This window comes from Grampus griseus (assembly GCF_964374135.1).
Source record: "Grampus griseus genome assembly, chromosome: X".
Taxonomy (NCBI): domain Eukaryota; kingdom Metazoa; phylum Chordata; class Mammalia; order Artiodactyla; family Delphinidae; genus Grampus; species Grampus griseus.
This window is the reverse complement of record NC_138999.1, coordinates 15,251,819-15,499,178: the sequence shown is the minus strand read 5'-3', so window position 1 is coordinate 15,499,178 and position 247,360 is coordinate 15,251,819. Positions and strand designations below refer to the sequence as shown.

Below are 247,360 nucleotides of genomic sequence, written 5' to 3'. Positions count from 1 at the left end.
TATTCTGATCAGAGCTAGGCTTGATTCTATTATGTACTGAATTAATTAACCCTCCTAAACTTTGAGTTATTTCCAAATTTGAGAGGCATTTCTTACATATCTCTCTTATCTACATCAGGCGTAAAAAATGTTAACAGGGTCAGCTCCAAGGGCAGAAAACCCTTGTGGCATTCCACTCCAGACCAATCTCTAGGGTTACTACAGACACATTACATTCACACTCTCCTACTCCTTCAGTTAGGTGGTAAATTTACCCATCGTAAGCATCCACTTCCTTATCTATGAGACGTCCTGGTAAATTTCGCTTACTATTTTAATGAAATTAAGATATATAATTTGACACCTTGACATTCCAGGCTAGCCAGCAGCAGCAGAAGAAAAAGAGGAGGAGGAGGAAGAGAAGAAGGAAGGAAGGAGGGAGGAAGAAAGGAAGGAAGGAAGGAAGGAAGGAAATCAGTTTGCCATTACTTTTAATAACAGAATTATAGACGTTTAAAGGTGGTAGACTTTTAGAATTACCCAGAATTTACACAAAGTGCAAGAAAACCAAGCCCCTTGTCTAAAGTCATATAGACAAACTGGCTGTCAAACTCTGTTGCATATTAGCATCACCTGGGGAGCTTTTAAAACTCCCAATGCTCAGACGGCACCTCACCAAATTAGTCTCTGGGGATTTAAAACATAGTGATGCCTGGGTCCCATCCCCAGAGATTCTGAGGTAATTGGTATTGAGTGGTGTTTGGGCATCAGGGGCGTTAAAAGCTCCCCAGGTGATTTTAATGTGCAGCAAAGTTTGCCATTCTCTACTGCAGACAATGTTCTAGGGAACCCATAGTGATGCCTAGTGATCATCACATTTTCCTCTAAATGCTTTGACTCCATCTGTTTGGAACAGAATTTTTCCAGAGGTCATGTCAGGCTTATAAGGCAGTGGCTTCTGGCATCTACTCTTTGCTTGTTTTTGAAATTGGGGCACTATTTACTCATCACCTCTGCTCTCTCCATTCTCAGACATTTCTCAAAGGTTACCTGCAGTGCCTATGAGAACACGTCTGCTGGGTTCTTCCTCACCCTTTGAAGTAGTTCATTTGGTCCTGGTGAGTTTCTCCAAGTGCCTAGATCCATGCTCTCCTATATGAGCATCACAAAACTTACCAGGGGAGATTATTTTAAAATGCAGACTCCCAGGCTTTACTGCCAATACTTGGATTCAAACAGTCCAAGGGGGCCTGGGAATGTGCAATTAAAAGTGCACCCTTCATGGGACTTCGACACAAGCACTCCCCATATCTCAGTTTGAGAAAAACTGCTCTCCATATCTCCCTTGGGCTTTGCTTCCATCTTTATGCTATTTTTTTCTATCCCTTTTTATGAATACATAAGAGTTAGGCATTGAGTAGGCAACACTGATGCTACGATAGGAAGTGATATATTTCAAACTCAATTTTTTTCTCCAGAAAAAAAAAGCAATCTCTCTCCAAAGGCATTTGGTTCTCAGCCACTCCTCAGTCAATTCATTACACAACAAACAGAAGTCCATATAAAAGATTCACTAGGAACTAAAAAGCATCAAACTTGAATATATTTCTGCTAGACTGTAAGCTCCATGGGTACCTTTGTTTCTAAATACTCTTTGAATCTCTGGCACCTACACAGTGCATTTCACATAGCAGGTGCTTGATAAATGCCAAATGAATGAATGAATGAATGAATAAGGGAATGCATATTTCTAAGCCAGGGTCCTTTAAAAAATTAATGCTAAAAGTAATTATTAGTCCATCATTTCGTGCACAGATACATGCTATTTGACTACACAAAAGCCTTTTATTAAACCAGAAAATGGGTAGTACTTATATATTCATTTTTAAAGAAAAACTTTAAATCATGATAGAAAGAAATGAGCATTGTTCTAGAATTCTTGGGTTATTAGAAAAAAATAATTTGCTATTAGAATTTTTACATTATTAAATAATAATAATTTAATTTCCTTAGGTAACAGGTAAAACAAAACAAAAGAGTCAGCTCATTTTAATTCTCACCAAAACAAGAGCTGGTTAAGGCCAGGTGCCACTTACTACTCCCATACACTACCCAACCTAGACTGCAATCACCCACTTAAAGGCTGAGAGGGACGCACGTTTGTAAGCAGTGTATGTCCCTTTGAGGACAACCCTGGGTGGTGCAAAGCTGATAAAAATGATTTGGGAATTTTCCATTATTTGGGACAATCTAAGCTTCTTCCACTCCCTGCCCTCTGTCAGCATCAGATAAACAGTGTGCTAAAGAGGTCTCTGAAGAAATGATTTCCCTAGTGCCTGAAAGGAGTTCTCCAGCTCAAGAGGTGGGTAGTCTCTGCAGCATTCACAAAGACCCAAGGATGCCGTAGTCAGTGACATAAACCACTTAAAAGGTGGATCTTGGCAAATAACAGCTTGAAACTTGCTCAGTGCTGCTGCCCCTACCAATATATACCGAGGGTGGTTTTAAAGCATAAACGTAAAATAATGACTCATCCTTGGCACACTTATAATCTGCAAAAGGAAAGTCTTCCAAGGCTTCTGCTAAAAGGTTTTCACTGTGCGTGGCGGGGGGTGGGTGGGGGTGCGGGGGAGGGTAGAGTGGGGGAGAACTGTTTGACGTTGTTTAGTTCTTTTCATCTTAACCACTATTCATTTCCCAAGGCGAAAATACAAGGAAAGAACAAAAGATGGCCCTTGGAGCCAACCCAACCTTGGTCTCCAAGCACCCTCCAAGTGCTAGCCCAGCCTCCCCAAGTTGTTCTTATTCATTCTTGATTTTTTTTCAAAGTGCATCTCTATTGAACGTCCACACCTTGGCTCAGCCACCTTGACCTTGATTCTGCTCCGCCTCTGGCATTCTAGATGTGACTTGTGTGGTTTCCCATGCTAGAAGCTCAGCTTTTCCTACAGATGATGACTTTTTTGAGAAATCTGTACTCCAGCTTGGCCCCAAGAAACCCAAATCCAGAACCCATAGTCATTTAACTGGCACCATACCCCAGCCCCCAGAGTGGGAGGTGAGCAGATCTAATTCTTCCCCCTTGGACTGTGAGACACAAGCATGGAGGACAGATGCGTCTTCAGGCTTACTCTGCGGCATTCTCTTTGGCATTCATTGAAACAGAGGTTCTACAGCCTGATGTCTGTGGACTAAAGATAATGAAGGGGCATAGAGCCGGGTAGAGGAGTCCCTGGCACACTGCTCTAGATAGGCCCCTTCCACCACTACTCTTCCAGTAGAACACTGTAGCATTTGCTCCTGTGTGGGGTCTTAAATGAATAAAGGGAGTTCTGTAAGATGGAGCTGGTGATTATTCCTGGGTCCATGAAAGGGTAAGAAAAAGGAGGAAACGATACTGACCACCAGAATGTATCTGAGGGTGTGTGTTCTATCAGACAGGATTGTAATCAGGAGGCAGCTAGGCCTAGTGCCAGGTTTTCCAAAGTGTGTTTGTGGAAGAGGAGTTCTATGTGGTTTATGATTCTAGAAATAAGACCCCCCCAACAAGTAAAAGTCCCACCATCAAATAAGTTCAGGAGAAGTAGGATTAAACAGGTTCCTTTACTGCAGAACTCTTCAGAGCTTTCTGGATGTTAATATGCATCTCTAATATGAATCTAACTGCCTAATGCTGGCCCAATGGACACTGGAGTTTAGAAGTCAGACGAACCAGAGTTTAAATTCTTCTCAGATAGTCATTAATTCCTCTGCACCTCAGTTTTCTCATAAGAAAATAGGGATAATAACACCTACCTTACAGACTTGTATCAAAGGCTAATGAGAAGATCAATGGTGGAAAAAACCAACTGGAACAAAGAGCAATTCTTCTTAGCTGACGAGTTAGGAGGAGCCATGCACGGGTGGTACCCACTGTGGTTGACGTGTTGAAACAAAACGTGTTTGCTCACATCTCTTCCTTCAGAATGCACTGTCCGGGACCTCCCAGAGGTTAAATCCCACAGGTGTCTGTCTGCTGGTTCTGGGATAATTATAGACTCACAGAGAAAAGGACTCTTTTCCCCTGAGACCGCTAAGATCTGAGAAAACGCTTTACCAGTAATAATAATAACAGCTAAAGTCACTACTATTTATTAAGGGACTATTTACCCAGCACAGTGGGTACTTTATATTTCTACTATTCCAGTTAATCTTCACAGCAACTTTCAAGGGGAAAGTTGTTCACTCCCGTATTAGAGATGCAGAAATTAAGACTAAGAAATTAAATATCAGACTCCATGGCACAGCCGAACAGTGGCAGAACTAAAGACCCATTCTGTTTCATGCTTAAAGAACAAAAATGTCTGTCCACCAAAAAGTTAGCTGTGCCTTGGTTTCAGGATCCAATTTGATCAATCTACAGAAGCACTAAATCACTAAAGAGAATTCTTGAACATTGCAAGGAATTCTGTTTCCATTTCTTACAGATAGATGGAAATCCTGTGGTCCTCTGCACCAACAAGAGGGTAAGGGAGCTAAAGGAAGATTTCTGAACATGAAGTTGTATAGTGGGCAATGACCCATGAGGGGCCTGGAAGGGTTTCTCAAAGTATCCTCTCCCTCATTTTCTAGCTCTCACCCAAGTGACCACAGAGTTTTCCCAAGTATGGAGTTCATCTGAAACAGGCTACAACCCTTCAGAATGCAAAGTCACTTGTATACCTTTTTAAGCTGATGACAACTGATTTGTAATCAGCATATTTGAGAAAAGTCATTCTGAGAAATTGCAAAGCAATAAAATAAACTTCAAGTAGAACACATTTCCTGTTCCATTGCTACACAATGTATGTTTATAATGTAGACTTCTGCTTGCCCAAAATACCTAAGAACAAACAAACATATTACCTGTTTCTTCTGCTTGGCCGATGCAGAGGTTTATCTTCACCCCAGGTGTTGCAAGAAAAACAAAATCAGAAAAAAAACTTCTCTGTGAAGGATGCAGAGATCTGAAAGGAAAGAGGTACAATTCCAGCTCTCTCTGGAGCATCCCCCTACACATACTTAACACACACACACACACACACACACACACACACTCCATACATCTCACATTTCTGCAGCTCCCTGCAGGGAGAGCTCTTGTTTAAACAAATCAAAAAACAAATACAGGGACTTCCCTGGTGGCGCAGTGGTTCAGAGTCCGCCTGCCAATGCAGGGGACACGGGTTCGAGCCCTGGTCCTGGAAGATTCCACATGCCGCGGAGCAACTAAGCCCGTGCTCCACAACTACTGAGCCTGCACTCTAGAGCCCACAAGCCACAACTACTGAGCCCGTGCGCCACAACTACTGAAGCCCGCCTGCCACAACTACTGAAGCCTGTGCACCTAGAGCCCGTGCTCTGCAATAAGAGAAGCCACCGTGATGAGAAGCCCGCAGACTGCAACAAAGAGTAGTCCCTGCTCGCCACAACTAGAGAAAGTCCACGGGCAGCAACGAAGACCCAATGCAGCCAAAAATAAACAAATAAATAAATTAAAACTAAAACAAAAACACATGCATACACACAAAGAAATAACTCGAACAGACTTTGCCTTTCAGCCTGGAAGGTGAACCCAGAGCCGTAGATCCAGGAGAGGCTGGGCTGGCCTGTGAGCCGCAGCTGTCTGCCCCAACCCTTCCCTGTTCCCAGTGAAGAGATAAAGGGATGCACTCAAGTAATGAGCTGTGGTCACATGACTGCTTCCAAGGGGACCAGGCCACTGTTTGCATAAACAATCTGATCAGTACAAAATACAAAATAAATTTTGGTAAATAAGGGCAGAAAAGCACTTAGTAGCTGACTCTTTAGGTCAACGGAGGATCATTTTTAGGAAACATTATAGTAACCTGGGCACGATTAAGAAAAGGAAGTGGGGGCTTCCCTGGTGGCGCAGTGGTTGAGAGTCCGCCTGCCGATGCAGGGGACACGGGTTCGTGCCCCGGTCCGGGAAGATCCCACATGCCACGGAGCGGCTGGGCCTGTGAGCCATGGTTGCTGAGCCTGCGCGTCCAGAGCCTGTGCTCTGCGACGGGAGAGGCCACAACAGTGAGAGGCCCGCATACCGCAAGAAAAATAAAAAAAGGAAGTGGGAACACTAAACATTACTCCTTAGGATTTGAAAAGGCATGGGTTTAAGACAGTAACCTTTGGGTGCCATACTGCAAATTCATTTCTATGACATTTTTATTCTTCCAGTTATTCAATTAGCTGCTTGTTGAAGAACGTGAAATGGAGTCCCCCTAACACTGAGTTCCTCTGTGGAGTTTATGATTAAACTCTCTATCCCAAACTTTATTCCCTTTCTTGCCCTGCACCTGTTCCCCTCAAGTTGAGGAGTACCAAAGAAAAGGGAGGATTGAAACTGAGCAGGACCCTGCAGGGGCCCTCCCAGGTACAAAAGCCCCTCCATGTCCCGTTTCTTGTTTGTAGAGAAAGGCTTTAGTCTCCTAGGCTTCTCTGAGTTCCAAAGAGCAGACGCAAGCAGTTAACGATGAGGACAACAGTCACAGGACTCCTAGCTCCTCCTGAAGGGATACAGATAATCTGATGCATATCTCTGAGTTGTTCGGCAGAAACTAAGACCCCTCACCCAGTGGAGGATGGTGACTCCCTGCTGACCACAGGTATGTAGACACCACACTGGCTGGAAGCAGAAGGTTGAGATTCCTGAAACACCACCCTGCTACCTCACCACCAACCAATCAGAGGAAGCTCCACAAGCTGGTCATGCATCCTATGACCCTCTCCCCAACACTGTCTTTAAAAACCCTTGCCTGAAAGCCATCAGGGAGTCCAGGTCTTTTGAGCATAAGCTGCCCGTTCTCCTTGCGTGGCACCCTGCAATAAACCCTTACTTGGCTACAAACACCCGCTGTCAGAGTTTGGCTTTCTGCGCCACGGGCACACGAGCCCTTGCTCGGTAAAAAAAAATATCTGTGAGAAGGAGATTCACCTCCCATCATCAGCAAAACGGAAAAGGAAAGTTGACCTGTGATTTTGCTGAGTTTGAGAAGGAAGACGAGGAAGACATGACTGAAAAACTGAAGTGCCAGTGTCAGTACTGGATGTCACCAGCCTCAGTTCTGCTGTCCTTTGAGGCTATCCAGAGGCGAGTGATCTTGTTCCTAGAGTCTCACGCTGACTGCAGCTGCGCCAACAGCAATATTCCTCCCAAACTCTTCCTAACTGGTTACACAGCGTATGTATTTTTGAGCTTACTGGCCTTAGGCATCCTGAGCTAGGATTTAAAGGTCTCCAGCCATAATCATTTCATAACCCCACCCAAGCTGGTCTTTAGTCAATTCCTTTCTGCAATTGAGAACCACAGGAGATCCAGTAAAGTGGTTACCTAGTTTACTATTTAATCTAATGGAGTCACTTTAAAAATAACTGGAAAGGCAGTTCTGGGCTTCTGTACTCCTATAAGCATATTAAATATTGTCAGAGGGCCTCATTATGAGGTAATACAAATGTATAGGTTTCCATGGCAGGGACTCCAAGATTAGAACCTGATGTGAGGCTGCCATACACACTGTAAATGAGAATATAATTACCCAGGCTCCCCCAAAATAGTGGACAATGTCACTATATGGCTGGGTTTCCAGCCAAAGGCCTATTCAATCCACGTGATTAAATGATGGCTATGTCTAGATACAGTTGTTCAAATGTCACCTCCTCTGCGTGAAGCCTTTCCTGAATCGCCAAAGGGGACTTAGTCATTCTGTCTTCTGGCTCTCAAAGCCATGTGTGTGTCCAATTATAGAACTTTCCAAAGTGTGCTGTAATTTGTCCTTTTACATGTGAAATCCTGAAGGAAAAGGATCCATTTCATTCCTCTTGGCATCTCCAGCTCCAAATGCATAAGAGGTACTGAAGGGGAGCAGGTTTTGCCACCCAAAATATGCCACTTTGGCATGAGAATTATTTTGAGCTAAAGGCAATCAAAAACCCAACAGATTCAGGAAAAGTTCTTTACCTCCCCCTCAACTGCCTAAATTTACATTGGAAAGGGGCCCTGTACCAGGAAAAGAACTATTACCAGAGATACCTTTTTACCTAACAAACTTATCTGCATTACAGGGCAACCTCTATTTTCCAAACCTCTCCTCTGCCTTCCTGCGAATGGCTTTCCTTTTCTTTGTATCCCCAGTCCCCCACCCTTTTCCTTAGCTCAGGACGTTATATAAGCTCCAATTATCTGGCTACCTTTTGAGTCTTCATATCTTTATGGGATTCCCATGTGTACATAATTAATTTGTTTTTCTCCTGTTAATCTGTCTTATATCAATTTAACCATTAGACTAGCCAAAGAACCTAGAAGGGAAGAAGGGAAAATTTTTCTGCCCCTACAGTACTCACTAAATATTTGTTTAATCATGGAAAGAACTCACGATTTAGGTGGTTATTTTAACAGCCAGTCTCTGGACCATGAATTGGATTGGCTGTGACCTTTATGCGATTTGGCTAAAATTTAGAATTTGCTTAAAATGAAGAACTTCACCATATTTTTCCACTGTATGAAGAACACTAAAATGTTACTTTGAGCACCACAAAGAGTCCTGTAGCCAGCTTCCAATTGTTAAATGAACCAGCATTGATGTATGGGAACAAATCACAATAATGATAATAACATTTATTGAGCACTTACCATATTCTAGTCACTTGTTAATTTTAAAGGTGTTAATCTTATTTAATTCACACACCATCCTATAAGGTATATACTATTATTATCCCTAATTACGCATTAGGAACTATAGCCCGAAGTCAAACAGCAAGCGAGTGGCAGAGTTGGGATTTGAACTCAGGCACTTTGACTCTAGAACCTCTACTTATGATCATTACACTACACTGCTTCAGTCAGCCCCTTGTGTGTCTGCAAAATGAAGCTTCCAGCCTCTTTGCAGATGTTCTCTGACTTTCCTTCAGCTAGGCAGGGCTATGTTCTCCCAGCCTGAAAAAAGAAAAAATGATGGGCAAAATACCATTAACTCACTCAAAAACAGATTTATACCCCCAACAGGCAAGTTGGGTCAATTTATCTGTCAATGGGCACATCATCGTATGAAAACAGCCAATAGGAAAGGTGAGAGTTCAATTTCCCCCTTGGAAAAGGCCATAGAAATATCAAATCATCCTGAACTAAGATGCACTGGGCTCTTCTACTCAATTCAACACATTTTTATTGAGCTCCCTCTATGTGGCAGGCACTGTGCTGAGAAGCAAGGACATAAATGGTGAACAAAATGGATATGATTAGGTGAGGTAAACACATAGGTAAATAAGAAATCAAAATAAAATGACAAATAAAAAGTAACTCCCCTATTGGAATATAAGCTCCAGGAATCTAAAACAGTGCCAGGTGCATAATTGATATTTATTACATGAATAAATGAAAGCAATATGGTATGACAAAGTCTCTAACAGGACAGGTATGAGGCACAGAGAAAGAGCCCTACCCCAGAAAGGGCGATGAAGCAAGGCTTTCTAGAAGAAGTGATGCACTGAGACCTGATGATTTCACAGCCAGAAGTTAGGAGTTAACCAGAAGAAAAGAGAGTGTTCTTGTAGATATGTACTTAACAAGAATGTGAAATGGGAGAGGTGAAACAAAAATCAGAATGAAGTGAGTCCCTAATTATAATGCTGCAATTAGACTTATAAGCAGATAGAGAAAACTGTCCATCTGCTGTGTTTGAAAAATGGTGGCCTCTCCACCTCTGAAGGCTGGACTTACTCTTTCTTGGCTGTCTTGGTGGTCTCTCCTTCCTTTCTCACTTCCCCACTCCGCTACTGGGTTTGCCTTCACCTTCCAAATAAACTTGGTCTCAAATGCTTGTCTCAGGGTCAGCTTCTGAGGGAACCCAAACCAGGATGCTCAGTTAGTCTATGGTAGTAGCAAGCTATAGAGGAACAGAGAAGACTGGTTTCCTCACGAGGAAGAAACTGGGCATTGCAGGCAAACCTCTACTATTGCACAAGCTTCCTGAAGCTGGCCACAGTTCCAACTTCTACCAAGGAAAAGTCATTCTAATAGGCAGCTCCTATAATTGGTCATGACACACCCTGGGGAATATACTAGAATCTAGGCAAAGCAGTTGGACTTGGGAATAGACTGAGAAAAGAAATGACGTGTGCAGATCTATTTGGTGCTGAGTACTTCAGGTGTCTGCCCACTCATGGCCCTGATAGCGCCAAAGTGGGGAGCTCAGATGGGGCTGGCCTCCCAGCTCTGACAACTCTCAGCTAGTCCTCTGGTGCTGGGGCTGTTACCAAACTCAGGTTCAGCTGCCTGCTTGAAAGCCAATACTCGAGAGATGAGTGTTGGTTGGAAAGGAAAGGCTGCTTTATTCAGGAGGCCGGCAACCTGGGGAGAAGGTGGACTAGTGTCCAAAAACCAATTCTGAAGATTCTGTTCAACCATGAAAGTTTTTAAAGGGAGGATCATTTGGGGAGGGTGGTCAGAGTCTTCCTTATCTTCCAATGTGTTCAGACTTTATTCTGATTGGTTGGTGGTGAGGTAACAGGGCAGAGTTCCTGGGAGCTTGTGCTCAGCCTGAAGTTACCATCCTCCACCTGGGTGGGGGCCTTAGTTCCCTGCAGAACTCAAAGGTATTGTTAGTGTATTACTCGAGGAGGCACCACGACCCTGGCTGCACTGTTGTTTCTTGACTGCTCCTTCCCTGTTTCTGCATTCCCTCCCTTCCCTGATTAGCAACTGTTTGAATCTGCCCTTTGGAACTCCAGGAAGGTCAAGGAGGCTGAATGAAGCTTATTTCGTACAAACAAGAAACAGGGAACCCAGCTTTCTAGCACCTAGCAGTCTCCAAACTGAGGTACCTGCCCCACAGAAAATACACAGGTATGTTGGACAATAGAAAGCAAAATATTAGAACTCATATTTTCTTATTCTTTCTGAATTTTCTATTTTCCTCTATGTTTGGTAATGTAAACAAAATATGAGTTCAGTAGTATTAGTTGTAAATAAATAAATATAACTGTATCAGAAGTCCATTCTCAAAAAGCTTTCACTGCGACAGGTTCATGATCAAAAACATTTGAAGAACCTTGATTTAAAGAGCCTGCTTCCTGGGGCTTCCCTGGTGGTGCAGTGGTTGAGAGTCCGCCTGCCGATGCAGGGGACACGGGTTTGTGCCCGGGTCTGGGAAGATCCCACATGCCGCGGAGCGGCTGGGCCCGTGAGCCATGGCCGCTGAGCCTGCGCGTCCGGAGCCTGTGCTCCGCAACAGGAGAGGCCACAATAGTGAGAGGCCCGCGTACCGCCAAAAAAAAAAAAGAGCCTGCTTCCTTTTGAAGAGAGGGAAGGAATACTAAGTAGTTTTACATTTTCATAAAGAGAAAGGATCAAGCATATTTCCAGGGATGAGTTCTGGGTACTGAAAAACCACAGTAAGAAGGAGAAAAGTGAGGCCATATTTGGCAAGTCATTAGAAAGTTATTAAAATAAATCAAAGGTGGGTTATAAGTCACTATCAGGTGAAAGAAATTCATAAAGGCCAGGGCTGGGCAGATCTGTCTGTTGGGGTCACCTGGTCAGCAGCCACAATGACAAGCTGAAATAGCTGTCCTGTGTTGAAGTTTATAAATTCATCATTGAAAGGCTCCATCTTGGGTACAAAAGTTGAGCTTTCCATGGTTGTGACTTAATAAATACAAGATTAGTAGATACCAGAATTTAAATTTTGACCACTGATAATCTAACCCTAGCTATGTCCTAGATGGCTTGAGTTTAAAACAAAGCAAAACAAAACAAACAAAAAAACTCCTTACATTAACCTTGAATGTTCATAAATCAAATGAAAAGTCTTCAGAGAGAGTAAGAGGGAATAAGGACACTCTACTCACTCTACCCTGTCTCTCCCATGGAATGAAGCTATAAAACCTGGACAGAGGGCTTCCCTGGTGGCGCACTGGTTAAGAATCCTCCTACCAATGCAGGGGACACGGGTCCGAACCCTGGTCCGGGAAGATCCCACATGCCACGGAGCAACTAAGCCGCTGCACCACAACTACTGAGCCTGCGCTCTAGAGCCCGCAAGCCGCAACAACTGAAGCCCGTGTGCCTGCAACAAGAGAAGCCACCGCAATGAGAAGCCCGCGCACCGCAACGAAGAGTAGCCCCCGCTCACCGCAACTAGAGAAAGCCCGCGCACAGCAATGAAAACCCAACACAGCCAAAAATAAATAAATAAAATAAATAAATTTATCTTTTAAAAAACCCAAAACCTGGACAGAATCCATGGACCAGCTATTTGAAGACTGGCAAATTCCAAGATGGCTCCTAATGATCCCTGCCTCCTGGTGTTCGTGCCTTTGTGTAATCTACTCCCTTTCAGTATAAGGCTTGACCTAGTGACTGCCTTCTAATCAACAGAATATGGCAAATGTGTTGGCCTGTCACTTCCGTGACTTATGAAAGACTGTGCCTTTCTGTCTTGCTAGCAGACTCTCTCTATTGCCTTCACAACTCGTGCGCTTTTGATGAAGTAAGCTGCCGTGTTGGAGAGGCCCACATGACACAGGACTGAGGGAAGTCTCTGGCCAAAAGCCAGCAAGGAACTGAGGCCGTCAGTCAGACCTCAAGGAACTGAATCTTGCCAACAACCACGTGAGCTTGGAAGCAGATCCTTCCCCAATTAAGCCTTAAGATGACTGCAGCCCAGCCAACACCTTGATTGTAGCAGCTTGTGAGAGATCCTGAAGTAGAGGGCCCATGTAAGCTTTGTCCAGATTCATGACCCACAGAAGCTGTGAGATCACAAATGAGCGTTTTAAGCCTCTAAGTTTTTTGTAATTTGTTATACAGCAATAAATAAGTAACACAAGGACTCTAGAAAGTAAAAAGCAGAAGGCATACTGAGGAAGATCAGAGTTTGAAGTACCACCACGCTGGTGGTGAGTTGACCATTTTTTCCCCTCCAATTCCCCCAGACAGGATTCAAGGAAGCAGAAATTAAAATCAAAAGCACAGTGAGAGTGCTTGCTTCGTCAGCATATATACTAAAACTGGAACGATACAGAGAAGATTAGCATGGCCCCTGAGCAAGGATGACATGCAAATTCGTGAAGCATTCCATATTTTTCAATGTTCATTGCACCTCTATGTACAATAGCCAGGACATGGAAGCAACCTAAGTGTCCATCAACAGATGAATGGATAAGCAGATGTGGCACATATATACAATGGAATATTACTCAGCCATAAAAAGAAACAAAATTGAGTTATTTGTAGTGAGGTGGATGGACCTAGAGTCTGTCATACAGAGTGAAGTACGTCAGAAAGAGAAAAACAAATACCGTATGCTAACACATATATATGGAATTTAAGAAAAAAAAATGTCATGAAAAACCTAGGGGTAAAACAGGAATAAAGACAGAGACCTACTAGAGAATGGACTTGAGGATATGGGGTGAGGGAAGGGTAAACTGGGACGAAGTGAGAGAGTGGCATGGACTTACATACACTACCAAATGTAAAATAGATAGCTTGTTGGAAGCAGCCACATAGCACAGGGAGATCAGCTCGGTGCTTTGTGACCACCTAGAGGGGTGGGATAGGGAGGGTGGGAGGGAGGGAGACGCAAGAGGGAGGAGATATGGGGATATATGTATATGTATAGCTGATTCACTTTGTCATAAAGCAGAAACTAACACACCATTGTAAAGCAATTATACTCCAATAAAGATGGTAAAAAAAGCACAGTGAGCTAACACTGCACACCTATTAGATTTTTCAAAAATCCTAATAATATCCAGTGCTGGCTAGGATATGGAGCAACTAGAACTCTTATACTTTGCTGGTGGGAATGCAAAATGGTGCAGCCACTCTGAAAAAAATAGTTTGGTAGTTTTTCATACAGTTGAACATGCATATGGCACTTGCCATATGACATAGCAATCCTACCCATCGTGGATATTTACTCCAAAGGAATGAAAGCTTATATTCATACAAAAACCTGTACACAGGTTCATATGGTCAAATACCGAAAACAGCCCAAATGTTCTTCAATGGGTGAATGGATACACAAACTGTGGGACATCCATACAATGGAATGTTATTTACCAATAAAAAGGAACAAACTACTGATACACACAAGCTGGATGAATCTCAAAGGCATTATGCTGAAAGAAGCCAGGCTTAAAACGTTGAGTATACTTACATGACATTCTCGAAAAGACAAAACTGTAGTAATGGAGAACTGATTAATGGTTGCCAAGGTTTATGGGGTGGGGGTGGGGATATGACTACAAAGGAATAGCAAGAGGGAGTTTTGGAGGCGATGTTCTGTATCCTGATTATGGTGGTGGTAACACTAATCTACCCACGTGTTAAAATTCACAGAACTGTACAACAAGTCGGTTTTACTGTACACTAATTTAAAAATAAATTTTTTAAAAAACTTCAGAGCTGGCTCTGGCTTAGCACCTTTGGGTCTGTAGATATTAAAGTCCCCATGGGCTGACTCTGATTGCCAAGGGCCTTCTTAAAGCACAGCCAGAAGCAATGTCTGCTGCTGTAAACTACGAGCACTACGGAAAACACTTGCCTTTCCCTCTGACTTCACTTTTAGCTCTCTATACATGGGCAAAACTCAAAAAACAGAGATCCCAGTGAGAAAACGCACCCCATCCATCCTTTACTTAACAGATACTTACTGAGCAAGTTCTAGCTACGAGGCAGGGATACAACAATGAATACATTCTGATTCATTTCCCTACCAGGTTCACAGTGCAACGAGGGACACGGGCCCGTCCACAAATAATTTCAAGACAGGAGGTGTAGGTACAGAGATATGCCGTGTGCTGTTGGAGCCCAGAAGGATACGAGCCCTACCAGGGCAAGTCAGGTAATGCTTCCTAAAGCATACAAAGTGGAGAAAGGCATTCCAGGGCACTCGGAAGCAGGTTACATTTGAGTAATGTTTCCTGAGACTAGGGGATAGAGGGTGTATAGAGCAGGGGATGGGGATGTGAACCTGAGGAGGCAGATTGGTGCCAAGTGTGACTGTTCTTGAAAATCGCAGCAAAGAAGTCATACTTTAATCTGTCAGTTAGGGATTGCAATTTCAAATGCTTACATAGGCTGGAGTACATAATATAAACGAATAAAGCAGCCTAGGTGGAAATGATGGGACATTCTAGAGAGTTCTTGTCTAAATGAGGCAGCTGCTACTTACCAGTAGCTCCCTCTTAGGCTGTCATCCAGAAATCCTGGTCCACTGTTACCCAGTGTAATTTTTCAAGAGAAACTGACATACTTTTATGTAAAATCTCCCTATTTTTAAATGTCAGTATGAGTATACGTCTACAAATTATAAGATGCCATCGATTACAAGGTGTATTATTATTTTATGTACGAATAAGAAAGAAAAAAGCCACCCATCAAACTATGACACTCCATCGATTTTAAGGCACGTTCCAATTTCAGAGGTGCTAAAATGTGAAAAAATGTGCATCTTAGAATCAATGAAATGCAGTAATTCTCATTTTCTCAAAACACTGTATAGACTCCGGGTTGAGGCTGCCAGATTGCAAACTCTGTTTAAGTGAAGGGGAGCCTAAGAGTAATCTGATTAGATTCACACTTTAGGAAGATCACCCTGAAGGTCAGATGTGATGACCTGGGAAAAAGCCAGCCAGAGAAAGACCAATGAGGAAGCTCCTGCAAGGATCCAGGAGATCGATGATAAGTGCTGAATTAAAGCGGTGGCAGTGGAGATCAGGGGCCAAATGTGAAAGCCTTTTTCTTTTTAATGTGAAAGTCTTTTAGGTAATAAGTCCCACAGGTCCCAGACTGGGTATAGGTAGCAAGGGGGACAGAGGCATCCAGAATGATTCCAAGGTTCCTAGTTTGGAATACCAGATGGATTCATCACTTCTTCAACAATGCTCACTGGGTGCCAGGCACTGCACTGGGCCCTGGGGGTACAACGGTGGATAAGACAGACATGGTCCCTGCTCTCTCGTCATTTACCGTCTAGTGAGTGACGCCATTAATTGCGGTAGAGGGCTACCGGGTATGGGGTAGGACGCGAAGGGGGACAGGCGTGTTTATGGTGGAGAAAAATAACGAGTTAAAAAGTCATATAGCCAGTAGAAGCTCCTTTTAAAGCCCAGAAAATAAATCAGGTCTGCAGATTCTGATTAAAGAGGTCATCAGGTTACCGATAACAGTTAAAGTGATTAGAGAAGATAAAACAGGCTGGGAGAGCTTGTAAAGTCACAAGGCTTTAGGGGCAAAATCAGAAGCCCGGAGGAATAGAGACATTTAAACGGAATGAGGAGGAAGGAGCAAACAAAGGAGACTAAAAAAGCAACAGTGCAGAAAGGAAGAGGCCCAGGAGAGAGGGTTATCTGTAAACCAAGGGAGACATATTATCATATAATCCAATATGCCTTTATCTATAATTACTGCACAGAGTAATTTACCTTGGCAATGTACAATTCAGATTTTCAGAGTTTATGGGTATTTTGCATGAATTCCAAATAGGCTTATCAGAACTGCTTCTTATTTAGAGAGTTGTGATATTTTTAAATATTGCCACAATCTGTTCGTTTAGCTTGCATGTGCTTGCGTTTTGCAGGCGCCTCAGTTTGACATCTAGCATGAGTCAATGGCAGAGCAATGTAATTCCTTCTTTTTTTTTCCTTCTGCAGGAGCTATAATCTGTCATTCCAAGACGAATGTAAAACAAAGAACACACATTTATGCAATTCCCTCTCATGTCAAAGCACTGTGAACTGGGCAAAACTGACCTAGGCACAGACAGCAGAGTCCCTTTGCAAGATCATCACGAGGGCCTTGGCCCAGAGCTCTGTAACAGGTGAGCCTGTGATATGATAAGATACTCTGGTCCTCTGGACTTGTTCAGAAAGGCCCTTCATTTTATGGGAGAGGAAACCAGGCCCAAAGAGGTTAAGCAGCCTCCCCAACATCATAGTTGTACAACTTGGTGGCCAGTACTCTTTCTATTACATCAAGGTGATCCAATTCCACCCTATAAAGATAGCTCCAGGGATTTCCCTGGCGGTCCAGTGGTTAAGACTCTGAGCTCCCAATGCAGGAGGCACAGGTTTGATCCCTGGTTGGGGAACTAAGATCCCGCATGCTGCACGGTGTGACCAAAATAATAATAACAAATAAATACCTTTCTAAATGATAGCTCCAATGCAATATATGTTAAAGTATGACAAACTCCATACACAAAACATTAACTCTACTAGAGTTGGCCAAACAACTAGACAGAGGAAGGTTAACTTTTAAACATCTAGTTCCATGTCTACCCAGATCTCATTCAATTTATCTGCTACTTTAAGAGTTTTTATCCTTCCCTCTAAGTTTTACCAGTTCCACACAGGTTGAAGGAAAACAGACTCCTAGATTTTCACTTTGCTGGTTGCTGAATTAGCAACCACCGTCACGCTTGTAGATTTACTTGAAGAGGATTCCTCAGGCTCATCTGGAATTTTCCAGAGGTAGATTCTAGAATTATTCTTTAACAGGTTGCCTTGGCAACCCCACAATGATGGAGGCAGGTATGACAGTACCTGCCAACAGAATGTGAACAACACAACCTGGATGAGAGAACCACTTCCTGCTTACTGGGAAGGCAGGTTCCAGGTTCTTCAAGCTTTCTTTTTGCCAACCGTTGCCTCCCTTTCAACCATTTTTGTTTTTATGAACACAGACAACAACAGTTGGTTTCTTAGAGGAATGTTGAAACTATTACCTAAAGCAGGGCCGAGGAAAGATCCATGGCTTTCTTTTCAAAACACTTGCCAGTATTGCCTCAGATGACTAAGAGTTTATGGTGAAGACTGTGGAAAAGTTTTTAGTTTAAGAATACTTTTTCTTGGGAATTCCCTGGCGGTCCAGTGGTAAGACTCGGCACTTTCACTTCCATGGGCCCGTGTTCGATCCCTGGTTGGGGAACTAAGATCCCACGAGCCGCAGAGGCGCGGCCAAAAACAAAACAAAACAAAAACTTATTCTTGTCTTGGTTTTATTCATACATTCATTCAACAAATATTTGTTGAGCATCTACTGTGTGCAAGGCACTGTTCTAGACCCTGGGGATACACTACCAACAGAACTGACAAGGTTGGTCCCTTCCCTCATGAAGTTTATAGCCTTGTGGGGGAAGTAAACATTAATCAAATAATCATAAAAATAAATGTGAAATTGCAAAGGAGAAGTACATGGATTATAAGAGTGAGTCAGGAGGTCAAGCAAAGGCTTCTGAAGATAACATTATTTTATTTTATTTTATTTTATTTGGCCACACAGCATGGCAGGTGGGATCTTAGTTCCCCGACCAGGGATCGAACCCATGTCCCCTGCATTGGGAGTGTGGAGTCTTAACCACTGGACCGCCAGGGAAGTCCCTGAAGTCGATCTTTAAACTGACATCGGAAAGACAAATACTGATTACTTAGTTGAAAGTGCTGATAGGGGAATGGAGTCAAGCATACACTTGAATTAAGGTTCAGTGACCTGGAGTACATAACTGGACTCCATGATTTGGGGACTTTCAAAGGAGAATCTAGGGTTTAATATAGGTCTTAGTTTACTAAAGCTGAAGTTAGTATCTTCACCAATATCCCAAAGAGGGCACAATCTGTGAGTGTCATTTACATGAAACTCTCTAAAACAGTGCTTCTCAGACTCTGATGTGCTTATAGATAACCTGGGGATCCTGTTAAAACACAGACTCCTGGGCCCAGCCCCTAGAGGTTCTGATTCAGTAGGTCTGGAGTAGGGCTCATGAATCTGTATTTCTAATTAATTCCCAAGTGATGGTAAAGCATACTTTGAGAGGCACTGCCTCATAACACAGTATGATATTTGTTTAAATCTCTGTTTCTTTTTCAACCCACTCTTCCATGACTTTTAAAGTCCAACTATATTCTACAATGCTTTTGTGATTTTTACGGTCAATTCAGTAGTATCACCAGAACAAGAGAATGTTGTGATGTATAAATCAAACAATGCCATAGCTAAAGATTTCAAATATTTGGAAAGAATGAGAGAAATAACAATTACAAGCAAACTGAGGTATCAGTAATGTACTAAAACTGCACTAATTTACCCCAGTGAGGTGGACTGTTAATTCTTATTTTGTAATAAGTCTGATTTACAAAGTGGTTTTAAGGAATGTAATACAAATTAACCTGATGTAACTAAGGACAGGCAATTCCTATATGTTTAATGACTTTTACTTTAACAGGTAGATAAGAGCTATTTGTAATGAATACTCTCACATTTTGAATGAAGCTCTGGATTTTACATTACATGAGATAAGAATAACCTCCCCGCTTAGGTCTCTGTTTCTCACTACTAAACACAATTCCTGCTGATACGCCATGATCCTGTTGGTATGGCTACATGAAAAGGACACTAGGAAAACCAGTTGGTGAGAGATCCAAGATTTCTCTGCACTGTTTTTCCTGAGAAGGTTGTGAAGTTAATATAGGGTCTGGAGCAAACCACTGTCATTTTTAAAAATAAAAAATGAAGTCTCTGTGCGTGGAAGAATAGGAGGATTAGGAAAGGGGACCAGGAATAAGTTCTTGTAATTTTGAGTAAACATCAGCTCTGCCACTTACAAGGTGGGCACCTTAGGTAACTTTTATTACTTCTCTGGGCCTCAGTCTTCTCATTTTTAATATAGGGATAATAATATTTAAATGGAATAATCTAAGTGGAAAATTCTTCATAAACTATAAAGTGCTAAACAGATATTAGCTACCATTTCTAGGAGAGGCCTACATTTCCTGAGTGGTTACACATCCTGGAGAAGAAATGTGGTCTGACCGGTGGGTTGGGGTATGTCTGGGAGCATCAGAGAATTCGGTTTCAGAGTCACATCTAGCTCCACCACTTAACAGCTGTGTGTGAGCTTGGGAAAATTACATGACCTCTCTGTGCCTGTTCTTAAAAACCAGGATAGTAATAGCGCCACCCACACTGCGTTGACGTAAGGAATAAATGGGTTCATAGATATTGTGGCAGCCACTGCTAGTTGCCTAGCCAGTATCTATTCTCCTTTCTTCCTTACCAATAAAGTCCCAATTTTATTCTAGGTGGCAATGGACTCAGCCACCGAAACCTGATTTGCTAGGATCCCTCGCAGTTAGGGGTGGTCATGTGACTCTGTTCTGGCCAATACGACATAAGCTGAAATCTACTGGCTGAGGCTTCCAGAAAAGCCATTTTTCTGATAAAAAAGACAAGACAGCTGTCATGAGCCCTTTCCTTTTTGCCCTTCCCCCACTGTGCCTGGAACCATGACATAATGCCTGGAGGAGGAGCAGCCCTCTTGAGTGCATTAGGAAGAGAGGCTCATGCTGAGAATGATATTGCAAAAAGACTGAAGGATGAGCCTGGGACACAGATGACGATGTGAAGTTGCTTCTTTCCTAACTTCATATCACATGAGATAAAAGGCAACCCCTCTGTGTTAAGTCCCTGTTATTTCATCATTTACCTCATCACACGCAGCCAAACATTCTCTAAGCGATACACTCGTAAAGCAGTTTGAGTGATGCCTGGCTTACAGTTAGTATTCAGTAAATGTTATTATTTGCCCAGCATTTTGTTGCCTAACCAGGTGGCCGACAAGTATTCCCCTCCATCCCTTGCAATAGTACCCCAATTTTCCTTTATGAGATCAACCCTCTCCCTATTCTAAGCCCTGTGGTTTGCATGGGATTGACACCACCCTCCACTCTAAGTGTGAGACTTCACTGGCTTAATTCAATCAGCATGAGTCCACTTCCCAAGCAACAGTGACTGCCCAGGGCTGGGCACATAACACAGGCCTAGGCAGCTCGCACATCCTCTTCTCCTGGCAAAAGGGAGTGTTCAGGTGGGCATGTAACTAAAGACAGGCAATATGAGTAATCTCCGGGCTCCTATTCTATTTAATCAAATCTACAGTCAAGGACAATAAAAAATTCATATCCAAATCGCCTTTCCCAAAGAAAAGAAACAGCAATAAAATCTACCATTTGCAATTGTGTGAATTCATTCAAATTTCTCTTCCAAAAGAAAAAAAAAACCCAGCCGACTGAAACTGTTTTGTTTTTGTTTTTTGTAAACACGTCCAGGAGAACTCCTTTAAGAACAGATGTGCATCTGGGTTTTAGAATGAACGTTGGACCCGGAGGCAGACACTGGAAACGTATGACTAATATTGAAATAATATTCACAGACAGTTGTCATGGCAGCCTGCTCATTCTGCACAAAATAGAACCCACTGCATTTTAACAAGATCTAGCAAAGGAAAGCTGCTAGCCTGCAGACAGCCTCTAACTGAGTTAAACAACCTATTAATTGGTTTTGGTTTTATTATTATATATAGCCTTCAGACTATACCCTAACTGTATCCAAAAAAATCACAAACACTTAAAATCACTAATACAAACACATAAGATGATCTTTGTTTAACACCTCCACCACTCTTGAAATCTTCCCATCAGACTAGGAGGAAAGCTTAGAGGCAAGGCCCATTGTGTGCACAGCTGAATCCACTTAAATCTAAAGACAGTAAGTTTGGTGGAAGTAGAGTGAAATTTCATTTCCGTTACCAATTAGCATTGGCTGGACGCCACTATCAGGCACCCCCTCTTAAGTGGGGTTCTGTAGGAGTGGGGAGGAGCCAAATTGTTCTGTGCTCAATTACATAGTCCCAGGGGAGTGACTTTAGAAACTGGAGGCATCTCAAGTCATATAAATAATGGAGGGGGAGACAAAGTATTTACAGCTGATCTGTTTCTCCCTTGAGCGGCTATCAAATCTAAGCTCATTGAATGTGACTGCAGGTGATTTTGTAGATTATATATAGCTGGTGTTGAGGGGAATACTACAAGAGGCCATCTTTCCTTTTAGACAGGCTTTCACATATCACCCTGCCCCTCTGCCTGCTCTTTTGAGTTTCTTCTTTAAGAAGAGACAGGGTCTGATTAAAATTCAGTAACATCCAAAGTTAGGAAAAACCACATCAAGCCATTATCATCCATTAATATCTTGGAATAAATCAGTCCTTTGGGTTAATTAATGTTCTTCAAACTCCTTGAGATGGGGCCATGTCATACACTTAAAAAAACAAAACAAAAAATTCCCACACTACCAAACACTGAGCTCCTAGACATGTTGCAGGTATGTGACAATAAACAACTTCAATCAAGGGACTGGGACACTGAGGAGCAGTCCCTCAGTAGCTGGTGGGCAGATTAAAGACATTGCCAAAGTGGTATAGGAGAGAAGTGTGGAAATACTGAATCAGTAGTGATTGTATTTTCCCTCAAATAACTGAAACTCCCACTAAACAGTAGCATTAAAGATTAGGGATTTTACTTTTCACATATAACGAGGAATCTGGAAGTAGTAAATTTGGGGCTGGGACCCAGGTAACTTCCTTCTTTCTGCTGAGCAATGTAGCTTTCTTCTTCCTGACTGTCAACTCATGGTCACAAAATGGCTGCTCTCCCTCCAGCATCACATTTGCGTTCTGAGGAGAAAGTGAAGCTAAGGGCAAAATGGGGCATACCAGCTGAGTCTACCTCCTTTTAAAGAAATGGTTTTGTAAACCCAACTACTTCCATACAAGTCATTGGCCAGAACTGTGTCACACAGTCTCCTCTAGCTGTAAGCGAACCTGGGAAATCAAACTGTTTTAGCTGGACACATTGCTGAGTCAAACAAAATCAGGCAGTGCAGTGTAGAGGTTAAATACAGCCTATAGAGCCAGATGGCCTGGGTGTTAAAACCCCACTCCTTTATTTACTACCTGTGTGACTTAGTTACCTAATTATTCTGTGCTTTGGTTTTCTCATCTGTAAACTAAGCATAGTAACAATACCTTTCTCACAGGGTTCTTGTGAGGATTAAATGAGTTAATATGAGTAAAGAGTCTGAATAGTCTCTAATACATAGCAAGCATTATACAAATGTTTACTCTTATTTTTATTACTGGCAAAAAGAAGAATGGATATTGAATAAGCAACTAGCAGTATCTGCCACAGTTGTGTTGCCCACTCTGTAACCTCAACCGTCCTGGTTACTGTAATACGTGGGAACAAGTGCCCTGCTGCATCTAAGAACTGATGGCTGCCCAGGATGCCGGAAAACCAAAGCCCTGACCTGCCAAAGCGGCGATTCCCATGACCATCAGCCTCTTTCCACATTTCCTGGGAACTGAGAGCAACAAAACTTCCCAGTGTCTGAGCCAGGGAAGCAATGCCAGCCACTGCGGTGATGCCCAACATTTTAGATATGAACCATCAGGACTCCTTCAGTTGCAAGAGTCAGTAAACCCGACTCCCACTGGTCTAAGCAAAACCGGAAATGCACCCTTCAAATAGCTAAAGAGCCAACAAGTATACTTAAGGTCTGACTTGGTCGAGGCCTTAAATGATAGCACCTGGTCGCTCTTTCTCAGCTCTAATCCCTCGCTGTTGGCTCCATTCTCAGGCTTCAGGCAGGCAGCCGATGTCCTTCAGACTTGTGGTCACCCACACTATCTTCTCAACATCCTCCCTATGTTTTGGTAATTCCCCACATCTGAGTCCTCGAAGGAGAAACAAGGAATTTGATTTTCCAGCCTCTCTCATAGCAGGAGCACAGGTATGTGACCTAGGCTCTGCGAGACCTAAATTTAGAAAAGGGCAACACAAGGAGTCAAGGGGTTATGAAAGCCATCCTCTCCCAAAGTTAGTGGCAGAAGGGTCCAGTCTGCAGATACAGCAGTGATAGAGACTCTGGGCCCCATCACTGGCTTGCATTGCTAACTCTGTATTCAGAAGGGGCAGCAGTGGGCAGGCATCTTTGATGGTGCAGCCCCGCAGTGAGATTTAGACATTATTCCTGGCTTTGGAATCTCCAAAGCCTTCTCGGAGAGCCTGTGGGCCACTGTATATCCTTTAATAAACGCATTTTCTTCTCAAACTAGTAGGAGTGTTGAATCAGCTTAGGTGATATTATACCCCAACTCTTAGTTTATACTTATCAAGGTTTATTTTTCACTGCTGTTCCTGCGCAGGTTGGCTGCAGTTCTGTAACATGTGGTCTTCCCTGTAAGACTCAGGCCAACCTCTCTCTGGGGCACTGCTGTGCTCATAACAAAGGGGAAACATCAAAGCTGCACCCTGCAAGCTGGCTCTTCACACCTGTGCTTGGAAGCGAGGCACATCGCTTCCGCCCACACCCAACTGGCAAAAGTCAGTCACCCGGTCAAGACTATCAGTGGGGCAACTGTGTAAAAATCCCATGTAGGGAACAGCAGTAAATATTTTGGGCAAGAAGGTTCTGCTGTGGGCAACTCAGAGCCCCGTCTGATACAGTGCAATAATCAGATGGCAGCAGAACCTCCAGCCTCTGGATTAGCTCACGTTGAGTCCAGGGTGAACACGGAAATGTCTCTTCTCAGGAATTCACACAAAAGGCCCAGGATTAGCTTTGATTGGGACTGACCTGGCGTGAGTAATTCCCCAACCCTGAACAGATCCATTCAAGACATATTCATTGAGCGGTTACTATGTACTAGGCGCTACTTAGGTTCTGTGGAATACAGCAGTGAACAAAACCAAATCCATGCCTCATGGAACTTTCATTCTAGTTGAGAATGATAGGGGACAGACAGTATCTAGAAATAAGTAAATATCTAGAAAATTAGATAGTGATAAGCACTGTAGAGAAAAACAAAGCAGGAAAGGGGGATACTGAGTTTCCAGGGTGAAGGGGAAAGGAAAATAGCAATTTTTAAATAGGGCAGTCAGGAAAGGCCTCACTGAGAAGATATCTGGGCAAATACCTGAGCAAGATGAGACAGCAAGCAATGGGGCGACCTAGGGAAAGAGCAGTAAAGGCTGCGAGAACAGCAGGTGCAAAGGCCCTGGGGCAGAAGAGTCCTACTGTGTTTGAAGAACAGCAAGCAGGCAGGTGTGGTCCTGTAAAAGCAATGTAATAGGATATATGATCAGAGAGGTAATAAGTGGAAGATCAGATCATGTAGGGCCTTGCAAGCCACTGTAAGGCTGTGGCTTTCTTTCTAGTTAAGGTGGGGAGCTACTGAAGGGTTTTGAGCAGAAGTGACACAATCTAACTTAGGTCCTAAAAGGATCACTCTGGCTACTGTGTGGAGAACAGTCTGTAGGGAGAAAACGGCAGAAGCCGGGAGGCCAGAATATGAGGTTCTTGGCAATGATCCAGACAAAAAGTGATGGTGGCTTTGATTAGTATGGTAGCAGGGCAGATGGTAGAAAGTGATTAGATTCTAGATAGATCTTGAAGGTGTAGCCAATAGGATTCGCTAGTGAGATTAGATTTGAAGTGTGAGGGGAAAAAAAGAATCAAGTATGATTTCTTCCATTTTTTTCTACGTTTTAGGCCTAAATAACTGGAAAGATGAGGTTGCCCTTATCTGAGACAAGGAAGACTGAGAAAGGAGAGGGGATGGAGATCGGGAGTTTAGACACAGACAGAATAGGATTGAGATACCTATTAGACATTTAAATGGACATGTATAGTAGGTAGATTTGGAGTTTGGGGTAAAAGTCTGGACTAGAGATATAAATTTGGAATTCATCTAGGTTACAGACCATATTTAAAGCCATTAGATTAAATGAGGTCACCAGAGTGGTGAGAATGAATAGAAAAGTCCACGAACTGAGACCTGTGGAACACCCATGTTCAGAGGTCAAAGAGATGAGATCCAGCAAAGGTGACTGAGAAGGGGTGACTGGCGAGGTAGGAAGCAAAAATCAGGCGAGGGTGGCATCCTAAAAGCTGGGAGGGGAAAGTGCTTCCAAGAGGAGCAGAGGAACCGGAGAGAGCACCTAAAGACATATTTTCTAAGAGTTTTGCTATAAAGGAGAGCAGAGAAATGGAAGTAGTTGAGGCAGCAATGAGATTAAGAGATTAGTTTTTAGTGATGAGAAAAAAATTATAGTATGGGACTTCCCTGGTGGCGCAGTGGTTAAGACTCCGAGCTCCCAACGCTGGGGGCCTGGGTTCAATCCCTGGTTGGGGAACTAGATCCCACGTGCATGCCGCAACTAAGAGTTCACATGCCACAACTAAGGAGCTGGCAAGCCACAACTAAGGAGCCCACCAGTCGCAACTAAGACCCAGTGCAACCAAATAAATAATAAATAAAAATTTCTAAAAAATTACAGCATGTTTGTATGCTGATGGGAATGATCCAATAGAGGAGGTAAATAAAGATGCAGGAGAGGGACTTCCCTGGTGGTACAGTGGTTAAGGATCTGCCTGCCAATGCAGGGGACACAGGTTCGAGCCCTGGTCCAGGAAGACATGCCACGGAGCAACTAAGCCTGTATGCCACAACTACTGAGCCTGTGCTCCAGAGCCCGCAAGCCACAACTATGGAACCTCAGTGCCACAACTGCAGAAACTCAGTGCCACAACTAATGAAGCCTGCGTGCCTAGAGCCCGTGCTCTGCAACAAAGAGAAGCCACCAAATGAGAAGCCCGCGCACCACAACGAAGAGTAGCCCCCACTCGCCACAACTAGAGAAAGCCCACGTGCAGCAATGAAGACCCAATGCAGCCAAAAATTTAAAAAATTTTTTTAAATAAAATAAAATTTTAAAAAATAATAGTAATAAATAAATAAATAAAGATGCAGGAGAAAGAGGGGAGTTGTTGCAGGGCTTTCCTTGAGTAGGCAAGCGCAGGTGAAGGGCTGGGTGTCGACAGGAACTCAGACAAGTCATCTAGGGCAGGAGTTCTTAACCATGGCACGATTGACATTTGGGGCCCAGTTATTTCTTGTGGTGGGTGGCTGTTCTGTGCACTGCAGAATGTTTCACTACATCCCTGGTCTCTACGCACTAGATGCCAGTAGCACACTAACCCCTACAGCCCAGAGCGTCTCCAGACATCGGCAGATAGCCCCCAAGATTTTGCCCCCTCCGCCAGGGAACATTTTGGGTTCTCACAACTCGGGGAATGGTGCTATGGGCATCTAGTGAGTAGAGGCCAGGGATGCTGCGCAACATCCTACAATACACAGGACAGCCCCCCACGACAGAGTTACCCGGTCCCAAATGGCAACAGGGCTGTGGTAGGAAATCCCTGGCCTAGATCTAGGAGGGCACAGATGCAGGCAGGTGAGCAGATGTGGGGCTTACCTGTGGAAGTTCTCTTCAGGCTGCTTGCATTTTTTTTTCACTGAAATAAGGAAGCAAGGTCATCAGCTGTAGGTGAGGTTGGGGAAGGAGGTACAGGAAGTTTAGGGAGAGAAGACATGAACCTGTCCTCTAGGTGAGGTGGAAAATGAACGGACAGGGAAAGTAGACATGATTCTGGGCCGCATTAAGAACACACTTGAGGTACTTACTCAAGAATTTAATGTGAAACCAGTAGGCCTGAAGGTGTGTTCCTCCTGGGGCCATACTCAGAGGCGGAGAGGGGAAACAGTTGGATTTAACAGACTGGTTTTGCCAACAAGTACAAGCAACAAAGGGGCAAAGGAGTGATAAAAATGACCACAGAACTTGAACTGGGCAAAAAGACTGAGGGATGTAATTAACTATGAAAAGGTAGGTGGCCAAAAAGTAACAAACACCCATTCCAACAGGCTAGTTTCAAATGTTCTGATGAGCCGTAAAAGGGGAAAAATAAGGTGAACTCTGCCATACTAAGGTAACCACTCACTTTCCTTAGTAAATACTTGAATATACACTGAAAGACAAAGTACAATCATTTCTAAATGAAATCAGCTCAATGGAGCTTCCTAAGTCAGCTCGGTGTTTGGGGCCATGGTTTCCTTGGTTGATGAAAGCCAAACCATCAGTGAAGGAGGCCGTCAGTGAAGGAAGCCGTCAGTGAAGCCAAACGCTGAGGAAGTCACACTAAACACCTGAGAGATCAGAGGACTCAAAAAGTTTGAAGTGACTTCTAGTCTTTATTTGCTAGTTCGTTTATTTCTCTGGTAGTTGTTCAGATGATTATGGGCAGACCCGGAGGTCACAGGCCTCACAAATCTGACTGAACAGACTAAAGTGCCAGGGGAAACTGTGGCCAGCTGCAGCACAAGCCACGATGCTGGTGGTTTCAAGGTGAAAGTCATCAACAGCAGTTCACGACGGGCTCTTACTTCTGGCTTTTAGGGATTTCATTTAAAAATTACAAAAGACAAAAAAGGTATCCACTTCCTCACTGGCATGCATACAAAATATTATAAGACACCAATGGAACTCTTATGGGAACAACATGCAGCCTCTATGAACGCGGGCCTCCCCAAATCACTTAGATATCAGAAAACTGAGTATGAGCCCAGCCCCGCCACTCACCAGCAGAATGGCCTCGGCAAGACATTCGAACTCTTCGGCTTCAACTTCTTCAGCTGAAAAATGGAGATAGTAATACTTACCATGGCTACCTCATAGGAATGTATGTGAAAGTGCTTTGTAAACCATATTGCACTTTACTAGCAACACAGATTGTGAATACAACTTGAAGGCAGCAGAGGAGTGGAACAAAAGTCTCCCTCCTTTTTGCTAAAGGCAGAATCCTGTGTTGCGTGCATCAGAGGTGTACCAGCCTCTTTTCTTTGTGTGGGAACCTGGCCAAAGCTTGCACGTGGCGAACCCACCCTTATAGCAAGGGCAGACAGAAAGCTCGAGGAAGGGCAAAGTATTCCCTAGAGAACAAACCAAAACACGACTAGTGAGTGTAATTTTAGGCCCAATTCTTGACAGCCTCGTTTTGAACTGACAAGGGTTTGGCAACGGGTTAAATATACTGATCACTGGGCATGATGGGAGTCATTATGGCTCACTGACTAGCAGGAAACATGGAGTTTTCATGAATTCATCCTCTGGCTAGTGGCTGTCCACTCATGGTCATCTCATGGCTCACAACCTAAGCGTCAAGTGTTCAAGAGGCCTCTCGAAACGTATCAACAAAAAGGCATTCTGGAAGGGGTCCATGATGAACACTACAGGGAGCTAACTAGGATATAGGACACCTGGTACTAAAGAACCTAAGCCAGCTTGCCTCTGTTTCTGTGGAAAAATTTACATGGCAGATAAGTGCCTCCATTTTCCCAACCCGGAAAGTAGAGATAACATTGAGACCCAGACGGGAAAGGGGGTGTCTAGTCCAGCCCATGCATTTCACAAAGGGGGATACAGAGGCTTGGAAAGTGAACTGATGTTCAAGAGTACACAGCTAGTGAGTAGCCAAGGCAGCGCTAGAATCCTGACCACCACCCCCCCAATTAGTGCACCTTCCACCCACCTGTTTCTCCCAGGGGCCTTCCCAGGAAGACAGGAGTTGGCTGAAGGCGTTGCTTTCATACAATCAGCATCACTTCTCCATCATTCTGCCAGCCTGGGAAAAGGACATGCGCAGCCTTCAGTCACTCCAACTCACCACTGAAAGAGCCGCCCCCGACCCACCCAAATGGTTTCAAGTGCGTTTTCAAGCTTGAGGATGGCGAGCAATCCCAGGATGGTGACGAAGATCCATCCAGAAGCACTGGGGAGGGCAAAGGGCACCGACAATGGAAACCAAGAAACGATACCATACAGGCGGCCTTCGTAATGGAGGGTCCCAGCACCTTATCGGGACCACAGTCCTGGAAGCACAGGGGCAGGCTCATGGGCTGCACTCTCACGGGCCCGCGCTGCGTTTAATGCTCTGCTGTCATGGTTGTGGAATTGTCAATAACTTATGATCAAGGAACCTGATATTTTCATTTTGCATTGGGCCCCTCAAATCTTGTGGCCGGTCCTGCTTCCCCCTCCCCGCGCCAGCCAAAGAGACTGCCTGTTTATACCGGCCTCCTCACCCCTCCCCTACCCCAGACAAATAAGATCAAACAAACGCCCTGTAATTTTTAGCCCCTCTGGGGCTTCCGGAAGGGGAAGAATGTTGTGGAAAAGGTCAGGGAAGCATTAAGAGCCTGTATCCTCGGGGAAGAGGCAGAGTGACCAGCTGCCTTTTCCAACCCTGGCAAAATAAAGGCCAATATAAAAAGGAGCCCCCAGCCCTCCCCCCCAGCCCCGCGCTGCCTGAATCTTCGGCTCCTTGTGGTGCTCCTGTGCGCCCTGCTCCGGACTCAAGGCTTCCAATGCTGCCGGAAGCGGCTCAGTGTGCCCGGGGGAAAGTGGGGAAGTGCGGGTCCCTCAGGCTGAGGGGAGCTGTCAAAAGGGGCCGCGCCCGGGCACTGTCCCCTTCCGCCCACCGGGCCGACCTCGCCGACGCCCGGGCTGCGGGAAAGTTTGGGGAAGGGTGACTAGCGGGGCGACGCTCTGGCCAGGAGGGTAACCCCTCGCCCCGGCCTCCCCGTGGTCGCAGGGGCGACGAGGCCGGCGGGGAGGAAGGACGAACTACCCAGATGCCGGAGCCGGAGCCCGCCACCTGGCCGCGAACACCAAATCTCACAGGCGGCGCAGGGCCACGGCAGGGGCGGAGTTACGGCGGATGGGCGGGGTTTCAGCCGAGGAGCCGGTTCTCATGTGACACTATGAATAAAGTAATGATAAAAGGAAAGTGCGAGGGGGTTCCATAGTGTAGTGGTTATCACGTCTGCTTTACACGCAGAAGGTCCTGGGTTCGAGCCCCAGTGGAACCAAAGTAGCACGGTTGATTTTTCACTCTTTAAAGAAGAGAAGTGCTTTTCTTTCTCCCATTAATTTTTTTTTAATCTTTATTTGTCTACTTTTTGGAATGTTTTTATCGCAGAAGCGTAATGACAGATGGCCACTCCTCCCATCCCTGCCACCCTCGCCCGACCTAGGAAACAGCATAAGTGGGGGCCTGGCCGTGTTGTAGTCCCGAGGGCGACCCCGCCCCGCCAGGGCCCTACCCCGACCTCTCCTTCGGTGCTCCGGGGCGACCTCGGGAAATCCGGCGCTCGTGGGAACCAAGATCACCCAGCACGGCCCCTTCCTTACAAACCAGGGCAGGCCGGCCCTCCGAAGCCTCCAACTAAACTATGGCAGTACAGCGGTGCTTTGACTGCAGTTAAATTATTAAAGGTTTATTATTATTAAAGGTTTAATTTTTTCAGTAAACTCTAAAATACAGAGCAGAGAAAACAATAGTTCTTTTCTTTCTAGTACTGCAGTAGGGTTTGTTAAAGAGACCTTCGTCTGTTTAATGAAGAATCCATACATAGTATAGAATAAGCGTCAGGCTTGTGGACACCCCCAAAATGCTGATTGAATGAGTAAACTTTAGTTCCTTTTTGTTCCTCTGTATTAGTTCATTACAGCTTCGCTTTGGGGGGTTATTATCTTTTCAATATTGACCTTTTTCATCTTTGACAACAGGAGTGAAGTAAAGGTCTCTGGGACCCTGGGGGATTGAGGTGAAAAAGGTCAAGAACTAAAGTGGTGGCCAAGAACTAAAGAGGGAAGCGGATTAATGTACAGCACGGTGATTACAGTTAACAATATTGTATACTTGAAATTTGCTAAGAGAGTGGATCTTAAATTTTCTCACCAGACACACAAAAAATGGTTACTTTCTGAGACAATGGATGTGTTAACTAACCTTATTGTGGTGATCATTTTGCAATATATATGTATACGGAAAAAAAAAAAGGAAGGGGAAACTCAGTATTTTTCTTTGAGTTTTTCCACATAGTTTTGTTCACACAGTGGGTAAATTTGTATCCTTTTCTAACTCAGGATTATAACACATGATTGTCCTTTTTATTACAATCACTTCATTAACTTTTTTTTAAACCTTCTTAACTGTTTTTAAGTGTATAGTTCCGAAATGCTAAGTAAAGTCACACTGTTGTGAAAAAGATCTCCAGAACTTTCTTACCTTGCGAAAACTGAAGCTCTGTATCCATTAAACAACTCCCCTCCCCACCCCATCAACTTTATTGTTATTGGCTGTATAGTAATAATAATAGCTAATTATGTTAAACACTATTCTAAGTATTTTTTATGTATATCATCCCATTTAAGCCTCAAACTAACTCTATGAAATAGGCATTATTATCACCATCATACAGATGAGAAAATTGAGGCACAGAGAACTTAAGTGACTTTCCCAAGGCTACATAACAACTGGTTGAGCCAGGATTTGCATCCAGTCTGGCTTGGGAATCTGTGCTCTTAACCCTGCCTGCTGTCCTGAATCCCCTATGTAGATTGTTTCCAATTTTGTCTTATTATAAATAACACAGCAATGTAAATCTTTGCGTGTAACTGACCGCCCCCTCCCAATTTTGTATTTTCCTGAGTGAATAGGTGTAAACATGATGCCAGCTTGCTTTCTGAGAGGGGGAATCCATGTCATTTTCATAGAATTCGAGAATGTTAGTGTTTGTTTGGCAGGAAATTGCTCAAGGTCACCCCCTAGAAGACGATGGCAGAGAAAGGATTAAGACCTGGGTCTTCTGATTCTAGTTTCTATTTTCCTCCACTGCTTCCCTTACATTTAAAGATAGAATAAAGCCAATACCTTCCTTTGCTAAACTGACCTCAGTTGACGTTAGCTTCTCCTCTGAGACTTCTTATTGAGGCAGGTAACTATGTGGGTTAACTTAGCGGGGCTTGGCCAAAGCCCTAAGAAGTAAATGAAATAAGATGCTTAATGAGGCCAGTGCTCAAGTTAAGCTGCTGTTCCTAGGAAAGCTCTCCACTTTGATAAGGAAGAGCAGCAGCTAAGGACGAGGGGAGAATGCCACGCAAGATAGAAGGCTTCTTGCTTTTACTTCTCTTTGGCTCTGAAGGTATGTGCTATCAAACCATTAGCACTCATTAAATACCTAATAATACAACTGACTTAATCACACAGCTGATTAATAGAAATGCAACCAGAATAATTAAAATATTATCAATTAGCAAAGCATGCTAATGAATTAATGTGTTATTAATGAACAACAGTTGTCTTTGTGTGATGCAGTCCTCTTTGTCTCACCACTGACTTTCTGGTTCCGTGAGGAGCCTTCTGAAGTTCAAAGGATGCTTAAAATGGGACAGAAAGAAGGAAGGGTCTCAAAAATCGTATGAAATAGCTATAAATTGCAACAATTCATAAGAAAGTGCGGTGTATTCTTGAAAGTTTTGGGGAGTCAAAGTTAGAGTGACTATAGAATTTAGTCTTCCAAACCAGGACACTACTGAGAGTGGTGGAGGATGCTATTAATAATTTTGCTGGGACAACAGGTGTGAACCAGGACTGTCCCAGGCAAATCAGGGTGTAAGGTCACCCTAGTTTAAATATGGATTAACATAGCACGCCAAATACAACTGGACACTAATAGAAAGCATAATCCAACTGAGAGTCAGGAATCCCCAAAGACTCAATATACTCAATCATTTTAAAATTTCTAAATATAGCCCTGGCGGGAGTGAAATGCTTAATTACGGAGAAATTGAAGGCAAATCTCTAAAATGTCATCCAATTCAACTTTTAAATTCTCTGTCAATCTTTGAAATCATGCTCTTCCATGCCTCTCTCAACTCTTAAGGACCCATCAACTCAGACATTAGAAATTGGTTCTTTGTGGTCACTGTGTATTTATGTGCGTTACAGGAAATAAATAAGGAGGGCAGGAAGGAGGAGACCTCTCCGCTCTGCCAATGACCTGGTAGACAGACATGACAAAACTCACACAGAGTCAGAAGCCCTGGTTTAAATCATTCTCTTCTCTACTCTCTCATTATATTTTATTGGTAGAATACTCACTTTCATGATTACCCAATCTCAAAACTTGTGTTAGTCACATTGCTCAATATTTGGAAAGACCTGTAAAAATATAACCCCAAGGTTATTTTGCAAACCCCCAAGACATATTTCTAAGTAGGGCGGGGGGGGGTGTTGTTTTTCCTTTACTCCGTGCCTCTTCCTAACCAAGAAAATCTAAACAGAACCTTTCAAGGCTTAGATCCCAATACCCTTGGTTCTCAGACATCCACAGGGCTCACCCTCAGACTCCTCTTATTTGTGATTGGCATTGAGATTCATTCATCCATTGATTCATTCAAGAATCCATTGATGTCAGTTCAAGAATCCATTTCTGAGTTCCTGCTATGATAGGCCAAATGCTGTGTAAGAACTTGATACACCTGGCAGATTCTTGTTTTCGCTGTGCCAACTCTAAAATCTTTGTTCCGTGACCCCTAAATGGAAATAAGCCCTAGAAAAGTTATCAGGCCACTTTTCAATTACACCCGCGCAGTCAGGGGATAACAGTAATAAAAGACACGCTGTCAGGAGGCACAGTGCACAGCACTCTTTCCTGTTCTATAGCTTATCGATCTTTGTGCATGGCTGGGGAGCTCCAGAAATTTCCACGAAGAACAGAGAATCCCATCTGTCCTGGTGGAATGGAATGTGGTCCAGCAGGTAGGCTTGAAACACTTAAATTCTCTTACCCACCTAACCCAGGCCCTCCACCCTCACGGGCATCAAAGGAAAGCAGCCACACCAAAATTTGGCTTGGCAACCTAGGTGTGCTCTACCCTGAGCTAGAGGGATACGCCAGGAGGCAGAGAAAAAAAGGCAGAATACAACTGCTGCACTTAATCAGTTTACAATCCAGATAGAGAAATAAGGCCAATGCACAGGGGAAAGATGTATGCTGCACAACTGGGAACCTGAAGACAAAGGTTCTTTGTCTAATTTACTCTTTGCTGTTTCTGTTCCACGGCAGCAGTGGATCCTTACTACAGTGAAATAAGGTAAATGGATTGACTCCACTTATGCGTTGGATGAAGGGTCATTGGGGATACACAAATCATCATCGTAAAGCACTACCTCTGTCTCTTAACTGAGGCAGGCTTCTATTTATCTTGCATTGTACATTTCGGATTACATACCGATGATGATTTTTAAAACACCCACCTTACTGAAGTATATTGTTCCACTGCTTGGTCATGGCTATTATATAAAAACAAGCCAAAAAAAAAAAAAATCACCAAGCCTCATCTTACAGGTGAGTGTGTGTCCTTCCTTGCAGGTGTGTCAAGCATCAGGGATAGCAGATTTTTTTTCAAAGTAGCTTTATTGAGATGTAATTTACATACCACTAAATTCACCCATTTAAACGGTGTAATTCAATGGTTTTTAGTGTACTTACAGATTTGTGGAGCACACAATGTAATTTTAGAACACTTTCATCATCCCCCAAAGAAACCAGTAGACATTCAGTACTCACTCCCCACTTCCGCCTCCCCCTAGCCTCTGTCAACCACTGATCTACTTTGTCTCGTATAGATTTGCCTTTTCTGGACATTTCATTTAAACAGACTCATACAACATATGGTCTTTTGTCTTTCATTTAGCATGTTTTTTAAAATAAGTTTATTTATTTATTTATTTTTGGCTGCGTTGGGTCTTCGTTGCTGTGCACGGGCTTTCTAGTTGTGGCGAGCAGGAACGACTCTTCGTTGTGGTGCGCAGACTTCTCATTGTGGTGGCTTCTCTTGTTGCGGAGCACAGGCTCTAGAGCGCAGGCTCAGTACTTGTGGCGCACGGGCTTAGCTGCTCCGCGGCATGTGGGATCTTCCTGGACCAGGGATCGAACCCGTGTCCCCTGCATTGGCATGCGCCACCAGGGAAGTCCCTAGCATATATTTTTGACATTCACCTGTGTTGAAGCATGTACAAATAACAGATTTACCCCATGAATATGCCTGTCACCTAAAAGAGTAACACTTTCACACCAGAAGCAATTTCCTTCTTTCTTCTTTGCCAGAGGGACATTATTGCAGCCTACTGTTTTTCTCCTGTGTCTTATTCTTGTTTCTCAAATAGATTGGAAGGTAGTTATAGACAGTTTCTATCATTCATAATTTTATGCTTTTCTCCTCGGCTTCACCTGTTTCCATGGGAAGGAAAACTCTGTATTTAGTGACAGCCAAGCAAACAGACTGAAATAGTCTTCCCTAAGTGTGTCTAATGCGCACTTTGATTCTGGCCTTGCAAGGTACATTTCGAGAAATAGGCATGCTTGAATTTTCTGGCTGCAGTAACAAGCATTTCCCTATGGAGTAGCCCTTTGAGCAAAAGGGCAGAATCGTGCCCTATTGCATAAATCTAAGGCTGGTGAGTGGCAGACGTCGCAGACCCTCTGGTGGAAACCTGTAACCTGGAGGAATCGCGAAGATGATCTGAGTGAGGAGAAAAATAGACAACCATGTAATCGAAATCTTGCCCTTTTTCCTTTAAAGGCTGACCTGTTTTCTTTTGCTCATCCCAACAGTGTTATATTCTGGTATCATAAGACACTGTCGTCAACACGATGTTTGCTTTTGTTCGCCAGCTTTGGGGTGATTAAATCATTTCAGGGATGACAGCAGCCACGTTGCTGCTCCCTTGGTGACAACTTTTCTTGTAAAAGGCTTGTTGTTCCTTCTCTCTCTGCTCATTTCCATAAGATCTGGTGCCTCACAACCCCAGGCTGCCTACAGACAAATGCTTTCTGGGGAGAGGAGTCCGGGAGGGGCAACAACGCCAGAAATCTGATTGAGCACAGGGGGTGGTTCTGAAACCAGGTCTCCCTCTTGGGTCTCTTCCTCTCCACAGGTAGAAACCTCCCCGCCCTTTCCTTTTTGCCTTCTGCTTTGTTTCTGCACAAGTTGGAGCCCCTCTGGGGGCCCACCCATGGACCCAGGTAATGCAAAGGCCCTGAGCGCCGTGGCAATTAGAGGGGCCTCATGTGAACTCTGGGCTTGCTCAGTTGCAGCTGCACAGACCTTCTTCGGTGCCAGGGTACGTCCTCTGGGCCAATTTGATCTGGTTAGTAAGGCCGCTCTGTCAGTGACCCACACACCTCACCTCTGGTCCCCCCAAAAGAGATTCTTGGCACAGCTGACAAAGCCTTTCTGCTTTTCTGCCATCCCAGCTTCTCTGGAAGATGGGGCAGAGCCGAGTGCCTTCTGCATTAACAGCCCTTAAACCATCTAGATGCCAATTGCTCATCTACTTTGCAGTTCTTGGGGAGCAGCTGTGGGGCTGACACTATGGGTTCATGTACACATTAACTGGCCTTTCCCCTGGGCTCTAGTAGCTTCTACCCAGCTGCCCACTCAACCTCAACACTTGGGTGTCCCGTAGGTCTCTCAAAAGGAACATCTCTACCCCATCCCCCCTAAATCCCTCCTTCCCCTGGAATCTTCTCCTCCCCTAGTAAATGGTAGCTCTATCCTCCCAGGCACTCAGGCCTTGAACCTCTTTTTATTTCACACCCACGTCATCTGTCAGCAAATCCTGTTGGCACTACCTTCCAAAGACAGTCAGAATCCAGCCACTTCTCATCACTTCCACTGCCACCACCCCAGGGCCAAGCCACCATCATCTCTCCCCTAGATGACACGCCAAGCACCGGCCTACCCCGGGGTCTTTACATGCTATTGCGTCTGCCCAGAAGGCTCTGTCCACAGGTATGTCACTTCCTTCAGGTCTTTGCTCCAATATCACCTTCTCAGTGAAACCTTCCCTAAGCCCCAAAGTACCACTCCCTGTCCCTCCACCTCCCTGCTTTATTTTTCTCCATAGCAGTCATCATTATTTTACATATTATATATTTTATTTATACATTCACTACCCCCCCACCCCCCCACCCACATTAGACTCTTAAGTTCTAGGAGGGCAGGTGTTTTTTTCTGTTTTGTTTACTGGTATTTCCCCAGCACCTAAAGCTAGGCCTGGAATATAGCAGATGCTCAAAGAAAATTAATGAATGAATGCTTTGGGACCAGTCATTATCAGCTATCTTTTATATCAATTTCTCTAATTGCACGGGTGCTTAGATAAACCTGTGGATAAGAAAGAAATAGGATACAAAGGCCAGAGCAAGCGGTGAGTTCTACATGAGGGACAGAAAAAGTCCTCTTCATAGGGAAGGGGATAAGTAGGCAGAAAAGTTGGGAGGGGAAGGCATTTGAGGTCAAGAAATCATATGCACAAAGGCATACAGGCATGAAACAGCCTGGCACATTTGATGAATTATAAGTAATAGAGAGTGCAAAAAATAAATTTGGAGAGGTAGCCAGGAGATACATCACGGCAACCCCTTGAAGGACACATTATTATTATACCCATTTTAGAGATGAGGAAATAGAGAGATGCAGTCATATAACTAATAAATGTCAGAGGTGAAACTGGGGCCATGGTAATGGGGACCCAACAAAGGGTCTGGAGCAAGAAAGTGACACAGTCAGGCATTGGCAGTATGGAGGATGGATGAGGCAAGGTCTCTCTTTAGCAAGGAGAATATCCAGAGGAGAGAGGAAGTGGTAGTGGGGGTGGAGAGGAAAGATGGCTCCCGGTAGACACTGGATGTGGGGGTTTGGGAAAAAGAAGTGACTAGGAGGAGTCCCAGGTTTCTGGATGGGGTAGTAGGTGGATGGTGGAGCCATCAGTAGGCTAAGAAATAGAGAAAAGAGGGGCTTCCCTGGTGGCGCAGTGGTTGAGAGTCCACCTGCTGATGCAGGGGACATGGGTTCGTGCCCCGGTCTGGGAAGATCCCACATGCCGTGGAGCGGCTGGGCCTGTGAGCCATGGCCGCTGAGCCTGCGTGTCCGGAGGCTGTGCCCCGCAACGGGAGAGGCCACAACAGTGAGAGGCCCGCGTACCAAAAAAAAAAAAAAAAAAAAAAATAGAGAAAGGAGAACAATATGAGGAAGGATGGAATGAGTTCAGTGTTTAAAATTTTTTTTTTTGCTGAAGTAAAACATACATCCAGAAGAATACAAGTAAGTGTACAGCTCAATGAATTTTTACCACTAAACACACCCAAGTAACCAGCACTCAGATCAAGTAACAGAACTTTGCCAGCTCCCCAGACACCCTCCCTGGGCTTCCTCCTTGCCACTCCCCACCCCAAGTGTGACCACGACCCTAATGTCTAGCGGCATAGATGACTTCTGCCTGCTTGTGTACATTTTAAATGGATTCATGTAGTGTGTCCACTTTATCATCTGACTTTCCACTCAGCATTGTTTGTGAGACATGGCCATATTGTGGCATGGAGTTGTAGGTCATCCATTTTCATTTCAGTATAGTGTTCCACTGTGTAAATCTACCACTCGTATCCATTCTACTCGTGATGGACATATGAGTGTTTCCAGTTTGGGGTTTTTACAAATACTGTTGTTACAAATAATCTAGTACATGTTTTTCTTTGTTGGAGAATGTATGCATGCACTTCTAGTGGGTAAATACTTAGGAGTGGAATTGCTGGGTCATAGGGCACATATATGTCCAGCCTTTGTATAAATTACCAAAGAGTTTTAAAAATAGGTTAGACCAACTTATACCCCCACCAGCAACATATGAGAGTTCAGGTTTCTTCATGACCTGGTCAACACTTGGCTGGGTCCAGTTTTAGATAGTGAGAGACATCTACGGGGAGCTATCCAATAAGCCATTCAATGCACATGTCAGGATCTTGGGGGTGGGAGTAGAGGAAGCCGAGCTCTTGAGAGAGATTAAGAAGGATTATATAGAGTGGTGGGAGAAGCAGGTGAGTAGTGTGATGGAAGCTAAAGGAAGATGGGAGGAACTGACAGCACCCAACACTGCAGCATGAAGATGTAAGGTTAGTGTTGGGAAGAGTCCATTGGTTGTGAAAGTAAGAAATCGATGGCGGGGGGTGGGGGGGTTAGAGTGGGGGAGGGACAAATTGGAAGATTGGGATTGACACATACACACTATTATATATAAAATAGATAACTAATAAGGACCTACTGTATAGCACAGGGAACTCTACTCAATACTCTGTAATGGCCTGTATGGGAAAAGAATCTAAAAAAAGAGTGGACATATGTATAACAGATTCACTTTGCTGTACACCTGAAAATAACACAACATTGTAAATCAACTATACTCCAATAAAAATTATAAACAAACAAACAAAAAGAAGTCATTGGTCACTTCCTTTGCCAGCACAGGGCTTGGCCTCCTACCAAGACGGTGTTCCCTAGTCTACATTGCTACCTGAGACGGTCAATTCTGCCCATAGCAGGTGAACCAAGGAGTCTCTAGGAACGAATCATCAGTGGACAAGGGACCAGGAGAGACAGCAGTTTGCTGACCACAGTTGAGAGATGGCCCTGAATCCGCCCAGGTGAAAAGATATGCCCCCTCGACTCCCCTTACAGCCTATGCATAACCCAGCAGAGGACTCACCATGTGTGTCGTCCAGTGGTCTATCTTCTCCTGAGTCCTCAAGCCCCTTGTGGGCAGAGAGTGAGGCTTCCATTTCAGAAGGCCCAGGCCCTGGTGCAGGGCCAGGCTCACAGTGGACACGCGAAAGTGGTATGTGAAATGGATACATATTATTTAAAGAAAGATACAATTTGAAAAAATAGCTTTATAATTCTAATGAAAAGGATGAGACCATTCCTTTAACTCTTTAAAACAATCTGAAAGTTTTTGGTGGGCATCAGATTCAATATTTAGATAGCAAAGTGGTTAAGGAGGGACTTTTATATCTACTGCCTACACTCAGGTTTTGTTTGAGATTTTTATAATAGGTATGTGCTGCTTTTATAATCAGAAAAGAAATAAAGGCATTTGTTCTGTTGAAAATGGGAAATGGAACTTGGTGTGTTAAACCAGCGCTGTCTAATGGAAACTTGCGCAATGATGAAAATGTTCTGTATCTGTGCTGTCCAGTACAGGAGCCACTAGCCACGTGTGGCCAGCAAACACTTGAAATGTGGCTGGTGTGACTGAGGAACTGAATTTTTAATTTTATTAATTTAATGAATTTAAATTCAAATAGCCACATGGGACTAGTGACTACCACAATGGACAGTGCAGCTGTAAACAATCAGCTTATGCTAATATAGACAAACTCCTTTCCTGTTAAATTGTGCATTCATTCTATTTAATCATACTTCTATGAAGATAGGTTAAATGTTAGTCTTAGGTTAAATTTTACACATTTTCAATTTTTCCACATCATGTATACGGTATTTACACTTTGATTGTGGTTTGATATTTCCTGTAGATAATAGACAAACCTAAAAAAAATTTTTAAAAATATTTTTTTAACAATGTCCTAATTTTAAATCACCTGAATGTGTCACTTCCCTACTTCCTCAGCATCTGTGGATGTTTCTCCTGGCACGTATTTACTTACTTTGACTTCTTCCAGAAGGGGCTTTGTTAACTTTTACGTGACTGTGATCATTTCACTTTTCCATGTAATGAATCATTTGTTGAATTTTTCTTTCTTTTTTTAACTTGATGTTTCCTTTCATGTCCTTTTGCTCAGCCACACTGGGATTATCGTCTACTGAGGTATGTTACAGTAAGAAGGCTGGAATTCATATGGTTACTATTTTTGAAGATTTTTCCTAGCCAAAACAATGTATAGGATTATCACTTTTTTTTAAATGTATTTTTAAAGGTTTTTTTTTTTTTTCCTGGTGGTGGCAATAGCATGTTTTATCTGGACAAGCTCCAAGACTGGTTTTTTTAATGAGTGAATGCAAGTAAACCAGGTCTTAAATCAGATGGCGGAATCTTGAATCCAGTCCCTTTTAAAATTGTATCCCCAGAAGGGACCTCCAGGAGATGTAAGGCGCCTGACCTCGGACTGGGGCTCCTCGAGCCCCTGAAGATAGATATAATGGGGTGGACATGGCTCTCTACGTGGGTGTGTCTGTGAGATTTTTAGCTGGTCACCCAAGGTGGCAAACATTTATCTAGACTCAAAGATGAGCGGCAACTGTGTGGGTTAAACTGGATTTATAATTCAGTTGTGCTGCTGTAGTGTGATAGCCACCACAGACAATAGGAAATGAATGAGCAAGGTTTTTGAATGCGAGCTTTTCCAGTGGTGCTGACCACAGTTGCCTTTGACTGTGACTTTTCTGAAGCTCCTGCCCCTCTGGCTTCCCACAGGATGAGGGTGAGGATCCCTGGTACCACAAAGCGTGCAAGTGCGATTGCCAAGGAGGTGCCAATGCCCTGTGGTCTGCAGGCTCCACCCCGTTAGACTGCATACCGGGTGAGTGTCCCCTCTCCTTGGGGCACCAGATCCTTGGGGTATCCTTGGGAACACCCTGTTTCTCCTCTTTCTTTCAACCCTGATGAATTAAACCCCCTGAATGCCACGTTCTGGGTTTTCTCCAGTCGGCCATTGAACTTCAAATCTCAATGGCCACTGCTCCAACAAACTGCACTGATGTCATTGTTCAGGACAGTTTCCTGGATCTCTACTTGGCCTTGGTGAGATGGTAAGATGGGACCTAACTTTCAATGAAAGAGACTAATGGAATTTATCGAAAATAAACTAATGATAGGCAGCAATTTTGAGAAAAGCACAGGCTTTTGAGCCAGAAATACCAGAGTTGGAATCTTGGCTGCATTGTTTTTTAACTCTGGGACCCCCACTTTGGCCTTTTTCTGTCAAATGGAGGCAATACTACTGTGCCCGGATATTCATTGCTCACCAAACAACCACGTGCTTCCCCACATTCTCAGCCCCTTCCCAGTCAGGTGGCTTCACAGCAGCAGTTCCAGCCGATGGAAGCCGTGTCTCTTCTGAAATGAGGTCCACTTCCCTGCCTGAGAAAGTGGCTTCTCCTTTAGTCTGGGTGCTGGGGAGGTTAAGTGGAGTAGAACTTCCTGCTGACCCACAATGAACCACCTGAGTGAAAAATCAACCTTTGTTGTGTTAAGCCTCTGAAATTTCTGTGACAATTCGTTCTGCAGCATAAATAGCCTCTCCTGACTAATATGAATGACTTCCTCTAAGGCAGGGGCCAGCAAACTTTGCCTGTAAAGGACCTGGCGGTAAATCTTTGTGGCTCTGTGGGCCATAGGGCCTCAACACCTCAAATGGAAGGCAGCCACAGACTGAATGTAAATGCATGAGCATGGTTGTGCTCTAATAAAACGTTATTTATAAAAACGGACCCTGCTGTAAGGAGTTGTTACGAGGAATAAAATGCATGAGGCATTAAAGCATCTTGTCCTGGACCTGGCACACTGCAGCTCCTTTTCTTCCTGCCTTCTAAGAGGTCACACTTTGACTTTCAGAGGCTCGGGCGGCCTATCACACATTTGCCACGCTCAGTATTTACCACAGCTCGGAACCTCTTCTGCTGAAACTGTCCTTGCCCCCCCTTTCCAGGGTTATGATGGCGCCATGCGGCGGCCCGTCATTCACTTTACATAATCACCTAATAAGAGCTCCAGGAGAGAGGTTTGTGTGCAGCGTGTGAGCTTCTCTGAATTATTTCATTAAATTTGCATTAAAATAGCAAATGTGGGGGAGGGGGCGTCCACAAAGGCTTTTACTGCCTGTTTTCCTGTATACTAAAGGGGTAGGAATTGGTTTCTGAACTAAGCTTTCTGGAAGGGAACAGTGGGGCGCAGTAGTGAGGAAAGCAGTAAGTGCTGATGAGTTCAGCGGGCTTCTCCCACAGGAGGGACGTCCCACTGAGCTCCACGGCGTGAGCTCCCGCAGCCATTCTGTGCTGGGGTGATCTGCCCAGTCAAGGCTGAGGCACCCTCCTTAATAATCCATTTAGAATTCAATTCCACCCTCTGTCATCATGTGCCTATTATGTGCCGATAGGGAGACAAAAATGAACCATTGTCTCTACGCTGGAGGAGTTTACCATTTACTGGAAACAAATGTTCTCTTCACTAGAGACATGAGACGTACTGGAATTCCAGTCCACGGAAGCTCTTTCTAAGAAGAAATTGAAAAGAGATTATTTATACGGATTGGTTTCATTGACCTGATCAACTGTGCAGCTGAGGAGGGCTGTGTGTCTGAGGAGTGTGAAAGATGACCTGGGCTGCCCAGGCTCTCTCCCCTACACAGTTGCCATGAACTTGAAGTTCTGAAATCAGAAATTCTTTTAGCTTAAGTGTTCTCCTCTCCCCACTGGGGTTTTCATTTTTGTTTTGTTTTGTTTTAACAACACAGATATTCCCAGGAAGGAAAAAAATGCAGCCTTAGTGTTAAATGGTTGATTCATTAATGTTCATTTGTTTTTCCACGGGAGAGATGATTCAGGGCAGCAGGACTAGCCACAACCTTCCAGAATTTACTTGCCTGTCAGTGCCTCAGATCCTCATTCGAACGCTGCTTGGTCTTGCTGGATCCTGAGATTCAGCGCTTCCACCAGAGTCCAACTTAGGACGGAAGGAGGCCCTAGAAAGCACAGGACAGGAGGGTCACTCAGAGCTGTCAGGAGATGCTCACAGGTGCACACTGGCTGTTACTGCCAGGGGTCCCTACCCACAGAACAGAAGGTGACCAGCTAGGTGCATTATGGCCTCCTAATCTTCAGCTTAACACTATTATATTAAAAGGTCTGTCTTTTCCAGAGTTGAGCCAAGATTACCTCGTCACTCTGAGAGGGGGAAATACGGCAGGGAACGTATCAAAGCATAAGAAATCTAATGACTCAACGCTTTACTTATATTCTGGATTTTATATTTCCATATTATATTCAAGTTTATACCCTATTCTTCTATAAATATTATTCTGTATTCCACTACATCATCATATAGATTCAAGTCTAACACATGTGCATAATAATGTTCACATGTCTTTTGTCAAAAATGGCCCCGAACTCTTCTTTGTGTTCCTTTCGGTTAATATTGTTTAAAAGCATGTCTGGCCTTTATATGTCTACACATTGAGAAATTATCTACTGCATAAGAAAGGCTAGTATGTTAAGTGTGCATAGCCTGGATTAACAGCACATATGACTATGTCTTTATCGATCTCATTATCAAATCATCGCTCAGAAGAGGCAGGTGTTTCCTTAAGAGTAAAATGAGTGTAGAAACAGGCTTAATAGCTTACAGTAACCTCCACTGAGCAGAAAACTTGGGAAGGACGTATTCTGTGTGTGTAAAGAGGATCCCTTTAATTCCTCCAGCAACATTATTTATGTCGCTTGATACTAGTTTAGACTCAATTGACAGTTTCTTTTTGATTAGGCCAGTGGGAGTTCTCTGGGCCAGTCAACTCCCACTTCCTCCCTGACCTCCCTGCTTCCTGTTCCTGCCATTTTCTTTGCTATCCCCAGTGGCCACCTGAGATGGGGTGATGAAGTTTGTTTATCCCTCCATTCATCCATCCACTCAATATCTATTGAGTGCCTAGCACATGCAGGCATTCTGCTCGGCTCAGGAAAGCATGGTGAGCTAGACAGACCTGGGGAGCTGGGCAAGTGGGCAGAGATCCAAAGGATGAGGAGAGGTGTCCAGGTGAAGGGGAAAGGAGGAGACAGGGAAAATAGTAATCATGTAACTGGAGTGCCCTTCACTCCAGGGCACAAAGAGCAGGAGACATGTTACATTTTCTATTTTTCCAATTTTCAGATAACTCCGGTTTGAGTCCCCCTTTATCATGGGCTGTGTGGAGTCTAAAGACAGGAGGATTGTTGAAGATTCTGACCCTCCCCTTTGGACTACACCTCCCCACCCACCCCACCCCCCTGCCCCCAAGGGGCCTGCAAGGGCTGACTCGGCACAGGGCCCAGGCTCAGGCTGAGGGCAGCTCCCTGCCCGGCCGGCAGCCCCCAGGGGAAGGCAGACACCTTGTTGGTGCCCTTATCCCTCTGAACCAAGCTCAGTCCTGTGACCTTCCCAAGTCTCTGAGGGTGTCAAGAGTTCAGGGGTCCCGCCCCCCATCCCTGGTCCAGCCCCCTCAGAGGAACCATTTCCCCACTGAGATCAGGCCCCTACAACGAGCCCCCCACCACCCAGCAAGGGGCAAAGCCCAAAGCCTCTGGCCACCTCCTCTGGGACAGTCAGCTAGTTCCTGTTGAGGCCTAGACCTTCCAAATCCATAAGCCTGAGAGATGCTAGGCTGTCAACAGGCTTCTCCTCTCTCAAATCACGTTCATGCGTGTGCAAACAGCTTATTCCTTCCTGATGCAAGGAGACTCCAAATGTTTAGAAATAGGAAGCTGACTTTCTCAGGGTGATGTAGGGAGGATGATGGGGGCAAGACAGACTTGGGTAGAGGGGTGCTAGATTTTTTTCCCCTGGTGAGTCTTCACCATAAAAAACAAACATACACAACTCAAGACATTAATATACTCTCATAAATTCACCCTATTACACCAGTACTAGCTGCTTATTTTTGGTCAGGCACTACAGGCTCTACACTCTACAAACACTGCTTCATGTAATCCCAAATCAACTTTATGGAGGCAGGGACTACTGTTGTGCCCATTTCACAGATGAGGAAACTGAGACCCAGAGAGGGTGAGCAGCTTGCCTAAGCTCACCAGAGGGAGAGTGGGATCCAATCCTAGGTCGAATTGGCTGTAAGCAGGTGTTCTTGACCTTGGCTGCCCATTACCATCACCTGAAGATTTACCCCATGCCCAGGTCATGCCCCAGACCAATGACATCAGAATCTGTGGGGGTGTGGCCTGAACACCAGCACTTCTATAACTTTCCAGGTGACGCCCAGGCTGAGACCCATCACAGAGTCTGTGCTCTGTGCCTTGGGCCAAAACACTGCCTTTTCTGGGTTAGCAGCTATGTAGCTGGAGGCGCCAATGCCTGAGACAGGAGCACTGGACAGGGGCAGGCTTGGGGCTTGGGTGCTTAGTTTTGGACACATGAGTGTGAAGCATCTTTGGGTCACCCAGATGAAACTGTTCACTTAGAGAATATCCAGGTGGCAGTGGGATGGAGCTTGGGGCCTGGGGGCTGGGCACTGGCTCTCAGACACTGGCTGAAACCATGGGGATGGTGAGCTCATCGCCTCCCCTGGAGAGTATGGGCAGGATCCACGTCTGGACAAGCCCTTACAGGCCTCCAAGACCATTGCCACTGGCCAGGTCCCTTCAGTGTAACTCTTAACTGTTAGATGGGCTAACTGGGAAGAGACGGCAAAAGAGATGTGAGGGGAAAATAGAGAAAGAGCAAAATGCCAAGAATAAAGCAATCGGGAGAGGTGGCCATGGCTTTTCTTTCCCCTCTGCTTCTTGCCTCTGAGCTGGTGGCCCTGGAGCAAGAGAAGGGAGGTTCAGGATGGACGGTCCTTAGAGATATCCACAGTTAGAATTTAAGTGGCGACCGAGGGCCCAACTGAAACCCAGCTTTCTGACGCTGGGGCCTTGTCCCTCCTTCCAGTGGCATGGCTGAGCTTGTCTTCCAGGTCAGAGGGGAGCTGAGGAGGTGGAGAAGTCCCCAAGGCCACAGGCGCCAGGCCCCCTGAATCCTCCAGCCAATGTCTTCCCTGGCAGACCAAGGTTCTCAAAGTGTGCTTGTTAAAAATGTGGCCACTCTGGGGGTGGAATCCTGGAAACTGCGTTCTTAACAAGCCCTGATGATTTGGCCACACAAGGCGTGATGGAGTCGCTCAGAAAGCGCTCCTATTCTCTCTCCCTTGACATTATTTTAATAGGCCGCCCCCCCCAAGCTTCGGGTACTTGATAAACTACAAATGCTGTCCCCTCACCCCCAGCCCCGCTGAGCTGCAGTTACTGGTGGGAGTTGGCCCTATTTCTTTGGTTCACTGGGCAGAAAGGCAGTTAAGCCGCCCTGGCCAGAGGCCTGAAGCTGTCCTTCTGTCTTCAGCCTCTGGGGACAGGGCATGACTATCCCCGTAGGCATTTTGGAGCCCCAGGATGGCATTCAAGCTTTTACATGCCTCATTCAGTTTTCCTGACTTTTGAAAATTATCTGCCAGAAAGACCTCAGCACTCATTTTGCTGTTGAAGGTGATGATGCCCCAGTAAATACACTTGGCTTTTCAATCTGAACTCAAATTTATACATGGAAAGAAAGTAGTTTGATCTTCCTTACTTGAAGTTTATCATTCACAACTGGGAAACTAGGAGAATGTATTTGCCTAAGTTTATCATTTGTTTTCTAAAGAAATTCAGCTAGAATCTGGGTTTGGTTATAAATAAGAGACCCCCTAAATAGTGGCTTATTGAAATAGGAGTTTTTCTTTGACCCACACAGTAAAAAGACTAGGGGTAAGGAGCAGCTTAAAGATATCAGGGCTGAGGTCTCTTCAGTTCTCTTGGCCTTACCTCCAGGGTGCAGGATGGCTACTGTTGCACCAACCATCAGGTCTTCCTTCTAGGCAAGAGGAAGAAAGAGGGGGCAAGCAAAATCTGATCGGAAATCCCCAGCAGACATCCTCTTCTATCTCATGAGTTAGAAACTGTGTCACGTGGTCACTTCAAACTGCAAAGGTGGCTGGGAAAGATTGTTTTGTTTTGTTTTTTTAGCTGGCTACGTTGCTGCACCCAACAAAATTAGGGTTCTTTAGTCTAAAAGCAGGGAAGAATGGATACTGGGTTGGCAATTGGTAGTCTCTGACCAGGTAACTGAACGCTAAATTAGTGAGAGGAAATCCGTGAGAAGCAGCAATTAATATACAAGAACCAGCTTCCGCTACTCTTATTTGGAAAAAGCAGCTCCTTTCAACTGTTCCTTATTCAACAGTCACTTAGATGCATTTCATTCCCGCCCCACCCTTTTTTTTCATTAGACTAGTGAAAAACTGCAATTTACAAGTGGGAAGTCAGTCTCAATATATAACTGCCCTTCCTGCCTCTCACCATTGTTTTGTTCCTATAATTGGCATCATATGCTGCCTGAGGACAATTAGGGGCCTTCCTGTCATCATGTGGGATGGCTAACCCGTGTTAATGAGGAAAATAAAGAGTATGACATTTAAGTATGATATTTTCCTGTGAACCTCTTGGTTTTTAGGTCTCTGAGTTTGTGGAGGAGGTGAAGTATTTCTCAAAATTCTCCCCCCCACCACCAAGAGGTTGCCATAGAACTACTTCCCTTTTATGAATATTGTGAGTCTCTATGGCAATCCCTTTACTTCACCTTCACTCTCTTCTCGCAAGAGCAGTGAAGAGGATGAAGACCCAGTCCTCCCATTGTGAACGGCGCCACCAAGGAAAACATCCTCCACCTTACAAAGCGCGAACGAGAGGGTCGGATTTGTCATTTTGATCATGCCGTGTTTCTTGAGTCTTGCCATGCGATATGAGTGTTTTAATGTGCATTGTTTTTCCTTTCCCAGAATGCCCATATCATAAGCCCCTGGGTTTCGAGTCAGGAGAGGTTACACCAGACCAGATCACCTGCTCCAACCTGGAGCAGTACGTGGGCTGGTATGCCTCCTGGACCGCCAACAAGGCCCGACTCAATAGTCAAGGCTTTGGGTAAGCAGAGCAGGAGGCTCAGGCGATTTTTTTTTTTTCATGTGATTTGAAAAAGTAGGTCTCTGTAATAAATGAACGACACAGAATGCATTTATTTATTCAACAAATATTGACTGAGTGCCTTCCACGTGCCAAGGACAGTGGATACAGCAGTGAACAAGGTGAATGAGCTCCTCGCCTTCGAAAAGCACGCAATTTAGAGGGGGGACTCTAAGCACATTGTCACACAACTGGCCATCCGCCAAGTGTGATGAGTGCTGCAGAGGAGAAGAAAGACCTGGTCCACTTGAAGCACCAGGGAAGGCTTTCTAAGGAAAAGATCTTTGACCTGAGAGCTGCAGTTGGCCAGGTGGGGGGAAGGGGAGAGAGGCACAGGGTACAGCCGGTGCAAAGGCCCTGAGTTGGGAAGATCCCTCAAGTGCATGGATGGGGACTGTAAAGAAAGCCAGTGAGGTTAGCGCACAGGTGAGATGAGGCTGGAGAAGTAGAAAGAAATCAGATGGTGCAAGGCCTTATAAGTCATGTTAAGGACTGTGGTCCTTATTTTAGGGATAATGGGAGAACCCTGAATGTGCATTAGTTAGAATACAGGTTTGTGCTGCTGTAACAAACAGCCCCAAAATACAGAGACTTAATCAACTTGGAGGTGATCAGGCAGTCTAGGGTTGTTATGGCAGCTGGATGGTATCAGGGGCCCAGACTCTTTCTACCTTGTTCTCTCACCCTAACATGAAGTTTCCACCTTGGGGTACAAGATGGCTGCTCTAGCTTCCACTATCACATCCACATTCTAGTCAGGAGGGAGAAAAGAAGAGCAGAGTGCATATACTTTTCCTTTAAGGATACATACATAATCCTGCTGGCCACTTCTATCTACATCGCATTGATCAGAATCTGGTCCGACTGCCCCACCCAGCTACAGAGGAGACTGGGAAACGTCGTGATCTTAGTTGGGTGGCCTCTTGCCCAGAGAAAATTTAGGGGTTCTATTACTAAAGGAAATGGGAAGAGGATATTGGGAGACAATGAGCAGACTCTATCAGAGGAAGATTTAAAGTTGGGGAGTATCACAATCAGATTTAGGTTTTAAGTAAAATCTTCTGGCTCTTGTGGGAAGAGCTGTTTGGTGTGGGGTACGGGCGGGGGGTGAGGTGGGGAGAGGAATCCAAGGAGACCAGTTAAGTAAGCTATGGCAGCTGTCCAGGCAAGAACTGAGGGTGACGTGGGCTAGAGTGGTGGCAGTGAAATGGAGAGAAGTAAACGACTTTGAGAAACATTTGGAGATGGAGCCAAGAAATGGATTAGATGTTTGAGGTGACAGAGAGGAAGGGGGTAGAATTCAGAGAGATGAACACTGGAATGAGGGGTTGGGGTGAGGATAATTAGGAGCTCTTTTGGGACATGTTTTATTTGAGCTGCTATATGGCATCCAGTAGAAGCTGTCTAGCTAGCAATTGATTCTCAGGGTTTAGAATTTAGAAAAAGTCTGAGATGGACCTAAAAGTCAGGAGCCACCCAAGGAGCAAGTCCAGAATTAGAAGAGAAGGCTGCCAAGGGCCGAGTCCCCGAGAAGCTTATTAACGCGCACAGGCGCGCACACACTCACACGCCACAAAGGGAAACTATAGGTTTCCACAACTTATGAGGATATTAACTAAAAAATAAATCAGTTCCTTCAGTGGTTGCTTTGCTTTACAATTGTGAAAAGCCCTTGCAGAGCCACTTGGTTCCATGTTCTGCACATGGTGCCTACCATGGCGTGGATGACAGCACCTGAAGGAGACGCAGATAGGTATGAAGAGAGTGAAATTAAAGAAAAAAAAAAAAAAAAGACTTACGGAAAAAGGACATCAGGGGAGACTAATGAAAAGGGAAGGGGGCTGGAAGGTGCGATTACCATGGATTTGCATGTTTTGAAGAAAAACATGCTCAACCACACGCCAAAGGTGATTTCAGCTACAGTTGAAGGCATTTCTTTGACAAATTATTTGAATCTGACAATTTTTCCTTGGGTGGTGGAGGTGCAGGGAGAAACTATACAAGTATCACAGAGGCCGGACACTTCTCGGAGACAAGCTTCTGGGTGCTTAACAGATTGCAGCTCAGACTGCCCGAGCATTGTGGGGGCTCTTCAGGTGCTGGCATCCCCTCAAAAGACAGCACCTCCCAGCTCTTTGGAGGCGCTCACGGGGAAAGGCTCCTGGTGACTCGCTGTGTCCGCGGCAGGTGCGCCTGGCTCTCCAAGTTCCAGGACAGCAGCCAGTGGTTGCAGATAGATCTGAAGGAGGTCAAGGTGATTTCGGGGATCCTCACCCAGGGGCGCTGTGACATCGACGAGTGGATGACCAAGTACAGTGTGCAGTACAGGACCGATGAGAGCCTGAACTGGATTTACTATAAGGACCAGACCGGAAACAATCGGGTACGTCGGGCTTACCCCAAACCAACTTCAACACAGCCCCTCTGGGACACCCCTCCCACCCGTCCCTGTGTTCCTGTCGCCACCCTCTGTCAGAACACTGACCCCACGGTATGGTGAATCATCCGTGCTTTCTCCCCACAACACTATCTGCTCTCTGACGACGAGGCAGGGGTCTTTTCTTGTATCCCTCATGTCTAGCACAGTTTGCGAATGAGTGCCATCGTATGTGCAAAAGAAGTCTGAATTCTCACATCAGCACAGAGTTGCTTGAATAATCAAGACTGGCCATTTGGATTCTGCCCAAGTCACTGGACCTTGAACACTTTGCTGCATGGGTCTGGCTTGATCTACTACTGATGTGGCTAGGTTCTTGTCCCTTTATGTAGATATGGCCTCTCCTTACTATTGAGACCGACAATCTCAACAAATTAGCCACTAAACTGTATAAATGGTTAAAACAAGTCCAGCTGAGAAGAAACAGTCACTTAAACCTTTGAGCAACTTTATATCCTACTAATCTCTGAGGGCTGAGACCCACCCAATTCTTGCTCATCACAGACTGAACACAGTAGGCTTTTGATTTTATATATTTTATATAAATATATACACATATACACACATATGTATATTCATACATGCATACACATATATACACATATAAATATATAATCAATATTTTACATATATATATATATATATATACACACACACACACACACACACATATAAAATGTTATCTGCAATGAATTAAAAACTCACTAGCTGTTTGGAAATGTTAACTGCCCTTTTGTCTGAGAGGACTTCCCCCAGCTAATCTGGACATTTCATCAGGTTAAGTAGACATGTGCAGCTGAACATCAGAAGGCTCCGTACTCTCTTGATGACAATTTGTACAGCAAGACATTCATGGGTTGAAATTTCAAGGAGTTTGAACACAATAGGAAAAACCATCTTGATACTTGGACATTTTATTTCACTTTTGTTCTTATTAGTTGGCTTTTCAAAAAGATATGAAAATTCTTTTTCAAGCTCTACCTGTGTTTCTGAAGGCCTTGATAGTTCTTTGCAAAGAAGCGCTCCACTCCAGCAGTTGTGAGGTCTGGAGCCTGTTCCATCCTCCTTCTTCACTGGGCTCCTGATTTAAAGAGGTTCAAGGGCAAACAGCTTAGAGAAGGGGATGTGGGGTGTTGCTATTGGGAAGAAATAAAGGCAAGATCATGGCAGCTGAGGTCCTTCTTGATTTGTGTAAGGATGAGGTCAATGTGGCAGCCAGATTTTTTTCAGGAGATAATTCCAGAAGGAAATGAAATGTTCCAGTGTCATTGGGCAGAGCACTAGGACTCTGGAAAAAGTGCACAGAAGTTTCTTTGAAGATATAGCCAAATATCCATTGTACCTTATGTTACAGCCACTGTGTAATTGCTGTTACATCCCAAAACACAGGAAGCAACACCTTTTTCTATTTTGGGCACTGCTCTCCCACTTCGAGAATCTTCTCTCTAGTTTTTATGTCTTTTTGTTTTTTAAAAATATTTTTTTCCAAAAAAAGTCTAAAAAGTACTTGCCAGGGCTTCCCTGGGGGCGCAGTGGTTGAGAGTCCGCCTGCCGATGCAGGGGACACGGGTTCGTGCCCCGGTGCGGCTGGGTCCGTGAGCCATGGCCGCTGAGCCTGCGCGTCCGGAGCCTCTGCTCCGCAACGGGAGAGGCCACAACAGTGAGAAGCCCGCGTACCGCAAAAAAAAAAAAAGTACTTGCCATTTGTATCAATGTAGACACACACAGTTAAGCTTTGGCTCACAACTTTAGAGCCAGCTCACAAGTTTTCACTTGAGCCCCACTTTGGCTACCTTTGGAACATGGGAACATTCCTCTCTAAAGTATAATGTGCTCCTTTTCAAAATTCTTGTCAAAATGCAAAGGATTAAATCACAAAATTGGTGATAAGAATCAAGCAGCATTTTCTATCAGCGCCGTCTAGTAGAACTTTGTGCAATGAAGGAAATGTTATTATCTGCAGTATCCACTATGGCAGCCATTAATCACATACAGTATTGAGCACTTGAACAGCAGCTAGTGTTACTGAGGAAGAATTGTTACCTAATTTTAATTCATTTAAGTTGATGCCTGGAGCATGTAGGTGCTGACAATCATTCAAGGTTAGATTTTGGGGGACATCAGCAAATTCTCTGCCCTTTCAGCACTGAGATTTTCCATAGTTAAAAGTTGGGGCCAACTCCAGACAGGAATCTGTCTTCCTTTTCTCTCCTCTTCTGTGATGGTGATAGGATTTCCTCCCTCTCTTTAGGTTTTCTATGGAAACTCGGACCGAACCTCCACAGTCCAGAACCTGCTGCGGCCCCCCATCATTTCCCGCTTCATCCGGCTCATCCCGCTGGGCTGGCACGTCCGCATTGCCATCCGGATGGAGTTGCTGGAGTGCGTCAGCAAGTGTACCTGATGCGCGCCTCAGCTCAGCACCTGCCAGGGGGTGGAGGGTGCAGCGCGGCCCATGCGGGAACGCTGACTGTGACCAAAAGGGCTGGATTTTACAGGCTCTTTTCAATGCAGAGCTGGGCAGAGAATACTTCTTTCTTTTTTGTAAGATATAGTTTCCAATTTCAGTGAAAGGAAAAGAAAATGAACTTATTCCCCACTCAGGGCCGAAGAAAATAAGAACAAAGAAAATGTCCCTAAAAACAATTTTCAAGCAAAAGCCTAAGTAGCAGGAGTAATTTGCTGCTCTCGGGTTTTTTTGGTTTGTTTTTGGTCTCAGTGACACTGTGAAAGGTGCAGTCCCAGGGGGATGAAAAGCAGCCCTGATAATTTGAAAATTCTTTTGCTTTACCATGTTCAAAACAGGAACATAGAGTTTCATAAAGCCTCCCTTTGAACACAAAGGGGGAGCAAGCTTGTGTTTTCTCCTAAGTTTTCATTAAATCATGGCCTTTTAGGACTTTAGAGCACTGCGTTTGCAGTTTTGGGGTGACTGGGTGGCACAGATGAGTCTGGTGGATGGGAGCCCATGTCTCAGTCTCGTGAGAGCCGTGCATGACCAAACACCCCAGAGGTAGGAGGGCCTCCCCTGCTTTGAGCTTTCACCCCTCACACCTAACCCTGAACACAGGGATGGGGGGAGGTCCAGAGCTCTCATCACATATAGCTCCATTCTGCAGTCCCCTCAGGCAAATGATCCCAGTCTGTGGTCACTATTTAGGTGAATACACGGGACAGGCTGCATATGTAAGGAGCAAAGTTTCCCTGTATTTAGGAACCCCAAATGACCAGAACACACCAGAATTTCCTTTTATCTAGGGCTACCATTTTTCAACAAGCTTAACACTTGGAAAACAGTTGGCCAGGAGCTATCACTGGCTACACAGAGGAGGCCCATCAGCTGAGTACAGTCTGCAGAAAGTGGTCAGGTCCTACAATCTGAGAAGCGTGATGCGGCTAGGCCGCTGGTGAGCCCAACCTTCCAACCTCTGCCCCCTTGCCTCGTAACATCTGGGCTCAGCCTGGCCTTCCCCTCCTGGAGGAGCTCCACAAGCGGGGAGCTCGGGGGAAGGACAGTCCGCCTTTGTCGTTTATAGCTCAGCCTGAGTTTTCAGGCCTTTCCCTGGAAGAGGCTGATGACAGGGCCGGTGGGCAGGAGAGGATTTGAAAGCAGGAGCCGAGAAGGGGTGGAATCAGAGGATGAGGGCCCTCCAGCGAGACTGGGGAAGCCAAGACTGTCCTGGTCCTGAGGCAGTGCAGCCTCTGCTAGCAGCTCATTTCTCTGAGTTACTTTCTGTTTTCAAACTCCAAGCCGAGGCAATGGACTCACACCAACACGATCCTGGACATCGTATTCACCTTCTCTGTGAATGGCCAGCCTCCTAAAATCCCCAAACCTCTTCCCTGGTGTTTTTGGGCTTAGAACAGCTTATTTAACCCAGCATCTTTCCAATCCCCATGCTGTACACTTAAATGTGGAAAAACACTTTTCTCTGCTCAATCTTCTCTCACATATAAAGGTATCAATTCAGGGTAGGGAAAAAAAAAATCCTTCTCTGGCCTTAGGACACATGGACAAATCCACTTTGAATAGAATGCCTAGAGATTCTTACTAGGAAAGCTGAATGAACTTTTATCGTGACATGGATTGTCAGAGAAAATGGCAATAGCCTAAGAGTTCAGGACTCTACAACTGGCACACCAGACACAGGAGGGGAGTATAGTTAAGGGAAAAAAAGAAAAGAAGTAAACAGCGTGAGGCAGGGATAAAGGTTCTCCAAATAATTGTTTATATTGGAAAGTTTTGTTTTGGAACAGCTTTATTGAGATAAAATTCACATACCATACAAATTTCACCCATTTACAGTGTATAATTCAATGACTTTTAGTATATTGAGTTGAGCAACCATTATCACAATCAATTTTAGAAAATTTTCATCACCCCCAAAAGAAACCCTGTCCCCACTAGCCATCACACCTCTCCAACCCACTTGCCCACCCCAGCCCCGGGCAACCATTAATCTCGTTTCTGTCTCTGTAGATTTTGCGTATTCTGGACATTTCATATAAATGAAATCATGCAATATGTGGTTTTTTCCTGTCTGGCTTCTTTCACTTAGTATAGTGTTTTCAAGGTTCATTCATGTTGTAACATGTATCAGTACTTCATTCCTTTTTATGGCTGAATATCATTCCATTGTATGGATAAACCACATTCTATTTACCCATTCATCTGTTGATGGACATTTGGGTTGTTTCCACTTTACGGCTATTATGCATAATGCTGCTATGAACAACTGTGTACAAGTTTTTGTGTGGACGTTTTCATTTATCTTGGGTATATACCCAGGAGTGGAATTGCTGGGTCATATGGTAACTCAATTTAACCTCTTGAGGAACTTTCAGACAATTTTTCAAGATGGCTGCACCATTTTACATTCCCACCAGCGATGTATGAGGGTTCCAATTTCTGCACACTTGTTATTATCTTTTTGATTGTAGCCATCCTAGTGTGTATGAAGTAGTACCTCTCATTGTGGTTTTGATTTGCATTTCTCTAATGAGTAATGATGTTAAGCATCTTTTCATGTGTCTACTGTGTTTGCACACCTTCTTTGAAGAAATGTCTATTCTGACCCTTTGCCCATTTTTAAAATTAGGCTGTTTTCAAAATATTGAGTTGTAAGAGTTCTTTATATATTCTAGATACAATTACCTTACCAGATAAATGATTTGCAAATATTTTCTCCTATTTCATAGGTTGTCTTTTCACTCTCTTGAAGGAGTCCTTTGAAACACATATTTTAAAATTTTAAGTCCAACTTATTTTTTCTCTTTTGTTGTTTGTGCTATTGGTGTCATATCTGAGAAACCATTGCCAAATCCAGATCATGAAGATTTATTCCTATTTTTTTTTTCCCGAGAGTTTTATAGTTTTACCTCTTACATTTAGATCTTTGATCGATTTTGAGTTAATTTTTGTATATGATATGAGGTAGGGGTCTAACTTCATTCTTTGCATGTGGATATCCAAATGTCCCAGCACATTTGTCAAAAAGACTATTCCTTCCCCACTGAATGACCTTGGACCGTTATGGAAAATCAATTGACCAGAAAGGTGAGGGTTTATGTTTCTGGACACTCAATTCTTTTTTTTTTGGCCATGCCACGCAGCTTGTGGGATCTTAGTTCCCCAACCAGGGATTGAATCTGCACCCTCAGCAGTGAAAGCATGGAGTTCTAACCACTGGACCGCCAGGGAATTCCCTGGACACTCAGTTCTATTCCATTGATCTATATGTCTGTCATTATGCTAGTACCACACTGTTTTGATTACTGTAGCTTTGTAGGAAGTTGTCAAATTGTAACGCATGAGTCTTCCAACCTTGTTCTTCTTCAAGATCATTTTGGCTATTCTGAGTCCCTTGGATTTCCGCAAGAATTTTAGGATCAACTTGTCAATTTCTGCAAGGAGGTCAGCTGAGATTTCCTACTGGAAATTGCTCAGTACTTCAGAATTTAATAAACAGTGAGATTCGTAAAACATTTATCTGTAGGTAATTTATTTACTACAGCATATGAATTTTTACTTCATTTAATTCATGACAGAATGTATAAAAAATAAAACTTTTATTGAGGGACATCTGAAGCCCAACAGAATCTTGCCATTAAACACATGAACTATGTTTGCAGTACTATTTCTTTTGTGGGGGAACCTTTTGGTTGAAGAATATTTTCATAAATTCTAGAGTGTGGCCTATACTTGCAGGACATTTTTTTTTTAATTGTGGTAAAATATACGTAACATATTGCAGGAGATTTTTAAACAACTAGATGAAATCCTACGAACAAAGAAGTAACACTAAGTGTAGGCAAGGTTAAGAAAAAGTCTGAGCTGATTTTGGTATTCAGGGTGGGAGGAGGTTACTTAGATGAGGTAAAGGTATTTCAAAATAAAGGTACTGCTATGATTCCAGTCTCAGAACCCAGAAGATTGCACCCCTGAATTGAGCCTTTGAACAGACACTGACAGAAGCCCATCTTTTTGTCTGCCTGGAGCATGGTTGCTGAGGCTTGCTGACAAATGCACACCTGTAAGGGCTATTGCTTCCCCTGTGATCCCAAGAGTAGCTCTAAGCTGGGTGGTTCTTAATCGTGAGAACTTTACAGGGCTGATGTGAAGATCAAATAAGATAAATGCACCTAAAGTGCTTAATGAGCTCTGTATAAGTGGTAGTCAAGATTCAGTGACATTCCTTTTTAACTTCATAGGGCTGTCAACTGGGGCACAAATAATAGCAAAAATACTGTAGCAGCTAATATTTACTGAGAATCTATCAAATGCTTTGCAGGTTATCATCTCATTAAATCCTCACAACAACCCTATGAAGTAGGCACTATTATTTTTTCCATTTAAAGATAAGGAAACCGAGGCATAGAAAAGTTAAGTAACTTGCATAAAGCCACACAAGATGTAGGTGATGGAGCTAGGATTGCACTCCGGTAATCCGATCCCAGATCCTGTGCTTTCAGCCATTTCACTAGTCTCTGGACCTCTAGTGACTTGTTTCAATGAAATGTTCTATTCTCAAATCAGTTCAATTACCACTTGATGGGAGATGGGAAGAAGGGTGGTACATGAATCACCCCATGTCATGAACCCATGTCAGTTTCTATACATGGAGACATAGTGATCACACTGTATAGTAGTGTTAAAAGGGTATGGGCTTTCCAGTGAACATACTTGGATTCAAATCCTAGCTGGGTGACCTTGGGCAGGTTAACATAAAGTCCATAAACCTCAGTTTCCTCATCTACAAAATGGGGATACTACCCACTCTGCGGTCTTCCAAAAAATAAATGTAATAATAACAGTAGGGCTTCCCTGGTGGCGCAGTGGTTGAGAGTCCACCTGCCGATGCAGGGGACACGGGTTCATGACCCGGTCTGGGAAGATCCCACATGCCGCGGAGCGGCTGGGCCCGTGAGCCATGGCTGCTGAGCCTGCGCGTCCGGAGCCTCTGCTCCACAACGGGAGAGGCCACAACAGTGAGGGGCCCGCGTACCGCAAAAAAAAAAAATAAAAAAAAAAAATAATAATAATAAAAGTAAAATACTTGGCAATGTGCCCAGCCATAGTAAGTGCTATGAACATAAAAAAATGACAAGCCCCAGTTACATTGATTCAGTCTTGATAAACAGTATAGTTGAAATCACAGGCCACAAGTTTCTATGACACTTGAGAAACTTGGAGTGAAGATTTTGGTGACACAGGGTTTTAGCTCCTATCCTTTGTTTAGAAAGATAAAGAAAGTTGGAGAATATTTATACATGTTATCACAAAATTTAAGCTCTCCCCTGGCCACCCCATTTACTTAGTTGGTCTTCTTATCCTTAAAAACAAAAGTGAGGGCCTGAAACAGGCTGGCAAATCTGGTTCCCTGCCTGTTTTTGTAAATAAAGTTTTATTGGAACGCAGTCACACCCATTCATTTACATATCATCTATACTGCTTTTGCACTACAATGGCAGAGTTGCATGGTGAGTAGGGTTGAGTAGTCAGAGATCCAATGGCTCATGGAGCCTCAAATACTTACTATCTGGCCCTTTACAGAAAGAGTTTGCCAACCCCTTGCTCTAAAACATGAAGAAATCCTTATTAAGCTGTCCATCTTTGCTTCCTCCATGGCACTAAGCAGGAGGTTGACATCTCTTCCCATCTTCCCCAAACCACCAAGTGAGTGTCTGGCAACGTGCAAATGAGGCAACACTCAAGTGTAAAAGAAGCCAAAGTTTTCAAAATGCCAGAAGGGGAAAAAAGCTTTATAAATACAAAAAAAAAAAAATTATCAACATCGGTAAATAACAGGATTTGCCCTGCCTTACAATAATTTCTGTCCCTTAAACTGATTCCAAATTCAAAGGCCCATTATCCCTCATCTGAATTCAAACGAGTTCTTTACAAAGAAGGAACTACCACGGAGCTGCTTGTTGTTCAAACAAGAGGGACCACAGTGCTCAAGATGGGGAAGGCCTGGCAATCACATCAGTCAGTGCAAAATCTGCATTTTATTAAAGACATTTGGGAAGATCCATTCAAAAATACATTGTGCTCAGTAAAAATTAACCATTTCATGCTGATAATTAAGGTTACCACGGAATAGATATTTGTATAATATTTACAGCAACAATAGAAATTTTACAGAAGTTTAGAATGGAATACATGCCAGAAAAAACTTGATAAGATGTACCAATACATGATACAAAGAGTTATATAAACACCTTACAAATGGTTCATAATTAGCTTGTGAGGAATTTAAATATTCAACACTTTAAATTCAGCTTGGATTCAAAAATTAAAAAGGTTAACACCACGTCACACCCTTGCCACAGTACAAAGTATGGAATTACACTTTATATTATGGATTATAAAGTCTGTGCAATTAAGAATTTCAACTGATTCTTCATCTACCACAAACTTAGATGTTACATCATTCTGGCTTATCCCTATTTTTGTTTTCAGGCACAAGCAGGGTTCTCAAAGTCTCCCTGCTCTGTGTCTTCCCAGATACCCCCTTCAAACTTCCTAGAGATTGAAGAAGCTCAGAATAGTCTTCTAAATATATACAGAATAACTACCTGAATTCAAAATGGCACAAAGCAATTCTTGGAGATAGGAATTAGGGGCAACTATTTTGTTTGGTTTGTTTCTGTTAATCAGTCCACGTTCACGTGAGAATTTACTTCTTACAATCACAGCATTACCCCTCCAGCCTGACTCAATCAGTGACCAAGGAGGAAACAAGGAGAGGGAAATGGACTGAGGTGACTATAATCGACTGTATATCTCTAGTGAAAACAGATTTTATACAAGCTTTACTTTCCATTTTGGAAAATCTAAGCTGCTGTGGAGAACTTAAAAGTTCTCCAGAAGGAAAAGCATCATTTTTTTTTCCCTTGAAACTGAATGCGTTGTAACTGGAGCTTTTGACAACTCTGGCGATAAACACTTTAATCCCCCAACAGGGACAAAAGTCAAGGCATCTACCTTTTCTATTCCTGGGTTTTGTCTGATTAGCCCTGAAGCAGAGCACTAGGACAAGCTTGTCTATGCCTGAAATGAATCAGATCAGGCTTTTGGGAAAGTAAAATCCCAAACCAAAGGAAGTCCTGAGGAATTCTTTGCAGTCTGTCAAAACGGAGGGGATGGAGGAACAGATAAGGCCTCTTTCTCCCTGATACTATGCGCTGGAAGAGTAGTGAACAAGGCAACTTCTAATCTGCATACAACATGGAGACCGATTTTTAAGATTCCAAAGGAAGATCAAAATACAACCCAAGGATCAAATGGGGTTCAGAGAGCTTAACCTTTTGGGTAATGAAGGGCCTTAGAAGAGATACCAGTTTCACTGCCACAGTTCTCTGGCCCTAGAAATCCAACGTGTAGACTATTACAAATTTTTTTCTGGCAAAACAAAAGACAAACTTCCCTCAAACTTGGGAGTAAACAGTTAATGAATGGAAGTACAAGGCAGGTTGTGATCATATTTAATAGCCTATAGGAGATACACAGAAAGGTGGGTCAGTGCCTGGAGTGGAGAAAGGTGGAGTCAGGACCAGGCCTAACACTGATGTATTAACAAAGCACTATGGGAAATGAATATTCACATAGTAACTGACTTGGCACAAAAGTCTATGACATTTTATAGTACATTCGATTAAAAAAGAAGAAATAGAATAGAATAGGGCAGCAGGCCCATAGTTTCCTAGCCACTGTACTTCTACCACATTGTGTGTATACAGAAAGACAAGGGACTCATCCTGTCACAGATTCACTTTCTTGCATTTACTCATGGTTTCTAATACAGAATTTTTTACCCAGCTGAATCAGACCTCAAGTTATTATATTCTATATCTCAGCTGGTCAAGATGCAGAAGGAAGAAATCAGAGCCACTTACAAGTTTTTATTTTGCAAGTTGGCCCTTTAAGTCTCTAAGAGAGCCTTCTTGTGAGATCCTGGCCCTGCGGATTAGCAACAGGACACTTATGACATTTGTACTGTTGTTTCTGCAGCCCCTTTTAAAGAAACCATTGTTTTTAACTGCAAATAAGTTTTCTCTGCCTACACACTTTATTAGTGATGAATTGAAGGAGGCAAGGAAATATTTCAATATTTTCTGACTTGGTTCAGTGTATCATACCACATTCCCAGTTCACAAAAGTATGAGTCTGTGGATCTTAGTGCTCGCACGGAGCTCAATATCTGACTATAATGCAGGAGCTAACAAACTTCTAGATATAAAAGCACTGCTCTCCAGAAAATATGTTCTGACCAGGAGAGATTATGCAGATTTCTGAGTCCCAGCTGAGCTCTAGGAATAAGTCGCAATGAGCCATTGCCCTTGCTAAAGGTTGAGTCCCCACCAGGACCTAGGTGAACAGAAATGGACAGAGCCTTCTACATACTTGAAAAGTAATCCTCTTGGCCTTAAAAAACAGTTGTACACTTATGAGTCATTCTCAATACTTAGCTAGAAGAAAATAAATGGCTTTTTTCCTTATTTACTCTAAAAACTAGTTTAAGGAGTGAGGGTACTATGATGTTAACTAAGAGGTGCTGGGAAGGAAAAATGGGGTAGCATTTCGTAGCAAAGCCCACTAATTTTCAGGTTAGAAATATGCTAAACTGTCTAACTCTACAACCACAGCATACTTTATAATACATGATGCGACTGGAAACTACCCAGCATGGCTCTGAGCTTAGAATTAAAGTACAACTGCAAATGGTGAATCTTAAAGTACATTTTAAAACAGATTTAACCAAAGCACACGGCACAAATACTCCTATAACAGCCACATCATGACCACCAATTAAGAGTTTTTTGCTTCTAATCGGTCATACGCCAATATTTGTAAAGAGTTATTAAGTGACTTAAATTAAAAACAAACACATTTTCTTTTGGGAGAGACAGCTAAAAGCCACGGATGCCTTTGAGCAGTTGGTAAAAATCATGCCAATCTGCCAGGCTGCTGCTTGCTTCTAAATATAAGCTTCATGGCTCTATGAAAGATTTTCTAAGGATGCTGACCTAGAATTTAAGTTTTCAAACACCTATAAAGTGACTCTGGTCCCCTCCCAAACGATGTACCTTTTAGCAGGTCCAAGATAATGAAAACAGACAGTAGGATTCCAGGGATTCAAGAAAGGTGGTAGAAGACTCTTTAAGAGAATGCAACGCTAAAGAATTCTGCAGTTTTGAAGCCTGCAGAGAACTAGCGCGGGGCCAAGCTCTGCAGACAGGTGGGCTTGGAATATGGTAGAGCAGGGTTTCTCAGCCTCGGCACTACTGACATTTGGGGCTGAATGATTCTTTGTCTGGTGGGGGCGGTCCTGGGCATGCAAGATGTTTAGCAGCAACACTGGCCTCTACCTACTAGATCCCAGTAGCACACCACCACCCCCAGTTGTGACAACCAAACATGTCTCCTGCCATTGCCAAATGTCCCCAGGAGGCAAAATTGGCCCTGGTCGAGAATCCTGCTGTAGATAACTCACTTGAGCCCCTCAGCATGGAGCACTTTTTGTCTTGGGCTCTAGAGAGGCTAAACCTCTGACTGAAACCAAACAAGGTTTAGTAAAAGTTCATTCAGAACTTCTGAGAAGAATAATGAGGACGGCGGTAAAGCAAAAGTAGAAAAACAGTAAAGCAGAGTTTCTTTTCACAAGATCAGCGATACTTCCATAAACAAAGCAATTCATAAGCCTTCATTCAACCTTTTTATCCTTTAGGAAGTTAGGGCAGATGATAGAACATGGATGTCATAAACTTCCCTTCCTAAAGAAAATGCAGACTTTTGTGACCTTAAGTCAAGTCCTTAATCTTATCACAGATGGCAATCTTTGTGAGGCCAATAATTCATCAACCAGAGGAAAATAAGTTCAGAGCTAAAAGAGGGCCCATTAGATTTGAGAGAAAACTTTACCATGTGACCAGGAAGAGAAATATGCATGCTAGAAATGCGAATTGTAGATCATTTACAGCTTACTGAGGTCAATGAAAGTCAGAATGGACAAAAGCTGAGAAGAGGATAAAAGAGCTACGTCAAAAACACTAGTTGAAAACATTGCAGATATTTTCTGGCTCAAATCTGGGAATGTACGAAAAGTATGTATTGACTCTTCATCAGTTAGGTTTACTTTGCTCTAGGTAGAAGGCAATTATTCTAGCCCTTCTTTGAAGAACCATCACGAATATAAATGTTCTGCAAATATCTAAGATCCCAATGTTAGCAAGGATGAAAACATGGGAAACCAGCCCCTAGGTGACGACGAGCCTCAAATGCCACAGCATGGCAATGTGACTGCGCAGTTCCTAAGCGCACAGCACAGTGAGAAGTCTTTCCAGAGGAAAAAAATGGAGTTTCTGGTTTGCAAGGGGGAATACAAGGTACAGGTTGAGTTTAAAAAAGAAGAGTTACACACCCTTTTAGAGTCATTAGTATCCAGGCAAAAACTGCTAAGGGTCCACATCACTATATAACTGGGCAGCTGCCTGGAAAAAGCCAGAATTCAGAGCTACTCAGACAGCACTGAACTGGTGAAAGCAGTAAGATATAAAAAGAACCGAAGAGCATGCAAACTATTGGTTTGAATCAAATTGTTTCAATGATAGTACCTAGTTGAGTTTTATTTTAGTGCCTATTACACTTATTAAAATTAAATTAAAAGCACCTTAAAATGACCTCTATATATAATCAATACACATCATTATAGTAGTTATATAAAAATGCAATATGCACACAATTTAAGCTTCAAAGAAACTAAGACCTTTTTCTTTATAATCTTCATAATCATCAGAGCTATGATTCTTAAAATGTTGGGGGAGGGGAACAGTAACTCAGCAGATTTCAATTATAGCCAACTTGATTCAGGGGCTGATACTCTCACAGTCCTGGGACAAGTAATAAATACCGAGAAGCTACCTCTTTGAGGGGTGGGAGGGGACCTTTAAAAATATTATTGCTAAGAGACTACTTCCGAAAATCTAATACTCTTGACGGATGATGGTATTGAGGTGATTTCTGTCAAGGATGGCCCAGAAACGCGGGGCTATGACCCTTGCTGGCCAAAGGCCTTGATGATACTTGGGAATAACCTGGGAGTTGAAGGAGATCAAATGAGGGAAAGGTAAGTCCTGTTCTGGCCACGTGTGTGTGCGTATGTGTGTTTATTGATGTGCATGATAAACTTGTTACAAATGGACCGTCTCAGGAAGATGAGTACAGCAATTTTCTCTACATCTGGAATTGCCTCAGGAGCCTTTTAAATATATTGGAAAGAGCGATAACAAAAGAAGCATTTAGAAATAGAAATGCCACACATGTATCTCACACGCTACCAGCCAAGAGTCTCCAGTACAGTGCACAGGATTCAGGAGCATAGAGCTGGTTTGCAAGATCTGCAGATACCTTTTACAACCTCGCAACTAGGAATGTTCACTGGCAAATCTTTGGTCTATGCCCTACGCTAATGCTAAGTAGAAGAGCACATTCTCTCTACAAAGACCCCATGAGTAACCCTGGATCTGTTCTCCCCTCAGGTGCAAGGAACGTCCCTGGACACGAAGAGGAGCCAACTGTGTGAGGACGGAACAGGCCTGCTGGAGTTCTCACTGGCCTAGCCAACTTTCTTTCCCTGTGGGTTCAGAAGGAGATGCTGCATCTCGTCTGCTACCAAGGATCGTGTCTACAAGCTGCCGCTGTCGCCTGAAAGTTTAGCAAGGTTCCTACGGTTACAGTCACGAGCAGCCACAATTCAACTCCCTTGATTAGAAGTATAATACTCACTTCATATCACAAATGTATAAAAATATGGCAGATAGTGTCATAACGATACTTTCTTTAAATGATTATATTTATAAAACAGACAGATATTTACCATATATATATTTATATATAGAATAAAATACTCCTGATGCAATATATAAACGTTACTGTTTAGTTTTTATAGAAACTACTGTAGCTGTCCCACTGCTTCACAATGTTCCAAACAGCTCAAAATAACTTTACGTTTAACAGAAAAGGTATGATTATAACAGTACAATATTAATTAATTATAAATAAATGTTACAAACCCTATCAAATATGGAAGTTTAGAAAACAATTTAAGACATACAGTTAGTTCATCTGCTAACCCTTCAAAGGGATACTCTTGGATTACAATAAACCCCACATTTAGTCTAGGCGGAAAAAAATCTGTGGTAAGGACATCGGTCAACACATATTTTTCTATCCCTTGCAGTGCCAAAACACATCCTGGCTTTCCCAAGTTCAACGGCGATTGCACTAGAGCTGGAACCTAAGGGGGAGAACCTGGCAAAAGTGTCTTCTTCCTCAGCTGCACACTATCCACTCTCACACAAGACTCGTGGGGACTGGTGATCCCTAAGGAACTCCTGTGGCTCTAAGATCCCTGACTAGCATTTGTGGCCGTGAGGAGCCAGCTGGCTCCACACATACAATATTGCACACACCTTGATAAAGCTGAAAATACTGGCTTACCACCCCAGCCCCGCCCATTCTCCACCCACCCCACCCCGCCCCTCCCCTCCTAACCGGATTGTCCCTTTCCCCCCCACCCCCACTCCAGCACACATTACAAGGCTGTCTCTTTTAAATCATTCAGATTTGGCATTCGGGACCTATTTGTTCTGTTATAAGGGTGCCCGTTTGGCCCACTCTTGGCACCCAGCTGTTCAGAGTAGGAAGGCCCCTCTGTGGCACTCCGGGTCACAGACGACACGTGCCAACCAGGGTCCATCTGACCTGGCAGCTGGAGGGCCGGCCTGCCCTTTGGTGTTGGCTCCTGCCGGATGTTACTGCTCCCACCAGAGGCCTGGCTCAGTGGGTGAATCCGAATTTCTGAGAAGGAATTTTTGGCTTGTTGAGTTGTTAAGGGCTGGAAGCGGGGGTCTGAGGAAGCCGGGTGATTTGAGGCTGAAGAGAGATGTAACAGCTTGCGCAGTGATTTTAATGGCTGGCTCTGAAAGAAAAGATGAGGGTGCATGTAGGATTTAATTTAGAGTAGACTTGAAAGCTGGGAGGAAAAGGAGCACAGACCTGAGATGACCGTGTGGAGCCAGGGAGGGCGGGTGTGGGGGAGGACGGGCCAGTCCAGCCTTATCTGTTCTTTTGTTCTTTTTCAGGCAAGATTGGAGTTATTTTTCTTTAATGAAAAAGCCTAGAAACGTAGAAGAAATCTAGAGCTGGTATGGTGACTGATCAAAGGCTTAGGCACCTTCTATCTGGCTGCATCCCATCTTTATGGGGGGGAGGGGGGAGGTCTCATGCGCCAACCATCAGAAAGAAGCAAAAGAAGGGATGTGCTTCTCCCTTTCGAGAAGACTTCCTTCCCAACAACTCTGCATAAAGCTGCCACTTAGATTTCACCTGCTAAAATTCAGCCACTCCACCATGTCTAGCGGCAAAAGTAACTGAAAAAATGTAATGTTTCAATAGGTAGCAACATACTCGGCTAAAAATTGTGTACCCCCTTCTGTTCTTATCTCCCTGATTTTCCCTTTCCCTTGGCATTGCAAAATCCCAGTGTTCCCTTTCTGCACTTTATCATTTTTTTGGTGTTTTACTGTGTTGAGGGGGAGGTAAAGTTTGGGCACTAAAAATGCAAAGCACACAGAAATAAGCAAAAGCCCTAGAGACTCTAAAACACAATTCACTCATAGGGAGCCTTCGCCTCATGGGGTGCTGCACTGTGGGGGGGACTTCAAAACAGGAGGGAGGGTCCCAGAAGCCATCTGCCCCACAGGCTCCTCACTGGCCAAAGTTGACTCACACCCCTTTCCTCTTTATCAGGCTTGATGGGGTCACCGTCAGAAGAGGCATGGGAAAGCACCCTGACATTCAAGGCCCTCACCGCGCACCCCGGCACGTGGGCCGAAGCCCCAGCCTGAGGCACCTCCGGCTGCCAATCCTCAAGGGCCTCAAGGCTTTTAAGGGCTCAGCAAAGTAAAATGTTGATAATCTCAAGAAATACTAAAGAGTCGGAGGCACAGGGCATTGAAATCCAGGGGCTACTGCTTGAGCACTGACTCGAGTAGAAATCGCTCCTGGGGAAGCATCCTCCATGGTCATTTCTGGTGATTTTTACAGCCCTGACCACATGTAACTACTGAACAATCACAATAGTTCAGATGGAGATATAAAGTTACCTGAAAAGAGCTTCTCGGCAAAAGAAGTGGTTCTAAAAGAAGGTTCTAAAACTCTGTACTTTCTCTCTCTCTCTCTCTCTCTCTCTCTCTCTCTCTCTCTCTCTCTTTTTTTTTTTAATAAATGAGGAATAGAACATCAGGCCCTCTCACTCACAGCCTTGTGCTTTTAGTTCGGGTACACGTCCAATAACTGGGATATCTGGTTCTCTACACTGTCTTCGCCCCTCCAGCCAATATTATGTTAGAAGCAGAAAATATAAATGGCTGGGCAAATACAGTTGAAATTTAGGGAGCTCTTCTCAGCAGCTCTAAGTAACAGCTTATAATTAAAGAGAGTAAACAATAAACCTATAAAATAGAACCTACTCCTCCGAATCACAGAAATCCATGGTCATTTATAGGCACAAGTAACCCTACAGCCTCAAAAGCTCATGAGGGTTGAGAGAAATTTCAGTACAGAGGACTAAGAGATTTATAAAATATTGAATATAATCAAAAACAAGTTAGATTATGTTACTATGCTCATTATGGGATGCTGAAAAGATACAATATTTAAAAATTTCCATCAAAACAGGTTGCTTCAAGGAGATAAGACCTCAGTTACCTGAAAAATTTATGGATTCGGATTCTGCTTATTCCCCCATTATGGCAGAGAAACGTGACTATACATACTTTCTAATATGCAGTTCCTAATGCGAATGTTTGCCGGTTTTCTATCAAAACTAGTACGGATTTCAGAAGCTTAAACAGTCTTTCAGAAAGCTTACTATATCTGTCTTTCAAGGCGCAGTTTGTAGGCTACCACCTTTAACGAACGCTTAATCTTCGCACTACCTTCTCTTACCCTCCCCTACATTTTACGGTACGCTTCACTTTTACCACGAATTATGGTCATTTGTGAATTTTCTCTCTCTCCTAGGCTGCAGAGTTTTTGTGGACTGGAACCGTATCTTATTCATTCCCCTTAATTGTCCTCCCCCTACCCGCAGGTGAAGACTAATAGAACCTCGCTTTTTTCCTCCATTCATCCGGACTACCAAGATGCATCTGGCTATTTCTGAGGGTATATTCTGGGCAGACTCTCAGCCTTGCTGTAACATTGAGAGGCTAAATTTCTCAACCCTGTCCTCTCTTCAGGAGAGACCGGTCACTGCAGAGTCTGAGAGTCTAGGAGTGATGCAGGCACCACTCACTTGGGTCTGTAGATCAGAGATCTTCTCAGGACGCCACTCCTTTGGTCTGCTGCTTGGGGTGCTAGCAGAGTGAATGGCTTTCTGTAATGTCAGAAGATCAGGGCCGTCAGAATTGGGCACCTAGAGCAGAATATGGACAAGGATTCAATAATCACACCAGTAAGCCTAAATAGGATATGCAACCACACGCAAGAGGAGAACGAAAGCAAATCAAACCAAACCAAAACTCACCCCCCTCCCCTCCAAAGAAGACTCAATAAAAAAAGAAATCACAACTCTCCCAATGTTCACAATGCAAGTGATGCTAGTTAAAGTCTGCTGCCCTCTTAATAATTTTCCCTGCATTAGGAAAAATTGGCAGATGTCATGCAGCTTTGTTAAACCTCAACCCTTAAAGCATTCCCATGCTGTTAGTTTTAGTCGCTGTAAGAGAGAGCAGTTAAATTGAGCTGTACCAGGAATTGCTGCCGTATCCTCATTCCATATTGCAGTTAGGTTATGAACCAGTTCAATAAAACAAAAATTTGTTCCTGCTGGGAAAATGATCCATACACTGTGTTTGGTGGTGCCAAAGAAGTCTAGTAGGCTTTTAAGGATAGCAAAGTGAGAAAGTATGGTTTGAATCATATTCCCAAGACACTACCCAGTAAATCTGGGTCTAGCATTATGCACTATGTAAGTGCTAGAAATTTGTGCCACAAATTCCAGACGAATGCAATTGGTCCACTCGCCGATTCTGGTGGACAGAGGAGAGTGCAAAAGCCCTGGCCTTCAACTAAGTGACCAGCAAAAGCTAGAGCCAGGCAAGGAAAGAGCAAATCACCAACTAACAGAAGCTGTTTTTTCATGGAGCCTGCAAGCTCACCCAATTTGGTCAATTTCACTTGGTTTCAAAGAGACAAACTGCCAACCAAGTGTTAACAAACTTTGTGAGCCAAACCAAAAGACATTTGTTAATTGTAAATGTTAATCAAATTCTTTACAGGAAATAAGGGATTTTATGAATACTGTCTGCCAACAACTGGCTAATCAGACAACCCAAACTAGCCTTTCACTAGTTTGTTTGTTTAATAGCCTTTTATGCTTCAACCTCCTTAACTGATTCAGGAAATCCAGAGTGTCGAAGAATTTGTATCTCAGTGAATTTATGGAACTGGCTCAGGTACTTAACTAGCACAAAGAGAATATGACCCCATGAAAATAAAAGACATGCTGTTGTCATCAGTAAAACAAGTTTACTGGAGCAGTTTTCAGGGCTACCATACGTAAAAATGGGTACCATGGGTGGAGTGACTACAGGAAGCTTTTTCAAAGAAGAACTATGCTTTAAATGATTCTTTGAATTAAAAAGAGGAAAGAGGGATTTCTTGATGCTTGGATTCTCCCCGTTGGTGGAATCTGTCTGCAATATAAGATACAAATAAACTAATTGCCAAGGAAAAAAAGAAGGTGTTCTTATCGAAACTCCTAGCCCTTGGATGCTCTCAAATTGTTAAATATTAACAGTCACTGAAAGAATCTCTGTGCTGTGTGTGCATCTTGAGAGGTTCTGTTTCATTTCTCACCTGGACATGAAGATGCCAATAATGTAAATTCAAGACATGTAGAAACTTCTGTGTATATAAAGAACATTTGGACAGGCTCAATACCTATAGCAGGAATGTCTCTAGAGACCTACACACATATATTCACATTAAGCTTACAAAACATTTAAGGATTTATTTATTTATTATCAGAAATAGGACTGCTACAAAGAATTATGTTTAAAGGGCTACTGATGAGCTTCAATCTTTTCCTAATTGCCAGAGGTCTTAAGCAACTAAATAATCTACCATGTAATCTGCCGGTCTATTAGGAAAAAAGAAAAAGACACCGCAAACCTTTCTGAACGTGGTCAACTCTTGAACCAGAAAACATCACTTGGAAGAGGAATATATCAATATTGCAGGATTCTACCGTTGAGGAAGAAGCCTGGTTCTACACTGTGAGAAGTATTCACCCCATGGAAAATAGCTGGCACAATTCAGCATACGCCACAAAAGTGAAGAAACAGAAAGTTCAATCCTTAAACTGAAGCATGATTACCAGTTGAGATACTAACTAGGGTAAAATTACCAAGTTGGCAAAGTCACCATATGCTCTGAGGGCTTATGTAACTGTCTGAATGTGGAACTGAAGCCAGATTTCCCAAGGAGGCTTCCAGATTTGCTTGAGTCAAAGCAGGCATCTTTACAATACAGAATGATTTTCTGGCACGACTTTTCCCTGTTTTGGATATTTCAATTGTCAGAGAACCAGAATGTATATGAAGGTGTTCAGATCATCTTTTATTGGTGTGTATGAAGACATTCGAGTAAAATAGCCCATAAGGTTTCCTGCTCCCAAGACAGGGATCCAGGAAGAGTTTAACTTGCATGTCTAAGGAGGCCACAAGAAAGCCCTCAGACACGTATATGTATAACTGATTCACTTTGCTGTACAGCAAAAAGTGACACAACATTGTAAATCAACTATACTCCAATAAAAAAAATAATAAATAAAATAAAATAGAGAAGCAACAAGGATATAATGTATAGCACAGGGAATTCTAGCCATTATCTTATAATAACTTTTGAGTGTAAACTGCAAAAATACTGAATCGTTATGCTGTACACCTGAAACAAATATAATATTGTAAATCAATTATACTTCAATTAAAAAAAAAAAAGACAAGTAGCCGGCGGCGCTCTGTACCGCTGGGCCCCTGGCAGGGACTGAGCTAGGCCTACTATTCAGGAGAACCCACCTCCCGTTCTCCCAACTGATTGTGCAACTTTGGGCAGGTCACAACTTGCCTGGGCAGTTAGCAAAGTAAAGGGGTTAAACTAGATTTAGGACCCACAGAGGCTACTCTCTGTGCACTGGGTATCAGACTACCATTTTGCTGAATCTTATGCAAAGGCCACAATGCTTTAAATCTTTCAAAGTTCATTTACCTAGTTTCCTTTTGCTGAGTTCTAGAGAGTGAAGAAAAGTTAAATTTAATTCTGTTCCAATGCTCATGTGAAGGAGGCAGAGTTAACACAATGTCAAACCTGGGAGCCTGAGGTCTGCCAGGAAGTACTATGCTGAGTGCTTTTTGGAAATCTTACTCTAGATATCAAAGTCCTTTAAACATTTTTTTTCCTCTTTTAATTAAAAAAAATGCAGAGGGTATAAACAACTTTTGGTTTGGAAGGCTTAAGTCATTGTGACCTGTGCAGAGATATTTTGCAGTTGCTTTACATATCAAAAAAGAAAAGTATGAAACCCTAAAAAAAGTAAGTTCAAGTGGAGAGTATGTTAGAGAATAGTAAATTTCCTATTTACCCTACTCTACACTATTTAAACATCTAAAATTTGAACCAGATCTTGAATAATAGTCAGTCAACATGTACATACTTGACTCATGCCATGGTGAGCCGCAGGTTTAACGTGGGTCTAAGGCAGATATCAAAAGCTAAATCTACACACAAAAACACCTTCAATTCCTGTGTCCTTGCTATTTTCTTCCACTTAATCACCCCACAATGGCTATGGGCCTGAGGTTAAGAACAAAAACAAACTCGAAATAAAAATAACAGTGGTTAGGAGGAGGTAGTCTAAGTTTAATGTTCATGATGGATAAATATGTTCCACAGATGATGATATAAGTTTTAATAGCACTTTACATATTTTAAACTTCTCTACTTCAAATCAGGTCTATTTTGTTCATCTGGTCTAAATAACATATGTAGTTAATATGCAACTAAGTGACATCTTGACTGGACCTTCTACTTTAAGTGAGTTTCAGTTAGCCATATAGGCAGGTTTTGCTTTTTTTCTAAATAAACATTTCAGGAATATTATGCAGCCATTAAAATGAAGATAATAAAATCTGTGTAGTAACGTACATATTGTGTGTATGTGTGACAGAAATACTATTAAAAAGCCAGAATACAAAATTATACTAGAATGACTACTATTATTTAAAACAAACTAAAAAACCACCTTCTTTCCATAAACATATGCACAGGCCAAAAAGCTAGGAGGAAATATACCAAAATCCTAATACTAGTTGTGATAGGGTGGTGAGATTAGAAATGATCATTTTTTTTCTCAATTTTTCTGTAATGAGCTCATATTTATATTATAGTGACATCATAAATTTAACAAACAAGCAAGTAAAGAGTAATCTAGAAAGGTAATCGAGGAAGGCCTTTATTAAATCCTTACTTCAAATATTATATTCCTTTTTACTATCATCTATCTCATCTTTACTCACCATTGAGTCATAATCCTAGACTTTTCGTAACGGAACAGACCTCAGAAAAACTGAGTCTAATCTATTCATCTTAAGAGATGAAATCAATGAAGTCCATCTGGGTAGGTCATTTTGATTATGCCTTTTTCCTTTTTAAATAAACGAGAGTCAATCACGTATGAAGTAAAACTAGAAACAAAATAATTTAAAATGGCTGACTCAACCTTGTCTAGTCTCAAACGTGTCATAAAGCAAAGGAGGAAGAACGCCTTGTGTGGGTGAAGACGTTCCTGCTGGCCTGGAGGCCTGGCTTCCCCACGTGTTCTCACGTCACTAACCAGCAGAATCCTTGCCTGGTTCGTTCAGTGATGTGACCTGCACAGTTCCATGCACCCAGCCCTTGGTTCAGGTGGAGGGCTCTCAGGAAATGAGACTCACTCCATTTCACAGTTCAATCACAATATAAACATGTCCTACTAAAGCAAGCCCTGAAATGTCAAATACTATGACCTGTCTGTGACTAGGCAGCCCAGAAATGCACTTGTCAACATGGGAATCAGATAACCAGCCAGCGGAGAACAATGAACGATGGTTAGTTAAGAATTTTAAGATTTAAACACAAACCAAAACCATTTCCTAAATTTTCATGTATCTTTAACCCTCAGAGAGAAATAAATCCTGCAGCTTCATAGTTTTTACATGAATATAAACCCACATGGATAAGATGTTTATTGAGAAAGGGTTAAAGCATTCTCTTTCATCCAAATTAAATTTCTTCTATTCCTGGAGATTCTGTTGAACCTAGAAAAGGCTCTGTGAGAGGAGGATAGTTGTATAGAATTTGAGAGAGAAACATATACAGTATATGCATGTTAAGTCTCAATAAGAAAATAATTCACTTTGTCACATACAAAGTGTAAAGTACCCACAGACTAATGCAGACTCATACGGATGCCACTGTAAATAGAAACTGGCCATCTACTTACTGTTTGAGATTTCTTCTTTTTCTTTTTCATTGACCTGAAAAAACCTTGTTTTTCCTTTTCCTTGAGTTGTTCAGAATGACTAATGTTTTCAGGACTTTTCCTAAATGGGAAGACATTTTTATCATATTGATCTTTCAATCATTCTCCTGCCATTATATGACAAACATAATGAAGACTAAAAATGCATGACACCAGGTTCAAATAGCCATGAAGAATCAAGCACATAGGTAAAGAGCCTCTAAAAACCACAGAAGGAACTGAATCTCATCAACCATGGTTAATGATTAGCCTTTTGGCAAAGGCTCACTTGAACGAGCAATTTGAGCATTATTACAAATGATCTGTATCTATGCCGCAGGACCATTTTCATGCTGTTGAAAACCTCAGAATTAGAGAGTCTGAAAAGCACACGCTTTGAAGGATGGCTTTTCTGTAACCCTCTGAGAGAAACAGAAACATTTTCAGTATCTTCGTTTTTCTATTTACCTTTTAAAAACCAGCTTAACAAGTTCATTATTAGTGGCTTGCCAAGGTACTGAACATTAAAAAAAAAAAAAAATCAATACTGCTACATAAACCTTACAAATAAAAGTAAAAATTGCCTGAAACTGGAAAATCCCTTTATAAAAATCTTATATATATTTATTAAAACTAAATAAAAAATAGATAAGGTATGAAAAAATGGAGACAGGATGAATGCTTTAATACAAAGCACTCTTCTGAAAAAAAAGCTTCTAACTGAAAATAACGACATTAAGCTTCATACCACTGACACCACCAGGTATTTTAATACAAATAGGAGATATTAAAAGAGAGCAAACAAGACACCTCAGCCCCAAGAAGGTGACTACTTGTATGTTAACAGAGGCCCTATATTACTTAAATTAATTTACGGTCTTTAAAAAACAACTGGAATGGTGTCATTCTCGAAAAAGGCACATTCCACGGGCCCTATTTTGAATTTGAACACCTAGATGACTGTGGAAAACCATTTTCTCAAATGACTGAATTCCTTCTATTAGCTATTCCCCAAAATCAAGAGTAGAAACATTAACGGTGACAGAATTCATTCATATTTATGGTTTTAGAGTACTGAACAGTAAAGTTACCAGAACATCTAAAAAAACATGAGCAAACCAGCATCCTTTACTTGATTAAACCTCTGTGAAGGCAGAAAACATCTATACAAACCATTACAGATCCACATGATAGAAAACACCATGAAGCTATTTTTAAAAATCACATCTTCACAGATTTTTCACTAATATGAAGGAATATTCCAACTACAATATGAAGTGAAAACATCAGGATTCAAAACTTTCTACATAATATGAGCCCAACTGTATTTTTTAAAAAAGGCATATATGTGTATATATACACACGTTTTTTAAAAAGCAGGAAGAAAATTTTTAAAAATCTTAATAGTTATCATTTCTGGGTAGTAGGATTATTGGTGATTTGTTGTTACTTCTTTTTAATTTCAAACAACAAACATGTACTGCAGATATAATAAAAAGGTTTTACAAACCACACAAAATTCATTTGAAAAGCCACGAACTCATGATCAAAGACCACAAGGGAAACAATTTAGAGAGAGAGAGAGACAAACACACAAAAAACAAGAAGTAAAAACCATGACTGTTTGAAGGAGCCATGGTCATTTCTTCTCAAGTGTTTGGCCTAAAAGTTAATGGGAATACCAAAGAAGGAAAAACATGTACTGTAGGCTCAAGTGTTCTTGAAACTCATTAGGACCTGCAATTTTAAACCTCACTGAGAGAGTTCCAAGTTCTGAAGTTAAAGTTTTGTAATACAACACAACCAATAAAATAATTAGCACTGGGACTCAGAATGATGCATATAAAATTTTGAAAGCTAAAAAGCTTCAGACATGATGGAATGAGTGAGAATGGAATAGTGAAAAGTTAAAGATTCTTTAAACTCAGTGTTGTAGTGCTGGAAAAAGCACTCTCATCCTAATGACAGACTGGGCCTATTCGGTCAAAGTTTCTTATGACAAGTACTGTTGAGATTAAGGAGATGAAACCCTTGGATGGGGCCTAAAGACAGACTGCCCTAAACTAAATTCCAGGCCACAGCATTCAGTTATGTGAGGGTTCTACGGAACACAGCAGAACAGTGTAAGTAGTTTGCTGGAATCACAAAAGCACCACTCTTAGAATTGAAAGTAACCTTAGAGAGCATCTAGTCCAACCAGCAATACTATTCCTAATGTTCTGTAACTTCCAGAAGTTAAAGAATTATATGCTTATGATATAGCTTATGCCCTTCCATAATGGGGTCTGCACATAACCTAGAAGCACAACAGAGTACTCAGATTAATGGGTAGAAGTTTTTGCTAATCAGAATTAAAGTCTAACAAAATCTCAAAGGTCTGCTGAGGGTCAGTAGTTAAAGTGCTTTCTGCCAACCCAGGAAATCTTTAAGGGGGACACATTCATCATGACCACAATCTCAGGATGGGAATGGGCGTTACTATAAGAATGTTAACATTGGCATGAGAGGAAGTGAAGGCTTGAGACACTAGTCCTAGGAGGAGCAGGATTTGGGTAGGAAGAAGAGTCTGTCCAATAAAATGAAAGTGAGAGGATGGGGGGGTGGGGGAAGGGTACTGAAAGAGAAGCAGCAGCAGGACAAAAAGACCGGTGTTTGCAGTTCCTTGTGTCCCCAAAACACAGAGGATGAATCAAAGACTCCCGCAGGGTCTCTTCAGAGGAACTGGATAAACTAGAGCCCGGGGGAAAGGGGAATGATGAGGAAAACATCCTCAAACTGGAGCTGCAGAGAGGCGGTAGGGCCAAGATCCAGGTGGGAAAAGATTGCAGGGGCCAAAGCAAAAAGAAAATAAATTACCCTTGGACTAGAGGATGAAAGCTAGGTGTAAGGTGTGAGTATGCATGCATCACAAAAGACACAAAAGGAAGTCAGAGAGAAAGAAAGAGTGCCAGTCGGGGAGAGAGAGGGAGACAGAGAGGGAAAAGCTACATTGAATCATACACATACAGAGAATTAACAGAAAAACATAAGAGGAAAAGCCTGTGAGAGACACTTAGGGATGGAGAGAAGCTGCCTGGAACACAGGCACCTAAAAAGCTGTGTGCTGTACAAATGAATGAAAAGACTTGAACATCTATAACCAGCAGTGCACCCAAAGGGTAAGAGTCGCCGCACTACTTAATCTCATTTGTGAATTCTGGACCCTGTTATTGATTCTACCTGGTACGGTCAACAGTTGTGTGCTGAGCTAACTGTACAGGCAACAGATGGGTTCAAGAGGAGCAGCACAAGAGAAGGGCAAGTGGGTGATCACATAAATCACAGGGACAGGAGCTTTCAGAAGGACCACCCAGCTAGTCACTTGGCACAGTGGGGGGTGGGGTGGGCAGCGAGGATGATGGGGGAGGAGTGTGTGTGTGTGCGTGGGTGGAGGGAGCAGTTAACAATAACAGTCTCCTTCCTGAACAGTCATGGGACTCAAACAGTATCTACCACAACAGCTACTACTTCCATAAGGGGTTAAGAGGAAAGAGAATTCAAAAGACTCACCGAAAAAAAGGAAGGAATTAAAACTGACTGAATCAAAGCCAACCAACACTTACAGAGTACTGTGTATGCATCAGGATCTGTGTTAAGTGTTGGAGATACAGAGAAAAACTAAAACAAGGAGTGTGACCTCAGGCTGCTCACAGACTCAAGGCAAGAGACCCACAGGTTTGACGGAGGGCCAGGAAGTGCCAGCATAATCTCCCCAAAAGCAGCAGCATGAAGGCGCGCAGAAGAGGAGAGATGCTTACTCTGTGACACTTGTCCTGCCACCCTCCCGCCCTGCCAGTGTGACTAGGGTGGGTCGGCTAATGTCTGAGAGTAGGAAGTCAGTGACTAATTCTACAGGAATAATTCTGCGAGTTATCAGGACAAGCAATAATGGATACCAATGTCTTCATAACTTTACAAGAAGAGAAAGCCTGGGATTGTGCGAGTGACAGCAATTCTTCACTTATTTCAACGACTGGGATTTCTAATTAATTTGGTTTACTATTTAAGTGTCAATTTTTAACCCAATTTTGACAGCAGTCTTTCTAAACACTTTGTCTTTTTATGGAAAGTAAGAGCAGCCTATTTTAAAGATATATACTCTACATGGATATCTCTGCTATGTATAAGACCATACAGCTAGAAATGATTTTCCCACTGGGGCCTGAGAAAAAGCAAAAATACCTCTCTTCTCTTTACAGCTATTGTTTAGAATCCTTCTCCCTCTGCACACTGTACTGTTACCTGGGATTATTTCTTGCCTGACAACCTCAGTGCCAACTGCTAGAACTGTGCATAAAAGAAGAATAAACAGGCTCACAGGGAGGGTGGAGGTGTTTTCCCGTTAGTAAAGATGATCAATCTGACTGCATTAACCCTATTTTTGTTGTTCTGAAATATTTTGGCTTATCTCCCAGTTCTTAACTGGATTCTGGACAGCTGAGATGGCCAGAATAACAGCTCTGTGTATTATACTACACTATCCATTTATCACTTTAAAGTATGACATAGTAGCTTGATTTTTCTATTGCAAGAAATGTGGACACTATACAAATATCCTCTTCTCCAAAGAAATGGAAGTACTACTAACAAGGAGAAACAGACTGCTCTTAGGTAAGTGATAATTTAGGAACAGCAATTCACTATGTCACCATGGTTTGTTCATGTTTTTGTAACAGTTATCAAAAGGCATTTCTCTCAAATATAAATATGGTGAACCAATGAGAGATACTGTTCAAGAAAAAAATCCAAGACAAGTCAAGCTTAATGGATGACTTAGACTAAGTTAGATATGATGCGTGGAGAACTATCATAGCAGCATTATCATGAGGGGTAGTAGGAACAAAAGAATATAGCCAATTCATCCCTGGCAATTCTGGAATTCTCTCAAGCCTCATAACAGCAGTATCAGAGTAAAGATGACTTGATGAAGACTTATCTAAAGTTCAGCATCCCAACTGTGCCTCTTTTTTAAAACAATTGTTGTTAGGTTTCTACACATATCCAGGTCTAAACAAGCTCTACTTAAACTGATTATCAAAAAGACAGAAACAATATGCTGTTAAGTTGTTTTGTTTTTCTTTTTCAATATGCTGTTAAGACTGTTAATCCCACATTTGGATTTAGTTTTGATCTGACCTACCTAATTTTCATAGGACTACGTTAACATGCAATCGACGCACTTTTAAACCATCACCACTTCATCATGCAATGACCAAGACGAAAAACAATTCCATCTGAACTTCTGTGTTCTCACAACTTAGACACTATTCTCACGGCTTGTCAAAACCACACTTGAAAACTCTCAACGCCGTTAACTTAAAGAAGTTGTACCTGTGCTCTCAGGTTAATGTATAGATCTTGTCTACTGTTACACGTTGGAAGAATGCACTGAAGTTCATCAGCAAAGTAAGTGGAGACGAGACACCTGGCAAGTCATACTGAAGTTAGAGAACATTAATGGCAAAAACCACGGCTGCTAACGTTAACAAGTCACAACGGTGCCAGGCACTGCTCTAGATGCTTTTGATGTTTGACTTCATTTAACGATCATATTTACCCAATGAGGGAGGTGCTATGCTTAGCCCATTTTACAGACAAGGAAACTGAGGGGCAGAGAACTGAAGGTCACATGGCCAAAAGGTGACACTAGTCAAGATATCCTATTTCCAGGGTCTAACCTCTGAGTCATTAATGTTAAAACTCTCATTTTATAAATAAGGCGATAGATATAAAGTATGCTTACAAAAGAAAAAGTATTTATAGCTTTAAGAAAACCGTTTTTATTATTGTAAAAATAAGTAAGTTATTTTCCGCATAGGGCATGGTAACACTGAAACCTTGATATAACCCTGCCAACAGGGTCCAAATTGTGTGAATTCTGGCAGTAAACAGCAGAGATGGAATCTGACAGATTGGTCTCGTTCTCAATTCAGTGAGTTACAATGAGGCACCATTTTATTCTCTTGGTGGGGAGCTTAGCAGCTGTTTGAAATACTTAAACACCCCTCACATCTAGATTCTGGGAAGTCTTTCTGGGGAGCTGAGAATATAAAGTCTACATTATTAAAAAAACAGTCCTACCCCTAAGACAAGATCTGCTAATGAGACTTGATGTATGTTATAATTCTCTCCTTAAATTTTTATTACACATGACACAAAGATTAAAGGATAAGCAAAACTGGCACATCATTTTATCCTCTGACTACCAGTACATTTTTGTGGTAGCATGAAGGGTTGTTCCCCTATTTCTCTCTTTTCACCCTGAATGAAAGTCAGGCGGCACAGAAGTACAGGACATGAGCTTCAGAGTCAGAATGCATCTAGGTCTAGATCCCGGCTCCCTCCTCCCTGTTTCTGGCTGTTCAGCACCAGGCAGGCTCCTTACCTTTTCTAAGCTGCAGTTTCCTCATCTGGAGAGTGGGAGGCACCCCTACTTCAAAGGCTGATTGTGAGTACTGAGTGAGACAGTGCACACAAAGAGCTAAGCAAAGTGTCTCCTACATGATTCAACAGCAACAAGTGGAGAAGACAGCAAAGGACATCAATCATGTCAGAAGAAGGCGATGGAAGACTTATGAGGTATGTACTGACCCAGGATATTTTCTTTCTTTTACATCGTATTTAATATAAATGGTGAACATGAAAGAAACTATTACAAATAATGACAAATCACATTTCCCTTATTAAACAATCTCTCTTTAGAAAGAAAGGCCTAGCAGGGGAAAGAACGCTAAAAAGTTTTATCCAGAATTTCTATGAAATCTAAAATCTACAATTAGAAAAAAGAAGAGTAAAAACAAGCTAAAATACCCACCATGGATCAAATGCTGGTTGTCTTTTTGAGTGATTAGTTCCAGAACTGCTTTCTGACGGTAGGGAAGAGACTCTGGTTGACACATTATTTTCATGGAAAGAATTATCTGGACGTGGAGATGGCACTGAATGAAGAAAAAGTAAGCCACTGATATACTCTTTTGGTTAAAGCAGTTCTCATGTTGTTCTATTGCACTTTCTCTCACACAAACAAAATAAACTAACAAAAAGATAAGTCAAAATCCTTATTTGCCCTTCATATAACTCGTATGTTTTCTGAGGCTGGAGGCATTCCAGGGAGCATTCCCCCCACCTCCAACTGCCTATGACAGTAACTTGCAAGGGTCAATTAACACCAGGCAATATATATTCAAGGCATAAATTGATGTATCAGCTGATAAACTGGAGAACATCGTAGGAGACTTAAAAGTATGAATATGATCCCCATCTCCCTGTTTTGACATTCTTTTAAGTTGAGGCTTTCTTACATCATAGGCCCAACTACGTAAAATCTATTCTTAGTGTGAAGTGATTCTTAACAGTATGTGTACTGGAATACACAAACTACGGTTTAACCCTTGCCACTTGGGAGGTGGCATCAATTTTATATTTTTTAAAACTCAATTCCAAAGAAATTTGGTTATTTTTACAAAAATACTATTTTTCTCTAAGTTTTCAATCCAGGAATAAACAAAAAGACAAACCACAATGTATGTGAGTAAATACTTTTCTGCTTTTCTTTGGGAGGTGGGTGGGTATTATCTTTTTCTATCAATTTCTAAGCTTGGTCATAAATGAAAATATATTGCAAATTTCATCACAAAAGGAATATACAGGCTGTATATAAAGACAAATGACACCATACTACTTGACTCTTGGCCAGCAGGACTGAAAATGGGAAATATACTAAAAAATCTGTCGTTTCAATGATACCACTAAATCTTTATCCAGTTAGATTTAGTAGCATGATTGAAACAAGCGATGTCTCCAAATGTTTCACCTAGTTAAATCTTTTCCTTCTATTTCTGGACTTTCTAAAATAAAAATGTTCTTCCTGCCAAACAGTGAAGTCGATTATGAGGGGCTTTGCTGATAGTAACCTAGTTAATTCACTTGCAATCAAAATAAAACCGTGTTTCTAGAAGTCAAGGACTAATTAATTAATTGAAAACTTAGTTAACATTTTAATATTAAAGTATACTCTCCAGACATCTATAGAAATAAAACATGTATGATCCACTTTGCACGTAAAACTTACAGTGAGAGAAGAAAAGACTTGCTTATATGTACACTACAATATTTTGTTTAATTAACTTTAAAAAAAATTTTTATTTATTTTTGGCTGTGTTGGGTCTTCGTTGCTGCACGTGGGCTTTCTCTATTGTGGTGAATGGGGGCTACTCTTCATTGCGGTGCAAGGGCTTCTCATTGGGTGGCTTCTCTTGCTGTGGAGCATGGGCTCTAGGCACGTGGGCTCAGTGGCTGCGGCACGCAGGCCCTAGAGCGTGCGGGCTTCAGTAGTTGTGGTGCACGGGCTCAGTAGTTGTGACTCGTGGGCTCTAGGGCGCAGGCTCAGTAGTTGTGGTGCACGGGCTTAGTTGCTCCACGGCATGTGGGATCTTCGTGGACCAGGGCTTGAACCTGTGTCCCCTGCACTGGCAGGCGGATTCTTAACCACTGCGCCACCAGGGAAGTCCCATGTTTAATTAACTTTAATATGAATTAAAATTTTAGTCCCATAAGGTTCTAAAGTACCCATGGCATCAGAAAAAAGAATAATAAATGCATCAAAAGGCATATTCAATGCCTTATACTTTTCTCAAAGGTTGGGCTAGGAGGGAACAGAGTAGCCTAATCATTCAATATACATTATGTCCTGCATAACACTTGTATGCATTTATTTAGCTCAGGTTCCTAGTTAAAATGACCAAGCAGTTGTCCGTGTTACCCCCCAGTTCCTGCCCTTTCCAGCTGTCCTCCCAGATCAACAGAATAATGAGAAGGTGGGCAGTGTGGATGTGGCAACTGTAGAAGGTCGTGGTGACCTTTGAAGGAGGCTTTGAGAAGCTGAGCCTCACGGACTCAGGAGGCTTACTGAGTGGGCTTACTGCCAGTCTCACCACTAGGGTCTGAGGATTCCTGGGGGCTCCCACTCTATTACTACATAGCTCCTTAAAGGTGATACCTTTCTCTCTCAATCTGTCCTAAATCCATTCAGCCACTGAAACATCTGTTACAGATGTCAAACATCAAAGCACATTTTTTGTTTTTTTTTTGTTTTTTTTTTTTATGGTATGCAGGCCTCTCACTGTCGTGGTCTCTCCCGTTTCGGAGCACAGGCTCCGGACGCGCAGGCTCAGCGGCCATGGCTCACGGGCCCAGCCACTCCGCGGTATGTGGGATCTTCCCGGGCCGGGGCGTGAACCCATGTCCCCTGCATCAGTAGGCGGACTCTCAACCACTGCACCACCAGGGAAGCCCAAAAGCACATTTTTAAGGTCATGCAAGTACACTTGAAGATTTTCTTTCATCCAATCAACAAATATTTATGAAATTGCCAGGCAGTGTGCTAGTCAATGACGGTAAAAGAGGAAAAGGTAAAGGGCCTTGTAACCTTGTGAGAGAGAAATGCAAACAAAGAATCAGTACCATGTGGTGTGTGTCATGTTAGAGACAGAGGGCCATGGGCGGAACAAAAGAGGGAACACTTCACTTCACCTAGGTGGGCAGGGAAGCCATCACACTGCAGAGGACCTCAAAGCAGAATCTCAAAAGGGACAGAAACAAGTTGTCCAAGCAGGGGGAGTACTGCATTCAGGTCAGAGGAGGGCACGGCCTGTGTGAGTCCCACAGGCTGGGCACCAGAGTGGAGGAGGAGGAGCTGGAGAGGATAGCAAGGGCCAGGGCAGAGAAAGTCTAGAATGCCATCTTAGGGAACTCAGATTTTGTCCTGATGCCAATGGGAAGTCGCCAGAGGACTCTCAGCAGATGAGAGATAGAGGACTGGGGCTGGGGTGGAGGCAATGGATTGTCCTGCTGTATTTTTTTCCCTGTAGCATTTATTATCTTTTACTGCTCTATGTAATTATTACATTTAGTGTTGCTCTCTCCTCATGAGAATGTGAACTCTGTGAGGGTCGAGACCTTTGGCTGTCTTGTTCACTGATGTTCTAAATTAGAAGTGTCAGACATACAAGTGACATCGATAAATATTTTAAGACTTGGGACTTCCCTGGTGGTCCAGTGGTTAAGAATCCGCCTTCCAATGCAGGGGATGCAGGTTCAATTCCTGGTCGGGGAGCTAAGATCCCACATGCCGCAGGGCAACTAAGCCTGCGCGCTGCAACTACAGAGTCCACGCGCTCTGGAGCCTGCGCGCAACAACTAGAGAGAAGCCCCCGTGCCACAGTGAAGAGCCTGCGTGCCACAAAGAAAGATCCCGCGTGCCACAACTAAGACCTGACGCAGCCAAAAATAAATAAATTTAAAAATATATATGTTATGACTTAATCGAATGAATGAGTGGTGTGGTCAGAACACAGCTTCAGAAGGATCATTCCAGGGACCGTTTTGATGGTGACCTTAGAGACAGGGAGAGCAGTTGGGAGGCTACTCAAAGTACCCAAGTCAGAAGCCACAAGGGTCTGAACTAAGACAGAGGGAACCAAGGCAGGGAGACGAGGTGGAAGGCAGTAGTGCAGGTAAGAATGACACTTACCGGAAGTCAGGGCAGTGAAATGTAGGGGAGAGTGCAGCCTGGATGTGTAGTGGGGGGGAGAGAAGAGAGGACCCTGATGGGTGCTAGGAGCTGGGTTTACCTCGGTAGAAGCTGCCAACTCTCCTCGGAACAGGATCATTGTACAGGTGTCTGTTTTCTTTGGGGACAGTGCCATCATCAGAGTGGGGGTCATGATACGCTCCACCCTGAGATAAAAAATAGGTTTACAAAAAGTAAACAACAGAGAGATAATGAGGCAACCTGTGAACGTAGAAAGGTGCCTAATTGATCTATAATTTACTCCGGGATCTATTTAAGAGAAAACTCAGAATTATGGCATGAGGAAAACTGCTTACTTTATAAGCCAGTTCGAATAATCTGTGGGAGATTGGGTACGAATAAATCTTACAAGGTAGACTGTAATGATGTTGAGTGACCAATCTTTACAGACATGTTCTATTGTACAAGGTAACAGCTCTAGAAAATTCAGACCTCAGACTTCTGCCGTGAATGGAATGAAGTGGTGCCTTCTCTGGAGGACTCCTTAACGGAAGGTCGCGCCACAGTCATCTCTGGAGGCAGTTGCTCTCCGGGCTGGAAGTCAAATTTCAAAGGATTTATAAGAGTCTCCTGTTCCTAGGGATGAAAATCACCTAAATCGCCATGGGTTTTATTTGGTATAACCAGTACCTTAACTGGCTAAAATTAAACATGTGAATTGGTTAAAACACAAATTGTCCTATAAAAGAGTGAATCATCTGATGAATGTAAAATAAGTCAAACAAATGTCACACAGATGGAAAGTGAAATTCTCATTAAAGTTAATGCAAGCAGGGAATGAATTACTCTGAAAATAGTTCAATTAATTATTAAAAATAAAGAAAATTATCTTCCTAATATCTAGAAAGTCATGGTCTGAGCAGCACTCAATTAGAATAGAGATTCTGTTAGTTAATCCAAAATTTCTCTAGCAGATTTTAGGCTGAGTTCTCAAAAAAGAACTACAGATGCAAAATTATATTTCATGAAGGACTTACATGGCAGATTAAGATGAAAACAAATGTTCTTTGGATATATCAAGGAATTGAATCAGTACCCTTAATAATTTGTCTTAAAAATTCCCTAACTACTGCAGTTTTTGTACTTAAGTTCTCTTCTTAATCTTCTCTAGGTTAAAAGTACTTATACTTCATGTATTTTCTTAATAATCACGACAGCACTCATCTCCGGAGACACTACCTATTTCTCTCAAGGAAGTGAGTCACAAGCTAAAAGCAGCCTTGGTCCACAGTCGTGTTCATTGAGGGGAAAAGTAGCATTTTCTACCCTCAGAAAAAAAAGATTAAGGAATAAAATTACCAAGCCATTCAGAGGAGCTAGCTGAATTGCATATCTGTATATTATGCACAGAAAATTATTTTGAGCCTTACATGGTGTGTCAAAACCAGTTTATTTGAGATTTAAAATATGGTTTTCTCTTTCTTCCCCTCACTCCCCAAATGTACTACGAAAGGATTCTGGGCAGGAAATTACCCAATGTAGCCTTTCTTCTTTCTACTTTGTGACAAGATCTCATTTGAATTTTATCACATGCATTGTTTACAAAGACCTCTACATCTAACATAAACTCTAAGCGACAGAGCCAGTCCAGTCCCCTTGCTCTTGAAGGTGCCTACAGTACTTTGCAGGAGAGTGATTCCCATCATTATTCACAGCTTCAGTTACTTTTCAAGCCATATGCCATCTTTGTGCCTTTAAACTTGTACTTTCTTGCAGCTTGGCACTGCATTTCCTGAACTGGACTTAAAATTCAGTAACAGTTGGATCTGTGTTTAGCCGACAGTTATTGTTTTATAATTAGCTTATTTCCACCATGTTCATGAAGCCTTTTCTCTAGCACTCTCAGAGAGCCAGTCCATTTGTCCATTTTCCAAGGTATAGTTGTTTTTTTTTTAACTTCTTCTCTATTTACACTATGCTTAATGCTAACACACTTTACTGGCTCTGACCTCCATGTAACATCTATGTGTAGCTGCCAGACTCTAGAGATCTTTCTAGGCCCTAAATGATCCCTTCTCTCTAGAGGGGCTCCTCTGACGACTGCTCTGACTCCAATCATGACATCTCCTACCCCTCCTTTCACCTGGGCCCCAGACAGTCTTTCCAACCTCATGGAGAACATCTCTGCATAGGGGCCCAGGGTCACTCTTCAACCTCAATATGTCAGCATGACATGATGCAAAAAGCTCTGGCCTATGGACCTGGACATTGCCTCAAGATCCCAGCTCCACCCTGAACTAGTTGGGTAAACTCGGGCAATCCACCTAACCTCTCAGAGCCTCAGCATGCTCATCTGTGCAATGGAGGGGTTGAATGAGGTGACTTCAAGTCCTCTCTTCTACTCTGAAAAGGAGCTCCAAGAAGAGAAACCTTGAAGGCTTCCTTTTTTCTATATTCAATCTTTCAATTCACAAGTCCCGTTTCTACTTCTGAGGGGTCTTTAGACCCACACTTTCTCTGTCTTCCCACTGGCACTGACTTAGTCCAGAACGTATTTCTCCTCACCCCATGCTTGGATTATTGCAAAAGCCACTCTAAATCTTGCATTTTTTCACTCAAGTCACGTGGCCCAAGTTGCAATCCCACAACTCACCATGCTACTTAATGTCTCAATTATCCTCCTTAACTTCCAGATACCCTTTTTGGCCCTCCCTCGAGCCTCTTTCCTGATGTCCACTCTACTTTCTTCCACTGGTGAAACCCCCAACATCTCAGAAGTTTCTGCTAAGATTCCACCCCTGCCCCCTGGGGGCCTCCTACAACCCCCCGCTGGGACTGTGCCACTCCCCTCTGTCCCTGTTCCCCTCTGCCCCTGCGGTGCACACAGCTCTAGCACAGTGTGGGCATGCAGCCTTACAGTATTATTACTACCTATCTATTGGCAAGTGTCATCCCACCACCTCCAGCCCATACATTCTAAGAGGACGGGGACCACATCTTTTTCATCAGAGCCTATCATTGTGCCTAGCTCAGTAAATGCCTGAATACGTCTTCATCCTTTAGCCACAAAACCTCTCTCCACATCTGAGCTCTAAGCAAGACCTTCAGTTGCTCCTAAAGCCACTTCTGATTGCTCCTGCTCACGATGACCTCTCCCTGTCCTCAAGTACCTTTCATAGCCAGTGCCACAGAAATGTGGTTCTTAATTAGTTCATTTTTATCATGTATAATTTAATCTTCCTTGAGAGAAGATAAATTTCTCAAGAGCAAGAACCCTGTCTCAGACTCTTTTGAGTGCCCAAGAATACCCAGCATAGAGAAGGTATTCAGCGCCTAAAGAACAGCCCCCATCATCCCAAAAGCAGTAGCAACAACTAAGACATTTACTCTGTGCCCGGCATAGGGCACACAGTGCTTTATACACCATGTTTAATCCTCACAACAACACTCAGATGAGGTATCAAGGCACAGAAAGATTATCACTTTCCCAAATTTACAGAGTTTGAAGCACACTGCAGGACTGGCTGCCGGGCTTTCCAGCTCAAGATCTTAGCTGCTTTGCTATACCAACTGCTCAGTTATTGACAGTCTCGCCCTCCCCAGCACTGATCTTGCTAAGCTTCCCACTGCACAGTCCATCTTATTTTCTGGAGCTCTGACACATGCCGATGAACCAATTTTTGTATCTTCTAAAAGGAGAGTACTTTTCCTACATGACACTCTTTTCTTCTTCTAACATTGGTTTTTCTCCACCTTCATTTCTTTGATGCAGGTGAATGTTTCATATCACGAAAATATAATTTTAAAAATATGTGTTCTGTTACAAGAATGCTGCTTCTTTTAAATAGGTTAGTGTCAGTTCTAGAGTCTGAAGATCAGTAAGATAGAGGCAGCATTATGCTAAAAACATTGCCTTGGGATTTAAAAACAACCCAAAAGACTGAAAATTAGCATTTATCCTGGCCTGAAGTTATATTTACCTATAGTTCTGGATAAATTTAAAACTTTTCAATTCAGTTAAGATATCGAGTAAGGAATTAGCAAAAGGGTTTGATTTAAGCAAATGTGGTTTGGAGAGATTAGAGAAAATTCCCATGAATTCACACTGAATTTTGAGAAAATTAAAAACTAACCCATATAGCTGATCAATTCTGTAATAAATCAAACTAGGATTCTCTAATGCAAATCAAAACTACAATTAGGTACCACCTCATGCCGGTCAGAATGGCTATCAATAAAAAGTCTACAAATAACAAATGCTGGAGAGGGTATGGAGAAAAGGGAACCCTCCTACACTGCTACTGGGAATGTAAGTTGGTGCAGCCACTGTGGAAAACAGTATGGAGGTTCCTCAGAAAGCTAAAAATAGAGCTACCATATGATCCAGCAATCCCACTCCTGGGCATATATCTGGACAAAACTATAATTCAAAAAAATACATACACCCCTATGTTCACAGCAGCACTATTCACAATAGCCAAGACATGGAAATAACCTAAATGTCTATCAACAGAGGAATGGATAAAGAAGATGTGGTACATATATACAACGGAATACTAGTCAGCCATAAAACGAATGAAATAATGCCATTTGCAGCAACATGGATGCAACCAGAGAGTATCATATTAAGTGAATTAAGTCAGAAAGAGAAAGACAAATAACATATGATATCACTTACATGTGGAATCTAAAATACAACACAAATGAACCTATCTATGAAACAGAAACAAAATCAGGGACATAGAGGACAGACTGGTGGTTGCCAAGGGGGAGGGAGGTGAGAGAGGGTTGGATTGGGAGTTTGGGATTAGCAGATGCAAACTGGTATATACAGAATGGATAAACAACAAGGTCCTACTGTACAGCACAGGGAACTATATTCAATATCCTGTGATAAACCATAATGGAAAAGAATATGAAAAAGAATGTATATATATGTATAACTGAGTCACTTTGCTGTACAGCAATAATTAACACACTGTAATTCAACTATACTTCAATAAAAAATTAATGAAAAAAAATAGTACAAAATATGAACAAAATATGCCAGAAAGGAACATTTAAGAAAGGAAAACGGATTTTGAAAAAAAGCTTTCTGCGTTGAGTACTCAACAATTAGCTTAAGTAACTAAAAAAAATTTTTTTAACAGATTAGTCCTTCAAGTATTGCTTCCTTAAATGTGTCCTATCAAGAAAGTATGACCTCCTGCTGTAGGGACAACTGCACACTGACCCCATCACATCCCCGCACCACCTTTCCATGATGAGCCGACAGATCTGGTCAAGGTCCTAAGTTGTACCTGAGGTGACAAGAGCTGCAGGCTGTTGGCTCTGGCCGCCATCCCTTGCCCTACGCTCAAGCTTCCGTCCAAGCCTTTGGCTCTCACTTTGTCCCGGGTCACGTACATGGAATGCCTGTGTGGACGCTGCTGGGAGGAGAAGGGGCTGGTGTAGCCAAGCCCATACGAAAAGGATTCATGAGGCGCAGACAGCGAATGTGAATGGCTGCTGTCCATGTGATCGGGCAGCTTCAACTCCTCCATCGTCTTAGAATGCCTGGTTGTGGTTCGGCGTGAGTCAAGAGTGCCCTCACTTCGGTTATTTCTCCCCGAGGGGCTGAGCAAAGTTCTTGTGTCGCTGTGCCTGGTGAGGGTTGGGCTGGTGGGAGAGTTCAAGTCCAAACAGCTGGATGGGAAGTACCTACTGGTACTGGACTCTGCGATCTGGGCCCTGGCTTCGGAAAGGTTGCTCACAGACTTGGAGTCACTCAATGCCCCATGGCTTTTGGCCTTGGTCCTATAGGAAGGACTCCTAGAGGACTGGGGAATGGTGTCGATGTAGCTATGCCGACTCTGCTTTTCACTGGGCTGCAGCGTCCCGGCTTTGCTCTGAGAACTTTCCATAAATGAGTGCCGGTTCTGCTGAGATCTGCTGCTTGATTTGAGGTACTTCGTGCCCGGGCCTTCCGAAGGCTTTGGGTCAATATTAAAATCAAACTCTGTCTTTGATTTGGCTTCTTTTGGGCTGAGAAGGTGTGGTATGTTGTTGTTGGTCAGATCTTTGCTGGTAGGCCCAGGCTGGCTGCCCGCTTGGTAGGTTTTGGTGTGCATGGGACTAAGAGTAGCTCCAGCAAGGTTTCCGTTCAGGAAGCTTTCGTTGGCAGGAAGACCTTCGTCAGCCCGGGGCAGACCCACACCTAGGTTCTGGATGTCCTTGCTGTTAGATCTGTGATGAGACTGCAAAGCCGCACTTTTGCTGGCTTGGTTTCTATGTCAAAAATGAAAGAAGTATATCAGTTTCCCTCAAGAGCAGAGGCACAAAAAGTATCATTAGAACAAAAAAGAACAAATACCTAAAACACTGCAAAGACTAAAAACAGTAACTCTCTCAAACATGTGACTATAAATAACATGTAATCTATCAATAAGAATTAAGTTGCTTAGATCAAGTCACTGCCACAAAGCACTGGTCCTGATGAAGTGCTTTGGCATTCTTAAATGCTCAGCTAACTTACTGCCAACACAGCTTCTAACTGATAATCTGGGCAAACATGCTTTTGCTACGTTGGTGCTCACATGCGTGTGTACTGTAGAAAGCCTGCAAAGAAGAAGAGGGCTGAGCTATAGGCAAACTCTTTATGACTCTTTGTCTGCTTGAACATCAGAAGGAGACATTTAGACTTGCAGATCACTGTGTTCCTTGAACTTCGTTTTTATTTGTAAAACTCACAGCCTGCCTCAGAGATACACCCTCACAGCACATACACACAAGCACCAATGTCTTTTGTCTTTAGCCTGTATAATCAACAAATGAGAATTCTACCAAGGTACTCAAGAAAAGAAAATGATACTCTGAAAAGAAGTGTGAACTGCCTAGTGAGGTTTGTTGGAAAACAGGATGATCAACGTTTATGTATTAGAGAAGCAGCAATACTCGGGGCATGTCAGTGTCAGATACCTCCTGTACACTAAACAGGAGCATGTCTCTAACTGGATCACAGGGATCTAAACAGGTAATTTCTCTCCAAAAGACATAATTTATTCTCTTCTTCATTTCACACTTCATTATTACAAATGGGCTGAGGCTTCATCTGGACTGAAATCTTTAGGACTGAAAGCTTCATTTCCTACTTGGTTTAAAATACAAAATATAAATCCTGAGGAAAACCCTGTCCTCTATTTGAAAGCTGAAGCTGACATCACAGCAAGGTCAGTTTGTTCTACTGTAACTATTTAAAGGACCAAATTGTGGTTTGAGATAGGTAAGAATGCTTTTAAATGAACAATAACTTACACAATTCCCTTTTTACTATGCATTCCAAAAAATTTGCTGCATAAATTGCTATTGCTAAAGACGGTTTGATCTGGGAGAGTTTTGTTCCCATTGCACACTAATTAGAGGAAAAGTCCCATTTTTTTCCCCTGTAGAGTGGTAATCTGTGAAACTATGCCTTCCTATTTTGTCTATGAGAATCCACTCGTTCAGGCATCAAAGGTAAGGGCCCTCATCCTTTCCTCCTACCTTGCAGAGGAGTGTTAAAAAGTATCTGATATCAAGCATGCCTGTAATAGTGTGGAAGGCCTCATCTCCAAAACGCACTTACTAATATCTCTCCCAATTGGGTCACAAAAATTGCAACATTAAATAAGGTCACTTAAATATGAGCTAACTGGCAGGATCAGAGGCCATGGATACTGACAACTGATTTGTCTGTCTTCTTCTGTCTTTTTCCGTGACTGTATCTACTGCCTCATCTTGATTTACAAGCAAAACCTAGAAAACCTACAAAAATAAGTGTTTTACGGTTTATCTAGGAATAATACAGAAGATATTGCTGTTATTTTGGGTGAAGAAAATCAATTTTGTATAGTTTATTTCAACCTAAATAAAATGTGAATTTTGTTTAAAAAAGAAAAATATGAGCTAACTAAATGGCAGACCCAGAAAGAAATTACAAAGAAAGGAAAGTTTCACTTTCTGTTAAATGATGGTAACAGAGTCTATCTCCAGATCTATAGAGGACAGTCCTCATGTCAGGTTTTAAACCATTAGAGTTGTTTGTCAACTTACATCCTGGTAACTAAAATATCTCAGCAACTTCTCAAAAAACCCAAATGATGATAGACAGTCTCACCCATAAATAGATGTAAGTGTGTTGGTTATTTCCCACGTGCCCAACCCCCAGTCCATTCTCCATTCCTCTCTGCCCCAGCCTGGGTCTGGGGAACCCAACACTGAAGAGTGTCACCCAGCCTCCCTTGTCACCTAACTCCCAGTTGGGCTTAGCAGTGCAAGGGGCTGGGGGCTGTCTCCCCCGGCAGTGGCTCCCTGACTCAGATCATAGCTGTGCCTCTAGATTACAGCTCCCACAGGGTGGTTTCCCCTGCCTGGCTCCCCTGGACTCTCACAACCCTATTTCTTCCTCTTTCTCCTTCAGGCCTAGAGAGGGTAATCGCAGAGATAACTCATGCAGATGTTGTGAAATGTCCAAAGCTCCAAAGAGGACATCCAGAAAAGGGTAGAGAAGAGTGAAGATAGCTGCTACAGCTTTTGAAACTCTTGGAAACACTGCTCTCAATGTGGAGCACAAACCTACGTATGTTACGAAGAACATGTTCATAGTAACATAAGATATAATTTCTAATGTGAAAAGAGAGGCTATAAAGTTAAGGTGGAAACATTTGTCACAGAGTTAGGTTTCCCATAAATGTACAAAGTGCCTAAACCACTATTCTGAAAGTTTCTGTCTTGGTATTAATCTGAAGCCACTGAGCTCTGCACACAACTCTTACATCGAAAGGACATCATACTGTCTTCAAATTGGAGCTCTGCCAAAGCACAATAAAAAACTGCTTTAGAAATTCCATATATCTCTTTGACACACAACTGTAAGGAATCTGTGTTAAACTGCCAACCACTTAAGAGGATTTTATATATAAACCCTTCTTAAATGGTTGGCAGGATGGATAGATAGATGGTTAATTTCTAGTTAAAATAACTTTTCAAACCAAACATCAAAGACGCAAAACTACATTTTTATGGGGAAGACTGGCAAAGCAGGACTGCTGAGAGGGCAGTGTGTGGCAGGATGAAGCACCATCCCACCATGTCCAAGGTGAGCAGAACCTCAGGAGAGTATGAAGGAGACTTAGGCAAGGGCTAGGTAATGCAGAGTCCACTGCTTCTCCTACAGAGACATGAACGTGGAAGACAGAAGACAGGGTGTGTGAGGATATGTGTATGACGATACTTGTCTCAGGGACAAGGCAGGGCACCAACACGATATTGTGCCCTGAACATCTCTACAATGGTGCTAGGAAGTCCAACGGAGCCATGGTTTGTGCAGAATTAGTGTCCCCAACAAGAGCTTCCATGGAGGAAATATGGACCGTAGGCAAGCGTGGAGCAGAAATATTTCCAGATATGTGTAAACTGAGCTAATGGTTTCTTTCCTAGAGAAACCAGTTAGGACTGTTTCTTTAATATATTTAATACAGTGTCAAGACCTGAAAACAAATTCTTCCAGAGATTTTTATTTACTTATAATTTTTATTCTCATCTGCTTCAAAAGGAGATTTTGTAGGACTCCTCAAAAACCTATACGAACCGTATCCTCATGGCCACACACATCCTCCTTGACAGATGCCTGAAGAGGGTTCCCAAGGAGAGCCATGGACCCCCATGGGGATTTCTCCCAAGTGAGTCATTACAGGATGAATACACAGGCCTCCTTTTATGGTATGGTTATACCACCCATCACTATAGCACAAATCAAAAATTTATCATCAGTCTACTGAACTTTCTATTGAGATCCTTCTTCTTTGCAAATGTAAACTAGAGGAGTCAAGTGACAATCAAGGTAGAAGGGAGACAAAAGCACCTGAACTGGGAGTGACCCCAGATAAGACACAGGCATAATGTGAACCTCCTAAACTCAAAGGAGCAACTGAAAGATGAATTCTGGTCCTTGCCTTAGTGCACTGATCTCATGGAAACTGACAACAAAGTGAACACAAACTTGGCGAAATAGAATTTGAATCTCCTCCCAGGCCTCCTTGAAAACAAACAGGTAAGAGTGTTTTATAAGATGTGAGGGAAACAATGACCAAACCACTCATTTTAAATAGAGAACAGCTATAAAACACAATCACACCATCGCAGTTAAGCAGAGAAAATACAGGGTAAATGGTTATTGCTTATTTATAGATGCACTCACGGATCTAAAAAGTACCAGGTCTTAAGCTTTCAAAATTCCAATTGGTTAAAAATAATTGTTCAGGGCTTCCCTGGTGGCACAGTAGTTGAGAGTCCGCCTGCCGATGCAGGGGATGCGGGTTCGTGCCCCGGTCCGGGAAGATCCCATATGCCGCGGAGCGGCTGGGCCCGTGAGCCATGGCCACTGAGCCTGTGCGTCCGGAGCCTGTGCTCCACAACGGGGGAGACCACAACAGTGAGAGGCCCACGTACCACAAAAAAAAAATTAATAATAATTGTTCTATGTGGAGAGAAAGGGGGGATATGGGAAAAAACTTATATAAGAAAAGCTTCATATTAAGAATTATTGTTTTCTACTTCTCTTCTAATAGTAGATAAGATAAACTATTTCCTATCTTCCATAATTTAAGCAATGCTAGATGACAAGACCAGCTTCTTGGAAGAGGAAGGAAGACAAGGAGAGGAAGGACCTGCCCCTGAAAATGCAGCCAACAGAATTAAGGAATGTCACTTTTGGGGAGAGAACCTGATTGCAGGGTCCAACTCCTTGTGCCCCTCCTTGCTTCCCCTGCCCCAGGAAATAGATGTTTTTTTAAAGATTATGCTGAAAATTACATTAGAAAGCATCCATTTTAATCACTATCTACCAAACTAACTTTACTATTTTTATATTCTTATTCTTATGAAAAACTAATTTCTCAACTCAATGATTAAAAGACAAGGGCAACAAAAACACAAGCCCCTGCTGTGGAGCCAGAACTACTTGGTTCAGTTGCAAAGGTTGTCCTAGGTGCCTTCCCACCCACCTGTGTTTGGCATCCTCCGCTCCCTTCAGGAATCCCTTTGCCCTCACCCATCCTTCTTCCTCCAGGAATCACCCCTGGGTCCCACGTACACAGGATCTTCTAGCTTATGAGGCCAGAAACCCCCTTAGTTGCTAACCCATGCTACCTTTCCCAGGGAATGCATAGGTTTCCCTTGGAAAATCTTGTAAAAGATAAAGTCTTTATGACCCACACAACTCTTTAATTATGGTTCTGAATCATGCAATAAGCATAAGAAAGATATTTCTGAATAAGGAGGGCTTTCCTTCTTTTCTCTAATTGCATCATTTAAGCAGCCACCTCCTCCACCTACTTGTAAGACCAATACTGCATCTGTATTTCCTTAAAAGGGAATATTTACCTATTAGACAAAGTGCTGCTTTCCACGTGGTAAGGTTTTCTTTTTGCTGACCTTGAAGGGGAGCGATCCAAAAGTCTCTGGGTTTGGAATGTAGGGTGATTCAAACACTGTTCTGTCAAGTATCTGTCAGCTGGGTCCAACTTCAGTAAATTCTTAGGAAATGAAGTTAGGATTGGAAAGAACATCACAAAGTCAAATTTAAATTGTAATAAAAACTGTATTTCTTTTCCTTATAAAAGAAATGCATGGTCATTGCAGAATATCTAGCAAACAGAGTTTAGTCCAAAAAAAATTTTTTTAAAGGACTATCTAAATCACCCATAACCTTACCATTGTTGTCCTCTGGGAATATGCCCTCCCAGCCCTTTAAAAAATACCATGTATACATTTTTTCTTTTCTAAAATCTGGCTTATATTATACAAATAAGTTTTGTATACTGTACTTTTCACTTACTAATCAAAAATATTGTTTACAACATAATTTAAACATCTAAAATATATTTTTATTTTTGGACGGAACATGCAGCTTGTGGGATCTTAGTTCCCTGACCAGGGATCGAACCCGAGCCCTCGGCAGTGAAAGCACAGAGTCCTAACCACTACACTGCCAGGGAATTCCCTAAAATATATTTTTAAATAAGTATATATTCATATCAAAGAATATACATTCTTCATCTTTTTCTTGTCCTCCTCTCTGGAGGCAGCCCATGGTACCAGCATCTTGTGAATCCTTCCACAGGTACTTTGTACATATCTCTATCTGCTCCTTTTATTTTATCCAAACAGTAGCATACACACAATAGGCTGCACTTAGCTTTCTTTCCACTCAACATTAGATCTTAAGAGATCATTCCATATCAGTAAACAGCCTCAATTTTAGATGTACGTTAGGCAGCATTTTGTTTTCCTTCTTTTAATATTGTGAACAATGATGCAACAAATAACTTTACAACATGTTTTAAATGACTACATGGAAGTTTGTGGTATGATTTATTTAATGATTTATTGTTGGATGTTTAGGTGGCTGCCACTTTGCACTATTATAATTAATGCTGTGATGTACACCTGAAACCGTTGCATATATCCATGATCCCTTGCATAGGATAAGTTCCCAGATATGGAACTGGTAGGTATGCAAACCCTTAAGGATTATCTTCTATGTGTTGCCAAATTACCCCCTAGGAAGGTTGTCTCAAATAGTACTTCTCTGAGCAATTGAGAGTCTACCAATTTCCTGGCACCCTCATCAATAATAGGCATTATCATTCTTTTTAGCACATACTTGTAAATTAGCTATTTAAAAAATGGTATCTCACAGCTGTTTTAATTCATATCTTTGATTAATAGTGAGGTTGAATATTTTTATGTTTACTTATATTCCTTCTTTTCATATTTTTCTATTTGTGTAATTTTCCTAATTTATTTGTATGTGTTCTTTATTAAAGTACTAATTTTTTTAACAACTAAAATGTTTTCTTCTAACATTATTTATCTGATTAGTAATTGGACAAGATTTTAAAAGGTGAATCATTATTAAAATTAATTGATTTTGGGGCTTCTCTGGTGGTGCAGTGGTTAAGAATCCGTCTGCCAATGGAGGGGACATGGGTTTGAGCCCTGGTCTGGGAAGATTCCACATGCCATGGAGCAACTAAGCCCGTGCGCTACAACTACTGAGCGCATGTGCCACAACTACTGAAGCCTGTGTGCCTAGAGCCTGTGCTCTGCAACAAGAGAAGCCACTGCAATGAGAAGCCCGCGCACCGCAAAGAAGAGTAGCCCCCTGCTCACTGCAACTACAGAAAGCCCGCAGGCAGCAACGAAGACCCAACACAGCCAAAAATAAGTAAATAAACAAACAAATAAATTTATTTTAAAAATTAATTGAGTTTTATTGATAAGTTAGGCAAATACATAAAGAAGCATAACCTACATAACCTAACACAACTCAATAGAGCACACTGACATTTGTTCTTTTGAGTGATGGGCATTTTCCCTCAGAGAAAGGAAAAAGGGTGAAATTCCAGCATGCCCAAATGCGTCTCTAGCTCACTTTCATTGGCTTTGCCCACAGTCAATTTCTTTGTGATCCACTACTGAACAGTGAGAACAAACCTCAATTTGTTCTCAATAAGCCAGAATTCAATTTCAGACAACCACCTTCAACCTAGCACCACAGAAAATTTGAATTCTGATCCTATTGTATCCTATCCTACGTTGACTCAGACACAACTCTAAAATTATCTCAATGCTTTCTCCTTCTTTATTAGAAAACAAAAACTATGGAGGTATATGAAATGATTTTGGTCTTACTGGCAGTTAAGGCAGTTAATATCAAAATGGTTTCAACTGTATGGTACTAGTTAAAAACAAAGGAAATTAAAGTACATATGACCTTTTAGAAGCTAAACATCTACTAGCATTAAAGTGCTATTTTCATTTATTTAAGATTAACAAGGGTAGAAATTGCTGCACATACAATGAACTATTTTTATATTTATGAACACAGCTGTTAATTTTCAAACACCTGGAAGGATGAGGTCATTATGAGGAAAGTATGAAACTTAGTAAATAGTTTCAAAATTCAGTATTTGGGGGAAAAAACAATTTTAACTAAAATAGAGCCCATATAATTATTGTAGCTATTCTTTATATTATTAGGAGCTTTGATTAATTCTGGTAACTTGTATCCCCACTAAAATGGCTGATACGTATAAATAGACGCAGGATGAGACGGCCATTTTAGGTATTTATATATGGACAAAATTATCAAATCTGCTTTAGGGGATGGCATAGAGAATAAATTTCTTCATGAAAGGATAAATGGTACTATTTATTTTTCAAATTCATTTTCAAAAATAGCTAAAAGACAAAAGGAATAATTCTATTTATATAACATTCAATAATAACAAGGCAGTATTAACCTTTGGTGATAGAGGTCAAAGTCCTGGTTTCCAAGAGTGGGAAGGGGCACCTGGGAAGGGGTCATGAAGAGATTTCCGGGGTGTTAATAATTTCCTGTATCTCAATCCGGGTGGGGTTACATGGATACGTTTACATTATAAAGTTTTACTCTGAGGTACATTTATAATTTGTGTACCTTCTAAATATACGTTTCAATAAAATGTTTATTTAACATTAAAGAAATCTGAGGGTAAATATATTAAATGAATGGGAATTCAACTGTTCAACTTTCAAACTGGTGTAAATGCATAATGGTTCAAGTTATCTTCGTATTTTTATCTGTGTTAGCGTTTACCAGGTGCTATGCTGATACTTGGTAATTACATTTGGTAATGATTTAACAAAAGAAGTTCAGTTATTTTTAACTAAAAGAGACAAAAGGCAGAAAACACGAAATTGTATTTCAGTTCTTCTATTTTACTCTATTTACATTTTAAAAGTTACCAACTAATTAAAGCCCTGATAAATAAACACTGACTGTGTGAAAGAACATATGACATAACGCAAATGATTTAAGAGATAATTTATGCCTAATTAACCTTAAAGAGCCTTGAGGATTTTTTAAATAGCATCTCTCAATCTGTGTTCAGAACTAGTGCTGTAGCATTTTATTTTTTTTTAAGTATTTAGTATTTAATTAAATTTGGGAAATGCTTCTTTACTGTGGGATTTCTGAAAGCCTTTATAAATTAATGAACATTGTGAATCTCTAAGAAAGGTTATATGGTAAGTGGCCTTTCCCAAAGGCCACACCCCCTTGCCCACCTCTGCCCCCACACCTATTTACACAGGGCTCCTCGGAACACAGATTAACATAGTTTTAAAGCAGAGCAAAGTTCTGAGAGTGCTGCTCAGCAATTTCCAACTGTGCTAAGTATGCCTTTAAAGGTCCTGGGCACAGTGTAAACTCCTCTGTTTTTGACAGTTGACTGAACGGGCAGAAAATAAAATTGATCCATTAACTAGTATCTTTTTTTCTTTTTTTAATAAATTTATTTTATTTATTTACTTTTGGCTGCTTTGGCTCTCTGTTGCTGTGCATGGCTTTCTGTAGGTGCAGCGAGCGGGGGCTACTCTTTGTTGCGGTGCATGGGCTTCTCACTGTGGTGGGTGGCTTCTCTTGTTGAGGAGCACGGGCTCTAGGCGCGCGGGCTTCAGGAGTTGTGGCGTACAGGCTTAGCCGCTCTGCAGCATGTGGGATCCTCCCGGACCAGGGCTCGAACCCGTGTCCCCTGCACTGGCAGGCAGACCTCCAACCACTGTGCCACCACGGAAGACCCAAGAAGTATCTTTTGAAGGTCTACTATCAAATAACTAGCACTTGCTTATGCACTGGCTGGCTGCAATGAAAACTGGAGAAATATGAAAAAGTAGTTCTCACTCAAGGGGCCATCTACTTGGGTAGAAAAGCTTGAATAAGAAACTGTGAGAGGGCTTCCCTGGTGGCACAGTGGTTGAGAGTCCGCCTGCCAATGCAGGGAACACGGGTTCAGGCCCTGGTCCGGGAAGATCCCACATGCCGCGGAGCAACTAAGCCCGTGTGCCACAACTACTGAGCCTGCACTCTAGAGCCTGCCAGCCACAACTACTGCGCCCGCGAGCCACAACTACTGAAGCCCGCACACCTAGAGCCCGTGCTCCGCAACAAGAGAAGCCACCGCAATGAGAAGCCCATGCATCGCAACAAGAGAAGCCACCGCAATGAGAAGCCCATGCATCGCAACAGAGTAACCCCCGCTCGCCGCAACTAGAGAAGGCCTGCGCACAGCAACGAAGGCCCAACACAGCCATAAATAAATAAATATTTTTTAAAAAAGGAAGTTTATTAAAAAAACCAAAAAAAACTGTGAGAACATTTTCAGTAGTCCAGAGCATGAAGACCTTCTGCACAGGGGCACCAGCATGAGGAGGAACACTCAGGCATGGTAGTAGCAGTGATTTTGCAGTTGTCAAATGAAGAGCCAGAGGGAGAGAAATCAAGTTAGAAAAAGAGCAGAATTAGGTTCGCTGATAAAATAATCTTATGGGAGGCCTTGAATATGCAAAAAATATTAGAATCTGTTTTCTTTCAACATTCATTTTAAGATTTGTTTTAAAACCTTATGCCTGAGCAGCTTGAGTGCTGGATAAATTTTTAAATGATTTATTTCTCATTATTTATATTTAGATTGTTACTATTCTGTCCATTTTAGGAATCTAATTTAGGTATCTCATAGTCCTGTCTAGACGGAATGTTACAATACCAGATACTTCTGCAATTTTAAATAAACTGCAACGGGCTGTATGTATATGTATAACTGATTCACTTTGTTATAAAGCAGAAACTAACACACCATTGTAAAGCAATTATACTCCAATAAAGACGTTAAAAAAATAATAAATAAATAAATTGCATGCCTCTTCAGATGACACAGTGCCCCATTATTCACCACTATACACCTATTAACAAAACATTTAATTCATAAAAGCAGGCTCTGGTCATATATAGACACAAGAGAAATCACAAACCAAAAGACATTTTGTACAGATAACATCAACTTGTCCTACCTTCATTAAGTCAAGTAAAACGCTATTTAAAATTCCAAGGTATCTTCTCTCCAATGACTGAGGATGGTTAACAGCTGGAAACTGTAACAACAACATGACAGAAGTATTAGCACGTAGGTAAGGGTATGTGTGTGCATGTGCTTTGAGTGTTGGAGAAGGTAGCAGATGAGCAGAAGCTACTGCCCTAGTGCCAAAGTTAAATTTATTTCACATGTATATTACTTTCGGTGTCTATGTATTTGAGGTAGGGATTAATAGGATTGGGTGTTAAATGACAGGAAAACTCACAAGTGAAAGATGATACTTAAATCTAGTTGGACAACACTGAAGCATGTAAAACAAAACAAAATATAAAAATTTGAAACTATTTATTCAGTTTATACAGTCTTGTCTACTTATACAAATAATTTGGTTAGAATAGAGTTCATATAGAATTTGCTTATACAGACAATTCTTACACCCTTTTCACAACAACATATCATTTACTCCTGAAAATTAGAGAAGTAAAAAAAGAGAAAAAGGCCAGTACCTGAAAGGCTACAGAAGTAGAAATAATGAATTCGGACACATGTTCTATTATTGCTTTTAATATACTCTTTGAATGACCTGTTTTCAATTCCTTCCTTTATGTAAGTTGGAACAGAAGGCAAACAGGCTCCTAAATTAACAAATACATTTTTAAATAAAATGAGGGGAAAGGGTCAAGTTTATTCAGATGCTCTGTCCTTCCCTCTGCCAACTCACATTTTGCAATATCTAAGTGGATGGTAAAGTATTAGAGTCCAACGCCATGTACTCCCTCCCAAGAATACAGCCCACCGACCACATATCTACAGACTTCCCATAGGGAGCTCTGAAAAGCAAAGGGAGAGATTATCTTGGCAACTGAAGAAATAAGTTTTAATAATTTCCAAATTATTTTGAACAGATACATGATTTAAAGCATATTTGGGTATTTAAGGAATTAAAAAGTACCACATGGACAAACGTGAGGATGAAAAAAAGGAAGTATGGATATCAAAGTAAAACTTCAGAACACGGGCTTCCCTGGTGGCGCAGTGGTTGAGAGTCTGCCTGCTGATGCAGGGGACACGGGTTCGTGCCCCGGTCCAGGAGGATCCCGCATGCCGCAGAGCGGCTGGGCCCGTGAGCCATGGCCGCTGAGCCTGCGTATCCGGAGCCTGTTGCTCCGCAACGGGAGAGGCCACAGCAGTGAGAGGCCCGCGTACCGCAAAAAAAAAAAAACACAAAAAACAAAAAACTTCAGAACACAAGTGAATAAATCTATGCTAATAAAGCCATCAGTTTAATAAAAATTTAGTTAGTATACACTGATTTGAAATCTATTCACATCCAGATATATTTTGAATATGAATGGATTAATAAACCCTAAATACAGCATACATGTCTGATGAGTTACCACTCACTTGGAGAATGAAATGCTCCCAAGAAATGTATTTTCTAGGTAATTATCCTTTAGCTCCCTGTATTTCCTTTATACCAACATAAGAGCATTTCAAAGCCTGAAATCTCTAAACATGCTAAATAAGTGGATGAGAGAAGTAGTTATGTAGAAAAATTCAAACAAGGTATTAAGACGTCATCCCCACACAGTGCTAGGTATGGCAGGAGATGCAGAATATGGGTAAGACCAAAACCTTGCATGTAAGCAACCCTCAGTCTGATTGTGAAAGCAATCAGTATGAAACTACTAAATTCTAGTTGAAGCTCAGAGAAAGGAGAGGCCAAGGTGGTTTGCAGCTGTAGAAAAAAGAATCCATACATAGATAATATCTGAACTAGCTTTTGAAAGATAAGAAAAAATGTGAGGACAGAGAAAAGTAGGACAGCACCTTCTAGATAGAGGACGTAGAGGGAATAACATGAATTTAACAGACACACAGGCAATAACCTAAAACTGATTTCTGAGGGAAGTAATGTTCTGCGAGACATTTTAACAATTGTTATTCTTCTTATTTCAGAGATGAAGAAGGTGATGATCAGAAAATTCAAATAAATGGTTCAAGGCAGGTTACATAATTAAAAATCAGAACTTATATTTGCACCCAGGTCTGTGATCCAAACCCACATTTTTTCTAAACATGGGTGCCTTTCCTAAAGGAGGTACAGAGGTTCCTCTGGATGTTATTGGAGCATTGAACATCAGCCCAAAGAGAGAGACACCTGTCATGCTGTGATAAAAGACTCTATACCACTAGACTTTAATTAATATCTTGCTTATGAGGTCCTATCTTATGCTACCAAATACCCCCTCCTTTTTTTCCAGAAGTAACATTTCATCAATAAGAAAATTAATGCCCAAAGTCAAAAAGTATTAGAAATATGATTTTTAAATGACCACACAAACTCCTAATTTTAAAAAATTAATTAATGTTTTTTTGAAAGAAAGACACCATTCTCATATTAGGTAATTCAACAAATAACCAAAACTCAAGCATAGAAGTTTAAAGTATATCTCAATCAGTAGTTTGTTTTTTCTTTCCTTTCTTTCTTGATCACTTGGCCAATATGATACAATGAGAGTGCCTCTTTACTAAGCACTTACTATGTGCCAGGCACTGGTCTGGGCATTTTACATATATTATAATGTTTAATCTTCACAACAACCCCATCAGGTGGTACTTCTGTTATCACCATTTTACACATGAGGAAAAAGAGGCACAAGGAACTTGCCCTAGGTCATTCAAGTAGTAAATATGGAGTCAGGCTTTGAACCTCAGCAGTCTAACTTCAAAGTCTATGCCCTATATTATGGGATAGCAATTGTTATTTTTTTCAAAATAATACATACCGTTAGAGCAACATCTTGTTGATTTTCCAATCTCTACACAATTGAATCAAAATACAAATCACACTGGACTGGTTACTGGTAAGCCCATGTTTCAAGGCAGCTGCAGTTCACACACCCTGTACGCTTAGCTGAGAATGTCTCAGACATTCTCAAGTAAATGATAAAGGAAGACTTTTCCCTCAAAAGATGTGGTTAAACCTCCAAAAAGGTTAAACTAATTTAGCTAAAACACCACAAACACTTTCAGACTAAAATGTAAAAACATTAAGGCTTATAAAAATCAAAGTGTCAGGGAAGCAGCAATTTCTCCAAAGGATATTTACAAGCAGCACCGTCATGTACTCTCTACCATTTACCGATAATACTATTTAGTGAGGTCTGTAAACAAACAGGACCATAGACAAAGGAGTAAAAGATCTCCTTTGTTTAGCCTATCTAATCCAAATGCTACTCATTCTTCAATATCCATTTCAAACTGTAAATCCTCTATATATCATTCCTAGTGAATCCGGCCAACTTTCTAGAATGTTTAACATTCTCAAGGTCTCAACTATATTTAGATGTATTAGAAAACAGTACAATGTAGTAAAGAATGTAGTACTTTATTATATACCACACTTTATTATAAATTGTATTGTTTTCTAATTATTTCATACACAAAAGTCTTAATTCTTCAGCTAGTTTACAAGTTATTAAAGCCAGGTACCATGGCAGATCTGTTTACACTCTCTTCAGAGAATCCAGCTTAGAGCCTCTTTAACCAGGCAAAGAATAATGCAGCCAGAAGACCAAGCTTGATGTTCCAGGTCAAATATTCAATCATTTAATACTATTCAACCTAGTAAGAGCAACTCTAGGTGTGTTGTGAATATAACGGTGGCCATGATAGCTCATTTCTTTAAAAAAATTCATTAGTCCAGTAAGGATACATTTTTCAAAAAGCTTTTTTTTTAAAAAAAAAAAAATCTTATTACAATTTTTAAAAAATTGAAGTATAGTTAATTTACAGTGTTGTGTCAAACAGCTACTTAAAAGAGACTGCCATGTGTACTACAAGAGCTATGACCAGAGTGCTTCAGGAGCACAGAAGGGGGAGGCACCCATTCCCCTTGGAGGAGTCTAGAGGGGCTTCATGGAAGGACACTTGACTTGAGTCTGGGGGGAGGGAGGATGGAGAGCTTTCCAGGAAGTGGGGTAAGTATTGGGAGAATTACAGAAATGAAAACATAGCACTGCAGAAACAAGGAAATGGTGACAAGTTCAATGTGGCTGCAGAGCAGGGGGCAGGGGTAGGAAAAGGTGGAAGACAAGGCTGGAGGCCTAGAAGGAAGGGGTTTTTAATGCTATCCTAAGGAGTTTAAATTTAATAAGCAATCTTGCAGAGGTTTTCAGCACAAAGACGACAGAATTAAATGGGCAGTTTGCAGGAAGATCATTCTAAAAGCAATGTGAAGACTGCAGTGAAGAGAGAAACTTGGAGAAATCAGTTTGGGAGTGGCTGTTCAGGTAAAAGGTGGTAAGAGTGAAAGAAGCATTAGAGATGGAGAGAAGGGAAACATAAATGAGCTTGACTGCTGATAATGCAGATTGGTTCAAGAGAGCATTCAAATATTCATCGAGTCCCTACTACATGTGCTGGGCTAAGCTAGATGCTGGAAATACAGCAATAAAACAGATGATTTCTAACATTAATAATTAAAAAAATAAACAAAATAATTACATACTGTGATAAGTGCTATGATGGAAAAAGAAGGGTGCTATGGGAGAGACCAAGAAGGAGGTGGGGGAAGTATGTTGGGGGGTCAGAGACAGGGGTCATTCTTGGAGCTGAGATTTATAAAATGAGAAGGGGCCATGCAAGGGAAGTGCCTTCCTGGGAAAAGGAGTCACAAGTGCCAATTTCATGAAGCTGGAACACCTGGGAATGTTTACGGAAGTTAAAGAAAAAGAAAGGTAAGTGTGATGAAAGTCTGGAAAGGGATGGGAATGGAAAGGGGTATGAGCTGAAGTCAGGGAGCTAGAAGGGCCCAGAAAAGGCAAGGTCTGATGGGAAGGAGTTTGGATGCATTCTCAGTGAGACAGTAATTCATTAGTTATGACTTGCTTTATTTCTGACTAGAATAGATTTTCCTTTCTTCTGGACTGAGGGCAAGTCCTATTTATTATCATATTTTCAGCATCTAGTAGGACAAATGCTCAATAACTGTTGAACTATTTGTACCCTAATTAATGGTCATAATTTGGCTATTTTTCAGCTTACAAAAGCAAAAATAAAAGGAGAAAAAAGAAACTTGCCTGAGGTAACTCAGACAGATTTGGAAGAGAGAGAAAGCAGGAAGGGGATGGAAGAGAAATGTTTGCATTTCTGTTCCTTTCTTTCTTCCACACTCATTGAGCCTAGCAGGAGGTATCCTGTGCTGGGCATTCATGTGTGAGGAGGAGTACTCTTCAAAGTGAAATAAACTGAGGCCAGAAAGTCAAAGGAAAAAAACAAAGTGCTTTGCAAATGTCAAGAAAACATGGTTTGAGAATTATGCATTTAAGAGAAACAAAAGAAGTGGTGGTGAGCTTATTTTATAGTTCCCACAAGGGCCAGCAACTGGCATGTTGGCCCAAACAGGGTAGTTGAAAACTAAAAATGTTGCTTTGGGGGTGGATGGAACAGAGAAGCAGCTTGTAACTGGCCACTCCAGTAAGATGCCTCCTGCGACTTGGTTGTCCCTCATTTGGGGAAAGTTTATACTTTAAGACTCTTTTTAGCATATTTTCTGAAATCAAGTTTTGCACAAAGTTAGCAAGTCTAGAAAAGGCTGCCCAAGACAATACACTAGTTTGAAAAGAAGATTTGATGTTTCACTAAACAGGAAATACCCACTAGAACAGCACCTTTAAATATGCAGAATGTGAGTATTCATCATCTTCCTCAAATCACTACAACTATGTTTGCTCAAATAAGCAATAGCCATTTATACATTTTTCTATCTTTTGGGGATGCTTAATATTTTGCATAAAGAAACATTCTGAGATAACCAAAGTTTAGAATAACGCGTACACTAAAAAAGATTTTGAAAAATTGGAACTTACAAATTAGGAAAATATTAGCAGCTCCCACTTTCGAATTCAGAATTCACAAATACTATATAAAATTCAAAAGTAAAATATTATAGGGCTTCCCTGGTGGCACAGTGGTTGAGAGTCCACCTGCCGATGCAGGGGACACGGGTTCGTGCCCTGGTCCGGGAAGATCCCACATGCCGCGGAGCGGCTGGGCCCGTGAGCCATGGCCACTGAGCCTGCACGTCCGGAGCCTGTGCTACAACAGTGAGAGGCCCGCGTACCGCAAAAAAAACGAGAAAAAAAACCAAAAATAAAATATTATAATGGGGATTATAAACACTGTAATGGGAAAGGCAATAGTATTCGATGGATAGCTTAGCATTCCACTGTGCAATGAGCAATGATTTAAATACTAGTGTACTGATTCCATTTGGGGTTTTAGCAAAGCCTCTTACCCGGAGCCCGTGGAAGCGAGGATTACTGTAGAAGAGCTTCATTTGCTCAGGTGGAAGTGGTCCTAGCACCTTCTGAATAGTAAAAAGTTGGTCAATTTCGCTTTCTCCAGGAAATAAAGGCTGTCCATCACTAAGCTCCCCAAGAATACAGCCCACGGACCACATATCTACAGACTTGCCATAGGGAGCTCTGAAAAGCAAAGGGAGAGATATCTTGGCAACTGAAGAAATAAATTTTAATAATTTCCAAATTATTTTGAACAGATTCATGATTTAAAGCATATTTGGGTATTTAAGGAATTAAAAAATACCACATGGACAAAAGTGAGGCTGAAAAAAAGGAAGTATGGATATCAAAGTAAAACTTCAGAACACAAGTGAATAAATCTATGCTAATAAAGCCATCAGTTTAATAAAAATTTAGTTAGTATACACTGATTTGAAATCTATTCACATCCAGATATATTTTGAATATGAATGGATTAATAAACCCTAAATACAGCACACATGTCTGATGAGTTACCACTCACTTGGAGAATGAAATGCTCCCAAGAAATGTATTTTCTAGGCAATTATCCTTTAGCTCTCTAAATGTCAACAAGTTATACTGATCCATTTTTTGAGTTCAGCCTATTAAAATGTACCACTGACTTATGTGTCTTCTTAAACAACAAACACTTAATATTATTTAACCTCTGACTGCACAGAGTCAAAACAGCTAAGATTGTGCTAAACGCTATTGGATTATTTACTTCAATCTATTTATACCCTTTGTTTATGGGACTTTATGACAGGCATTTCCCTCAAAGCATTTTTTCCACTTCTTTAGGGATTTATAGCTATCTTCCAAGGTCTGAGTTTACCAGAAGGCTTTTGGAGTACTACTGTTGCTAATCAGCTATACATGAAAATCTACGTATCCCCAAAAAAGCTTTACATGTATACCGCAATATCTATAGCCTTAAATCAAATTACAGAAGGCAGATTAAGAAATCATATTTTTTAGTTTCAAACATAAATTATCTAAGTTTTAAGCAGGGAAAGCCAAAATAAAATACCTGAAAAAAAAAAAGGAATTAAAATTCTAGAATGCCATAGTGCTATAGTAGTAATATAAAACTTTTAACAAATACTCTAAAGCACTTTTAACATAATACAGAATATGTTTCTAGGATGATGAATCATTGTAACAATAAGTCAATATTTTATTTATCTCATTTCCTCCCATAAAAACCCAAGAACCATACTAGGAAACTTCATTTAGATTTTTTTGGTAGCTTGCTGGGAAGGGAAGGATACTGATCTTTCTTTCATACAAGTATAAGAAAGACAAAACTTGTGCTAGATGGAGAAAACTATGGAAAATCTTTACATACCCACCATAAGCTATTTTTCTTCTGTCAACTAATCTGAATAATTTATGCAGCTGTAACTACTTTGAATGTCAAGGACAAAGTCTTGAGAATGTATAAAAACCTGTAAATTCTTCATGTTAACCAAATATCAACTGATTTCAATGGGATTTTTATACAAATAATATGGTTCTTCAACCAGTACTTGACAATCATTTAATCAGTAATATTCAATTTGGCTCAAATTAGTTGGAGTCCCCATCTACTTTTGGTAGCTCCCATATAGCTCTAAACATAACTCAGTTAATGAGCTATAAACATAGCTCAGTTTTCCAGGAGGTATTATTAGGCAGCAAATACTCTCCGAAGTTTCATAATAAGGCTGTCCTCAGAATGAACTCCTCAGGGACATCTTATAGACAAAACCATATTATAATGAGTCCCTCTACCATACTTGAATCCTCAGATGGGGTTCTAAGAATGATTTACTTCGTACTCATTTCTTCTTTGGAAAATCCTGTCCAGGAATTTCAAACTCCCAATCCCTCCCAAAAGAATGAACAGATGAATAGACTACACATTAGAGTGAGTCCAGACAGAGGTACACAGAAGAAACATAGACAACACAAAAGAAAATCAATCCTAAATCCAAGTTGAAAAATGAGCACAGAAATTCTAAAATCTATCCACACAAGGAGGGATAATAAAGTGACTAGCCACCATTTATTTCACAGGATGAAGCACAAGCTTTTGATTAAAAAAAAAATGGTAAAGCTTTCAATAACCGACACCAATAATTCTTATAGGCTCTAGGTCAGCAATGAAACAAGATTTAACGCCAAATGGTTGGTAGACCCTGGGAAATCAATTGTTAACTTCAAAATAAACCCTCAATGAGAACCTGCTGCATAGTACAGGGAACTCTACTTCACTGTACAGTAGAAACTAACACAACATTGTAAAACAATTATACCCCAATAAAAAAAAACTTTTTAATAATAAAAAAATAAGAAAATCAACTGACCACAAGTGTAAAAAAATAAAAATAAACCCTCAGTGGGGGTGGTGGTGGTGGTGGGATGAACTGGGAGACTGGGATTGACATATATATACACTAATATGTATAAAATAGATAACTAATAAGAACCTGCTGTGTAAAAAATAAATAAAATAAACCCTCAGTGAGTAGCTTAAACATATAGTCATCATGATCTTCAGAAGAAATACAGAAATTTATATTTCTATTATATAAAAAGTACCTTTATTTATTAAAAATTTTTTTAATTGAAGTATAGTTTACAATGTTGTAAAAAATATCTTTTAAAAATTAAATTTCTCATGTCCCCTAGATACATGTATGGCACACTAAAGAAAAGAGATGAAACCTATAATAATTCGTGCACTGGTCATCATTACCATCATATCTAATTTTATTTGTAGAGTGTGTCTTCTACCTCAATTCTTTGATGGTCCCAAAGAAGGAAATACGATCTAGGAAGAATAAGAAAATACTACAACTACGATAGGTAGAGAATTATTAGTGAAACTGTGATGGAGATCAAGACTACAGGTCCTTTCTTAGGTTCTGAAGTTAAAACATAGTAAGAGGAAGAAGTATCTTATCAGAAAATGTTTTTCTGGTGTTGACAGGTGAATGAAATACCACTGAAAGTGGAAGGGTGGCACAAAGTGGATGGATGTGGCAGTGTTGCTGAGAAAATTATCAATATATTAGTCTGGAAAGCCATTTATCATCAAACAGGATTTACAATGTTTGGAAGGAAAATATCAGTAGGTTCAATATTTACAGAAAAGTGGCTAGGCATAAGAGATACTCCATAAGTATCTGCTGAATGAATGAATGAATACATGAACAAACAGATAAGCCGGAATGTCAAATTCTGTGGATATACACATTCTTAATGTGGAAGACTATTAACAAAGATGGCAGCAATAATTTCCCTCCATTTCCATACACCTGCCACTTTGTAACGTGATTCTGCCACTCCTCCCATCAAGAGGCGAAGTTTATTCCTCCATCCCTTGAATCAGGGCTTAGACAAGTAACGTGCTTTGGCCAATGAGGCAAAAGTCATGCAAAGAGGCTTGAAAACCACCTTTGCTTTTGGGCTTGCCCTCTGCTCAGGGAATTCTTCTGCTATTATATGAAGAAACTTGGACTAACGCACTGGAGGATGAGTCCCCATGGAACAGAGATAGTTTGTCCCAGCTGAGGACCTAAACCAACCAGCCTCCAGATGACCTGCTGACTGTAGCTATATGAGCAACTCCAGTTGAGACCAGCAGAAGAATCATCCAGTTGAACTCAAACAGCTGACTCCCCCAACCCGATGGCACCCAGAATTGTGAGCAAATAAAATGGTGCTTGCTTTATGTCATTAAGTTTTTAGGTGGTTTGCTACACTGCAATAGGTAACTGGTATTTAATTAACTCAAGTTCTTATCTTCCACAGATAATCCCAAAGTTAACAATAGAGGATCAGCAAATATGTAGATGTCACTCTATTCTGGGAAGGTAACTCACCCAAGTAAGAGTTCTGGAGACCGATACCACCTGGTGGCCACATATTCTGTATAATTAGCATTATTGCCTTCTGAGAGATTCCGAGCAAAACCTGAAAGATAGCAAAGCCCAAAGGTGTAATTTTGAAAAAGAATTAATTTTTTTAAAGAATTAATTAGAATTAATTAATTTGTCATGTTGACAAAATATTGCAGTGCTATTAATACCTTAAAGGAACATCAAAAGAATATAATGATTGTTACTGAATGGGCTGTTTATTAACAGTGTCCTTGTCATTTAAAAGTCCATTGTTCATTCGTCAATTAAAATATACAGTGTATTCACTACAAAACCAGCCTCTCCTCTCTGATAAAGAAATCTATGTTTTCAAAGTTATTGCATGCTTTTATAAGCATTCAGAGCTTTTCCAATAAGTGTAAATCTTAGAAACAAAATGAAGACTCCACAAGAGCCAGAAGTCAAAGCTAAATTAGCATGTCGCAGATAGTCGTTAATTCTGCTATGTGGGACCTTAGATAGCATTTGTATATCTATTGGTGCTGATCAGCTCGGCCATTATGTAAACAACTATCGGTAGGGTTTGGCAATGATGGAAACAAAGCAGGCTAAAATGATTTTTATCTCCTAATGTGACTGAGAAGCATATTAGGGATATCTTAATTACCTTACAGACTCTATTGCTACCCCCCGCCCCCCGCAAGTAACAACCCTTTCAAAAGGTTTTGGGGCCACAAAATAAACTGGCAAGTAGGTTAATTACCCATCTAACTCACCAAAAGCAATATAGGTTCACTGTAAATAGTTACAGAGAACCAGAATATTAAAATTAAAGGTAAAAGTTAAGGTGTATGTCAGTTTCAAGAAATAGAAAATAGTGTTTCTTAAAGTGGAACAGTAAAAAAAAAAATAAACACAGCAAAAACAAACCCCCTAACTTCAGTTAATCAACACTTCTTTATAAGACATATTTGGAAGAAATATTCGTATTTTTTAGTGGGATTCTTCAAGCCAGACAAAGGAGCTACACACTCTGGGAGGGAAAACAATCAGGAGGTTCTTGGTGGGGATGTGCAGGGCACAGAACGCCATATGTGGGGCCATCATGTGGAACTTCCTGACCGTTTAAAGCTGTCTTTTCTTTAAGAAATGATGCTAGACTAAGGATACTTTTTTCCTATTATTAACCATTCTATATGCATCTTTTTTATTTATAACTTGCTTGACAAATTTCAGCTCCTAAGTACTTCTTAAGATGTTTAGGTACAGCAGGACTCTTCTTTGCATTATTTTTTTTAAATTAATTTATTTTTTGGCTGCATCGGGTCTTAGTTGCAGCACGCAGGCTCTTTGTTGCGGCACGTGGGCTCCTCTCTAGTTGCAGCGTGCGAGCTCCAGAGTGCGTGGGCTCTGTAGTTTGTGGCACGCAGGCTCTCTAGTTGAGGCACACGAGCACAGTAGCTGTGGTGTGTGGGCTTAGTTGCCCCATGGCATGTGGGATCTTAGTTCCCTGACCAGGAATCGAACCTGCATCCCCTGCATTGGAAGGAGGATTCTTAACCACTGAACCACCAGGGAAGTCCCCCACTGAACATTTAAAGGGAATAAACGGAATCATTCTAAAAATGTCTTTTAACCTTACAGATATATAACTATTGCATATATACAACACATATGTATTTACATAGTTATATTTTCAGTGTTTATGATTATGCCTAAAACAATTTCTATCAATATTTAAAATATTAAAATTTTTTTTTATCCAACTCAAGTCAGCAGGCCATAGTGGTATTTCTGGAAAATTCTTTCTCTGAGGTCATTAAGTACTGGGCTTATGAATATATGCACATGCATGTATTTGCTTTGAATTCTCATTAAACAAATACTGCATGATGAATTTTTTAAAATAGTAGACAATACTATGCAAAGAGAGTAGAACTCTTCCCACAATCAACTTTTTAATATACAACCCAATAGAATGTTCATTTGCTAATTTAAGTCAAAAGATAAAAAATACTTTTAATACACCTGTAAAAGCTACTTAAGTGCTATATTAAATTAATTCTGTACTTACAGGGCTCAATTTCTTTTTAACTTACCAAAGTCACACAGTTTCAAAACATCATTGTGGCTGATTAAGAGATTTTCTGGTTTTATATCTGGAGTATCAAGATTAAAAAACAATTATTAAAAAATGTTCCATGTACTGCTGATTGATACTGTTAGAGCACTGTAATGGCACCTAATTAGAAATATCCAGAGTAATATGAATAGAAAACTATGGCAGTGAAAAGCAGAGTAACACATTTTATGCTGGTACACAAAAGTTCCAATTAATTTCTTTTTGAAAAACATGCAGACCACCATTTCAAAAATATTTTTCCCCTTAAATTTTAAAGGTATCAATTGGACCTCTGAAAGGAATTTAAAAATGATTAAATCTAGGCTACCACATTTTAAGGAACTATTTTTACTTTATAAAATACTAATAATACAAATTTTTGGAGATAGACTATAAACTGTTTACACCCACAAGGTACTTTAAAAACATATATGAGAGTAAGTAGGTAGCATTATATTTACTGGAGAAAAAAATACAAATAAGATACATTGTTCGTTATGACTTTCTGTATACTTTCTATATTTATATATCTCTTTAGGTTTTCTATGATGTGGTTCACAATCATAAATGTCTAGTGCTGAAGCTATGATGGATGAGTCAAGGTAAGATTTCTCATTTATTCTGTGGATCTTTTGAAGATGTGGTGGGAGTTAAGGAGTAGAAATACACAGAAAATGCAGTTTAATTCCCTCCTTTTGGAGGCATCTCACGATTCTATTTTTAGAGTGCCCATCATCTATATTATATGGTAGAAGTGAAAATGGAGAAAGGGAAGAGGTAGGAGTGAGATCTGTAGATTTCAGAATCATGGTTTCTGAATTAATTCACAACAATTAATTCACTATACACTTAACCAAATCTCAGTATCACTATGGAAATGCAGCTAAATCAGTTTCTTAATATCCTCAAACTGTAGTAGAGACTGTTATTAGAATCATTACCCTAGACACTAGATGTCCAGTGACCAAGACATCTCTCCATGCTGCCAACAACCTTCATAATGTAACTGCTATGAAAGTCAAATGCAAGAGAAATACAAACTGTCTCTTTCCAGAAATAATAGGAGTTGGCATTCTTCACATGACCTTTAAGCTATTCTTAAAGTGAGGCTTTTTTTTTTTTTTTTTTTTTTTTGCGGTACGCGGGCCTCTCACTGTTGTGGCCTCTCCCGTTGTGGAGCACAGGCTCCAGACGCGCAGGCTCAGTGGCCATGGCTCACGGGCCCAGCGGCTCCAGAGCATATGGGATCTTCCCAGACCGGGGCACGAACCCGTGTCCCCTGCATCGGCAGGCAGACTCGTTTCAACCACTGCACCACCAGGGAAGCCCAAAGTGAGGCTATTTTTAAAGTGATATCCTTGTGTGCCTGTTTAGATAAATTAAAATGTAGTATTCATTTGTCTGATAATTCAAAGATAAGAAGTGGATACTGCAACATTTTCTGACAAACATCTTTGAGCTTCATTATTGTATCAATTTGTGTCCCTTGAATGCAAGAGATTATCAGGAAAAGATAAATGGTATAGATTAAAGATCTTGCTGAGCAAGTAATTTCCCTTTTACTGCTATAAACCACCCACTTCATGGCAATAAAGGACAAAATAGAACAGTTTATGGAAGTATAATCATGGCCCTTATGCAAGGTTCATCATGCCTACAACCTGCAAACAATGGGCACTTTTCATGAACAGGTAGGGAAAATCAGGAGGTAAAGGTACATACTAGAGATCTTGGTCTAAGAGGAAATGAGAAGTGGCTGTCAATGGGGGCCAGTGACTTAGCACCATGTCTAAAGCCTGATTCTGGCTTGTTTCACATTACCTGCTCTACCTGCAGGACCAAAAGGCAATGGAGAGGGTAGTTCCCCCTGCAAGTAAGCTTCAAAGTTTCCATTTGTTGAGTTCGTTTTATCACTAGGTGCTTTTGCTGTTGAAAGCGGATATGGTTTTACAACCACAGAGATCTCACCATAATATCCAAATAAATGTGCAGTCCATCCTTTTGGTGATACAAAAGGAGACTTGGAGCCCAAACAATGTCTCATATCCTATACTTTCAAAATGTATTTAATTTAAATGGAATGTCAGTGCCTGTGTGAAATATTTTGTTAACTTTATTTGATATTTTCCATTTCAAAAATTCCATACTTACCTCGATGAACAATATCATTCTTATGGCACCAGTGAATAGCTTTGATTAGCTGATAGATATAACTTTTTACTTTTTCAGGTGGAACTCCATTTGGCATTTCTTCCAGCAATTCAAGCATATTCTAAAAATTAAATAGAGAGCCAATGATCTCCAAAATTAGGTGGCCCATAAATCATGTATTAACAATTTAAAAAAGCACCTTGGATGATAATTCATCTAATACACAGCATGCATTTTTAAAAAATTGCTTTGCTTTCCATCCACAACCTTTCTTGTGAAGCAGCATATTGTATTGAATCAAGGTTCTCTTTTAAGAGAAATTCCATTTTTACTACTCCCCAATGCTATCTCAAATAATAACCCTGTGCATTTTTCACTCTCCCTAAAATCTATCAGGCATCATTTTAGCCTAATTTCGAGGGAAAAACAACACAAAGTAGAGGAAAGACACTGTAATGTATAGAGGAGAGGGGAAACAGTCATTTTAACATAGTGCACTGTGCATCTCCAAAAGAACTCTGCGATAAAATCAAGACTTGAAATATTTCTGGGAGACCTGGAAAATATTCTTAAATGATCCCTAAGGTTAGCAGTGATCAATATAATCAGAACAAATATTTAAACAGGCTACAAAATATGGTTGAAATAAAAATTCACAGACTCCAAACAAACCAATATTCAAAAATCTTAATCTGGAGTCAGAGACCATTGTAAAACTCATGCACATTTTTTATTTATTTTATTTTTTTAATTAAAAAAATTTTTTTTTTGCGGTACGTGGGCCTCTCACCGCCGTGGCCTCTCCCCTTGCGGAGCACAGGCTCTGGACGCACAGGCTCAGCGGCCATGGCTCACAGGCCCAGCCGCTCCATGGCATGTAGGATCTTCCTGGACCGGAGCACGAACCCGTGTCCCCTGCATCGGCAGGGGGACTCCCAACCACTGCGCCACCAGGGAAGCCCCATGCACATTTTTTAAGTAGAAATTCCACTTAACCAATTTCTGCTGAATTTCCAGATTAACTAAATATTCTCCACTCCCTCTGTAAAGCATAAGACTAAGGTCTACAGCATGATTAGAGCTTATTGTTTGTAGATGACCATCTAGGACAGCAGTTCTCAAAGTGTGATCTGTGGATCTCAGAGGAGGGGGGTGTCTCAGAGGACCCATGAAGTCAAAACTATATTCATGACAGCACTCAGTTATTTGTCTTTTTCACTGTGTTGGTATTTACACTGATGGCACAAAGCAATGATGGGTAAACTGGTGGTACCTTAGCATGAATCAAGGCATTGGATTCTTCAATGCCATAACCTTACAGTTAAAAAAAAAAAAAAAAGGCCAATTTTAGTAAAGGATGTTTTTGATGAAGCAGTAAAAATTATTACTTTTATTAAATTTCAGTTCTTGAGTACAAGTCTTTTTAGGAATCTACATGATAAAATGAGGAATACGCATAAAGCACTCCTGCTGCATATCAAAATACGATAGCTGTCATGGGGAAAAGCACTTGGGCAACAGAGTTATAAACTGAACTAGTCATTTTTCTTCGGGTACACCATTTTTACTTGAAAGAATGAATGATACACAGGTATTTATGTTAACATGTAATGGGTCTATTATTATTTTTAAATGAATTAATATTTTTATATTGCTCAGTTTTGACTTCTAATATGATAAACATTAATAGATAAAACTCACATAAATACAAAGCTCTTAGGGTTCCCAATAATGTTAAGACTGTAAATGGAGACCTAAGACCAAAAAGTTGCTGCTCTACTACAACTTTACAATGTTGTTCCCACCAGTCAAGTTGTATTCATATAAACAATCAGGTGTTTATAATACTCCCATATGTATTTATAACAGATGCACTTGTTATTTTAATATAATTAAATATCATATAAACCAATGAAATAATGTTTCTAAAAAAGAGATTTGCTGTTTATAAGAAAATGAAGTTTAATACTTTGAAAAGACGTAATAAAGGAAAGCTACCACACATAATGCTATCTAATCGATTGTGAGTGCAACAACTATAAAACACTGGCAAGGGACGGTGGTGTGGTACAGATTCTTCACTGAAACTACTTTGCAATTTTTTTTGTTTTTTAACATCTTTATTGGAGTATAATTGCTTTACAATGGTGTGTTAGTTTCTGCTGTAATAACAAAGTGAATCAGCTATACGTATACATATATCCTCATATCCCCTCCCTCTTGCGTCTCCCTGCCACCCTCCCTATCCCACCCCTCTAGGTGGTCACAAAGCACGGAGCTGATCTCCCTATGCTATGCGGCTGCTTCCCACTAGCTATCTATTTTACGTTTGGTAGTTTATATATGTCCATGCCACTCTCTCACTTCGTCCCAGCTTACCCTTCCCACTCCCCGTGTCTTCAAGTCCATTCTCTATGTCTCTGTCTTTCTTTACTCCTGTCCTGCCCGTCAGTTCATCAGAACCATTTTTTTTAGATTCCATACATATGTGTTAGCATACAGTATTTGTTTTTCTCTTTCTGACTTACTTTACTCTGTATGACAGACTCCAGGTCCATCCACCTCACTACAAATAGCTCAATTTTGTTTCTCTTTATGGGTGAGTAATATTCCATTGTATATATGTTACCACATCTTCTTTATCCCTTCATCTGTCGATGGACACTTAGGGTGCTTCCATGCCCTGGCTATTGTAAATAGTGCTGCAAAGAACACTGTGGTCCATGACGCTTTGAATTATGGTTTTCTCAGGGTATATTCCCAGTAGTGGGATTGCTGGGTTGTATGGTATTTCTATTTTTTGTTTTTTAAGGAACCTCCATACTGTTCTCCATAGTGGCTGCATCAATTTACATTCCCACTAACAGTGCAAGAGGGTTCCCTTTTCTCCACACCCTCTCCAGCACTTATTCTTTGTAGATTTTTTGATGATGGCCATTCTGACTGGTATGAGGTGATACCTCATTGTAGTTTTGATTTGCATTTCTCTAATGATTAGTGATGTTGAGCAGCTTTTGATGTGTTTGTTGGCAATCTGTATATCTTCTTTGGATAAATGTCTCTTTAGGTCTTCTGCCCATTTTTGGATTGGGTTGTTTGTTTTTTTGATATTGAGCTGCATGAGCTGCTTGTATATTTTGGAGATTAATCCTTTGTCAGCTGCTTCATTGGCAAATATTTTCTCCCACTCTGAGGGTTGTCTTTTCATCTTTATGGTTTCCTTTGCTGTGCAAAAGCTGTTAAGTTTCATTAGGTCCCATTTGTTTATTTTTACTTCCATTTCTCTGGGAGGTGGGTCAAAAAGAATCTTGCTGTGGTTTACGTCATAGAGTGTTCTGCCTATGTTTTCCTCTAAGAGTTCTATAGTGGCTGGCCTTACATGTAGGTCTTTAATCCATTTTGAGTTTATTTTTGTGTATGGTGTTAGGAAGTGTTCTAATTTCATTCTTCTACATGTAGCTGTCCAGTTTTCCCAGCACCACTTATTGAAGAAGCTGTCTTTACTCCATTGTATATTCTTGCCTCCTTTATCAAAGATAAGGTGACCACATGTGCATGGGTTTATCTCTGGCTTTCTATCCTGTTTCATTGATCTATATTTCTGTTTTTGTGACAGTACCATACTGTCTTGATTACTGTAGCTTTGTAGTATAGTCTTTTCTTTCTCAAGATTGCTTTGTCTATTCGGGGTCTTTTGTGTTTCTATAAAAATTGTGAAATTTTTTGTTCCAGTTCTGTGAAAAGTGCCATTGGTAGTTTGATAGGGATTGCACTAAATCTGTAGATTGCTTTGGGTAGTAGAGTCATTTTCACAATGTTGATGCTTACAATCCAAGAGCATGGTATATCTCTCCATCTGTTTGTATCTTTAATTTCTTTCATCAGTGTCTCATACTTTTCTGCATACAGGTCTTCTGTCTCCTTAGGTAGGTTTGTTCCTGGGTATTTTATTCTTTTTGTTGCAATGGTAAATGGGAGTGTTTCCTTAATTTCTCTTTCAGATTTTTCATCATTAGTGTATAGGAATGCAAGAGATTTCTGTGCACTAATTTTGTATCCTGCTACTTTACCAAATTCATTGATTAATTCTAGTAGTTTTCTGGTAGCATCTTTAGGAATCTCTGCGTATAGTATCATATCATCTGCAGTGAGAGTTTTACTTTTTCTTTTCTGATTTGGATTTTTTTCTTCTCTGATTGCTGTGCCTAAAACTTCCAAAACTATGTTGAATAAGAGTGGTGAGAGTGGGCAACCTTGTCTTGTTCCTGATCTTAGAGGAAATGGTTTCAGTTTTTCACCATTGAGAACAATGCTGGCTGTGGGTTTGTCATATATGGCCTTTATTTTGTTGAGGTAAGTTCCCTCTGTGCCTACTTTCTGGAGGGTTTTTATCGTAAGTGAGTGTTGAATTTTGTCAAAAGGTTTTTCTGCATCTAATGAGATTATCATATGGATTTTATCCTTCAATTTGTTAGTATGGTGTATCACATTCATTGACTTCATATATTGAAGAATCCTTGCATTCCTGGGATAAACCCCACTTGATCATGGTGTATGATCCTTTTAATGTGCTGTTGGATTCTGTTTGCTAATATTTTGTTGAGGATTTTTGAATCTATGTTCATCAGTGATATTGGTCTGTAGTTTTCTTTTTTGTGACATCTTTGCCTGGTTTTGTTCTCAGGGTGATGGTGGCCTCGTAGAATGAGTTTGGGAGTGTTCCTCCCTCTGCTGTATTTTGGAAGAGTTTCAGAAGGTTAGGTGTTAGCTCTTCTCTCAATGTTTGACAGAATTCGCCTGTGAAGCTATCTGTTCCTTGGCTTTTGTTTGTTGGAAGATTTTTTTTTAAGTGTTTTGGTTATTTTTAGTTAAAGAAAAACAGCCTTTTTCAAGGGCAACAAAGTGAACTCAAAGTCAGAAGGAAACAGGGTGTGTGGGCTTCTCACAGTCTCTTGCTCCATAAACCTGGATGTGATTTTCCTCCTGGAAAATCAGGTGCGACTGGCCAGAAGAGGGTTGACTTTGGTGGGGTAGGTGGAGCTGCAGCCAGATTGGTCTGAGAGGGCTCTAAGGTGACTTCCATATGCCAGCCAGTTGACATGATTAACACTATTATTCTTGAGGGGCATTAAATTAAGGAATGACACAGGGAGCCAAGAGAGCGGCTTATTTGGTTGGTTCTCAATCACAATCAGGAAATAGTCTTTATAGGGTGCAACGATAATTTCATTTTTCTTGGAGCGAATTTGAAGGAAGGTGAGGTCATTCTGGGGGTCAATTTCACGCACGGTGCTCCGGGCCTTCTAGATGAAGTTGTGCATGAGGTTGGTGTACTGTGTGGTGTTGGGATTGTCCATGGTGCTCTTGATGGGAATGCCTTCTGTGTCCACCACGATGTTTCCCTGCACGCACTTCTGGTTCTGAAGTCGCTTCAGTGTCTCCTCCACCTCTACCATCTTGGACCGATCCAGTAGCTCCACGTCACCAGCCCTCAGCTCAGTCCCTGTTGGAAGATTTTTAATCACAGTTTCAATTTTCTTACTTGTGACTGGTCTGTTCATATTTTCTATTTCTTCCTGGTTCAGTCTTGGAAGGTTGTACTTTTCTAAGAAACTGTCCATTTCTCCCAGGTTGTCTATTTTATTGGCATATAGTTGCTTGTAGTAATCTCTCATGATTCTTTGTATTTCTGCAGTGTCAGCTGTTACTTCTCCTTTTTCATTTCTAATTCTCTTGATTTGAGTCTTCTCCCTTTTTTTCTTGATGAGTCGGGCTAATGGTTTATCAATGTTGTTTATCTTCTCAAAGAACCAGCTTTTAGTTTTATTGATCTTTGTGATCGTTTCCTTCATTCATTTTTCATTTATTTCTGATCTGATCTTTATGATTTCTTTCCTTCTGCTAACTTTGGGGTTTTTTTGTACTTCCTTCTCTGATTGCTTTAGGTATAAGGTTAGGTTGTTTGAGATTTTTTTTGTTTCTTGAGGTAGGCTTGTATTGCTATAAACTTCCCTCTTAGAACTGCTTTTGCTGCATCCCACAGGTTTTGGGTTGTCGTGTTTTCATTGTCATTTGTTTCTAGGTATTTTTCAATCTCCTCTTTGATTTCTTCAGTGATCTCTTGGTTATTTAGTAGCATATTGCTTAGCCTCCACATGTTTGTATTTTTTACACTTTTTTTTCCTGTAACTGACATCTAGTCTCATAGCGTTGTGGTCAGAAAAGATACTTGATACAATTTTAATTTTCTTAAATTTACCAAGGCTTGATTTGTGACCCAAGATACGATCTATCCTGGAGAATGTTCCATGAGCACTTGAGAAGAATGTGTGTTCTGTTGTTTTTGGATGGAATGCCCTATAAATATCAATTAAGTCCATCTTGTTTAATATTTCATTTAAAGCTTGTGTTTCCTTATTTATTTTCATTTTGGATGATCTGTCCACTGGTGAAAGTGGGGTGTTTAAGTCCCCTACTATAACTGTGTTACTTTCGATTTCCCCTTTTATGGCTGTTAGCATTTGCCTTATATATTGAGGTGCTCCTATGTCGACTGCATAAATATTTACAATTGTTATATCTTTTTCTTGGATTGACCCCTTGATCATTATGTAGTGTCCTTCTTTGTCTCTTCTAATAGTCTTTATTTTAAAGTCTATTTTGTCTGATATGAGAATTGCTACTCCAGCTTTCTTTTGATTTCCATTTGAATGGAATATCTTTTTCCATCCCCTCACTTTCAGTCTGTATGTGTCCCTAGGTCTGAAGTGGGTCTCTTGTTGACTGCATATATACGGGTCTTGTTTTTGTATCCATTCAGCCAGTCTATGTCTTTTGGTTGGAGCATTTAATCCATTTACATTTAAGGTAATTATTGATATGTACACTCCTATTACCACTTTCTTAATTGCTTGGGGTTTGTTATTGTAGGTCTTTTCCTTCTCTTGTGTTTCCTGCCTAGAGAAGTTCCTTTAGCATTTGTTGTAAAGTTGGTTTGGTGGTGCTGAATTTTCTCAGCTTTTGCTTGTCTGTAGAGGTTTTAATTTCTTTCTCGAATCTGAATGAGTTCCTTGCTGGGTAGAGTAATCCTGGTTGTAGGTTTTTCCCTTTCATCACTTTAAATAGGTCCTGCCCCTCCCTTCTGGATTGCAGAGTTTTTGCTGACAGATCAGCTGTTAACCTTATGAGGATTCCCTTGTATGTTATTTGTTGTTTTTCCCTTGCTGCTTTTAATATTTTTTCTTTGTATTTAATTTTTGATAGTTTGATTAATATGTGTCTTGGTGTGTTTCTCCTTGGATTTATCCTGTATGGGACTCTCTGTGCTTCCTGGACTTGATTAACTATTTCCTTTCCCATATTAGGGAAGTTTTCAACTATAATCTCTTCAAATATTTTCTCAGCCCCTTCCTTTTTCTCTTCTTCTTCTGGAACCCCTATAATTCGAATGTTGGTGCATTTAATGTTGTCCCCCAGGTCTCTGAGACTGTCCTCAATTCTTTTCATTCTTTTTTCTTTATTCTGCTCTGCAGTAGTTATTTCCACTAATTTTATCTTCCAGGTCACTTATCCGTTCTTCTGCCTCAGTTATTCTGCTATTGATTCCTTCTAGACAATTTTTAATTTCATTTATTGTGTTCTTCATCATTGTTTGTTTGGTGTTAAGTTTCTCTAGGTCCTTGTTAAATGTTTCTTGTATTTTCTCCATTCTATTTCCCAGATTTTGTAACATGTTTACAATCATTACTCTGAATTCTTTTTCAGGTAGACTGCCTATTTCCTCTTCATTTGTTTGGTCTGGTGGGTTTTTCCCTTGTTCCTTCATCTGCTGCGTATTTCTCTGTCTTCTAATTTTGCTTAACTTACTGTGTTTGGGGTATCCTCTTCACAGTCTGCAGGTTCGTAGTTCCCACTGTTTTTGGTGTATGCCCCCAGTGGGTAAGGCTGGTTCAGTGGGTTGTGTAGGCTTCCTGATGGAGGGAACTGGTGCCTATGTTCTGGTGGATGAGGCTGGATCTTGTCTTTCTGTTGGGCAGCACCGTGTCTGGTGGTGTGTTTTGGGGTGTCTGTGAACTTATTATGATTTTAGGTAGACTCTCTGCTAATGGGTGGGGTTGTGTTTCTGTCTTGCTAGTTGTTTGGCATGGGGTGTCCAGCACTGTAGCTTGCTGGTCGTTGAGTGGAGCTGGGTCTTAGCGTTGAGACAGAGATCTCTGGGAGAGCTCTTGCTGATTGATATTATGTGGGGCCAGGTGGGCTCTGGTGGTCCAATGTCCTGAACTCGGCTCTCCCACCTCAGAGCTCAGGCCTGACACCTGGCCGGAACACCAAGACCCTGTCAGCCACATGGCTATGTGTCAGGTTAGCCCACTTCAGGGTTGTAGAGGCCAGGGTCAGACCTTGGAAGCTGATGGGGAATGAGGCCAACTCCTGGTCCAGGACAGGGCGCAGGTCCAAAGGAGGTGGGGAGGGCGTGTCCTAGGAAACGATTGGGTCAATGCGTCCAGGCTGGGTGGGGGTGGTGCTGGGTAAAGGGAGGCCCAAGGATCTGGATCCAAGAAACTGGATATTTTCCCAAGATTGTCAGGGCCACGAGTCAGGAATCATCATGGAGAGAAGCCAAGGACAGTGCCAGGATCACACAGCTGGTAAATAATGGAGTTTGGCTTAAACTCAGGCCAGTCATCTCTGAAGCGCACATTTTTGTACCCTTATCCTATGCTACTCTCAAAGATTCTCAGCTGAAATAGTCCTGCCCCTGCTTCCTCAGCTCTTTCTGCTTTCCTCCATCCCAACGTGCACAATAACATACTGCAATAAACTGTTTACTTGCCATTCCTTTGCAATGTTTTTAGGTTTTCACTTCACTTTAAAGAAACCGACACAGGATATCATTGATACATTATGGGTAGGAGGTATGTAAGAAAACCCATCAGAATTCCAACCAGAAGATCAATACTCAAAAGGCCTTGACCCTGCCTCTAAAGCGAGTGTGGAAAGTGAATGTATATTGATATGTTTTAAGTTAAAACAAAATGTTTAAAGTATATATGCATCATTTTTTAGTGATTCTCCACTCAGATTGTCTTTTTCAATTAACAAATGCACAGGAGGTCCCAAATGCACAGGAGGAATAAGAGGGCTTTGTAATAAAGAACATAAATTGTATGTCTCATTTCATATTCAACTCTAAATTCCTGAGTTATAGAGAGGAATGTCCCCCAATATCCATTCTTCCCTTACTAGAGTAATACAACTTGTAAGTGGATGCCTAAGTGTCCAGAATGAAGAGTACATTTTCTTTCTGCCTTGCAGCTAGTGTGGCCACACAACTAAGTCCTGGCCAATGGGATGTGATAGCTGGAGCTCCATCTTGACCTTGAGGACAAATTTCAGGGGTGGTAGAGCAGAAAGGCAGAAGCAACCTGGGTCTCCTATGGCTGAGGAGCAGAGTTACCATACCCGCCTACCTTTGTATTTGTACCTGAGAGAGAAACTTCTATTTTGTTTAAGCCACTGTAATCCTGCGTCTCTGTTACAACCCCCTACCCCTAAGAGTATCTTTCTCCTTGCCCTCTTGAGACTCATTGTCAATCATTAGGCATCGCCACTGATGGGAGGGTGATGGTCACCTTCCACTGAAAAACCATAAGGCCAGCACAAGAATCCCAGGCTTGCAGGTCAGAGGACTGGAGTTCTGGTAGCAGCTCTGCCACTTACCAGCAGAGATTGCAGACATTACATAGTGTCTGATACACAGAGGTAATTTCTCCATTTTTCATATGAAATTGTTATTAACCATGAACAATCACCATGAGTAGAACAGAAATAAAAAAGATAACTGAAATAGATCTGTCAGAATTTTATTATTTGGCAGTGAAAACTGCATGATTATTTTTGACAACTAAAAAGTAAGCATCTGATTTTACAGCAATCCTTTTTTATAACTTTTTTTTAAATATCAAACTTCAGTTTTATTTTGGTGGGAAGTGCCCCTTAGGAAAACACGTAAACTGACACAGAAAAAGAAGTCTTTAAATAGATTTTTGAAAAGAAACATAAAACAGTGTTTTAAAACAACAAAGAGCCTTGTAATATTTTTTCAAGTTTTGCTTGTAATGAAATCACTATATATATATTAATTAGAAAAATAAGTTGTAATGGTTGAATTAATTAAAAAGCCACATTACTGGTCACCCATCTTGGCAACACTACTTTCCATTTCGTGATGATGGTGCTGGTGGTGATACTCTGTCATTTATGACACAAAAAGCACCTGGGAATTGACTAAGGCAAAGATAAACCTCTCCAGTCTTAATATTCTTTAGATAATAACAGGAAATCAGGAGGATCCACCGTTATTCACGAAGGAAACCTCTAAAAGTTCTGTCTGACTCCAGTTTATTCTACTCTTGTTAAGGCACTTAGTTCTTGACAATAACCACCTGTAATAAGCCATCTGCTGTCCAAGAAATTCATAGGCACACAATATTGTTCACTATATCGGACATTTGCCCTTAGGTCATATGATTAAAACTGTCACTACGAGTTAACAATTAAAAAAAAAAACTGAAGCAATTACAGAGACAACTTAAACAATGTGTGATTTTTTGCTTTTCTCCCATGCTTCTAATTCCTTACTTGTGGTCTCATCTACCTCCTCAAGCTTTACCTTATGGCTCCTGGCACATCTTCTTCCCTCAGATAAAGCCACGGCACTGGCAATTCACAAAAGGCTGCTTCATGAGCCCACTCGTTAGCCACTCTAGGTCTGATTCAGACACCCATCCTATGCCTGTCATCACTGACAATTTACGTGCCTCTCCCTCAGAGGCCTTGCTTAGGTTTAATTAAAATAAACCAAGTCTAAAAATTACTTGGTGAAGATAGAGTCTAAGACTTAAGAAGCCAAACCAATACATTGTTTAAATTTAAGATTATCTCTCTACAGTTAAATTGTACAAAATCCTTCAATATATTTTCAGGACTTCTAATGATTATGGGTACTACTGTCATTTTTAAAGTCAGATTACGAGCACAATGACAAATCATACTAGATAATAATACTTTCTTTAATAGTTTCAGAAACAGCCCTAAATAAAAGAATGAGGCAAATCTCTATTGCGTCAGTTAGTGACTTACTTTTTCAACATACTCAAACACCAAGTACAATTTCCCCCTCCGACGAAAGGCTTCCTTTAACTCCACAATGTTTTCCTGCTTGAGAGTACGAAGCATTTTAAGCTCTCGTAAAGTCGTTTCCTTGACTTCTTCATTTTCTAGAATGTAAACAATGGTGAATAGAGCAAAATTAAAGCTTTCAAACCACTATTCAAAAAATTCTAAGAACACTGAAAACATACCAATTTCACTTTCCACTTTGAGTACTTCTGCATAAGCAGTCCAAGGATGGAATATTCAATATCACATTTTCTTGTTGAAAGGATCAAGAAAAAGAAACTTAAAGAAGAAAAGGCTTACTTGACCAGCATGAACCTAATTTTCTGCTTGTATTTTCTTATACTCCTTACTGCAAAGTATATATGTAAAACAGACTTATAGATATGACATATAAATGCACTGTCATTTTAACTCTAACACTACATACTGAGGAAGAAGGAGTTTAAAAGGGTAAAAAGGAATTAACCACATCAGTGTGCAGAGGAGTCTTTATGCAACATCTGTAGCAGTTGATATTTTAAACTTTGGCCTGAAGCTTTGGTTTAGAAGCGCATTTTATTCCCCAGGCTGCATGTGAGTCACCTCTGTAAGCAGAGGTCATATGCCAGGCATGCACAATGCAGGTCACAGTCAAGTTGCAGGGAACTCTAAGGGTGTCTGATCTTCTCTTTGAACAGCGGCTGCTGCATGTTCCTGCTGTCCTCCTTTGGCACGTCCGTCTGTCCATCCCAGGTAGTGTAGCTGTACTGGGATGGAGAACTTACGCTGAGCCAATACACCCTTTCGTATCATCAACTCCACTCATGATAACCCCCACAGACACAGAGGAAGGACAGAAATCACATTAACTCTAATGGATCAATTGGCATGGGAGCAGGGAAGGCAATATTTCATGTTAAAGGAGTTTTTATAATAGCTTTAGATTTAACCAGGAAATTCTAACCATCATGTTTACATATGTATATACAAGGAAGGATATAGGTTCATAATCCCTTATCTGCATTCCAAAAACCAAAAAAAAAAAAAAATCAGTCTAAAAATTGAATACTTTTTCTAACTTTACGGCAAATCTCTTTAGAGGCAAATCCTGAACTAATACGATACCACTGACAATCTTTGTTTATCCTACTTAGTATGAATATTCATATATTGTGCTGTAGAAATAATACCTGATTACAGGATGCTAAAGTGACATGCCATATTTCCATTCTAAAATCTAAAAGTTATGAATTCTAGAATACATTTGGCCCCAAGGTTTTGGGTAATGGTCAGAATCCTAGCTTGAAAGTCTAAGCTGTGTAACCCTCAAGTTCAGGCATGTCTGGGAAGGTAGAAAATAGTTTGGGGACAGGGAGGAGAAAGATGAAGATGCCTTCAAGGAAGAAATGTTTCCTAAGCAAGATACACAAGAGAAAAGAACCTAAATGGGGCCAAAGGGGGAGGGGAGATCCTATATGCAGTACCAGGAGTACTTCTCAGATTACGGTCGCACCTCGCAGTGCGGGATCTTAGTTCCCAGACCAGGGATTGAACCCCGGGCCCAGCAGTGAAAGCGCCAAGTCCTAACTACTGGACCGCCAGGGAATTCCCCTAATCCCCATTCAAACTGAGTTTAAAGAAAAGAGACTATAACAAAACCATGGGCTTTGGAGTAGCCCCAGAATATCTGTAACAAACAGACAACAAAGTCAACACTCCTTTGTGAAATTGTTACACAAGGGAAATATTCTCCCTACTTCAAGAAAACTGTTGGAGAATGCTGGAGCACAGATTAGGAAAGGAGAGAGGTACTGCCTATCAGAAGGCAGGAAGCAGCAGTAGCAAAGGCTGACAGTAGCATAGGCAGTAAACCAGCCCAGCCCACATCAGGGGGGTCAACTGGGAACTGGGTACTCACAGGGCCCATGTCAGAGCATGAAACAGGGGGGCCACCTGGCAGTAGGGGCAATGTGTGTGACATGATTAGGGGACTTCCCGAAGTGGCTGAGAAGGCTTGTGGGGGGCGGGGGATAAATGTCCAGCTGTTCTGCAAATTGGGGCTAGACCAGAGAAGTAGTATTTTGTAACTGTCAGAACTGCTAAAGCTTAGGGAAGCTAAAAGTCTTCAGTCTTATGAAGAAGGTTAACCTGCTTCTCTGCGGTCCCATCTGCATTACTCCCAAGGTTAGGGTAATCAACCTAAAATCTACCTGTCTCTAAGATCTGCCACACAGATCTCAATATGAAGCAAATAAAATTACTTCTAATAAGGAAGTAATTCAGCAAGAGACAACTATGCTACTCATGACCTGATCCTTGTCTGCATTTCCATCCCCATCTCATGCCCTTCTCTCCCTCCCTCACGTTAGTCTTTCGGTTCCCAAAATAGCCCCAAACTTTATTTTTCAACCTTAGGGCCTTTGAGCTTGTTCCCTCTGCCGAGAACTCTCATTATACTACCAGACTCTTTACAGGGATGGCTCCTTCAGGCTGCAGTTTAAACGTCACTTGATCACTAAACCAAAGCAAGCCTCCATCCCCATGCTAATCCGAGAGCTCTAGGAGGACAGGTCTAAGTTCTGCTTGCTGTTCAACAACGAACACCCAACCACCTAGGACCGGACCCGGCACAGAGGGGATCAATAAATACTTCCTACACGAATGCCTTCACTGGTGTCATGAGGAAATCCTTGCCCATATGTGGCTAGCTCTTATTCCCTTAAAACATGGGAAGCAGCACTGTGATAGCAAACAATAGGCACTTTGCCCTCTCAGTTTTGAGGACACTGCTTTCAATCTTCTCTCTCCAGAACTTTGAAAGGGCAGCTTTTCAGACAGTTAAGACAAACTGAATTTATTTTCCCCTATTCACCTCTGCCCCGGTAGTCTTCTACAATATGTGATTATAAAAAATGGAGGCTCCAGAAAACCCATTGCACCAAGAGTCAAGAACACACATATATTCAGTCATTAGAACATCCCTAAGCTATGCTGGAGCTGGTTACAAATAAATGGTGCAACAAAGTCAAAGGTAAATAAAGTTGGAATACCTTTTCTAATCAAAAGCTTGGCGAATTCTTGGCACTGAAAAAAGGGAGCTTTGTATCATTAGCAACTTGTGGTAGTTTCACCTTGCTAACAGATAAAGCCGAATGGCCAAAGCAGAATGGCTATCGTAGAAGGAACGTTGGAGTAGGATCTGGGAGACCTAGATTTTGGACCCTTTTAACCAGCTAACACCGTAACATGTGATTTTGGGCAAGCCATTTAATTTTTCATTCATAAAATAACTAAATGGGCACTCCTCTGCACCCACACATGTACCCTTTTAACCAGCTAACACTGTAATGTGATTTTGGGCAAGCCATTTAACTTTTCATTCATAAAATAACTAAATGGGCACTCCTCTGCACCCACACATGTACCCTAAAAAGTCCCAGGGCCTTTTCCAAATCTAATAATCCATGATTTCTCTTCATTAAAATTTCATTGATTATGAGCCTAAACCTCATTGAATTTATATCATTTGAATCTATACTGACTTTGCTAAACAATGGCTAGAGAGAAAAAAGGAAACGAATCTTCAAAAAGAAGCTCACAAAATCACTTAGCAGGCAGAGCCAAAACCACCTCATTTGAGCAGCTCATCCTGTTTAGGAAATGAAGGCTCCTGTAATTTATGTCAGTCATAGTTGTTAAAAGTTGAGGTAAGCACTTTGGCCCTAAGATTGTAATGAATGGGAACAGGTAGAAAGTGGAGTTATTAATTCCCTAAGTGCAAGCAAAATGCACACTCTTCATTATTTGGAGATCCTATCATTTTGTTCCTCTGAGTACTTTTAAGGTTCCTGGCCTACCCCCTGTACTTTATAATGAAAATTGTGGCACTAAATGATCAGATGATCGGGAAAAGGAATGAACATTCCACTTACAAATGCTTCTCTCCTCAGAGGTTCAGAAAGTAGCGAAGCTGCTGAGTGAGCCAGTTTTTTAAAGGTGGAAGCACAGCCCACTAAAGGGGGCGCAAACACCCCTGCCTTTCCGTTGAAATAATCTCATGGCTTTTTATTTAGGCTAGGCTCTAGTTCACAAATGAATAAACCAAGTCTAGAAAGAATAACTTTCTCAGGGTAAGTGAAGGGAATGTCACACCGAGTAGAACACAGGGACGGGGGCGCCTTGGTGTAAGGCAGTGAGTGAGCTTTGGAGAGTGAGTCAGAACACCCAAGTCGGAACACCCAAGTCTAGACTCTGCTTCTGCTTAACTATGTGGCAAAGCAGCATGGTGTGGGCGGAAGAAAAACTCAATGAAGATCCTGGGGTCTGTGTCTTAGTCTGAGTTAATCACATACTAGCTGTGGTTCCTCAGCTGTAAACTAGAGTTAGGGTTCTACTAGATGATGCTGAAGGTTCCACCATGTGATTCCTGCTTATGTGCATGCTGATGGACCTGGTCATCAATTACCATGGAGGGTGTTTAGCTTAGTACAGGCAGCAATTATGACAAAGTTATATAAATTCTATTGAGTGATGACTAAATGGTATGGTAGAAAAAGGACATTAAGTTAAAAAAAAAAAAAACTAACCTATTTCTAAGCTTGCCAGTAAGGCTGCAAGTTAACACACCTAAAAAGCAAGAAGGGAGATTCAAAGTAAAAGAAAACAATTTTTAAGAATAAAGATCACAGGAGCAAAAGAAATGCAAAGATAAGTGACGAAAAGAGAAAAATCTACAGATGAGCAGAAACTCTTCTGTAAAACTATTTTTAAAGAACTGTGGGCTTAGAAAAGAAATCCAGAAATAACTATAACCTACTTTATGAAATCACAAACCTGACATTTTTGTATAGCCAAAGAGGCCCTCCATAATGGACCTTTAAACAGGTACAATGTGGGGAAAAGTCAAGCCATCCTTGCACAAAACCATAAGGGTGCCATTTTTGAGTGTGGTTGCCCTGACTGAAGAAGGAGCATCAACAGGAGGGCAAGTAACATGGCCAGGGGGTTTTGAATGGTGGTGCTGCTGTCATATATACCAAAAATGATGAGAAAACTTAAATCTTCAGAGATGAAGGCCAGGTAAAGCACAATGGAAATGTATTAAACCATGAAAGGTGCAAAATGTTCACCAAATCTTAGGAGAATCCCTGAAGTTTGAAAGAGATCCATTTTGGTCATTAAAAAGAAGTGTGGGGAAATCATGACTAGCCAGAATGCTCAAGCTTAGTTAATTGATTTCTCTATTTAACCAAGGTTTGCAAAGTTTGTCTCAAAGCCTCTCTTACAGAGAAATCCGGTTCTTAAATTTAAAGATTATGAACCCTTGTTTTCTACACATGTACAAAATAAGAGACCGCGGTTCCCCTGATCCCGAGATCAGGATAGAGCTTTCTAGTGTCTGGGTAAAAATAAGGATGAAATAAACTGGAGCAAAGAACAGATGATCAATTAAACATTTTCTCATGATTAAGAACAAAGATGTCCATTCCAAGGTAAAGTATTTATCTATAGAAACATAAGCAGCAGCAGGATATGAAATGCAAGCAATTTTATTTGATATAAAAGCAAAGACACAACCTAAATTCCATGTTAACCATGGATTACAACACAGCTCCCTGACAGTCAGCCTCCTTGCCATGTACGGAGGCCCAGTGACAAGTGGGGAGGATCCCTCCTCACCCCATCACCCATACATTCAGGAAGGACTGAAAAGTTCAAATAATCAGAAGGTGTTGTCACATCAGAAGATCCAAATGTTTGTCAAATATAAAGTTTAGACCACAGGACTTCTTCAATTAAAGGTTAAACAGTGTTTTTTTTTCTTGCTGGTCCAAAGCTATCTAATCTATATCAGTGTTCTTGGATTATTTAAAAAATTGAGGACGGTAGACACTGGCACATGCGTGTACGTGAAAATGATGATCCAATAGTGATAGAAGATTATCATCTGAACATCAAATCTCATTGTACAAGATTGGAATTATAGGAAAGGTAGGAGGATTAGGCTAAATTTATTATTATACGTAGTCTGAAAAGTACCTTTTAACTAAATAATCTCTAGTATCTTTTTGGTCTGTGGTCATTTTTCTCTTCTCAGAAAAATCCAAATATGTACTGAGCAGAATTAATTCTATGGAGACTTCTGGTCGGTTAGGTATTTATTAGTTAATGTTTCTCTGTGGGAATTTACATTAATAGACAAATTTATAATACTATCATTCAGGATATCATTAAGAATTCGTTATCTGAGACTCCACATTTGTGATGATGTATAAAGAAGCAAAAGTCATCAAAACAAGAAAATATTAACAAATGAAGTGATCTCAAATAAAACTGTCATCACTCAAATATTCCTTCCTTTTAACAGGTGTTGATTCCCACCAGTGTGTCAGTCTTTCAGGGAAAATCATAGGCACAGACACTGATAAATGATCTGATGGTGTTATATCAGCTAACAACTGGAGAATAAAAAATGAACAAGGATGAAGACAAAAAAACAGGAACATACAAAAACCAAGAGAAGAGTGACAAAGTCTTTTGTATATTTTTAATGACCTTCTTTTTATTGTGAAAGTCATTCACTGACCTAGCCTATGATTTTACTGTAAAAATTGCCCCACCCTGCCAAAAGATAGCAATTGATTCTTTTTTCTAAGAAACAGTACATAGTTGCTATTATAATCTAAATTGTGTTAACTATAAGATAAACTTATTTTTATAATTTTAGTTTCATTTTTTCAACTGAAACTCCCGATCTAACTTTTTATTTACTATGAAATTTTGGTTTCCATTTTAAATAGTAATCTATTGTCCTGGGATAATAAGGACTTCTTGAACTAAATAGTGGTCTACCTTAAAATGTTGTTTAAAAAATGTTTCATGCAAATTTGTGCATACATATGAATTTAACAAGAAAACAGGACATTATCATAATCTTTTAAAGCTAACAGGAGGTAATATATACTCATAAAATATTCCTTGACATAATCAGCATAAGAATACTTGATTAGCTTGAACGTGGGTCAGACCAATTTCAGATCCTATTTCAGTTTAACAATGCTTTCACAGGATTATTTCATTACCTTCACGAAGATTTTTTTTTTTTTTTTTTCCACGAAGATTTTTAAACATTGGATTTGGAAAAGTCACTACCAAAATATCAAAATAATATATTCAGAGTAACTAATAAAAGAACTTCATGAGAGCTATATGACAATAAGGGCAATATTATCATGAAACTGTATTTTTTATTATAATTAGCCTGACTAAAATTTAAGATGATAAACTGATACAGAATTAAGTGGTTTACATAGGGGTTGAATGGACATCCTCACCTATACTAGACTATCTATGTATACTTCACACTCCAAAAGGGTGTTTACCACACATTTTCCCTAACTTTCCATTAAGCATGGTACTACACGGCAGGAGGAAAAGGGTAAAGACAGAAAAGATTGTGTGAGATCTCCCAGGGAGAACTGGAAACAATAGGAAAGTGTGCCTAGAATAGGTTTGGAACTAAAAAGTTATGAATAATTGGATATGTTTTTAGATTCTATTGCTGAAATATTTAGGAAGTGTCCCTCTAGAAGTATGTATAGGCGCCCTTACAAAGCTGTCCATCTGCAAAGTGGGTGGGTGATGCGGCTGCATGCCTGTGAGGTATGGCAACTGATAATGGTCCAGCAGAGATGAGGGCAGAGTGGATTCATGTTCTGTCAGCTCAGTGAAATAAAAACTGATCAAATGTATCCTATAATGTTTAGACTATCCATACACCCCTGGGATGCCACAGCTAGAAACAATCTCTCTCGCCTCAAAATTATACAAAGTCATTCAGCCACTGACTGCTTTCTACTCGTTTTACTGCTTTTTATTTACAGGTCTTAATTCTGTTAATAGGCCAGAAGCTTCTTGAAAGTATCCGGATCTGATTTACTACCTTCACTGTTCTTATAGCACCTGGCTCAGTGCTCAATGAATTTCTTTTTCTTTTCTTTCTTTTTTGGCCGCGCCACACGGCATGTGGGATCTTAGTTCCCCTAATCAGGGATCGAACCCGAACCCCCTGCAGTGGAAGTGCGGAGTCTTAATTGCTGGACAGCCAGGGAAGTCCCCAGTGCTCAATGAATTTTAACAGATACACTATTGATTGCCAGTCTGAAGGTACTGTAATTCAGGGACTAATATATTGTTTAATTGAAGCTAAGAATTGGTATTCATAGGATAGAGGTTGTGAAGAATTGGGTATTTAGTTTTCTTAAAAACAGCAATGACATACATGGCCTAGATTGCACTGCTTTTCAAAAATTTGATGACAATTATTATTTTTGGTGGTAGCTGATGGTTGACAATGTGCCTTACAAGATGAATGCACAGCCAGAAGTCTTTATATACAGACAAAGGTCATGCTTTGATCTACTGTTGCAACCACTCTTTTTAGTAGATCACCGTTTGTCTCCTGGCCACCTGCGGCTAGCCCAAAGCCACTGCTCAAAGAGCTTATTTCCAATGGTCTCCTAGGGGGTTGGCCTAGGGCTATCGCTTCCCATTAGACTACCGGTACATGATTGGAAGCAGGGCTTTTTTGGGTTTTGTTTTTAAAGAACAAGCTAAAGTATTTTTTTGTTGCCTTCTCCTTAAGGCTGCCAAGCCAATGCTAAAGTTCCTGGCTGACATGCTTGTGCTCCACCATAACCAGCACATCAGAGCTGGGTTACATCAAATACTACTGCATCTACCCCAGGAGTTGTTAGCAAGGCCCTTTTGTTATTTAATGTTTGCTAAGTCTCTAAGGTAGGGGTGATGAAACGTCACAAATACAGAGGTTGGTGTCTTATATCACAGTCACTGTGTGCTGATGAAGGTAGGCTATGAATGCCTATTGTCACACTTCCAATTAGATATGAAGGTTGATGCTATGGTGGGGCCTCTTACTCCTGCAGCACTTGTTTTCAAATGGCAGGTTGTGACTCATTAGTGGTGACATCAAAGTATTTCATGCCAAAATAGGCACTTATATGAGCAAGAAAGAACAGAAAATGGAGAACCTCACATTAGTAAAATAAGTAATTTTGTGAAACTTTTGCTTCAGTTATATATATGACATTATGTATGAGGATACTGTGTAGGAGGTAAAAAATACTTCTGCTGTGGGATCTCTGTCAAAAAACAAAAATTGAAAAAATGCTGCCTAGAGCTTCTTAAAGGCCATCCATGTGTGTCTTTGTGGTCAGTTTTTCTACTTGGCTGTATTTGGATGGCCAAGAGTCTGGATTTAAAACCTAATGGCCTAATGAAATGCTTTATTTATTTTTTCTTTTGTACATTACTTTTTTTTGGTGCATTATTTTTTGTTGTTGTTAATCCTTTATTTTAAACTTTCTTGCCCAGGATAGGGTAATTTTAATACTCCATTTGAAATGGTTTGGATGTGTGACCAAAGCCTTCAAGTATGGTATTTCTTCTTGAAAAGCTTTTATTTTCCCAATGAGTTATCCTAAATATAAAACCATTCCCTCTGTACTGTTTACATACCACTTTTCTTTATATTTCTAGCTAACTAGGAAGCAGAGATCGCAGTAACCAATATTAAAACCTTTAACATAGCACTTGCTACTTGTGTGAACCCAGGAAGTATTTACTTCAAGTAAGTTTTATTATTTTAAACTGTTAGTATTTAGAAACAGTGTAAATAGCATGTCTTCTATCCAGTATTTGAAGCAAGATTTCCAGTGTTGACTGTCCCTTAAAACACAAGATGAATTTTCTGATATCATGAGATTTGAAAAGATTCACACGGGAGGAACTAAATGTTTCAAAGCAAAGCATGATGATAATTAAGATACATTTACTGAGATTGAGACTGTAAAATCTGAGGAACACAGTCTAATCAGCTAGATTTCATCTCTTCCATATTCTATTCACAAAAACTAAATATAAAAAGAAAAAGTATATATATACCTTCACTGTCCTTGAATTTCTTGATTGCCACAATTTCATGCGTTTCCTGCAAAGGAAAAGAGGCAGAAGAAAAGTCATTCTCCAGTGTTTTTCAAACTGGGAATCCCAACTGTCTGGGGGTACACTGTGAAACAGAGTAGCAAGAACCCAGAGATTAAAAAATAAATCCTCTTCCCCAGTCCCTCATTTCTCAGTTCCAAAATTCTCTTTCTTACTACCCTGCAGGCATTGTCAGGGAAGGAAAAGGAGAAGCGGGAGGGGCTGGGGGATGAAGAGCAGATTTGGCAATAGAATATGGATGAACCAGCAGTGTCAATGTCTTGAGACTACGCAAAAGTGCCAGGATGGCTGACAATAGACTGGCATCTATACTGCCCTCTGAAACTCAGGGACACATTTAATTGGGTTTCTAAGACCAGAGAAAAGGCTTCTATAATACTTGGTAGTTGCTGGTAGCAGAATACCTCTTCCAAGTCTCCTCCCTTCACTTACCTCTTCCTAACAAACCTATCTAGTTGTTCACCAGCTCTTCCCCATTGATAGCCATTCCATATCCAAAGTGAGATAAACATTTGCCACCAAATACCAATCACCAACTTTCCCCTGCCTTTATTTAGCTCTCCTGAACTAGCAGAAGTAGTTGGTGAGAAGAACCCTATTTTAAACTAAAAACATCACAAATCCTTTTTTTTTTTTGGTCTTTTGTGGCTGGAAGACAAGAAAATAAGGGCTGGGAAGGAAATGAAAATGCTAAAGATTAAGTATAACTAGGCTAAATAATTCATGTAAGATATTCTAGTCTATGAAAGGAATAAAAAAGCTTTTGGTAAAGTAATATATAGATTCTTCAAAGGCAACATGTCATATAAAAAGGTCTTCTGAATGATTCAGGCCTGTTCTTTTTTACTCTAAGTGGGTATACTTTCAGATCTGTAAGAGCAAATCTTTTATAAAACTTTGTCCCTGCATCAAAGCAAAGACTTGAAAAACAGACACAATACGAGGCAATAACCAACAGGGTACAAAATCATTAACTTATTAAAAATATATGCTTTTCTCCTAGATTCCTTACAAAAGCAAAGAGAATCAAATAAGTAGGGGGGAAAAAAAGAAATTTTAAAAAAGCTACCATTTCAGTCATTATGCTGAAAGACAAACTCTGAGTCGTAACTACATCTGTAAATCAAACCCTGTTTCTCACCTGCCCGTTGAAAAAAGAAGAAAATACCAGCTTTCATATTTGTGTTACAGGGGAAAAAGTATCTGAAAGTGCTATAGGCTATTGAGGGAAAAGATTCTTATTAAGGTTATTATGTTTTTGTTTTTAAGGGAGGAACAGAATTGTAGAGTACAGAGAGCTTCGGGGATACAATTTATTTGTACATCAGCAGACCTTCTGACTTAAACTCAGCCACCCAGGTACTTTCTGATATTGTAACTGTTTCATTACTGAGAAGGAATAACTGCAAAGTCAAAGTGATGTGGAGGATGATCACCTAGAATATTAGTATAGGTAGTACCAGGTAACTCTGCTACGTATGCTACTCTCTCTTAATACATTGACACTGTTTTCTTACCCTGCTCCTTTACAAATGGCTCTAGCTAGCAATCCACCTGCGGCCTAAGAGAAAGTACAAAGCCCTAACAAGAAACTGCTCACAGCACAGAGAAAGGGGCAACAGGATTGCATCCAGGAAGAGAGGAGGACTGCCCACATTTCAACTGAGTGTTGTTCCAGGTACCATTTCACCCCATATTGCACATTTTTTATTTTTTATTTTTTTATGGTACGCAGGCCTCTCACTGTTGTGGCCTCTTCCCGTTGCGGAGCACATGCTCAAGACGCACAGGCTCAGCAGCCGTGGCTCACGGGCCCAGCCGCTTCACGGCATGTGGGATCTTCCCGGACCAGGGCACGAACCCGTGTCCCCTGCATCGGCAGGCGGACTCTCAACCACTGCGCCACCAGGGAAGCCCTATTGCACATTTTTTAAATGGCATCCTAAGTGTTAAAACTTTGCCTGATTTTATAAAAGGTCTTGCTTAGGTCAAAACTGTCCACTGATATGACTACATATTTAAATTTATGACTACCATCTTGAAGAAAGAAATTCATCAGATTTTTTTCTCCTGGCATCTCATAAATAGAATTTACAGTATAAAACAGTTGCCCGAAGGGGGGTCAAATAAGATGAAATGTTTATTCTTTTATTTATCCTTTCACCAATACCATGAAAATCCTCTTTCTCCTCAACACTCACACACAGACACATACACACTCAATATGGTTTATACATTTACTTATACAACAAAGCCAAACAGACGGAAGTTTTCTACATAAAATCCAATGTTTGGTGGAAAACACATGCAATCAAGGGCAGAAGATGCTGGAAAAAATTTAACATTTTACTTTTATTCAAACTACTTATAAAAATAATACAAACTCATATAAAAGAACATAAAGGGGTATAAGAGTATAAGAGGAGCGTAAAAAGAAATAAAAAACTATATAACCCTTCCTAATAACATCTTGGTATATTTTCTTCCAGTAAATTTTTCTCAAATTGGAAGAATTTGAGAACACATATATTGTGCTGTATGTTGCTTTTATTTCATTTGATATTGTATAAGGAACATCTGACCTGTCATTAAATAATTTTTAAAACCACCATTTTTAATGGATGGTTATTTAACCAGTCTATCAATGAACATACTTCAACACCTGCATCTTCATTTCCATAAAGTAAATTCTGTAACTGATATAACTGGGTTAAAGGGTATGAACGGTAAAGGCTCCTAATACTGCCAAACTGATATCCAAAAATATATCATTTTACAGTTTCCTTCAGCAGCATGAGAACCCACGCTACAACCATAGCCAACACTAAATCCAATCATTAAAAAAATCTTTAGACACCAACGAGATCAAAGGTTTGCTTCTATGAACTGGTAAGTGAAATAAGGTGTACTAAGCTTAATGTTTTTCTTACTGATTCATGAATGTGAACTTGTTGACAAATTTTGTTACAAATATTTTCCCCAGATTGTTGTGGACATGGAATTATTTAGGGTGTTGTTGTTATTGTTGCTGAACATAGTTTATTATTATATAGTCAAATTTATTGATACATGCCTTTGGTATTAGGTGCACAACTTTTGTCCTCAGACTCCTTACTTAGCTTGTAAATAATTAATATTCATCCACATTTACCTGTCTCGATATTTCAATGATTTAATCTTGTTCCTTAAGTCTTTATTCACTTGTAATTTATTTTAATACGCTATATGGTGAGGGAATCTAAATTTAAATTTCTAAAAACGGAACCAATTTTCCCAATATCTTTTACCATGGATTTTTAGTTCTGTTGCATCTTAGCATCCTTCTATATATACTCTAGATTTTCTTTCAGAGCTTTTTAATCTAGTCTATACTATTGACCTGTTGATTCTTATGCCAGAACCAGTTTTAATGACTGTGACCTTAAACTGTTTAAAATTACTCTGGGGTTACTGACCCTGATACTTCTTATATCACTTTGTTAAATAAATTTATTATTGAGAATAGGTTTTGGCTGCTATATTTAATTTGTAATTACACACACATGAGCTATTATATTTAGTCTCTATTTCTTTTTCTTTGTTGTTATCCTCTTGCTATATTTGACCTCTTTTTTTTTTGGCCGCGTTTTGCAGCATGTTGGATCTTATTTCCCTGGCCAGGGATGGAACCTGTGCCCCCTGTAATGGAAGTGTGGAGTCTTAACCACTGCACTGCCAAGGAAGTCACCTATATTTGACCTTTTTGTTAATGTATAATGTCCTTGTCTCTTGTAACCTTTTAAAAAAAAATTAAAGTCTATTTTGTCTGATAATATATAACATAATCACTTGTTCTCTTTTGGTTACTATTTCTGTGGAATATCTCTTTCCATTCTCCCACTTCAACCTTTTTGTCTCTTTGGATCTAAAGTGAGTCTTTCACAGACAGCATATAGTTGGATCATGTTTATGTTTATTATTTTTAAAATTTTTACTGAAGTATAGTCGATTTACAATGTTGTGTCAATTTCTGCTGTACAGCAAAGTGATTCAGTTTTACATATATACGCTTTTTCATATTCTTTTCCATTATGGTTTATCACAGGATATTGAATATAGTTCCCTGTACTATACGGTAGGACCTTGTTGTTTATCCACCCTATATATAATAGTTTGCATTTGTTAATCCCAAGCTCCCAATCAATCCTTTCCCTACCCCTCTCCCCCTTGGCAACCACATGCCTGTTCCCTATATCTCTGAGTCTGGATCATTTTAAAAAAATTTTTTATTGAAATATAGTTGATTCACACTGCTGTGTTAGTTACAGGTGTATAGTCTCTATTTCTTTACATATTTCCTACCGTGGTTTTTCACATATTTGAGTGTTCAATTTGCATTACGTTTTTGCTCAGCCACTATTTATCTTTGGATGGCTTTCTGAGTAAGTATCCTATTTTCCAGGTCCTTACATATATCTGAAAGTCCTCACATGTGAATGGCAACTTGGAAGGCACAAAATTCTCAGGAAGACAACCTTATGTTCTCCACCATCCTCAGGGTCACTGTAAGGTTGTGTGTCCTGCAAAGCCCTGGAAAGTGCCATTCACATCATAGATGTCTCAGGTTTGTATGTTTATTAAAGCAACTTTCCAGTAGTTAGGAGTAAAGTGTCTTGTTGTAACAAAATCCATACACTAAGATACTTTTCCAAGAAGAAGAAAATGAAGGGAATTCCCTAGCAGTCCAGTGGTTAGGACTCCGCACTTTCACTGCTGAGGGCCCAGGTTCAGTCCCTGGTCAGGGAACTAAGACCCCACAAGCCGCATGGCTTGGCCAAACAAAAAAGAAAATGAAAGATCTTAAAAGAAGAATTGCCGTTTTCTAATCCACATAAGGCTCCAAATGGGCTAGCGATACCCTGATAGTCTTCTGGTATTTGTGTTGTAGAAAAGAACTCCGAGGTCAATTTGGTTTTTGTTCGGATGTAGATAACTTCTTTTTTTCTGCCTAGATGCTGTTATGCTGTTAGGACTTTTCCTTTTCCTTGGAATGGAAATTTTAAATTATCAGAATATATCTAGGGGTTTTCTTCTAGCAACCTTAAATGTTGTTTCTACTCCTATTTTTCTAATAGTTTCCACTAGAAATCTTGTAACTTTTAGGTTGAACTTCTCATAATTGCTTTATATGTTTTGTTCACTAATGCATCACAAATGCCTAGAATGGCAGGCGCATAGCAGGTGTTCAATAAATGTTCTTTTACTTCTTTCATTTTAGGTTTCTTCATCTTCTTTCCTTATCTCAGCCGACTTCTGCAATTTTTGCCTTCTTTCAGCTTGTTATCACTATAGAGGTCATATCCTCCTGGCTTTCCTTCAGGAGACAATTTCATCTGCTTGTTACAAAAAAAAATTTTTTAGAACTATGTGCAGCTCTTAAATCTGCAGAGCAGTGAAAGACATGGGTATCACCCCTGACTCCCACTTTTAACTCATCCTCACTAAGATAGGAAGAGATCCACCACGCTTGGTGTCTGGCAGCAAAACAGGTAGTTGGGGTTTTTAGCAACCTCAATTTCAAAGGCAGATTGATGCACCAGAGCCCAATTTCAAAACCTGAATCATTAGCAAACATCTTTCTCGTTGGGTTGGCTGGTCTGAGGCTGGGCCGCCTGTGGGCATCGGTCCAAGTCTTTTCCTATTCCCTTTGGACAGTTTGCCCTATTCTGGTTCAGAAAGTAGAACAGATAGCATGTATTGTTCAATCTATCCCCCTGGACTTTGCCAATGATCCTCAATGTTCAGTTTCTTAGCTTACAGAACTTTTATGAGCTGAGCTTTTGGTTTTGCTTTTAAATAAATTCATGCCACCACCCTGAGATGCTACATGTAACATAGGTGTAGACAAAGGACAAATATATGAAAAATAACTCCAAAGAACTGTGTTTAAATTCAATTTATTCACAAAAGCACACCATTGCCCCCACAATGTCTGCAAGAGAATGTCACCAGCTGTAGTTAACAAGATAGGTGTAAACTGCTTACTTGTTTAAACAATGAGTTACTTAAGAACTCACATTTTGGGTTGGGCCTGGGCCTCGTGGCGGCGGCGTAAAAAAAAAAAAAAAAAGAGCTCACATTTTAAATAACAAACTAAGGATGTAATAAAAAATATAAGTAAACACTAATGATAATTCCATGTCTCACCCTTAATTTTGCCTCAATAGGAATTATATTACTTTGGAATGCAGAAAGACAGAGGTTCCTGAATTGTACTACTACCTTCATGAGTGAATAAGCTATATCAAGGCATTTAACATTTCCCAGAATAAATTTCTACAACTGAAAAAAAAATTAGAAAGAGAATGAAAAATAAATTTTGTGAATAGTAACAAACAGAAAAATACCTCTAGGGCTTATATTTCTTTAATTTATTTTATTTCTTTTTTAAATTTAATTTAATTTTATTATTATTTTTTGCAGTACGTGGGCCTCTCACTGTTGTGGCCTCTCCCATTGCAGAGCACAGGCTCTGGACACGCAGGCTCAGCGGCCACGGCTCACGGGCCCAGCCGCTCCGCGGCATGTGGGATCTTCCCAGACCGGGGCACGAACCCGTGTCCCCTGCATCGGCAAGCAGACTCTCAACCACTGTGCCACCAGGGAAACCCTTGAATTTTATTTATTTTTTTATACAGCAGGTTCTTACGAGTCATCAATTTTATACACATCAGTGTATACATGTCAATCGCAATCGCCCAATTCATCACACACACACCCCCGCCCCCTGCCACTTTCCCCCCTTGGTGTCCACACGTTTGTACTCTACATCGGTGTCTCAATTTCTGCCCTGCAAACCGGTTCATCTGTACCATTTTTCTAGGTTCCACATATATGCGTTAATATATGATATTTCTTTTTCTTTTTCTGACTTACTTCACTCTGTATGACAGTCTCTAGATCCATCCATGTCTCAACAAACGACCCAATTCCATTCCTTTTTATGGCTGAGTAATATTCCATTGTATACATGTACCACATCTTCTTTATCCATTCATCTGTCAATGGGTATTTAGGTTGCTTCCATGACCTGGTTATTGTAAATAGTGCTGCAATGAACATTGGGGTGCGTGCGTCTTTTTGAATTATGGTTTTCTCTGGTTATACGCCCAATAGTGGGATTGCTGGATCATATGGTAATTCTATTCTTAGTTTTTTAAGGGACCTCCATACTGTTCTCCATAGTGGTTGAGCAGCTTTTCAAGTGCTTCTTGGCCATCTATATGTCTTCTTTGGACAAATGTCTATTTAGGTCTTCTGCCCATTTTTGGATTGGGCTGTTTGTTTTTTTAATATTGAGATGCATGAGCTGTTTATATATTTTGGAGAATAATCCTTTGTCCGTTGATTCGTTTGCAAATATTTTCTCCCATTCTGAGGGTTGTCTTTTCGTCTTATTTATGGTTTCCTTTGCTGTGCAAAAGCTTTGAAGTCTCATTAGGCCCCACCTGTTTATTTTTGTTTTTATTTCCATTACTCTAGGAGGTAGATCAAAAAAGATCTTGCTGTGATTTATGTCAAAGAGTGTTCGCCCTATGTTTTCCTCTAAAAGTTGTATAGTGTCTGGTCTTACATTTAGGTCTCAAATCCATTTTGAGCTTATTTTTCTGTATGGTGTCAGGGAGTGTTCTAATTTCATTCTTTTACATGCAGCTGTCCAGTTTTCTCAGCACCACTTATTGAAGAGACTGTCTTTTCTCCACTGTATATCCGTGCCTCCTTTGTCATAGATTAGTTGACCATAGGTGCGTGGGTTTATATCTGGGCTTTCTATCTTGTTCCATTGATCTATACTTCTGTTTTTGTGCCAGTACCATATTGTCTTCATTACTGTAGCTTTGAAGTATAGTCTGAAGTCTGATTCCTCCAGCTCAGCACTTTTTCCCTCAAGACTGCTTTGGCTGTTCGGGGTCTTCTGTGTCTCCATACAAATTTTAAGGTTTTTTGTTCTAGTTCTGTAAAAAATGCCATTGGTAATTTGATAGGGATTGCATTGAATCTGTAGATTGCTTTGGGTAGTACAGTCATTTTCACAATATTGATTCTTCCAATCCAAGAACATGGTGTATCTCTCCATCTGTTGGTATCATCTTTAATTTCTTTCATCAGTGTCTTATAGTTTTCTGCATATAGGTCTTTTGTCTCCCTAGGTAGGTTTATTCCTAGGCATTTTATTCTTTTTGTTGCAATGGTAAATGGGAGTGCTTCCTTAATTTCTCTTTCAGATTTTTCATCATTAGCATATAGGAATGCAAGAGATTTCTGTGTGTTAATTTTGTATCCTGCAACTTTACCAAATTCATTAATTAGCTCTACTAGTTTTCTGGTGGCATCTTTAGGATTCTCTATGTATAGTAACAAGTCATCTGCAGACAGTGACAGTTTTACTTCTTCTTTTCCAATTTGCATTCCTTTTATTTCTTTTCCTTCTCTGATTGCCGTGGCTAGGACTTCCAAAACTATGTTGAATAACCGTGGTGAGAGTGGACATCCTTGTCTTGTTCCTGATCTTAGAGGAAATGCTTTCAGTTTTTCACCATTGAGAATGATGTTTGCTGAGGGTTTGTCATATATGGCCTTTACTATGTTGAGGTAGGTTCCCTCTATGCCCACTTTCTGGAGAGTTTTTTGTTTTGTTTTGTTTTGTTTTGTTTGCGATACGTGGGCCTCTCACTGCTGTGGCCTCTCCCGTTGCAGAGCACAGGCTCCGGACGCGCAGGCTCAGTGGCCATGGCTCACGGGCCCAGCCGCTCCGTGGCATGTGGGATCTTCCCAGACCGGGGCACGAACCCGTGTCCCCTGCATCGGCAGGCAGACTCTCAACCACTGCACCACCAGGGAAGCCCTCTGGAGAGTTTTTATCATAAATTGGTGTTAAATTTTGTCAAAAGCTTTTTCTGCATCTACTGAGATGATCATATGGTTTTTATTCTTCAATTTGTTAATATGGTGTATCACATTGATTGATTTGCGTATATTGAAGAATCCTTGCATCCCTGAGATAAATCCCACCTGATCATGGTGTATGATCCTTTTAATGTGTTGTTGGATTCTGTTTGCTAGTATTTTGTTGAGGATTTTTGCATCTATATTCATCAGTGATATTGGTCTGTAATTTTCTTTTTTTGTAGTATCTTTGTCTGGTTTTGGTATCAGGGTGACGGTGGCCTCATAGAATGAGTTTGGGAGTGTTCCTTTCTCTGCAATTTTTGGGAAGAGTTTGAGAAGGATGGGTGTTAGCTCTTCTCTAAATGTTTGATAGAATTCACCTGTGAAGCCATCTGGGCCTGGACTTTTGCTTCTTGGAAGATCTTTAATCACAGTTGTGATATTCTATTTCTTCCTGGTTCAGTCTTGGAATGTTATACGTTTTTTAAGAATTTGTCCATTTCTTCCAGGTTGTCCATTTTATTGGCATAGAGTTGCTTGTAGTAGTCTCTTAGGATGCTTTGTATTTCTGCAGTGTCTGTTGTAACTTCTCCTTTTTCATTTCTAATTTTATAGATTGGAGTCCTCTCCCTCTTTTTCTTGATGAGTCTGGCTATTGGTTTATCAATTTTGTTTACCTTCTCAAAGAACCAGCTTTTAGTTTTATTGATCCTTGTTATTGTTTTCTTTGTTTCTATTTCATTTATTTCTGCTCTGATCTTTGTATCTTTTCTTCTGCTAAGTTTGTATTTTGTTTGTTCTTCTTTCTCTAGTTCCTTTAGGTGGAAGGTTAGATTGTTTATTTGAGATTTTTCTTGTTTCTTGAGGTAGGCTTGTATAGCTATAAACTTCCTTCTTAGAACTGCTTTTGCTGCATCCCATAGGTTTTGGATCGTCATGTTTTCATTGTCATTTGTTTCTAGGTATGTTTTTATTTCCTCTTTGATTTCTTCAGTGATCTCTTGGTTATTTAGTCACGTATTGTTTAGCCTCCATGTGTTTGTGGTTTTTATGTTTTTTGCCCTGTAATTCATTTCTAATCTCATAGCATTGTGGTCAGAAAAGATGCTTGATATGATTTCAATTTTCTTAAATTTACTGAGGCTTGATTTGTGACCCAAGATGTGATTCATCCTGGAGAATGTTCCATGCGCACTTGAGAAGAAAGTGTAATCTGCTGTTTTTGGATGGAATGTCCTATAAATATCAATTAAATCTATCTGGTCTATTGTTTCATTTAAAGCTTCTGTTTCCTTATTTATTTTCACTTTGGATGATCTGCCCATTGGTGTAAGTGAGGTGTTATAAGTCCCCCACTATTATTGTGTTACTGTCCATTTCCTCTTTTATAGCTGTTACCAGTTGCCTTATGTATTGAGGTGCTCCTATGTTGTGTGTGTATATATTTATAATTGTTGTATCTTCTTCTTGGATTGATCCCTTGATCATTATGTAGTGTCCTTCCTTGTCTCTTGTAACATTCTTTATTTTAACGTCTATTTTACCTGATATGAGTATTGCTACTGCAACTTTCTTTTGATTTCCATTTGCATGGAATATCTTTTTCCATCCCCTCACTTTCAGTCTGTATGTGTCCCTAGGTCTGAAGTGGGTCTCTTGTAGACGGCATATATATGGGTCTTGTTTTTGTATCCATTCAGCAAGCCTGTGTCTTTTGGTTGGAGCATTTAATCCATTCACGTTTAAGGTAATTATCGATATGTATGTTCCTATGACCATTTTCTTAATTGTTTGGGTTTGTTTTTGTAGGTCCTTTTCTTCTCTTGTGTTTTCCACTTAGAGAAGTTCCTTTAGCATCTGTTGTAGAGCTGGTTTGGTGGTGCTGAATTCTCTTAGCTTTTGCTTGTCTGTAAAGCTTTTGATTTCTCCATCGAATCTGAATGAGATCCTTGCCGGGTAGAGCAATCTTGGCTGTAGGTTCTTCCCTTTCATCACTTTAAATATATCATGCCACTCCCTTCTGGCTTGTAGAGTTTCTGCTGAGAAATCAGCTGTTAACCTTATGCGAGTTCCCTTGTATGTTATTTGTCATTTTTCCCTTGCTGCTTTCAATAATTTTTCTTTGTCTTTAATTTTTGTCAAAAAATTACTATGTGTTTTATATTTCTTCCAGTATTCTCAAGATCCTCCACCTCATAAAAACCATGCCTCAATCAGTGAACAACCATACTGAACACAGAGACTTGTAACCAAAACTCATTCCTGCTACTGACTGTCTAAAGTTCCTCAGTCATTGCTTTATTCCCAGAATCAATTGTCCCTTCTTAAGATGTTGGCAAAGCAACCGATTGGTATTAACAATCATAAGAGTTACTAAGTTATTTTAAATGCAGTTACATAACTTGATTTAATTATGCTTTGGAACAGTGAATTCTCTAAACCAATCATACACTGTTGTAAGGAAGTAGCAGGAGTCATTGTTTTAAATTTTTGCTCTGTAATTTAAAATATCCAACATGCATTATGAAACAGAACAGAAGAAAATACTGATTTTATTTTACTCTCCTATTCATGGATTAAAACATTCCAAAGGTTATGCTCTACAATTCATTTTCTAATTATTCTCTGAGGAAGCCCTTCCTTGGGAGAAATTCTTTATTTTTTCATCTAGATAGCAGGAAGACAACTTGACAACTAAAGTATTTTAAAATATTTCATTTGGCTTGCAAATATCACACTAAGTGTTTTCAAACACTGACGTGCTCATTCAGCAGAAGCAAAATCCTACAAACATAAATATTATCACCTTATAGACAGATATGGTAACTGAAAAAGTATGCTTTATTTTAGGTTATTATTTTTCAGTACTTTTGTGCCAAGGTCTGTGCTTCCCATGTAGTATTTCATTTAATCTTCAAATCAATACTCTGAAGAGAATCTTCTCATCATGTTCATTTTACAGATGAGAATGTACTGAATTTTAAAGAAGTTCCATAATTTGCCCCAAGATCATACAACTAAGAAGTAATAGGGCTAAATATTTAAACTCGGGAAGATTGATTCTGGAGGCCATTTCTCAACCATGGCAATGCTATTCACTGTTGCAAGCCATGTATGTAAGTTCTATTGTTGAAAAGGATATATTCTGAAACACACACACACACACACACACACACACACACACACTCTCTCACTCCTGGGGAGGGGGAGGCATGATTATTTCTCTTCTGTGTTTTCTCAAAAGTACATGTTAGCACCAACAAAACATTTCAAATAGTTTTCTAATGTCTGTTATATTTATACAACTAAAAGAATGTGCAAATATTTCATTGTTTCCACCTTTATCTATATTCCAACTTGTATTTCACAGAATTTTCTCAACTTAAGATAAATTGTTTAAATTATTTTTACATTATGAGCAAAATTATAAAATGGGAGTAAATTCAAGCACGGAATACATTCCACGGCAGGTAGATACAATGGAGCTAATAGAAATACAAAACATTATCCAGGATATGCAATGATAAAAACCAGACTGTTTCCTAAGAAATCCTTTAAATATCTTTCCTTGACTTGTATTATTTATTACTTGTAAACTACCATAGTCTGCCAATACTAAAAGTTAGATTAACTACTAAATTTTAGTACTGCAGACTTAATCAGGAAAGATTAATACCCAGGGGAGCATTTCAGTCAGTCAGCTAAGAACTATCTATTGGGCCCCCGCCTTATGTGAGGTTTTTTATTTGACATCCTAGGTTTAACATGAGTGAGTAAATAAAGCATCTCATACATACAGAAGCTTGCATCCTGGTGTGTAATAATGCATGACAGTAAGTAAAAATTTATGACAAAAGTTAAAAGGTACGATGAATGTTATATGATATGCTACAGAAGTTTAAAACAGACTGATCATGTTAATATAAAGAAAAAACTGCATACCCCTTTGAGATTTAAGTTTATAATATGTTGGTTTATTTGCTTCTGATCTCTCTCTATCTGAAATGTGAAATATCATAAATATGTCTTCGTTCATTGCCATTCCTTCTCTCCCCAGAGGTAACTTTCACTCTGAAGTTGGTATGTACTGTTCCCATGCACATTTTTATTACTAGCGATGAATTTACCCATAAGCAAATTTACTACTATTTTGTACATTAAAAATTATATAACTGGCATGTTATTGTACACATCTTTTTGCAACAGTTTTTTTTTTAAGTACAACATGGTATATCTGAGATTTAAACATAAATCTAGTCAACTGGGGATAATTGTGGCCCCCAGGGGACATGTGGCAATGTCTGGAGACACTTTTGGTTGTCACTATGGGGTGTGGGGGGTACTTACATCTAGTGGGTAAAGGCTACGGATACTGCTGAACACCCTACAGTGCACAGGACAGTCCCCACCACAAAGAATTACCTGGCCCCAAATGTCGAAAGTGCTGATATTGAGAAACCCTGCTCTAGATTATTCATTTTAATGGTTTTGTAGTAGTCCATTATAAACACTCCCTCTTAAAAGAGACACTGACCATTTGTTGAGATCAGGTAAAGCTTTGGAAAAGACTAATACACTGTGAAAAGAAATTTTAGTTGAAAACGGGATGATTAAAAGATTAATTCTTCAAAAATTATTAAAGCTATTAATCATGGCACTAAAATGTCTACATTCATCTCATTTTCATAAAACAACAATTACTTTTATAATAACTTTTGCAATATGGCTCCATTAGAGCATTATATAGTGAAATACCAAAAGATAAATTAAAACATATTCTTTTTTGTTGTTAAAAACTCTCACATTTTAAAAAGCATTATAAGGAAAACTCCCAATGAATTTACTTCATGCTCTGACTCTAAAAAGAGTATAGTCTTACGAAAATAGTACTACATCATCAAGAACATGAGAGAGCATGCAGCCAAGAAAGATGTGGGAAGTGGGATCTTACAAAGAGTCTTCTATAAAACAACTGCCTTCAAGCCAAGTCAGTAATAAAATTCCTACATAACAAAATCTATTTTCTCCTTTGTTTCCAATAAAACATCAAATCCCTTCTACCAAAGAGAAAAACAAACACTATATGCTAACGCACATATATGGAATCTTAAAAAACAGTACTGATGAACCTAGTGGCAGGGCAGGAATAAAGACTCAGACGTAGAGAACGGACTTGAGGACACAGGGTGGGAAGGGGAAGCTGGGACGAAGTGAGAGAGTAGCACTGACATATATACACTACCAAATGTAAAATGGATGGCTAGTGGGAAGCTGCTGCATAGCACAGGAAGATCAGTTCAATGCTTTGTGATGACCTAGAGGGGCGGGATAGGGAGGCTGGGAGGGAGGCTCAAGAGGGAGGGGATATGGGGACATATGTATACATATGGCTGATTCACTTTGTTGTACAGCAGAAACTAACACAACGCTGTAAAGCAATTATACTCCAATAAAAATATTAAAAAAAAATCCCTTCTACCCCCTCTGGTCTGGACCTGCCCTCTATGAATCTGTATTGAGATGTAAAATGAGAATAAGTAAAAGTAACCAGCATGCCTAACCATCCCCTCATCTTCCCCCTCTGAACCTGGTCCTGTCTCCTGTCCCATATCTCAGTGAACCCTAGCCAGAAATTTAGGATCACTCTTCCCATCTCTGCAATCCCAAATCCATCCAGGTTATCACCAAGTGCTGTTGATTTTTGCTTCCTAAATCTTTTTCAAATTGGTCCACTGTTCTTCTCTACCTGGACACTCCCAGCTCAGTTGGAGCCCTTGGCATTCCCACCTGGGGTACTGCCTAACCTCCTAACCCTTTTAATGTCTGCCACTCAGCAACCAGACTCTTCATTTGCAAAGGAAAATCTGATTTGACTGCCCCACCATTCCCCTTAGAACGCTCCCCAAACTCCCCTGCCCTAAGGACCACATCAAAGCCCCTTCGCCTGGCCAGCAAGGGATGCTCTCCAACCTCCTCTCCCTAGGTCTCCCTTGCTTGCTGAGCCCTCACCATCCTCACCACGATCTCTCCTGCTATTGAGCCTGTTCCCTTTCCTCCAAAAAGCTTGGCCCTCCCTGTGCCATTCAACCCTGCACTATCCCTTAGGCCTTAGCTCAATCCTCACTTCCTCAAGGAAGTTTTCCCATAGCCCCGTGGCTAGGTCTGAAGCCCCAAATGCTCTCTGAGCAGACACCTCTCCTTCATAACTTGTATTAAAGTGACACCTTCACATATTTATCTGATTCTACCACTGGACTGCAAGTATGTAGGTGAGAAACAAATGTACGACCGGTCTAAAAGTATGCTGAGCGAGAGAGAAAGATCTAGTGCAAATGTCTCATGCACTGCATCACCTATTCAAACCTCACATCTTGCCGGCCCGGGTTATGTGTCTGTTTGGACGTCATTTACTAATTCTGCCACAGCTTAACAGAGAAATACCTTTTCCTACCATAATTTTAAAAAGAATAAAAGACATTCCTTGGTATACAAGGAACTAAAACAAACAAACACAGAATACAAATATACACATTTATTGTTTTTAAGGACAGTGCATCCCTGGGAGACTTATTAAGATAGATCTGTTTCCTTCTTTCTTCAGAAAGTTTCAAAAAATGAAGATAATGAAAGAACATAAGAGCCTTCAAAACTTCATCTGGCCCTCTCCAGAAGTCCTTCAGCAGGCAGGAATCTGAATAAGCTCTTAAAGTTCAGAAGAATTATACTGTCTTGATTAAGAATCTCTTTTGCTTTTTGGCTACTCTGGCCTCCTGCAGATGTTAAAAAGGCACTGCAAAACCAATATGGCTGGGGCTTCCCTGGTGGCGCAGTGGTTGAAGGTCCGCCTGCCGATGCAGGGGACATGGGTTCGTGCCCTGGTCCGGGAAGATCCCACATGCCGCGGAGCGGCTGGGCCCGTGAGCCATGGCCGCTGAGCCTGCGCGTCCGGAGCCTGTGCTCCGCAACGGGAGAGGCCACAGCGGTGAGAGCCCCGCGTACCGCAAAAAAAAAAAAACAATATGGCTTTCTTTTTGTTAAAAATTCTTCCATGGCATTGGTATAAAGTGTTTGCAGTTACTAGGTTGCCAGTAAAATGAATGCAGTTACTAGGTTGCCAGTATTTATCAAGTTATATGAGAAGCCTTACTAAATTAAAAAATTATTATTTATTGATTCATTTCTCCACCTGAAACAAGGATTGCTCTCCTTCACCATCACCTCTATTCCATTCTGTGATGAAACTAAAAGATTTCCTCTAGTCTGGCAAAACGTAATATGAAAACAGATGTCACATAATTACTAATATCTAACATGTGTGTGGTATGGGATATTCCCAGTGAAGGAAATTGTCAAACACCCGGAACTAGCTAATACATCACTCACAGTGCTGTATAGTAACATGGTCCCCAAATCCTCAGTGCACACGTGCTACAAACGCTTCCAGTCATTTTGTATTAGCGGAGTTCCAGGAAATGTAGGAAGAGGGGTAAAGCTTGGGCCGATACGGAACAGAAAGAAGGGAGGAGCCTCTAGAGGTGAGATATAAGAACATGAGTTTAGTGGGAAGAGAAAATCAAAGGGAGAGGCTCTCTTGAAAATGTAAGCCACATTCTTAAGGAAGCCACTAGAATTTCCACAGTAAAGTCCTGAACTGTTTTTACTTGAACATTACAAGTGAGTGTACCCAGTAAAGCTGTGAGACTTGGAGCCACCTAGATGGCTGACATCTGAGTGCCACAAATATAAGAATAAAAAACATAAAAGTCTAGGACCATTTAGCTGATAAATGCAAACAAACTCACACACCTGGAAAGCCTTTATAAGTACTTTTAATATGGCCCAGTATAACTGTTAGTGGATCAATATCAACCTGAAAGGATATTGGCTGACAATGTCAAAGGATGTAACCATGACGAACTAAGGAAACTAGTTCATACAGAATTGTACACTTAAAATGGGTACCTCTTATTGTATATAAGAAGGTACATTCTTTGTATGTAAATTATACCTCAATAGAGTTTTTTTGAATAGAGTTGATTTTAAATGCATCATTTAAAAATAATTCACCTCATAGTTATAGACTAATATAAACTGACTACCCTAGTTATTATGATAGATTAGGTAGTTAATGAAATGTTCAAAAAATAAAAGGTAGTTATCAAGATAAAAGATGAGGCACCCAAAGAACAATTTTCACTTCCCCCTCTAGCAAAGCAAATAGCAACTCTCTTCACTAGAAAGAGATAGGTGAACTTTCAAAACAATTTAGCTCCATATTTATAGATCATACAAAATTCTAGGTGTACTTAATTTCATACAGCCCACACTTCCAGACATTATATACAGATGCTCTCAAACCACCTTGTCTACACCAAACTCAGACTTGGTATTGTCAGCAAATGAATGGAAATTTCAAAGAGTACATGGTAGACAGCATTTCAGTTTAGTAATATTAACCATCATGTTTGTACTGTAGTTATTGTGCAATTGTGTTACAATTTTATTTCATTTTGCCTTCATTTTATAACAATGAATAGATAATGAGAAAATGAAAACTCCATTTCTAGTGATCAAGTAATTGAGACAAAGATAGCATTAATTAGGCAGGCCAAATGCAGGCAATCTACAACCTCAATCAGACAATCCTTGGATTTAAGCTGTGTTCAATAGTGGACAAAATTTAAATGATGGAAATACATCCTCTAAGACTAAATCTAAGATGTGCCAAGAAAATGTAGCTCTTTAATTTTCTACAACTGATTTAACCTTGCTTTTCAAGCTCTGACCTTGACTTTAACTTGCATTCTGTAGTAGCTCAGCCCTTGTTTGTTTATAGTTTCTTTCTGGCAAACGCTCAGTTTCTCCTTTCAGATTTTCTCCCTGCTCCTACCAAGATGGCAGCTGGATGTATGGATGTGGGTGGGGTTATGTAACTTCACTGTGGTAAGGGAAGGGCTCATAGATAAACATGCACGGGCCCTTGTGCTGTCCCCTGGGGCTCTATGGTCCCCAAGACAAGGTTCCTTATAGGCCTGGACCCCAGACACTGGCCTGATGCTAATGCTGGACCCCGTGCAGGCTGTGGGCTCAGGTATGTGCTCTTGGCTTAGAGCCAAGGGGTCTGGCCTGGTTGTTTGGCTCCTCAGTTTTAATTGGTAAAGCCATCTAGATGCTGCAATCTCATTTACACCTGCTACCTGGCCAACAACTACAATGTTGCTATCAGCTTGCCCCTCAACACAGCATCCCCACTGACAGGTTCACTGGCTCTCAACCTAGCTACCTGGGGTGTGTAGTAACTTTGGGATTCCCTGGAAGACACTCACAAGCTGAAGGAGGCCTAGGCATCCTCTCTCCGCCTAACTACATCATGCCACATTTTACTCTGCTGTCACTGCTTCCATTGTGACGAGGCAAACTTGCAAGGCAGTTTCTTCCTTGAGTTCCAAGAGGGGAATGGGGCATAAGCGTGCTTCTCTTTGGGCTTTACCCTCAACCTACTGTCCTCCTAAACCCAGAATTTCAGTCCCCTGAGGTGGTGGGAGGGGTGAGGGAAGAGAATGTCAAAACTTGCCTGCCTTAACTCTTCTCTTCTATCCACATTCCTTTGGTATCTGGAAGGGCTGTCTTTTGTTTCTCTTTTAAGTCTCAAAGGAACTTCCCCTAGGAAGAGGCATTCACCCTAAGTCTCTCACATGGAACCATGATAAGAAAAGATCAGGAGAGAAAAACCAATTTACTGACCAAAGATACATCACCAGGTATTCCAGAAAGATTATCTGTTAAATATATAAACATTCAGGTATAATGACAGAAGAATAAACAAAGGTTTAGAATTAAAATGGACTGATGATCGACATAAAAATACATGGCCCAAATGAAGGCAAACATCTATTTTCTGTTGAACTAGTTATAGAGACAGCTTGGTACAGATTCCTTGATTGAGAGAAGAACTGACTGTGCCTAACTTCCTCACAGCCAATTTTCCCAGTAAATTATATAGATACCTTGGAAGTCAGCATACTAAGTTTTGCAGACATTGGTGGGTAAACAACGTACAGAACGCTAACAGCCGATTGTTATAGTAGCAATGATAATTGCTACTATAAAGGCAAGTTGCTCACTGCTTCCTGGGAGCCTAGCAAAAACCAGACCCATGAATATAGACTCATACCTTCTGCTCAAGTTAGAGACAGTATAGCTAAAATGGTTATTAAATCATTGCTTAAGAATATCTGATTCTATTCTGCTTTTATTAATCAATAAACTGATGAATTATGCATATGTATATATAAAACATAAAATCTATGATTCTTGATTTTGGGCAAATACTTTGCCCTAATTTGACAGTTTCCTATAAAATAAGAAAACAAGTAAAGCCTGGTAAAGAAAGCTAACACACTGTCAGGGAAGGGGAAATTCATGCGCACAAAGGTCTCCTAGAAATAGGACCTAAGAAGTGGCCAAAGCAGGCTGCTTTTATACTTTTTAGACAAAGAAACAATAAATTTGTGAGGAATTGACAGGACAAAGAAACTTGGGCTTTGGGTGCTCAATTAGTGAAGAATTTTAAAAGAGCTTGGGCTTGGGGTAGTAAATTAAAGAAGTAACAAGGTTTATATATACAGGCTTCTCGGCTCCAGATTTCCTATCTCTGATGATGAGGGTGTCCCTCTATCTCTGGATACAGTGAGTGCACCTTTCACATGGGAGATTTATTTTCTGCTTTTAGGGGGACAGAGGTAGGTCAGAGTTTCCTTCGTGCATCAGCTGTTTCTCAAGCAACATCAATTCAAAATAATCAATATGCCATTGTGGCATATTTTGGGGTGACCCACCTTGAGTCCCAACATCACCGAGGCTTAGTTTTTTCCAATTCATGAAAAATATGCCAGGGTTTTAGGACAGAAACATGCTAAGGAAACTCCAAAGTCCAAAAGCAACAGAAATTATGTTCTGTATAATATCTTTAGGGTAGCAAGGCATAAGGTCCTCAGGTGCGGGATTACTACGACACTGCCAAGATGTGAAAGGCTGGTAGGTATAACAAGAGAAACTGAGAAGCTCCCTACTCAAATAACTGAGCTGGATTACCTCTAGGGACCCTGTGATCATGCTTTCTGACAGATCTATTCACATATAGGCAGACAAGGAAACAGAATGGTACAACCAAAATCTGAAAAAAGTTACAAGTCACACCTTTTTGCCATAATCATAATCCATGTAGAAAACTGAAAAGTACATTCAACTTAGGTAGTAACAATTTTTCTTTTCTTAAAAAACTTATTTTCAAAGTATCTAGTTAATTTATTGAAAACTTGTTATGTGATGCATTGTGGGGAAAACTAGAAAATGCCAGATTCACTTTCTCTTACCATAGAAAGAGATTTGTATCAAACATAAATCAGCAACCTGTAATATTTTTGAAAGAGCTAAAAGTCTGGCTTATCTTTATATCCAAGTAGCCAGCACTTTATCTTACATGTGATAGGTATGCAATAAAGGTCTGCTGAAGTGAACTGTACCATATTTTCACACAGTCATGGAAGAGGAACTGTTTACCACCATCACATAAAGAAGCTGGATGACCTCATATATGCTACCTTAAGCGCTAAAGCAAAAAAGAAAAGGAGGGGGAGGAGGGAGAGAAAAATTCCAAAAGTGGCCGTGCCTTTGAAACAACCATGGAATATAAATCTCAAGCAGTGCAATGTTTCAAGAGAATTAGCCAAAGAACACTGTAAACCTAACGAAATTCTGGTATGTCTGGCTACTTGATGTCAAGATTATCATGGAAGCTTTCTAGTTGAAATCCTCTTCTAGTAACATTCTCCCAAGGCCTCAGTCAGGTCATCAGTTTTGCACCTAACAGATATTTCAAACATACTCTGCTTGTCAATCACTGGATTCAGGAAAAGAAACATATATTACATTTCATGCAGCCTGGAAGCTGTTCAAGACGTCCAGTATAAAGTTTTAATTCCATGCTTCATCTCCTAACTTTTAAGGAAAAGCACCCCGCTCCTGTCACAGCTAATTATTCACAGTTTCTCAACTGAGCCTTCACACATACTTGCTTTTATCTGCTCACACTCTGCCTCCAGCATTCACCCTTTCTTCATTCATTCATTTGTTCAATCAACAAACATCTCCCAAGCTCCTATTAGGTGACAGGCACTGTGCTTAGCAGTGCGGATACATAGGAAACAAGACAAATCGGGGGAGGGTCCCTGTTCTTATGGCAGTTACATTCTGGAGGGAAGAGACATAATAAGTGAACAAGTATCAGGCAAGAAGATAACGGTAACTGCTATAAAAGAAAGCAAAACAGGTCAACAATAGAGTGTTGATTTGGGTAAGCGAGTACCCAAGGAAGTGACGTTTTAGCTGCTACTTAAATGATAGGAAGCCAACCCTGCTACTTCTAGTTAATTCTTCTTTTCCTCCTTCAAAACCCTCCTTCGGGAAGCACTGCATGATCCCCCAGCTTGTTTTGTGTGCTCCTCTCTTGCGGTCGGTAGCACACTAACCACACCTCCTACCAAGCTCTTACCACAACTTCCCTGGAATCTCTGGTTTGCAATCCTGCCTCAATGCCCACCTCAGACCACAGTTAAGATCCAAGAGTACAGACACTTCACATAACTCTCGCCCCTAAGACCTAGCAGAAAGGCCTCCAAATGGGTGGGCTGGGTGAATTAAGCAGTTCAATTGCTCTAAGTACTTCTTATGGATCTTACAGGGACCAAGAAGAAATGAGGCAATGGACACACAGGGCATAGAAACGGGATAAGTAAATTTTATCATACCTAAAAACATCACAGAAAATAAAGACTGAAATATTATTTTTGTTAAAAGGACCAATCCCCTGAGTTTTGAAATGATCTGTTTTGTGACATTTTCATTCTCTGTTGGCCCAAGAACTCCTCAAGGGCAGAGACCACATCCCAATCATTATGCTGTCATGAGCCTTTCCCTTCCAGAATGTGGGTTCTCTACAATCACTAATCATGTCCTTCCTGTTTTTTATTCCAAACATCCAGCAGGATCCACTATAGCAGGTGTTTTAACAGATGTCTGCTTAATGAATTACATTTTAAGTTTCAAAGCTCACTCCTGTAGTTTCTCTTGAGCCAGAACTAACAAAGAATCTTTATATATCAACAAAGAATGTATTTAAACGGCATGGATAACAAATTAATACAAATTTAAAAAAGATATCTGCTTCAGATAAATCACGCAGTTATTCAGATAAATCACATAGTGAGAAAGTGCCTGTAGAAATTTAAGAACCAATGGTATGAAAAAACGCAAATTAATGGATGACTTTAAGAGAAATTATACATTATTCTCTAACAAAACATGGCAGAAATTTTATATTCAACATTGTGTGTTTATAAGGGACAGAACAAACTGTTAGATTATACTATCAAGTACATAGAATACATATGTAAATGAAACTTGATTCCACGTTTTAAATGAATGGAAAAATTTACATATTTTCACTGAAAAATCAACTTAAAGGGCAGCACAAATCTTTTCTGAACAAAGAAACTTGGCTACATTACAACCACTTTATAATAAGCCCCTAAAGTAGAATTTAAATCTAAGGGCATGGATAATATTCATATAATGACTTGTGAATCACATCCTTCTAGTTATTCTACTACCTGTATTTGAACAAAAAGGCACCTAAAGCAATAGAAAATGTCACAACTGTATAAAGAACTGTGATAAATAATAGATATATCATAAAAAATAATCTGGTTAAATTTTCTCTTGAGCCCTAAACAACCAAAGAAAAAGACAGAAATTTCTAACAAAATCATTATTTCCTACTTTCAGAAACAAATAAAAAAATCTGATTATTAGAGGACTATATACTCCAGCTTAAAATATAAGATATGGACAGGTTATTTTTCATACTCCTGTTGCCAGATCTATCTATATGGTTTCATATGAAAGAAAACAAAAAGTGTTTCTAATTAGCAACACTGTTTAATTACATTTAATTCTGTGATAATTTTCAGAAGCCCAGAAGCACTTCTTTCAGACACAATCTTGATTTCAAACAAATAATAATACAGCAAACTGAAAGTCAAAGGATGTCACACATCCAGAAGAAGTGTGAGCACTTCAGATCCAGAGCCACACTGCCTGGATTTGAATCCTGGCTCTACCATCTACTAATTGAGAGACTTTAGGCAAGTTTGTTAACTTCTCGGTGCCTCAATTTCTTTTGTCTAATGGAAAAGCATCAATTAGCAGAGCATTAGACCAGAAAACTGGCTCTAATGATATCACTTATTCCTGAGGTTGCTATTAGGATTAAATGAGAGGATACAAGGAAAATGTTCAGAACAGCACATGAGCTAAATGTTATTACCGTTATTACCATCATCAAGTTCAAAATGCTCTGCTGCGGGGCATTCCCAGATCACTAAAGCAAGTTTCCAGAGGAAAGCCAAGAGCATGGGATTTGTCCCTGAGGGGCTTCTCCTGACCCTGGAGAGAACTAACAGTCCTTACTACATAAAGTCCACTAAAGTCCCAGTAAAGCCAAACTTCCCGTCCAATACACTAATGCCAAAGAAAGCTGACACTCCTCCTGGACTGGGAGGATTACCGGGCTGCAGCTTCCGCAGGAGGCAGAGGAGTGTCCAGAACTTGGGACAGTGGGGGTGCTTGAAGACATCCCTCCAGACTGATGACTAAGCACCAGAGCCTGGAGAGCTGAGGCCAGGGAACCAATGCCCACTGGAGCACAGCTCCTGGCAAAGGGTTTAATGGTAACCTGAGTAACAAGCAATGGTAACCATGGTAACAACAAAGCACTAAGGACTACGTCCCTTGCCCCATTTGCCTGGTATGTCATAAAACAAAGGAGGCTTGTATCAGTCCATGGGAAGCAAAGGAGCGCCAGTAATACCAACAAGCCAGGTGGTGTGGAGTTAGATTTAGTTTTATTTCTAAAATAAAAAATTGTGTTTCTACCTGAATGCCATGGGGCAAATTAAAATCTGTTTCACAGGACTTTGACTCCATAAAACTGTGAGATCTCTGAAGGTAAGGACTAAGTTTCAATCACAGTGTCTGATATGTGGTATATATGAAGAATGAACTCATGTTTATTATCACATAAATGGTGTTTACAGAATTTTCACACACACGAAAACTTGTACTTTTGGTAAAGATGGAGTAGCCCCATTTCTCCCAGGTCCTTCCTCTTAAAACTAAAAACCCTTGTACATAACACACAAAGATAGGAAGAAAGGGTGGAAAGCAGGAGGACGAGCGCCTAGAGACTTCAGGACCTGAGGAACACCACGGCAGTGAGTTCCCTGGGATTCCTCACTGTCTCCCATGTATGCCCAACAGGGTGCCACAGAAGGCTCTGACCTGGAACCGACAAGAGACAAATATAAAAAAGTGCCAAGAAAAGCCTGTTCCCACCGCTAAAAGACCAAGAAAAGGATGAGCTAACAATGGAAAATTTTTCTGGCAATACTCACCCTACTCAGGCAAACATGAATGGAAAAACTGCACCACACCCCACTGAGGTTTCAGTGGGGCTAAGCGGGTAGACACTCTTACACACACACACACACACACACACTGTCTCCCCCACCCCCCCCCCCGAGGAAGCAGGGACCTAATCTTCCATCCCCAGCCTGGCAGAAGCAGGCAGCGCTCCATTCCCCTCTTGTGGTGTTGGTGGGTCCAGCCCCTGAGCTGATCTTCTATCTTCCCCTAGGCAGAAGCAGGCAACAGTACGCTGGCGCCCCTGCGAGGGTAGTGTCTGCAGGACAGAGCAGAGGCAGTGCGAATTAGTGGTCCACTTTCTCTGGGAAGGTATTAACCGGGCCAAGTGAGGAGCTGAACACCTGCCCCATCTATCTGCAAGGAGGCAGTGGGAGTAAGAGCAACACTTCTGCAGAGGTGGTATCAGGGGGTCCAAGCAGGAAACTGAACATACACCCCCCACCCGACCCTCACACAATCCCACAACAGGGAGGCTGCCTGCTTAGCAAAAAAAAATCAAAAAGGATCCAGAGTCTCATAATATACAAATCGACCAGGATAGAATAAAAAATCACTTGTACCAAGGACCTGGAAAGTCACAACTTGAATGAAAAGAGATATCCACCAAGATGAAATAAATGTTGGAATTATCTGACAAGGATTTTAAAGCACCTCTAATAAAACTACTTCAACAAGCAACCCCAAAATGCCCATGACACAAACAAAAAATAGCCCCAACCAAAGCCTGCTCTCTCGAACTAAAAGACCAGAAAAGGAGCAGCCTAGCAAGATGGAAAACTTGTAGACAATAACCACTCTACTGCAGCCAGATGAAACAGTAAAAATTGTGACTCCATTCACACCAGCAAAGGCAGAGTGGGAAGCAGACCCAGTCCCCTGCCAGGGTAGTGTCAGTGGAGGCCACGTGGGGAGCAGTAACAAGGCACACCTGCCCCTCCCGCCCCTCCTAACCAGGGTGATCAACATGTTACCAAATGCAAGTCCGTGTGCGCAACGCGCAGTGAGGCCAAACGATACCAAAACGTCAGCGTTTGGAGCAGAGAAAGGTTTATTGCGGGGCCATGCAAGGAGATGGGTGGCTCATGCCTTAAAAACCCTGAGCTCCCCAAAAGCTTTCAACAAAGCCCTTTTATAAGAAAGGTGAGGGAGGGGTGTGGTTAGTTGTTGCAAACTTCTTGGTGTCAGATCCTTTGTTCTTGAGGTCAGGTCATGATGTTCCTGTAAACCTCCACCTAAACAAATGCTATTCCCTGTTCTGACAAGAAAGGGCAAGGTTCCAAGGATCGACCTTCGCCCTCCAAGGTCCAGGCCCTGGCTAAGAAAAGGGGGTCCCTGAGCGGGAGCGTTCGTCCAGCACCCAGTCTGGGTCCTCCCACCAGTGCCCAGGCCCAGCTGAAGAGGCAGCTCTCAGCTGGCGGCGCCCACCCATCCGTCATCACTGAGGGAGCCAGGCATCCAGGACTCAGCCGGCCCTCAGGCTCCTCAGGCCGCCCAAAGGGGGCTGGGGGGGCGGGTCCTATGGACTGTGACCCATGGAGACCGCCACCGCCATTAGGTCAAAGAGGCGGGGATGGGGGACAGGTTTGCTGTCGCCTCAAGGCCTGGGCCTGGCCAGTGGGCAGCCGTGGCGAGGGCTCGGGAGCCCTTTGGGACACAGCCCACAGTCTGTCCCCTGGGCCCCCAGCTCACCTGACAGCCGCCATCTGCCTCTCATCGCGCTCTCCACCGCGAGGACCACTGTCTGGCCAACCATTGGCAGAGCTCGACCTCTAACCACCACGCTAAGGCTCGCGCGCTAACAGTTGTGCGGTAATGGCCACGTGCTCTCGTGCTCTCGGCAGTGTGCCCACCCAGCCCCTATTACAAACAGAGGCCTAGTGGAGAGCCCAACTCCCAACCACACCAGTCACAAGGAGCCCCCTCTCCAGTGGGTGTCAATGGAGGCGAACTGAGGAAACCAAATTTCCATCCCCATCTGGTGCCCCCTCCCCTGCCAGAGGAATGTCAAAGGAGGCCAGATAAGACAGAAGATTAAATAAGGCCGAATCTAACGACATAATGTCCAAAATGTCCAGGTTTCAATAGAAAATGACTTGTCATGCTAACGACCTGGAAAACCTCAACATGAATGAGAGAAGACTATCGAGATGCTAACACAGAGATGTCAGAATTATCCGATAAAGATTTCAAAGCAGCCATCATACAGAGAAGTCTAAAGGAAATTTTAATTTCATATCACTTAATGAAAATATATCAAAATATGTGGGATGCAGCCAAAGCAATACTAAGAGAGAAATTTATAGCACTAAATCCATATGTTAGAAAAGAAGAAAGGTCTCAAATCAATAATCTAAATTCTTACCTCTACACTAGAAAAAGAAAATAAACCCAAAGCAACATGGAAAGAAATAATAAAGATAAAAGCAGAAAGCAATGAAATTTCAAAGAGGAAAATGACTGAAAAAAAATCAATGAAGCAAAATCTGTTTCCACAAAAAAATTGATAAAGTTGATTAACCTCTACGAAGACTGATAAAGATTTTTAAAAAGAGAGAAGACAAAAATCATCAGTATCAGGAATGAAATAGGGGAGATGCCTAAAATCCTGTAGCCATTCAAAGGATAGTAAAGAAATACCACAAATTTTACACTCATAAATTTGACAACTTACAAAAAAATGGGCCAATTCCTTGAAAACCACAAGCTACCAAAACTTAACCAAGACGAAATAAACAATAGTCAGAAAATTATTAAATACAGTGAATTTGTAATTTTAGAGTTTCCAATAAAAGAACTCTTCAGGCTCTGATGGGTTCACTGGAGAATTCTGCCAAACATTTAAAGACGAATCAGCATCAATTTTACATAATCTCTTCCAGAAATTAGAAGAGGAAGAAACACTTCTTAGCTCATTTTATGAGGCTACTACTATGTGGATACCCAAACCCTGTCAGACAGCACAAAAAATGGAAACTACAGACTGATATCGCTCATGAACTCAGGCACAAAAATCCTCAAAATATTAGCAAATCAAATCCAGCGATATATAAAAAGAAGTACGCACCATGACCAAGTTGGATTTATTCCAGATATGCAAGGCTGATTCAATATTTGAAAACCATATCAACATGGTAAAGAAGGAAAATCATGCAACAGAAGAATCTGACAAAATCCAACACCCATTCGTGATTAAAAAAAAAAAAGAAACTCTGGCAAGCTAAGAATGGAAGGTAATTTCCTAAACTTGATAAATATCATCCACAAAACCCTACCACTAACATCATATTTAATGGTGAAAGACAATGCTTTTTCCCTAAGATTGCAAACAAGACAAGAAAGTCTGCTCTAATCATTGTTACTTAACACAGTATTGTAAGTTCTTATCAGAGTAATAAGCGAAGAAAAAGAAATAAAAAGCAAACACATTGTAAACAAAGGAATAAAATGGACACAATTTGCAGATGACATGATTGTCTACATATAGAATCCCAAGGAATCCACCAAAAAACTCCTAGAACTAGTGAGTTTAGCAAGATTGTAGGATACAAGATAAACACACAAAAATCAATCACATTTCTATATACAAACTATAAAAATGTGGAGACAGAAATTAGAAGCAAAATACCATTTACAATTGCTCCAAGGAAATGAAATATAAACCTAAAAAAATAGCTATAGGATCTGTATCCTGAAAATTATAAAATGTTAATGAAAAAAATTGAAGAGAACCTAAATAAATTGAGAAACATACTGTACTCATGTATCAGAAGACTCAACAAGATGCCAATTCTCCCCAAAATGATGTATAAATTTAAAGTAATTCCTATCAAAATCCCAGCAAGTGTTTTGTAGATATAGGAAAGATTATTGTAAAACAGAAATTGAAAGGCATATGACCTGGAATAGCTAAAGAAATTTCGAAAAAGCAGAATAAGGTGGGAGGAATCACTATATCTGATGTTGAGGCTTGCTACAGAGCTACATATCAGTAGTCAAGACACCATGATACTGGCAGAAGGATAAACACATCGATCAATGGGACACCTCAGAGAACCCAGAAATAAAGCCACGCGATTATGCTCAACTGATTTTTGCCTGCAAAAGAAATTCAATGGAGGAAGGAGAGACTTTTCAACAAGTGGTGCTATAGCAACTGGTCATCCACAAGCCAAAAAACAAAAAGCCTCAACCTACATCTCTCAAACAACTTATACAAAAATTAACTCAAAATGGATCATGGACTTAAATGCAAAATGTAAATCTATAAAATTTTAGAAGCAAACAAAGGAGAAAATCTTTAGGATAAAGGACTAGACAAAGAGTTCTTAGACTTACCATCAAAAATACAATACATACAAGGAAAAAAACTGTTAAATCACCTCATCAAAATTAAAATATTCTGCTCTGTGAAAGACCCTATTAATAAGCAATGAAAAGACAAGCTACAAGCTGAAGAAAATATTTTCAAACATATCTAACAAAGGATTTTAATCCAGAATATATATATTTTAAAAACTCCTTAAACTGAACAGTAATAAAACAAACATTCAACTAGAAAATGGACAAAAGACACAAAAAGATATTTCACTGAAGAGGATACAGAGATGCCAAATAAGCACATGAAAAGATATTCAACATTATTAGCCATTACAGAAATGCAAATTTAAACTACCATGAGATCACCTACATACCTATCAGAATGGCTAAAATAAAAAATAGTGATAATACCAAATGCTGGTGAGCACATGGAGAAACGAGACCAGTCATACATTGCTGATGGGAATAGAAACCACTCTGGAAAAAGAGTATGCTAGTTTCTTACAAAACTATATGCTCATTTAGCATACAACTCAGCAATTACACTCTTGGGCATTTATTCCAGGGAAATGAAAACACATTCACAAAGAAACCTGTACATGAATGTTCAAAGCAGTTTTATTTGTAATAGCCAAAAACTAGAAACAACCTGAAGGTCCTTCAATAGGTGAATAAACCGTGACACCGCCACTCTGTGGAATACTACTCAGCAATAAAAAGGAACAAACTATTGGTCCACACAAAAACTTGGATGGGTTGCAAGGGAGTTAAGCTGAGTGAAAAAGGCCAATCTCAAACGGTTATATACTATATCATTATATTTAAATAGCATTCTTGAAATGACAAAATTACAGAGATAAACAGATCAGTGGTTGCCAGAGGACAGATAGAGGGGAAGGGAGGGATGCAGCTGTGGCTATAAAAAGATTGCATAAGGAATCCTGGTGATGAAACTGTTCTATATCTTGACTGTGGTGGTCACATGAATCTACACAAGTGATAGAACTACACACACACACACACACACACACACACACACAAGTGCATGTAAAATTGGTGAAAGCTGAGTACGGTCCATGGATTATATCAATGTCAGTTTTCTGGTTATGATATTCTGCTATAATTATGTAAGATATTACTATTGGGAGAAATGAGTTGAAGGATATATGGAATCTATTATTTCTTATAATTGCATGTGAATCTGTATCTCAAGATAAAAATTTAAAGAAAATCAAGCAAGCAATAGGTGAAAATTAATGTGAAACAGGAAGTGAGGGTGGCAGTGTCCAATCTAATTCCAAGGTTTCAAGAGTTTTGCAGTCTTCCACAGAAACACACACCCCATTAGAAAATAATAGTGATTCTTCCTCAAGAAAAGGTTTGTGAGGAGGAAATGTGAAACACTCTTGACTAAACCAAGAGAATGGGTTTTCCAAATGAGACTGTCAGAGCAAGATGCAGTCAGATGGATTGGCAGGCTTAATGCTGTCCCCAGCTTCACCTTCCCCGGGTGCCGTTGGGTGGAAGGAAGCTTCTGATGAAGAGTAGATCAGTTAGAAGAAAAACAAAGAAGCTACATTTTTTTGCACATCTGAAAGTAGTAAGTATATCCGTGATCCTGCTACATATAATTAAAAATGCTAATACTAAAACCTTCTCTAACATAGTCTCCACAATTCCATCTCCAAAAATCTATTCTCACGTATTTTGCTTAGATAAAGATGTACCAGTGAAGAATTCAAAAGACTAGGAAGATGAGTGCAGCCAGAAGCTCTCAGAGAAGGCAGTGATGCAGATTGCTCTCTTAAAACTTTATTGAACAAAGAACACTCTCTAGAATATATGATGGGCTAGGTCTACATTGCATGCAATAAAGCTGAACATGACAGTAGTTCAATGTGAAATGTTAAACAAATTAGTATTTCTCACTGTACAAAACTGCTTATGTAGCTGCCATGCAAGAATAAAGTATTAAGCTCAGCATTTTCACCAATCATCTGTGATGAGCTTTAAAAAAGACATTTGAAGAAATGGTTAGATTTCTTTGGTATATATTTCAAACAAATTAGTTACATGGATAATACTCAAACCTCTTTCAACCTCTCTTGCATTCCAAATAAAATCTTAGGACAAATATCAAAAATGCTTGCCACACCAAAAGACAGACTGTCAAACTCAAAAGAATATAAGTTCTGAAATAATGTTTATTCAGTAGGGTTTATTAAATTGGATAAAGGCAAGAACTGTCAGTTACTGCAAAATTCAGGTAAGAACACTTAGTAGTCCAGCTCTAAGCATTTCTTTTAAATTTCTCACATTAATGAGTTCTGTTTATAGTACTAAAATTCTATCATTCAACCATCAATGATTACATTTCAGAAAAAGGAAATCATTTGTGACATCCTTCTACAAAAGAGAAAAAATTATAATGAATAGAACCAGTATCTAATAGGATACACTAGGGGTGAGGGGGGGTTAGGAAAAAAACAGTGCTTTATTTTCACAGTAGAAATTATGTAATGCAAACATCATTTTGACCCACACCAAAAAGTCCACGAGAAAAGCTCAAATTTGAACACTGTGAGCATTATTTTAAAATCTATGTTTGTGAGTTTATACTGCATCTGTTTATACCAATACGTGGCAAATATCTATCACTTTCACATACACTGAACCATTCTAGGGGAATATGGGAGAGAAAAAGGCCTTACTTATGCATCACCTAGTGCAACTTTTACTTAGACTGCAAGCTGAGTCAACCATTTTAAATATGAACATGTATCCCTGTTAATCCCTCTCTCTCCATCCTTCTATCCCAGACACCTCAAAAGAACCGTGGTAGTCTAACGTCTTTGTATCTGCTAAGCCTCACCACTGAGGTTGTTGAGTACCACCTCCACTGAAACAAAAGTATACTGTCTATTGCACTTTCCTTTTCTTTAACAATTGAGCAGAATTGTAATGCTTTCAACCACGTGTGTAGATTTCTAGGTCATTTACACTGCTGCTGGCATGACTGCTGGCTCTGCAGAACTGCTGCTGGGCTGCAATGGCCAGTGTCTAGTAGCTAGATTTTTTTTAGAATTCCGCTTGTCAACAGGGAAATCAAAAAGCTGTGTATGTGAGTTAGAAACGGTGCTTCCTGCCTGTCCCATTCGAACTGGCTATGTGCTGTAATTAGCAGGGTTCTGCTCACTTCCTTGTTTGCTGTAACTGTCGCAGGAAGAACTGTTTCTGTCTCCAGGAACCAGCTTGTCCCTGTGAAGGGACATGGTGGAGAGAGCAACAGTTGATAAGGAGCCATTGGAGGGGCTTGGCAGACCAGATGTATTGTGGTAAGGCTCACGCTCTGGATTCTTCACATGGTCTTTAATGCTCTCAAGAAAGACACAGAAAAGCTCTATGATATTCAAGGCAAGAGACACCAAGGACACCAGCGGCATGAAGAGGATGAAGATGCTTTTCTCTGTGGGGCGAGAGAGGAAGCAGTCCACCTGACGTGGCAGGGGTCTCGCTTGCAAGTGTAAACCGCATTCAGGCGGAAGCCATAGATGTACCACTGGCTCAGCAGGAAAGCCACCTCAAAGACTATCTTGAAGAAGAAACAGATGGTATAGGTTCACAGCAAGCCCCTCCTCATTTTCACCTTCCCATGTTCTTCAATGCCATACTTGAACTTCTTGATTTCAATTTCCTCCAAGTGCACCTCCACACTAGCACCATCGGTTGGGGCAACTTTGAGTTGCTCCTCTTTCTTGTTCAACTTCTCATCCTTTCGCATTACACAGATCACGTGTGCTAGGTACAGAAGTGTGGGGACAGATGCAAATACAATCTGAAGGACCCAGAAGCACACGTGAGAGATTGGGAAGGACTTATCGTAGCAGACGTTTTCACAACCGGGCTGTCGAGTGTTACAACAAAAGGCAAACTACTCATCATCCCAGGTTAACTCAACTGCTGTACCCAGTAGCAGGATTCAGAAAATGAAAAGGACTGAGAGCCATACCTTCCCTCCAGCTGTGGAGTAAGCTCGAACCCTGTCGAGGAGTTAGCCTAAGGCACTCCAGTCACTCATGCTGCCTGTTTGCTGTTCTTTCCCTTAAAAGTGAAGTAGGCACGCCAAGTGACTGCACTCCTTAGAGGACGAAGTAAAATGAAAAAGCAAGTTCAAGAACTCAAAACTGTCTAAAGCTCACAAGTCTGCTACTATTTGGTACCTTCCTCATTCTTCCCCCTAATGAAAGGCAATTGCTGATACCTGATAAAAGCTTATGTAGATTCATTTTTCATACATGGTGAGTAAATACTCTTAAATAAGGATGTACATATATTGATAATGGGACAATTTACAGAAATAGGGGAACAAAATAGACACATTTAAATATCTTCAATTCCAGAATAAGGCAATCTCCAAAGATTAAAAACTCAAACACAGACACTGAATTAAAAATTTACATGCATATACTGACTGATTCATCTTCAGACTTTTCAGGGCCATCATCTCCCAAACAGATAATGATATTCATCCAAGCATTATTTATGGAGTGCCTACTAGATGCCAGGTACTGTACTAGGCACTGGTTCCTACTGTGATTCCTTTGGAACTCACAATCAACTAGCGGAACAGATAATCAAAAGCACAGTATTTTATTGATTTTTTAATTACAATTAATTGTAAGATAAACCATTATTTTATTTACCATTCAGAAAGCAATCAAGGTATCCAGGGTAAGATGTGCCCCAATTTCAGAAATGTGGGGGTAAATGTATATCTTAGAATCAATGAAAAAGGCTAAGTGAGTAAGTGAATATACAATTGCAAATTTAAATAAGTGCCAAGAAGGAAACAAATAGGCACCAACAGAGATTACCACAAGGAAACCCAGATTAGAATGTATAGAGTCAGCCAAGCAAAGACTGGAAAAACCGCTGCATGTGAAGCAGCAGCATGGGCAAAAATTTGAAGAGGGAAGGACTCACTGTACTCAAGGAGCTAGCTCAAAAGCAGGCAGCAGGGTTACCAGGTAGTAGGCAGAGGCAGCAGAATGGTGCCAGAGGGGGCTACCTCAGGCATCTGCTTGGCAGTAGCAGAGAATCCCAGAGGCAGAAACTGAAATTACACTGTGAGGCTGGGGCAAGATTGAGGCCATTGGAGAAATTATTAATGGCAGTTCAGGAGCTCTAGGGGACAGTGGGAGGGTTGTGGGAGGAACCAGGATGTAAAAGAGGGATGTACAGATCAGTACAGAGACAAGGGTTCTGGGCTAATGGACGGCCAGTGAGTTTCGGTGGTGACAGAAAGTAAAAGAGGATGTCAAGAATCATGGGTCTGGGCTTCCCTGGTAGCGCAGTGGTTAAGAATCTGCCTGCCAATGCAGGGGACAGGGGTTCGAGCCCTGGCTCGGGAAGATCCCACATGCCGCAGAGCAACTAAGCCCGTGCGTCACAACTACCGAAGCCTGTGTGCCGAGAGCCCGCGCACTGCAATGAAGAGTAGCCCCCGATCTCTGCAACCAGAGAAAGCCCGCGCACAGCAATGAAGACCCAATGTAGCCAAAGATAAAAATTTAAAAAATAAATTAATTTTTTTTTGAAAAAGAAAAGAATCATGGGTCTGATCCTGAGAGTCTCTGGAGAGGGAAATATGCAATCTATACTAGTGCTGTGGTCCTGAACGCTGTGGTGAATAAAGGGGCATTTTGCAAGGGTAGCTGCCATTCCAGTTAGCAGGGAGTAGTAGCAAGATCAGGACTAAAAAAGAAGAGCTGCTACTCTCTCCTTATCTGAGAACTGAAGTCAGGTCTCTGCCAACAGGGGCCTCAATTTAAATACTTATTTACTGAATGTGGACCATTATCTTCAGTTGAATTGTTCGCACATGGAAGCTTTTTTGTTAAGACTAAAATGCTGACACACTGTGTTCATTCTTGTGGGTTTCTTCTCAAGAGCTTTTAAAAAAAAAATCTCAAGAGGAGCAACTCTGATACCATCCACCAATCTGTTGAGAGTGGGTGGAACCTGACATGGGGCACTACTGAAGACCTTCTCTTCTTTCTCCATTTCCTCCTGACAGCACTCTTTCTTTTTAAGAAACGTCTCTGAGCAAAAAGCCTACGGAAAAGTTTCTGCCTCTAATTCAGAGCACGCCAGACAAACAGATCTTACTTTAAAACGGAGGACCACAGCTAACTGATTATTACGTGGCAAAAATAATTATTTTCAACCAAATTATCTCAATACAGCACTGACTCATCATTTTTAAAACAAACTTTATTTAGTATATTAAGATAACATTCATAATATTTATATTTTAATTCTCCCACTTTAAAAAATTTAATTCCCAAGGGTATTCATTTTAAACAATCAGGAAAATTAAAAGAGGAAAATATTTCTTAAAGTAAAAATAATATGAATTTGCCTACTAATAAGCAATCTTAAATACCATACAGCTTATTTGTTTCTTGGTTTAATGGCTGTTCCTCACAGTAGATTCAGTAAGAAAAATAAAACTTAAAATGAAACCTAAAAAGGGGGGGCAAGGTTAATACAATTTACAATGCCTCAACTACCCAAAGTTGGTTACAACTGTTCTCCAAGGATAAGAACTGAAGCCTCCCAAAATGCAATTTTTTAGCAAGTAATCAAATTATAAGGCTTAAAAGTACACACAGTGCTTTCTCAGTTGCTTAAATAACACATTTTAGCCAAACTGTCCTCTATCACACAGATTCTGAAAGTAATCCTATTAAGCTAAAATCACCAAGATGTATAGTTTATGATTAATACATTCATCAAGGTTAATCGAAAAGAGACCATTTGCAGCATAAGAGTTGGGCATTTATTCTCATTAGTTTTTCAAATTTAACCAATGCTTAGTCTCCAGAGATTTCAAAGTGCCTTTAAAAATTGAGTTACTTCTTCAAAAACAAGTGGGGTAAAATAACAACAAATGAAGGTTAAAGAAAATAATCCCTGAAACTACTTTAGCATGGTTAAAGGTACCTGATAAAACAAAAAACAGTGCGAGGGGTGGGGGGGGTCGATAATTCTGGTTACTTTAGGATAAAGTTATTAGCAATTTTCTAGAACTACATGAAAGTTCTCAACATTTTCAAATATTTTGCCTGGAAAAAGTTCTTACTAAGCACTTTGAAAATATACAGATCTGAGATTCAAAGGGATGAAAATAACTGATCTAGCTAAGCAAATGGCTCATAGGCAAGTTAAAAGCCTCTTGTTGAACATTATTTTTAAACTGGACAAGGTATTTCCAATTTAAAAATATAAATATAAGATTTCAGGATCAGCTCCAACACATAAGGTGCTTCGATATTGTCACTCATGTCCTTACAACAAAAAAAACCTGAACAAACTGCCAATCAGCAACTTTTATTAGGCTTATCAGAGAATTGAGGACACAGGGCAAACTGAACTCTTAAAATCTGGAGAAACAGGCAAATACAGAGAATCACATCCAAGATCAGCTTACCTGGAGCAGAAGGTGCTGGAGTTAATACACTAGTAAGAAAACTTAAATCGTAATTTTGACAAAGGCTTGTGAGTAAGAACTCCTGGGGGCCCGATCTTAGGAGAGCCTCTATACTCTCATGGCTTTACCTCCAGGAACCTCACCAGGTTCTGACTGTGAAGATACAAGAACAATCTCCTCCCCTTTTGGGTAAGAGGAAGAGAAAAGTGACGATTTTGAAATACACCCATGGGAAAAAGTAACAGTTTTGAAATAAACCCAGAAGGTTCTCCATAGCAAAGGCCAACACTCCAAGGGAAAATATACCAGAGCCTTCTATACTGTCCTGGGAGAGGGGAAATTAGCCAACACAGACTTCTCTAGACTTGTTTCACCTAAAGGAAGCAGGGGTTGGGGGAAGGCTAAGAAATACTTCTGAAGGTTGCAGTCCAGGGCTCAGGCCCACCAAAAGACTAAGACTTGGTCCTAAGATTATAAAACACTTGCCCTTCCCCACACTCTACCACCACATCACCAAGGTTCCACAGTAATCCAGTAACAGTGGATTACAACGGAAAGAGTTGCAAGAAACAGACTCTACTTAAAAAGGACTTCTTAGGGAAACCCAAAGATAATGGGGGAGAAAATTTTAAAAATAAAGACACTAGAGGAAACAGAAGCCTCTGGCATCTACACCTACAACAAACATTAAACACAGCCTAGCTCCTAGCCAAATTAACATGAAACCTTATACTACAGGCCTATTTACCTCCATTTCTATTATCCAATATATCCTACCTGGCTTTTAAAAAACACTAAAAAGTATGCTAAAAGGCAAGGGAAAACAGAGTGTGAGGAGATTAAGCAAGCATCAGAACAAGACTCAGATATGGCACAGGTTTGGGGATTACCAGTGATAATTTCAGACAGGGAATTTAAAACAACTATGATTACTATGGTAAGCACTCTAATGGAAAAGGTAGACAACATGCAAGAACAGACAGGTAATGTAAGTATATACAACTCTAAGGAAGAATTAAAAGGAAATGCTAAAACTCAAAAACACCATAACAGGGCTTCCCTGGTGGCGCAGTGGTTGAGAGTCCACCTGCTGATACAGGGAACACGGGTTCGTGCCCCGGTCCGGGAAGATCCCACATGCCGCGGAGCGGCTGGGCCCGTGAGCCATGGCCGCTGAGCCTGTGCGTCCGGAGCCTGTGCTCCGCAACGAGAGAGGCCACAACAGTGAGAGGCCCGCGTACCGCAAAACAAAACAAACAAACAAAAACCACCATAACAAAAATGAATAATACCTTTAATGGGCTCATCAGTAGACTGGACATGGCCAAGGAAAGAATCAGTGAACTTAAAGATATGTCAAGAGAAACTTCCCAAACTAAAATGCAAACAGAAAAAAGAATTTTAAAAAGGAGAAAAGAATATCCAAGAACTATGGGACAATTACAAAAGGTGTCACTGGAATACCAGAAGAATAATGAGACAAAAGAGAAAAAATATTTGAAGGAATAATGGCTGAGAATCCTCCAAAATTAATGACAGACACCAAATCACACATCCAGGAAGCTCAGAGCACACCAAGCAAGATAAATACCCAAAAACTCTACACCTAAACATATCGTATTCCAACTACAGAAAACCAAACACAAAGAGAAAATCATGAAAGAAGCCAGAGGGGAAAAAAACACCTTACTTATAGAGAACAAGGATAAGAAGTACATTTGACTTCCTGTCAGAAGCCATGAAGTGAAATATTTAGTGTTGAAAGGAAAAAAAACACCAACCTAGAAGGTATTCAGTGAAATTATCCTTCAAAAGTGAAGGAGAAATAAAAACTTTCTCAGATAAACAAAAACTGAGGGAATTTGTCACCAGTAGGCCTGCCTAGTAAAAACTGTTTTAAAAAGTTCTTCAGAGAAAGAAAATGACATAGGCCAGAAAGTCAGGTCTACACAAAGAAAGAAAGAGCATTGGAGAAGGAATAAATGAAGGTAAAATAAAATCTATTTTTCCTATTCTTAATAGATAACTGTTCTAAGTAATAACAGTAATAGCGTATTTGCTAATTATAGCAAATGGATAAGTAAAATGAAAGGTACCTGTACTATCTCAGAAGCAGAGTAGAGTTATCCGGTAGTGGACTTAGATGATAAGTTGTAAATATACACTGTAAACTCCAGAGCAACAACTAAAAACCCTTTTTAAAAGAAATATAATGGATATGCTAAGACAGGAGAGAAAACAGAATCATACAAAATGGTCAACTGAAATCAGGGAAGGAAGAAAAAGGGGACCTGTTATTGTTTAAAAAAAAGAAGTATAACAAATAGAAAAGTTACAAACATGGTTCATATTAATCCAAGTATATTGATACTCACTTTAAATGTGAATGGCCTAAATATACCAACTAAAAGAGATTGTCAGAGTAGATTTTAAAAACTCACATTAAATATAAAGATACATCTAGGTTCAAAGCAAAGGGATAAAGAAAGATATACCATGTTAATATTAATCAAAAGAAAGCTGGAATAGCTATATCAGTTTTAGACAAAGTAGACTTCAGAACGAGAAAAATCATCAGGGATAAAGAGGGGCATTAGAAAATGATACATTCTCCAAGAAGGCATAACAATCCTTAATATGTATGCACCACACAAGACAGCATCAAAATATACAAGGGGCTCCCTCTGGGCCTCGGTCCTCCACCCGCGTCCGCCAGAGCCTGTTGGTGTCCATTGACCAGAGTCTGTGAATTCAACGCTCCGAGCCCGTCTGGATGGCCCTGACTCCCAGCTGTCTACCCTTCGAAAACACTAAGAATAATGTCCCTGCACCAATTTTTACTAGAGCTAATCACGTGCCATGCCTGGAACAGGGATCGTACCCAGATTGCCCTTAGCCCCAGTAACCATCAAGTCCACATCTATAAGAACGGGAGCCAGTGGGTGAAAGCTCATGAGTTCAAGGAGGACAACGGACACATCACAGGTATCGACTGGGCTCCCAAGAGTGACCGCATTGTCACTTGTAGGGCTGACCACAATGCCTACGTCTGGGGTCAGAAAGGTGGAGTTTGGAAGCCGACCCTGGTGATCCTGAGAATTAACTGCGCAGCCGCTTTTGTCAAGTGGTCCCCGCGAGAGAACAAATTTGCTGCAGGCAGCAGAGCACAACTCATTTCTGTTTGTTACTTCGAGTCAGAAAATGACTGGTGGGTAAGCAAGCACATAAAAAAACCCATTCGCTCCATGGTCGCCAGTACACCCTGGGGCAGCAAGATGCCTTTTGGTCAGCTGATGTCAGAGTTTGGTGGCAGTGGCACTGGCGGCTGGGTGAATGGGGTCAGCTTCTTTGCCAGCGGGAGCCGCCTGGCCTGGGTCAGCCACGACGGCACCGTGTCTGTTGTTGATGCCTCAAAAAGCGTGCAGGTCTCAACTCTGAAGACAGAGTTCCTGCCCCTCCTGAGTGTGTCGTTCGGCTCAGAGAACAGCGTTGTGGCTGCTGGCCATGACTGCTGCCCCATGCTCTTTAACTACGACGACCGTGGCTGCTTGACCTTCGTCTCCAAGCTAGACCTCCCGAAAGAGAGCATCCAGCGCAACATGTCGGCCATGGAGCACTTCCACAACACGGACAAGTGGGCCATGACCAAGGACCGAAACACAGCCCTGGAGACGCTGCACCAGAACAGCATCACTCAAGTGTCTATTTATGAGGTGGACAATCAAGATTGTCGCAAATTTTGCACTACTGGCATTGACGGAGCCATGACCATTTGGGATTTCAAGACCTTAGAGTCTTCTATCCAGGGCCTTTGGATAATGTGAAGCTGAGCGAGCCTCCCAGATCCAGCATGAGGACAGATAGGCTGCACCAAGCAACTCCACCATTCGCATGATGGGGAGGAGAGCCAGCCTCCAGGAAACACTGAAGACGCATAAGGCGCAAACCTTGTTCTGTGTTTTGTTTGAGTGTAATTGGTGAAAGTGTTGGTTTTTTAAAAGCAGCAGTGATTTGGGGTGTTTTTTTTTGTTTTTTTCTTTTGCTATTTCATTCCATTCTTGACCAAAGCTTCTCTTTAAGCAGTTTATTATGGAAAATTGTCACACTAACTTAAAGGAAGGGGTGGGGGAGGTATGTAAATTGTCTGTTAAAAAATTAAATAAAAATATTGAACAAAAAAACAAAACAAAATATATGAGGCAACAGACCTGCAAAGAGAAATAGACAAATCCACTATTACAGTTGGAGACTTCAACACCCCCTTTCAGTAGGCAAAAAAAAAAAAAGAGAATAAAGATAGGTGAATTGAATAGCACTATCAAGCAACTAAATCTACCTGCCATTTACATAATACTTCATCCAACAGCAGCAGAATACATGTTCTCAAGCTCACATGGAATATTCATCGAGATAGACCAAATTCTGTACCACAAAACACAAATCAGCAAATTTTAAAGAATAAAAATCATACAAAGTATTTTCTCACACCACAATGGAATTAAACTAGAAAACAATAACAAAAAGATAAACGGAAAAATCTCAAAATATTTAGCCATTAAACAACACATTTCTAAATAATACATAGGTCAAAGAGGAAATCTAAAGAGGACTTTTAAAATATTTTGAACTAAATGAAAATGAAAATACAAATCAAAATTTGTATGATGCAGCAAAAGCAGGGCTTAGAGAAAAGCTTATAGCACTGAATGCATATATTAGAAAAGAAAACAGACTTAAAATCAATAACCTAAGCTTCTACCTTAGGATATAAGGCAAAGAAGGACAACTTAAGACTAAAGCAAATAGATAAAAGGATAAAACAATAAAAACTATAGCAGTAATCAATGAAATTGAAAACAGGAACTCAGTAGTGAAAAAAATCAATGGGAACAAAAGATGGTTCTTTGCAAAGACTGATAAAATTGATAAACCTCTAGCCAGGATAACCAAGAAAAAAATGAGCGAAGACACAAATTATTAATATCAGAAATGAAAGAAGTATCATCATTACCAATCACGTGGACATTAAAAGGATAATAAATGAATATTATGAACAAATCTATGCCTACACATTTTATAACTTAGATAAGTGGACCAATTCCTTAAAAGATACAAACTATCAAAATTTACACAAGGAATAATAGATAATCTGAATAGGCCTTTATCTATGGAAGAAACTCAATAATTAATAAACTTCCCAGAAAGAAAGTCCCATACCTAGATGGTTTCACTGGTGAATTCTACGAAACATTTAAGGAAGAAATTCTCTACAATCTCTTCCAGAAAACAGAAGTAGAGAAACACTTCAAAGCTTACTCTATGAGGACACATTATGTATGGTATTACCAATACCAAAACTAGATAAAGACATTAAAGAAAGGCAAACTACATGAACACAGATGTAGAAATCCTCAACCAATATTATCAAATCAAATCCAGCAATGTATAAAAAGAAATACACATCTTGACTACATGGGATTTATCCCAGGTATGCAAGGCTGGTTCAACATCCTAAAATCAATTCATAATCAACAGATGAAAGTAAAAACACCACATGATCATACCAAGTGATACAGAAAAGCATTTGACAAAACCCAATACCCATTTGTGATAAATACTCTTAGCAATCTAAGAATAGAGAGAACTTCCTCAACTTGATAAAGAACATCTACAAGAAACCTACAGTTAACATCGTATTTAATGGTAAGAAACTGCATGCCTTCCCACTAAGCTCAGGAACCAGACAAGAATGTCCTCTCTCACCATCTGTATTAAACATTATACTGGAAGTCATAACTAATACAAGACAGGTAAAGGAATTAAAAGGTATACAGATTGGGAAAGAAGAAGTAAAACTATTTTGTTCGCAGATGACATGACTGATTATGAAGAAAATCCCAAAGAACTTACCCCCCAAAAAACACTGGAACTAATACGCAATTCTAGCAAGGTCACAGGATACAAAGCTAACATACAAAAGTCAATCACTTTCCTATATACCAGCAAAGAACAACTGGAATTTAAAAATTAAAAACAATACCATTTATATTATCACCAGAAGAAAAAAAGTACTTAGGTATAAAGCTAACAAAACAATTGTAAGATATGTATGTGAAAAACTAAATAACTTTGTTGAAAGAAATCAAAGAGAGAAAAATCAAATGGAGACATATTCTGTGGTCATTGATTAGAACACACAATATTGTTAAGATGTCAATTCTCAACTTGATCTACAGATTCAATGTGATCCCAATCCTAGCAAGCTATTTTGTGGATATCAACAAACTGATTTAAAAGATAAAATAGAAAGGCAAAAGACCTGGAATAGCCAACACAATACTGAGAAAGAACAACAAAATTGGAGGACTGACACTACCTGACTTTAAGACTTACTACAAAGCTACAGTAAATCAAGACAGTATGATATTGGTGAAGAATAGACACACAGATCAATGAAACAGAACACAGAACCCCAAACTAGACTCAACACAAACACAGCTGATCTTTGATAAAGAAGCGGAAGCAATCCAATGGAGAAAGAAGTCCTTTCAACAAATGGTTGAAATAACCTAATCAAAAAATGGGCAAAGGACTTGACTAGACATTTCTCCAAAGACATACAAATAGCCAAGAGCACATGAAAAGATGTCCAACATCACTAATCATTAGTGTCATGCAAATCAAAACCACAAAATGATACCATTTTACATCAACTAGGATGGCTACAATAAAAAAAAATAAGGAAACAAGTGTTGGCGAGGATGTGGAGAAATTGGAACCTTTGTACAGTGCTGGCAAGAATGTAAAGTGCTGCAGTCACTGAGGAAAACAGTTTTGTGGTTCCTCAAAAAAATTAAACACAGAATTACCATATACCTAGCTAGTATTTCCACTTCTTGCCGTATACCCCAAAAGAACTGAAAACGGGGACTCAAACAAAACTTGACCACAAATGTTCACAGCAACACTATTCACGATAATCAAAAGGTGAAAACAACCCAAATGTCCATCCACAGATAAATGGATAAACAAAATGTGATATGTCCATACAACAGAATATGACTCAGTCATAAAAAAAGGAATGAAGTAATGATACCGGCTACATGGATGAACCTCAAAAACATTACACCAAGTGAAAGAAGTCAAACTCAAATGGTCACAAATTGTATATGATTCTATTTATATGAAATATCCAGAATAGGTAAATCTATAGAAAAATCAGATTGGTGTTTGCCAGGGATAGAGAGAGGGAGAAACAAGGAGTGAGTACTTAATGGGTATGGGGTTTTCTTTTGGGGTGATAAAAGTGTTTTGGAACTTGACAGAGGTAGTGATTGTACAATATTGTGAATGTACTAAATGCTACTGAATTGTACACTTTAAAATGGTTGGTTTTACATTACGTGAATTTTACCTCAATTTTTTTTTAAAAAAGGTCACAACATTGTAAATCAACTATTCATCGATTAAAAAACAAAAAAAGAAGATGGGCCTATGAGGCTTACTTCCTGGCTCTACCACCTACTAACCTGTATGGCCTTCAGGAAATTAACCTATTATATTTGAGCATCAGTTTCCCTCATGTTAAAGGAAGGTAATTCTTTCTAACTTTTATAGTTGCTATGAGGATCTAAAGAGTAATGAAAATAAAGCACCTGGCATAGGACTTCCCTGGTGGCGCAGTGGTTAAGAATCCGCCTGCCAATGCAGGGGGACACGCGTTCGATCCCTGGTCCGGGAAGATCCCACATGCCGTGGAGCAACTAAGCCCATGTGCCACAACTACTCAGCCTGCGCTCTAGAGCCCACGAGCCACAACTACTGAAGCCTGCACACCTAGAGCCTGTGCTCTGCAACAAGAAGCCCGCACACCTCAATGAAGAGTAGCCCCCTGCTCACAGCAACAAAGGCCCAACGCAGCCAAAAACAAATAAATAAATAAATAATTTATATTAAAAAAAAAAAAAAGCACCTAGCATAGCACAATGCCTGGAAGTTAAGAGGTACTTGAAACAGAGATTATTACTATTGCTTCTTAACTTAATTTCTCATTTATGGCCACTTGAATTATATTAGGAAGCTATCTCAAGTTTTTTTGTTTCCAAAGAATTTAACTCTTCATATTTGTGCGAATGTCCTTCTCTTGAACTCAAGTAATCTTTCATAGTCTCAGTGGAGACTGTTTTCTTCTCTGTATTCATTTTGGATGAAAAGAGAGCTATTCAGGCCAGTGATGGAACACAGTCAGGGTGAATAGATTGTATGTGTCTCTGTATGCCCAGTTCCTAGCAAAGTCCACTTCTCCGTTCTGACAGTTGATCATGAACGAGGTAACCAATATAAAATTTCCTACTTAGCCAGCCAAAAGATTTACCCAAGCCCAGCTCAAGGGAAAAGTAATTTTCAGTGGAAGTTCCACACTTTATTAATTCTATTCCTCAGACTCCAAGAGCACCAAGGGCAAAGAGACAAACAGAAACTGAGATTGTTGGTCCACTGAGGCCACTATGCTGTTTCCACTGTATTCTCCTAGTTAGGGCTGCTCAGCATTAGAAGTCAGCAAACTTTTTCTGTTTAGGAAGGGCCACAAAATAAACACTGTATTTTAGGCTTTGTATGTCATACGGTCTCTGTTGCAACTACTTAACTCTGTCATTTTAGCGCAAAAGCATCCATAGAAAATACGTAAATGAACGAGTATGGCTATGTTCCATAAAATAAGTGGCGGGCCAGATTTGGCCCACAGGCACTCAATAGATTTTTCTTAAACAAATATTTGGTTGAATTTTACTTTGTAATACCATGCCTAGAACACAGTGCTTTAAGTACAGGAGGTAGAAAAAAATTTTAATTTGATTTTTTTAATTAAAATGCTTTAACATAGGAAACAAACCTTTAAATTAAGAAATAGTGGGCTTCACTGGTGGCACAGTGGTTAAGATTCTGCCTGCCAATGCAGGGGACACGAGTTCGAGTCCTGGTCCAGGAAGATCCCACATGCCATGGAGCAACTAAGCCCGTGCGTCACAACTACTGAGCCTGCACTCTAGAGCCTGTGAGCCACAACTACTGAGCCCATGAGCCACAACTACTGAAGTCTGTGCCCCTAGAGCCTGTGCTCCGCAACGAGAAGCCACCACAATGAGAAGCCCGCGTGCTGCAACAAAGAGTAGCCCCTGCTTGCTGCAACTAGAGAAAGCTCGTGCACAGCAACAAAGACCAAACACAGCCAAAAAAAAAATAAAATAAAAATAAATTAAAAAAAAAGAAATAGTAAAGCTCAAAAGCACTGCAGAATATGAACTATAGCTTCTAGTGGTATTTCATGGGTGGGTTACTTTTTATATAAAAATAGATCCCCACGTACTACTTTCCAGTTACTGATTTCAACAACTGATAAAGAGTTATGCTTAACTATTTAAAAGTGTCCACTATACGGGCATTTGTTGATCAGTTCTTTTTCTTATATTTCCAGTGAATATATATTTCAGGCTGTGTAGAAAAATGATTCACACTCATTTTTGGTTCCTGAAGTTTTAAAGTCACATTAAAGAACTAGTTAAATCCCTTAAGCAGAGACATTTATCAAAGACTAATGAAATTACTCATCTTAAGAAGATGTAGAAAGAATGTTCTCTCTCTCTCTCTCTTTTTTTAATATTTATTAATGTATTTATTTGACTGCTCCGGGTCTTAGTTGTGGTGTGTAGGCATGTGGGACCTAGTTCCCGGATCAGGGATTGAACCCGGGCCCCCTGCATTGGGAGCAGAGTCTTAACCACGGGACCACCAGGGAAGTCCCAAGAATGTTCTCTTAAAGAAGGAAATAATTATGTTTTATGATTGGCAGAAAAGGGGACTTTAAAGTCCATCTAGTGCTCCAGCCAACTCGTCCTCTAGACTGGGGGGCTGTGGAGTCGGGGGGGGGGGACTGAGTCACTATAAGAAGGACAAATGAGGTAAAGTCTTCTATGTAGACAATGCATGCAGAGCTAGTAGTGGGGCTAGTTCTAATTTGACCATTCCCTTATCTCATTTACTAAAAAACAAACAAACAAAAAAATCCAGATTAGGACGATGAGGATAAAGGCAACCAGGAAGCCTGCAAAAGCCCCAGATTCTTCTGGTTCCCTGAAGAAGTCAGACTCAACTGGAAATTGACACCTGAGCCATTGTTTCTTTTACTGATAACAAGACAACAGAAACATGGGTAGTTTTTCCTATATCAACAGACTAGCAGAATTGGAAATACAAAATATTATAGTACAAAGAAGTATGATTTTGGTGAGACTTCTGTCGTGTTCCAGAGACTGTTCTACAGTCAATTGGATCAGAAACAAAAACCCGGTCAAGAGAGGAAACCACACAGAAGTAATGGTTCTACATGAGTGCCTCTGTAAGAAGAGGCAGATGTTTTCCCCCATTAATGATTCCTACTATCTTTGTTCCTGACCTGAAGTCCAGTTTAATATTGATATCTTATTAATCTTCATAACCTGCAGTAAATTCACATAATTTCAGACAGTGCAATTACTTAAAAAAAGATTATGATAAAATAATCAATTAATACTGAAATACTTCCAGCTTCTTACAATCTTTATGAAAAACTCCAAGCCTCGCTATAATCTTCTTCAAACTCTAGGAATTTTGCACACAAAAGCAAGAAACCACATCTTATTTTTATTTAAATAAGGAGGAATAAAATGACAAAGTAAATAATATCCCATATATTCTGTTTCTCATTGTTGACGTCTTTTTTAAGTTTTAAAAACTCTAATAACATGTAAAACCTAAAACTAAAAATTAAAGAAAAACATCTGTTTTATTTAATGTGGGCAACAACCTGAAAAAATAAGTTTATTTTGGTCTAGTAGAAAATAACTGTATGGTTTTAGATGGCAACTATAAATAATCTGTTAAATTGATAATGGTTCATTGACTTTTCCTCAAGCATCTTCTCAAAATAGTTTGATTAAAAAAAAGTAACCAAATCATCATTCAGCTTTTTGGTGAAAAAATAAAATTAATCTGAAAAAGAAAAATGGAATCATTAATCCAAAATGCATATTGCTTGCTAAAAATGAAGGCTTATAACAAAAGACAAATTTGTGAATATTAAGTAATAACAAACATCCAAAGAATGCCTTTTAGTAGGGGAAAATATGGGTATTCCTACCCAGAAAATATTTAATCAAATTTACTCTTCCTACAACTCTCAAAAGAGAAAAATGACACAATCCAGATCTTCTCTATCTACTCTCTCCTTACCCTCTTGCAATTTGGCATTAATGTATCATTTGACTTAAAGAAGTCATTAATAAATGGCATTCTTAAATGAAATGGATTTTCTCACCCCTCAATCCTTATCATTATGGACCTTTTTTATGGATTTTTAACACTATTGGTGAATACCATTTAAAAAAAAATCTTTCTTCCTTGCTTTCAAGAGGTCTACTCCCTCTCCTTTCAGTATGATCATTTTAAACACGTCTTTCACTCTGCTCTGTACTCCCTCTTGGAAGGTTCATATCATTTCACACTTCCATCTCAGGTTCAAGGTAGCCATTTCTGGAGTCAGATCAAAGCCTGGTTTCGCCACTTATCAGCTGCATAATCTTGGCCCTGTTACATAGCCTCTCTCTGACTCAGTTTCCTCATATGTAAAATAAGGATGAGAGTGGGGATTGTGGGGATTAAATGTAAAACATCAAATAGAGTGCCTATCTACCATATATGGTAGATGCTCAATATATGGTATTTACTAATATCAGGTTTGGTATTCTGTTGACATTTTATTCTTTATTATGAAAGCCAAACTCATTATCTCTCCCTCCAAACTTATACATCCTTTACAAGTTTCCCAGTCAGATAAATGATACCAATGCTTTTCCAGTTTACCACAAATCCTTGGGATCATCTTTAATCCCTCCACAGGGACCCACCACTGTGCAAAAGCTCTCTACAGTGTCCTTCCTTTTTGGTTCTGTAATTTAAGTCAAGTTTCTCATTTATTCAATACTTACAGCTGTACCCCAGTACTGGATTGTTCACAGCTTTGTATAACTAGCTATTCAAGAGCATTCGTTACCTACTACTTCAAAACAAACAAACACTTCTCATAAGTCAACCCCAGCCATAGGAAAGGAACTACATGAATCAGCACTTCACTGTCCTAGGCTCAATTAGCATCAATCTCCAACCTCTCTCTATCCTCTCTCTTGCCTCAAGTTCTAATCGCATCTCCCTATTTCAACTCCATTCCATTCTCCCTACTTTGTTGTGAGGATGACCTTTTTGGGTTTCTGGGAAGAAAAGTGTACTGTAAAACATGCCTCCCCTCTCACAGGCACTTCAAAGCAGACACGTAAAGAAAAAGAAGATCAGCAATGCATATTTACAGGGCAAAGGTCCAAGCCAGAACTTCTTCCAAGTGCGAGTAATCATAAAGCTCCATAAAGAGTTTAATAGTCACTGCTAAGAGTGTTCATATACATGCCAATATGTATATATAACAATAAACAGAAGTTGTCAAAAAGAAAGTACAGTTACATTTTTCTTTTTTAATTGGGCAGCATTTATTTCAGTAAATTAAGGAGTATGATCTTTGGTCTGGAATAGCCCAACATCATATTATGTTCACAAAAGACAAGATATATCTGTTTATAAACATGACCTCTAAATTTCTTGCAACAGGACACAGATTAAAACAGTGACTTTCTTTCATACTTGTTCAAATACACCATATGCTAGGAATTATTTAGTTATATATACAATCATAGCCAACATTCTCAGAAACAGATCAAATTTATGCATGTGATCACATACCTGTGTAAGTAATCACAAGAGACCTGATTTATACATTTTTATAAGCATTTTATTAAAAATTTAAAAGGTATGCAAAATATATGGGCATGATCACTTTACACATAATAAGCACAAAAGGGAGGATTATATCCATTTTTGACTATGAGATTTCATAGTTATCCATTCGTTTGATCCTAATGGGTAAATCTTATCAGAAGCATCAAATTCTCTATTTTTGGACAGTGGGGTAAAGATCTGAAGGTCTGATTCTAGCTGAAAAAAGGGTATACTGTAAGAAGTCTAATGACTAAACAGTTGCAAATTCTAGAAAGAATTTTATATTACTCTGAGTTAGGTACTAATTTATGCTTCAAATTTTCCATCCAGTGCTATCTTTTTAGGTACATGAAAGGAAAAAGCAACGATACTCAGACAGGTGGTCTGTAGGGCCCTCATTTAGTGAAGGGCAGTAAAAAAGAGGTATTTTTTTTAGATGCAATCCCATTTGCAGCAATCTCACAGGTTATTTTTTTATCTATTCTTCTATCTATTCAGACAGACCATAAGACATATAAGGGCAAGAAAACTATGGTTTATTCATCCTTGTAACTCAAAATGCCTTGCACATGGCCACTAAGAATCAGAGTTCACGTTTAGAGTCGGTTTCCCAAGAGCAGAGATGCCTGTTCTCGTCCACTTTCACTCTGAGCCCATCTTGCTGGCACTAATAGTGTGTATTATGAGAATGAGGTACAGTTAACAAGCATGTTTTAACAAATGAGTAAACCAGATATATGGAAAGATAAAAACAATATATTCAACTAATAAACTTTATTTGTACATAAAAGGCAGGAGAGCTTAGATAAGGTCATGCATATGGCTGATTCTCTTTGTTGTGCAACGGAAACTAACACAGTATCGTGAAGCAATTATACTCCAATAAAGATCTATTAAAAAATTAAAAAAAATTTTTTAATTAAAAAAAAAGAAAGTATAGGGGAAAAGGTCACGGGAAGAAGTGTGACAACGACTGAGAGAAAATACTGTTGGAAGATTTGTCATTATATATCAGAAATCCCTGGGTTTTAAAATTCAAGGATTAAGACTAAGAACTGAAGCTTCCATTTGCTATGTTGTATCAATAGAGCCATAGTACAAAAAGGAGTATTATGTTCATTAAAGAGTCAAATTTAATTTGGACACTAACAACCTATTTCCCCTGAGTAGTATCTACCCAAGAATTTTACTTTTTTAAAGCTTCCTAAATTTATTTTAACTCAAGGCACCTCCTTAAAAGCACAGCACTTCACTAGAGAGCTTTCTATTTGTTTAATTTCAAACTGCAGTGATATTTCTTAATTAGGAATTTAAGGTGCTAAATTTATTTTGATTACATTTAATTTATTATTTTAAATTCTTAGTCATCCTGAATCAACAGCCAACAGTATTCAAACCATTTTTTTAGGATTTACTGGCAGAGATCTTCAGATAACTATTATCAACATAAAATAACTCAAACACCCAATTTCAAGAATAATAGAAAATTCTTTGAATTAAAGAGATTTGTGATGTAAAACCCAAAATACATCAACTGTCATGAAGCCTTAAATTCAAAATGTAAGTAATATTTTGTACAATGGGAAAGAAAAAGCAAACATAAAAATTATATCATCTTTGTGTGTGTGTGTATATACACACACACACATACATATATTATGACAGATTGACAGATTGAGAGTTTAAATTAAATGGCTTAGGCTAAATTGCTAAGCTCATCTCAGATATAAATTATATCATTATAAAATATCCCAAAAATCTTTAAACCTTGGTCTTAACAAATTATACACAAAATAGTATGAGGCCAGATACTAATATTCAAACTAGGTATACCATAATAGAAAAATATTTAACCTAATGTTTGAAATTGTTACAGCTTCAACACTTGCCATCTTAACGGTAGTCTCTGAGTAAAACATGCTCAACACTGAGCAACACCTATGGAAACTTGAAATAATCTCCCTGAATAACTGGTGATTATTAATCATAGTCAAATAATCTATATATATAAGATTCATTTCAAGGCTGTTCAAGGGTGATCAACCACAGCTAACAGTCATAATCATACACTATTACCCCAAGCCCTATTTCATAACCAAACACCTATACACTACCCTTCAAAATCTGGATTCTGACCCAATAAGCAGTCTAAGTTATTGGGTCTACAAGAAAAATATTGACATGAAACTCCTCCTTGCTCTTAAGTACTTGAACATAAATTAAATCTGTCACTACTTTGATTTCTTCTCTACCATCTTTTCTCTCTCCCCATTAGGCAGCTTTTCACCTACACATAGGTCAGTTGAAAAAAAGAGCACATGACTGTAAAGAACTAACTACTTAATCATGATAAAGCTTACCCAAAGAAGTCTCTTTTTTCAGAGTTCCCATATTAATTCTCCTTTATTAAGCATCATCACCATCATAGCCAGTTTTAATTATATGCCCACATGCACAGAACACTACATTAGTTTCAAAACAGTTAAACATATATAGATATTTTCTTTTTAAAAATTATGTACTTGCCTTGTGTCTGCATTTAAGTACAACTCCATAGGCTCCTATAATAAAAAAAGAAGTAAACAATTAGGGGCACGTATACAAATTACAGCTCTTGGAGACTGTAGAATCAAAGTTCTATTATATTTACATTGGTTATCAATATATGGTATAATAATGATTCCTAAAACGATAATATTCTGCAGTGATAATGCAATGAGCCATATACAAAGAGAGCATGAATATTTATTATACATTTTTTATAAACCAAGAGTATAAGCAACCCATTTCCCCAACAAGTGCATATTCTTAAATGCTTCTCTTTTTAAAGAAAATTTCACTTTTCTTTTTTAAACTTAAGTTTAAAAATTTCTAGAGACAAGATTTGGACATAACAACTTTAAGAGTAAATTAAAATCACCTCAAAAGATTCTAGAGAACTCAAACTTTAAGAGTTAATGGTTTCACAAAGGTAGGCTCAAGCATGGAGCCTACCAAATATGTTCGCTGTCCTAGGAGACATTTAAATTCTCTTCTAAGATACTGGAATGTTTTCCCTGACTGGCAAAATAGTACAGGCCTCACCTCAGCATTCCAATCAATAACTAGTAGGAGTTGCTACATTTTTGCCATAAATATTAAAATCAAAGGCACCAGCAGAGGGGTCCAAGGATCTCTGGCCATTTATAGCCAAGCACTCCCACTTTCTTTGATATATTTCAAATGAGATACATCACTAGCTTTTGGGTTACTTATACTATTTACTAGCCAGTAAGCTGCTTCCTTAGAGGCAAAACACAGAGTTGACAGCAAGGAAATTGAGGCAAAAGTTATAATGTGAAAATATCTAATTAGGAGAATCAAAATATAATATATGATAACTGAAGTTTGTAGAAATGATTGACATTTACAGACAGGCAAAGCCCGTGTTCATCTCTGAGAAGAGGACTTCAGGGAGATGACATTAGGAAATGTGTCTCCAACAGAGCCTGGAGAGCCAGAATAAGTCTCCCTCACCCGGTAGAGATGGATGAATCTTATTATCACAGTTAGGATGAACCCAGCCATTACAGCCATCCAACTCAACTCCACAATCACCAGGCAATCATCCAATCCTCATTTAACTGCCCATGCTAGTTTTTCTGTGGGGTAAAAATGCATTGCTTAGGCTGCAGGGACATAGAGCTTGCTTGACAGTTTTTAATTACCTTAATATATATGTATTTCATAGTCAGAAAAGCATATGAGGTAGTTTACAAAGAAAAAAAAACATATAGCAATGATGGTTCTGACTACAATTTAAAACTGACATATTCTGATTTATATAACAGTCTGGTAGTTTTAGTTAATCTAAGCCGATCCCTGAGAAGATTATCACCTATGGGTATACTATGAAAAACAAGGCTATGATCCAGAAAATCTTAGGCCCAGAATCTGGAACATTCCAATCCTGTTACACCCAAGGAGCTGACCTTCTCCATCAAGTAGCTTTATGGCATGTCTCTATAATACTTTTGAAAAAACAAAAATAAAAATAATAAAGAAAGCAGGTATTATAAAATAATAGTAGATAACACATTGAAAATGAATTTTATCTACATAATTAATATCAATGAAAAACAGGAAAAGGAGTTGACTGGTGAAGGAAGAAGGATCCATTCTTTTTATATGGTTTCAAACTTCAGACCCTGAAGCAAACACGCAATGATTAGACAATATTTTAATTGTTTCTATTTATTTGAAAAGGATTTAACAACTTAGTATTAAAATCCAGAACAACTATCCTGTTGACATAGGTAAATTTTAAAACTTCTTTTGAAATTCAAAATATACTTGAAAATTCTGAAATATCAAGTTTTTGTAATATTTGCTTTAAAGATATAGATGCTAAGAAACCATAATTATAAATCACTTATATCGTGTTAACAGAATCATTTATCAAAATCTCCATAAAGTTATCTTTAAGCCAAGAGCAAAAATTACTAACAAGGGGCTTCCCTGGTGGCGCAGTGGTTGGGAGTCCGCCTGCCGATGCAGGGGACATGGGTTCGTGCCCCGGTCCGGGAGGATCCCACGTGCCACGGAGCGGTTGGGCCCGTGGGCCATGGCCGCTGAGCCTGCGCGTCCGGAGCCTGTGCTCCGCAACGGGAGAGGCCACAGCAGTGAGAGGCCCGCGTACCAAAAAAAAAAAAAAAAAACCTAACAAGGAAGAATCAGGAAGATTTATGAAAATGAATTACCATATTTCATCAAATTGGTATCACTGATTATAAGCATTAGTACTGCTAGTAAAGAAAAAGTGCTGTCAATCAAACCATGACATGCTACTGATTATAACACACATCTGATTTCAGAGATGTTAAAAAATGACCAAATTGGGCTTCCCTGGTGGCACAGTGGTTGAGAGTCCGCCTGCCAATGCAGGGGACACAGGTTCGTGCCCCGGTCCGGGAGGATCCCACGTGCCGCGGAGCGGCTGGGCCCGTGAGCCATGGCCGCTGAGCCTGCGCGTCCGGAGCCTGTGCTCCACAACGGGAGAGGCCACAACAGTGAGAGGCCCGCATACGGGGGAAAAAAACAAAAACAAGACCAAATGGTGTGGTTCAGAATTTATAAAATGTGGTTTGTTATTCTCAAAGACAAATAGAAGTTATTTATTCATTTATTTATCATGTATTAAGGAAAATTTGACATACAAATTTTAAGTTAGTCAAAATAAGCCTAGCTGACATAAAAAGTAAATGTAACCAAAAAAATGTAGACTAAAGAAATCATGATTGCTAATGAAAAGAATGAAATGAAGGCAGCCTTAAGAAATCTGATTTCTTAAACTTTAAAGGATTTTTAAATGTTATTAACGTTCAATTGGAGAATAAGACCCAAATAGTTTAAGAGTAATTTTACTTTTAATATTTTACTCTTAGGCACATATGTGAATTGATAAAGGTTAAGTTAACAGAATCTGAATTAATAACTTTTTTGGTGGTAGGTATAATTGTACATTGCTCAAAAACTCAAGGAATGCTAAACTTACCTTCACCTACAACCCCAAGGATCTCAAATTTATTCATCACATTACCAATGTTAGGAATCTTCATGAAGACAAACTCCTCTTTTGATGCAAGCCACAGAACATGGCACCAAAAAAGAACTTCTAAGAAAGTTGTACAGTAAGTAGAACAAAAAATGTCCAAAGGAAGAAATTCTCACAGGTTGGCAGGAACTTTCACATATTTGTCCTAATGTGAAGTATTAAATGATTCCCTGAAAGAACAAACACAATTAAAAGTCATAAGTTTTATTTCTCAGTACTCTAATAAACTAACCAATCTTTTTGTACAGTTCTTTTAAAACCACATTAATGTTTCATATACTACTACTACTACTACTGCTACTGCTACTGCTGCTAATAATAATAGGAGGGAAGAACCCAAAATGAAACACAAATGAAAAAATGTACCTAACTATATTTGAAATGAATAATATAACTACACTGAAGGAGGCTGGGGGAAAAGAATTAACCCCAGGTAACTTCTGAAAGCAGTATTTTAACTACATACTCTCCTTGAACTAAAGACAAAAAGAAATATAAACAAATATTATACTCAGTTATTTGTTTTTACACAGAGATATGAAACTTTTTCATGTATATTCTAGGATTGAGCAAATAAGTAAATACACTGTGGACAATGTGGGTTTGGTTTCATTCTTATAAAAGGAAGTTACAAAGATGACAAGGGGGAAAGCTTGGAAATAAGAGTTAACCATATAGGGTCAGTTCTTAATATAGACAGATGTAGAAATAGATATAAATGTGTATGTAAATATACATACACACATACATTCTTCCAAAAGGTAAAACATGAATCTAACCATAGGCAGCAACAGACAAGCCCGAACTAAGGGACATTCTACTCAATAACAGACCTGTATTCTTTAAAAACGTCTACATCATGAAAGACAAGGAACAACTGAGTAACTGTTCCAGAAAAGAAGATTAAGAGTCATGATAACTAAATATAATGCATGATCCTGGTTGGACCCTAGACAAGAAAAAAAATTTTTTGCTATAAAGGGTAACTGATAAAATTTAAATGTCTACAGATTAGATAGTAATATTGTAACAATGATAATTTTTTTTGTTTTGACAATAGTAAGGTGGTTACATAAAACAATGCTCTTGTTTTAAGAAATGACAAGATGGATGAAGGTGTTCAAAAGGTACAAACTTCTAGTAATAAAATGAACAAGTCCTAGGGATGCAATGTACAGCACGGTGACTATAGTTAATAATACTGTATTGTATATTTGAAAGTTGCTAAGAGAATAAATCTTAAAAGTTCTCATCACAAGAAAAAAATATGTTCCTATGTGTGGTGACAGATGTCAACTAGACTTACTGTGGTGATCATTTTGCAGTACATACAAATATCAAATCATTATGTTGTACACTTGACACCAATGTTATATGTCAATTATATTTTGTAAAATAAATAAATAAGGCATAGCCCAGATCTCTAGAATAAGAGTCTAATAAAAAGCTTAACCAGAAAAAAAAGAGGAAGAACACCAAAGTTTTTAGAGATAAAGCTTGCAACTTAAACCGTTCAGAAAAAAATATGTACAGTGTATGGAGGAAGAGAAAGAGAGAGAGAGAATGATAAAGCAAATACGGTAAAATATTAACATTTGGGGAATAAGGGTCAAGGGTCTAGGAAACAGGAAATCCTTTATATCATCTTTGCAACTTTAAATCTGAAATTATTTCAAAATAAGTTCTTTTGTTTCAAAAAAACCTATCTTTAAGAAGAACAGCTGTATCAATATATAATATTGGTTTAAAAGGAAGAAATAAATCTAAACCAGTAAAGAAATTTTTTTTGCTGCCTATGAAATTTGAAACTTTTAAAATATATGAGTACCCCATGTGGTGTAAAGTACTGACACGGAAAAGTGTGCCGTTCTGTACACTAATAGTAGGAATGTAAACTTTCTAAAGAGTAAAATGTCCATAATTAAATGCTTTTTAAAAGTTCATATCTTGATAAAAGTATGACAAAAACATACAATATCATTCTTAAATGTAGAATTTTTAGATAGTCCCTTTAAAAATTAAGAACGTGAGAAGAAGTCCTACTATTAATACTTATTAACATTACTATTAAACATTTTCCTAGTGGGTTCCAGACAGCTCAGTAAAATAAGAAAAAATAAATGAATAAACTATATAGGACTGGAAAGAGGAAAAGGTAATAGAATTTACAGATATTATTGTCTACATAGACAATTCAAAGGAATCTACAAATTATTAGAATTATAAGTGTTAACAAGGTAGCTAAATATAAGCTCAATATACAAATATCAACTGTATTTGTAAACATCAATATGAAACAGAAAATGTAATTTTTAAAAATCATCTTTACAATAACAAAAATGGCACTTAGGATTTAACATAAAAGACACTCAAGACCTCTATTCATATATATATATATATACACACACACATATACACACATAACATATATAGATCACACATATATGTGTGTGCGTGTATGTATATATATATATATGTAAACTTTATTCAAAGGCATTAAAGACGCATATCAATGAAGTTATCCCAATTTTAAGGCTAGAAAATTCAATACTATAAGAATATCAATTGTCTCCATATTAATCTATACAGTCAATGCAATTCCAATCAGAATCCCAAGAGGGTTTTCTGAGGAATTACAATAATCTGATTCTAAAATATATATGGAAGAGCAGAATTCCAAGTACAGCCAACACCCTCCCGAATAAGAAAAATAAGAAGGCTCAGCTTTGAGGGGAGGATCCGGCAAGATACTCTCTACCAAATATACTGAGGGTTAGAATTGAGCTATAGGACTTCCCTGGTGGTGCAGTGGTTAAGAATCTGCCTGCCAATGCAGAGGATTCAAGTCCTGGTCCAGGAAGATCCCACGTGCTGCGGATCACCTAAGCCCGTGCGCCACAACTACTGAAGCCCGGGCACCTAGAGTCTGTGCTCCTCAACAAGAGAAGCCACCGCAATGAGAAGCCCGCGCACTGCAACGAAGAGTAGCCCCCGCTCTCCGCAACTAGAGAAAGCCCGTGCACAGCAACAAAGACCCAACGCAGCCAAAAATTAATTAATTAATTTTAAAAAAAGAATTGAGCTATAAAAATTAAAACAGGGTGGTCTTGGCACAGAGATAGACAAAATTAGCCAGTGGAACTTATATGAGAGCTCAGAAGTAGACCGTACGCCAAAATCCCTACAGCTCCAAACCCACCTCCATGTCACTTCTGTGCTCAAAACCCTCCAGGGGCCTCCCATATCATTAAGAGTGAAAGTCAAAGTCCACATAAGCCACCAGGTCTTAACCTCCTCTCTCCTCTGATGTCATCTCTGACTCTTCTCTCCCTTGGCTTGCTCCACTCCAGCCACACTGACCTCCTTCCAGCTCAATATATAACAAAGTCACAGTTGTCCCTAATGCTAAATATTTGTCACTCTAATATTTACTTTAGGTCAGATTCTTATTGTCTGATTTTTCATTCAATATTTACCAAAAAATGTTTTTGAAAAAAGGCAAGAGAAAGCAGACACTATACTTATTGTAGAAAACAACTTTAATTCAATGGAATCACAAATTTTTAAAGGATGACTGTGACATCTAGAGAAAATAATGTCACAATTTCAAAAGAAATAAACATTTATTCTATTCATTCATTTATTAAACAAAAAATTACTCACTGCCTAACATGATTCAAAGAATGGGTAAATAAGACACACGAGACAGTGGTGAACAAGATAGGCAAGGTCCTTGCCCTCATGGAGCTTCACATGTTACTGAGGGAGGAAAAAACTACAAGATTATTATCATATAGTGATACATGTTATGAAGGGAGAAAAAAGGAGTGATTACCCAGACAGACAGCCCCCTCTCTAAAAAGGTGACATTTGAGGTGAAATATCAATAACAAGAACGAGCCAGCCATATGAAGATCTAAGTCAGTCACATTCCAGGTAAAAGATGCTCAGAGTGTTTCTGAGACTAAATCATTCTTTCATTTTCTACGGCTGATTTGGAAGAACACCCAGGAAACATTTAAATATTCTACTCTCTGTCCATAATGGTATGGCTAATTTCAAAGGAAACTAGAGATAAATATTAAATTATTCCTACTAAGAGACTCAGCACCCCCAAAAGTTCTGTATGTAAGTATATATATAAAGAACATTTGGTCCCACCTATTCTCTATGGAAATCAAAACCGACTAATGCAAACTGGGAATTAGAATTTAAATGTGTGAGTAAATATATAACATAGGTGTCAAGAACGGTCTTTTAACTACCAGTATTCATACTGAGGAAAAAAATTTATGCCAAACTGGATTTAACTACCATTTTACATGAATAACGCTGATTAATTTTTTTTTTTTTTGCGGTACACGGGCCTCTCACTGTTGTGGCCTCTCCCGTTGCGGAGCACAGGCTCCGGACGCGCAGGCTCCGGACGCGCAGGCTCCGGACGCGCAGGCTCAGCGGCCATGGCTCACGGACCCAGCCGCTCCGCGGCATATGGAATCTTCCCGGACCAGGGCACGAACCCGTGTCGCCTGCATTGGCAGGCGGACTCTCAACCCCTGCGCCACCAGGGAAGCCCCTGATTAATTTTTTTAAGGCAGAAAAACTCAGACACTTCAGCTTCAAGTAACTAAATGACTTGGATGAAATGTCCCTTTGAGGACAAATACAAATGCTGGAGGTAATACTTTTAAAGAACAACCTAAAAAGCCCCAAAGACTTAACAAGATTATGAAGAATTACCTGGCTGAAATCAAGGCAAAAGAATAGAACCCAGAGAGGTAATCCAAATCACCCAAAACAGTTTTAGCTCACAGACACTTGAAGGAAGATACAGAAAAAATGGGAGAAAAACAGACTTGCTCTTGAAACCTTTATAAATCCAGGGGCAAAAAGGTCAAAGGCAAAAGTGTTTCAGGGGCTTCCCTGGTGGTGCAGTGGTTGAGAGTCCGCCTGCCGATGCAGGGGACACGGGTTTGTGCCCCGGTCCGGGAAGATCCCACATGCCGCGAAGCGGCTACGCCCATGAGCCATGGCCGCTGAGCCTGCGCTCCGCAACGGGAGAGGCCACAACAGTGAGAGGCCCGCGTAACGCAAAAAAAAAAAAAAAAAAAAAAGGGTTTCAAAAAAAATGGTACAGATGAACCGTTTTGCAAGGCAGAAATGGAGACACAGATGTAGAGAACAAACGTATGGACACCAAGGGAGGAAAGCGGGGGGGGGTATGAATTGGGAGATTGGGATTGAGATATATACACTAATATGTATAAAATAGATAAGTAATAAGAACCTGCTGTATATAAATAAATAAATAATTTTTAAAAAAGCGTTTCAAAAGAAGGAAGTACGATAAGCACCACTCACTTGGAGCTGAAACCCCAAAGAGCTATACTCCTTGGTAAAGGAAACCAGAAAAAAAATCAGTCCCAGGACAGACTTGAATTACAGCTTTATGTCACCTGAGTGACCTAAATAAACCTCTAAGTGTACCCTGGATTGAGGTGGTCCCACATTCAGATTGTTAGTACACAGTTGTCTGGTTGAAAGGGGTGGCGGCAGGCAGTGGGGGCAGGAGTCTGCAGGAAGGTAACATGAACCTAGGCATCACAACATTGTTACAGATAATTTCTTGTTTACATCGTGCAGTACATAATCAAAGATAACCAGATACACAAAGTAATAAGATACCATTAACAAGAACTAACAGAAATGACCAAAACAGAAAATGACCCGGAAAGACTTATAATATCAGAATTATCAGAAATAGCCTATAAGACCACTATAGGGTTGAATTAATAAAAGCCCAAGGGTTGAACATTTTGACAGAACTGGAAGGTCCAAAAGGCAGAAGAACAAATTGGAAAAATAAATTATAATTCCAGAACTGGAAAATAGAATACCACCAAGGGAACTCAACAGACAGTATAAAGAGAAAAAGTATCATGATACATAAGATTTTAAACATTTTTAAAACTTGAGCAAATGAAAATAAAAGGATAGCAAAGAACTGCAGAATATCATTTTTTCCCCAAGCACACACATAACATTTACAAAAACTGATAAAGTGCTAGGCCATAATGCGGTTCAAAGCAAATTACAAGGATTTTAATCCAAGGATGATCTCTCTCCAAAATGCAAGTATGCAAGAAATTAGTCACAAAAGAAATAACTAGGAAATATTCATGTTTAGAAATTAATACATTCTTAAAATAATCCATAAGTCAGTCAAAGAAGAAACCATAACAAACATTTAGAAGTAACAAAAATAGGGACTTCCCTGGTGGGGCACTGGTTAGGAATCCACCTGCCAATGTAGGGGACACAGGTGCGAGCCCTGGTCCGGGAAGATCCCACATGCTGCAGAGCAACTAAGCCCATGCGCCACAACTACTGAGGCTGCGCTCTAGAGCCTGCGAGCCACAACTACTGAGCCCACGTGCCACAACCACTGAAGCCCGTGCACCTAGAGCCCGTGCTCCACAACGAGAAGCCACCGCAAGGAGAAGCCCACCCACCACAACGAACAGTAGCCCCTACTCACCACAACTAGAGAAATCCTGTGTGCAGCAACGAAGACCCAACGCAGCCAAAAATAAATAAATAAATACATTTATTTTTTAAAAATTAGACAATAAAAATTAAAAAAATACAAATTCATGGGAAGAAGCTAAAACAATGCTTAGGGAGGGAATTGAAAGCCTCATACATGCGTATATCACAAAATATAAAAAAATAAACTAAGCATCTATCTCGAGAGGTTTTAAATAAAAGAACAGCAAACTAAATCCAAAGAAAGTATAAAGAAAGAAATAATTAAGAGCAGAAATTCATGAAATAGAAAACACACAGAAATAAAGAGGTCAAAAGAGCTGGATCTTGGAAATCAACTTTGGAACTAATCAAGGACAAAAGAGAACTCAGCCCAGTCAACACACGGGATTCTAGCTTTATGCTATCCTGAGCAGAGAACCCAGCCACACCGTGCCAGACTTCTGACCTAGAGAGCTGTGAGCTAATATATGGGTGCTGTTTTAAGCCACTAAGCTTGTGGTAATTCATCACAAACAACAGAAAACTAATAAAACAGTATTATTTCATTTATATACAGTTTTAAAACAGGCAAAGTTGAATTACAAACTATATTGTCTAGGCATGCATATATAAGTGGTAAATCTATTAAAAAAATAAGTGACCAAGGAAGTGTTTCTTTTAAAAATGAGGATATTTGGACTTCCCTGGTTGCCCAGTGGTTAAGAATACTCCTGCCAATGCAGGGGACACGGGTTCGAGCCCTGGTCCGGGAAGATCCCACATGCCGTGGAGCAGCTAAGCCCGTGCACCACAACTACTGAGCCTGCGCTCTAGAGCCCGCATGCCACAACTACTGAGCCTGCACACCTACAGCCCATGCTCCACAACAAAAGAAGCCACCGCAATGAGAAGCCCGCTGACCGCAACGAAGAGTAGCCCCCACTCGCTGCAACTAGAGAAGGCCCGCGCACAGCAACAAAGACCCAACGCAGCCAAAAATAAAAGTAAATAAATAAATTTATTTTTAAAAAATAAATAATTAAAATAAAAATGAGGATATTAATTATCTCTAGGGAGGAGTTGAGATTGATAAGAGATACAAAGGAGGGCTTTCTGGGGCACTGGTAATGTTCTATTTCTTGACTTGAGTGAAAGTTAGATAGACATTCACTAAAGTGTAAATTTGTTTTACGTATTTCTATGTTGTTATATTCCACAATAAAACAAGTTTTTAAGAAGTCAGAGAGTAATTCTGATAATGACACCATACATAAATAGTTCCGTGGTCATTTATATGGAGGCAAAAGATAATTTTTATCAAAGATAAAGCATTTCAATATCATATTAACCAAAAAAGTTTACCTATCTCTCTCCAGACTCCACATATTGCCGTGTGTCTAGTGCTGGGTATCAACAACAAAACCAAAAACTCCCAGTGATGGATAACCTGGATGATGACCACACTCCAAAACCATGCCAGAGGAGGAGCTGGTGAGGAAACTGGGCAAAATAGGCCTCAATGAGAGATGACTGGCATCCCAATGTGTGAAGACTCTTTGAAAAAGAGGGAGTAGAGCGGGTGATTTGGGTTATTTCAGGGGGAATACCTAAGATCAGTGGTAGAAGTGAAAAGGAGACAGATGTCAGCTCAGTAGTGATTTGGACAATGATGAACCATCAATGGTTACTCATTCATTCTATAAATATCTTTCAGATCCTACAGTGGGCCAGCCCACCACAGATGCTTCAGGATACAGCAATGAACAACACAGACAGAGCCCCTGCTCTCATGGAGCCAATGAGGGGAGACAGACAATAAACAGACAAACACGATCATTCCAGACAGTGACAATTATTATGAAGGAAAGAAAACAGTCTTATGATAGAGAGTTTTGGAGACTGAAAAGGCGGGGTAAGTAGATAAGGCAGTCTGGGAAAGGTAGTCTGAGGAGGTAAAATTTGATCGAAATCTGTTTAATGTAAAGAAGCCAGCCATGGGAACAGGGATGTGAGAAGAGCGTTCAAGGCAGTACACAGTCTTAGAGAGCCTGATAAATACAAGGAACAGAAAAGATCTGTAATCCGAAGCACAGCACACTAGAAGGGGACCTCCAGCGGGCAGGAAGAGCCCGCTGGAAGCATTCTGGCCTGGCCGTGGTATTAAAGAGTTGTGTACTAAATTAGATGTCCTCTAAGGTCCCTTCCAACAAAAAGACTGTAAGAATCTCTCAAAAATGGTTTGAGTTTCCGATTACTAACCATTAACTTTGTAAACAAACAACAGAATGCTTTTTAAAGTGGACTTGTCTTGCACTAAGAAAGACACCTAGAATTAAGCAATCTTGTCTCTGCATTGGCAAGCAGGTACCTACAAGAACTGACAGAAATGTAAGGCTTATAATTTATTTCATAGATTATTAGTATTGAATTTAAGAGCTGCCTGAGCCTTGAATGTTTCCTCTGTTGCTGAAATTATAATTTTCATCTCAACGGTTCTTTTCTTCTTCCCAAAGAAAGTACAAAATCAGTTGACTCATGAGTTTTGTTTTTGTTTCTGGCATTGTTTTTATACATACAAATGAAAGAGCCATTTTGTCACTGAAATTGGATAGGAATGAATTTGGTACATGACAAAACTTCTGCTATAATAAGAGAGTTCGAATGGTTTGAAAGCATCTTAAAACTTGTGATCCATGTACGGAAAGAAATCATTTCCGTGGAAAGCACAGCCTTATGAAAAAAACATCCTACTCTCTTGCAGAGAATTCTCCATGTTGACTCTAAGTGAGGAGATAATGCACTTCTCACTCCTATTTAGTTTTCTTCCTTCATGGGACCACCTGACGTATTTAACAGGATCTTCATTTTGCTTTATTCCCCCAATAGCGAAGAGTAATTTGATTCATCAATCCATTCTCTATAATTCAGTTTCCATTAAATCAAACTGATACTTGAGTATCATGAGTAAAATACACACAGTTTAATAGCATAAAAATTTCAAACTATGAACAAATGTAGGGATACCAAGGGGGAAGGGGGAGCAGGATGAATTGGGAGATTGAGATTGACATATACACACTGCTATACGTAAAATAGATAACTAATGAGAACCTACTGTATAGCTCAGGGAACTCTACCCATTGTTCTGTGGTGACCTAAATGGGAAGGAAATCCAAAACAGAGGGGATATATGTATACATATGGCTGTTTCACTTTGCTGAAACTGACACAGCAGTGTAGAGCAACTATACTCCAATTAAGTAAATAAATAAATAAATTTTTAAAAATTTGAAACTGTGAATCATGTAGGTTGCCTCCGCACCCTTTACTCTTAGAATCCTTCCACAAGGTAAGAAATCCAGTCAATGTATCTCCTACCCAGTTACCTGATATTTCTCCCAGCACTGCCAACCCTACTAAACTCCCAGCCCTTCCTGAGTATCTGAGGGCCTCACGGTTCAGAGAGAAAAAGAGAACTAAACTGGGATCAGAGAAATTCAGAGTTCACACTAACACTGTACTATTTAAGATACACTATTGGTGTAAAAGGTTTTCAAAGCACTTGCATGAAAATGTATCAATTTTATCATGGTTTCTATGGGATAATTTGTTCTGATCTCCAAATTCTAAATAACTGAATTTAGAACAAACTTACAGAAGCTGGGAACCACCTAGATTTTGCTGGGTTGATGTGGATCAGAAAATGTGGTCTAAGTTATTGTCCTCTACTCCCAAAAAACAAACAAAAAACGCCACCAACCAAACAAAAAACAAAACACTGACTTTCAGATGGAAAAAAAGAGAAGGAACTGAAGGCCAAGACTGCTGAAGAACACCTACAGGCTTCAAATGAATTCAAGACCATTGGCCTAGATAACATTTCATACCTGAAATGCTTTAAGACTTTGGAGGTGAGATTGCTGAATCTCAGTGGTCTTGGGAAAGCCATAGGGAAAAGATGAGAACAAAGACTGGCCTAAAGCAAATGCAGTCACATTTTTTCAGAAAGGGTAAACCAGTACATTCTTTAAACTCCACACCTGAGAACTTAAAAGTAAGCAATCATTCCATAAATATGTCTTGAGAGTTAACTATATGCCAGGCACTATGACAGTCACCGGGAATACATCGGTAAAGGAAAGACACAAAACCCCTTACCTCACGGAGTTTATCAAAGGATCACACAATAAGTGTAAAACTGCAAATGTAAGTGCTATGAAAAAGAGCTATAAGGCTCTACAAGGGCTTGTACAGAGGTTTGCCACCTAATTAGGGAGGGTTGGCTTTTCCAGAGAAAGCTTTCAGTGGGCTGAGATCTGTAGGACAATTAGGCATAAACTTACAGAGGAGGAGGGATGCACCAGGAGAAAATTATTTATGCAAAAATCCCAGGTCAGGAGGGAACATGGCCAACACAACAAACTCAAAGGTGGCAAGGGTTGGGTGGTTAATAACCCAGTACAAGGTGAGGCTGGAAAAACAGCAAGTTGTTTAAGTAGTTTTATCTGTATCATGAGACAGAGGGAACCACTAGAGGGTTTTGAACAAGAATGGGAGATGGGTTCAGGGGGTGGTATGACAATCAGATGATTTGCATTTTGAAAAGATCACACAAGCTACAGAGTAGAGAACAGCTCTGTGCCTGGAAGGGGAGCTATCAATTTGGGGGTTTAACAAGTAGGAAGCCACTGCAACCACCCAGGTGAAAGGATAAGGGCGGGATGGACTAAATTGGTACACATGAAGAGAAATGGAAAGATTTAAGATATATTTGGAGGGGAAGCCAATACAGCTGGGGATGGATTAGAGATGGGAAGTGAGGGAAACAGAAATCAAAGATAACTTCTTGGTTTGGGGCTTGGGCTATGAGTAGGTTGCTGCTTCTTGATGCAAGGAAAACTAGAAAAGGAGCAGATTAAGGGAAGGGAAGAAATTCAGGATTCCATTTTAGGCATGTTAAGTTTGAGTTTACATATCCATAACAATGAAAAAGGCAAAACCAAAGGAAAAAGAGAAATTTAAAAATGAGTAAGAGAATCTGCAACTTACATCACAAAAAGAAAGAACCCTAAAACATAAAATGTTCCTATTGCTTGATAAGAGGGGTAAGAAACCCAATTTTTAAAATGGGCAAAGTGATATGAACAAATAGTTCACAGAAGAGGAAACACAAATGGCTCTTAAACATATAAAAGGTTACTCAACTTTACATATAATAAAAACTGAAGATTAAAACTATACTGAGATACAATTTTTCAGATTAGCAAAAACCAAAACTAACGTACCATGTTGATGAGAGCATGAGGGAATTAAGCTTGCTCATATATTGCTGGTAGGAATGTATATAGATAGATAGATAGATACAACTTTTTAGAGGCCAATTTGATATCTTTCAAAACTAAAAACAAACATATTCTAATGACACAGCAATTACATTCCTAGGAATTTATCCTCAGGAAACACTCACTCACACTCACACTCACACACACACACACACACACACACGATAAGCATATGCTATTCACTGCAGCATTGTGTGTAAAAGCAAAAGAATGGAAACAACCTAAATATCAAGAGGGGCCTGATTAAATGAATTATGGTACATCCATCCAGTTATTTTAACTTAGAAATGGAAGTGAAATACTCTAATATAGCATTTCACAAATTTGAATTTTCTCGATGATTTATTTTCCAATAAATCAAAACTAAACTTAAGATTGTATTCTAACTAAATACCACTGATATCTGTTTTGTACACTGATTCTATATATATTTGAAAAAGGAGGTTTATTGCTGTTTTTTGGAAGTTTGAAAAATCTACTAATTGAAAAAGATAAAAGTACACAGTAGAGGGACTTCCCTGGTGGCACAGTGGTTAAGAATCCACCTGCCAATGCAGGGGACACGGGTTCGAGCCCTGGTCTGGGAAGATCGCACATGCCATGGAGCAACTAGGCCTGTGCGCCACAACTACTGAGCCTGCGCTCTAGAGGCTGCGAACCACAACTACTGAGCCAGCGTGCCACAACTACTGAAGCCCACGCGCCTAGAGCCCGTGCTCCGCAACAAGAGAAGCCACTGCAAGAAGCCCGCTCACCACAACAAAGAGTAGCCCCCACTCGCCACAACTAGAGAAATCCCGCGCGCAGCAATGAAGACCCAACACAGCCAAAAATTAATTAATTAATTAATTTTTAAAAAAATTACATGGTAGAGTTTACTGGTCCTGAAGACATCAAGTGATTTCAAACACTGTCAAATAATCTGGAAAATTCACAAAGGCTGCTTCCAGGCTAAACAATGTTAATGCTGTCACAAATTGATGTTACCAAGTTTCCAGATTCGTGGTAGACTGAAAATTACATCAGAAAGACACTAAATCCTGGGTTTCTCTCACCAAGGCAAAGTATCAGCTTTATGGTTGACCTTGACAACTTTCATTTCCTCAGTTAAAAAATAAGGATCCTCTGTTAGAAGTCCCACAGTTTCATTTCTAAACACTCAGAACCTCTCCAACTGAAAATGAGTGTCAAAATTCTCAATTAATAAATGTCAGTTAATAAAGGACCAGTATAAAATATATATAGCTTACCTTCTCTCTTTTCATTTCAGTTCCAAATCACCTACCAAGGTAAGTTTCAAGAGCAATTGAGTAAAATCGTTTTAGAACAAGGGAAGGAATGGAGTGATTACCTTTCAGCCTATTTCAGAAAAACTACAAAACCAGAATAAGTGGAATACTGCTGGCCAAACATCTGGTGATTAAGCTATTCCTGGGAGGGTCACTTATTTCAAAGAGAAAGAACAAACAGTAACAAGACAGCAGCAACTCTGCAAGGCATGAAAAAGAAGTCTGGGATATTTTCCAAATGTGTTGGGAGGAAGTTATTTTTATTTACAGAGATATTTGTGTCCTATTTAAAATACAGAAGGAACTCAAAAAAAAAAAAAAAAAAATCAAGCTAAAGATCTTGTACTTCCCCAGCTGTATGTCCTGCTAACTTTAGAAGGATAAGTAACACTACTTTGACCAAAGAACAGTCAAAATTACAAGCAATTTTATCAAGGCCATTAATTGATGAAAGCATTCAATTAAGTACAAGAGATTTGAACACATAACTAATAAATAATAAAAATTTAATATGTTAAAAGAAAAGAAAGATAGGTTCTTTCCCTCAAGGAAATTACAATTAAAAATAAAACAAAACAGGGGCTTTCCTGGTGGCACAGTGGTTGAGAGTCCGCCTGCTGATGCAGGGGACACGGGTTCACGCCCCGGTCCAGGAAGATCCCACATGCCGCAGAGCGGCTGGGCCCGTGAGCCATGGCCGCTGAGCCTGCGTGTCCGGAGCCTGTGCTCCACAGCGGGAGAGGCCACAACAGTGAGAGGCCCGCGTACCGCAAAAAAAATAAAATAAAATAAAATAAAACAAAAGAAGATACGGTTAAGAGGACTTTTAAGCTATAGCTCTCTCCCACATACTAACTTAATAGAGCAGTCTCTTGAAGCTTTGGTTTGTTTCCATTTGTAAACTGAGGTTAAGTCACCCTGACACCAAATATGTGGCATCTTTTCCAACATCGAATCTCTAACACCTGGGTGTCCTACAATCTAACTACCCAGAGTTAACATCAGACTCCACAGGTTTAAGGGCTCAGTCCCACAGACTTCCCTCACTTTAGATGCCAGTCACAAGTCCCAGGTCCCCAGGGCACCTGGGGGGTTTTCATGGAGGTTTTAGTACATAGGCATGACTGACTGAATCTGACTCGGCTAAAAAATTTGGGGGTTCCCACAAACCCTTCCTCAGGTTTGATAATTCCCTAGAATGACTCACAGAACTCAAGAAAATGCTTTACTTACCATTACTGGTTTATTATAAAGGATACAACTCAGGAACAGCCAAATCGAAGAGATGCAAAGGGCAAGTTACAGGGGGTGGAGGGAAGAGGAGCAAAGCTTCCATGACCTCCTAGGGTACATCACCTTCCCAGCACCTCCCAGCACTTCAATGTGTTCACCAACTCAGAAGCTCCCCAAAGCCTGTTGTTTAGGGGTTTTCATGGAGGTTTTAGTACATAGGCATGACTGATTGAATCACTGGCCACTGGTAACTGAACTCAATCTCTGGTCCCCTCTTCTCCCCAGAGGTAGGGGATAGGACAAGGGGGCTAAAAGTTCTAACCTTCTAATCATGGCTAGTCCTTCTGGTGACCAGGCCACATCCTGGTGTCATCTAGGGGCCTCTGCCAGAAGTCATCCATTAGCATACAAAAGACACTCATCACTCAGGAGGTTCAGGTGACATCTTGAGACAAGAACAGAATATGAGACAGACAAAAGGGTAAAGGCATTCGAGGAAAAGTTCTTGCTAAAATAGGCCAAAAAAAAAAAAAAAAAAGAAACCAAAACACGAGGAGTGTTTGTAGAACCCAAGTCATTCAGCTTCTCTGAAATCTAGGGCACAGGTCCAGGAATGACAGGAACGAGGCAGGGACTAAATCATTAAAGGCCTTGTATGCCATGCAACAGGTATGTTTCCCTATATTTTAAGAAAGTTTTCAACTGCTGCACAAGACACTAGACAACAGTAAATCAAGAGCAGCCTTTTAGATGAGTACCTATCAGTATTATGTTTCAGAAAAATCACCATGGAGGCAGGAAGAGGGTTAGGGAAGAGACACTAATCAGAAAGCTACTAAAAAAAAAAAAAAAAAAAAGAAAGCTACTGATTGATGGAGGCCAGGCAGTAAATGATGAAAATCTCAACTAAAGCAGCAGTGAGGAGAGAAAGGTGGATAGATTTGAGGTTTTTAGGAGGTGTACTCAAAAGACACAGTGCCAATTTAAAAATAGTTGATGAATGAGAAATGGAAAAGTCTAGATGATTATAAAATTTCTGCCTTGACTACTGGGCATAACTAAAACTGGGAATACAGAGGAGCATATGGAAAACAATATTACATGATTGACAATTATGGGGTCATTTAATTGTCATTTATTATGGGAAGTTTTATACTGCAAAATGCAGAGATATCATGGATAGCTGAATGAATACAAAGTTGAACTTCAGATCAACAGTAAGGAATATAAGTCATACAAATTGAGAATATAAGAATCTCAAGATTTAACTTAGTTTCCAGCTTCATCAAGAATATAACCTGCTCTATGGGTATTCTCAGGCTCCATTATGAAGTCACTTCTCAGATGAATACATTATAATCACATCCTTTTAGAATCTTTAGAAAAGATGCCTTGGAAAGAGGTGAGTTCATGTAATCATGGCATTTCATCTACCCAAAGCCAAAAACTTTGTAATCATTCGGACCAAAGATTCTCAAACTATTTAGAATAATAGTCTAGTTTTTTTTTTTAATCCCATGTAAATTATATTGTAAAATACAGTAAAAATGTTAAATTGCTATAAAAGTTTCTAAACTCTTACATTCAGTTTTAAAATATTTTTATACAAAAATACTTAATAAGTTTAAGACTCAATATTTTAAGTGTTAAAAGCGCCCTGACAGGGACTTCCCTGGTGGTCCAGTGGTTAAGACTCCTTGCTCCCAATGCAGAGGGTTCAGGTTCTATCCCTCATAGGGGAACTAAGATCCCGCATGCCGGAGGCGCAGCCAAAAGATAAATAAGTAAATAATGAATTTGAAAGAAAGAAACTTTATTTTAAAACAAAAATGCCCTGACAATTCATAGTCCAGACAGGAATCCACTGACTCCTACAGAAAGAAACAAATTTTAAAACACATTACCATTATTTATAGGAAAAGACCATGACTTATTCTTTTTAGACTAAAGTTGTTATATCATTTTACTAGCAAAAATTGTTAATTTCCTACTGCCTACCAAAATTCCAAATTTCTAAGGCAATGATGTCAAGGAAAATGGCTAAAGACATCTCTTTCACTCATTCATTCATTTGCTCACTCACTTATTCATTCAACAAATACCTACTGAACACCTATTAAGTAGGTTAGGGATCATCTCATCTGAACTTATTTTACAGAGGGGAAAATTTAGGCTCATAGCAGTCATGTTACTTAATCTGAAATTAACTATAACCTTTGGCAATTGCTTTCCTGTGAATTTAACTATAATTTTTGACAATCACCCACTCTTCCACTGTAAGAATCCTTGGCTCCAAAGCAACTACACCTACTAATCAACACCTAGAACATGCCTTTTCACTTCCCCATTTCTATGCCTTTGTTCCAATCATTTCCCCACCCCTGCCCCCAGTCTTTGCCAACGGAAATATTAGCCATCATTGTTTTAAAAATCAAGTAAATTATAACTTACTCTCTGTTCAGCCTAGCTAGAAGTTATTCTCTATAAACGCTGCGTTCTTTTTTAGTTAAGATTAACAGATTCCCATGATAAAAATTCAAAAAGCCAGTCTATAAATTCTTACATACAGCACTTACATGACATTCATTACATACTTATTTAAACATTTATTGTTTGCATACATATCTATTTCCCTTAGATAAAACATAATTTCCTGGAAACTAGATACCATATCTCCACTATATCCTGTACCAGTATTTCAACTCTATTCTGCATATCAACAGAGCGAGAATAATGATCCACATTTCTAAAAGAAAGATACAGGGATAAACCACTCTAACAATTCTTAAATAATTAAGAATTGACTATGCATATTTATAACAGTAACTGATAGAGAATTAACTTGTAAACAATACTGTCAATTACTATCTGTATGTGGATTAGCCACAGTACATTGTGCTTTACAGTTCCACAGTACTAACTTAATTACTTGTGTTTTTAATTCCATACATATGATACCTAAAGCCCTCTGAAATACAAACTACCATCTTCTTCTTCAGGGAATCAGAGAATCTTAAAGCTAGAATAAACCATACCCATTCATTATAGGATTGAGGAAACAAAAGCTTATATCAAAGTCTCCTAACCAGCTTCTGAGGAGGAGCTCTGCTCTAGCCTGACTGAAGGGCCCTCTCCCCATTCACAACAGAGTAGGTGGGAAAACTAGACAACTTCCTGGTTACCATGGTGCCTGCTCTTCAGTGTGGTATCATCATTTTCCTTGAAATAACTCCCACTTTACTTAATCATAGACACAGGATTCAATATTTTAAAGAAACCCATGCACATCCTGAATTTAAATATTGTTTATTGGGGCTTCCCTGGTGGCACAGTGGTTAAGAATCTGCCTGCCGATGCAGGGGACACAGGTTCGATCCCTGGGTCAGGAAGACCCCACATGCCTGCAGCAACTAAGCCCGTGCACCACAGCTACTGAGCCTGCACGCCTAGAGCCTGTGAGCCACAACAAGAGAAGCCACCGCAGTGAGAAGCCTGTGCACCGCAATGAAGAGTAGCCCCTGCTCCCCGCAACTAGAGAAAGCTTGCACACAGCAACGAAGACCCAACACAGCCATAAATAAATATTTTTAAAAATTGTTTATTGGTCTTCCCTGGTGGCGCAGTGGTTGAGAGTCCGCCTGCCGATACAGGGGACACGGGTTCATGCCCCAGTCCGGGAAGATCCCACATGCCGCAGAGCGGCTGGGCCCGTGAGCCATGGCCGCTGAGCCTGCGCGTCTGGAGCCTGTGCTCCGCAACGGGAGAGGCCACAACAGTGAGAGGCCCGCGTACCGCAAAAAAAAAAAAAATTGTTTATTATCTATTTTGAATAATGCAAACATATGCATGACTGTTAACATAAGCTAACATATCCTAATAATTTTTAAAATCAAAAGTGAATTTTATTTTAGTTTATACACTTTAATATGTCCTTCTTAGAAGATGAAATAACGTTATTTCAATAATCCAAGACTAATTAAGATGATGAACAATCAGGCCGAGTGTACTGCTTGTTGGCACAAACCCTTCCTCTACCTGGACCTTTCTGTCTATTCTTCTGAGAATACTAACACATCTGGGTGCCAACCTTTATTAATTATGTGACCATGAGCAAGTTATTTAACCTCTTTAAGTCTCTTTTCTCATTCACTAAGAGGGACTGATACTACCTACTTATAGGTGAGGATTCAAGGTTATGTAAGTAGAGCCTCTGATGCACAGTAGCCATGTAATAAAAAAACAACTATTATTAGTAATTAAATAATAAGATTAATTTAACACAATAGATGACAGAAATAAGAAGGCTAATATCTCAAGAAAGTGGGATTTATCATCTCAGTTATGAGCCTGTGCTTAAAGAAATTCCCCAAATGAGACAAGTAATTTATGTCAAGACCCATAAGGAATAATAGATTCATGAAATGTCATTAGCATTTTAAGAGCAATATTTTTATTAAAGTAAATAAAACATTTTTAAAGCAGGCAATATTTTAGTCTTGCCAGTTCTGATGACAATTAAATTACCTGCAAAGGCACTGTTATTTTATTAAGTTGAAACAATATCATTGGAAAATTTTCTACTCAGCCTAAACAATTTAGAACCATGCTAAATCTAGAACCACTTCTAAAATTTCATTGCACTATCAACATTACTGATAATTTACAGAGTCTTGTAAGCAAAGAAACCTTCAACTTACTTTATAAAATAAATCATCTTCTGTTGTACCAAGACAGAAAACAAGAACTGACAAATCAAAGAGCCATCTATAAGCAGAATTGCTGAGGTATATTTGTAAAGCATTTATTTGATGTGGAGGAAAGCAAAGGCACTTCAATTACCTTTAGCCCTATAAGATTTCATGAAAGAAACCACAGAAACAAGACACACACAAAGTACAGTTAGAGGACTACAAATGGGAAGTATTCTTCCTGAGCTATGGAAAATAAAATGAGGCTTCATTTTCAAAAGATAAAATACAGAGAGAAGAGGTGAGTTACTGAATCTAAACTCCAAAAAAAGTGTTATCAATTAATTACTATCAAAGAGTAAAGAAAACATGATGGAGGTAAGTGAAGATTATTATTTAGAACTAAGGGAAGGGATAAACTGGAAGACTGGGATTGACACATACACACTACTCTATATAAAACAGATAACTAATAAGGACCTACTGTATAGCACAGGGAACTGTACTCAATACTCTGTAATGGCCTATATGGGAAAAGAATCTAAGAGTGGATATGTGTATATGCATGACTGATTCACTTTGCTGTAGAGCAGAAACTATCACAACATTGTAAATCAACTATACTGCAATAAAAATTAATTTTTAAATTAATTTCTAAGTTATACAATTATAAAATATTCTAAGACTATGTCTGAGAGGTACATCTAACTCTCCAGAATACTTCAGTCGTTATCAGTGAATGTTCTTAAAAGAAATTAGAAGAGATTCTCCAACTCTAGAGAAGAAAAAAAGGAAAATTAAATGGGAAATAGACAAATGAACCCCCACCCCATTATGGACTGTAGGAAGGAGATAAATGAAAACGATTTTCAGCACTTTCTATCTTTCATCATGTCCTTACTCCCCTACCCTGTCAGATCATCCATTAAAAAAAAATCAACTAGAAAGTGTTACACATGCACTGCAGAGACAGAAAGCAGACCTGGAGCACAAAGGATATAGTGGGAGTCTGAGAACAGCAGACCACTTAATTTTGCTGGCTGAATGTATCAACCTAGCTGACAAATTTTTGAGGCTCTGTATTTCAAAGAGCCTAGACTTTCTCAAATTAAAATCTCTTGCAAAAGGTCATCTCCTTTTATTCACCATTACTAGAATGGAGTATGAACATTTCAGAAAGTCAGCAGAAAGTCTTATGGCATACTCGGTTATTTTTAATCCCAAATCCACCAAAGAGTATGTAGTTATTCATATTTAAATTTTGAAATAAATAAATAAGGAACTTCCCTGGTGGTTCAGTGGTTAAGAATCCACCTTCCAATGCAGGGGACACGGGTTCAATCCCTGGTCAGGGAGCTAAGATCCCACATGCCATGGGGCAACTAAGCCCATGCGCCTCAACTAGAGAGCCCGCAAGCAGCAACTACAGAGCCCACATGCTCTGGAGCCCGCGTGCCACAACAAAGAGCAGACGCGCCGCCACAACGAAAGATCCCGCATGCCGCAACTAAGACCCGATGCAGCCAAAGATTAATAAATAAATAAATATTTTTAAAAATAAATTTTGTACCCGTTTTCCTCTCCAAAATTTGAATATTTTCTGACCTGTAATTCATTTATTGGGATTGTATAACTTTAATAACAAAGACAAAAATCAGTAAATAAGGTACAGAGAAATTATAATAAAATACATTAGGAAAAGGCCACAGTGTTAATAAGAAAAAAAAGAAAAGTTATTCAAAGTACAGCATTTTAAATCCTCAAGTGATAATAGCATATGAACAGTTCCTCAGTAAATACCATAAGGAAATGGAAATCTTGAGGCTCAAAGTATTATAACATCCTCATCATCTACTGATGAGATGAATCTGAAAGAGCAGCCCAAAATGGGAAGCATAATGCACTGGATCATTCTATTGTGAACTTGGTCCACCTGGGAACTGTGTTTCCCAGAATTTCCTTCCCTGTATAGTACACCAAGTTAGAGACGGCCAAACTCTTAGAAGGTCTTTATGATAAGACATGGTGAGAATAAATGCAGAGGTGCCTGGGGCAGGTTTCAGCTTGTCCTCAACTCTCCTCTTATCCCCTCTGTGTCCAGCTCTTCTTCACCTGATCAACAGTGGCCTAAGATCCAACAAGAGATGCCTGACTCTGGGCTTTGTACCCACAGAAGCAATAGCTACACAGAGGCAACAGCCTTCCACAGACCTCTCCAGGATCATCCTCTTTGCATTCTCACTTTGATGTCTGTATACACTCGCTTCTTAAAATTTTCCCAGTAAGTTCTGACTTACACGCCTGTACCAGTAATTCAGGAGGCTCTATTAGTGACTATTTTTCTGATCCTTCTGCTTCCTGACTTTCACATTCCCAGCAACTCCTACAATCCGTATACAGTCTGAGTACTATAATAAATCCCTTATTCAATAACACTCACAGTGGTTCAATTTCTCATACTGAATCCTGAGCATTATACTCAAAATTCAGCAATTAATTTGTAATCCAGCAGTACTGACAGAATGGACTGAATGACTGAAAGCCATTTCCCTGTTAATACTAAGCTGAATTTTTCCTGAGATAACCAGGTACACTTCATCCATTTACTTCTGTAAGTAGGAAATGTTCTCTGCTTTCTATCAAGTGATTCCTAAAAAAGACTGCTCAATTACTTTCAGTTCCTAGATATAGCACATAAAAACACATATTAAATAATCCAAATTATAGTATTTGTTTATTCCAAGTTGTTTTAATAAATGTTAATGTTTCAGTTTATTTAAGTGTTGTTTTAATAAATTTGTCATCTGGGGACTTGCTAAGAGAAGAGACAAATGGACTAAAAATTAATTATTTTTAAGAAGTCTTCTGTGAATTGGGCCCATGAATTCTAATTATAAAATTATAAAAATACAAAACTTATCAAGTAGTCACTAGAAACATCTTCCCCCAAAAAAGAAACAAATATATACTAAGCAATCAAGGCCTAAACTAGATACTAGTAAGTCTGATTTAACAATACATACATTTTTTAAAGTCACGTTTTCTAAAGATTCCCCAAGCTCTATTTGGAACTTAACCTTAATAGCCTAACATACATTTTTATACAGCTTTTATAAATTATCAACTATTTCTATTTCTATCAACTATGACATTAAGATATCCTATAGTTAGCCTACCACATTCAAGGGCATAAAAACAACTCACAATTGAGAAGACATACTGCCATAAGTAAGAACTATAATTAAATACTAGATTCAGGTACCGATCTCTAAACTGCTCCCTGTGACTGAGAAGAATTACTATATATGAAAACCCAGCCTTATAAGTAGCTAAAATATGCATGGAGTGGAGAGGGAAAGATCAGGAAATATTATTCATGCTAATAAATGAACCTTTGTTTTACAAAAGGAGTCACCTCATAATTTATTTGAAAGGAAGATCCTTAAGGAGTGTTTAAAATTATTCCATTTAGAAAAACTCTGAGAAACAGACTATTTTACAAGATAGTGTTATTCTATAAAAACACATTAAAAACTGTAAAAGCTAGCATTTGTGTTTACTTAAGGCCCACCATTGGGCTTCTACACACAAAATGGTATAGAATTTATATTTTGGGTGGAAAGGATTTCTTTATACAGGAAATCCTGTATAAATTTCCAACTCAAGAAAGGCACATACAACTAATAAAATGACTCAGTAAAACACCACTGGGAAAAGAAATAAGTAGCATTTTACTCTATGTGGCTTTCTACAGAATCCTAAAACATTTACTATAAAGATAAATTTTACTTACAGTGTCAATACATTTTGGAAAGAATACGGAGCATTCTGAATTATTAAGGTCACAATTTCTTTAACTTAAATCAGTCTCACACCCCATCCATTTGCTGTTTATAATTACAGCTATTTTTTTAAGATAGAAAACTGCGAATTGAATTCAAATATATCATGCTCCAAAATTAGAACAAGATTTTCCTCTAAACTTGATCTTTTAAAAATTGTAATCTAGAGGAACAATAAAATTATTTAACCTGCTAGATTGGTTAAAGACACTATATTTTTAATGAGCACATTTGAATCATCACTTGCAAAAAAGTTTCTAAAAGTTTTCTAAAGTCTAATGACAATTTGCACACATACCACATTAACTGAACACCCATCAAGCGTAAAGTGTTGTGAAAGGGGTGGTGGTGGTGGTGAGGATTTCATTCCACGACAGTAATTACAGCTGCAGCTTCTGTTTTCCCATTCCTATAATTCCCAAAATAGTCAATAGAGCCCTTGCTTGTCATAATTGCCTCTTGCTGGTCCATCACCACAGCTCCATTTTGCTACCATTGAAATTCCACAACCAGGATGGCACAGGCTCCCCTGTGGAGAGAAGCCTGCAGAGGTTGTCTGTTTTAAGCTGCAATCACTTTTTCCTGAGACTCCTCAGCATCTGTTGACTACCTCACTGACAGTAGCCCACAGACTCCTCCAGATCAGAGAGGCGTGCATGACATTGCCAGAAGACAAGCTGCAACAAGACTCTGATCCCTCAGCTGCAACCCACCAAGTTACTAGTCAACTTGGAATTTTCCTCCATGAAACACTATCTGACACTTCCCCACACTGACACTCATATGCCACTTCCCTCCCCACGCAGTTCCAAGAGTTCTTCCTGCAATTCGTCTCTATTGGCACCACATGGCATTATCCTGGCAAGCCAATGCCCTCTGCAAAGTGGAGAGCTCCCTGGGCTACCTCGGGTGGGTGGCTTCTAGGAATGATGCTTAAGACAGCACATGAGAGGTACGCTGTGGCTTCACTAGTGACTCCACTACTTTCAGGAATTATTCAAACTACTGATAAGCTTTCATACATAAGTCCTTGGGATACACATTAAGAGTTCTCACCACTACAACTAAATTTTAAAGGTTTAAAATAAAGATTTTTATAAGATCTGTTTATATAGACTTTAGGAACATTAATGATGTCTCAAAAGATACTATTACCTTTCTCTGGGCTTCATGGCTGTTGAAGTACCCAGAGATTTGGGTTTAAATTCAAAGGCAATTCAAAAACAAGAGTGGAATACAGTTTGAATTTTTTATTTAAGAAAAATTTCTGCTTCCAATAATGCTGCCTGCGTAATTCAGGCAAACCGTTCCACTGCAAACAAGTAGAAAGCTGGACAAAAGTATGACAACTGGGAATGAAGGGAAAAAACTATTATTCAGACGGTACATATAGAAAATCCAAAATAAGCTATAAACTATCAGAAAAAAATCAGTTTATCAAAGCTGAGGGATATAAAAGATAATATCTAGAAATCAACTGTATTTCTATATACCAGCAATAGTTAGAAAATGAATTTTTAATACCATTTACAATACCATCAAAAAATATCAAATTCCTATCAAAACAGAAAGAAAAGTGGTAAACCTCTACATAGAAAACTAAAGAAAACAGTATTTTTAAAAATTAAAGGACACCTAATAAGTGAAGGGATGGTCCATGTTCTTGAGATTTAACATTGTAAAGACGTCAATTCTATCCAAATTGATCTAGAGATCCAGTAGAATCCCAAGCAATCCTAACAAGTTTTTAAATGGAAATTTGTAGGCTGGTTCAAAATGTATAAAGAAATGCAAATGGCCAAGGAAAGCAAGACACCTAGAAGAATAACAAAGACTTTCTCTCCAGATATCAGGACTTATTATGAAGCACAGTCATTAAGACAATGTATAAGACAAAAAGATGAAAGGAAAGAACAGAAAGCACAGAAATATTACACATGAAATGGATGCTTTTTGTACACTAATGTTGTCACTGCAGACCAGTGAGGAAAGTTTGATCTTTGCAATAAATGGTGCTGAGACATTTGGATATGCATAAAGGAAAACAAAATTAAAATTGACCTCTAACTCATACCATACACAACATTAATTTCAGATGGATTATAGATCTCAATGTAAAAGTCAAAACAATAGGGCTTCCCTGGTGGCGCAGTGGTTGAGAGTCCGCCTGCCGATGCAGGGGACACGGGTTCGTGCCTGGGTCCGGGAAGATCCCATATGCCGCGGAGCGGCTAGGCCAGGCCCGTGAGCCGTGGCCGCTGAGCCTGCGCGTCTGGAGCCTGTGTTCCGCAACGGGAGAGGCCACAGCAGTGAGAGGCCCGCGTACCGCAAAAAAAAAAAAAGTCAAAACAATAAAGCTCCTAAAAGATAATGTAGGAGAATATCTCTTTGGGCGTACAACAAGCACCAACCAATAAGGACAGATAAACTAGACACAGAGTAAAACAGATGTTACACACACACACAGTTTTTTAAATGGTCAATGCATGGTGATAATAAAAAGCAGACCAACTTTTAGTCAGTAGTTACATTGATTTTAAATTCTGTATAGAAAATGCACTGTAGATTGTCTGAACCTGCGGCAGAACACACCCATTTCTCCCAGCCCTTGATACACTACTAACTTTGGCCGGGGGTGGGGTGGGGGGGACAGTGTTTACGTGTTCACCTGGGTTACATAAGTGTTGGCTTTGTGACAATTCACTGATGTCTTGTATACTGTAAGTGTTTATCATGCTTCACTATAAAATAGTTTAAAAAGTCAATGGACTGCAAATGGCAAAATTTCTTTCTTTTTTATGGTTGAGTAATATTCCTGTGTGTGTGTGTGTGTCTGTGTATGTGTGTGTATCACATCTTTATCCATTCATCTGTTAATGGACACTTAGGTTGCTTCCATCTTGGCTATTGTAAATAATGCTGTTATGAACATTGAGGTGCATGTATCTTTTTGAATTAGTGTTTTCATTTTCTTTGGACTTATATCCAGGAATGGAATTGCCGGATCATATGGTAGTTCTGTTTTTAGGTTTTTTGTTACTTTTGTTTTAGTTTTTTTGTTATTTGTGGTCTTTTTGATGATAGCCATTCTGACAGGTGTGAGGTGATATCTCATTGTGGTTTCGATTTGCATTTCTCTGATGATTAGCGATGATAAGCATCTTTTCATGTGCTTGTTGACCATCTCTATGTCTTCTTTGGAAAAATGTCTATTCAGGTCTTCTGCCCATTTTTTAATCAGAGTGCTTGGGTTTTCTTTGATAGTGAGTTATATGAGCTGTTTATATATTGTTGACATTAATCTCTTATTGGTAATATCATTTGCAAATATTTTCTCCCATTCAGTAGGTTGTCTTTTTGTTTTGTGGATGGAAATTTTACCATTTGCAACAACACAGATGGACCTGGAGAGTATTATGCTTACTGAAATAAGTCAGAGCAAGACAAATACTATATGTTATCACTTATATGTGGAATCTAAAAGAAAAAACAAACTAGTGAGTATAACAAAAAAGAAACAGCCTCACAGATATAGAGAACAAATTAGAAGTTACCAGTAGGAAGAAGGAAGGGGAAAGGGCAAGATAGGGGTAGGGAATAAAGAGGCATGAACAACTATGTATAAAATAAGCAACAAGGATATATTGTACAGCACAGGGAATATAGCCAATATTTTATAATAACTATAAATGGATATAACCTATAAAATTTTTGAATCACTGTATGTTGTACACCTGAAACTAATATAATATTGTAAATCAATTATACCTCAATTTTTTAATTAAAAAAATTAAAAGAAAAAAGTCAATGAATATGTACACCTCTTAATATACAAAATAATAATTTAAAAAGAGCCAAAAGTTGAATACCCTTAATATGTTAGTGTGGTATTGTGACAAGAATAAGAAATACATACTTGGTCTTTGTTCCACAGTTTCTGGCACAGCACTCCTAAAACTCTTGGAATTTCCTAAGGGATGAAATCAACAAAGGTGTCTTTTGTTATGGTAATGAGGTGACTTAGAAAGCCCCTAGGTAACCTAAGGGTGGAGGTGGCTTGCCAGTGGAGCCAACCACATGATCAGAGGGTTGGAACTTTCAGTCCTGCTGCCACCCTACCTCTGGGGAGGGGAGAGGGGCTGGAGAATGAGTTCAATCAATGGCCAATGATGTAATCAATCATGACTACGTAATGAAGACCCCATAAAAACCCAAAGGGACAGGGTTCGGAAGCTTCCGGGTTGGTGAATATGTGGAGATTTGGTCAGAGTGGCAGTCTCAGAGAGGGCATGGAAGCTCCACGTCCCCTCCCTTCCCCCATACCTTGCCCTATGCATCTCTTCCATTTGGCGGGTTCCTGAATTATATCCTTTTATAATAAACTGCTAATATAGGAAGTAAAATGTTTCTGTGAGCCGCTCTAGGAAATTAATCTAACACAAGGAGGGGGTCATTAGAACCTCCAATCTGCAGCCAGCCAGTCAGAAGCCCAGGTGACCACCTGGACATGTGACTGGCATCTGAAAAGGGGGGCAGTCCTTTAGGACTGAGCCCTTAACTTGTGGGATCTGATGCTATCTCCAGAGAGTGTCAAAATTGAGTTGAATTGTAGGACACCCAGCTGACATGGAGGATTGCGTGGTGGTATGGGAAACACACACACACACACACACACACACACACACACACACACAGGAATCAGATGCAGAATCCTAGTTGATGATCAGAAGTGGAATTGGTCCCAGAATTGTAGTAGCATCTTACAAATCCGTATAACGTAAACACTCAGAGAAAACAGAAAAAGAACAGATATAAACCGACCTTTCACAAAAGAAATACAACTGTCTTAATAAATCGATGAAAGCCTGTTCAATCTCATTAGTCATCAATTAAGTAAAAAAGAAAAGAGAGAGAGAAATCTCTTTTAACCTATCAGGCTGGTAATGATTAAAGTAACTGACAAATATCTAGTGCTCTTTCTGGGGAAAATGTGAACTCACATTCACAGTAGGTAGGAATATAAAGGTTTCTGGAAAGTAATCTGGCAATAGGTATCAACATTTTAAAAGTATGAGTACCATTTGATTCAAAAATCCATCCTACTTCTAGAGATTTATGCTAAGGAGACCATCAGACAAATGGACAAAGATGGATACTGCAAAGGTTGTATACTGCAGTGCTATTCATAATAATCAACAACAAAAAACCACCTAACATTAGTCAATGTAGGATTGATAAAGTAAACGATATCACATCATATAAATGGAAAATCATACCACTACTAAAATTATTTAACTATATTTAGTGATACAGAAAAGTGGCCATAATATTTTAAGTAAAAAAAAAACATACTATAGAATATGGTATATTCTGTCAATAAAAAAACCTTTTTCACAAAACTAAGAAACGAGCAAACTGTATTCCACATCTCTGCTTGTCGCTTAAGAAATTCACTGGTAGCTAGCTGCCTATTTAAAAAGAGAATTCTGGAACTTGCTATTGGCCTATGTATGAGACCATTTTATGTCCAATATTAATTGGTTCTTATAAGACACCAGAATAACCTTGCTATTCTAATAAAAGACACAACATTTCACCTTTTTCGTCTTAAAATATAGTTGGGGAGCGGCCACCCCTCCTTCTCCTCGCAGTGCCACACCACCGGAGGCCGAGCCGCGTAAGGAAATCTACACAAGAGGAGATCAAAAAAACAAAGAAAGCAGTTCTCTTCTGTTTAAGCGATGACAAAAGACAAATAATTGTAGAGGAAGCAAAGCAGATCTTGGGCTCCTGAAAGTGCACCTTTAAAAAGCAAGATGATTTATGCTAGCTCTAAAGATGCCATTAAAAAGAAATTTACAGGTATTAAACATGAGTAGCAAGTAAATGGCTTGGATGATATAAGGGACTGTTCAACACTTGGACAGAAATTGGAAGGCAAAGTAGTAGTTTCACTTGAAGGAAAACACTTATAAAATGACAGTCAAGTGCCATCTGGATCTTAAGGGAGCTTCCATTTCTCCAGCTCAGTCAATTGAAATAGTATTAGGTTTTGTTTTCTTTCCTTCCTCTTCCCACTGGGTCCTTCCAGCACAATGAATGAAGGAAATATCATTCATGTAAGCAGACTATCAAGAGATTGCCATTAGACTGTTTAATACTGCTACTTTTTTGTAGAACCCAAGGAATGCCTTCCCATATTTTAGCCAAAACAACTGGTTATGCCTCCCTTGCAGCAAGCACTACAATGAATGTGATTGTCAATGTGAATAGCTTAGAACACTACAAAGGGTTAAGCTAACTGAATGCCTTGAAAGTATTATCCACTAGTGAGATGGTAAACTTTATTCAGTATTATTTATAGTTGCACTTGACTGAAGTTCTGTGAGGCTTGAGCATTCGTACACCTCACCTGCCTTGGCAAGCCTATTTCTTGTGACATGGCAGCACGGATATAATACTATGCATTGAAAGCATTCTTTTTTAGAGTTTAATTCCCTACCCCAAAAGGAATGCCAATTAAATTGTATTAACTGTGTCATCAACTTATCCTAGTACCTCAGTGTTCATTCTCATACCTGTGTATCTTCTTTTTTTTTTTTATAAATTTATTTTATTTATTTATTTTTGGCGGCGTTGGGTCTTCGTTGTTGCATGCGGGCTTTCTCTACTTGCGGTGAGCGGGGGCTACTCTTTCTTGCAGTGCACGGGCTTCTCATTGTGGTGGCTTCTCTTGTTGGCGAGCACGGGCTCTAGGTACGCGGGCTTCAGTAGTTGTGGCACGCGGGCTTCAGTAGTTGCGGCTCACAGGCTCTAGAGAGCTGGCTCAGTAGTTGTGGCGCACGGGCTTAGTTGCTCCGTGGCATGTGGGATCTTCCCGGACCAGGGCTCGAACCTGTGTCCCCTGCACTGGCAGGCGGATCCTTAACCACTGCACATCTTCTCAAAAGAAATAGCTGTTATTAATGCCTTTTTGTTTTCCATCGAGTGTACACTACTGAATAAGTGTAGGAGTTTTATGTTTACCATGTAAGTCTTCCAACACTAAAGATATTTTGAATATCAGTCATGATGGCAATTTCTGTATAAAAGAGCCTTAAATGGAACACTGTTTTTGAGATCAAACTCCCCACCCTCACGAAAATGGCCAGGTTGCAATAAAAATTGTGGCATATTACAAAAAGAAAAATGCACGCACACACACACACACACACACACACACACAGAGTTAGCTGGGGTTCTTCTCCCTAGACTAATGTTGGCATACCAGACATCTGAGACTGTTCTGCGCCAGATTTCCTCTGTAATAAATGATATGGACAGGACTTTTGATGACCATGTGAAATGAAACTGCACTCTTTAACAATCAGCTGCTTATATAAACCTTTTGTTTCTCAAATATAAAATTCATCAATTTCCAAACACACACTGACCTGGGTACACTCATGTGTGTAACACTGACAGGTGTTCAAGATCAATTTACCTAAGGAATTCTGTTTTTAGGATTGTATAATTCTATGTATAAAACACTGAGTTTAATTAAATAAGCAAATGGATACTCAGGTATTTAAATAGAAAAATGTATTGCTTTTCACTGGAAGGTGAGATTGGAAATGATTTTGCTTTCGCCCTCACCTTCCCTTATGGAGTTTCTTACACTGAGCCTGTATCATTCTGGGGAAGAAGCTATTCTTATTTTTAGAAAAAATTACCTTCCCCCATATCCCACTTCCCATACCATGTGGCATCTCTGCCCTCTGCCCACAGTGTGTCAGAAGGCACCACCATGCTCTCCCAACACCAGGTTCAAAGCCTCAGCTTATTCTGAGGCAGTTACCTTTGTCCGGACACTTACCCAGGTGGCTGTCAAGGCTTATCCAGCCACATTGCTCCTTGGCAGTGGTTTCCTTTCATTTCCCAAGGCTACTCCTCCCCTAATTTACTTCACCACTTCCAATTATCTTTTAGTTTTAATTCACCGTATAAAAGTCTGTCAGCTCACTCTTCCTAAAGCAAGCCCCCTGAAGGTCCCTTCCTTAACTGAAATGGTTCCCTGGGGGGCCCCTACATACTCCTACTCTAGTATTCAAGGTCTCTATTGTAATCCTGTCTTTTTGTTCTCATCACTGCTTTTCTTAAACCCTACTCTTCAAGCGAAGCGCAACTGACTTTTCTCTGACCAAGCAAGTGTAGACCAGTGGTTCTCAAACTTCAGCACATCACAACCACCTGGAGGGCTTGTTAAAACCCAGATTTCTGGGATCAACTCCCAGAGTTTCTGGTTCAGTAGGTCTGGAGTGGTGCCCAAAAATTTGCATTTCTAACAGGTTTCCAGGTGATGCTGATGCTGATGGTCTGGGACCACACTCTGAGAACCACGTGGTATAGATTATATTGATACTTTCCTGCTCCATGACTCCATCAAGCAATTCCCTTCCCCAGGCATACACAACCACCACAGCTGACATTCTTTCATTGATTGACTTCATACAGCAACCCCTCTACCTGAAGTCATATATGAGTGTCTTCCCCTCTCTGCAACCCAAAGAGGATGTGATATGCTGTGATACAGAAGCCCCACAGCCCTTTATTTGTAATTCTAGTGACAATATATTTGGTTTTGTAGCATTATATGCGTCTCCATATCAATTAGACTAGGATTATGGGAGACTTATTGGCCTTTGGATATGGAGATGCCTAGAATAGAACTTTGCAGGTACCAAGAACTCAGTTTGATAAATATCGTATATTAATGTATATATGTGGAATCTAGAAAAATGGTACAGATGAACTGGGTTGCAAGGCAGAAATAGAGACACAGATGTAGAGAAAAACGTATGGACACTAAGGCGGGGAAAGCAGACGGGGAGGGGCAGGGGTCATGCTGGGATGAATTGGGAGATTGGGATTGACATATATACACTAATATGTATGAAACTGATAACTAATAAAAACAAACAAACAAAAAAAGAACTCAGTTTGAAACTTGCTGAATTTAACTAGTAGCATTTCAAATGGGTCTTGTTTTTCATTCTACTACACACTTCACACTGTAAGCCCTCAAACAGTAGCTAATGATATCAATGACATGCAAAGAACACAAGTTCCCATGGCAAAAGGCAACAGGAACACAGCACTCAACACAGTCAAGTTACAAAGGCAGGAACCAAAAGGAAGAGGAGGGTGAAGGAGAAAGAAGGGAGATGAAGGAGGAAGAAGGAAGAAAATCCTGCTATTTGCAACAACTTGGATGAAACTGAAGGGCATTATGCTAAGTGAAATAAACACTGTATGCTATCACTTATATGTGAAATCTTAAAAAGGAAGGAGGAAGAAGAAAAAAGAAGGCTAAAGCCTGGGAGGAAATCCAGTAGCTGTACTTTCTAGGCCTCTTCCCCTTGGGGGTGAGCAAGCAGCCTATGGAAAAGGACTGTAATAGGTCTGTGTTACAGTAGCACCCAGCACAGAGAAGGGTTTGACATACATAGTCTCGATAGTACCAGACTGTGTCTCTCTCTGCCCCACCAGTATTCTAACAACAAGGGATAGGATCTGTAATATTTGTATTTCCAGCACCTACACAGTGCTCAGAATGTAATACACCCTCAATATTTGTTTTTTTAATTGGCATGAGAGTGGAAAGAATGGTGTGGCTATGAATAACACTTTGAGGACAGAAGCAGCAGAACTTGCTAACCAGAATGTGGAATTAAAGGAAGAACTCTAGTACTATGAACAGAAAAAGGAAAGTCTGGAAGAGGGGCTGAGTTTGGGGAAAGAAGTTTAAAAGAAAGATATGTGGCACTTACTACTCACCAAACTATACACTAGATACTTTAAGAACTGCAAAGATGCAAATTGCTCTCAGAAGCTACAGTCCAGTAGAGGGAATGTATGTATACAACTATAGTGGAAAAAAAAGAGAGAGAGAGAGAGAAATGCTGTAAAAGGGACACTTATGAAGTGTTGTGGATGTGCAGAAGAGAGAAAAGCATATTTCCAGAAGCGCAGGGTTAGGGTTAAAACAATAAAGCATTACCGCAAGGACAGAAAGAGGAAGGCGGCCAAAGGCAGAATGTTAAAGAAAACACAGATACTGAAGAGGGAGGAGACTAAAAATGGGAATAGGAAGACTGGGAGTGTGTGACAGAAGAAGGAAAGACAGTTTGAAGGAGATCCAGACTATCAAATGCCATAAAGTAGTAAATACGTGCCAAAAAGCCCTAATTGTTGTTACCATCCACAGCCCAGTTCAGGTTCTATCTACTCTCAAACTGCTCAGATTCCTCCAGGCTCCAATTAATTTTGCCTCTCCATAAATTACCATTGTGCTATTAGGATACACGTGCACAGACAAGAACCATGTATTATTATTTTTTAATTGAAGTATAGTTGATTCCCAATGTTGTGTTAGTTTCTGGTGTACAATAAAGTGATTCGGTTATACATATATATAACAGTTTGCATTTGCTAATCCCAAACTCCCAATCCATCCCACCCCCATGGCACCCACAAGTTTGTTCTCTATGTCTATGAGTCTGTTTCTGTTTCACAGATAGATTCATTTGTGTCATATTTTAGATTCCACATATAAGTGATATCATATAGTATTTGTCTCTCTGACTTACTTCACTTAGGTCCATAATCTCTAGGTCCATCCATGTTGCTGCAAATGGCATTATTTCATTCTTTTTTATGGCTGAGTAGTATTCCATCGTGTATGTGTATATATATATACACATACACACACCACATCTTCTTTATCCATTCATCTGTTGATGGACATTCGGTTGTTTCCATGTCTTGGCTATTGTAAATAGCGCTGCTATGAACATAGGTGTGCATGTATCTTTTTGAGTTATAGTTTTGTCCAGATATATGCCCAGAAGTAGGATTGCTGAATCATATGGTAATTCTATTTTTAGTTTTTTAAAGAACCTCCATACAGTTCTCCACAGTGGCTGCACCAACTTACATTCCCCCCAACAGTGCAGGAGGGTTCCCTTTTCTCCACATCCTCTCCAGCAAGAACCATGTATTCTTAAACTCAGTACCTTTGTGGACATAACACAGTATCTTGGACATATAGAATATAATACACTCAACTGAATATAACTATACTAAAATCTTTTCCGGACTTTATTTATAGATAATGATGGCTTACTTTCTATGGCACATCAGTGAAAACCACATCTCAGGGAGATTGGGTTGTATCATCTGTTTAAATGGCCACAACTTCTCTTTTATTCAATTTGTTGGGCACCAACTATGGATCAGACATGCTGTACAGAAGCTCCTTACAGGAAGAGCTTATAGAAGAGAACAGGTAGGTGAATTAACCACATATGAGAAATGCAAAAACGTATATGTGAGGGCTTCCCTGGTGGTGCAGTGGTTGAGAGTCCGCCTGCCCGATGCAGGGGGCATGGGTTCGTGCCCCGGTCCGGGAAGATCTCACATGCCGCGGAGCGGCTGGGCCCGTGAGCCATGGCCGCTGAGCCTGCGCGTCCGGAGCCTGTGCTCCGCAACGGGAGAGGCCATGACAGTGAGAGGCCCGCGTACCGTGAGAAAAAAAAAAAAAAAAGGTATATGTGAGGTGTTTTACAGGCCCAGAAGAGGTAGAAACTACCTATGTCTGGGAAAGGGGGGAAACTACTTGGGGAAGAGGCTTCACGGCAATCTTATTTGAACAGAGTGATTTTCTCCAAGCACTCTTGAGTAATTCAGTTATCTCTGTTATATTGTAAAAAAAAAAAAAAAAAAAGCATGATATTGATGGAAAATGGTCTTTCTGAAAAGTATGAAAGGTACTACAAAAGTTCATTTGCTCTGTGCACTCAAGCTCTATTGGCCTCCAGCATGTCACTTAACAGACCTAACAGTTACCAACTCCTCATTACCTTTGTAAAACAGACCAGCTGATGCCTACAGTACAAAATGTTTCTGGCTAATAGGTAACTGTTTTAGTTCAGCTTCACACTTCTGCTCACTTAAATTGAGCTGCATGCCTGGCATCCAGAAGTCACTTGCATTTCTTCCCCAAAACTACTGATATTTGTCCACTCCTCTTGTGGTAACCATGATATGGTTTTCAACTAAACAGTATATAAGCCAATTAAAAGAAGGTTATAGTTCTGTGAAAATTAGGTTGGATGCTATGGCAAGATTCAATAAAAATGATGTCACTTTAAAAATGTGGCTGTCAAATTAGATCTGAGTTAGATAATATTAAAAGGAGGAAAATATCTGCTAAAATCTATAATCCTGCACTAAATGGTTTCATAAATTGTCTAAATTATTGCTCCACTTTCAAGAAATCAAAACTGGACCTACTGCACAGACAGGACGGATTCCTACAAGAGAGATGACACAGAACTTCAGTCAGCTGATCCATACTCAAAATAAAGCCTTGGCCCTGCATCAAAATATTGGCAAGGAAACATGCTTTATGGCAAAATATTTCTGTTGTATGTGCATTCTTATCACTCAGAACTTTAATAATTTTAAAAATTAACTTTCCAATAATTGACTTCAATCCACCAAATAAGGGGGTTCCCACCAGAAACACCTTGCCAACACTTACTAAAGTCTCTGTACAAAGGCCACCTCTTTCAGAAAACCCCAGGAGTATTAACTGCCTCTTCAAAATAGCCTCAACTGGTGCTAGACTGCTATTGGTTTGAACCTCAAACCACTTTTAAAAACCAAATTCGTTATGGATAATGAAAATTCTATTAACATTTTTTCTTTTGATCTTGATGTTCAGAAAGTAAAACTAAATGACCTCAGTAAATTACTGCAGAGATAAATCTTACAAAGATAACATATGAGAGAAATGGTAGTTGTCCAAAAGGATCCGTGAAAATTCAAGGTAAACAATTTAAGGAAAGATAACATTTCTACCTTGGTGGAGGAGAAATAAGTAAGAAATAAGTCAATGTATTTGAAAACAAAGAGGAAAATATAAATATGAACCAATATTAACAAAAATCCAAGTATCACAAATGCTAGACTGGTTCTGAAAAGGAGAATGATATTTGCAACTCAATTTTAACATTAATGAAACATCAACTATGTAATCACCCAATGCCACGTTTTGTTATGTATAAAGGAATCATTCAGGGACTTCCCTGGTGGTCCAGTGGTAAAGAATCCGCCTTCCAATGCAGGGGATGTGGGTTCGATCCCTGGTCTGGGAACTAAGATCCCACATGCCGTGGGGCAACTAAGTCCACGTGCCACAGCATGCCACAACTACTGAGCTCGCATGCCTCAACTAGAGAGCCCGCATGCCACAAACTACAGAGCCCACGCACTCTGGAGCCCACGTGCCACAACTACAGAGCCCACGTGCCACAACTACAGAGCCCACGTGCCCTGGAGCCCACACGCCAAAACCAGAGAAGAGAAAACCCACATGCCACAACTAGAGAGAAACCTGAGCATCGCAACTAGAGAGAAACCCACGCACCACAACTAAGAGCCCACCCGCCACAACAAAAAGATCCCTCATGCCACAACTAAGACCCAGTGCAGCCAAATAAATAAATAGATAAAAATTTAAAAAATAAAGGAATCATTCATGAAACCAGGAAGTACATATCATAGTCTTCGTTCTTAAAGTAGTGTTAAATTAATGAAACAAGGAGGCTATTAGACTGAGATGGCTCTAATGCCTTGGTGGCCTCTGTAGGCAAAACCTAAGCCTGTAAATGCCTCAAGTTTATGAAATCGAAACCTAGGGACAGCCAATCACAAACAGCCAACTAGGCTTTAAGCTATAGGCAATCAAATAATTTCCTTTCTTTGCCACCACACCTTCTCTGTATAAAACTTTTCCCTGGCTCCTGTCAGCCAAGGACTCCTAACACTCCCTGCTTGGCACTGTCCAGTTCAAATTGATTTTTTCTCTCAAAAATTTTAACATGCCTCAGTTTATGTTTTAACAGCATCTTACAATTCAATTGTGAAAACCCAAATTAATACATGAAAACTCTGTGCCTGGACATAAGGGTAATATAGGTGTTCAATAAACTTACTGGTTTCATTAAGAGTTAAACATTTCAAGATCCTAGTTAATACATCAAGACAACAGGGCAAGATCAACTGATTCAGATGCATGATTACCAAATGAACTATACTGATCACAGTGGCTATAAATGTTCAAAGAAAAGAGTGCTTGTTTTAGAGTGGGGAGGTTGTGTTTCACACAAGAAAGAGGATTTGAACTAGGTCTAGAAAAATGGGTGGGGTTATAGTTAACTGAGCAAGAGGGGTGGGCATTTCCAGCAAAACTGGACTAAAAACACTTGAGGATTACTATGAATGATGATAGTAATATTGTATAACTTGCAAAGTGCTCTTATGTTTACCACTTCAGTGACTGGGTATCGCAACAATGCAGTGAATTAATTCACATCCCAGAGATTCATACACTTGAAAAGCGATAGAAAAAGATATCTGGTCAAAACTCCACATTCTAAAAGAGAAGAAACCTGGGTACAGTTAGATTCCATAGGTTTTTTAATGCAAAGCTAAGAAACTTGGATTTCAATCTGTAAACACTGGGAACTTATACAAGTCTTATTACACATTTTTTTTTTTAAACAGGGACTTAATGAAAAAACTACTTGAGTTAGAATATTGGCAAACACAAGTCAAGGAAAATGGAACATTCATCATCCATTTATTCATTCATTCCACAAATGTTTACTGAATAAGTACTCTATGCCAGGGGTCCCCAAGCCCCTGGTCCACGGCCTGTTAGGAACTGGGCCGCACAGCAGGAGGTGCGTGGCGGGCAAGCGAGCGAAGCCGCCCCCCATCGCTTGCATTACACATTACCACCTCAACCATCCCCCGCATCTGAACCATCCCCCCCATCACTCACATTACCGCCTGAACCATCCCCCCACCCCGCCCATGGAAAAATTGTCTTCCACGAAACTGGTCCCTGGTGCCAAAAAGGTTGTGGACCACTGCTCTATGCCAGTCACTATACCAGATGTTAGCAATACAGTAGTGAACAAAACAGACCAGGCCCTGCTCTCATAGAGTTTGAAATTATAAAGAGAAGCAAAAAATTCCAGTAGAACAAAATATTTCAAATAAAATCTGGTGGCCTACCGGGTTTTCAAATGTGATAAAATAATAACAACAGTTAAAATAAACAGCACTTTTGTGCTAAGCACTGATCTGCTAGCAGCTTTATTTACATTAATTTGTTTCATCCTCACAAGAACCCTTTATGGTCCTTTACTACCAGAAACTTCATTTTACCAATAAGGAGACTAAGAACCAGTAAATGGCAGAACTGGATCAAACCCAGGCAGTCAAGCTCCAGAATCCCCATACTTAGCCATTATGCTACATCCTTAACAGATAAGCCACAGGGCTTAAAACCATGCTTTTGGAGCACGTCCATACATTGGCACGATGCTAAGTATTTTTATATACGTTATCACATTTAATCCTAATACTTTTAAAAGATAAGAAAACAGTTCCAAAGTCATTAGTACCTTGTCCTTGGTCACACAGCTAGGAAGTATCAAGGCCAGAATCAAACCAAGGATTTTTCCAACCCCCAAAGGCATATTTTTACCTATGACATTATTTTACAAGACAGTAGTTGTCTGTAAGCCTCGCTGAATGCATCCTAAGAAGAAAAATGGAGTGGGAAAACCAAAAATGCGATGAACAGGTCTATCCATGAAATTTGTAAAAATAAATGAATTTAGCAAGCTTAAGACTAAATGGAGTGTTCAAATCGAAAAACAATAAATGCTGGAGCGGGTGTGGAGAAAAGGGAACCCTCCTGCACTGTATATGGGAATGTAAATTGATACAGCCACTATGGAGAACAGTATGGAGGTTCCTTAAAAAACTAAAAATAGAACTACCACATGACCCAGCAATCCCACTACTGGGCATATACACTGAGAAAACCATAATTCAAAAAGAGTCATGTACCACAACGTTCACTGCAGCACTGTTTACCATAGCCAGGACATGGAAGCAACCTAAGTGTCCATCGACAGGTGAAGGGATAAAGAAGATGTGGCACGTATATACAATGGAGTATTTATTACTCAGCCATAAAACGAAACGAAATTTAGTTATTTGTAGTGAGGTGGATGAACCTAGAGTCTGTCATACAGAGTGAAGTAAGTCAGAAAGAGAAAAACAAATACCATGTGCTAACACATGTATATGGAATCTAAAAAAAAAAAAAAAAGGTTCTGATGAACCTAGGGGCAGGACACGAATAAAGATGCAGACGTAGAGAATGGACTTGAGGACACGGGGAGGGGGAAGGGTATGCTGGGACGAAGTGAGAGAGTAGCACTGACATACATACACTACCAAATGTAAAATAGCTAGCTAGTGGGAAGCAGCTGCATAGCACAGGGAGATCAGCTCAGTGCTTTGTGATCCCCTAGAGGGGTGGGATAGGGAGGGTGGGAGGGAGACGCAAGAGGGAGGGGATATGGGCATACATGTACACATATAGCTGATTCACTTTGTTATACAGCAGAAACTAACACAACATTGTAAAGCAATTATACTCCAATAAAGATGTCAAATAAATAAATGGAGTGTTCCATGTGCACAGTGAAGAAGATGCGTGTGTTAACACTACTCTGCAGTAAGTCCATGGATGTCCCACCACCAATCCTTTCCAGGGTCTTATCATTTTTACTAAGAACGCTTATTTCACTATCTAAGCCAACCAACTACAGAAAGCTAAATACACAGCAAACTCTGACATGTTAATCACTTATTCCATTAAAGTTTGTATATTTGCTAGTTCATCCATTAAAAAGTGTCCCCCTCAAATCTCCAGAGCCTAACTATAATTGCTAATTTTTCCTTCTTTACTAGAGATTATATGAAAAACCTGACTGTTAACAGCAGAGTCATCCTTAGAGTACAACGAATTGGGCCATTTACCCTAGCCCCAAACCTTGGGAAGCCCCTTGGAGCTGTTACAGGAACCAGAAAGGTGGTCTTGCAAAGAATCAGCACCAGGATAAAAAATTAAATTGGAAAAAAATAAAATCAGATCAGCACAGAATCTCCACTTGAGCCTTTTTTCATTATGACTAAAACAGAGTAGCATTTGTCTTCCAACTTGCAATGTCTTGCGTACCAACCATTGAATTTTAAAGCTTATTTAACCACTTTCACAGCATAAAATATAAAAGGGGAAAAGTAAAACAGTAAGAAGCAGAGATGCGATTTAGGAGTGGGCTTAACATATCATTTAATAAAAGACGATTCATTCATTCAACAAATATTTATTCAGCACTTACTGAGGCTGGAAATACAGTCGTTAGCATTCTTCTACATCCCAACATATCCTATTTTTACCCCAGCCAGAAGCTGGGCAGAACACCCTTCAGGGCCCCCACGTATAAAATGGAGCTAATAACTATTCTCCCAGAAATGTAATGGATTAAACGTGGCACACCAACCTTTCAAGTGTTCTGTGCTCAAATAAAATAACATAGTTTAAAGACCAAAAGGTTTTTGGAATACCATGGTTTAAAAACAAGAAAAAGGGCTTCCCTGGTGGTGCAGTGGTTGGGAGTCCGCCTGCCGAGGCAGGGGATGCGGGTTCGTGCCCCGGAGCGGCTGGGCCCGTGAGCCATGGCCGCTGGGCCTGCGTGTCTGGAGCCTGTGCTCCGCAACGGGAGGGGCCGCAACGGTGAGAGGCCCGCGTACCGCTAAAAAAAAAAAAAAATTCGGGAATTCCCTGGCGGTCCAGTGGTTAGGACGCTGCGCTTTCACTGCGGAGGGAGCAGGTTCAATCCCTGGTCGGGGAACTAAGATCACAAGCCACGTGGTGTGGCCAAAAATTAAAATGAAAATTTAAAAAAAAGGACATTCTTTGCCATGATGTCTACAACAGAGAAAAATGAGAAACCACATGTAGTATAAGGCACTGTAGTTCTGCTTTAAAATGGCTAACCAGACACATGCGTTTACCTTTCCTCCCACACTAAAACCCCCTGAAATAGGCAAAAGAAATATAAAAATAAACCCAGAGCAGCCCTGAGAATATAGGAGGGCTCACAGCAGACAGATCTCTGAGGAATTCCAAGGAGCTATGAAGCAGGTTGAGATCGGGACTAAGAAAAGAAATGGCTTAATAGTAAACCACATAACTGAAGAGCTGTGAAACACCTCTACCTGTGCCCACTCCCCACCTTCTTTCAGTAGGACTGATGCCAGCATTTACCCAGTCCTGGCTCTCCAAAATGATAGTTCAGACAAGGAATACTCCTCAGTAACACTGAGGCCAGAGAAGTAGGGAAAGATGTCAATTAACTGCAGCTTCCATGAGGAATAGGGAGTCCCACCAACCTGAGAGCTAGCAACCCACACAGTCTGCAGTAGACACTGCGTTCCACACAAAGGAGACAGCACAAGCAAAGATACCAAGTTTGAAACAATTTTATGGAGAACTCTACATGCTGGAGAGCGCAGTGTTTGAGGCAAACAAGAAAAGGACGTGTGGCTGGAGAGGTAGGCAGGCAGAGAACACACCAAGGAGAGCCTGATGAGCCAGATAAAAGGAGATCAGACTTTCTCCTAACTTTCTCCTTCTCTTGTCAGCAACAGAGCACCACTGCAGGCTTTCAAGCAGATCAGTTTCATAATCAAAATCACGTTTTATATCATACTAGCAACTGTAGATAATATATCTGAGTTGGATAAGACCCAACTATCCACCTTAGGAGCCTCGGTGGATGGTGGAACCATTAACAGAGTTTTGTTTTGTTTTTTTAATTAAGGAGGAAGAGCAAGTTTGAGGAAAGTATGCTGTACTTCATATTAGACATCCTGAGTATAAGGTTCCTGTAGAATAGTCAGGTGTAGCTTTCCAGCAGGTTATTAAGAATGAGTCTGAAGGCATATAGTGAAAAAACAGGAAAGAATTTAGAAATTTAGAAATACATCTGCATGTAAGTAGAACTGAAACTGTGGGTGTAATTGAGACAATGACCTAGGATAATACTTGGCCAAGAAGTCAAGCCCAGGTAACAGTAGTGTGTAAGGAGTAAGTGGATCGAGACAAGCCCACAGAGAATGCAGAGAAAAAAGTGTAAGAGAAAGACATGGAGAACAAGGATGCAAAGGAAACACACTGCTTCAAGGAGACAGTGACTAACAGTGTCAGGTGCAACAGAAATGTCAAGTAAAATTAGGATTGAATGAATCCACTAGACGCAACAAACAAGACGTTACGGGAGATCTCAGCAAAAACAGTTTAAGTAATGTGAGACTGGGAAGTCAGAGATCGAGCTGAAGTGTGAGAAGTGGATGAGAAATGGATAGAGTATGTATAGACCACACCCAGATGTTTACAGAAGAAGGGGAAGAGAGGTTAGGTAGCTAAGAGAGGAGTGGACAACTGGTTCAGGGAAGGTTTTCTAGGACGAGAACCTTAGGAATAAGATAATGGGCAGAGAAAAATTTAAAAATCAAAAGGGAGACTCTGAGAGTCTATCCACAACAGTGAGAGGCCCGTGTACCACAAAAAAAAAAAAAAGCAGGATAACTAAAAACAAATCCACATCTAGAGGTATCGCAAAGAAACTGCAAAAAGTCAAAAACAAGGAAAAAATCTTAAAGGTAGCCCAAAAGAAAAGATAATTACTTACCTACAAAGAAATTATACCTGAACTGACTAAAGGCTTCTCATTAACAAACAAAACTTGTCAAAAGACAAGAGAATAACATTATCAATTGTCAATATAAATTCTGTACCCAGCTCAACAATCATTCAAGAGAAAAAGTGAAGTAAAGACACTTTCAGAAACACCAAGACCATGTTTACTACTAATAGGCCTTTAGTGAAAGAACTACTTAAGAACATTCTTTATAAAGAAGAAAACTAAACCCAAAAGGAAGAAATGGGGTGAATAAAGAATGGTGAGCAAAGAAAATTGAAAACATATTGATGAGTAAATATTCACTATTTTACAAACTTAAGGTGGTTTCAAAAAGGCAAAGCCAAAGCATAAATAACTAACATGGAAGAGGGGATAAGGGTTAAAAAGTAAGCCATTCTAAAATCTGTCTTATTTGGGAGGATAGGAATAATAATTAAGCTTTGACTTAGTTAAATGTGCATGTTAAAATTTTAAGGGTAACCAAACTTCTGTCTTCCGTCCTGGAATAAGAAAGCTAGAAGGAACAGAGCTGCCCGCCCTTACAATGTACTAATTTCAAATTCATGTCTTTCTTGAAAGCCATCAGAGAACAACCAACTGGCTCAAAATCTTCGGAGAGAAAGGGCCTGCAAGGAGAGAGACAACCTTGTGCTCACCTAGGGTAGACTGTAAGTGGCCACTGACAAGAGGAGTTCAGCTAGAATAAAAAGCAAATTGATAAAAGCCCGATGTGGCTTGCTGAAGGAACAGTGTGAAACCAATGGAGGTCACAGAAACTGGGAAGACCCCAGCCTTCTGCAGGATCTTCCTTCACCAACGCCACCAACCACTCACAGAAAGAGCCCTGAGGAGTGCCCACTGTGATGCAGACTTGAGGGAAGGGAACTGCAGCAGTGTCTCAGGAGCAAGATGTTCACCCAGATCCTTCCCTCCCACCTACACTAGGGAAGAAAAACCTTTATCTGTGAAAGAAAGGCCAATAAGTGCTTCTACCCTTAAAGCACAGGTGAAAACTCACTGCAGCCGGAGGAAGGGGTGGGCACCCTACTCTGGGAGAGGGGCAGGACTCCACACTGAGCCCACAACAATAGCTAGGGTAGGGGCATGACCTTGGGACATTGATGCAGGCCTAAGCCTGAGGTTTAATCAGAACAAAAGACCACACCCCACCACCACTCCCCACCTCTAAGCTAACCTACTTCCAATAACAAGTAAACAGCATAATACCACTGGCAGAGGGACAGGAGGAGATCAAGAGCATGTAAGGAGACCCTAAGTCACAGTCCTGAAGGAAGACCCAATAAAATAAACCACCTCCCACCCTAATCAGAGAATTTGAAGCCTGAGGTATACTGAGAGGAACCACAGCAACAACCAAACTTAAAACCAGCCCAACTCCAAACTAGATTAACTCAAATTCCTGAAACAAAGGCCTAGCACAGGGAAAGATGTGTCCATTTACAGACATAAAAATTATGCACCTCAGCTCTTTCCCACCTAGAACCATGGAGGGTGCAAGAGAGAATTAAAAAAAGGTTCCTGCTGTGCCAGAAACCCTTAAGAAAAAGCAAAAGAATTTCACAGAGCTTAAGATCAAGAACCTGAGAAAGAAGTATGCCCAGAAGATGCTTTGAAAGGCAAGGAGGAAGCTTATCTATGAAAAAGTTAAGCACTATCACAAGGAATACAGGCAGATGTACAGAACTGAGATTTGAATAGTGAGGATGACAAGAAAAGACAGCAACTTCTATGTACCTGCAGAGCCCAAACTGGCATTTGTCATCAGGATCAGAGATATCTGTGGCGTGAGTCCAAAGGTCCATAAAGGTGTTGCAGCTTCTCCACCTCCATCAGATCTTCAATGGCACCCACGTGAAGCTCAACAGGCTTCAATTAACATGCTGAGAATTGTGGAACCATGTATTGCATGGGGGTATCCAAACCTGAAGTCAGTAAATGAATTGATCTACAAGCATGGTTATGGCAAAATCAACAAGTGAATTGCCCTGACAGATAATGTGTTGATTGCTCTATCTCTTTGTAAATATGGCATTATCTGCATGGAGGACCTGATTCACGAGATCTATACTGTTGGAAAACGTTTCAAAGAAGCAAACAACTTCCCGTGGCCCTTCAAACTATCTTCTCCATGAGGTGGAACGAAGAAAAAGACCACCCATTAGAATGTAGAGATGCTGGCAACAGGGAAGACCAGATCAACAGGCTTATTAGAAGGATCAACTAAGGTATCTACCATGATTATTTTTGTAATCTGGTCAGTTTTTAAACAGTGACTGCTTTCAAAGTGAAAAAAAATTTTTGTACCTCAGTTTCTACTGTTCTACAAAATAAGTCAGTGTTATAATAAAAAAAAAATCACAAGGCATAACAAAAAGCAGAGAAAAAACAACACCCAGAAAAGACAAAAAACATGTCAGAACTAGACACAGAATCAGATGTTGGAAATATCTAGAATCAAAGTTAAAATACTATGAGTAACATGTTTCGAGCTCTAACCCAAAAGGGGAACATGAAAAATCAGATTGGTAACTCAGCAGAGAGATGGAAACTATAAGAAAGAATACAATGAAAGTGCTAAAAATTAAAAATACAGTTAAGAAAAATGAAGAATGCCTTCAATGGGCTCTTTAGTAGACTCAACTCAGCCAGGGAAAGAATCAGTGAACTTGAAGATGTCAGTAGAAATTACCCCGACCGAAAACACTGAGAAAAAAGCGTGAAAAACAGAACAAAACAAAACAAAACAGGACATTCAAGAGGTGTGGGACAATATCAAAGGTTCTAACATACTGGTAACTGGAATCACAGAAATAGAAGAATGGGACAAAAGAAATATTTGAAGAGATAATGGCTGAAAATATTCCAAAGTTAATATAAGACATCTAACACAAATTCCAGATGATCAGAGAATAGGAAGATTAAAAAAAAAAAAAAAAAAAGATTATCACTGCTGAGCACCAACACCACTTGAGACTGAATTCCATAAGCTCTGCCCCCACCAAACACCTCTGTCAACATGATCACCAGGTCATCAGTTCAACTACACATGATGGCCACCTCACAATGCTCACTTCTATATACAAGTCTCACTCTGCATAAATGACTGGTCAAACCTAGGTCACAAGCCTGTATCCTAGCTGTAAAAGAGACTGTGGATGAGTTTTCTGGGAAAGTGGGACCTATAATATGAGAAATTACCAAAATGTAGAGAGGATACTTAAAAGTCTACTATAGCATCTAAAAATAAAATAAATAATTTTTTTAAAAGCCCTCCATCTAACTAACCAACTGTTAGTGTACGGTAGATTCTTTGGTGAAATCATTGCATCCTAGAGAGCCTTTCTGTAAGACACATATTCTTACCTCAATGTGGTAACACATTTTAAACTAGCTTCCCAATCTGAGGGACCTAAGCAGTGATGGGGGTTGGGGGTGAAGCCACATAATAAATAAGCAAACATCTTCACAAAATATTGGTTTTGCTTAATGTTAAGTAAGGTACAAAGCAGATATATACAAACACACATATGCACACACACACAAGAGCTTATTATGGAACAGAACTCAGCACTTCTATGAATTCATGCAACAAATCATGAAAAAATTCAAAGAAATATCATTCTTATATTTGTAAACTTTGGCTTCCCCTTCATCTACCATACTGTAAATGTCGACAGAAGTTTGAGGAGTCTCACAGAGGGAGCCATTAGCACCTAGTTATACATTAACACGGATCCAATTATAACACAACTATGTCCGAGACCAGTGACTAGACCTACAGGACAAGCACGTCTATAGGACGAGCAGAGAGGAAGATCCACTAGACAGGTAACTGACAAAGAAGAGAAACCACCAAACAAGGAAGAAGGCATTGACAGGAGGAGATGGGGGGGGGGGGCAGGAAAAAAGGCACCTTTCATAAGAGAAATATTTATTGAGCATTTCCTCTGTGCCAGGCAATGCACTAGATGCTCAGGCAACAACAGGCAACACTTCATGCCTTACAGTAGAAAACTGATACCATCTGCTTATCCATTTTACCAAAGGCCCACCCCTATTTAAACTCCTGGCTTTAGTATTTCCTATGTATACTCTCAAGTAAAAGTGAAAATGAACAGAAAAAAGCCAAATGGCCATAAAGAAAGAAAACCAAGGTCTGGGATGTCACTGGGGTCAAAGCATCAAAGCAAGGCATGCAATATATAAATCCACGTCATTTCTTGCTATTCACCCAGCTCCATATGCTCTTAGATCCTTCTACCAGAAAACCCCTTCCCTCCACCTGACATTCTGGGCCTCCTTTAAGACTCTTCACAAATACTCAGGAATCATTACCTTCCCCAGTCCCCTTAGGTCTGCGTTAAGTGCACCTCTTCTGGCCTACAGTACCAGCACCCTGTGTTTCCATCTAAATGTGCATATCGTCCTGTTCTTTAGTCATTGCTTTTGGCCTCTTCTGCTGGAATACAAACTCCATAAATGGGCACAACACCACAGCTTGGCTTTGTATCTCTACCACCTACCATCACAGTGACACCAAGATACCCAAATCATCACCTCATCATAAAGTTAGTCAAAGAAAGACAAGTATGGCCTTCCTTTACCAACCCTGCACAGAGGGACAAGACTGGAAAGCACAACTCCAAATCAAGGGCAGTCACTGTGGATGGTAGAGAAACCACTAGCACAAAAACATCAAACTCTAAACTGAGGTAACTCTTTAAAAATAAATGTCCTGGGCTGGATAGGAAGTGAAAATAGTAATGACACAAAACCACTGTAAATTCTTCAAGTTACCAGCACAAGGGGAAAAAAAAAAAATCAACAAGGAAAGAATACAGAGTAGGTATAAAATGGTTCAGAAAAGCCTCAGAACTCAAGGCCAAAGTGAGCTAAGTTAGAGACTGCATCAAAATGTAGATTTCAAAGGAAATATTTGAAGAAGGAGGTGATGCTGTTGTTATTCTTTGTATACATGAAGGGGAAGTGCACAATGGCATTTTATACTGACACAAACTAACCACTTTACACCAAGGAAGCCCTGAATGAATGCTTGTTCAGTCATCAAAGCAAGAAAAACTTAGCATGGTTGAAGATTTCCAAAACTGAACTGAGCATGTAGGGATACATACTGTAGAAGGAGAAAGAAACAAATCAGGATATATAAAGTAAAACCTGTGGAGCACTTTTATATACATAAGCTCACTTGAAGGTAAGAAGCTCAACAGAGACTAGTTTAATATAAAAGGTGGTAAAACCACAGAATGTGAACCAGATTTGAAAATGGTACTCCTGCTAAAGATTACTGATTCTAAACATTATTAACAAAATTCTCTAAAAACACTGTAGGTGCTCAAATGAGATTTCATAAAATATGAAATAGCATAAATGCTGAAAAATATTAAACTAGACATAAGATGTTGTATTTGGGGAAAGAAAAGAATAAAGCAAATTTAATATTGATATTTAATGAAATGTTTCATTAAAACCTTGAGCAGATTAAAGATGTCTGGGGGAAAAAGAAACCAGTGAAGAGTTTTAAGTTTAAATATGGAAGAGAGCTAAAACTGTTAGAAAAAAATTTTAACTCAGTTATAAATAGAAATGACATTCCTATATAAGGTTAACAGACTGGTGAAGGATAAAAGAAAAGAAGGAGCCTTTAGAAAACTGAAGCTAATTTCTATAAAAACAATGAAAAGAGTACCACAAATGACAATCAACTAAGAAGGCAGTTGCAAAATTTTTAATGAGATGAGGAAAGAATATTTTACCTTGCAGGGATTATGACCTTTTTGGTAAATCATCAAGGTTCCATTGAGCTAAAACTCTTGTTTTTTGCGGCATTTCATTTCATGTCACATTTCTGCTTAAAACCTTCAATAGCTTGCCAGGAGACTTAGGACAAGTTCAAAAACCCAGCAGATGGCCTACTAAGCCTTTTCAAGACCTGGCCCCTGCCTACTTCTGCGTCATCACCTGCTTCTCTACTTTCCAGCCATTTCTGATTTCTTTCAGTTCTTTAAAAGGTTCGGTTTTTCAAAAGCCTCTATTTCTCTCAACTTGCCTGAGGGCATTTGCACTTTCTGCCACAATAACTTATTTCCCCAACTAAACCATGCCCTTCTCATCCTTCAGGTCCCACTTAATGTTACCTCCTCGGCGTGCCCTTCCTACCTGCTCCCCACATGGCAGATCCCCCTACCCTGTTAGTGCCTGGTACTTCTCCTCTGCCTCCATTTCAAGCCTATAAAGTCTTTGAGGGCCTACTTCCCTTTGATGTATCACTCTATCCAGCCTCTATCACAGTTTGGTACACCGTAGACACTCAATAAGTATTTGCTAAATGAAGGACAGATTCTCAGGATATAGGACAGGTTACTTTAGAAAGAAATAACAAACTATGAAACACCAATTTGCCCAAAATTAGTTTTTGTTCTACCTCAACTGTTTTCAATTACTAACAATTAAAATAAAACTTTTTCTTTTCGTTTGCAATGCTAATCTTAAATTTTAGTGGTAATATTACCAGTAATAATTACTAGCAATTAAAGTTAAAACATCCACCATTGGCTCAAAAACCAGGGTGGAGTTTGTGGATAAATTCTAGGATGTGTCACATTTGAACAAGCTTTCATAATCTCTGAAAGATTCTATTCATCAGGAAACTAGTTTCTACTACTCTTGGGCAATATCGAGGTAATTGGGCAAATCCAAGTCAGTAAGTTGTTCTTCAACTGTTACTTATCACCATTTTTTATCTGCCACATCTTCCTCACGTGTGTGTGTGTGTGTGTGTGTGTGTGTGTGTGTGCTTAATCTGATTATTATAATATGATCTTACACTGCCAAGAACCTAATCTTTAGGCATAGCATCAAATCTAAAACTGAGATCTAAAACTGCAACTTACCTAAAATAATTTAAAGCAGTCTTAAAAACAAATAAAAAACATAATGTATTCATCCATATGTTTTGTTAACTAACTTCCAGAAACCAAAGTTGTTACTTTTTTTTTTTTTTTTTTTTTTGCGGTACGCAGGCCTCTCACCGCTGTGGCCTCTCCTGTTGCGGAACACAGGCTCCGGACGCGCAGGCTCAGCGGCCATGGCTCACGGGCCCAGCCGCTCCACGGCATGTGGGATCCTCCCGGACCGGGGCACGAATCCGTGTCCCCTCTATCGGCAGGCGGACTCTCAACCACTGCGCCACCAGGGAAGCCCCAAAGTTGTTACTTTGGAAATCACTATTTCCCTCTAAATCGAAGTCAGAAAGCTCATTTGTTGCTATTTGATATTAGGCCTTTCTCTTAACAAAGAATACAAAGCAACAACAGAATCACACAGCCATAGAAATTAAACACAGTTTTGTTTTGTTTTCTTTTGTTTTGTTTTGTTTCCGGTACGCGGGCCTCTCACTGTTGTGGCCTCTCCCGTTGCAGAGCACAGGCTCCGGACGCGCAGGCTCAGCGGCCATGGCTCACGGGCCCAGCCTCTCCTCGGCATGTGGGATCTTCCCGGACCGGGGCACGAACCCGTGTCCCCTGCATCGGCCGGCGGACTCTCAACCACTGCGCCACCAGGAAAGCCCCAAACAGGTTTTTTTTTTTAAGTAAAATTATTTCAAGCCAGTTACGATTGAATTTACAGTAAACTATTATTATCAGAGCAGTGCTGTGTCCTTTCTGTTTGTTATTAAAAATCCAGACACAGGGGCTTCCCTGGTCGTGCAGTGGTTAAGAATCCGACTGCCGATGCAGAGGACAGGGGTTCGAGCCCTGATCTGGGGAGATCCCACATGCCGCGGAGCAACTAAGCACGCGAGCCACAACTACTGAGCCCACGTGCCACAACTACTGAAGCCCGCACGTTTAGAGCCTGTGCTCCGCAACAAGAGAAGCCACCGCAATAAGAAGCCTGCGCACCACAACGAAGAGTAGCCCCCGCTTGTATCAACTAGAGAAGGCCCGCGTGCAGCAAGGAAAACCCAACACAGCCAAAAATAAATAAACAAATAAATTTATTTTGTAAAAAAATCCAGACACAACCTACCACACAAGGAGGTATTGATTTACCTGCCTGGCACTTGTGTCACTTTCCATAGAGAAATGTTCATCTAAAAGCAATGAAAGTTTGTTTCCAAAACACTTTACTTCCCACCAAACAACTGCATTCCTCTATTATGTGTACTCAAAAAATAACATCCCCAAGCTATCCTATCAGTAGTGTCCATCTACACATGCAGAACAGGGAGCAAAGAGAGCACCTGGGAACCAAACAGGTGGAATTCATCCCATCCTGTACAACTCGTTCCCAAGGGAGCTTTATCTCCCCTGCCTACCCTTCAGGGTAACTAAAAAAAAGGATGCAGGCAGGGAAAAGCGGCTACAGTACCTTGCAGGTTAAACTATTTCTAAATCTCCCAACAATCCAGTCTGAAGTACTGCAAAAAGTAGACAATGCGTTTGCATACCCGAATTTAATGAAGCCTACTCTCTGGCATGCACCGTAAGCATGGATCTCTCAAGGGGGATTAGAGCTCAAACAATAAAATGCACAATGTTATTGGCTTAAAATCAAGAAAACCAATTATTTTGCCCTTGGTCTTAAATCCTAAAGGAATTTTTTTCTTGCCCAATAATTATATTACTTTTACCTTGATTTCTTATTTCTGCTTTTCCAACATATCACTAAGAGCACTGTATTTTATTTGCTGGTTTAAAAAAGATCAAAACAGAATCAAATCAAAACCACAAAGACAAGGTAATGGATGGCACTTGCAGTACTGTCCTCTATATTCTGCTACATATTATGTTTAGGCAAAAACTTTTGAATATACAAAAAGTACTAAGAAATTGTAATACATGTAAGAAGGTATTTTTAAAAGACATATCTTTTAAGATCTACATGATTTCGTTTATCAGTGTCTAATGATAAAAGGATCTAGGTGGAAGCAAGTAAATAAGGTTAAAAAAAATGTGTGTTGGCCGGAGAGATCTTTTTGGGGTGATGGAAATGTTCTAAAACTGGATTGTAGTGATGGTTACACAATTCCATAAATCTACAAAAATAAATCATTGAACGGTACGGTTAAAACATGAATTTTATGGTATGTAAAGTATACCTCAATAAAACTGTTAAAAATGCATATTCAAAACCCATACTTGGTAAAGAAATCCACAGCACTTCTGTATAGGTCCCATCTTGGTAGAACAACTGTCCTGCTTTGGCCGAGGTGATTTCCAGCCCTGAGGTTCTACAATATTCATCATTCCTTTCTAACTTTAATAACTGGCAAAAGTGATTCTCATCAATTACAGAATAAGATGTTAAGTCCTCTTCCTCCCTAACATGGACCGCTGGGGGTTCCTTTGGGCTAAGCAACTGTAGCTCTCTTAAGGATGGGTCTTGTTTAAACACACACACACCCATAAGAGGCTATAAGTAACAGGAAATTCTACTTGCAAGTAGAAAAATGTTGTCAAACTGTAACTCCTACATAGTGTTAAGCAACATCAATAACATATCTCTGTAGACTTCACCTCCAAATTTTATTTCACTGAAGTCGTTACAATTACAGAAGAGATGGGTACCCATCTGCAGATTGTAATGGCTGCCATTTTACTTCAAGAGTGCATCTAAACCACAAAATTGAATTCAAGGAATATCTTCACAGCCTTTATTAGTGTGGCAAATTTAATCAAAGTCAGTCAAAAGTTAAAATGGAACATGAAGAAACATGAAATACCAAGTGGTTAATCAGAAACAGCTACCTCATTTGAGTGTAAATAATTATGTACAAGCTTCAATTATGAAGAAACAGAACTAACGACCCTCTTAGAAAAGTCTGAACTTGCAGTTGTCCTATCCATCAGTGCTGATGGATCTGAGTCCAGCCTCCCATGTGACTAAAGGTCAGGCAGCCTTGCCAATGTAGCCTATAAACTCCAGGAGGCATATTTATACCTCCAGTAACCACCCCAGGAGTGATGTACAGTAGGAGCTCAAAACATGTCTGGGAAATCAGATTTCTAAAGAGAAGCAGAAAGCATAGTTTTGAAGAGCACATGTTCAAGTCATACCGGTTTCAAATGGAAGTTCTGCCTCAGCTACTGACTAGCTAGGTAATCGGGGTAAAATATTTTCTCTCCCTCAGCCCATTTGGTCAAGTGTATACGGAAAATAAGAAAAACATCTACCTCACAGGAATGTTGTGAGAACACACATACACACATATATTCATGCAAATAAATTATTTGCCATAGAACCTGGTATTCAGTAAGGCTCAATAAATAGAATATTAGAATTTAATTATTATAGAGAAAACTGCCCAAAAGAGACCACACCCAAAACTTAACCCTAATTAGAAGTGACCACACCCAAAACTTAACCCTAATTAGAACTATCTCAAACACAAATGTTTCTAAGAGCTTAATTCAAAATGAAGAAAATCAATTCCAAAGACTGGAATGGGTTAAGTCCTTTTAACCTAATAAATAATTTTCTGTTAATTCCCAAATCTGAATTGTCTAAATGTTATCAGGCTCTTTAGGTGGAAGGTCCTCACTCACAGCTTTCATTTCCCACTGACAGAATTGTACCCAAGTTCATATCACACAGTATTAAGAAGTAACTGTACAAACTTGAATGAGAAATGAGGCCAGATCTTTGAATAATCCAGTCTTCCAAGCACTGTTCTATATAAAGGAAACATTCTAGAAACTATCAAGAATTTAAATCCAAACACTAAAGGAAGTGATGCATCACCAACAAAAGAGTTCTAATGTTGAATTTAAGATAGAAAGTAAACTGGAAAACCCTCCCAAACAGAAAGTTTAAATATAGTCTTTCAATTACATTATTTTCTCAAGTTGAAATATGTGACCCAACTGACTTCATCATCAGATGATAAAGAACCTTTGAGGTTCGATCTCTGTCTCTATCGAGAAATTCAATGTTGCCAAAAATTAAAACTTTAGAAACTAAAATTATCAAATTCTGAGTAAACTCTTTTCTACTTAAAAAGTGACTTAATACTTCAAATTCTGCTATTCTTGTACCAAAATTAAGCGTTACCTAAAGGATTCCCCTCACATTTTGGATCTAAGTATGTGGATTCGTTTGTTCTTAAATGCCTTCTGTTATTACTTGACATCAAGTTATTAATGAAAAAGTCATATCCCCACGCTAACAGCCGAAAATGAAGTACTATGTTAACATACCCGCTAACATGTATTAGAAATAAAGGAGATAACCACCAAAGTTATCAAAATAAAAAGGGGAAAAAAAAGGTGAACTTCTAACAGACACACTGAAGAAGGCTTCTTTTCTCTGCTCACCTCCTTACAAATTCCACAGCCATATTCTCAGATATACTGGAATTTTCTACCATAAATTAAATTGAAACATAAATCATAATGAAAGGTTGAATTTCTGCAACAGAAGCCACTGTCATTTCCAACAATGCAACTATTGTTGAAAGCATCTCTCACAGATTCTTAGACACAGTGGTGAAGCAAGGCTGGGGGGTGGGTGCGGGCGGCGGTGGGAAGGCATACTTGACGAAATGTCTCCACCTCTGTATTTCGTTTTGTAACAATACCGCACCTTCAAAGCAGAAATACCAAGTAAAATCTGGTTGTTATTAAATGAAACTGCCTTAACTCCATGCAGCACATTTGGAACAGAATACATCTGATTCGCAATCAGTCAACCTTCTATTACTCATCTATGCGAGATGGCCCTGCAATTTCCCTCAGTGGGAGCCTTTTCTTTTAAAACCCCAGGGAATACTGTTGATGCCACACTCTGATTTAAATAACTCCAAGAAAATTACAATGAAAATAGTGGCACATTTAGCCCAGGGAACTTGTATAAGTAGAAAATCAAAAACCTGAGATAAAGGGGTAAAAAATCCCTACCACAAGCCCCTAAATCATGAATAAATTACAAATCTGAGCAGGAAAAAAAAAAAGGAATCCTCTCTGGAGAAAGAATGCTTATTTCTAATTTTTTAAAAATATTTATTTATTTGGCTGCGCTGGGTCTTAGTTGTGGCTCGGGGGATCTTACGTTGCAGCATGTGGGATCTAGTTCCC

At 40.1% G+C, this 247,360-nt stretch overlaps 3 protein-coding genes and 3 pseudogenes across 7 annotated transcripts; 3 read left to right on the top strand and 3 right to left on the bottom strand.

Annotated features, from left to right (window-relative positions):
• Nucleotides 1-32,689: 32,689 nt before the first annotated feature.
• RS1 (retinoschisin 1) lies at nt 32,690-54,032 on the top strand (the record flags this gene model as incomplete). The annotated part of the gene is made up of 6 exons (XM_082680868.1): nt 32,690-32,741; nt 41,241-41,266; nt 41,873-41,978; nt 49,011-49,152; nt 51,379-51,574; nt 53,880-54,032. The coding sequence occupies 6 exons, from the start codon at nt 32,690-32,692 to the stop codon at nt 54,030-54,032; spliced, it is 675 nt and encodes a 224-aa protein (XP_082536994.1).
• A 12,691-nt stretch (nt 54,033-66,723) lies between these two features.
• CDKL5 (cyclin dependent kinase like 5) lies at nt 66,724-192,702 on the bottom strand (the record flags this gene model as incomplete). 2 transcript variants are annotated; one of them, XM_082681718.1, is made up of 18 exons in its annotated part: nt 192,584-192,702; nt 189,577-189,611; nt 137,850-137,895; nt 127,869-128,005; nt 116,727-116,847; nt 114,553-114,612; nt 112,457-112,547; nt 108,560-108,749; nt 102,236-102,316; nt 96,725-96,876; nt 90,625-91,591; nt 85,817-85,918; nt 85,425-85,530; nt 81,608-81,731; nt 74,737-74,836; nt 70,769-70,891; nt 69,490-69,609; nt 66,724-67,110 (listed from the first exon to the last, which is right to left on the bottom strand). In XM_082681718.1, the coding sequence occupies exons 1-18, from the start codon at nt 192,645-192,647 to the stop codon at nt 66,724-66,726; spliced, it is 3,006 nt and encodes a 1,001-aa protein (XP_082537844.1). In that variant the 5' UTR covers nt 192,648-192,702. The 2 variants fall into 2 exon arrangements, with proteins under 2 accessions (XP_082537844.1, XP_082537845.1); XM_082681719.1 differs by lacking the exon at nt 70,769-70,891.
• On the bottom strand, nt 121,623-122,214 carry LOC309839330 (dynein light chain roadblock-type 1-like; annotated as a pseudogene). Its single transcript has one exon. The product of its transcript is annotated as a dynein light chain roadblock-type 1-like (transcript).
• LOC309839409 (gap junction alpha-1 protein-like) lies at nt 169,694-170,775 on the bottom strand (annotated as a pseudogene). The gene has a single exon. The product of its transcript is annotated as a gap junction alpha-1 protein-like (transcript).
• On the top strand, nt 177,049-178,013 carry LOC309839958 (actin-related protein 2/3 complex subunit 1A-like; the record flags this gene model as incomplete). The annotated part of the gene is given in 2 exon segments (XM_082681972.1): nt 177,049-177,069; nt 177,072-178,013. Coding segments are annotated over 2 exon segments (963 nt in total).
• Nucleotides 192,703-236,749: 44,047 nt separating the features above from the next.
• On the top strand, nt 236,750-237,489 carry LOC309839922 (large ribosomal subunit protein uL30-like; annotated as a pseudogene). The gene has a single exon. The product of its transcript is annotated as a large ribosomal subunit protein uL30-like (transcript).
• The last annotated feature ends 9,871 nt before the right edge of the window (nt 237,490-247,360 follow it).